Here is a 288358-nt window from a genome sequence, read left to right as displayed (position 1 = left end):
GGATTATTGAGTTGGCATAAAGACATTTGTTTGTGTTTTCTTTTGTTATTTACAGGAGAGGTTTGAGGCATTGTTCAGGATCTATGATGAACAGACGTCCTTCCAGATGTTTAAAAGTTTCCGGAGAGTCCGGATCAGCTTCAGCACCCCAGAGGCTGCTGCACGCGCTCGCATAGAACTGCACGAGTCTGAGTTCAATGGAAAGAAGCTCAAACTGTACTTTGCTCAGGTGAGTGTCAACTCTGGGTCTGGACAGCAGGGGATTTCACTGTGGAAATTAAAAATAACCAAGGAAGAATGCTGCTTATTAACCAGGAACATTCTGCATCATCATCATCATCATCAAAATTGTGATATGCTCTCATCTTCTTTCTTTCCTTCTTCCTTTTTTATTCCTTGTTTCTTTTCCATTTCCCTTTCCTCTGATCCACATCTGAGTGGTTCCTCAGCCCATCATTACTCTTTATTCCCCTTTGTCAGAAGCCAGCCCATCAGTCACTCAGATGATTCAACACGTTCATAAGCTTGGCTATAAATCCTTGATATTGCTTCCATTATACCTGTGTGTGTCTGTATGTGTCTGTGTGTGTTCCTGAATTAGATATATGTGTTCATGCTTTCTGTGTCTGTATCTATGTAACCGTGTCTTGCCTGTAACAAAGACAAATGGAAGGAGGGAGAGGGAAAGAGAGAAAGAGAAGAGATAATAATAATAATAATAATAACTGTATTTATATGCATTTTTCTAAAAGAATGTTACGAAGTGCTTTACAAAGAAATAAAACCAGACAAAGCAAAAATAAGAGTAAGATCAAATAAGGATGCACAAAAATAAAAATAGTATAAATATATAAAAACAAATGTGAAACATTTGTAAAAGCGTTCATAAAAATAAAAATTTTAAGATGAGATTTAAAAGAACCGGAGATTGGTTTGTCTTGATTCAATAGGAAGAGCGCTCCATAGTGTGGGGGCTCTAACAGCAAAAGCCAAATCACCCTTTGTAACAAACTGAGATCTGGGAATAACCAGCAGGGCTCCATCTGCAGATCTTAATGCGCATATATCAGGTCAATAAATCACAAATGTATGTAGGACCAAGACCATTTAAAGCTTTAAAAGTGAGCAATGAAATTTTAAAAGCAATTTGAAAAATAACAGGGAGCCATTGTAGGGAGGGAAGCACAGGAGTGATATGGTTATCCAAAGGAGTTGAATCAAGTGCAACTGGACTTGGTATATATCCGTGAAGACGTTTCGCCTCTCATCCAAGAGGCTTCATCAGTTCGTGCCTTTCTGACTAGACCAAGCTAGTCTGACTGGCTGGTGATGAGACTGTCCATGGCTCTTTGTGTTCCGATGTGTAGCAACGCCCGTCATTATCAGAGGTGTTGATATGCGTGGCTCTTTGTGATCCGATGTTAAGCAGCGACGGTCGTTGTGGGTGTTAGTTTTGACTTCGTTAGTGCTCCATTCAGTGGTCATGAGAGTCGTTGGAGCCGTTAGTGACCGACTGTTGTTCTTGGAGGCGAAGCTTCCTGAGTCTCCTGGGTAGAGATGAAAGGACGGCATTGTAAGTGGGAGATAGGTGGTGTCGCAGACCTCCTCCTCTGTTGAGGGATGGTTTTTCCAGTTTCACATAGATGGCTTCCGTCACCCCTCTTTCAAACCATCTATCTTCCCTGTCCAAAATGTGTACGTTGCTGTCCTCGAAGGAGTGTGTCTTCTCCTTTAGGTGTCGATAAACTGCTGAGTCTTGTCCTGAGGAGTTTGGCCTTCTGTGTTGGGCCATCCGTTTGTGTAATGGTTGTTTGGTTTCTCCTCAGTGCAATCCTCATTGCATTGTACCGGGATGCGGTGTTTGTTAAAAATTCTCCCGAGTTTCTCATAGACCCCAGAAACATACGGGATGACTGTGTTATTCCTTCTGTTCCTTTTCTCCTCATCGCTCACCCGGTTGGTCTTTTTGGAACGTGTTGCAGTTTTCACAAAGGTCCAACTGGGGTAGCCGCAGGTTTTTAAAGCTCCCCTCAGGTGTTTGTGTTCTTCCCGCTGGGCCTGAGTGCTGCTGGGCACATTGTCAGCTCTGTGTTGCAAAGTTCTGATGACACTCAGTTTGTGTTCCAGAGGGTGGTGTGAGTCGAAAAGTTGATATTGGTCTGTGTGTGTAGGTTTCCTGTAAACCCCAATGTGGAGGCTCCTGTCTTCCTCAATGTGGACGTCACAGTCCAAGAAGAACAAACTGTTGTTCTTTACGTCTTCCCTTGTGAACGTAATATTCTTGTCCACTGAGTTGATGTTTGGTAAACGCTTGCACCTCTTGTGTTTGGATTTTGACAACACATGGGCCAAAATCCAAACACAAGAGGTGCAAGCGTTTACCAAACACATCAACTCAGTGGACAAGAACATTAAGTTCACAAAGGAAGACATAAAGAACAAAAGTTTGCCCTTCTTTGACTGTGACATCCACATTGGGGAAGACAGGAATGATGAGGAAAAAAGGAACAGAAGGAATACCACAGTCATCCCGTATGTTTCTGGGGTCTCCGAGAAACTCAGGAGAATTTTTAACAAACACCGCATCCTGGTATACTTCAAACCCAGCAACACACTCCGACACAGACTGGTTCATCCCAAAGACCGTGTACCACACACCCAAAAAAGCAATCTGGTGTATGCTGTACAATGCAATGAGGATTGCACTGACCTATACATAGGAGAAACCAAACAACCATTACACAAACAGATGGCCCAACACAGAAGGCCAAACTCCTCAGGACAAGACTCAGCAGTTTATCGACACCTAAAGGAGAAGACACACTCCTTTGAGGACAGCAACGTACACATTTTGGACAGGGAAGATAGATGGTTTGAAAGAGGGTGAAGGAAGCCATCTATGCGAAATTGGAAAAACCATCCCTCAACAGAGGAGGAGGTCTGCGACACCACCTATCTCCCTCTTACAATGCCGTCCTTTCATTTCCACCCAGGAGAATCAAGAAGCTTCGCCTCCAAGAACAACAGTCGGTCACTAACGGCTCCAATGACTCATGACCACTGAATGGAGCACTAACGAAGTCGAAACTAACACCCCCAACGACCGTCGCTGCTTAACATCAGATCACAAAGAGCCACGCATATCAATAGCTTTGATAACAACGGGTGTTGCTACACATCGGAACACAAAGAGCCATGGACATCGTCAGCGCTGATAACAACTCCAAAGAGGATAAATATCTGAGTTTCATCACCAGCCAGTCAGACTAGCTTGGTCTAGTCAGAAAGGCACGAACTGATGAAGCCTCTTGGATGAGAGGCGAAACGTCTTCACGGATATATACCAAGTCCAGTTGCACTCGATTCAATTCCATTGGATAACCATGACCTGGATGAATGAGAACATTCATAGACGAGTGATATGGCCATGCCTCTTTGTCCCGGTAATGAGCTGAGCAGCGGAGTTTTGTACCAACTACAGACGGTGGAGGGAGCCCTTGTTGATACCAGAATAAGGTGTATTACAATAGTAAAGCCGGGGCGGCACAGTGGTGCAGTAGTTAGCGCATCGCATCACAGCAAGAAGGTCCTGGGTTCGAGCCCCGGGGTAGTCCAACCTTAGTGGGTCATCCTCTGTGTGGAGTTTGCATGTTCACCCCGTGTCTGTGTGGGTTTCGTCCGGGGGCTCCGGTTTCCTCCTACAGTCCAAAGACATGTAGGTCAGGTGAATCGGCCATACTAAATTGTCTATAGGTGTGTGTGTGTGTGTGTGTGTGTGTGTGTGTGTGTGTGAGTGTGAGTGTGCGTGATGGCCTGGCGGCCTGTCCAGGGTGTCTCCCTGCCTGCGACCCAATGACTGCTGGAATAAGCTCCTGCGACCCTGAGAGCAGGATAAGCGGTTCAGATAATGGATGGATGGATGGATAGTAGTCAACCTGAGAATAGGTAAAGACATGTACAACTTTTTGTAGATCAGCTATTGATAAAAATGGCCTAATTTTGGAGATTAGCTTGAGCTGGAGAAAGTATGACTGAACAACATGTTTGATTTGATTACCAAAACCGAGGTTTGCATCAGATATTATCCTAAGATTCCTAGCAGCCTGCTTAAAACTACCTGGCAGACCATTAAGATTAGTCACAAAAGGGCTGATGGAATTTTTGCGACCGAACACAATGACCTCAGACTTATCATCATTAAATTTAAGAAAACTTTTGGACATCCAGGATTTAATGTCAGAGAGGCAAGTTGTGAAATTTGCTTGGGTGCTCGGATCTGTGGGTTTATGGCATGTATAACTGAGTGTCATCAGTATAAAAATGGTAGAGCATATCGTGATTTTGAATGACCTTTGCCAACGGACAGCATGTACATAGAAAAGAGAAGGGGGCCAAGAACTAAGTCTTGAGGGACACCACAACTCAACTGAGTCACCGAGGAGGTAGAGTTACCCAAAACAACAGAAAAAGTTATGTTGGTGAGGTAAGAGCATAATAAGCTAAGAGCTGAGCCCTTAACACCAACCCAAGTCTCTAAGCAATGTAAGAGGATGGTGTGATCGACTGTGTCAAAGACAGCGCTTGCGTCTGAAAGAACTAAAATAGAGCAGGCACCTGTGTCTGCAGTCAGTAGTAGATCATTAATGACCTTAACTAGAGCTGTCTTAGTACTATGAAGTGCTCTAAAACCAGACTGGAAACTATTAAAAACAGTATTAGTGTTCATAAAAGAAATCCATTGAGAAGAAATTACTCTCTCCAGAACCTTAGCTAGAAAAGACAATATGGAGATTGTTATGCAGTTACTTAGGGAAAGGGGATCTAAATTAGGTTTCTTCAGCAATGGGTGAACAATGGCATGCTTAAAACTGTCTGGAAAAGAACCAGAGGCCAGAGAATTATTAAGCATTTGCAGAATAACGGGGCTGATAGTTGAAAATACCTCCTTGAGCAGCTTAGTGGGAATGATGTCTAAGATGCAGGACGAAGCATTCATATTGGATACTGTACTCTCTAACACACCGTAATATGTTGAAACTGGGTAAAAAAGGCAGAATTAACATGGGGAATAGAACGAATGCAGGAGCCTGGTTGTATTTGGGACCTAATACTCTCCACCTTATTTAAAAGAGATAAAAGACAAAAAAAGTGCAAATGAGAGAGGCTGCTGTAAAGTCCCAATACATCATATCAAGTAGTGGTATGATGTCTCTAAGGTACTATATCTCTATGCATGCTCAATAATACAGCTAAGGAAATCACAAAGTTGAATCAGTTCATCTGGACACAATGTTTATTGGGAAAATTGGTTCATCACCCATCTAAGTGACCTCTTCAGTCTCAACTGACTGCAGGTATCCCCAACCTTATAAACAATACAGAATCAGAAATCAGAATCAGAAACACTTTATTGTCATTTCATTTATGCACTTGTGTACATGAAATGAAACGAAACATAATTTCCCCCAGCCCTCAGCAGTGTAATACAAAGACAAAAACACATATCCAAAAACTACAAGAGCTACAAGAACACATATCCAAACTAACACATATATCTAAACTAAAAAAAAAAAGAAAATTCACTGTCCAGGAGAACGAATGCCAGCCAGCCAGGATGGCTGTTGGAACTGCTGGTCTGCGTGGGCTAGCAGTTAGCTTAGCCTGCCCCGCTTCCACGTCCTGTCAGACCACCCTCAGTGTTTCCTCTTCGGGCACAGATCCGGTCAGGGTCGTGGTCCTTGGGCCTACAGGATGCAGCAGACCAAGCTCCTTCAGCCGATCCAATGCCAGCTCTCCCGGCCAGACATCTTCGACCCCCCCCCCCCGCACTCCATGCGACAATGCTAAAAACACAGTCAAGGCTAGGCGAGGCCACCGCCAGACCACCCTTGGTGTTATCGGAACTGCCAGTCTGCTTGGGCTCGCTCTTAGCTAGCCTGCCCCGCTTCTGCGTCCTGTCAGACCACCCTCGGTGTTACCTTTTCGGGCACAGCTGCAGGTAGAGCCATGGTCCCTGGGCCCACAGGGCGCAGCAGATCAAGCTCTCCCAGCCGATCCAGTATCAGCTCTCCCAGCCATCAAACAAAGACAAACTTAAACGCAGACGTGGACAAAGACACTGCATGGACAGTACTGGGTGAGGCCGCCGCAAACATGAATTTGCGCCACCAGAAGATACAAGCGGAAATACAGTGGCATTATGAATGAAAACGATTGGTTTCATATGCAAATTCCATTAGCATTAACTAGAGTTTCAATGACAATATGTAATATTCACAGAGGATTTGGGAATGGTTGCAATCACAGCATTGTAAAATGGTGACAGATGTACTCTTAGGCCCCCCCTTGGTTCAGGGATGGTCGTTCCCTGTTAACATAGATGACCACTTTGACTCCCCATTTAAACAAGCATTCCTCCCTATCAAGGATGTGCACATCTCTGTGAATAGTACACATGGTCATTGTAACTCTTGTTAATGGCCACAGTAATTTGCATATGAAACCGAACGTTGTCTTCGGTCGTTATGCTACTGTATTGTTTATAAGGGTGGGGATACATGCAGCCAGTTGAGACTGAAGAGGTCACTTAGATGAGTGATGAAATGTTACTCTCAATAAACTTTGTGTCCAGATGGACTGATTCAACTTTCTGTGACCTTCACATATAGCATGTTTATATAGCAGATATGCTGAAACAGATGAAACAATCCTGCATACAGATCCACTTTTAGCCACAATAACTAGAATGTATCTGCAAGAACAGCATGAATTATGAATCAAACTCCACTGGATGCCCCTTTTGCTGAAATAGACCTTTAGCTACAACCCATAGCTCTCAGGCACTCTGAACCAAATCTGATCCAAAATGACTGGAATTCATAACATAGCCAGATGCAAAATATTGGTAGCTATGGCAATTGGCAGCTATCATATTGCTCAAATTCCTGGCTGCCCTTACAAGGGAAGCAGATAACAATTTGAAAATGAAAAACTGAAGTCATGACTGCAGTCTCAAATATCTTGTACCTCTATCGAGTATAAATTAAACTCAGAATTACCATGAACAGCAAGCATTAAAAATTTGCAGGATTTTTTTTCTTGCTGAGATGTATGGATGGATATGCCAAAAGTTAACTTGTAGTAGCAACATGAGTACATCCTAGTACATGAATGCAAGGACAACAGAATATCACATTCCTCATATTCTATGCATCACTCCACTCCATAGCAAGGGGGTGCTGCAAGACTTACAGTAAACTGTACATTTTTTAAACATATCTATGCAAAGTATGCACTCACAATTAGCAATAAGTATCCAGTGAGTATCCAGTAATACACTTACAGAGTGCATCAAAAAAACATGTATGAAACATGTAGGGCAACATCCCCACCAGATAATGTAGAGTTACACTACAAATCATTCATTGTGCCTCCCTCATCTCCCCCTTGGAGAGACACAACCCATATCATCTGGCATATGTCTCCCCCCGATAGGTCCAGAACGGAGGTGAGGATGTGGACAAGTCGTACCTGGCCCCTCCTCAACCTGTCAAACAGTTCCTGATCTCGCCACCTGCATCACCGCCTGTGGGCTGGAGCCAAAGTGAAGACGCTACGCCTGTCATCAACTATGATTTGCTGTGTGCGGTGGCCAAGTTAGGACCAGGTCAGTTACAGAATGACAGAATTAACCAGGCATGTGCAGCATGAGGATGCAAACCCACATTGCATACACAAACAGACACAAATGTGTGTGCGTGCATTCAAGTGGACATGACCCAGAATGTTTTCATCAGAATGAAACAGCAAACTCATACCTATTTTAATCACTGGTTGTTGAATACCAGTTACTCGGATACAAACATGGCAATGCAGGGAGCCATTTCATGCTTGTCAGTGTCATGTTGCAGTCAATTACTGGGAAAGATTTATTATTTTGCAACAGGGATAGGGACAAACTTTACTAGGTAGGAGATGCAGTTTACTGCTATAATGTTATGATGAGTTAAGAGGGATCGTTAAATTAATCCTTTCCTGCAAAAAAAAGCCTGTCATTATTGAACTTTGTACTATATCTTTTTCACAGTCCAGTGTCTGGGTGCGGCAGAGAAAGGGGGGGAAAAACAGTCTACTTGAAACTCATCTTTTTCTTTCCCTGAGGGATGTTGCTAATTATGGCTCTAATGTTTGCTTTGGGAAACAAGATTTCATTGGAAGGTCATTGAAATGTCTGTGACAGTAAGGATGCAGCGTGAGACATGGGATACCGACTTCTCAGTGAAAATACATACATCGATCAGCCAGAACATTAAAACCGCCTACCTAATATTGTGTAGGTTCCCCTCGTGCCGCCAAAACAGCTCTGACCCATCTAGGCACAGACTACTAAATGTGTCTTGTATCTGGCAGCAAGACATTAGCAGCAGACCCTTTGAGTCCTGTAAATTGCGAGGTGGGGCCCCCATGGATTGGACTTGTTTTTCCAGCACATCCCGCAGATGCTTGATCGGATTGAGATCTGGGGAATTTGGAGGCCAAGGCAACACATTGAACTCTTTGTCATGTTAGGCACTTTCAGAAGTGGACAGGTGTGATCATGGGCACTCTGATGGGTCTGTGGCTGCGCAGCCCCATACGCAGCAAGCTGTGATGCACTGTTCTGCATTAACTTTTTCAGCAATTTGAGCTATAGCAGCTCTTCTGTGGGATCAGACCACATGGGCTAGCCTTCACTCCCCACGCATATCAATAAACCTTGGGCGCCCATACTGGGAACACCCCACAAGACCTGTCGTTTTGGATACACTCTGACCCAGTCGCCCAGCCATCACAATTTGGCCCTTGTCAGTGTCGCTCAGATCCTTACGCATGCCCATTTTTCCTGCATCCAACACTTCAACTTCAAGAACTGATTTGTTCACTTGCTGCCTAATATATCCCACCCCTTGACATGTGCCATTGTAATGAGGTAATATTATTCACATACCTGTCAGTGGTTTTAATGTTTTGGCTGATCAGTGCATGAGTTAATGTGTGTGTTGAATTAGAAGAGTTCTGTAAAAAGTTTGCTTTCTCTGCACTGACCAGTGAGATAATCTTGGGAGATGTGTGAACAAAATACTTCTTTGTCAAAAATAGCCCTTTTTGCACCTGTATTGTCCACCAGTAAACCAGTACCCATTCCACTGTGTTCGGTGCAGACGAGCCTCTCAAAATATCTGTCCCGTTGAATTTTAACAATAACGAGGGAATATATAGGCAGCTCTGTTCAGCTCAGCTCAATTGGATTTGGATAAATTAATTCTTTCCCAGCGGCCCATGCCCAGGAAATACCTCTACTTCAATTTAACTTATCCTGCGTCCGCCTTGTTGATGACACTGCAGCCTGTGGCAACCTTTACAAAATGTCACCTACCACCACACAGCAGACGCAACGTTGGTACGTGTGTGTGTGTGTTTGTTTGTTTTAGGGATACTAACAAAAGATAATACCATTTACCTTTAACTCTGACTTTATTTGAACATGATTAGCATTTTCATCACAGACAAAAACGTTATTTTGCCTCTGATGTACACACACAATTAAACTGTCAACCCCATTTCACTGCTACCGTGGAGATACAAGGCATCAGGAAATTGGTCCGTCCTTTGCCTCCCAGAGCGCCGTCCAAAATCAGATAAGCGCTGAGCGACGACAACACAGTGCACTGCCTCCCTCTGCCAACTGTCTGAGGTAACAACAGGACGCGGGGACAACAGAGGCCCTGCTTTTCTCTGTCTGTCTTTCTGTTTGGCACCAGAGCAGGAAGCCTTTAGACCCATTTCCTCCCGCCTGCCTTATCTCCGTGGAAACTATAATGCAATCTCGCATGTGTACGTTTTCAATCTAAGCGTGAGTGGCATGGAGATGAATGGTACTCCGAGACAAGGATTTTTTTTGCCCTTGAATCAGCACCGTTTCAACCCAGTGCTGAAAAACCCCTGCGGTCTGAATAGGTGAAACCAGACTGCATATTAACCCTTGTGCTGTCCACACATTCCGTGTACTGCCCTTGTCTCAAGGGTCATTTATGACCCGCCTTCATTACCCCTCTAGGTAACACTTTAGTATGGGGAACGTAGTCACCATTAATTAGGTGCTTATTAGCATGCAAATTAGCAACATATTGGCTCTTAATTGGTCATTATTACATACTCATTAATGCCTTATTCTGCATGGCCTTATTATACAACCAGTAAGCCATTAACTATGAGTTTTCCCTCTATAACCTCAGAATTATTGCTTATTAGTAGTACCATCTCAATATGCTTTGCTTAGTATGGACTTTATAAGGTGGTAGTACCACAAGAGGAGTTATTCTCCCTTACTAACACTTAATGAATATGGTCTGTTCTTACATAACAAAACACAAAACTACAAGTGTTAGTAGTGTTAAATTACTGTAAATTAAGTTTTTGTTACTTAGAATATGTTCCCCATACTAAAGTGACATCTTGATCATTACTAATTCACCAGTAATTAAGTTTTTTTATGTTCCCCATACTAAAGTGTTACCAACCTCTAAATTAAAACAACTTAATTTAATTTTGAACCCCAAATCTATTTTGCACCAAGAAACAACCTGTCATTCATCACAAACTTTGGGACTACCAGGGTTTTCCCTCTTCACAGTGCAGAAAGACTGCATTTTATCAGTGGACACCACTCGTTTTTATAGGGTCAAACATGACCCAAACACAATCTTGGTACCCTAGTGGTGTACAGCTTTCATGGAAATATGAACAAGAACAACGTTTTGTGGCAGGATGTGGAAAAACACAGGAGACGAAGGCGAGTTTGAACTTTATTCCTCAGCTCCAAAACCAAACTGAAACAGGAACAACCTTGCACCAGAAAGCCCGGGAACGTAAACCACACCCCCAGCTCACAGCCCTGCTGGGTGAGAGGCATAGCCCCTAGTGTCCGCCACAGTTTCACTTTTTCTAATGTTGGGGTCACTCTAGGAAAAGTCATCAGATTTCAAGTTGGAAAAATGCAATTTAGAGTCTTTTCTCTGCTGTTAAACACTGTTATGGGCCTTTTTGACCCATAAGTATTGAAAATGCAAGACTGGTCCTGTGATGGCCTGGGTCCTGTGATGGCCTGGGTCCTGTGATGGCCTGGCGGCCTGTCCAGGGTGTCTCCCTGCCTGCCACCCAGTGACTGCTGGGATAGGCTCCAGTATACCTGCGACCCTGAGAGCAGGATAAGCGGTTTGGGTAATGGATGGATGGATGAAAGACAACAGAAGGGTTGATTAATTTGCAACAACGTCCCGACTTAAATAATGTTAAATGGGTTTTGCTGTTGTAATCGCATCTATCTCTGCCGAGACTATCGCATCTTCTCAGAAGACGCTCAAATCAGGACTGCTTGTGAAGGGCTTTGTGTCGACCGGCTGTATTGGCGTTTAAATTATTCATATTTCTTTTTGTTCCTGATCTCTACCTCCTCTTCCAATACTTCTGTCTCTCCAGGTGAGAAGTATGAGCTCCATGCGGGGACAGAGTCCACCCCCAGCGTGGTGGTCCATGTCTGTGAGAGCGAGACGGAGGAGGATGAGGAGGCACGGCCCAAGCAGAAGATTGTCCAGACCAGACGTCCCGACGGGCCCCCCAAAGTCTTAAATTAAAGAGACCCCTCCCCCCTTTTGCGCGGCCCCTGACCGCCCCTTTACCCGCAACACACCTGCCCTCTCTCTCTTGTCTCTGCACTCACAGAGAGCGTCGATGCCCCTCATTTCAGTTCAACTACAAGCAAAACAAACCAACAAACATTGCTAGAAACGGTGTTTGTGGGGAGTGTGGTGATGGAATGAGGCGGCTGGAAAGGAATGGATGAGAATCACACACACACTCATCACAATCTGTGGACGTTGAGGGGAGCGGTGGGCATCCCTGCCTCCACCCCACCAACTCCCCTTGTTTTCAGCCAGAGGGGTAGAAATACCTGTCACAACACAGGCACCTGTCACCTGTCTTACACACCCAGCTCTCTTCACTAGGTCCGCTAGGTTGCTAGTTCACCCATTAGTTAGCTTGTTAGTCTTACCTCTCCTTCCATTCGTCTCACTAGTTGTGTGTACTAGTTGTGTGGTATGTGAATACATACCATACCTCAAATGAAAGACATGCTTATTTCATTTCATTGAGATTAATTGTGTTTTGTTTTTTTCTTTCTTCACATTATGTATGTCTCCTCATTTTTTTATTTGTATTTTTCCGTCCATTTTCATATCGGCTGGTTTGTCGCTTCAGCTTGCGCAGCATCAGGATTGACAGTGTGATGTACCTGCTCTTGTCTGCATGTATATACTGTACTAAAAAAAAACATACTCACAGAGACACAAATACTAACCAGATATATCAAGAAAAAGGAAACTATTAACGTCACACACAGCACTGAGTGCCATGTGTAACAAAAAGATGTGGTGATTTTTTTTTTTGCATTGCTCTTCTTTTCTTTTTTTTTTGCTCTTTTTTTGCTTTCGTCTTTTTTATTTGGAGAGGTGTCGTTTTTTGTTGTTTTTTTTTTTTGCTAAACTACTAGATGTGTATTCTTAATATGTATTTGATACCACAAACAGATTTTGCATGCTTAGTTACTTCTTGTGGTCGAGGAGCTGAGGTGTTTTATACTGTCGTTCATGGTGGCAGGGAGACGGTATGCTTGCAGATGCATAGCCCCTCCCGCCCCCCCCCCCTGCAGGGGTTTGCTGTGTTGACACCCGAGGGAAAGTTCAGCCTTCTCAATGTGACAGCAGATGTGCATCAGGTAGCTTTTGATAGGATAGGAAAGCTCGGTGACGGTTCATCCCCCTCATTGTCCTTAAGGGGTTTGGGATGATTTTTGTGTGTTTGTTTGTTTTCTTTCTTCTCTTTTCCCCAATCGATGTTCGTTGAACACTGAAATCTCTATGATAAAGTCTCTGCAATGTTGTTTTATCAATCTGGTCTCTTTATGTCAGGTTGTCTTCTGAAACCTACTACTGCTTGTTTTGCACTGAATATCTCTTGATATCTCTATACGCAACGCTGAGACGCTCTGCTGTCTCCCGTTGCAAACTAGAATAACGCGCTGCTTCTCGGTGTAAATACAGGTAGCTGTGACGGTACATCGTTGGAAATGGTCCATATTTAGATTGAATGGCTCACCTCTGAAAAGCATTGCGCTTCGAGGAGAATTGGGCATCCTCTTTAGAATATCAACCAAAGCACTCTCACACACAGACATCACACCCCAAGACATCAGATTGGTTTTCCTTTCTTATAGACGCTGATGGGTTTGGTCAATCAGATTATCCAGTATATTTTTACAAGAATGACTAGAGGACCCCTTCTTTGCTAGCTCAGTCGTGATGTCGCACGGTTTTGGAAATTGCAAAAAAATTTCCTCCGACCAAACTCCCTGGAAAAACAACAGGCATTGTCAACCATAAAGCCATAAAACCATAAAGCAATTTACAGTCTGCTCACGATCCTCTATCAGGCGGCTGTGTGTCATCTTGTCATATTTCTTGTGAAGTAGTCCAGTTTTCTGGGAGTAGCATGATTACATGTCTGAAAACGGGGCCTTTTTTTTTTTAGCTCTTTTTTTGGGGGTGTCTCGCGGGTGAGTGTAAACCGTATTGTAAACCATGTTTTTATTTGGCAGCATGAAATTTACACACTTTTTTTTCCCTCCCAATTTGCTATGGTGACAGTAGTACGCAAAAGACAAGTCGGTCTGCATGTGAGCACTTTATCGTCGGTATTTTGTTGAATGCTTTTTTTTTCTCCGCACTGTAAAATAGTCCCACTAGATGTAAGAGAGTAAGCACATTTCATTTGTTTTCTATTTCTTCCTTTGGTTCTTTCTCTGATGCTTTTTTTTTCTCAAGCTGAACACCTGGGTAGCCTTCTCACCAGCATATTGCAGTGAGTGAAACTCAATTTTATTTCGACGTCCACTTTCTCTTGCTAAATAGTGCAACTCCACAGTGTGAGAAGGGCCCAAAAGTCTCCTTCCCCACAGTGTGAGAAGGGCCCGAAAGTCTCCATCCCCACAGTGTGAGAAGGGCCCGAAAGTCTCCAACCCCACAGTGTGAGAAGGGCCCGAAAGTCTCCATCCCCACAGTGGTTGAAGGGCGTGAAAGCCTCGGCCCTTCTCACACTGTGGGGTTGCACTATTGCAAACGAGTGGACGTGATATAAAAACAGAAAGAAAAAAGAAACGACTGGTAGAATTTTCAGATGGGGTGGAATGGGATATTGCAGTGTTTGCTGCAGAGTAAAATCAATGTTAATGTTACCGCGTTTGTCCTTTTACCAACCTTCATGTTCAAGAGAAAGAGTTCGCCATCAACCACGCCACAGCAGCAAAGTGCATTTTTTACAGCGCTGGCTGGTGAAATACAACATCGGATTACAAGCAAGATACGCACGCGTGTTATTAGGAAGAAGACACTCATCTGATGTTGTTTTGTTTTTTTTCTCTAATGTCTGAGGTCATGGTCCGTGAAACTGGGTGCATTTTGGTCACAGTTGGAAGGAAAATGTATATTAATGTACATATGCCAAGTGTTTTTGTTGCTGAGGCCAGTCCCAGTGTGCGGTTTGTTACAGCTTCTCTTTACGTTGTAACCTATAAAAACAAACGAATAAAAAAAAATTGAAAAAAAATGAAATAAAATAATAATAATACAACAGTAAGTCCTGCCGATGCTCGATCAAAAACAACTATCATTGTGTCGTGTTGAACATGGACTCTGTTTGAATGTGTTCTCTTCTTTTGGGGAAAGTCTACTAAAAGGTCAAGAATACCGTTTGTCACTGTTGTACCGTTTTTGTTGAAATATGAATATTGTGTCTTGTACTGTAGGAATCCAGAAAACAAAGTAGCAAAACAAGCAATAATTTACAGTTCTGTAATACCGGTATGTGTATTTTCATGTTCTGTACTTATTTCTCAGAGATGGTCTCTGTCTCTGCCGTATCCGCTTCTACCTGTGCAGAGTATAATTGTCCTTTGTTTCACATAGAGAAATACATAAAGAGTTATTCTTAAAAACCATGGTTCATGTGGCTTATTTGCAAGTATTTCGTTTGTACATGGGAGATGCAGGCACAGAAAGAGGACTCGTACATTACACAATACAAACACAATAGGTTCTTATATTATACTATACTGCACAATAAATAACTAAACACATTATAACTGCTTTCATGGTGTCTCTAATAAACATCCCTATTGCGCTTCTAATAGATCAGTGTCCATGAACTACCAACATAGGAACACATTAAGAACTGCTGAAACCGCAAGAACTGCAGCTACTGGTGCGTCAGCCCGGCTTTGTTGTATTTCCCCCCCCCCCCCTCCCCCTCCCCTCATTTTTCTCTCAGTTGTACTTGGCCAATTACCGCACTCTTCCGAGCCGTCCCGGTTGCTGCTGCACTGCAGACTACCACATGCCTCCTCCGATACATGTGGAGTCACCAGCCGCTTCTTTGCACCTGACAGTGAGGAGTTTCGCCAGGGGGATGTAGCGCGTGGGGGGATCACGCTATTCCCCCCAATTCTCCCTCCCCCGAGCAGGCACCCCGACCGACCAGAGGAGGCACTAGTGCAGCGGCCAGGACACATACCCACATCCGGCTTCCCACTCGCAGACACAGCTGCCCGACCAAGCCGGAGGCAACAAGGGGACTCGAACTGGCGATCCCCGTGTTGGCAGGCAACAGACTAGACCGCCACGTCACCCGGACACCCCTTGCTTTGTTGTATGTCAGTGCTGTAGTGGTTTTTCAGTCAGCCACGGTGAAAAGTGACGATTGCTTCTGTGAGGAAATATGTCTCTCATTTGTGTCTTTGTGACAGGTCCTTATTATATATATATGAGAGAGAGAGAGAGAGAGAGAGAGAGAGAGAGAGAGAGAGAGAGAGAGAGAGAGAGAGAGAAACAATTGCACCCGCAGCACCTCGTTTGCCACAAAAAAAACAAGACGTTTCATCACAGACACTCATTTAGTTGCAGAGAGTGAAATGTGAAAAACAAACCGATGTTATTCGGGTGGGGAGGAGAGCAGAAAGGAGGGGAGATGAGAGTGCAGGAGGGTGGATGGGGGTGAGGGGAAGAAAAGGAGGCGAGAGAGGAGGAGCAGCAGAGAACAGAGGTTAGGCTGTACTGTTTGCCAACGTGCAGCAGACCCACCGCCTACTGATCCAGTGAGCCTCCCTCAGTCCTCCACAGTCAAGGACGATGTGTGCTCTCCCCTGTTAAGTTGATGGTTGTCCTCCTGTTATGATGGTTGTCCACCTGTTATGAGGCCACAACTACCTGTCTGTCTGTCTGTCTATCTATCTATCTATCTATCTATCTATCTATCTATCTATCTATCTATCTATCTATCTATCTATCTATCTATCTATCTATCTATCTATCTATCTATCTATCTATCTATCTATCTATCTATCTATCTATCTATCTATCTATCTATCTATCTGTCTGTCTGTCTGCCTTAGCTTCCCTGCTTTAATTATGATCCACTTTGGCTGTAAGGTAATCTCGTTCTGAAAGATTCCTTCATTACAGCCTGTCCAACCTTTTCACACCTCACATTATGAGAGCATCGTGCAGGAGATGCCAGATATTAAAGGGCCTTTGTTGCACAGCTGACACGCTCGCTAACAGATCTCATAGTAAAACAAAAGGTACCACTTTCCAGAAAGGCATACCTTATAACAGATTTATAAGTGGTTGCTAATTACTAATGGTTGATAACTGATTCACTAATGGGTTAAATTGTTAATGAGATGTTAAAACATTGAGAAAAAACATTTTGGGTTGCCAGGCTGGGAGCCCACGTTCCATCAATACGAGATATTCTCCGTAGACATTATGTCATAAACTGTAGGACTTGCCGATTCACTTTCTCAGCAAGCAGATTGCAAGTAACACAACTTCAAAATTGAACCTCTCTATGAAGAGGGAACAACCATCCCTGAACTGGGGGGGGGGGGCTGAGAGTACATCTTATAATGCTGTGATTGCAACCTGTGAATAGTACACATGGCCATCGACATCACTTGGATGAGTGATGAAAGGTTTCTCCCACTAAACATTGTGTCCAGATTCACCTTTCTGTGATTTTCTTACCTGGATTATTGAGCATGCATGAGCACAACTTTAAAATGTTATGCAATGCATACAGAAATATGGATGTTTCTACAGGAGCGATGGCAATTACAGTTACCACACTGCAGTTTACAGGTAGGTTTAGATGGTTGTTAAGTTTCAGTTTAGGGTCAGGGTTAGGGTTAGGGTTAGAGTTAAGGTTAGGGTTAGAGTTAGAGTTAGGGTTAGGGTTAGAGTTAGAGATAGGGTTAGGGTTAGGGTTAGAGTTAGAATTAGAGTTAGGGTTAGGGTTAGAGTCATGGTTAGTGAAGCTGCCATACAACTATTTGGCTAGCTTTTGTTAATCATGTGGTTTCCGAAAGAATGTCTGGAGAGTCACCCACATGGGCTCCCAACCTGGCAAACCAACAAATCTGTAAATTAATGGGCTACGCCTCACTAAATTAGTTATTAACCATCGGTTAAGGGTTTGACAATAACTTGAAAACCCTTTACAAGATATGTTGGCCTTATTGTAGTGTGGGTACCTTTACAAGCAGAGAGAATTGACTCACAGGTAGATTCTGTACTGCCTTGTGTGCCTGGCCTGTGACACAAAAAGCCCTCTCTTCATGGTGCAGCAGAGAGGGAGATTCCTCTTCACAATGACCCTTACTGTTTTAGTGATCAGGTAGTCGGGGGGGGGGGGGCATGACTATATGTGTGCACCTAAGGGGAGCAGGATGAACAGATCGGGTTACCTCCACATTCCTCATAGGCACCTTCTACTTTTCCAAGGGGTGAAAAGCTCAACATAAGAGCTCGGTAATCTCAGGTGGCTCACCCACTCTGAGTGCTCGGGAATGCTTCCGTGTATAGCGAGGAAAGCGACCACGGTGTATTGCACCGCATACACGTTATCACATCCGTTCAGTCAATACGTTTAATGGATTTGTTCTGAATCATGGTGGCATTCAAACAGCTGTCCGTCTTTACATTGAAATCCCCTAATGTAATAATGTGATAAGGACAGGTGAATATGGGGAATGTAAACGTTTTTATCGCCCTCGGAAAGTGGGATTGCGCAAAGGTTGACCATTGTATTGCCGCTAAACCCACATGAGGCCCAGCCCGATCATATCTAGACAATATATAGGGTCGTTGTATGGGTCAGGATAAGTCAGGATACCGTGTGCTGTAGAGCCCGACCTAAAGCTGACTGGTTAGTCGTTCGTTTCGGCTTTGAAGTACCTGCAGCCGGTCCCATAGGCCTCAGTGAAAAGTAGAGCACATATTTGTGCAGCACAATATTGCACAATATGTGGAATATTGTGTTTAGTTTGCGTGTCTGTGAAATCTGATGTGGATCTTTAGAAGTGCGCTTATGTAATAGTCCTCGTGATTGGAAAAAAAAAAGAAAGGTCTTCCCGGGGCTGAATGGAGGGATACAGGGATACAGGGCAGACAAGTAAACAGGTCTGTGAGCCCATTGGTGGAAGCACAACAATGTGCGCCCGCCTAAATGAAGTTTAGTTACACGTCCCCACAAAGACGCAACTGTGACTAGCTGTATTGTCATCCGCCTGGGCTAGCCCTCGGAGGTAATATGAGGCTCGCTGTGATGAGCTGTTGGCACTGAACACTACTATGGCCGGTGTGTTATAGGAGCTTGTGATAGGGAGGGAAAGCCGGATAATTTAACAGGAAGGCTGACAGACACGTTATTTCCCATGGCGATGTGTTTCCTTTTTTAGTGAACTATTTTACATACATTTTGCAAAGTGTTTGAAAGAGGCAGTCCCCCCCTCCCCACCTCCCCTTGTAATGGAGTAATCATACCAGCTGATGAAAACGGTTATCTAAATAAAGGAATGTGGGTTTTTTTCTTTTTCAAATAAAATGGAAATGAGAAAAGGTAATTACACTTGCACTCTTCCAACCCCGCCCAGCGCCCTTTGGTCATGTGGCGTAATTCACACAGTTCATTTCCAAGAGATGAGCTCCCTCAGAAGTTTAATGAAATTGTGATAGCATCTTTGAACCCGACCACAGCTACGCATGCTCATGCAAACGTGCGCGCATACACCCGGCACGCGTGCACGCGCACTCGCCTGCACACATGAAACCACACGGATGCATAACAGGGGGGGAGGGTACTCCAACGGGTGCGATTATTAAGGATTATTTCACATTGCTGTTCTTATGTGAGAGATACTTCTTTTTTTCCCCATCCTCCACAACACAGAGAAACTGACCCCCCTAACACACACACACACACACACACACACACACACACACACACACACACACACACACACACACACACACACACACACACACACACACACACACACACACACACACACACACAGCCACTCCCTCTTGCAAGTAATCTGGATGGGAGACGTGGTGGGATTGTCTGATTCGGGTGAAGGTAACCACATTGACATCAGCGCAGAAACGTTACGGAGAGGAGCCCTCTTTTTTTTTAATCAGCGGCCACGACACGCCGGGGCCGGGTAGAGGGACCAGAAAAACCAGCTGGCCGGAATCATTACACACGGCGAGGAGCAACTGGGTAGCAACGAGCGAGCGAGCGAGCGAGCGTGGAGCTCTTCCTCCTCACTTTCTTCCCTCACACAGAGTCAAAGGAACTCGAGAGACGCATATCCGCTTCTGTTATTGTTTTTCTTCTTCTTCTTCTTCCCACCCCCCTCCCCCCTGTCTCTTCTTCTGCGTACATCTAGTTTCTCCCTGTACTTGCGGTTCAGTCACTGTGGCAGCTGCTGAACCTGATTCATCACTCAGAAGCACACCGTTCTACTCCTTCTTCTTCTTCCACCTCTTCTTCCTCTCCCCGTTTCCCAACTCCCAGCCCCTTGACCCGGGTCTGTCTGTCAGCCCCATCTGCCCGTCACACAGTGGACTATGCCCCCCTCCGTCGGCTGAGGGAGCGTGAGCCAGGTGCTGCTCAGGCTCCCACCTGGAGAAGGCTGGGACCGAATCATAGAAGACACGCTGGCCGGTAAGGTAAGGGATAATGCTGATCAGACAGAGCCAGGTGTGCTCAGAGCTGTTATTGACTCGTTGCATTTATTATAACGTTTTACTATTACTGCTCTCGGTGCTGTGATTGGGTTTTTACTGAGCGGGTTCCGTTTGTCAGCCTGTTTCGTGTACACCTGAGTACGTGATCATGTGCCCCTAGTGTGTGTGTGTGTGTGTGTGTGTGTGTGTGTGTGTGTGTGTGTGTGTGTGTGTGTGTGTGTGTGTGTGTGTGTGTGTGTGTGTGTGTGTGTGTGAAGCTGGGACACATGGGGGCTCCCAAACAACAAGGCAAGACAACAGGTGAGTCTCGGGTGAAAGGGAATACCTCACATTCCAAGAGTGCTTGGATTCTAACAAATAACCATTACCGTTGGGTAGGAAGATGAAACGACAGGATCAAATCCAGGAGGTTCACATGTTAGGGCTCCATAACTCTCACCTTCAAACTGACCGGCTTTTTATCTTGTATACCTTAACTGAGCAGAGGGTCCTTAGACCTTCACTATTTGCTCATGCGCTGCATGTGTAATGGGCTTGCTCTTAGACTGTCTACGTGATATTGTGAAGTCACTTCCTCCCAGACTGTTACTTACCATGAGTTTTCGTGTTCTAGATAGTTTTGCTTAATCATTAGTTATTGATTAATCACTTGAGACTTGATTGTGTTGTTTGCAGGTTTGTCTCTGCATGTCTCAGGCCTTTATAGTAGGTCCTCCAACTGGACGTTTCCTGTTGGGTGTATTACTATTGCACGTCCATGAATTATCAAGCAGTAGAGGATTTCTCTTTACGTTTCCAACTATATGACGCATGCATTTTGAATGTGCATGGCTCCTCTTTACTTAATAAGTATGGGACATTTTTGTAATGGTAAATGATGAACTTTACATATAAGCCACGGTACGTCTGTACTGATCTCCCCAACTTTGCTTGAAATTAGACATTGAAATCACATTGAATCACAAAATGTTGAGCTGCCTAGGTAATAGTGTGGGGTTTGTAATATGAGGTCCATTTCACTTTTAGTAAAGTGAAATTAGTCCTATTTAAAGTCGACTGAGTTGAAAGTGAACATCAGCTTGATCATCACTATCCAACATTTGTTGGAAAATTGTCGCCAGCTAGATGTTTAAATTGACCCTCTGTCTGACATGTTATATCGTAAGGATAAATAATGTAGCCCACTAAAAATAATCTCTGTTCTTATCCCTCACAAATTTTAATTACTTTCAGTACTGTAGAAGTTGCAGGAAAACTAAACTTAACCGACAGGCTTTTAAATACGTCATCAAAATGAGTTGAGAGAAAGGCCGTGGATTGATTATTTACTGTATATGCAAGAAGGCTAGAGCTTCATAGTTTGGGGACACAATATTTTGAGGATGCAACATTTTTATGATTTTTGTTGCTATACATCTACTCACCATCAACAGAAAGTTTATGCTCTAATACTGATTGAAATCCAAGTGTTTGTACAAGAAGACTACGCTAAGGAACTAATAGTAGATAAGTGTCCTACAAATGAAGAATGGGCTTTTCCAATTAGCATTATAATGCCATTTCATCTGACCTAACATCATGTTACTATAGTTGTAACAGTGGATTGATATCCTAATATCAACTTTTCCAGCAATACTTTTAGATACTATAGGCCAAAACTATATGGATAGGACTGATTAACTCTTTATCCCTCAGACATGCCAGATTAACCTAAATGGGCCAGTCCAGTCAGAATGTCAGCCCAGATGAGCCAAGCAGGATTTCCCTTGAGATGATATACTATGTTCAGTGGGTGAACCGTGGAGCAGCATCAGAGATGTGAAGGATACTGTATCTATACAGTCAGTCAAGGGACCGATGATGTTGGTCAGACTTCTGCACCTGGTTTACACAGATTTCACCTTAACCGTAAAGTAAAAGCAATCTTTTCCCACCTGTGAAGATTGCAAATAACCCACAAAATATTTCATGTCACCTATAAATATTTTTTTTTCTGTTGCAGCTTCCTATTCGAATTAAAAGTCTTATTTCAAAGTTCCTTTGTAGATAGTGAAAATTGGGGATAAAAAGAAACATAATAAACTTCAATGATAAAATGCTTGGTTTAAACCTGAAACTTATATCAGACGCACATTACCCCCTCATCTATTTCTGAGGCGCATGTGATGGTAGGCCGTTATTTCATATGTTAAAGATGATAGCATGAATTAAATTGAACTAACACACAAAAAACGCATACAATTATGTCCTTTTCATAAAATAAATCTGTGTGCTGCATAAGAGGAGAAAATATGAGAATGGAAAGCGACAACCCTGAAAAAGCTCATTTCCACTCCTGAAGTCTTGACTAATGGTTTTCTTGAGCCATCACATCACAAGACCGCTAAGCCTTCATCTCTGTTGTCTTCCTATAAATATCTCTCAGTCACGTCTATTGAAAGCCTGCTAACAAAGAGTGGCGAGGTGGGAAGCTATTGTGCAAGAACCACTCTCAGCAACTCCGATGTGCGTTTCTACCGAATAATAAGTCTATGCGGATTTTGTGTTTTTCAGTGCAAAATATCTTAGGTTAGCTTTTCTGTGCATTTTGTGAATGCAGGATTTTTCAGAATGTAATAATGCCTCAGTACTTAGTTGAGTGTTCATGGTGCAATAGCTGTGTGTAATACCAACCACCTGAGAAATAGGTCACAGGTGAGGTGAACAAAATGGGAAAAGTTTATGTGACATAGACAGAAACAGCTGGGGATGGATCGTAAAAGTTGTCACTGACTGATGAACTCTCTTTTCCCACATGACGCTGTGTGCCTCTCTCTCAGCGAACCAATGGCTCCACATGTGTCATAATAGTCCCTAGGCGAGACCCGATTGTTTAAATATTGACCAGACTCAGTCGTTTGACGGAGGTCATTCTTTGAATGTATTTAGATGTGTGTGTGCAGGAGATAAAGTTACATGCTGTGAGGGGCCATTAGGGACATAATTCAGAATTTTCCTCTCACATACACATTTGAAAAATCAAATCCATTCAACTCATTCACATACTATACTGAAAACCACACACACATACAAGGGAAATGCTTTTACATACATAACTGAAACACTCACACAAACAACTGAAAAATGACGTATACGCTCATATACACAACTGTAAAGCGCCCAAGAGGACTATTGAAAAGCTTTCACACATACTAGTAAAGTGTACTCATAACATACAATGTGTGGGCACGTGCACGTACACCCATATGTGAACTTGTGAAAAGGGGAAAAGTTGAGCCAGGTTAAAAAAAAAAAATCTGACCTCTTCCCTTATAAAAAGAGGAAACTAAATTGTTCCTGTTCTTTGTCGCGAACCCATTCTCCCCAAACAGAGCAATAAAATGATTGGTGTTTGCTGAGGGATGAAAAGAGGATATTGAATGAATTGGCGGTGCAAGAGAATAGCTGTGGGTTGTGGAACAACACACAAACCGTTATTGCAGCGAGGGGAACAGATGAGTATGGGGATACTGGGGAAAGGGATATGTAATCTGAATACTTGCAGTTTCCATTTTCTCTCATTTTGTACATTACATCTCTCGTTTTCTTTCTAAAATCGTGGCCTCACGCAATATTTACTTTCACTTTGAGATTTGCTTGATGTCACAATCTTAAATGAAATGGCGAAAAAATATTCCAATTTGTATTTGGGAATTTCAATAGCATTAATCTACACCCATGATTGCTGATTATTGCAGGGTAAGATTCTGCTTGTTTGGTGGGTTTGTGTGTATCCTAACCTGGCCCTCCCCAGCCCTGAGCATATATATACTGTAATTCACATTTAACCTTCTGACTTGTGGCTACAAATTGAGTTAAAATGCTGATTATGATTTGAGCCCTAAAAAGAGACATCTCCTCACACTGTATTTGTGGTTTGCCAACATAAATGGGAAATTCTCCATCTTGTTTTACCAGCCCTGTACAGCATGGGATCAACGAGCCACTTATCAATAGCTGTCACCTCCGCAAACAGCCAACATGATATATGTGCCATTACTAATCTCTATGGCTTAATAGAGAGTCAACACTGGGTAAAATTGGTTGTGCAATATTTGCCATTTAACAGGAAGTGGGAGAATACAGTACTACATTGAAAAGCATGGGGTCCCTGATTCTAAGGAGCTCTGTCGGAGTCCCTTACCCATAATTTGATAGATGAACAGCGACAAGATTATCCGTGTCACAAAGTTTTCAATCCACATCACGTTTTCGTGGCCTCTTTGTCAGGAGAATTGAACGTTCCGGGGTCACTTCCTTCGAAACCCTCGCGGTGCCTCCTCTCTCTGTTTGTCGCGCTAACGCTGCAAGCTCACGGCACACAAAACACGGGCAAAGGTCCGGGCCAAGGCAATCTCATCTCTTTCTTTCATCCACCTCTGTTTGTTGGCATCAGTTAGGTCCTCACAGGTGAAGCATGTGACATGTTTAAGGTCGTAAATGGAAAAGCTCGTTCAGCTCGCTGGACATGGCTCAGACCGGAGGTGGAATATGATGCTGTTGCACATTAGTGCCACTTGATCTATTTCAAATTACCCCCAGAAATTGATAATAGTTATGTTTGAAAATGCGTTGCCTGGATCCATGCATGTAATATTTCTACCTTGAGGTTATTTCATCACAGAATAAGTCTGAAAGAGAAGTCCAGACTTCCTTTCAACATTTACTGGTCTGCATAGATAGAGCAGACTTTGAAGCACTGATCCTGAGATGGTTTTTTCCTCCTAGTCAGGTCTGTTCTGTTTAGTTAGACACTAAACTTGGTGTGCTGGTCCTGGACAAGCAATCAGCAGCGATGTGGTAATAATCTGGATTATCCAGCACTTTTCTATACTAAAGGTTTAATTAAAGAAGGGATGATGCTGGGGGGTTGAGGGAGGTTGGTCGAGACTTTGAAGCACTGATCCTGAGATGGTTTTTTCCTCCTAGTCAGGTCTGTTCTGTTTAGTTAGACACTAAACTTGGTGTGCTGGTCCTGGACAAGCAATCAGCAGCGATGTGGTAATAATCTGGATTATCCAGCACTTTTCTATACTAAAGGTTTAATTAAAGAAGGGATGATGCTGGGGGGTTGAGGGAGGTTGGTCGTGACTATTGGACAAGTGATGTAGTATTTATCAGTGGCATGAAATGGTGTGTGCGTGTGCGTGTGCGTGCGTGCGTGTGTGTGTGTGCGCGCGTGCGTGCGCGCGCGCATGAAAGACATGGAGAGGTAGAAGACGGAGGTGAGGAATGATGCAATGTCTTTCTATTTTCTGGGTCAAGGAATACGAATAGCCCAAATAAAAATAGCCCTGTGCTTATTCCATTTTTGGAATACATAAAATATTGGGAAGTCTTGAAAATATCTGGAAATGTCTTTAAAAGTAACCATTATCCGATGTTTGTAGTCAGATGTATGAACAGTTTATCATGACAATCAGTGTTTTTTGACACACTAATGTTAAATTAGCTTATTCATACTCTCGGTCAAAAGGGAAAGCGTAAGTGGACACTGTGAGACCCATTCTGCTCCGGGGAATACACAATGTTCTGTTCTGTACCAGAAAAACCATTATCCACAGCAGCTAACAGTGCTGGGGAGGGCTAGTGTTTTTCTACACAGTGTGAGGAGAGAACCCATGTTCCCTCCTATATAGATCTAACATTACTCACAGCGACGGATAGCAAACTAACTACTAACTACTGCCATTTAAATTTATAATTTTGTTTATTTTATGAGGAATTGGCAGCATTTTTGTTGCTTTGCCTCAGAAGAGAGCAAGGTAGTAGTAGTGTGTGTGTGTGTGTGTGTGTGTGTATGCATGCGTGTGCGTGTGCGCTTGCATGCACAAGCAACAATGTGCACCTGTACGAAGGCTGCTCTTCCGTGTGCCAGGGTTTTCAGCTTTTTATAGCCGATGCAAATTTTGTTCTTTTGAAGCACCTGTTGTGATTGCACTGCAGCGCTTCGCTCCATAAAACTCACTGTGTTCACTAAGCGATTCAGGGATTCACTGGGCCTCACGTACTGATTCACACCATGCCTGATATTTGGTCCTTTCACATGTTCAGATTCAGTCCATAATGAAATGTCCACATTTTGAAAACTGTGATGCCCACTCAAAATGGCTTGAAAATAACTGATGTACAATAAGGTTGACTATTTGCAGGTAACTTTTGCCCCAGTTGGACAAAACGATGCCATGGTTATACACTGGATCACCCAATAACGAAATGTCAAAGGATATGTTTTGAGTTGTGACTTTTTTTCTCAAGGTGAATACATTGTGTGTTGTAATACTACTGACATGACGCTGAAAACAGCAAAGTAGCCTCAGTGGAGGTCTCATTATAGACTAATCTGCAAAATAATCCTGAGCAAATGATTAGTGGTTGACAAAGGGAATTTAGACTCAACTTTGCATGCTATTGGAAGAGCGGGTGATGGCACCTGAAACACTTGAACTTTCTGATTCGCGTCCAGATTCCTAAGTCATGCTTTGTAGCATCACTTGCTCATCGGAGTTGTTTTTTTTTTATTATGAAACAACATGCGTAACACACATCTTTCTTTTTTTACATATTTAAACAGATATATGCTTAATCATTATAACAAGAAGTAAACGCAAGATACAAGACGTTAAACTAAAGTTTAAAACACAGATAGACAAGACAGAAAAATAGTGAGGTAACCTGTAGGCTCTGGCATGGCTTATAGCCTACAGTCCCCCCCACCCCCACCACCACCACCACCCCCACCAAATCAAAGAAATCCAATTCAAAATCCACAGATAGACAAGACAGTACAGTAGTGCAGTAACCTAGAGGCTTTTGCATGGCTCCCATCCCACAGGCCCCCCACCAAATCAAAGTAATATAATATTTACACATAAATATACATGACAGAAGATAGTGAGGGAACCTGTAGGCATTAGCATGGCTTCCAGCCTACAGATCCCCCCCCCCCCACACACACACACACCAAATCAAGGAAATCAAAAACAAAATACAAATACAAATACGCATGAGTTGTCAGGGTGGAGCTGCCTCCATGATGCTGTCCACTCCTTGTTCCACCTACAAGCACTGATGACTCAGTGTTCAAAGATGTATTAAATACATTTATAATTGTCAGGTAATTAGTTTTTTTTTCTTCAGATTTTTTTCTCCCTTTTTCTCCCCAATTGTATCCAGCCAATTACCCCAGCCTCTCGAGCTGTCCCGGTCGCTGCTCCACCCTCTCTGCCGATCCGGGGAGGGCTGCAGACTACCACATGCCTCCTCCAATACATGTGGAGTCGCCAGCCGCTTCTTTTCACCTGACAGTGAGGAGTTTCACCAGGCCAGGGGGACATAGCGCGTGGGAGGATCACGCTATTCTCCCCAGTTCCCCCTCCCCCCTGAACAGGTGCCCCGACCGACCAGAGGAGGTACTAGTGCAGCGACCAGGAGACATACCCACATCCGGCTTCCCACCCGCAGACATGGTCAATTGTATCTATAGGGAAGCCGGAAGTAACAGGGGGATTCGAACCGGTGATCCCCGTGTTGGTAGGCAACGGAAGTAGACTGCCATGCCACCCGGACTCTCACGAGAATTTACTTTTTTGTCCCTCAGCTAGTGAGCATGTCATCAAAAAGCTCTGACGTGTAGCTGGGATTTTTACCAATAAACGGAAGGAAGTCTGCCTGACAGGAAGGAGTCCAACATGTTGTACACCGCTGTCAGCCAGAATATATCATCATGTCACCAATTACTATCATCTGTGAAAGGTCACAGCAATATTTATAAATCAGGATCAAATATGATCACTGACAGCAAGAAGATAAAGTGTGTGTGTGTGTGTGTGTGTGTGTGTGTGTGTGTGTGTGCGACAGGGTATTACCACTATGTAATCACTTGTAGAAACGTCTCCCCTTCAGAATCATACGATAAACACTCAGGTTTAGGACAATAACAGAACATTCTCAAATCCTGTCAGACAGTTCAATACTGATGCATTTATTTACAGGAGGAAAGCTTTAAATAACACAAAGCATATAATCCCTGCTACATCTCACTTATTTATTTTCAGGGGGGGGGCTGTTTTGTAACATTAGATCCAGCTGATTGAGAGTAAACCCAAAGCTGTGCGTTCTTCGTGTCAGTTATGCATGACGGATTGTTTTCCGTTGGAAGTTGACGTGAAACGAGGACCCTTACAGGTGGTCCGTCAAGCTTGAGACAGGTATGTTGCTCTCTGGGTGCTGCCGTGGATGTTAAAATCCATACTTCAATCAGTGCACACAACACCAACCCTGAGGTCAGTGTTACAGCATGAAAGTGACGCAAGCAGCGGAGGGTGGACGTGTCTGCCCAGCCTACTTAGTTTGTCTGCTCTGTTTGCAAGATATAGCCATTGTTTGAAATGTGATAAAGGCGCATTGAATAGAGTCCAATGGTTTTTTTTTAAAACAATTTCATCCACACATGACGCTACGCCACCCAGCTATTGTATGCGGTATGCTGTCTTTCTCTTTCCACCGTCTCTTGTCTTCTCCTCCTTCCTCAAATGTCAACAGAGAGTTAGTGCGTGATGACGCCATTGTTGCACAAGTTCTTCTGTTGTGTACTTAGTTGGTCACACAGCTAATATAATTATCGCTTTTTTTATTATCTGTATAGAGCTGTGCTCCTATAAGTCATGGTGTCGAGCGGCATCACTTTCACTAAACGTGTATTTATTTATTTTTCTGCCTCTGCAGGTTATTGCTGAAGATGCAAGCTTCAACTGTCTCACCTGTGACCAACCTTACCACTGTCGTCCCGAACACAACCACCACCACCAAGTCCAAAGAACAAATACTCATCCAGAGTAAGGATACATACAGCAAGCCGCCTGTGTGTGTGCGTGTGTGTGTGTGTGTGTGTGTGTGTGCATACCCTTGGCTGTTTTCCCCCCCTACCTTAATCAGTAAGTCAGACAGTTGTAAAACAGCTGGATGTGTAAGCTATTTTTCGCTCAACATAAACTGGTAGGAGTGTCTCATATGGAGGTTCAGCTCAAGGATGCCATGACTGTAGTCAAGGTAAACGAGGGCTTATAGACAACAATGCCGCGTGTCATGCAGTCTTATGAAGGAATGGCGGCAATGCACTTTCAGGGAATATATGGTCTTTTTCTGCTTATGTGCTGCTACATAACAATAATAATAATAAAAATAAGTTTGCTTGTCTTTTCATGTACTAAATTGTGCACTTAAAGTATCTGAATAGCTGCACTGTTTAAGTTCTACAGGTTTTTTAATAGAAACAAAAATGTATCATGTGGCCCAGAAGGAATGTGTTGAATGGAAATACTAGAAACAACTATTGACTTTACAAAATGCACCTCTCTCTCTCTCTCTCTCTCTCTCTCTCTCTCTCTCTCTCTCTCTCTCTCTCTCTCTCTCTCTCTCTCTCTCTCTCTCTCTCTCTCTCTCTCTCTCTCTCTCTCTCTCTTTTTCTCTCTGTCTTTGTCTACCTCTATGTCTCTCTCTCGCTCTCTCTCTCTCTCTCTCTCTCTGTCTGTGTCTCTCTCTATGTCTCTTTCTCTCTCTCTCTCTGTCTATGTCTCTCTCTCTCTCGCTCTCTGTCTGATTCCCAGGCTCTGGGGCTATGATTGCTGTCATCGTTATAGGTGTCATCATCATTCTCACCATTCTGCTCGTCATCTTAAAGACATACAACAGGTCTGTCAGCATTCCTCAATTCCTACCCAATTAATGGCATTGTACAGTAGCTGGACTGGGCCGTACTGTATCAACACTAGCCTCATGATGTATCAAACATTTCCATCAGTTTTTGCCAAAATCAACAGATGATTGGGTGTGTGTGTGTATGTGTGTGTGTGTGTTTTTTTTTTTTTTGTCAAAACATTCACCCCTTCCATTAGCATTATTTCAGTCGTTTTTAACATTATGTTAAAATCTCTGTTATTGTCGCCAGGTACACTCATGTCTCCAGAGTGCTGGGAGCCGGTGGGGGCTCCAAACCTCCACAGAAAAAGATGTCAGCGTCCACCGTGCAGAGCAGCATGCCAATGAGCAACCTCGGGGTCAGCTGTGTGTCAGGCAGCATCGTCAGTTCAAACCCGGTCTCTGAGAACGGCTTCCACCTCCCCACGGTGGAACCGAACAGCACCGAGGGGAACCACATAGAGCAGTCCAGTACCAATAGTGGCTCTACTGTGGTCACAATACACGACGCCCCGTCTTTAGGAAACACATAGCAACAACAAAACTGTGAATTCTTCAGGAGGCTGCTGAGCGCAAAAACGCGGTACCAGCTGACGTGTTGCCTTTCTTCGAAACCACTTAGTATGTGTACATTTGAGTTCATACTTTCTGTATTCTTTAGTTAATACAGGTCGACTGAATCGTGCACAAAAATTAGCTCGTGACGTAAGTGTTGTCAGTGTCAATCTTCCATAGGTGACCGCCTGGATAATAGGAGAGAGACCCTGCGCCCTGCGCAAAATTAGACATTATGAACAAAATGGTACCAATAAAGACAGAATGGATGGGTGATGTATGAAATCAAAAGTACACCATTTTTTTTTTTTTTGTGTAAATATGAACATTTGCTTCAGTCAGTGTTCAGAGTACAAAGGCCATTGTCTCTACAGTGAAACTTGCAGCATTGCTGTCACCAGTCAGATGACTGGGGAACACGTGCTGCAGAACGTTAAGGAATCTAAAGGCCTGTCATGTCCGGCCTCGCGCATGTACATTTCTCTGCTGTGAAGGACAATACAGGGTTCAGGATTAAAGGTGGCTTTAACGAGAGCACAAAGTTCAGAGGAGACGAAGAGGGTATGAAACAAGATATCAGAATCACGCCGGCAATGCATCAGCATAGGTTGTCACAGCAAGTGATGGCTGGTGCGATGCAGAGATTGTGTATATTTTTTGACAACTGGGTCAAAACTGCACCATGATACAGAACATACTTCCGTGCTGTTTGAGTTATCTTGGGTCACACTACCTCTGCCTTCTGCACATTGAGGAAAATGAAGAGTTTTTCAAGAATCTAACATGAGAGGTCATGTTTTGTTTTTTGTTTTTTTTTATACCACACAGATTAAACAGACTACAGAGATATTTTTGTGAAATTGTGATCCTATTTTAAACTCTTGTAAAAGATTGGATAACAGCCTATCCTTGTGCTGAAATGAATCTGACACCAAAGGATTGTGCACTTTATTTCCCTTGTTCATTCCACTGTATTTTTTATGTCCAATGTTCTTTTGATTAAATGAAATGAAAATAAATTTTAACATTTTTAAATGGATCTTCTAAATATCATTCCCACCTTTTCCATCTACATTAGAACACATCTTATTTATCAGTTTGGGTTTAACATTTGCCTTGTAAAATATTGCAGACACTATGGGGTTGTGTTGATGTTTGAAAAATATATGAAACTTAAAGGGTAATTCCGGTATTTTTAAACCTGGGCCATATTTTCCCATCATTTGGGGTCTAAATGACTAACAGGGACAAGCATTTTTGGAATTGGTCCAGCATGGATGTCATTAGGCCTGGGTGTCCGAGGCTACAGCCCAAATGTTTTCAATAGCCCTGATCTCAAATTTTTTTATTTTTTATTTTTTGGCCAGCGGAGTCATTCCTACAAACACAAATGTCCCTGAATGACTGACTGACTGATTGACTGACTGAGTGGTGAGTGTGACACGATTGGGCCAGGTGACAAATGACGGTTCCAGCTAGCGGTGGCCAACGATGTGACTGAAGCTACACGATGGGTCGGCCGACCAATGACGTCACTGGTACACGCACACACTAGTTTCCCTATTGGCTGTGAATCAGTGCAGCAGTTTGCAAGCTAATGAATGTAATATTGCTGCTTATGGATACTACTGAAACGCCTCATTGCAAGAAAAGTCCAATTCACAAACACCAGCACTAATAGCCACACGCAGTTAAGAGTGAAATTCATGGTAACTGAAACGCATTTATAAGCGGTGTCACGCCCAGACTTTCCAGTGATCATGGCAGCAGTGACTGTAGCCAGGTAATTATCTATCCGCCCATTATCTGAACTGCTTATCCTGCTCTCAGGGTCACTGGAGCCTATTCTAGTAGTCAATAGGCGGCAGGCAGGGAGACACCCTGAACAGGCCGCCAGGCCATCACAGGGCACACACACACACACACACACACACACACACACACACACACACACACACACACACACACACACACACACACACACACACACACACACACACACACACACACACACACACACACACACGGACAATTTAGTATGGCCAATTCACCTGACCTGCATGTCTTTGGACTGTGGGAGGAAACCAGAGCCCCCGGAGGAAACCCACGCAGACACAGAGAGAACATGCAAACTCCGCACAGAGGACGACCCGGGATGACCCATCAAGGCTGGACTACCCCGGGGCTCGAACCCAGGACCTTCTTGCTGTGAGGCGACCGCGCCAACCACTGTGCCACTTTGCCACCGCCAGGTAATTAATTCATATAAAAATAAATTGGCGCTATTTAACTGTATAAATGATAAGGGTTTGAAAACTGCTGTCCAGTACAGCTGCTGTTCACCAAACAGATGTTAAAGCAGCCGCTTTTTAAATGTAGTCATGCAAAGGGTCCTATTCCACCAAGGCAGTTTGACGGCTGGTTTGGAGTCAGTGCCTAATCTCGAACCAGTTCTTCACATTTCGACAGAAAAAGAACTGGCTCTCGGCCAGGAAAACTGGTTCCAGAGCGGCACCAACTCTTTGCTGGGCTAGAACAAAGAACCGCTTACGTCAGAGACTGGGAGGGGATTATCGTGACTAATGTAGTGAGAATTCAGGGGCAGCCGGGAATCGAACCTGGGTTCCCTGCACCACGGGCAACTGTGCTAACCAGTCAACTAAATGAACAGACCCGTTAGCCACTTGAGGGCTAGAGAGTCTACACATCCGTGGGCGTTACACTGTTACACTAACAAGACCAATAGGGGATGCATTACTTGGTAGCAACAACCAGTTCTACCGAATAATGCGTGCCATGCATCCCTTAACACTCAGCAATGACCCTTCAAATCAAAGTTGACAGAAATCAAATGGTTTTATCAGCACATACACTTTATTTGATCTACTTTTATAGAGTGAGTTTGAAACCCCACATTACTTTTTTCCATATTTAAAAACCTCACTTTAGTATAACTTGACAAAGGACACCGAAGCGTTCGCCCTTCACCGCAGTAAGTAATAAATAGCACCAGAATGCTGACTGATGTACATCTGTTGCTGTATTAAACATTGGCCTGTAGCTGGCATGCAGTAGTGTTGCTGTGTTGTGTGACTGTCAGCCCATATGGAATAATGAGCAGCGATGACTATTTAACCCCAATGGGATGGAGGCGCATTAATGGTTTGCTTTTGTATAATCTGATATTCGTTGGTGTATTCAAATAACTGGTTAAGTATATGTATACATTTGATAAATAACATGTGTTTATGATCTAATAATCGCATCAAAAATGAGAGATTTGGCTAGATTTCGGTTGGCATATACTGACTGCATCCTTTTTATGAGCGGAGAGAGAAGAGAACAGGAGGAGAGAGCAGAGGAGATGAGGAGCGTGTCAGACAGAAGAGACACCAAAAGAGAGGTGAAGGAGAGTATCAGATAGACAGATAAGACACAGAGTTAAGACAGTTTGTCATAGTTCAAATTTGTCACAGTTCAGAAGGAGTCCTTGTCGCACAATACAAGCAGCAGCTATGAGACCAGGGTTGGTCAATTTTCAAAATTGACCATATCATTGGCAACATTATCAACGTCAAGGGTTTTACTCCTGCTGCTGAAAATAGACATAATAACGAAGTTGAATGAGAACTCAGATTGCACTCATTTTGCTTATTTTGATTCTAGTGTGTTCTGAAATCCGGCCTATGCACCTGACTGGAACCTTTTGGTAGAGTACAGTGTGTCACATCTTATATTCATTTTACTCTGAAATAACCTGAAAATGGCACCATGGTGCAATTATCGGGTAAAGATTTCTGGGCTGGGCTAAGCCCCCAATGTTTCAAGATCCTAACAACGCCTCTGTAGTCCAGTATTGAGCGAGAACGCTTCAGCCAGCAGCCGCGAAACGGGCTGCAATGTAATCTTTTGGGGCAATGCGCTCTTTGCACAATCATTTCAGCATTCTACCTAATACTGCTTGTGTGTTTCCGGTCTATCGATGGCGCTGTTTTACACCCGTTCTATGCAGGAGCTCCCAAATCTCAAAGTAACAGATGTCCACAGAATTTGCCAGCAAACAACACCAACACCATGAAAAGCATCTGATAAATGACTGACAGTAATGTTAATGTAGTTGCACTAGCAACTCCCTGAATATCCCCAACCATAGCCTACCGTTGACGGACGTGCCTGTGTGACCACTTCATTCATCTTGGCAGCTGATTTGGCTCTTGAGACCCGGACCATTTAATAAATGGAAGGCTCAGTCAAAAACCAAAACGCTATCAGGTGGTCATAGCTTGCAAATCTATTCACAAAAGATACACATCAGGTCATTAATTAACACTCGATAAAATCATGTACAGTCACCGAAATCATGTTAATTGTAACAAGTATCCTGTCATCTCATATGTTACCCAAATCAACATTCGGATAGGGTGTTTATATGTATAGACTATTTTAACCACCAATGCATCACCGTTATACATATATAGAAACATTGTCAGCGGTCACACAGTATAACTTGTGGATGGAGCACAGGGTTCCCAATGACAAAAGTAAACAAACACTAGGCTACACTGATGACAGGATTTTTATAATTTAATTTATGTCCAATGTTAATGGTTGATGTTAAACAGTTTGCTAACGTTAGACTAACAGTTACACACAACTTGGACCTACACTTACCTGGTATAGAATCGGAGCTCGCAAACCGCTGTAACCCAAACTCTCGCTGGACACGCAACTCCTGCAATTCCTTTCTCAGGTCTTCAATTTATTTGTCTTTGTCTTCTACAGATGACAAGGACATGTCCAGTGCAGACGGTTCAGGGACAGAGCAGTAGTCCTGATCCCGTGTTATCGTGGTGCTCCTCAGGAGGAACTGGATCAACGGGCCGTTTTGCTCTCTCCCACACACTGCGCTGTGGTGTCTCAACAGTAGAGCCATTCCACTCAAAGAGCATCGGTAAAGCACCTTTAACAAGCCTTCTTCGACCATCAAGGGTTGTTGGCTCTATGAGCTGATCAGTGGAGAAGTGTCTGCTACAGTCCATAGTGTGAGAGGTGATGGTGAAATGATCCCGGCGTATGTTTACCATCCACTGTCTTCCCAGGTCAGGATGGATTGGAAAGCCATGGAAACTTAGTATGCTGTTAAACTTGGAGCTAGCCGAACAAAGTGGGACACAGCAATGTTCAGAGTATTTATTTTGCTGTTTTTGAAAATGTTCGGTCTTGAACTTTTTTCTAGGTAGGCTCATGATGATGAGCAAACTGTCATGCTAACTAGCTAGCTTGGCACCAGCGTGATGTAAACAAAGGGAGCGGAAACGTACAAGCAGTACTATTTCGAAGCGGAACTACGTCACATAGCCTAGTGCATGTAGCGCATAGCACCCGTCAAAGTACATCCACTAAAAGTGCTGGTTTTGGCCACTGGCAGGCTCAGATTGTTATTTTAAGTGTCTGACAACATTATGGAAAGGATCACTACAGAGATACACCTTTTTCTTTACGTTTCGTTTCTTACAGTCTCTGTTGTAACATTCCCTTTACTGCTGCTATTTGCGCTGCTACAGTTGCATAACAACAATGCATGTGAAACCGGCGATCGGTTTCATATTGTGGATGGTGAGACCTTGAGGCCATCGGAAGCGCATGCGCCCAGAGGAGTGAGTGAGCTGGTATGCTGAAGCGCGGGAACGCGATTCCCGAAAGGGGGGGGGTAGTGTAATGTGCATGTGTGGTGGACACGTATTGGGGACAGAATTCAACCCAGGAACTAAGGGTTAAGTCATGGTTGCCCTGGCAGGTTAACGCAGGGTTAAGTTATGGTTGTCCAGCCAGTTTTCTGGTTATTCTTGCCACCTCCGCTCAGTCGAGCTGTGGGTTTTGTTTGTCTCTCTGATTTACCGTGGATTAAAGAAAGTTGCCTACACGGCTAAAGTGTGAACCTACGGTCTTCTCCGTTCCTTCGGCTCTACACTGGTGACCCCGACGTCGGTTTTCGGATAAGTTTTCTGAAACCACACACATTATGGCTACGAACGCCGTTGCAATTAAACTGCCGGAGTTTTGGGAGTCTTCCGCGGCTACATGGTTCGCGCAGGCTGAGGCACAGTTCGCGCTCAGAGACATAACAGCAGACGAGATCAGGTACTACTACGTATTGGCAGCGCTGGGGTGCGCTACGGCTTCCAGGATTAGCGGTTTCATAACCAACCCACCGGCCGATGGTAAATACGCCGCACTTAAACATCTCCTCCTTGAAACTTTTGAACTGTCTGCAACGGAGAGAGCACGTCGCCTCTTCGCAATTCAGGGCTTGGGAGATGGCAAACCATCGGAGCTAATGAGCAGGATGTTAAACCTGTTATGTATGCACACTTCGACAGTGCTGCATTTGATTTGGTGCTGTTCTATTGTGCTGGGATCGATTGGTGATGCCTGCGGGCTCTGGGTTGTTTGATCGGGTCTGCCTTTGATGCTGTGTCAGTCTAAATAAAGAATGCCACGGAGAGGTTGTGTCGAGCGACAGCGCTGTGTCCTGACGTGATTCCTAAATACAATATTGGCGACGAGGATGGCTGATATCTCTCTCCCACCACCTGCCCCCTTCCTGGCGTTACCTGGCGAGCCTCCGGTACCATGGACTCGCTGGCTACATAGTTTTGAAAATTACATCATCGCCTCAGGGCTCGACGACGTGAGCCAGGCTAGGAAGACGGCTCTGTTGCTTCACTGCTTGGGAGCAGAGGGTCATCGTGTGCTCGGGACTCTGGGGAACGTCACAAGCTTTGCCGAAGCTGTGGGACTTATGAGCACCCATTTCACTGCTCCACAGAGTGCCCTCCTTCGGCGATTTATATTCCGTCAGCGACACCAACTGCCTGGTGAGTCTGTGCGGCAGTACGTAGCTAATTTGCGAGGGCTAGCTAGCTCATGCAAGTTTGGCGCGCTTCAGGACGAGATGGTTCGCGACCAGCTAATCGAACACACCAACAACGCAAAGGTGCGTGAGACTCTCCTGCTGGAAAAAGACGATCTGCTGCTGTCCAGAGCAATTACCATCGCACTACAGGTTGAGGTAGCAGCTGAGTGTGCTGCTATGCTAAATACACAGCAAGTGGCCACCTCCAGTCAAGCTGCCAACGACTCCTCCCTCTACTCACGGCTGCCCCTCGGGACGCAACCCAGCCAGAGCGAGGCGGGCGCCGACTCCACTGGGGACGTCTTGCAACTGCAACGACGGCGTTCTCGGCCCCGCCCTCAACAGTCCTGTGGTAACTGTGGGTCTCGGTCTCATGTTTCAAGGGCTCAGAACTGCCCTGCCCGTGGCCAGACATGCCGTAGCTGCGGTAAGCACAATCACTTTGCCAACGTCTGTCGATCTTCCCCGGCTGGGTCAGAGGGCCACACCCCCCAGTCTTCAACCGCCGTCATTCACAAGGTGAGCTCTGCGCCAGTGTCATTCAAATCATGCACAGTCAACATTAATGATGTGTGCATTCCCCTGCTGTTGGACACCGGTGCAAGTGTGTCTCTACTGAATGTTGATACCTACAGTCAATTTTTCGGTTCACTGCCACTGTCCGCACCCTCAGCTGTCCTCTGTGGGTATGGTGACTCCAAAATCGATCTGGTTGGCTCTCTCCAACTGACTGTCCGCTATGGAACCAAGCTGGTGCCTAATGCAGTTTTTCATGTGGCACGCCGTGGGGCCAACCTGATGGGCCTGGACCTGTTCTCCGCTCTGGGGTTCTCCCTCTTAGACACAAGGGGGGCAGCAATCCTGACTGTCGCCACACCTTGGCAGCAGAAGTGGCCATCGCTGTTTATGGGGCTTGGCTGCCTCTCCGCCTTCACCCATCAACCTCTCCTCAACCCTGCTGTGAAATCTGTCATCCAACCACTGCGCCGCATCCCGTTGGCTCTCCGTGATGGGGTCTCCGCCGAGCTGCAACAACTGCTGGAAGCTGGCATCATTGAACCGGTGGACGCGTCACCTTGGGTCTCAAACCTCGTGGTGGCTAAGAAGAAGTCGGGGGGCCTGCGTGTCTGCGTCGATCTACGTGCAGTAAATAAGGCAGTGGTCCCTGATAAGTATCCACTGCCCACCTCAGAAGAACTCACTGCTCAGTTCTATGGCTCTGAGGTGTTCTCCAAGCTCGACCTCAGACAGGGGTACTTACAGGTGCCCCTCCACCCCAGCAGCCGAAACCTCACAGCCTTTGTGACACATGCAGGAGTGTTTCGCTACACCAGGATGCCTTTCGGTCTCAGCTCCGCCCCTAGCTGCTTCCAGAAAATCATGGTCTCCGTGCTGGCTGGCATACTGGGCGTGGCCATTCATCTGGACGATATAGTGGTACACGGGCCCACCAGTGAAATCCACGACAAGCGCCTTAACATGGTCTTCGCAGCCCTGTCCAAGCACAAGCTAACTCTCAATGCTGAGAAATGTGTCCTCTCTGTGCCAGCCATCGACTTCGTGGGGTTCCGGCTGTCAGCGAGCGGTGCAACTCCACTACAATCCAACGTGGACGCCATTCAGGCCATCCCTGAGCCCAGCTCGGCCGCCCAGGTCGCCTCCTTCCTGGGTATGACAAGTTACTACCTGAGGTTTCTTCCCCAGTACTCTGCGACCACAGCCCCCCTGCGCCAGCTGCTGCGTAAGGACGAGCCATGGGTGTGGTCAAAGGCATGCAGTGACGCTGTGCGTGATCTCAAGACTCAACTGACTTCACCACCAGTGTTGGCTCACTTCAACATCTCCAGCTCCACCTTTGTGACCTGTGACGCATCAGCCACAGCGATAGGGGCCGTGCTGTCTCAAACCCAGAACGGTGTGGAGAAGCCCATTGCCTTCGCCTCCCGTGCCCTCAACCTGACCGAGCAGCGGTACTCCGTGGGTGAGCGTGAGGCGTTAGCCTGTATCTGGGCTTGTGAAAGGTGGCACCTCTACCTCTATGGCCGCTCCTTCACCCTCAGGACAGATCACCAGGCCCTGACAGCGCTGCTGTCCACATCTGGGACAGGCCACAAACCCCTGAGGCTGCACCGCTGGTCTGACCGCCTCCGCCAGTACAACTTCAGCCTGCAGTTCACCCCAGGCAGAGACAATGTTGTCGCCGACCTGCTCTCTCGCTCTGTCTCCACCCCAGCTCCACAGACGGACACTGACTGTGTGGAAAAGGACATTGTCCAAATGCTACACACACCCCTCCAGGCCACTGTCTCTCTGCAGGAGCTGAGGGCAGCCTCCGAACAGGACCCTGTCCTCTCCCAGCTCCGCACCTACATCCAGAACGGCTGGCCTCACAAGGTCCCAGAGGAGCTGGCTGCGTTCGCCCGAGTCAGACAGGAGCTCTCCTGCTGGAACGACACCTGCGTGGCACGTGGGTTTTGCACAGTGGTCCCAGCTGCTCTCCGTGCACGTGTTTTGAATACGGCGCATGAAGGCCACCTGGGCATTGTGAAACTTAAACAGCGCTGCCGAGACCTGGTGTGGTGGCCGGGGATAGACAGAGATATTGAGGCTCTGGTGAAGGACTGTTCTGCCTGCCTTGTGAGTGGCAAGACTGGCCACCAGGCTCCCCCACCCCTGCAACCTCTCGCCTGGCCCTCTCAGCCCTGGGAACACCTGCAGTTGGACATTTGTGGTGAGATCCATGGAGTTCCCCACCACCAACGCTTCATGGTGGTCGCCTACGATCTACACTCAAAATGGCCTGAACTCACCACTTCCGGCACTGTGACCTCACAGATCATCATCGACTTCCTGGACTCTCTTTTCTCTCGCTGGGGCCTCCCAAAGGCCATCACCACTGACAACGGCCCTCAGATGGTCTCTGCTGAGTTCACTGCTTATCTCGAAAGCAAGGGCATCCGTCATATACGCACTGCGTACTACCACCCCCAGGCCAATGGCGGCGTTGAACGTTTTCACCAGTCACTGAAGAACGGCCTCAGAGCACACATGGCCCAAGGGTGCTCTTTCACGCAGGCCATCCGTCACACTCTGCTACACTATCGGGCCACACAGCACTCGACCACAGGCGTCTCCCCAGCCTCTCTCATGCTAGGCCGGGAACTGTGCATGCCCCTTGACAGGCTCCGCCCCTCCACACCTCAGGCACCTCCCTCTGGGGTCAGAGCCTCAGTCACTCGTCAGCAGACGCGGATGAAGCAACGGTTTGACCAGTCAAAACGAACCAGGGTGCCAGACATCAATGTGTCAGACTGGGTCAGGGTCCGCAGGCCCCACAGGGACAATAAAATGGCTTCATACTGGTCCTCTCCTCTCCAAGTCACCCGTCAGCTGGGCCCAGCCACTTACCTCCTCAGCGATGGCACTCGGTGGCACTCCAGTCGTCTACGGAAGGTGTCAGCTCCGCCACACACAGCTGGTGACACAACCATAGCCATTCCCTCAGCATGGCGAGACGCCCCGGGGCTTCATGCAGCTCCTACACGGGCCCCAGACATTTCTGGGCCTCAGCTCCCCCTGCCATCTCCCTCCCCACCTCGGCCTGCCCAGCCTCAGGCCGCCCCGCGACCTGTTCGCACACGTTTACGCCCTGGCCACCTAGAGGACTTTGTGTCAACCTTTCATGTTTGAAATCCTGCCCGGGGGGGGGGGGGGGGAATGTTATGTATGCACACATCGACAGTGCTGCATTTGATTTGGTGCTGTTCTATTGTGCTGGGATCGATTGGTGATGCCTGCGGGCTCTGGGTTGTTTGATCGGGTCTGCCTTTGATGCTGTGTCAGTCTAAATAAAGAATGCCACGGAGAGGTTGTGTCGAGCGACAGCGCTGTGTCCTGACGTGATTTCTAAATACAATAAAACCTACTGGGTCAAGAAAAGCCATGTTTCCTGTTTATGGAGCTGTTTCTGCGCAACATGCCGCCCCACGTCCAGACTGCGCTCGCTAACTCCACCATCACTGATCCCCGTGAGCTGGCAAAGGAGGCTGACCGATTCTTCGTCGCTACACAACGTTCCTCCCATGCCGGGGTGCTGGCTCCTACCTTCACTGGCCCCCCGCCGACATCGCGGGCGTGGCCCGACGGTGGCGCCACAGCATCAGACCGCTACAAGCCCTCTGGACTCTGTATGTACCACGCTCGATTTGGTGCGAAAGCTAAACGGTGCCGTTCCCCCTGCAACTACAGACCGACGGGAAACGAGAGGGCCAACACTCAGTAGTGGCCATGAGTGTTGGCGATACGAGCAGGCTACTCTTCATCCTCGACACCATCTCCGGTCGGCGATTTCTTTGTGACACGGGCGCACAGAGAAGCGTGCTCCCTGCTACTGACGTCGACATCATGGGCGGGGAGCGGGGCCCCCAGTTGGCGACGGCTGACGGCAGCCCTATCCACACCTACGGCGTGCGGTCTGTAGAACTGTGTTTTGGTGGACAACGTTTCACGTGGGAGTTCGTCATGGCCAATGTAACGCTTCCCCTCCTCGGAGCTGATTTTTTGTGCGCTTACGGTTTACTAGTGGACATTCAGAACAGCCGTCTGGTCGATGCCTTAACCTTCTCCTCCTTCGCATGTACGCGGAGGGAAGCGGCCTATGCAGGTCTAGCCAACTCTCTCTCAGAGGCAGACAAGTTCACCCGCCTCCTCGCTGAGTTCCCTGACCTCACCCAGCCTACCTTCTCTGCACCCACCGCTAAGCATGGGGTGGAGCATCACATTGCTACGAAGGGGCCCCCGGTCTACGCCAGAGCCAGGCGTCTCGACCCCGCCAAACTCGCCATTGCCAAGTCTGAGTTCGAGCACCTGGAACGCATGGGGATCATCCGCCGCTCTGACAGCCCGTGGGCGTCCCCACTCCACATCGTCGCTAAGCCTGATGGAGGTTGGCGCCCATGCGGGGACTACCGCCGACTAAATGACGCCACCACGCCTGACCGCTATCCTGTCCCGCATATCCAGGACTTTTCTGCAAACCTGTCTGGCAAATGCGTCTTCTCAAAAGTCGACCTGGTCCGTGGTTATCATCAAGTTCCCGTGCACCCCTCAGACATCCCCAAGACAGCGGTGACAACCCCATTCGGCCTATTTGAATTCCTACGAATGCCATTTGGACTCAAAAACGCGGCCCAGTCCTTTCAGCGGCTGATGGATTCAGTGCTCCGTGGCCTTCCTTTCATCTTCGTCTATTTGGACGACATACTCATCGCCAGCGCCTCCGAGGAAGAACACCTGTCCCATCTTCATGCCCTCTTCACACGCCTCAGCCAGCATGGGCTGATCGTCAACCCGGCGAAGTGCCGGTTCGGGCTGACAGCCATGGATTTCCTCGGGCACTGCATCACTGGGGACGGGGCAGTCCCCCTGCCCTCAAAGGTGGAAGCGGTGGCGGCCTTTCCGCGCCCCCAAACAGCTCGTGCGCTCAGGGAGTTCATCGGGATGGTGACATTCTACCACCGCTTCATTCCTCGAGCCGCCTTTATCATCCGGCCACTGTACGAGGCGCTGAAAGGCATGTCCCCCAACCAGGCGGTCGACTGGACAGCAGAGCGGGACCGTGCGTTCACCGAGACTAAAGCTGCGCTCTCCCAGGCTACCCTGCTAGCGCATCCTTCACCTACAGCGCCTATTTCCATAACCACGGACGCATCGGACTATGCTGTTGGTGCGGTTCACGAACAGTGGGTGGGGGGGGCTTGGCAGCCTTTGGCCTTTTTCAGTCACCAGCTTACACCCCGAGAGCGCAAGTATAGTACTTTTGACAGGGAACTCCTCGGTCTCTGGCTCGCCGTCCGGCATTTCCGTTTCCTGCTAGAGGGCCGCGAGTTTACTGCGTACGTGGACCACAAGCCCCTCACGTTTGCCATGTCCAAGACGGCCGAGCCATGGTCCGCTCGCCAGCAGCGACAACTCTCCTACATTTCGGAATTCACTACCGACATCCAGCACGTCGCTGGTAAGTCTAACCAGGTAGCTGACTGCCTGTCTAGGGCAGTGATTGGAGCGGTCCACCTAGGCCTTGACTATGCACAGATGGCTGCTGACCAGGCCACGGACCCGAGCATCCTCCATCTCCGGGCCTCCGACACGGGGCTCCGCCTGCAGGACGTTCCTTTCAGCGACACAGGTGTCACCCTCCTGTGTGACGTCTCCACAGGACAGCCCAGGCCCATTGTCCCGCACAGCTGGAGACGCCCCGTATTTGAAGCTGTGCACGGCCTCTCTCATCCAGGCGGTAAGCCATCCGTGCGCCTGACCTCTGCTAAGTTTGTGTGGGAGGGACTTAAGAGAGACGTGAAAGCGTGGGCCGACTCGTGTGTTGTCTGTCAGCGGGCTAAGATACACCGCCACATTAAGGCGCCCCTGGAACGCTTCGCAGTGCCGGAGAGACGATTTGACCATGTCCACGTCGACCTGGTTGGTCCCCTACCCCCCTCCCATGGGTTCACCTACCTCTTCACTGTGGTGGACAGGACTACGCGCTGGCCTGAAGCTGTTCCCCTGGCATCCACGACGTCTGCTGATGTGGCCCGGGCTTTTATTGGGTCGTGGGTCTCACGTTTCGGTACGCCTTCCGACCTTTCATCTGACCGTGGGCCACAGTTTACCTCAGAGCTATGGAATGCTGTGGGTGAGGCTCTGGGCATCAAGCTTCACCGCACTACCGCCTACCACCCTCAGGTGAACGGCCTATGTGAGCGCTTCCACCGGTCCATGAAGGCTGCGCTTCGGGCTACTCTCAAGGACTGCAACTGGGTTGACAAGCTCCCATGGGTCATGCTGGGCCTGCGGACCGCCCCGAAGGAAGACCTACAAGCCTCCTCTGCGGAGCTGGTGTACGGCACGCCGCTGCGAGTCCCAGGCGATTTCATGCCCAATGCAACGCGTCCCTGGTCAGCTGTGGACCAACGAGCCTCCTTGCTGGACGGGGTCAGAGCTTTCACACCCGTCCCTACCGCCCAACACGGCGCTCCGGTGTCCCAGGTGCCCCCAGGTCTGCAGTCAGCGGACTACGTGTTCATCCGTCACGACGCACACCGCCCCCCTCTGCAACCCCCTTATGACGGCCCCTTCCGCGTCCTGGAACGGGGAACTAAGCACCTGGTGGTGGATTTTGGGGGCACGGCCGAGCATGTTTCAGTGGACCGAGTTAAACCCGCACACCTGGACTTGACGCAGCCGTTGGAGTTAGCCCAACCTCCTCGTCGCGGTCGTCCCCCGGCTCCGCCTCCTCCCCCCGTGGAGGCCCGAGCTGCCTCGTCTGCTCCTCAGGCCGACCTCCACAGGCCCGCGTCAATGCCTCCCAGAGACACTCCGGCCCCTGTTATCCGGAGCCGCCGCGGACGGCCTGTCGTCCACCCGCGCCTGCCTGACTTCGATTACTAGGGCGAATTCTGGGGGGGCTCATGTGGTGGACACGTATTGGGGACAGAATTCAACCCAGGAACTAAGGGTTAAGTCATGGTTGCCCTGGCAGGTTAACGCAGGGTTAAGTTATGGTTGTCCAGCCAGTTTTCTGGTTATTCTTGCCACCTCCGCTCAGTCGAGCTGTGGGTTTTGTTTGTCTCGCTGATTTACCGTGGATTAAAGAAAGTTGCCTACACGGCTAAAGTGTGAACCTACGGTCTTCTCCGTTACTTCGGCTCTACACATGGATGAATAGACTCGCTAGCCCTCGGCTAACGGGTTGGAACCTTTAGTCGACTTGTTAACGTAGTCGCTCGTGATGCGGGAGGCCCGGGTCCGCATCCTGGATTGCGGCGGTTCCCGGGCTGCCCCCCCGAGTTCGCAACAATGTGCATACCGGTCGTTATGCAACGGTACTAAAACCGGCTACAACTGATCGCATATGAAACGGTTTCATATTGTAACGTGCATGGATAAGAAGACACGTTGGCCGCTGGCTTGTGGATCTGACCCTTTAGTCGAGCGGTTAGCGATGTCTCCTGCGGTGCGGGCGATACGGGTTCGCTTCCCGGCCGCGGCAGTTCCTGTGGTTGCGTTGTCCCCCGAATTCGCTACATTGGTGTCAGAAGTGGGATGGAGCGACCGTAAGGCCACCGGAAGCGCATGCGCCCTGAGGCGTGAAGGAGCTGATATTCTTAAGCGTGGGGACGCGCTTCCCGAAGGAGGGGGGTAGTGTAACGTGCATGGATAAGAAGACACGCTGGCGGCTGGCTCGCGGGTCTGACCGTTTAGTCGAGCGGTTAGCGATGTCTCCTGCGGTGTGAGCGATACGGGTTCGCTTCCCGGCCGCGGCAGTTCCTGTGGATGCGTTGTCCCCCGAATTTGCTACAATATGAAACCAATCACCGGTTTAGCCGTTATGCAACTGTGCTGTTTATAAGGTTGGCGTTACATGCAGTCAGATGAGACTGACATGTTTCATCACTCCTTCATCACTCCTCTAAGTCTTAGGACTGACACAAAGTTTAGTGGGAGAAACGTGTGAAACCTGACTGCAGGTAACACCAACAGGTTTCATCGCTCCTCTAAGTCTCAGAGGAGTGATGAAACGTTTCTCCCACTAAACTTTGTGTCCAGATGAACTTATTGAACTTTTTGGGACATCGGGTCTGCAGTCCCAGGTCGTCCTCTGTGTGGAGTTTACATGTTCTCCCCGTATCTGCGTGGGTTTCCTCCGGGTGCTCCGGCTGCCTCTCACTGTCCAAAGACACGTAGGTCAGGCGAATCGGCCGTACTAAATTGTCCCTAGGTGTGAATGTGTCAGCCCTGTGATGGCCTGGCGTAGGGTGACCAGATTTTCAAAATCCCAAACCGGGACCCTAAAAAGTGTTCGTGCGCGCGCGCACGCATATGCACGCGCTCACAAGCTTGCCTGTCTCGCCGGACATGATACATTGAAGGATTTTTTTTATCCCCTCCCACCAAAAAAAGACAGGCTAGAGAAGCCGGGACTCGGGACACCCAGCTTGAAACCAGGACAATCCCGAACAAACCGGGACGTCTGGTCACTCTAGCCTGGCGGTCTGTCCAGGGTGTCTCCCCGCCTGCCGCCCAATGGCTGCTGTGATAAACTCCAGCATCCCCGCGACTCTGTAGGATAAGCGGTTGGGATAATGGATGGATGGGTCTGCAGTGACCATTCTGACCAGGATGACTTCTGCCAGTCAAAGAAGCTGGTTCACCGTCCTCTGCCTGTTGCCCCTTTCTCTCTCTCTCTCTCCTCATCCTCTCCTCAATATCTAGGAGCTCTTCGTCCGTATACTCTGGCGACATCCATATTGTAGCGAATTCGGGGGACAACGCAACCACAGGTGCTGCCGCGGCCGGGAAGCGAACCCGTATCGCCCGCACCGCAGGAGACATCGCTAACCGCTAGACTAAAGGGTCAGACCTGCGAGCCAGCGGCCAGCGTGTCATCTTATCCATGCACGTTACAATATTGTGGAAATCAGCAACTAAACATTCAGCCACGACTTTTGAAATACATTTTTGCTAGCAGTTCCTCTGTCTCAGGCTATGCTACCTCAAATGAATGATCAGCTCTGATGAGACCGCATGACTTCTTTTGTAGACATACCACGCGCGCAAATAGTGGTAGCATTAAAAGGGATGTTACAGCAGAGACCGGAAGAAGCAAAACGTAAAGAAAAATGTCTATCTCTGTAAGGATCCTTTCCATAATGTTGTAAGGATAACAATATTAATAATGTGGTGACCCACATCTATATAACGAGAGACATTCACCTAAGAGGACGGTGTACCTTTAAGGGAAGAGGCGAGGGGTCAAATAATGCACTTCCGCTTCCGGTTCACGGTTCAGTGTCGTCGAACGTATGACATGCTAAGTTGGAGCTAGTAAACTACCTCGACTACGTCTACTCTCACGTCTCCTGTCTCGTTGTTTTCTAACTCCACAACAACAACTATAATGATAATAACAATTTGAGCCTGTCAATGGCAAAAACAATAATTTTTGAGGACGTACTTTGACGGGCGCAATTGCTCCCAACATTGCAGCCCGTTCCGCGGCTGTCGGTTGGGGCGTTCTCGTCAATACTGGACCAATTTTAAAAAAGAAAAAAAGCCCCTATTAATTATTTAGACCCCAAATGATGGGAAAATATGCCCGTTTTAAAAATACCGGAATTACCCTTTAAAGGCCATTAGACCTAGGTCCAGAGTATGCAGCAATACTGAGAAAAGAAAAGAAAAGAAAGATTAAATGTTTCAAAGTTGTATTTTATTTTTGTTTTCATAGGTAATGCTCCCTCTGCTGGTATCCTTTAGTTGTACACGTCTAAAATCTTAGGGCTGCATTCAATACGACACCCGTTTTTGGACAGATGACGTAAAATTCGCTGTGGCGAGTACAGAAATAGCGAGATATAAGCGAGATGGTCTTCTTCTAATCATCAAGCGCATAAACTTAATTTACCTCCCTACGTCATCTGAACGTAGAAACACCCAACATAAACTTGTACGTTCACTGCTGAGAGGCGTGGGTGGTTCAAACAACGATGCGTAATCGTAATTTCAAAACACCGCTTGTGTGACTTGAATTCCACTTTACCGGGAAGTGTTTGAATTATAATGGTGTCCGTGGGTAAGCTGATGAACACGTTGTCGATAGCAATATCGTATTATTGATCAGACCTTCGTAAATTCAAGTATTTTGACCCCATGTATTTGTAAATCAAGAGCATGTTTTCGTAAAAGCTCTCTTATAAAAAAGACAGGGCATAGCCAGTGATAGGAAGCGATACCTGTCCATTACATGTAACGCATGCACGTTCTCGTGGTCACAGCCAGATCGACATTTCTCCTCCATTTTGGCAGAAAACCGAAATTATTGTTAGCTGTACAAGGTAATGACGGTATCTTTAGAACAACACTGACTGATGTGTGTCTTCCAGTGGAGGTGTTGTGTCTCTTTTTGGTGGCTGTGTTGTGGGGATGTACCAATCCTTTCCTGAAGAGGAGCACAGAGGGCATAGAGAATGTCACGAGATCCAACAAGGTCTTACAGCTGCTGGCAGAAACCCAGTTTCTTTTCCTTAATTTCAAGGTAAATTAAGAAAGGAGTTATTGTTTGCCAGTGTGTGCCTCTGTAGATTGATTACTTTTGGTGATACTATTTGATTTAATTGCACCGTTATTATTATTATTGTATTTATTTATTTTTTGTCCAGTACCTGGTACCATTCCTTCTAAACCAGTGTGGCTCTTTGGTCTACTATTTTACCCTTGCCACCACAGGTAAAATACATGTGCATCATGTTCTTTTAATGATAAAAATACATAAATAGAGGTCCCTGGAAGGGTTCAGCACATTTCCAGATCATCAAAAGCTGATTTTAATCCAAGCTTCTACATTTGTATTTCAATTGCAGTTCATCTCTCTCTCCATCTCTGCAGATTTATCCCTGACCGTTCCTGTGACCAACTCGCTCACCTTCCTTTTCACCCTGCTCACCGGCAAGCTGCTTGGTGAAGAGTTTGGAGGCAAACGTAAGTGTCATTCATCTTGACTTCCTTTCAAATCGATTTAAGGTGTTCAAGTTACTAGCAGGCTCGACTCTCACAAAAACTATTTGAAACATTTTGAGCTTACTAAAACATATTGAGACACTCTGGGAACTCCTTCAGAAGTGTCATGTGAAGAAAAGATAGAAATGACTTTGCCTGACATTACGCTATCTGTGTGTTCCATAATAACTGTGTCATTGAAGCTGCTACGAGGATTTTTGGATTTTGGTTCATTTTGCATGTGGACAAATACTGGAGTGTTTTGTAGAAAAATTACTGTATTTTGCAGTAAAATGTAGATCTTTACCTCATTGCAAAGATCTACATTTGCCAGCTGGTAGCTCGTGCATTTGTTTTGAAGAGAAGAGTGGGAGATGTAGTGGTGTTTTGGAACAACAGCTATTTTCAAGATATACAGTGATGAGGTAATTATCTCTAATTGGGGCTATGTATCCCAATCAGTGTGTTGTGTCAGATTTCACAGGGTATTTGACATGGAGACAACCATTTAGAATAATTATATAGCAATGCCTAATCTTCCCGCTGATGGTCTCCTTTGTTTTTTTAGGTAGAGGGATCAAAATTAAACCAAGACTGATAAATAATCGGTTAAAAACTCCCTCGTAGCAGCTTTAAGTCCCCTGCATCTGGAATCACAAGTGTGCTCCTGCTGATCTACTGTAGGATCCAATCCAGTCAGAATTGACCCTCATGTGCCCCCCCCCCACACACACACACACACACACACACATACACACTTTAACTCTCCTTGCCTCTCTTCACCCCCTCCTCTTATTCTGTGCAGGTGCTATCGGAGGAATGCTCCTCACTATGGTTGGCATCACTCTGTGTATCATAAGCTCCATGAGTGACCAAAAAACCACTGGGCAACAGAACATGACCCGGGGTCCTGTTTGACATCGGCACACCTCTTAATTTTTCTCCACTGGGAGTAATATCTTGCTATGATTCCTCGTGTACCTCCACCAAATTTGTAAAAGGCCAAGGAATACAGCATGAGGACTCGAGCGGAGGGGTTGGGGGTGAGATTTAGATTCAGGTGGTCACGCCACAAAGTAGAGGTTCCAATGCCAGAATGTGTTTGCTCAATATGTCCAGTGCAGAACCCCTTATGCTAGTTTGTAGAGAGCTGGGTTCATGTAGGGTTCACATCAGGGCTTAATAAGATTTATGGTCCCTGTATAGAATCCTCTTTATGTCAGCTTGTATACTGAAGTATGCCACCGCCTCCCAGAAACAACAATTAAAATAAGGTCAGGGTTGGAAATGGTTAGATCTCAACCCAAAGTTTCACTTGGTTCTTTTAAAACAGCTGCCTCCCGTCTTCTCTGGTATGTTTGGGGAGAGGAACAAGAGAGCGGACAGCATGTTGGACGACTTGAGAATGAAGTGCTTTTCTCCTCTTGTGTTTGCAGGTGATGCGTTGCCAAAGTAGATATACTGCTTTTAATTTCTTATGTTCTTTGTGAAGGAAGCACAGTAAGGAATAGAAATGGGGACAGCCATATGCTGGATGTCTCATCTTCCTCCTGAAAATGTGTTTGTGGAAGTTGCACAGTAGATGGATGCAGTTTTATCCGTTAATAACAACCCTTGATAATATATTTTTATTGTCACAGTTATGTCAACAATATATCCATTAGACACAAGTACAAGTGACATTGTTATTGCGGTAAGACAGTTCAGCTTGTAATGTTGCTGATATTGCATTAATAAATTGTCGATATAACACAATTTTGTATTTGTTCTGTTTTTCTTAAGTGATTGACACAAAATGACTTAGGTGTAGGTCATCACAAAATAATGTTTTTTGTACATAGTTTATGAAGCAATTTGCATCACTTAATATTTACTACACAATGTTTCACAGTTGTCCATGTAAAAAACGGTTTTGTTTTCTAAAAAAGGAAATTATTGTACATTTTGTCACTCAGCACTAGACAGAGACCAATACATGTTTTAATCTGAGATTCATGTAGCCAAATAGGCCATCGAAGACATCACATTAACAGTAATTATGAATTATTTTACATACTATTTCTGGTACGGTAATGCGTCATCTTTGCGGCCCGTTAGTGTGTTGATGTGACGTCCTTGATAAAGCCTCCATTCTCGTAAGCAACGGATCTTTCTTGACAGTTCGTCTGCTCCATTATAATTGATGTGGAATCCTGTGAACTCCCCTGTTTGGACCAAACCATTAAAACGATAACAAAATTACTTCCAGCTAAACATTTGATTTGGATCGGCTATGTTAAATTCGAAAACAAAAAACAAATAAATTGACGTACCTTCTTTACATTTGAAGATTTTAGACACGACTTGTCTCCTTGAAACGCCCTGTTCTTTCCTTGGATCCCTCCATTTTCTCTGTGACTGTGAGATGTGGCTGATGAAGCTCTTGAGTGTGAAGAGGCCATCTTTGCTCCAGACATGGGCTCCTTATGAGTGCAGAGCCAGAATTCATCACTGCATGCTGCTGATTAAGTGCGTGCCCAATGTCAGCTCTTACAAGTTGTACAGAATAATAATGCGTATGCTTGTGTGTATACCGCTATTTCAGCAGGCGAGGCACAATCCTTCTCAGCCAGTGCAACATTTTCCATCCCCTCTTCAAGTGTTTTCTGATAAGCTGCTATCAATTGTTCTGGGCCATTATTTGTAGGGGACTGGACCTTGAGAAGGACAAAAAAATAAATGAGCAAATGATGATGTCCCCCCCCCCATTTTTCTCCAATTGTATCTGACCAATTACCTCACTCTTCTGAGCTGTGCCGGTCACCCCCTCTGCTGATCCGGGGAGGGCTGCAGACTACCACATGACTCCTCCAATACATGTGGAGTCACCAGCCGCTTCTTTTCACCTGACAGTGAGGAGTTTCGCCAGGGGGACATAGCGCGTGAGAGGATCACGCTCTTCCCCCCAGTTCCCCCTCCCCCTGAACAGGCGCCCTGACCGACCAGAGGAGGCGCTACTGCAGTGACCTGGACACATACCCACATCCGGCTTCCCACCCGCAGACACGGCTAATTGTGTTTGTAGGGGCGCCCGACCCAGCTGGAGGTAACACGGGGATTCGAACGGCAAGCCCCGTGTTGGTAGGCAACAGAATAGACCGCCATGCTACCCGGACGACCATGATGTCTTTTTTTAAATCCAACAGATGACAAAAGGGTAATGTGAGCTTTTCTACCATAACCCACTTGTGTATAAAAATTAACTGGTTATGTAACCTACAAATACACATGCTTGGTACTCATCTCATTTATGGGGCTTATCCTTCTCACCGTGCACCTTCCTCGACACCTATAATCATCTTAGTTACAGCCACTGGTAAACAGTTGTGCTTATTTCTATGTTTAAGCAAAAGGATACCTGGGATGCGTGGCTATCAGACTCAACATTTTGCCTGATAGAGCGCCTCTCCTGGACTGGTGTTGGTGGGCTGTTTACAGGTGAGCTGATCGGCGTCCTCGCCTTTCCATTGTTTTGCTATTGGTAGGAGGAAAAATGGAACCACATAATCATTACCCTTATTTCTAAACCAACTTGGTTATGACTTGGCGAGAGCTACTTTCTTCATCCTACAGATCACGTGTGCATCATCCGGAGTAGGATAGCAAATGCTGCATCCCCTCGTTCGCAGGATCTGTACTTAACACATCCCGAACGTTTACCCGCAGTAGTTCGATGCTGTACCTGAATGTGAATGAATATATCTAAATAAAGGTGCTGCTTTTTTTCTAGTTGTAATGGCATGATTAATATGAACAAAGGACTCTTTTGCTGTGATGCTCACCCGCCCTGCATTTTGTCCATGTTCATCCCGTTCCTTTAACTCCTCATCCTCCACCGTTTCTGCCACTCTCTGATGATTGGGGAGAGAAGGGGAAAAAAGCAGATTGACTGCCTTAAGTATATTTCAGTGCCAAATCCAGGTAAGGCTGTACCAGATCTCCTCCCGTGGTGTTCACTGAGAGATCTGTGGCGTTTACCTGGTCAACAGGCAGCTCTACCGCTGTGTTATCGTCCTCCTGCACCTCCTCAGCTCCTCTTACCTCCTCCCTCCTCTTATGCCCTCCCCTTTTAAATGCACTTGACTGGACTGTAATAAACAGACATTTGGGAAAGTGACACATTTCCAAATAAGCAAACGACACGAATGTAAAGATAGAAAGCTATCGTATTATTTTATGTAATATCATGCCAGTAGACATCACAAGAAAAAAAGTTATCTGATCCCACAATAAAAGTAAATTTAGCCTCCAAACATTTGAATGTATGTGTGTGTGTGTGTGTGTGTGTGTGTGTGTGTGTGTGTGTGTGTGTGTGTGTGTGTGTGTGTGTGTGTGTGTGTGCGTATGTCAGTGTTGCTTGTGCGCAGGTGAGTTTTGTTAGGCTGACTTAACCTGATCCCTTGCTGACTGGTGGTCTGGGTTGACACTGTTTTTTGCGGATCCTTACGGGCCTGCTACACAATGTGGAAACCTCCTCCCTCCCTTCTCTCCCGGTTCTTTGTTGAGGCGCTTGTGTTGGTGCCACCTCACCAGCCTCATCCCCCGTCGACTTCACCCTCCGCCCATCTGACTGTCACGGTAGAGTTTGTCGGATGAAACACATCAGAATACTTGGCATTATGCATGTGGAGGAAATACGTTTGGGTGAACAGCTTGAGGCAATGCACACCCAATGAAGAAGTAGCTAATGGAAAGACTGCGGTATTGTGAGTGTGAACAAAAGAAAGGGAAACATTGTTCTTTACCTCGGGGGAGTCCAAGAGAGCTGAGTCACTGTATCTGTCTTCTGGACCACTTCCTGCTTTCCTGATCTGAGAGGGACACATAAAGGCGTCCTTCACCTATCTTTGTTCTAGTAATTACCCCTGACATTCATACTGAAACACGCTGCAAATTACTGAAGGCTGCATTGTAATTTGGGGTTACAACAATGTTGTTTTATCTGCCCAACACATGTCATAAGTTAACTGGTGGTTGAAAATGCAAAACTTAACTTTACCTCAGTTCTTTTTGGCAGCTTTCTTTTTCCTGGGAAAAGTCTATAAAAGAGAGGGCCATGGTATGTAAAGAAAGTGAGGGAAGACGGTGTAATATTCTGCTTTGGTTTCACATCCTGTTCAACTTCTATTCATGCAGTGAAAGCCAGAGTCCTATTTCCACATTTACTATATGGTCACACAAATTCTCATGTCCATTAGGAGTATGGTGCAGTACAGAAGTATAAACACAGCCCTCTATGGTGAACATGGAGCAGCTCCCCTGGAGCACATGGGCATTAACTGCTTTGCTCGAGGGCATTTCAACAGTCCCTGTTAAAGGATGGGAAGATACTTCCCAGTCATTATCTGGTAGAGAGTTTCCACACTGGACCTTTTGATTACAAGCCCACTTCTTTTTTTGATTTTTCCCCATTTTTTCTCCCCAATTGTACTTGGCCAATTACCCCACTCTTCCGAGCTGTCCCGGTCGCTGCTCCACCCCCTCTGCTGATCCGGGGAGAGCTGCAGACTACCACATGCCTCTTCCGATACATGTGGAGTCGCCAGATGCTTCTTTTCACCTGACAGTGAGGAGTTTCGCCAGGGGGAGGTAGTGCGTGGGAGGATCACACTATTCCCCCCAGTTGCCCCTCCCCCCTGAACAGGCACCCCGACCAACCAGAAGAGGCGCTAGTGCAGTGACCAGGACATATACCCACATCCAGCTTCCCACCCGCAGACATGGCCAATTGTGTCTGCAGGGATGCCCGACCGAGCCGGATGTAACATAGAGATTCAAACTGGCGATCCCCATGTTGGTAGGCAACGGAATAGACCGCCACGCTACCCGGATGCCCACAAGCCCACTTCTTTGACTCCTGAGCTAACACTGCCCCGTTAAATGTCTAATGTTGTCAGTTTCACAATGTATGTTGATGCGCGTGCACACACACACACACACACACACACACACACACACACACCTCAAAAGCAATACCTCTCTGCTCTGGAAACAAACAGCTCCACATATGGGAGTTTCTTGAACCGCTCTGCTCCCACAGCAACATAGCAATGGCCTGTCTGCAGCTCTTCTGCTGAGAACACAGTTGCTCCATCCAGAGAGCACAGCCTGACAGAGCACAGCGGGGAGAGAGAGAGAGAGAGAGAGAGAGAGAGAGAGAGAGAGAGAGAGAGAGAGAGAGAGAGAGAGAGAGAGAGAGAGAGAGAGAGAGAGAGAGAGAGAGAGAGAGACGTATCCGTCTGTCTGTCCATAGTATGTGTTTGTGTGTGAATCTGTACAACTGCCTCTCTGTTTCTAACCTGCGCACAGCTCCAGACCGTAAGCTGACCTTCTCTGTGACCAGACTGAGGATCTGCTCCAGGTCCTGTTGCAGGCTCCGAGGAATGATGAATCGGAAGGGCGGACACAGAGGATCTCCATTACGGAAAACACTGGATAGAAATGCAAGGGAAAAGTATGCAGTCCATCTAAATCATATGTAAACACAATCCAGATATTGATGTGTCAACAGAGCTGAATGTTACAGTCAGGTTTCCAGAGGGCCTGACACCACCGATTTTGCAAAATGTCAGTTTACAACAGGTGGTGGTGGAATGTGTGTGTGTGTGTGTGTGTGTGTGTGTGTGTGTGTGTGTGTGTGTGTGTGTGTGTGTGTGTGTGTGTGTGTGTGTGTGTGTGTGTGTGTGTGTTGTCTGCTTAACTCACTGTATGATGCAAGGCACAGGTATAAACTTCCTCCATTTAGCGGAGACATTTGGCCTCTGAATTATTTTCACCTGAGGGCAAATAGAGGAAATAAGACTGGGATGTGTGGTGTTGCTTCTGATTTTCTTTTTTCTTTTTTTTTTCATTTGATGCAGTGAATTTGAAAGTCACCATGATCATCATCGTTATGCACATTCTACAAATCACTTGTGCTGTACAGCATACACCCACAGAAAAGACAATTATTCATAATGTGTAACTGTTAAATAACAACTCCTCTCATGGCAGTCTGAGAGGTGCCAGAAACGTCACTCCGAGCTGGTCCCAGTGACATTCATTCACAACGCTTGATCCGGTGGCTTCTCTCAAGCTGTTACGTGCTACCCATATCCTTTCTCATATCATATGAAATCTGTCAGGGGGAGAGTTCAAACTCGCTGATGTGCCCTTTTGTTTCTGATCACGAAAAGCTGCAATATGAAAACCCCGCGCAAACCAGCTCACCATGCCTTAATGTGTCTGCTTTAACCTGATGCACATGCATTGTATCTGAAGTTCAGCCAAAGAAAAAGGCATGGGGCCACAATATGGGGCAAAGCATTAGGCCTGCCCAGACATGCAACTGGCCGCGATAACGTTGCATGGAGGCAAAAAAGCTTTGTTTTATAAGTAGGATCTCACACGCACACACACACACACACACACACACACGGATGCCAGCATTGCTCCACAGTAACTCACAACACAGTCTCTACGACACACTGTGTAGATAATTTTGCTTTCCAGATGGCAGAAACCCAAAGCAAACTCAAATGCACTTGATCATTTCACGTTCAGTCCATAGAAAAGTGACGCCGATGGTAAAAGACCAAAAACACTCTGCGGCTCTGAAAAGCATCTATTCGACTCATCCTCGCCTGCTGGTCAGAATACAAAACAAAGTTATTCCATTATGCGTGGTGCTTGGCTTGCCTGTATGTTTGTGTGTATCGTATAATATCACCTCCTCATCGAGTATATACAGAGAAACAAAGTTAATTTTAATCTTAATTTTTTGATTAGAAATCAATAACCACGGCCCCTGTCTGGAGCTGCGCCCGAGGAGGAAACGCCGAAGGTGGTCTGACAGGACGCGGACGCGGGGCAGGCTAAGCTAACTGCTAGCCCAGGTAGACCGGCAGTTGCAGCAGTCATCCTGGCTGGCATTCGTTCCCTTGGACAGTGATTTTTTTTTTGATTAGTTTGGATATATGTGTTAGTTTGGATATGTGTGTTCTTGTGGTTTTTGTCTTTGTCTTGCACCGCTGTGGGCTGGGGGAAACGGCATTTCGTTTCATTTCATGTACGCAAGTGTTCCTGATTCCTGATTCAGTTATTATTTAATTTATTGTGTAACCTATGGGTACAGCTTGAAACCTGACTTGGGGTTTTGTTTTTTTTATCTCTGACTGCAAGTAATGCCTCTATAAGTGACTTGACCCCAACAGGCTCGAATGCAGTGATTTGATGGACAGCACAATGATTAGTCGATTGTTTCCACTGATTTACATATCATGGGGCAGTAACAGTACAAAGTGATACATGTGGACACACAAAGTGCATCTAATCCTCTAATGCTAACAAAACAAATGGCCAAAGTGTCATTAAAACATAGGCAAATACAGAGATGGCCCTGTAATGGAAAATATTGTGTTGTAAGCCACACAAATGTTCACTTTCATATTTGACTTGGCAACAGTTCAAATAATTGAGATCAACCTGATATCAGAGGTGTAGCATGGCTACCCCCTTCTGAGCAATGCTGCGGTGCATACCTCCTGGTTAGTTCGATTAATGAGTGATGGACTGTGCTATTTATCTACACATGAGCTGACCACATGTGAAAGCATTACTTACCTGTGTTCCTTCACGAGCAACAGGTTGCTTCTTCAGTCCTGTGTTAGGGTAACTATACATAAAGAGAATAACAGATAAAAGTTAACAGTCAACAACATCTAAAGAGAAAATAAAATTTTCAGCCCATTCATAATTCCTTTTGTGTTCCATCAAAAGCATGGCTTGTACCTCTTATCATGCATACTGGACCGGACAAAGACCAAAAAAAAGACATCTCGTATTTAGAATGACTGATCTAACCACTGCAGCTCGGTAAACCCACTGCCTTTAAGTGAATCACATTTTTGCAGCAAAAGTGTTTTTCAATGCGAGTTCACAGGAGGGTGCCTATAATTGATATTAATCAGTGGGTCTCCTACTCACTCCATTTTCTTGAACCTCTCAAAGCCTGCAGCCACGTACTGGCCTCCAGTCTGAAGGTCCTCGAGGTCCTTTACCCTGTGGCCCTGCCTGGGGGTGTAGAGGGTCCTGATGGCCAGTGACGCACCAATATTCTGGGTCACTTCATTTAAAAAGGCCTCCATAGTGGACGCCTGACGCTGGTTGACCACAAACCTCCGTCCACAGTAGAAGGGATCACCATTCCTGTAGACCAACACACTCTTCACAGGAGGCAGGAGAGCTGTGGCTGCAGAGGTGGTCCCACTGCTGGCAGCCATCTTTGAGCCGGCTGTTACTCTTTTAAATCCACGCACATTAACACATAAATAAAAGGAAATGGAAACACACATTTCAGTCATCCTGTTCGGTGAAGCACGCACACAATACACTGACTCTGTGCCCATGTGAACACATCTGGCTTCACTCCTTATGCCGCTGAAATGGTAAATTAATGACCTCCCACTTTCACACACCGGTCATTTACATATAGACGCAAGTATGTATACAAACATACACGCACACATATTGATAAGCACCACCACAGGGACCCTCGCAGGCGGACACACACTCTTTAATGCAGGTCTCAGACTCTCTTAGACTACACACATGTACAGTCACACACTGTATGATGCATGCTCTGTCAACCCTTACACACACTGTTCAGACACTCACTCGCTTCGGAGAGATGAAGCAGGGACAACGTAGAATTGAAGCCAAAGGTGAAAATGAGTCCAAGCTTTTTCTGTTGTTGTGGTGTCCGTCTGGACTCTCACTCAGCACGTTCTGCTCTCTTTGCCCCTCACACACACAAACACACGTACACTACCGATGGCCGTGAGTATTTCCTGGTTGCCATGGCAGCAGGGCCAGCAATGACTGGCTTTGTGGGCTAAACCATCAGCGGCAGCAACCACAACAAAAGAGGGAGAGAGAAAAAGGACGAGAGAGAGAGAGAGAGAGAAAGAGAGAAAGAGAGAGGGAGAGCGAGGGAGAGGGGTGGGGGCCCTGAATCAATAATAGCTTATAAACCTACGTCCTTTCCCCCCTCATCCAGTAGTTTTAAAGCATATTTGAATGCCAAACTATTCACCTACATTAGCAATACCAACCAAGGCTCAAACACCACTACTGAAGATGTAGAGAAGTGACCTTTTCTAAGGTGGACAATTCCATTTGGAGAAGTATTTTTGTTCAGTGCTGTTCATACACCACTTCCTCTCTTGAATGTCTTCTAAAGGACCTAACTACCACTGACAGGGAGGCAGCAGACAGCAGCACAGCAGGACTATTATGCACACTATATTTGTGAGATGAGCTATTCAGGTGATGACAGCACATTCAGTATGTGGCCCACATGAGGAATTTGAGCCCATGTGAGACACCAGATGCAAAGTTGTTCATGTCCAGGAGGCCATCCCCTGAATCTCTCTCAACATATAGTCAATAGACACCAACAATATGCTGCCATTAATATGGCGACAACATTCAGGCTGCACCAGCAGCAGCAACAATATGTAAGATTCGGATTCATTGGGCAATAAATAAATAAAAAAATAAAATCAGACCATGTGTTCTATAAAAATAGTTTATTAATTTTTTTCAGTTTCACCAAATAACAAAAACAATAGTAAAGCACATGATAAATAGTTAATGTATATAGTCTTTACACTTATCTAATAGGGAGATTGCAAACAGCTTAAAGAAAGGTGCTACTTAGATGGTTTAACTCAGTCCAAGCTTTAGTCCCATATTATTTGGTCCAGTTCATATTACATTAGTTCCATCAGCCGTCAGGAAATACTCAGCCTCTCTTTCAGTGACAAGTACTGTGAGGGAAAAGAAAGGGGTTAGCAAATTATTTAGAAGATATTTTGCTGCTGTCAGGTTAGCTCTAATAGCAGTGAATAACACATCCTGAATTATGACACTTGTATACATGTCTCAGAGCTTGCCTTACATTTTTACAGTGAAACCAATCTATTACGACTACAACTACTTTTTGGCTGCTCCCGTTAAGGGTTGCCACAGCAGATGATCTGTTTCCATCTCTTCCTGTCCTCTGCATCTTCTTCTGTCACACCAGCCACCTGCATGTCCTCCCTCACCACATCCATAGACCTCCTCTTTGGCCTTCCTCTTTTCCTCTTCCCTGCCAGCTCCATATTCAGCATCCTTCTCCCAATATACCCAGCATCTCTCCTCCGCACATGTCCAAACCATCTCAATCTTGCCTCTCTTAATTTAAACTCTGGAACTCCATTCCCTGTTACATTCGCTTACTGGACTCCATTACAGAATTCAAAACTGCTCTTAAAACCCACCTTTTTAAACTAGCAAACTCACTTTAACAGCATTAACAGCGTCGATTTCCTTTTTTTTTTAAACTCCGGCTGACGTATGCTCTATTGCTTATTGTGTGTTTTATTGTTGACTGCACTACCATTTTTTAATGCTTTGTTTTATTGTATTTGATGTAAGGTGACCTTGAGTGTCATCTTCATGCTGTGGCTGATCAACGTCATACCTCTGTAGTTACTACAGCTCTGCACATCAACCTTATTCACAGTGAAAACGAATCTCTAAGGCTAATTATTAGCCTCTTATCAAAATTTGCACACACATACACAACTGAGAGTTAGGTTCCATTAGTGGATCTCTCTTATCCTCTCCCAGGGTTCAGAAGGGCTTACATGGTAGTTTGTTTGTTCTTTAAGTCTCCCTTTCCTGGTAAGTGACAAAAATATCACCAACAATATCAATGAGGGAAAATGTTACTTTTTACTAACTTCAGAGGGAATTATCATTCTCATTAGAAATCAGCTGTCATTATGGACAGTGAAGTCAGACTGTAGGGATGAAAACAGGCTTGTTCATAATAGGGATGGGTCCAAGTATCAACCAGTCGACTACGGTGTCAAAAAATTTTTCAAGATTTTTTTTCAAGTAATATTCTAGACGGATCTGACTAGTTTTTCTTGGGTCCTTAGATTAAAGTAATTAAATAGGTCAGCCAAATAAATATATGTGGATTAGTTCTACGTCAGTTTGGTGACATCCCTTTTTTTTGAAAGGGAAACGCTTCTTGCTAGTAAGCGGTGTGTTACTTGCTGTGGTGCATCATGGTGCAAATAAAACATAGATTAATGAATAACCAATTTTTATATATCCATCTCTTTATTGTGAATGTGTGTAGGACTAGATAAGTTATAAGTCTTCAGTGAGACAAGCTAGTCTGGGAAAAGTAGAGCCTGATTAATAGGGCTCCCTTGATACTGACCAGTCGACCATTTGCTCAGAAAACCTGCTGATTAGTCGGCTTGGAAAAAAAATCTTCTTTTGCACATCTCTAGTTCATAAGGCTTTAGAAACCATGGTGGTAAACCACAGCTGCCAGTTTATCATCCTTTGGAAAATGTTGGTTTAGCTGACCAATAACCAGCTACAGAGGTCCTTTATAGGCAACGGTGTGCTCTGATTTTGGTGCAACTGCATTCTCTGTCTGCACAATCAATTCCAAATCTGAAACAGTTCTTATTTTGTCCCTGATTATAAAAGGACCACTTCTAACATCTGCTCCTGCAGACCTGCTTATTTACTTTTGGAGGTCAATCAGTGAATTTTATTGTACCTAGCAGTGGGAACAATAGTCTTACAGTGGGAGATTGCCAATGAGATCGGTGAATCAATGCAGAGGAAATACTAAATCTCTCCCTTTCTCTTACCTTTTTCCTACTGGCAATGGCCTGCTGGAGCCAGAGCAGCTCCATGGCCAGGGTATTTCTATGGAGACGCAGGGCTTCTCGGGTACAGGGCACCCCCCGAGCCAAACAGTGGTGCTGGGGACCTGGGAGACGGAGTGGAAAACACAGTATTTTTCAAAGGACCACAAAAACTCACAGATACCAGCATCAAAACAAGGATGCTCACACATGCATCCTGTACAAAATACACACATGCAGGCACAAATAGTGATGACAACCACTACAATATGCATTCATGAAATTAAATCATAAGCAAACTGTGATGTATGGAGACATTCTCTTATTTACACCTTGCATAAAGCTACAACCCTTAGGATTTATGTGAAAACAAGGTTTTTTTGTTATCGGTGTATTTAAGAATGGCTTACCCAAATAACTGCTTCATGGTTGTGTGTGTAGTTGCTTAATTTAATGGTTATTGTCTGGAAGTACTTTTTCAGGGATAATCAATTGTACGATGCAAAGCATCTTAAGTCTTCCCCGTAACAACAAAATGTAAATGTCTGAAGAAGAGGCAAAGTTGCTTTGGTTAATATGTAGCTCATAGAACTGCAGAATTACAACAGCAATAGCCAAAACTCAGGTTTAATCATGTTTTGGTTTTTTTTTTGGCAGTGGGGGAGGTGCTGACACAAAAGCATGGGGGACTCCTTCATGTTATTGGTCAAACAAGAATGGAATTACTGGTGCCACCATAGGTATCAATAAGTAAAAAAACAAAACAAAACAACAACAATCTTCTGAATTGTAGCTTTAAGTTACACCCTAACTGATTAAAATGTATTTAGATAAAGCAGAGAAGCTTACTTAAATTAAAGCTGAAATCCAGGCTTTTTCTCTATTAATAAATAGTTTTATCCATCTGGACCATGGAGTCAGGTAACTATGACTAATTGGTATCTTTACCATGGTCAGCGATACTCTCTTATACTGCTGTTGAAAATTTTGGGAGGATGAACTGGTGCAACAGCAAACATAACATTGAAATGTGACACGATTTGACGTTTCTGTTGAACCAGTATTCTAACAATTCCACAAACATTATTATAGTAGAACAAACAGTACTTCAATTCGGCTTGATGTAGTTTGTGATACAACAGAATGCTTGTGTTAGCTTTAGTCTGAGGATGTCATTTTTACAAGAGTGGGAAACTGTTTACTGCTGAGCTGATAGCACACAAGCAGTAATTGTTGCAACAGATGGTTTGTAGTTTTCATAGCAAGAGGAAGGGACAGATCGGGGCCACGGATTTCAGCTTTAAAGGCCCAGTTTAGTTAAATACTGCTCCAATACAATAAAATATCTTAGGTCTACAGTAACTATATGTAAACTAATGAATTCTGTCCCAAAATTGCATAATTGCTGTTTTTTACACACACACACACACACACACACACACACACACACACACACACACACACACACACACACACACACACACACACATATATATATATATATATATATATATATAAAGATAGATGTAGGAAAAAAAAACTTGAATTCATAGCAGTACAAGCTTGTTTCATGCGTTGCGCACGAAACATACTTGTACTGCTATGTATTAAAAGTTGTTTTCCTATATTGATATTCCACTCCTCATTTTTTGAGCACTTTTATCAACAACATTGACGGTTTCCGAAAAAAAACACCATATTTTTTTTCTTTCTTTTTTTGCCCCAATTGTACTTGGCCAATTACCCAACTCTTCCGAGTCATCCCAGTTGCTGCTCCATCCCCTCTGTCGATCCAGGGAGGGCTGCAGACTACCACATCCCTCCTCTGTTACATGTGGAGTCGCCAGCCGTTTCTTTTCACCTGACAGTGAGGAGTTTCGCCAGGGGGACGTAGTGCATGGGAGGATCATGCTATTCCCCCGTTCCCCCTACTCTCTGCACTACTCTTACCTCCCTGAGCGTGAGTGGGGCTCAAGTCCAGCCCCAGACTGTTCCAGACAGTGGTAGTGTCCTCTGTGCTCTCCATCACCAAACCTCCATCCTCCATCTGGCTCCCCCAACAGCTGTCTCTCTGCCCCCCTTCCTCCTCTGAAGCTGGACTGCTCCTGTAACAGACCCCAGAGAAGAAGGCCTGCCCTTGCCTGTGTGAACAATCTCTCTCTGCCTTTAGATTCACAGGAGGGAGACAACTGTCGAATAGTCCCTCCTCTGAGAGGGGTGCAGGTGGCTGACAGACACTGATGTCTACTGCTGGTTTCAATGTCTTTCTGGCAGAGCTGTTTACTGAGGGTCCAAAAAACGCGCCATCCTGTTGACAAATGGAATAAAAAAAATATGTAAGAACGATTTTGTGAGCTGTATCAACACGATGTGATTTTGGATCGTTGTGCTAACTAACAGTGTCTGTGAAGTACGGGAGGGCAACGATAGTCTCCCTCCATTGTAAATGGGTCAGGTCTCCATCGATCTCTTTCACGATGTCCTCAAAATCTTTCCGTGCACGACTGACTTCCTCTCTCATCAAGTAACCACGGGCATGCGCCTGAACGGGAACAGGGAATGCAGCTGACATTATGTAAATATAGGTTAGCGAACTTTAGTTATAGCATACAGGTTAGCGTTAGCCATAGGTAATCATTGTCATTTTACTTTTATAGTGAAATATCTACTTACTACGTATCATGTAGCATTACAGGCATGAAACACTTTTTTATTGCTAATTTGTACCTGAAATTTGATCATTAAGTTCTCCCAGTGGCTCCCTTCCATTGCTATGGTAACACCGCGGAAGTAGTGGGACAGCATTTCTGGGTTTTATTCACTTCCGGTATCACAATGACGCTCTTAAAAACGGTACAGTATTTTACGTGAAATATATTCACAAAATATCTTAACTATATGTTAATACTTGCATTAAATGATTACGCCATATATTTATTATGATTGAATCTTTTCCAATGAAATTAACGTTATGGAATACTGGAATACTGATGCCGTTGCACGGTTTTATTGTGAAAGACAGACGGAAGTGAATCTCTGTTTATGTATTTTTTTTATTTCGGAATGTTGCCGCTCTTCACATGGCTACCTTCAAGACTCCACACATTCCAGTGAATCGCAATGAGTAGCGGTTCAAATCAAAGAACTTTGTTCCAGACTTGGGGCGTATCGGTGTCTGAAAATAATGTCGTCCAACCGAAGGATACGGCCAAGAAAGCAGCCACTGGACGGCGCAGAGCAAAACCGGGCAGCAGCGCTTCGGCATGCGGGGGAGATGACCCGACGTTGGCGTTACCCCCCCACGGTTCGTTATGGGGTGAAATTGGTCATGGGTCTGTGAACACGGAGAGCACCTGGGTAAGGATGGATGGCCCCGCATCAGCAGTTGAAGAGGAGGACGACGACGATCTGATGATAGCCGCTGTCTACGAGGCTGAGAAGACGCTGCAACTGAATGTAAACTCTGTGCAAAATAACAACGCGTCCGCGGCACAGAGCACTTCTCCCTCTCCAGTGCAAACGCCCGGAAAGTGCTATCCGGACTTCCCTGGCTTTGACAGCTCAGCGGCTACGGTGTGGATCTATCCTACCAACTACCCGATCAGGGAATATCAGCTGAAGATATCTGAGGCTGCCTTATATCAAAATACCCTTGTGTGCCTTCCCACCGGTTTAGGAAAGACCTTTATAGCCTCTGTGGTTATGTACAACTTCTATCGTTGGTACCCGTCGGGAAAAATCGTATTTATGGCCCCGACCAAACCCCTTGTTGCGCAACAGATCGAGGCCTGTTACAAAGTGATGGGCATCCCACAGTCACACATGGCTGAATTGACAGGTAGGATTCAGTTTACACGAACCATAAACACTCTGTCAATATCTCTCTCATACAGCATTCATTTATATTATCTACTCCTTGTTTTTTTACGTGTTACAAATGGGACTATACCATTGATGCTCAGTCATGTGCCATGGAGGCCCATGTGTATGCAGATTTTATTGCCAACCCAACACTACAGTTGATTTTGTACCTTCAACCAGACGGAGGACTAGTCAGTGAAATCAGTTGCTGTTTTGTTGGGTTGGAAAGAGAACCTGCATGGACAGCTTTCCATGGCATATGATTGGGCTAACACAAGTCTGGACTATACTAACCTCTCCCTACCAACAGGCAGCACAGCAGCAGGAAAGAGGCAGGATCTGTGGAGGTCGAAGCGAGTCTTCTTCCTCACCCCTCAGGTCATGGTGAATGACCTGTCCAGAGACACTTGTCCAGCCCTGCTTGTCAAGTGTATGGTGATTGATGAAGCCCACAAAGCACTGGGTAACCATGCCTACTGTCAGGTACGAGGCCATTCTTCCAGAGTATGTTCTGTTATGAAGCATGATCACATCATTGTCTCAGATCTTGCTTATTTATTTGTTTATTTGTTTGTTGGTGACTACTCACTAGATTTGCTCTTTGTTTTTATCCTCTACCCAGGTGGTGAGACAGCTGAGCAGTCTCACTCAGCAATTCCGTATCCTTGCTCTCAGTGCTACCCCGGGTGGAGACACCAAGGTGGGTAAAATGTCTTGTGTTTCTGTCAGCTGTTTATATTGTGTGACCCAACATCTCAGTCTTACTGTTCATCTTCCTTTCTCTCCCTCCATTGTTTCCCTCCTTAACCCTTTCCTTTCCTGTAGTCAGTGCAGCAGGTGATCTCAAATCTGTTAATCTCCCACATTGAGCTGCGTTCAGAGGAAAGCCCAGACATTCAGGCCCACTCCCACCAGCGTAGTCTGGAGAAAGTGGTGGTGCCTTTAGGAGAGGCCCTCGCTGAACAGCAAGCTCGCTACTTGCAGGTAGGCTCACCTGTGTATTATGTTTGGTAGAGTCCTCCCTTTATTTGTAGGATTAATAATTATTAACAACATAAAGGTCAAAGTTTAATTGCTGGAAAGTGAGTCTAGCTGCACTTTTTGTTGATCTGAAGCAGGGATGGGCAGCATGATCCAGAAAGGGCCAGTGTAGGTGCAGGTCTTTGTTCCAACCAAGCAGTTACACTTCTGAATCTACAAATCAAGGTCCTTAGCAAAGACTGATAGAATCAGCTGTGTAACTGCTTGGTTGGAACAAAGATCTGCACACACACCGGCCCTTTCTGGATCATGTTGTTCATCCCTGAAACATTGCAAATGAATCCCTCTTGTTGGATGAATTATCACTACAGTTTTTTTTAATGTAGATTTTGTCTTTATTTTAATCAGCTTATTCTTGTGAGTTCTTTTGCATCCACAAAAAGAGCTTGCTTTGTGAATTGTGTGAATTGTATTCAAATTTCCCTCCGTTGCTTGTTTGGCTGCCTCATGACCCAGATCATGTGACAGATTGTTTTTTGGTGCTTTGCTGTCACCCTGTGGTCAATATGTTTCTCTACAGCGTGAAATCTGTCCACTCACAATCCTTTTCATGTTGAAAATCTTTCTGAACGGCACATTCCTTTCCCTTCTCTACCTGCTGCTCTCTTGGCTGATCGGTAGCAGATGGATAAAAAAGTATTGGACAAAAAACAACTTCCTAGGGTGCTGCATGGTCTGTTTGTAGCTGCTGGGAAATGAGTTTGGCTTATTAGAGGAACCCTGGGTTCTCTGTGTCATGAGTGGGCTCATCAGTGGACCCACTACGCTGTATTTACGCTGTATTGTAGGTATGCAGCTCAACTTCAGAGTAATCCGTCTCAACTGCCTAGACAGCTGGAATGTCTCAGCTGCAGTTAAAACGTGAGGTCTTCATACTGTAGGCGAGTGCCAATAATTAACTTGTATGTTTCCTTCTCTCCCCTTTTCATTTGGTTTGTGTCGATTGCTTGTCTTAGATGTGTTGAATGGCCTCTTGTTTATCATTGCCTTTTATCTGGAGCAAATTTAACTGGACATTTCAGAATTAATCCCAATCAGATCTTTAACCTCTCAATTTTGCTCTTTAAACTATCCTAGAAACTCCCAGGATATGCTCATTACAGAGTAGTAAATTACAGTACAACACAGTAGTATGGAGACTGTGTACTATGATGCGGAGGCATCTCTCACTAAATCACCACCCTTTGTTGCAGTCTGTAATGGAACCCAGGAGTGTAGCTAGTTCTAATGCATTAGGGTATTTCCTACCTAACCTTGCACTTTAACAGCAAAGTGTTAATTTTTTATTCATTCATGTGGATATAATATATAGAACTAAGCTTTTGAGTATATATGCAAAAGACCAGATTATAGTTCTGATGTTGGTATAAAATCATTTGTTTTTGGTTAGGTTTACCTGTGTGTGTATATATATATATATGATTGCTTATGGCATGAAACAGGCTTGTACTGTGTCATGAAGAATTTACTTGAATCACTGGATTATTTCGTTCCTTATTTGTTGAGCATTTTCCCTACCCCGTTGTTTCTTTTAACAAAGTGTATATATATATATATATATATATATATATAATTAATAGAGGAGGCTCTGAACTGGTGCACTGTAGTATCTGTCTATGTGCCTCCCTGCTGACAGAACTTATCGGGTGTCTATGCCCTCTGCCCTAGTTTCTCCTCTTGGGAGAGAATGGGCCGCACTATACGTTTCACAAGAACAAAACAGGGTGTGAAACGTTTTGTTCGCCACATAGTTTGATCTCCATAAATGCAATGATGACTTTAAGGCATATTCAGCGGTGAATATAATTGAGTGTTTTGTAGAAGGTACATTCAGCATACTAAAGCCCAAAGCCCAATCATGTTTACTAGCCTCTGTTCAGTTATGAGTCCCCTGACTGCTGAATATTTGACTTTAAAACTATTACTGTCAAATATTGACATGATCACATGTTCGTATTTCACAGAACATGCGATAGTAAGAGAGAATAGGTGAATAATTTGTATTTGGTAAATAAAACTTGTATTCCAGTTATCATAGCTGAAGATGTTTCAGCATTGGCCTGTGTGAGGTCATCAGGGTTTTGTTTATGTTCCCAATACTGCACCTACATAATCGTAGATTTAGATGACATGTTGTGAATACATCAGGCAATGACAGTATTTGGTATGGAACAGTTTATGAAACTACATGCCTGAGTGTCCTCGCAACTGTGTATGATCAGACTTTCTGTCAGTATGAGTGAATTGCATGTTTGTAAGTTAGCAATTTGTAGACAGGGAGGCAGACTTGTGTGTGCGCGCATGTCCTAATACAACCTCTTGTTGCATCCATCAGTCATACATGGCAAAACAAGTGTGTACAGCAATTTCCTAGAGGCATTGCTGGGCTTAACAATGACACCAGTACCACAACCCTATTCCTCACGTCTTTTCAAAGATGTGGTCGTCAATTTAAATGAGGAAAAATACCGAAACCGCCTATGTGGATATATCTGCAGCCTTCATACGACGATATGATAGCCATTATACAATACTTTATTTTTCAAAAAGAAAAGGAACAGGCATTTTCTAGCAAACAAAACAAAGAAAACCACAGAAGCTATTGTTTTCCCACTTCACTGAATTGTCACTGTACACAGCACACTTTTACAAAACACTGAAAAAAAAGCAAATGACAAAAAAAAATAATCTTGATGTTTCCAAGAAACCAAGCTCTCAAAGTGGGTGGGGTGGGGTGGGGGGGGGTCAACTCAAATTTGCAACGGTTTTACAACTGTATGATCATTTATAGTTAGCATTTTGCCATGGAACATCACATCGATTCTGTATTCATTCAATACAACTAAAGTCTTTGGACTTGAATGTTTTGAATTCAACCAGGGAAAAAGATTAACATAAAAAAAAAGTACAACGTCATCAGTTTCCTTAGGCTTACAATTTCTGTGTGGATAAAATATGCAATTAATTCTAAAGACTTAAGTATTTGGGATGGTTTGTCCTTTTAAAATCAATATATATTGAGTAGGCCTTGTGGATTACAAGTGTGTATCTCACAGCACATCCCTGCTGCTGTGGCGTCTGAAGTCTTCGTGGAAGTTTTTTCTTTTTCAAATTTAACACCAACAGCGGTTCTTTTTCTAACAAGGTAGTCTTAAAAAAAAAAGGGGAAAAAAACAGTCTCATGAGATGCAACTTAATTCAAAATGTTTAACTTGTTCAGAGACCTTTTGCACATAAACAGTTCACAACTGTTGCTTGTATACATACTAAAGAAAGGGATGGACTGCGGGTTGGTTTATTATTTCGATTTTTTTTTAAACTTATGAACAAGTCCTCACACAGTGACGATTTGGCAAAGTGCAGTTTGTTTCCACTAAATATTCCATACATTTGACAGGCATTTCCACAGCTACTTTACTGTAGACGTGATCTTCTATCTAAAACAAGATTGATACACTTCTCCAAGTTCTTGTGGCCTATATAGTCAAGCAAATACAAGCTAGTATGATACTTTCACTCCCTAACACAACGGCTTGTTTGATTACAAAACGTGACGATAAAAGTACTTCCTTTAACTGTCACTCAAACTTTTTGGTTTTCCTTTAATTAGTGATGAAACGTTAACTGTTCTGACGAAAATGGAAATGATTTATGCAACAAATATCTGACATATCACCAAGAATATTAAAGTTTTCTTTGCTCTCTTTTTTTATTTGCATTGTATCTGCTCAGCAGCTATGGTAATCTGAAAATACAGCGGTGCACTACTAATATTGAGACAGAGCAGTAAGTAAAAAGAGAAAGAGATAAATAGTTAGTGTGCGCGCGTGCATGTGTGAACGAACAGGTTCTGAAAATGAGGAATGCATTGACTTTCAAAAAGAAAATGACTTATGCAAAACAGCATTTTTGATTGTCATTCAGCAATAACACAAGTAATATCGAAGCTTTTGGTTTGTAGTTATGTGGGGTTTGTTTTCACTCACTCCTTGTCTTTACATTCATGCTGTTGGCTCATTTTGCGTGTCAGAGAATCCGGGGTTGGTTTTCTTTTACATCTTTTAAGCCAATTTTCCACCTAAGTATTTGAATTTTGCATAGCATGCAAGTCAAAACTAAGTGTTTGCCGTCTGCTTACACAATCAAATCCAGAGATCTGGTTATCATCTGTTGTTTTGTAGGTTGTGGGTCCCTCTCCTTGCCCTCCCAGAACATACCATTAGACAGGGTTGGCCTAGGGATCCTAGGAAAAACAAGGAATTGTTTGAGCAATGTTGCTAAATAGTAGCTTTCAGGTAAATATTCTAGTTAAAAAAATAGCTTTTTTTGTGTGACTGCGCAGAGTAGAATCAAAAATAAAATCTTTATTTATGCTGATACTTTTAACACCTAAAGAAAACTTCATAAAAGGTGAAAGTTGAGTTATCAGCAGGTCCACCAATGAGTAGAATTAAATTGATTTCTGCTAGCTATTGCGCTAAAGACAAACTAGTTTAACTGGTGTTCATTGACCTTCCTCCAACATGACAGTGAGGGAAAGGAATAAGGCTGCATGTCCACTGGGAAACTAACTTTACAGCGCTACCTTCATTTTCATCATTGTTGACAATGGGAGAGGACGAGTTGTTGCAAGTTCCTCATAGCACTGAGAAATCCGCATGGTGTTATTACTCAGCCCTGAATGCACCGAGTTTTCGCCCTTTTGATGAGCACATTGCTTTGAGTGGGGCTTTCATTGGTCTCAAATGGCAGGAGCTGAAAGCACAGCCTCCCTGAGCATCTGCTGAGGGCTACTAAGCTAACAACACAGATGCCCAGTGAGAAGTGCTCTTTAAAAGCAGGACTCTCCTGCCATTTCTCGGCACTGGGATGCTTCCAGTAGAGTTCTAATTAGTCACATAAGAATGGGCCTATCAAAATTAAGATGGGTATGAGAACTCACGTAGAGGTTAAGATAATGGCTGCTGACTGTTTTCTCAGACCCAAGCCCTAATCTGTCCGCAGTGTGTCAGGATGAAACTGGTTGGTGGGAGCTTAGACTAAAAGGTCGAAGATATACAGGACGTCACAATTCAGGCTGTGGCTGAGCAGAGCTGGATGGGGAAGGCGAACTTTTGGGAGTCGCATGGTGGTCCAAGGATCACAAATAGGTCGCAACAGGCTCCTCTATTCCTTCAGCATCGCTCCAGGAACCAGATCTCATTCTGACGGTTGCTGTGAGCAGGGTTGGTGTACCCGGCCACAATGAAAGAATCATTGACGCACACACCAGGGGAATCCAGCAACTCAGCGAATGTGCTGATCTGATTCACGATTGTCACTTCATTGGTGGGTCCAGTAAAGGGCCTTTAGGAAAAATGGAAAAGATGCATCAAATTTTAATATCGAGTAATGTCCATGCCAAGTGGGCTGAACAGGCCAACAATCAAATTTCAGCCATATTCATACAACTTTCATCATGATGACATATTTCTCAACATTAACTAATTTATTAGGAAAGCATCCAGACTGTCATCAGTATTAACTGTGGAAGTAGTTAATCTGTAATGCTGTTTAGAAAAAGTGCAAAAATAATTTACTCCGCTGACCTTGTGTATACCACAGCGGCAGGCCAGATCTCTATGACAATGTCACTGTCTAAAGGTTGTGGCGGCTGGTCCTGGAGGTTAGTGGGAAGGTAGTAGGCCACAGTTACATCACGGGACACTACAGAGTGGCTCTCGTCTGTGTGAATCACTGTCAAGATGGGCAATGTCATGCCAAGGTAGTCACCTGTGGAGGCGAATGGAAAGAAAGAAACTTGCAGATCTTGAAAAAATATCAAGGAAAGACACTGTCGAGCTTTTGTGAAATTTACCTTCAGTTTGTTTCTGAATGAGTCAAGAAATCGGGAACAAATCAAGCAGTGATTTAAATGTTACCTGGAAATTGAATCGTTTGTGGACTCACCTAAGGCGTTCTGTTGGCAGATATATCTCATTAGCCTCATAAAGCCATAGCAGATGCTCTGTTCATAAGTGTCCTCACGCATCGTGATACATGCCCAGCGGGCCTTCTCATAGTGCCGCTTCTCATACAGCAACTCACCACACTAGAAAAACATGTCGATGGAGAGAGTCAGGAGAGGAACTAGGTAGGACTTTCACATCTCTTGGGTAAATGGCTGTTGTTCTTTCATTTTTCAACATATTTGCTCTAACATAATGTATTGTCTCTTACCCCTCACTGTAGCTACAATCGAGGGCTATTTGAGTGACAATAAACCTAGGTGAAGATGAATTATACCCTAGTTGCCATCTACATAATGTTTGAATACAAATCTGGCACACTTTTTGTTTAAACATTGTAATTTTAAGTAGTGCTGTCAAAGTTAACACACTAATTTTTGCGATTAATTTGTATAACACATTAAAAAATGAATGCATTAATGAAGCTGCGTTTTGTTTACTTCCTGTGGCGGCTGTGCATATCAGGGGATTCGGTTGTGTATGGTGCCAGTATAGTCTCCTATCAATTTGTAACTGGTAAAACTGATCTGTATCTGTGCCTCTAATTCATAACTCGTAATGCAGAGTGAGAGCTGTCTTTTCTCTTCTCTGCTCCTCGCTGGACTGTTACAGTGCTGTGCGTAACCTTTGTATTTGTTCCAGCTCTCATGGAGAATATTAGCTATTCTGCTATGCCATGCCATCAAGTCGCATATGTGGTTCTGTGATGAACACATAATGAACGTTATGAATTCACGACACTTTATAAATTCAACTGGCACTTGACCATGGAACAGATTTTGTTGTTGTTAATTATCTTTTATATCAGTGCATACAAGACATTATTGCCTTCTAAGCCGATATCTAATTTTAAAGGCCTTGATGGCTTTATTGAAAATCTGTAGTTCACAGTAGAGAATCTGTGTTCAAAGTTAAAAAGGTGCTATTAAACAATAGTATTTGAATTTGAATATACTTCCTGTGTTGATTCTAGATTAATTCTGTGATTTTACATTTAAATATCCATTATTACAAGCTTCAGTCTTAAGAAAAAAAGCGATTCATTGCGATTAATTAGTTAACCCCCCCCTTTTTTTTTTCTCCCCAATTGTACTCGTCCAATTACCCCACTCTTCCAAGCTGTCCCGGTCACTGCTCCACCACCTCAGACAAGCCGAGGGGGGCTGCAGACTACCACATGCCTCCTGCGATACATGTCGAGTCGCCAGCCGCTTCTTTTCACCTGACAGTGAGGAGTTTCACCCAGGGGAATGTAGCGCATGGGAGGATCACGCTATTCCCCCCAGTTCCCCCTCCCCCCTGAACAGGCGCCCCGACTGACAAGAGGAGGCACTAGTGCAGCAACCAAGACATATCCACATTCGGCGCAGACACGGTCAATTGTGTTTGTAGGGACACCCAACCAAGCCGGCGGTAACACGGGGATTCGAATAAACCGCCACACCACCCGGACGCCCCGACAGCCCTAGTTTTAAGTTTGCCAAAACAAGACATACAGTACAAGGTTGTGGTTTTGTGACCTTACTTACAACCAATCTTAAAATGCTTACAGGAAAAAGCCAGTGTTGAGGATTTTTTTGCCTGTTTTTCAGAGACAACCTGCCATAAACGATGTGCGGGTGTTAAAAAGGACTTACTGTTGGAAGCCTTATAACTGTCAAACTTCTTTCATTTTGCAGGGCACTAAATAAACGGACGATTATAGATAGTGAGGATAGGTGCCACTCTGTCTAACCTTAAGGTCAAGTTTTAACAAACTAATCAAATCAAGTTAAACCAATTAACACTTTTTATTTATACGCTCCTCTAAGGCGATCAAGAGGCTTATTGTACTGGGTGATGGGATTGTCTCTGCACCGTTGAAAGTAAAATGGCTGACCAAAGGTCACACAATATTGTATGCTATTGCAGTGTTGCCAGTCATAGCTTGTAAACAAGAGAAACATTAAGTAAGAAAAGAAGTGCATGCATGACCCAAGATATACAAGTGCAATGTATTTTGTGTACCTCAGCACTTAAAAATAATGACACGATGACCAGCACTGACACTTTAAACGCACAAATGTTAAATTACAAGAAGCAGCTGAGGAGACATGAACCAACAACTGGCTGACACCATGAATTGGATGGGCATATGGAGTCGGGCTACCAGATTACTTGCTTTCTCTTTGCTGTGTTGCTATAGAAAGTCTTCTTATTTCCAGTTCTAGTTTTGCTGCACACTAACATCACTACTCTAAACCTATACCAGGCCATCACTTACTGATATGGACTTCCATTTTTTTATTTTGAGATACTTTATTGATCCCCGTTGGGAAATTACCCTCTGCATTTAACCCATCCTAGCTGTGGGGGTAGCAGCAGTGGGCAGCCACCATGCAGCACCCGGGGACCAACTCCAGTTCGTCTTGCTATGCCTCGGCCAAGGGCACAGACGGGTCAAGGGCACAGACAGGAGTATAAAACCTAACATATACACTCACTGGCCACTTTATTAGGTACACCTTGCTAGTACCGGGTTGGACCCCCTTTTGCCTTCAGAACTGCCTTAATCCTTCGTGGCATAGATTCAACCAGGTACTGGAAACATTCCTCAGAGAGTTTGGTCCATATTGACATGATAGCATCACGCAGTTGCTGCAGATTTGTCGGCTGCACATCCATGATGCGAATCTCCCGGTCCACCACATCCCAAAGGTGCTCTATTGGATTGAGATCTGGTGACTGTGGAGGCCATTTGAGTACAGTGAACTCATTGTCATGTTCAAGAAACCAGTCTGAGATGATTCGAGCTTTATGACATGGCGCGTTATCCTGCTGGAAGTAGCCATCAGAAGATGGCAACACTGTGGTCATAAAGGGATGGACATGGTCAGCAACAATACTCAGGTAGGCTGTGGCGTTGACACGATGCTCAATTGGTACTAAGGGGCCCAAAGTGTGCCAAGAAAATATCCCCCACACCATTACACCACCACCACCAGCCTGAACCGTTGATACAAGGCAGGATGGATCCATGCTTTCATGTTGTTGACGCCAAATTCTGACCCTACCATCCGAATGTCGCAGCAGAAATCGAGACTCATCAGACCAGGCAACGTTTTTCCAATCTTCTATTGTCCAATTTTGGTGAGCCTGTGCGAATTGTAGCCTCAGTTTCCTGTTCTTAGCTGACAGGAGTGGCACCCGGTGTGGTCTTCTGCTGCTGTAGCCCATCTGCCTCAAGGTTCGACATGTTGTGCGTTCAGAGATGCTCTTCTGCATACCTCGGTTGTAATGAGTGGTTATTTGAGTTACTGTTGCCTTTCTGTCAGCTCGAACCAGTCTGGCCATTCTCCTCTGACCTCTGGCATCAACAAGGCATTTTCGCCCACAGAACTGCCGCGCACTGGATATTTTCTCTTTTTCGGACCATTCTCTGTAAACCCTAGAGATGGTTGTGTGTGAAAATCCCAGTAGATCAGCAGTTTCTGAAATACTCAGACCAGCCTGTCTGGCACCAACAACCATGCCACGTTCAAAGTCACTTAAATCACCTTTCTTCCCCATTCTGATGCTCGGTTTGAACTGCAGCAGATCGTCTTGACCATGTCTACATGCCTAAATGCATTGAGTTGCTGCCATGTGATTGGCTGATTAGAAATTTGCGTTAACGAGCAGTTGGACAGGTGTGCCTAATAAAGTGGCCGGTGAGTATATGTCTTTTTTTTCCCCCAACTGGGGTTTGAAAAATATATTTAACAACTGGGTTACTCAGGCTGATTATCAAGAAACTGGCTGTAGAAGACAGACTTACCTTCTCCTTGCGTGTAATGACTGTGAAAGGAACTTGTTCTCTCTCACTGCGTCCCTGGTTGTTACTGGATAGCAACTGGATGGGTTGTGACATTTCTGTCAAAAAACAAACAGTACTTGGTTGGGTTCCGGCTTTGCTCTAAAGAACAGTTCAATCATAAAATGTTGGATTAAATAAATAGAGAGCATTTTGTGCATGCATGTTGTGTGTGTTCATTTTCCTAAAGCTATGGTATGTTGTTCTTGACACTGACTAGCCAAACATCCATAATGTTCACTTCCCTGGTCTTGTTGCACCATCGTGAAATAATGGATACTTGTTATTCTTGGCCATGTAATGTGCAATCATGTCTGTTTGTTGCACAGTACATTCTAGGCCAACATGTTTAGACCTTTTCTTATTTAAGCAGACTCTTTGGCCCTTAATACAGCATTTACAGGAATAAAATAAATATACTTAAACAAAGCTTCATTCCATTCATTGGAATGAAACCTACTCTAATAGATGGCTTAGTCTACAGCTTTAACCTAACATTTGTTGGTGCAATAATGTTACTGGCAGGTACCGGATTATCAGTCACTTGCGTGAGAAAGGCTGGCTCGCTGTGAGCCTGGCAGACGGTCCTGGCCCTATGCCAGCATGCTGCAGATAGTGATGTTCATTAGAGCTGATGGAGAGACAAGAAGGACAAGCTGCCTAAGGCCAGGTATAGACTGGTATTAACAGACAGGCAGCCACTGCTGTTGAAATACTGCACTGTGCCTCCCTGGCTACTTTGTTTGTGTTCTTTCATGATCTTAATCTGAATTTTTGTATAAAAACAATATGGCACCCCCAACAAAATGAGCTGTTAAAGACACAAGGTACACTTGTCCCCATTTCATATGCCTGACTGTTGGTCCACTGTTGATCAATGATGTAAATACAGTGGTTGTAAATGATATGTAAATGCTAATACACAAGTTAAAATAATCCCTATAAACAGATTTATAAATAAAATCGATCAGCAAGGGTCAAGATTTTGGTATCGGAAGCATTCCGGTTTCCGTTGTAGTCAGAGTAGTATTAACCAATCACGTTTGAGTATACATCGATTTCTACAGGAACATGCTTTGGTTGCATGCAAATGAACAGTCCGTGTGGGGAGCAAAAGAGGCAGAACGCATTGGCCGCAATGTCACCTGGACCAAAAACACCTATAAAATGTATTGATGTTTGTATACTGTGTGGAAAACTCGTGTGGACTACTTGTGAAACAGTCCGGTCGTAGACGTTGTCTCTCAACCCCATCTCCATTCTCACGTCTCAAGTTGCTAATCTGACTGTAAACAATGACGGGCACATGGAAGAGGAAGTCTACATAGGACACAGAAGCGAGCAGCCAGCCGCTACACTGCAAGCCCTGAAATATTGGCCGTTGCCCCCAGAGGCTAAATTATCGTCAGATGATAGCTGATGGGCTCTGAGATTGCAAGTTGAATAGTGCAAACAAATCTTCAAGCCCAATTTCCATCCCTCTTTGGAAATTCAAATTTAGTGAAAATGGATTTAATAATTTTCTTATATTCTTCTCAGTGCTACAGATGATGCTTTCCTCACATACACTAAAAATGTGTGGAGCTTGACCAACTGAATAAAACTAAGTTGAAGATACAAGTTAACATTTAGTCAGTGTTTGGTTTTCTGTTCCTACTCATCTCATGTGATTCAAAATAACATTTAAAGATGAATAAATGGCACAAAGTGTATATAGTGAAGTAAACGGAAGTCGTACAAAATAAAAGTCATTTGTATTTATTCTTTCAAATTCAGTGCCGCATTCAAAGATGGGGCAATCCAATCACCATTTGTCGTCAACACCATGGGTGGGGCAACTGCGCAAGACTGATCTTTAGCACAAAGCTGGTCAACAACATCACTAAGAGTTAAGCTTTGGGGTGGAGGTGTGTGTGTAAGTTGTATAATAAATAGGACAGTAGAGAATTGGGAGGACATCTCTTCAGGTATAAGGGTTGTATTCAATCAACAATCAATCAAGTTGCATTTTATATAGCGCTTTTCTAGCTGCAACAGCCACTCAAAGCAATTTACAATTAATTGATTCACACACACACACACACACACACACACACACTCTCTCTCTCTCTAAATCATCGATGAGGGAAATGGTGAATGACGGAGAAAAATATTATCTGGCTTTTTTTCTTTTTTTTTTTGGATTTTCTCCCCAATTGTACTTGGCCAATTACCCCACTCTTCCGGGCAATCCTGGTCACTGCTCCACCTCCTCTGCCGATCCGGGGAAGGCTGCAGACTACCACATGCCTACTCCGATATGTGTGGAGTCACCAGCAATTTCTTTTCACCTGACAGTGAGGAGTTTCGCCAGGGGGACGTAGCGCATGGGAGGATCACGCTATTCCCCCCTAGTTCCCCCTCCCCCTTGAACAGGTACCCCGACCCACCAGAGGAGGCGCTAGTGCAGCGAACAGGACACATACCCACATCCAGCTTCCCACCCGCAGACATGGCCAATTGTGTCTGTAGGGACGCCCGCCCAACCCGGAGGTAACATGGGGATTTGAATTGGCGATCCTCGTGTTGGTAGGCAACGGAATAGACCGCTATGTTACCCGGATGCCAATACCTGGCTTTTTGTTTGTGTGCACGCATGTTTGGGGAGGAAGGGAGAGGCAAAGCACCACTGTTGGTATCAAGCCGTGTAACCAAGGCCAGAGCTTCTGTCATGTATAACACATACACTGGTACACTCTGGTATATGTGTGTGGACACGTACACAGAGAGGCAAACCCTTGAGCAGCACCTCTACGGCCAACTAGCCAATGGAGAACAGCCAGCAAAAGCAAACCTGTTTTTGTAGCTGGGTTTTCCAGTTAGTACTGAATTTCAGGAGGGACACTATTCTTTCTTCAGGCGATCCAAACACTGAATCTTCTTTTAAGTGACCACACACTTGCGTCCCTTTAATACATTACAAGGTTGCTCAGTTTCAGAGGACAGAATGGAGTTGGAGATTGAATGATAAATTTGTCAAAATAGACATCTATTGTGGTTCCTTGATCTAATACTGATTCATTGAGTTGCATTTAAATTGAACCCAAAGCCACTTTGCTCATGAACAATACTATCTATTTAGCAGTTTGCATGCATTTACAGAGTCGCCTGTAAACAGCAAGGCGTGATGACCCGGCTAACCTTTGCTGTGAGACTGTCAGTAGGATACACTCAGCAAAAAAAAAAAAAGCTTTATGGGAGCATACTGTAGAAACAAGGTCATACTTGTTTGCAACTGATTAGCCTCAACATTTTTAGAAGCATTGTCCCACCAGATTACTGCGTTAACAGATTACGAAGGGCCATAAATTCCTCTGAGCGTGTTTATGTTGTTCTGTCGTGTAGATATTGCTGCTTAGTTTGTTTATAGTTTCTGGGCTTTGCTAAAGGTGCTTACTTAATTTTAATACACTTGGAATATCTCCCAATAATGAAGGTAGCAATAGCTTTGAAGGTAGCAATAGCTTTAACGAAAACAACCATTTTTGGTACTTATGCTCATTTGTACACAAATTCCAGCATTAAAACCACATGGGAAAATAAGAGTTCTACGAGCATTCTTTTTGAATGATCTTGACCTGAATATTACTCTGGGACAATCATTTCCATTTTTTTACAGACTGAATGATCTGCCTGTGTTCATATCAGCTGATGGTGTACAATCATTTGACCTCCTTCTATTTTGCGAGGAGCCATTGTAAGTGGCCATTGCAAATAACAATATCATCTTTGTTTCAATTAGTCAGACTACTTGGAACAAGTGGGCATAGTCATGCAGTTTGTTAGGGCACTACCAGATATACTTTAAGAGTTTAATAAAGTTAAGCACAAATAATTTTGCTCCTTGATCTCCAGAGGTAATGCTTCAGTAAAGTCAAGTCGATTTTATTTGTATAGTCCAATATCACAAATTTGCCTCAAGCGGCTTTACAGCAACACAACATCCTGTCCTTAGACCCTCACATCAGATAAGGAACAACTCTCTAAAAAACCCTTTAACAGGGAGAAAAAATGGGAAGAAACCTCAGAGAGAGCACCAGAGGAAGGATCTCTCTCTCTCAAGATGGACAACGTGCAATGGATGTTGTGTTTACACACTTTACAGAATACAACATTGAAAGAGGATAACAGAATTATAATGGAATTATAAAATATATGAATATAATGAGAAGGATGCCAAGCAGTGTCCAGATGCCACCGGAACAGCCCAAAGCTTGATAGTAGACATACTGATGGCTTTGGAATATAAATTTAATGGAAAAGACCTACAAATTTAAATTAGCCAAAAGAGCCCCCAGGCATGCCATGTGTACCCCTCTCTCCATCCTAATTACAGTATATGTGATTGGTGTGTGCTTGGCCCCTGGTGGCCCTCTGTCAGTAGCAACAATATTTCAGGACTGGATTAAGCAGCCAAAACCTTGGTACCAGTACAGGCAAACTAGTTAATGTCTTTGAGTCAGAAGGTCCCTGCTAGCCATGTCAAGCTAAATCCTTAATTACAGCTGCGGTGTGCAGGGGAGTCTTGGAGCGCTAATTTAGAAAAGGTCATCATACACAGGAAAAACTAATGAAGAAGAGCATAGATATTCCCTTTGCTCATATTTGTCTTAACCCTAATAAGCTGGTGTTACAAACCTTGACATATTTACTGTCACATATTCAACACTTGATTGAATTGTGAAGTTGAATTTTAGAAATCTGAACACCGCTCAACTGAATAGGCATGATGATGGACAATAAATAAATAAATTAAAAAAAATATGAGCACACCAATGGGAAGATTGGGGGTATCAAATGATGGCTAAAACAAGATAATCAAAATAAATGTTTCTTTTTTTGCTAATGTAATTTGTTAAGATGTTTATGTAAAAAGAGACTGAATGATAACTGGTATTTTTTTCCCCCTGAGTTGAGTGATTTGAAGCACTCTTAATGCAGCCATGAAGGAAATTAGTTAAATTGACTTTATGTTGTTTAAATCTGCATCGTTGACACTTTAAACCATAAGCATCCATGCTAAATGGCAAGTTGGTTGGATGGGCTAATTTAGAATGTGTGCAAATGCATATTTCACTCTTTGCTGCATTTTTTTTTTTTACCTTAAGGATCAATGTGTGAAGACACTGCAGTGTTCTGCTTTGAGGTAGTGCTGAGTGGTAAAATGATAGATTATCATCTTCAACATTTTCTCCTTGATTATGAAGTGAAGCTAGGTCTTATCATTTGTGGTTTTGGCTCCAGTGTCAACAGCATGTAAATGAATTATGAGACAACCAATCATGTAGCAGCTGCACTAAGCTGCCAGTAAATGAGGTAAGATAGTGCGCTTGGTTGGCCCACGCCGAACTTTTCCAGAGTGAGTCTACTCGCAAGAACCACTTGTGCATCTCTGCCACCAGATCACCCTGAGAGGGCTTTCAGCACAGGAGGAAACATTAGCTGAGTTTCCATCCAAATGTTAAGTGAATCTAAAACAAACTCTGGAAAAGTTCATTTCATCAGATGCATTTCAACAAAAGTGTTTTAACTTGTGGTCAAACAATCTCACTGTGCGCATAACTATGATCCCAATTGCACCCGATATTAACATACAATCTATATGGAGTTGCATATTAATGCAAGGTGTAAATGCAAGTGTAGCAAATTCAGGGGGCAGCCGGGAATCCGCCGCAGCCGGGAATCAAACCCGGATAACCCACACCACGGGTGACTGCGCTAACCAGTCAACTATATGGTCCAACCCATTGGCCAAGGGCTAGAGAGTCTAGTCATCTGTAGTCGTTACATTACCCCCCCTCCTTCGGGAAACACATCTCCGCACTTCAGCATACCAGCTCCCTCACGCCTCTGGGCGCACGCGCTTTTGATGGCCTCATGGTCTCACTATCCCACTTCTGACACCAATGTAGCGAATTTAGGGAGCAGCCGGGAAGTGCACTAACCAGTCAACTAAAAGGTCCGATCCATTAGCCAAGGGCTAGCGAGTCTAGTCACCCGTGATCGTTACACAAGCAACACGCATTATGATCAGAATGAACCGCCAGACCATCTCTGGAGCTGGTGTTGCTCACATTGTGATCGGATCTCCACCAGGAAAAACAAGGTGTAAATGGTGTATGCTACAACATGGTCACATTAGTGAGATGGTACCCAGGGATTAAAAACGTCATCCCGCAGCCAACATTCTGAAGGCTACCATTTTACTCAAACTCACCTAATGCCTCAGAGTTGTCAAAATTACCCCTACAATGACAACTTTTGATATAGTTTTGCTTGACCATTGGTTCTAACGAGACAGACTTTGCACCCATGTGTTTTCTGAGCCGAAAATGAGATCCGATCATAAGGCGGACACAATGCAAATAAGAATGTAGATAAATGGCAGGTGTAAATACAAAGGGCATCATTGGATTGTTTATTATCCAGATAACTTATCCAGAAGCAGATAGCATTAAAATACCAGGGGCCAAATGTATAAACCATGTGTACACACGAAAAGTGTACTTACACCACTTGTTTCCGAATGTATAAAAATCCACGGGTGGTGAGAATATGCAGTGTGAGGGTTGGATTAATGTGATGTTGCGAACTGGCAAAAAAAAGTGTGAATTTGGGTAAAAAAATAAATTATTTCGCTACATGTAATCTGCAGTTTAAAAAAACCTTCACTATGATTACATAGTGATGCGTGAGTGGTTAACAGCCTTTTTTTTTAAGTCTTAATTTCGTTCTATCATGAGTAAATATGTTTGTCACTATGCATTATAATAATGAATGATAATGAACTTGACATAAGTAGGAGTGCAGTAGTTAGTGTGGTCGCCTCACAGCAAGAAGGTCCTGGGTTCACACCCCGGGATTGTCCAACCTTGGGGGGGGTCATCCCAGGTCATCCTCTGTGTAGAGTTTGCATGTTCTCCCCGTGTCTGTGTTGGTTTCCTCCGGGTGCTCCGGTTTCCTCCCACAGTGCAAAGACAAGTAGGTCAGGTGAATCGGCCATATTAAATTGTCCCTAGGTGTGAATGTGTCGGCCCTGTGATGGCCTGGCAGCCTGTCCAGGGTGTCTCCCCGCCTGCCACCCAGTGACTGCTGGGATAGGTTCCAGTATCCCACGACCCTGATTGGGATAAGCGGCTTGGATAATGGATGGATCTTTACATACATAAATACATGATTTTAATAAAGATTATTATTATGTATTATTGGTGAGTAAGAATAACCTACACCTTCAGGTGACCAATTAACAGGTAGTTAAAATGCCACTTTATAAAGGCTGTAGCCGTGTGTAATGGCTGTGCCAAATGATACAACGGCTGTTTTAGTGTTGCTGGAAGCTGTTGCTGTGGCACAATTTAGGTGAGAACGAGTCTTCAGAGACTGTACTGATTCTCTGGCCCATGATGCTGACTGGTTAATGTGCCGCTTTCGATTTCCAAGAGCTGTTCTCTTGGAATTGTTAACTGAACTGGACCCTCTGTTGGAGCAGCACTTGCAGAGAAACCATGCAATCCCTGTCCATCTACAAGAATTGACAACAATCGGGTTTTTGGCGACGGGCATGTTTCAGTGCGAGCTCACAGACAGATCAGGGATATCCCAGTCTGCCCTGAGCCAGGTCATGCCCATAGTGTGAGGTGGCTTAGTTTCTTTGAGTAATAGAGAAATCAGGTTCCCTTACACAGCATGTCCAGATTATTTGTGATGCACAAATGATGCTAACAGATGTGGTTGCCCAATGGCCTGGGTAAAGCCACAATTCATTTATACTGTCTCAAAGCTGTGTGGGGAGGAAACTTCAAGTTGGAGCAGTGCCAGATGGATGGCTTCTTGTTAAGATGTAATTAATTACTGATCTTTGATAATCATGCTGTTTCTGTTTCACACAATTTAAACCATTAAATGCACACATTTTATAACCTCAGGTGAAAATGGGTATGCATTGAAGCTGTGACGCCATTTATAAAGCTCCAGAGCACACAACAGATGTGCGGTGCTATAGCGGTGCACAGCCATGTGCGCTATGTGGTACAGCGTTGCATAGGGCTTTTAAAAAGGAGATGGTTGAGCTTGGATGCCACAGGTGGTAGACCTACTTTTCCTGGCTGGTAGATCCACCAGCCAGGAAAAGTTTGCAAAAGTATAAGGGCATGTGCTGTGTTGCACACTCTGGCGGTGAAGAATACAGTCCCCTTCCCACCTGAAGGCATCAGACCTGAAGCCCCTCCCGTTGAACCTGATGCTAAACACCAGCCAGCTGCAGCAGCAGTCCAACTGTGTCTTGATGAGATGCAGCGACTCCAAGCATGGTAAGTTAAGAGAACATTGTGTGTTTTATGAAACAAGTAGAGGATAGATACTTTATTTTTTCACAAGTTCTTTCATTGTACAGCTTACTTCACTTAATATGACCCCGAGTGTCACTTGTAATTCCCTCAGTTCCATGACAACATTATTGATAGAATTTATAATTTCGTTTTGTGATTCACGGACACGGTCAGTGAGGACATGTGCATGTGTCATGTGCAGAGGCAATGGCCATGGTGCACTTGCACTGGATTCTCTCCGCCGAACCTCAGTCTGTTCGTTGGAGGAACCAGGGTCTTCATCAGAATCTGTGAATAGAATATTCTACATTGTAACAGAGGGCAAACTAGTCTGTTTTTATTGCAAGTCTGATTACAATAAGACTGAAACTGGGCGATTTACCAAGTTCCATCCGGGCAGGTGCATCTGAGTCTCCTAAGTCATCTGGCACAAAGCCACTAATGGCAGTTTGGCCCAAGATAGAAGCCATGCACTCATCAAGCAGAAAGTGTGCTAGGGTCCCCTCTCCTTCTTCAGTAGCTCGCGTACTAACCCTGTGCGCAATAATGGCGCTTCTTGGCCTCGCGCTTGAAATCAGACTTTTTTTTTTTTTTTTTTTTAATTTCCATTAGGGTCCATGGCTCAGAACTTGTTTCAATGGCAATCTTGTTTCCTTGCTTCGGTTACTTTCTGCAGTTCATCAGGTTTCATTTTTTTGGTAACGCCAGAGCTTAGGCTTCCAAATAATACATGTTTTCTTCAGTCAATTTGATCTACCATTATTTCAAGTTCACAGTCAGTAAAATTGTGCTTCTCTTCTTCAATTGCTTCTTAAATTATTCCACCATTTCTCCTCAAAACTAAATCAAATGCTGGCCCTTTATATGCAAACCAGGCAATTGGCGGGGGGGGGGGTGTTGGAAGCCATTTATAGTAAATGTGAGCATGGTCAGAAGACTCGTTCGTGCACGTGTGCATAATTTCAGGACTGAGATGTATATGAGGAAAAAACTTGGGAACAGACATGCATGGGGTTTTATAAATCTGTCGAAAAGACTACGCATGCATCTTTCCTTTTTTGTGTGTACACAGATTTCTACTCGCGAATATACATTTGGTCCCAGGTGTAAATGGGGGCGTGATGTCAAAAAAAAAAAAAAAAAGAAAAGAAAAAAGCTGAAGTGAAATACATTCAAGGATTGATTTGCTGTTGGGAGAATTTCAAAGAATTGGTTTCCATCACCTTTTACAGAATATCTTCCTTAATGACATGTCTTGGTATTCCACTTCAAGCAAACATAATAAAACACCTAAAATACCGCATGTGGTAGGAAATGAGTTTTTATTCCCAGTTTAGCTTGAAAATGGCTTGGTTGAAACACAGCTACAGTTACCTGACACAAATTAGCTCTAAACCGGCGATAGTTATGGCTTGAGACCCTGATACCCTTACAATTTTCATTCATTGTGAATCCACTTTGTTTTAAAAAAAAAAACTGGCATGCAGGTCACTCCTTATACCCCTATGGAGCTGGACAGTACCTGGCTAAACTAGCGATGGACAAGGTGTTCTCCTGTTTCTAGTAACCTATTAGGTTCATCTGATTTTTCAACCCATGTTGTGTTTTGTTGATGTCAGCTGGGTTGCCTTGGGCTCCATTTTAAAAAGTGATGCCCTACATCACACACACCCATGACTGAAAGATGCAGCAGTGATCACAGTAATGGTTGGTGAGTGGAAATAAAACCGAATGAAATTGTAGATTATGATATTCTGAGGATCATTTCAGCTATTAGCAACAACTCTTAACATTAACAAATTGAGTGATTTTTTTCCCCTTCCTTTTAAGTATGCACATGTAGCCAAGGATTTTGGATTTCTGGTGACCTACAGCTGTCTCTGGAATCACCAGGTGTTTAAATCATTGTTGTGATACTGAAGACCAAGATATTTGGTGTAAATGTTGTTTGTTTACTTGATCACGACAATATTCTCTAGTTGTATACTAGGACTCTAATACGTGCACTTGGCAATATAAAGACATAACTAGCATGACTGCAGTTAGAATTGAAAGTAAATATAGGCTGCTTTCAACTAGCGTTACCTGACAAATACAGGTTCAGTTAGCATCATAACACAGCAATTATACAATACCGTGATTATAAAGTTGTTCCTCATAACATGAAGTGTCTGCTATTCATTCTGGTTGAACTAGAGCCAGGAAGTAAGCATACATAACCCCTGTCTTAAATGCACTACACTTGATTTCTGCTTACTGTAGAGTTTATTTCGATTTTTTTTCCCCAAGTCTTTAAAATCTCTTTACAGGCTCGCACCCCTGTGTTTATCTGATCTGCTTTTAAGGTATGCACAAGAGCCGTCAGGTCCTCTAGCAGTAATCTACTGTCTGTACCTAGATAGTGGACAAAAGGCCTTTGGGCAGGCATCCTATACTGTTAATGGCCCCACCCTCTGGGCTAGTCTGCCTTAGGCTTTAAGGGCTCCTGAATCCTTGGATAGTTAAGAAAGACCTAATGCTGCACCGTTTTTTCTTATGTTAGTTGCTTTAGTGATTTTATTTAACTGGTTTTTATTCTACATTACTTTCATCCATTTTATTAGGTATAGTTTACACTTTGTTAAGTGGAAGTGTATGAAACTTATATTAAAAAAATTGCTTGAATTAAGCTCATACCTTTTACCAGAGTAATCTAGGAATGCTTAATTACATTGGTTTTGTACCCTGCAAGGTGTATGTGTGACTTGGCCCATTTTCTTAATCAGAAAGGATTTTAATAATAGGTGAGCAGCCAGTTATTCTCAGAATTTATTAATTTAGCTCAACTCTCAAGGTTCCTCCCATGCACAACCCCCCCAAAAAAACAGTTCAAGTTATATTGCACTAAAAGTGGTTTGAATGTGACAAGCTACTTTGTACTATAGCCATTTTGCTTTTATTGGCATAATGAATATTTTTTTTGTTCAGAACCAATCTCCTAACCACTGAATGAGCCTAAAAGCCACTGCTGCAAATATGACAGTTAAAACCACTGCATTACCACTCTCCAGTAGAGATAATACATTTGCCAGAAAAATTGCTGAGGTTAAGTCTCACATGCCTAGATCTGATTCCACACGTTGTTTGGGAGGCTGACACCATATATAGTTGACTAATACCAAGATACTAAATGTTTTTACTACTTTTGCCATTCATGCACCGGAAGCTACCTGTCCTCGGGCACTGCGAGTGACAAGAATGAGGTAAATGGAATTAACTATTAGCAAAGGTACATTGTGTCCTTAAACATCACACAGTCTGCCCTGTAATTTTGGGACTTTATCTGCATGGTAACCATGACTTATAATCAGTTTTTTGGTGTGTGTTTTTCCTTGATATAAATGCTGAGAATAGTGTATACTACAAAAAAGGGCAAACCCCAAAACACCTCACTCCGCCTGTGGTTTCTTACTTTTCATTTTTGTGTGCAAGTGACAAGTATGCACAATGTCCCGCAATCACAGTAACAACTTTAAGTAAACCTGGCATGTTGATAGCTCCGCCTCTATACGTGATTCCTCAGCCTCATAAGTTTGTTACTGTCTGCAGTGGAAGCCAGAGTTGCCCTCCATCTGACAGATCGTGGTGGACTACGTGCAGTTTCCAGCTCGAATTCGATGATCTGAGTATACTGTAAAAGTAGGTCGCTCACTACGTTGAGGCAGGCCCATAGGAAGTTAAGACGAAGTACCCTCACTTGTTATAAATGCGTAAACAGTTCAAATCACTAGAAATGATGTTTACTACGTGGCAAACAAGAAGACCGGGTCCCGTTTGGGGTCTAGCGCCTAACGTGTGAATGTAAATATGTTGACCCTCCGCTCCCACCCAATGTTTTTGTACCTTGAGGCACGTCGACTTGGTGTCCCCTCGCCACGTCCTGCCAATAGTGAAGCAGTCGATCCGGATCCACGGCCTCCTCCATTGTTTCACCCACCTCCTCCAGACTCCCGTTGCCCGAATCGGAGGGTTGCTCTTCCGAAAAAGACTCCAGGTCTTCCAGTGTGATCATCCCGGAGCCTGGGTCGGGCCCGTCACCGCCACCGCCATTCATTTGGCAGCCGCCTCGGTCCATTTCTCGTCAGCGGAGGGGGGGGGGGGCACAGAAAAAAAACAATCACCGAAGCTGCAGCAGCCTTTTAGGGCAACCAATTGGTTTCGAAAAATCAACAATCTATTTCAGAATAGTCCCGAAAATGTACGCGAAGTCCCCTAAATCTAATCGCAATTCTTTCGGGACCTCGATTTCAAATCCCAGATTAAGACAGTTTCACGATCACGGAACCAGGCAAGACGCAGCGTTTCCCGTTAGTCGGTTTCATACGTGGACGTAATTTACAACTTCATATCCTAAGGAAAACTTATATTTTGCGTCAATTAAAAAACTGGTCGGGGTCGGGGAAATAAACCCCGAGACACTGATCGCCTTGCCTTGCCGTGTGTGACGCTCCCCATGGTCCGCTTGAATGTGGTGTTTATAGCGATGAAGGTGGGTCACATGACGCTCCTGTCTCCCGCTGAACCCGCCCTCCCCAGTCAGACCGGGGGATAAATACCCAAGCACATTGTCCCGGATGGCCAACAAGACGCTCAAAAAACATCCACCGCGAATAGACTCGTACAGTTTTGTGGGGTTTTATTTATTTGTTTTGCACGAGCAGGATAAAAAAACCATATTTCTTAACTAGGACAGCCGTTTAAATCGCAGGAGATATTTGGCTCCCACTCTGCACGAAGGAGTATTTCTGAACTTTATAGCTTCCGCAAACATAAAATCATTGTTTACATTCAGTAATCTTGACCCCGCTATTTTTTATTTACACTGCAAGAAGCTATTTCCCGTGGTAGGATTTATTTGAATTATTTCCCCTTGACCGCTTCAGATGGTCAGCTATTCATCTAACGATATTAGTGACAACAGTAGCTCTATATTTAAGTTTTATTTGCATCATTTCCACTTGTATGCATTTTTTTGTATCTTTTCCCTTTGACACAGCAGGAAATAACAATCGCTTTAGTAGGAGGGAGTCGAAGAGAGAGAGTAGCCCAGTGCTGCAACGTAAAAAGAAAAACATTACAAAGGACCCTAAATTTATAATCTTTGCACATGCAATGCCGACAAATATGTATGCGATAATGTATTTATGCAAACATTTACGATTTTTTTTTATTGTTTCTATGTATTATTTCAGTATCAGCTCTGTTATTTTCTCTTTATATGGCGTTGTGGATAGTGGTCAACACTATTTCATAGATTTATAGATGAACTTGAAAAGTTGGGGAAAGAAAGACATTTCAGGATTGGCTTTTGTCCCATATTTTAGGGATGGTCAGCCACCATGTTGCACCCCTTATCAAGCACGTAGAGAGGAGATTATATGATCATCTGTAGTCTGTGATGGAGCCTCCATCCAAACACAGAGATTTATACTCACAGTCACTAACACACTAGCACAGCCTTTCCAAACACTGTGCATTTAGTCCACAAGAGTTACTTTTCCAGTTAGTGATTTTTCTTGATGGCATTCTCCTTTGTTTACAAGGAAGGTCTTTAATAGGCCCCCTCCCATCTCCAATGAATCTAGTCGTCTTCAGTACAGTTCACTGCATGCTAGAGAGGCAGAGACTGACTAGAGTTGGATTTCTCCTCTTTAATGTTTCTGTCTATGTCATCTCCATCCTGTGTAGATCAACATGGTCAGACGGTTATTGTTTTTAATGAAAACACATTACTTTGCAATGCCACTCTTCTAGTTCAGCTAATCAGTCTGTGAACAATGGATTTAGCCCAATATGACTTGGAAAAAGCCAATTCATATTTGTTTTTTCTGTGTCCCTGAGTGCTCTCACTCAACAGTTATTATCTCAGTGGCTCAGACAGACAGAAAGACATGTGCTCATGCATGCCGCTAGACGCACACACCGACACACACGGAAATAAAGCGCCTCCCGTTGTTGACATGCAGGAGTGGTGGTAAGGTTTCTGCAGGTTCTGTTGCTAACAGAGATACTGGCTCAACAACTGACTTCCCAACGTCACTAAGCTCCTTGCTTCTCCACCTATCAGCTATTTCTGTCCCACTGAGCATGCTCTGTGAGGATACTGTTGTTGTTGCATGCCCTTCATCCTGCTCTCCTTTCTACTCTAGTCTTCTTCTGCCTCCCCTTTAGTTTGCATCTGTCCTTTCCTTTTCTTATTTTCTCTCATCCTTTTTGGATGATAGGACAGTCATTCATTTGGAATGTTCTGAGAATGATTTAGACACACACACACACACACTTATCAGCTCATGTAAGTTCATTGCCCTCAGAAAATGCATTCTTCTTACTGATAACTATTAGCACATAGTTACCTACATATGATCAGTTAATCAGGAAATTCAGAGATGCATGACATGCATTTTTGTGTCAGTCCAGCCTAAACTGTGTTGGTTTACATCGGCTTGTGCAATTTCCTTTTTCCAGTGTCATTTGTCACGCTATAATCTTGTCTGATAAGCTTTTGTCCACAAGACCCCACAGTGGGGAGAATTTTGTTGTTGATTTTATGTCAAGTTGTGGGGAAAATTAGCTATTCCTCACATAAACCACAACTGCATGGAAGCTGCTCACAGTATCCACTCTGAGAATGGCCGTTATGGAGGACGTCAGCTGTAGTGGTGAGCTCTTCCTTTTTCATTTTGTTTCTTTAAATCAATCAGTGTAGTATTTGTTTATGCATACAGTTAATGAAACATTGTCAACAGAGTGCCGTTCATTTCAAAACTGAGTCGTCACACAGATGCCTATTATAAACCTGGATGGAATAAAGTAGTCCACCTTTTTTCTGTGTTTTCTTTTTGCCTCATGTGCCGTTAGTTTTCTTTCACCATAACCTGTCCTTTTCCTCTCATTCTTTCCACTCGGGCGAAAGAAGTGACTTCACTCATCTGTCGCCCTATAATCTCATATAATCTACGGCTGACCATGGAGTGTAGCTCACCCCCCAGCTCCGTCAAGGGAGATTCTGGCCCCGGGGCCCTGTTCTCTACACCATCTTTTTATGTCTCTGTCTCTTGCATTTTGCCACCACATTTTTGCCGAAGTGATGTCTTGCTGCTCTACTTTACTTTACTCTGATCAACAAGTAACGGCTGATTATTTTCTTTGCTGCCACTTACAGTTATTTTATCATTTTAAAAGCCTCATCTAAAATCTAGCCTGTACATTGTGTTGTGGAAAAAATATCTGCAATAGATATTCAACACTATACAGTGTTTAGTTTTTTCTTTTTGTTTTTACATTTCCTTCAGTTATTTAATTTATAACAACTTTAATGGAATAGTGTAAAAACATCACTAATTCATATTATCCTGACATTTTTGTTTTTAATGGTGTGTAACAATTATCGCAGGGACTAGTTGAGCACTATTGATACTAATATACTGAGGATAATGAGTCGGCTTTTTGCCTCAGTATCCTGTAGCATGAGATGAACTGACCTTGTCGTGGACTCACAGTCCTATCCCTGACCCCTTAATCCCAACCTCTCCTCTTAGGTCAGCATATTGCAGAGTAATCTTAACAGTGCTCAGTGATGGCTTTCAACATAACATAGTACATGTTTACATGTGTGCACACCTCACTCTCCTAATTGTCTTCATAACATAGTATTAGATATTGAAGGAGAAAAAAAGTTGAAGGACAGAAAGATAGTTTTATAGGTGCACAAGAGGGTTTATTATCATGAGAACATGCCCTTCTAATAATAAGCACCCTGGTATCCACTTTGTTGCTCAGAGCCATCTGCTTATGCATGCTTGTGCGTACCTCCAGTGTTTAACGCCAACTGTTGGGTGTGTCACTGCAGGGTGGAATAAATTCACCTGCAATTTAAAAAGGCTGACAAGATGCGCATTTGGTTATTGGAGTCAACTATAGTTTACTGTTTGGACACAGTATATTCTCGAAGAGTTGATGCTTCATTTTTGTGGTAAAGCCAAACCTATACTTATTTGCTCACCAGAAGAAGAAAAAAGGATGGATTTGACAAACTGAAAGGTAGATTAGGCTGCTTATGTACAGCTAATAAGCTGTTGAAGCAAATGCCACTGAAGAAAAGGCATATCATATGATTCAGACTGTCTGCCAGCAATGTCGGTAGCAGACACTTTTCCAGATGAATTCAGCGGTGTTTCAGAGACACATAGAAGACATAGGCCTACAACATATAAAAGCCACAGAGATCATGTTTTAAAAAATCCTGATTGCATTATGAAATTGGTGTTGTTGATTTGTTGATATAGTAACTATAATAACCTTTTTCTTTCTTTTTTTTTCCTGTGGAGTTTTCCCCCTGATTCAAGGATCTAAGGATAGGGGGTACTGTAGATTGGCACCTTTTCTGTTTTCATCTGTTTGGAGAGTATGATGTGATTGTAAAACCCTCTGGGATTGGGTGGTGATTCAGGGATATGCAAATGAAATTCGACTTGACTTGAATTTGACTATTAACACTGTGCACTTTGCGTGCAACTTATACCAATTTATGATCATCATCTCATTTTGTGATGTGTTCAGTTTACATAGTAGATTAGATTAGATATAATGAGAGAGAAGTAAAGCACACAGCATCTGTCAGGGGCTGTGTTGGTGGACAAAGAGACATCAGCCAAGGTCAGCATGTTCTCCAGTTGGCGCTCTCTTGCACGCAGACCCCTTCAATTGCATGGACTTAGGTCATGGTTAGAATGGTTGCCAACGTTATCTGAAATAAATAAATAAATAGATAAATTATCAGTGCTGATAAAAAAAAATCTGCTTCAGTTGCCTGTCGTGGATGAAGGTTGAGTATGCATTTATCCTCATCATACAAGGCTCGATTTAATCCTCTGTCTCTGTGTCTCTCTCTGTCTCTCTGTCTCTCTCTCTCTCTCTCTCGCTGTAATCATGTTATATAACAGTTGGTAGAAAATCCTTTTTCTGGTCCATCTGGCCCACACCTTTCAGTATCCAGAGCTATATTAAACAAGTAGCACCATGAGAAACCCTCTAAAATTAAATGTCTATTCATCTCATCTCCCATCAGTGATTTTCTTTTCCTTTACCCGATGCATTAGTGATCAAGGCCATGCTATTACTGAGGCCCACCATTTTTCCAAATATAATAGCTTTCCGTTTTATGTGTGTGTGTGTGTGTGTGTGTGTGTGTGTGTGTGTGTGTGTGTGTGTGTGTGTGTGTGTGTGTATGTGTACATGCACTTGTCTCCGAAACAGTCAAAGAAGAAAAAGCTAAAATTGAAGCATAATGATATTAATAAGATTAATATGATGATAAAACCATTTAACGGCAACCGTACCACATAGTCTGTGTATTTTTATGCCATACTGTCTCAGTCCATCTTGTCCTTCATGTTTGTTTTCACTGTCCAAAGTTTCGGGGGGGGGATGATATGCTATACAAGACATTATGTATACCCAATTATGTACACCCAAATGACATTATACAAATACATTATGTACACATATATACATGTATACATTAGGTCTAGAAAAGCACTATATAAATGTAATTATTATTATTATTATTATATTTATTAATTAAAAGCACAGTTGCAATGAAAAAAGGTCAAAAGTATTACCATGTCTGGCCTTCTGTCTGTCTGAGTCTGTCTGTTAGGTAGGAACTCGGACCTTGTTGTACCTTAAATGTAAATCTTGCAATTAAACTATGAAACTTAATGTAGAAATTTTAAGTTTTGACTTCTTTCTTTTTTTTAAATCTCACTGGAAAAAAATTGAGTGAAGACAATTTGATCAGGCTTTGGTGAGGAAGATAATTTACTTATTAAGGCCAGCCACCTGTTGAAATGCTCCGTTTTCAAAAACACAGCTATTACATGATGAGGTCCAGTCCACAGGACTGACACCAGTGAGCTCCACACTGACATGAGAGTGCTTGCAGGTGTCAGTGACATAGCTGTTGATGTTTTTTCTTAAAGGTTAGTGGAATTAGCCGTTGTCATTTAACCCTCGACTTTTGTCTTCTGATGCTCTGCATTTTATACTCGCATTTCACCAAGGCTAAGCCCAGAGCAAGAGGAAGATGCAGATGCAGTCACAAGGGCCTATTTGGGTTTCCCTCTGCAAAGCAAAACATTATTAATTAATTTTCATATTTTCCACGCTTGAATTGTGCTTTTATTTTCGTGTCTTTTTGAATTTTGAATTAAAATCACTTGTTGCAAGTGATTGTAAAGTTAATGCTGATTTAATTAACCTCAACTCTTTTATTAAATCTATGAAATCATAAATGTGTGTGAATCATAAGTGTGTGTGAATTAATTAATTGTAAAGCGCTTTGAGTGGCTGTTGTAGCTAGAAAAGCGCCATATGAAATGCAACTTGATTGGTTGATTGATAAATCTACAGTTTTTAGTTTGTCTAAAAACTAATATTATGTCCTACTTTTCTCATAGTTTTTGATCAAACTTGACTTGTCTACCTTTTTATAAAACAGATAGTCAACCATAAGTACAAATTGCTGCGTCATTTGTTACAAAATCCCTTTTGTGACAGCTGGGCAATAAGGACTCTGATTAGTCTTTCTCAGAAGCCTTTCATTCCTTTTTATGTTTCTGGAGCAGCAGTTCTGTCCAAAAGAAATTGAGGTCACAATGGGTCAGCCTCTCTGTTTGATATCCTGTCTGCGTTTGGGAGGATGAATAGAATTAATGTTGAATTTGTCTGCCTGCTGGACTAAAACTCCATTATTGCAAAAGAACAAGGACAGAGAAAATAAAGAATAAACCACATATGGCCTATATTTCTGTGGTTCCTAAACTCGGCTTGATATTTTGCCTGCCAGGTGCTGGAGAAGTTTACCTCACGGTTGGTGCAAAGCCAGGTCATGGGCCACAAGGACCTAAAGACCCTCACCAAATACCAGCTCATCCTGGCAAGGGAACAGTTCCGTAAAAACGCTCCATCTCAACCCAAGGTGAAGTATGGACCGTATGCCATGAAACATTATAGACAGTCCCATTCTGTGTAGCTATGCTATGCTGTATTATAAGATGTGGTAGAGAACTGCTGGCACCATTATGACAGATGAGACAAAAAGAGCATTGAAAATAAGTAATTTAAGAAATGAACTTTGCTTAGAATATAAAATTATGGGGCGTCCAGGTAGTGTAGTGGTCTATTCCGTTGCCTACCAACACGGGGATCGCCGGTTCAAATCCCCATGTTACCTCTGTGTTGGTCAAGCGTCCGTACAGACACACAATTGGCCGTGTCTGCGGGTGGGAAGCCAGATGTGGGTACTATGTGTCCTGGTTGCTGCACTAGCGCCTCTTCTGGTCGGTCGGGGCGCCTGTTCAGGGGGGAATAGTGTGATCCTCCCATGCGCTACGTCCCCCTGGTGAAACTCCTCACTGTCAGGTGTAAAGAAGTGGCTGGCGACTCCACATGTATTGGAGGAGGCATGTGGTAGTCAGAAGCCCTCCCCAGATCGGCAAAGGGGGTGGAGCAGCGACCGGGATGGCTCGGAGGAGTGGGGTAATTGGCCAGATACAATTGGGGAGAAAAAGGGGGGAAAATCCAAAAAAAAAAGACTATACAATTATTTTTAATGCTTTAAAGGAAATTAACATTTTATTATTAATAATGTTATGAATAAAAATGTTGCACAGTTATCGCACCATTCGTTGCAAAGCTAATGGATATGTTATGGTGGAAGTTTAATTTAGATTATACAAAGCAACAAAAAAAAAAACTCGTCAAGCTTTCCAGACTCACATAGCATATCTTTGGAATGCTCTTTGTTCTTTGAGGAGCCAGCGTTACCTTGTATGTAAATAAATATTGATCAATGTTTCTGATGTCGCCAGGTTTTGTTATTAATCTAGCTAATATATTTCCAGGCAGCTGGTTTAAACTTCAAATATCAATATATTTAGACTAAACTGTAACCTTAATATCACCTTACATCCAGTTCATTAAGGTCCTTTTTAGGGTGAGATTTCTTATTTTTCTACAGACGTCTATGGGGAAATTTTCAAGTAAGAACTGCACTCTAAGTACTTATGCTATAGTGTAGGCTGAGTTGAAGTTCTTTCTTAACTTTGGATTAACATCCATCCATCCATTATCCAAACCGCTTATCCTGCTCTCAGGGTCGCGGGGATGCTGGAGCCTATCCCAGCAGTCATTGGGTGGCAGCCGGGGAGACACCCTGGACAGGCCACCAGGCCATCACACAGGGCCGACATACACGCACACACACAGTCATACCTGGGGCAATTTAGTACAGCTGATGCACCTGACCTACATGTCTTTGGACTGTGGGAGGAAACCAGAGCACCTGGAGGAAACCCACGCAGACATGGGGAGAACATGCAAACTCCACACAGAGGACAACCTGGGACCTTCTTGCTGTGAGGCAACTGCACTAACCACTGCACCACCGTGCTGCCCTTGGATTAATATACAGCTCACACATTTCATAGTTTTATTTTTATGTCCTCTTTAACTAATCCATTAACTATGCTGATGAGCACCCCACTGTGAAATGTCATCGTATGATATGACTCAAAATTACATATATAGCTTACCCCACAGCTACAATAACTGTTCATGTAAAAACATGTATGTGTATATGATTGGACTATTGTTTATTTGACAAGTAGATTTATCCTGATCACAATCGTCAGAATTAATTAAATTGTCTCACTGAGTTTGTGGTATGTTGGATAGTTTCTGGCTGGACTGCAACAGTGGGGTCAACCCTACACATGCAGTTGTCCGTGAGTGAGTGCCCGAATGAGTCACGGACTTTCACCGTTGGTCGGACGGCTGAGTTGGCGTTTTCCCACTGGCCGTTGCTCTTTAAAAATGAATCGGCGCTGTTTTCTATTACATCATCAGCTATCAAGGAACCGATGTCAAAACAGCTGCTTTTTAAACGCAGTCATGCAAAAGCAGCTGTTTAATAAATGCAGTCACAGTCCAGGTATATACAGGTAGTCCCCGGGTTACGAACCCCTAATTTACCAATGCCAGTACTTACGAACTGACCTCCGTAGAGCCTATTATTTTAAAAAAAGTCGCGTTACACACTTTGCGCAACACTCAAAACACTGCGTGTTTTAGGCAGCTCATCGGCCCGAGGGAGAACAATACCACGGCGTCGTCACCATTTTAAGTTGGATCATGTAAACATTGTGTGCGTTGTGTTTTCACTTACAATTTTCGTGTGTTTACCCTCATAATCATGGCCTCAAAGCATAAATCTGATGCAAGTAGTGATGGTGATGCGTCACAGAAAAGGAAAACGATCACAATTGAAACAAAAGTGGAAATAAAGCGTTCAGGGAGAGGTGAAACACTCATCGTTTTTTTCCCCCTCTTAACTGGGGAGGCGAGCCCTGAGCGGGCTCTTTTTTGTGGCATCAAATGGCCAGCCTCCACCGTTCGCGACCCCTTCCCGGGACAGTGGCAGGTGGGGAGTTTGAAATGTAAGAGAAGTTTCTTTAAAGTCTTTTATACCTATACACACATTCTCTCACGCAATTATAAATACTGTGATTTAGTTAGATTTATTATTATTACTGCATTGTTATATTTACTAGAAGAACCCCGCTGCAGTGTAGCAGTTTGGTTATCCACCTGTCTAAATCTCCCTCCTCTTCATCCTGCCAGCTAACCGCCTTCCCCCTGCCCCTAACCCCCCCACTCCAACTCCCTCTCCCCAAATGCTCAGAATTATCTGAAATGCCGAGAAAAGTTGTTTACCCCCCCACTCCAACTCCCTCTCCCCAAATGCTCAGAATCATCTGAAATGCCGAGAAAAGTGGTTTTTAGCCATTTTTAGAAAATGCATATTTTGCATAATTATGCATAATTATTATAATTATTTTAATTTTCTGCTATTTTTCTGGTCCTCTCTGGAACAATACCTACCACCTCCAAAAAAAAATTAGGATCATAAGTGCATTTTTGCAAAAATGCATACATTTTGCATAATGCCAAAACAAGTCCCAGAAATTTTTTTTTATATAGGTGAAAAAATCCTCAGAATCATCTGAAATGCCGAGAAAAGTGGTTTTTAGCCATTTTTAGAAAAATGCATATTTTGCATATTTATGCATAATTATGCATAATTTTAATTCTCTGGGATTTTTCCCTTACTCTCTGAGACAATACCTACCACCTCCAAAAAGAATTGGGATCATAAGTGCATTTTTGCAAAAATGCATACATGTTGCATAATGTCAAAACATTTAAGTCCCAGAAATTTTTTTTTATATAGGTGAAAAAATCAAAGATGCTCAGAATCATCTGAAATGCTGAGAAAAGTGGTTTTTAGCCATTTTTAGAAAAATTCACATTTTGCATATTTATGCGTAATTATGCATAATTTTAATTTTCTGGGATTTTCCTCTTACTCTCTGAGACAATACCTACCACCTCCAAAAAGAATTAGGATCATAAGCGCTTTAGTTTTCGGTCCCGCTATCTACACTAACTAACACACACACACACATTACGAAAATATACACTACCGTTCAAAAGTTTGGGATCACCCAAACAATTTTGTGTTTTCCATGAAAAGTCACACTTATTCACCACCATATGTTGTGAAATGAATAGAAAATAGAGTCAAGACATTGACAAGGTTAGAAATAATGATTTGTATTTGAAATAAGATTTTTTTTACATCAAACTTTGCTTTCGTCAAAGAATCCTCCATTTGCAGCAATTACAGCATTGCAGACCTTTGGCATTCTAGCTGTTAATTTGTTGAGGTAATCTGGAGAAATTGCACCCCACGCTTCCAGAAGCAGCTCCCACAAGTTGGATTGGTTGGATGGGCACTTCTTTGAGCAGATTGAGTTTCTGGAGCATCACATTTGTGGGGTCAATTAAACGCTCAAAATGGCCAGAAAAAGAGAACTTTCATCTGAAACTCGACAGTCTATTCTTGTTCTTAGAAATGAAGGCTATTCCATGCGAGAAATTGCTAAGAAATTGAAGATTTCCTACACCGGTGTGTACTACTCCCTTCAGAGGACAGCACAAACAGGCTCTAACCAGAGTAGAAAAAGAAGTGGGAGGCCGCGTTGCACAACTGAGCAAGAAGATAAGTACATTAGAGTCTCTAGTTTGAGAAACAGACGCCTCACAGGTCCCCAACTGGCATCTTCATTAAATAGTACCTGTTAGAGCCTGTTTGTGCTGTCCTCTGAAGGGAGTAGTACACACCGGTGTAGGAAATCTTCAATTTCTTAGCAATTTCTCGCATGGAATAGCCTTCATTTCTAAGAACAAGAATAGACTGTCGAGTTTCAGATGAAAGTTCTCTTTTTCTGGCCATTTTGAGCGTTTAATTGACCCCACAAATGTGATGCTCCAGAAACTCAATCTGCTCAAAGAAGTGCCCATCCAACCAATCCAACTTGTGGGAGCTGCTTCTGGAAGCGTGGGGTGCAATTTCTCCAGATTACCTCAACAAATTAACAGCTAGAATGCCAAAGGTCTGCAATGCTGTAATTGCTGCAAATGGAGGATTCTTTGACGAAAGCAAAGTTTGATGTAAAAAAAATCTTATTTCAAATACAAATCATTATTTCTAACCTTGTCAATGTCTTGACTCTACTTTCTATTCATTTCACAACATATGGTGGTGAATAAGTGTGACTTTTCATGGAAAACACGAAATTGTTTGGGTGATCCCAAACTTTTGAATGGTAGTGTATGAGTAGATGATGTTTTAGGTAAAATATAGTCTATATACTAAGACAAACATTTGACTCATTGACGCTAGATGTGAACTGTACATAACTATTCCGACTTAGATACAAATTCGACTTAAGAACAGATTCAAAAACGGAACTCGTTTGTAACCCGGGGACTACCTGTACTAGGTTTTAATCTAGTCTTTTTTGCGGTTGGTGGTAACACTGCCAATTGTGCTGTCAGACATTGCTGTAGAACTGATGGCTCATAATGTTTAGTCTGTCTCTGGGGTCTACAGGGCTTGCTGCCGGCAATGCTGGAAGGCGACTTTGCCCTTTGCATTAGTCTGTGTCATGGCTACGAACTACTGTTGCAGAATGGACTCCGATCACTCTTCTTTTATGTCCAGAGCATCATGGATGGATCCAGAGGTAGATTACCTCCAGCCTACTTTATGCTTAATGTCTACTATCTGTCATCTGACTGGTGTAGGGAGATTGTATAGATTTGCTTTACACACATAGTATATCTGTGTATTTCTCATCGGGTCATCACCAGATCCCACCAATTCAAAACCTGTCTCCTTGATATTCAAAGTAGAAAACAGGTTCTGTCGTGTCCCATATTATCAGTTTCTCCTGGTGGCACACTCACAACAGTATACTGTTGCTAAAATTTTAAAGCAATTGTTTGACTTCAGCGCTCGTGTTTGTTAATGTTTTTATTGTCAGAGATGTGTAGGGCAAGGAATGAGCTGCAGAGAACTCCCATCTTCATGGAGCTTTACCATGAGATGGAAGCATTGTTTCTGAAGCCATCAGCAGGTAATTAAAAAACTCATTCCTATCATGTTGCTCTGATATATGATATCAGTCATTTTTATGGGAGTAGAGTAGGGGTAGACATCTTGATGGAATGGCTCATAGCATGATTTTTGTCTTTGACACAATAGCCTTCAAAGCATATAGCTATAAATAAATTCACAGCCAATGCTTGACGAACATTCCATATTATTAATTCTTCTAGGTCCAGATGAACCTTTCATTTACAGTCACCCCAAACTGCAGAAACTAGAGGATGTGGTGCTGCAGCACTTTAAACTATGGGAGGAGCGTTCATCTGCCAACAATGGTGATTCACTCATTTTAGCAGTTGTATGTTGTGACTTGCAGTGTTTATTTTGAGAACACAGTGTAAAAGTTATGTTGAAACCATTGAAATATTGTTTTTCTGTCAGCTGTCTCAATTAAGCAATTTATTGTCCAAACAGAAAACTAGAGCCTGGTAGAGATAGTAAATCTAGTCCTGGAGTAAGTGTATAGGGACAATGTAGCCTGACCTCTTTTATGTTCGCTTCCTCATATTACATCAAAATGTGCTTTCACATATACAGCAAGGTTTCCTAGGACAGTTCCCTGGGATGGGAGAATTTTTATGCAATCTATGCAGAAATCTAAGCAAAACTCTTAGCTTCCAACATCCATCCATCCATTATCCAAACCGCTTATCCTACTCAGGGTCATGGGATGCTGGAGCCTATCCCAGCAATCACTGGGTGGCAGGCAGGGAGACACGTTGGACAGGCCGCCAGTCCATCACAGGGCTGACACATTCACACCTTGGGACAATTTAGTACAGCCGATTCACCTGACCTATACATGTCTTTGGACTGCGGGAAAAAACCGGAGCACCCAGAGGAAACCCATGCAGGCATGGGGAGAACATGCAAACTCCACACAGAGGATGACCCGGGATGACCCCCACGGTTGGACAACCCCGGGGTTCGAACCCAGGACCTTCTTGCTGTGAGGCGACTGTGCTAACCACTGCGCCACAAAATATGATTTAAAAACCTGAATTCACATTAGAATAAAGCTTATTTGCCTAATATTGGCATCAAAGATGGTTAAATTGGGAAAAAATCCTGTTGCACTATGGTCATCTCTTCTAGACCAATAGTCTACCTTTAGAAACACTGAATATCTTCAAATACACTACTTTCTAAAGTTTGGTTCAACAGGATCCAAAACCCTCCCATTTTTGGAGGGATTGTTTTTCTACTGCCACAATTGCTGATATTCAGGTCCCAGTCGTAGGTAGAACTTCTGTATCAGAGATGGGTTCAGTTTGGTTACAAATAGTTCTTGCTTTTCATGTTCATATTAAATAATACTGCAGAGGCAGCTCATGGACAGTTTCAAGGTTTTCAGGATTTGAACTAAACAGGGTGTCAAAAGTTTCATTAAAATTTTTTGGGGAATGCTCAATAATTTCCTCAAGGTTATTTTTCACGAATTTCTTTCTCTTCTGTTCATTGGTGTCTAGGTCCAAAACATGCCTCTGCAAGCAGACCTCTGGAAGTCAGCACACGTGTAATGATCTTCTCTTCATTCCGTGAAAGCGTGCAGGAGATAGCAGCCATGTTGAATCGTCACACACCGCTGATCAGGGTCATGACATTTATGGGCCAGGCTTCGGCACGGAAAGGGGTTAAAGGGTTCACCCAGAAGGAGCAGTTGGAGGTAGAGACAATATACTTCACTTTCATCAAAATACTTTTTTTATAGTATGGTATGTATAGCATGTAATTAAAGGATACATGGCTTCATAATGAAATCAATATTAAAACTAATATTTTGCCATGCTGGGAGTGGTTTCATCAAAGGGTCACTTACATGGGGATGCTGATGGCATAATGGTTACAACTGTTACCTTTGGATCCTGGGTTGGATCCTGGCCCTTCTTTGTAGTTTTCCTGTTCTCCCCATGTTCAGGTGGGTTTCTCCAGGCTCTTTGTTTTCCTTCCACAGTCCAAAGATATCAAGTTCAGGTGAACCGGTGTATATATATATTTTCATCTTCAGCCACTTCTCCGGGGTAGGATCGCAGTGGCAGCAAGCTAAGTAGAGCACTCCAGACATCCCTCTCCCCAGCAACACCCTCCAGCGGCTTCTGGGGGATCCCAAGGCGTTCCCAGGCCAGATTGGACATGTAGTCCCTCCAGCGAGTTCTGGGTCTACCCCAGGGTCTCCTTCCAGTTGACCGTACCCGGTAAACCTCCAAAGGAAGGCAGCCAGGAGGCATCCTAATCAGATACCCGAACCATCTCAACTGGCTCCTTTTGACGCGAAGGAGCAGTGGCTATAGGCCCTTTTACAGTTGGTAAACAGTGATCACGTGATTTAATATTTTGGCAGCAAAAAATTGATTTTATTATTTGCAACCATACAATTGTATGTTATAACCTCTTATTTATGCTACAATATAACTTCTGTTTGTTATGATAGCCACTTGTGTATTTATCTAGACTCGTTTTATTGCTTGTAGCCACAATCTTCACCTGTTTGCATAGACGCTTTTACAGTTGGTAAACAGTGATCACGTGATTTTGGTCATAAAAGGGTCTAATGTTCAGTTTAAGAAACACAATTTTAAGTTAACAAAAACAGAATTAACTTACTCGATATAAAATGGGCGCCACATACGCGTGCATTTTTAATGATGTCTTCGCTCCAGTCCACTCGTTTTATTGCTTGTAGCCACAATTTTCACCTATTTGCATTGAACGGTCTTTTCCCTGATGGAATGTGGTAGAAATGAATACCTTTAGTTTTGCTAGACCTGTTCTGGCAACCCACAACACAACAAGATGACATTTTAAAAATGTAAATGTTAATCAATCAAAAATCCACTTGCACTCTGCACTGATTGGAGATGGAGAAGTTGCCTCTTTTGCTGCCAAAATGCGCGTGCATACTATGCGTGACGTAGGTCATGAAAGGGTATATATATATATATATATATATATACACACTACCGTTCAAAAGTTTGGGATCACCCAAACAATTTCGTGTTTTCCATGAAAAGTCACACTTATTCACCACCATATGTTGTGAAATGAATAGAAAATAGAGTCAAGACATTGACAAGGTTAGAAATAATGATTTGTATTTGAAATAAGATTTTTTTTACATCAAACTTTGCTTTCGTCAAAGAATCCTCCATTTGCAGCAATTACAGCATTGCAGACCTTTGGCATTCTAGCTGTTAATTTGTTGAGGTAATCTGGAGAAATTGCACCCCACGCTTCCAGAAGCAGCTCCCACAAGTTGGATTGGTTGGATGGGCACTTCTTTGAGCAGATTGAGTTTCTGGAGCATCACATTTGTGGGGTCAATTAAACGCTCAAAATGGCCAGAAAAAGAGAACTTTCATCTGAAACTCGACAGTCTATTCTTGTTCTTAGAAATGAAGGCTATTCCATGCGAGAAATTGCTAAGAAATTGAAGATTTCCTCCACCGGTGTGTACTACTCCCTTCAAAGGACAGCACAAACGGGCTCTAACCAGAGTAGAAAAAGAAGTGGGAGGCCGCGTTGCACAACTGAGCAAGAAGATAAGTACATTAGAGTCTCTAGTTTGAGAAACAGACGCCTCACAGGTCCCCAACTGGCATCTTCATTAAATAGTACCCGCAAAACACCAGTGTCAACATCTACAGTGAAGAGGCGGCTGCGGGATTCTGGGCTTCAGGGCAGAGTGGCAAAGAAAAAGCCATATCTGAGACTGACCAATAAAAGAAAAAGATTAAGATGGGCAAAAGAACACAGACATTGGACAGAGGAAGACTGGAAAAAAGTGTTGTGGACGGATGAATCCAAGTTTGAGGTGTTTGGATCACAAAGAAGAACGTTTGTGAGACGCAGAACAAATGAAAAGATGCTGGAAGAATGCCTGACGCCATCTGTTAAGCATGGTGGAGGTAATGTGATGGTCTGGGGTTGCTTTGGTGCTGGTAAGGTGGGAGATTTGTACAGGGTAAAAGGGATTCTGAATAAGGAAGGCTATCACTCCATTTTGCAACGCCATGCCATACCCAGTGGACAGCGCTTGATTGGAGCCAATTTCATCCTACAACAGGACAATGACCCTAAACACACCTCCAAATTGTGCAAGAACTATTTAGAGCAGAAGCAGGCAGCTGGTATTCTATCGGTAATGGAGTGGCCAGCGCAGTCACCAGATCTGAACCCCATTGAGCTGTTGTGGGAGCAGCTTGACCGTATGGTACGCAAGAAGTGCCAGTCCAACCAATCCAACTTGTGGGAGCTGCTTCTGGAAGCGTGGGGTGCAATTTCTCCAGATTACCTCAACAAATTAACAGCTAGAATGCCAAAGGTCTGCAATGCTGTAATTGCTGCAAATGGAGGATTCTTTGACGAAAGCAAAGTTTGATGTAAAAAAAATCTTATTTCAAATACAAATCATTATTTCTAACCTTGTCAATGTCTTGACTCTATTTTCTATTCATTTCACAACATATGGTGGTGAATAAGTGTGACTTTTCATGGAAAACACAAAATTGTTTGGGTGATCCCAAACTTTTGAACGGTAGTGTATATATATATATATATATATATATATATATATATATATATATATATATATATATATATATATATCCCGTTTTTATTTCCCTCCTTTTTCTCCCCAATTGTATCTGGCCAGTTACCCCACTCTTAGCAGTCCTGATCGCTGATCCACCATCCGGGGAGAGCTGCAGACTACCACATGCCTCCTCCGATACATGTGGAGTCGCCAGCTGCTTCTTTTCACCTGACAATGAGGAGTTTCGCCAGTAGGACATAGTGTTTGGGAGGAGCACGATATTCCCCCCAGTTCCCCCTCCCCCCTGGACAGGCACCCTGAATGTCCAGAGTAAGCACTAGTGCAGCAACCAGGACACACCTACATCTGGCTTCTCACCTGCAGACACGGCCAATTGTGTCTGTAGGGACGCCCAACCAAACCGGAGGTAACACGGGGATTCAAACCTGCGATCCCCATGTTGGTAGGCAACGGAATAGACCGCTATGCTACCCGGACCCCCCTATTTACACACTTGAATTTCTATAGTAACTACACATTATATATAGATATATATTGGGATATACCATCATCGGATTTCTTGGAGGTTGGTCGATTTGGAGACACAGCGAGAGAGGTGAGATTGAGATGATATGGACTTGTGTGCAGGAGAGATGCTGGGTATATTGGGAGAAGGATGGTGAATATGGAGCTGCCAGGCAAGAGGAAAAGAATAAGGCCAAAGAGGAGGTTTATGGATGTGGTGAGGGAGGTCATGCAGGTGGTTGGCATGACAGAGGAAGATACAGAGGACAAGAAGAGATGGATATGGACAATCTACTGTGGTGCCCCTTAGCAGCCAAAAGAAGAAAATACTCCTCAGAATTTTAACTTTTTAAAATGTATTGCATTGTATTTTCTTTTCTTCTTATTTTATTGTTGTTCCACTTCTTTTGTTGCACAATTTTCGGTGTTTGCCAAAAAAATAATTTCACTGTTCCTTGCACTTGTACGTCAAGTATGTGACAACTAAACTTGATCTTGAATGTGGAATGTGGAGGCTACATTTTGGGACTGGCACTGTATTTTCATTTGCATGTTATGGACAATATCTAAGGACCAGCCTTCATCTAATTGATTTGGGCTCACGATAGACATTGCGATTTTAACAGTGGGAATACATGATTAAAAGAGGAGAAATACCCAGCAGTTACATTTCAAATACATTTTTAATTAGAGATGACAACATCCTGTCTAAATATACAGAGTTATGATCCCAAAAACTTCACTTTTCATTGCCTTTCAAAGTGACGATTAAATTTGATGGGTCAGAAAGTGTTTGAACCAGTCTGTGGATGATTGGGGTGGTCCTTAATATGCATCACTTTATTGCCATACAGATTTCAATTGGTTTTCACAGAGGTCACTCTTGACAATAATAGCAAGATAGTGCCTCTGTAGTGGTAGCAAGCATGACAATATTTTCAAGAACAGTGCACAGTGCAAAGCTTCTACTGCCAATTTTTATGAACATGGGCCATTATATAATGGTGCATGAATGACAGGTGGTGCTGATGCTGCCCTGCCTCCATCTGGAACCAGATTTTTTTTTTTTAATTGAGAAAAACAATGACAAAAATGCAAAATAACCCAAAATATGATTAACATGCATCTATCATGTCTTCCAGACAGGTATGGTAAACCACAAGTATCTTTTCCCAGACACAAACAAATGCCTATTTTTTTGTATCTAAACAAAATAATTGCACAAATAAGTTTCTAAATTCAGATATTATTCCACAAATAATATTTTAATTTTTTTTTTAACTTTTGAATAGAAGACATTTGTGAATAGCAAATCACCTGTGGAATTGCTCACATTTTTTTGGAGATTTTTGCGATTAATTGATCAAAGCTCAAGAAATCAAATCAATTTTTTAAGGAATATTAACTATAGCAAATTACTTCACAATTTGCTCTGCACGATCGGTTGCCATCCTGTCCACTAGATGGAAAGGTGAAATACAAACCCCAATTTCAATGAAGTTGGGACGTTGTGTAAAACATAAGTAAAACAGAATACAATGATTTGCAAATCCTTTTCGACCTATATTCAATTGAATACACTACAAAGACAAAATATTTAATGTTCAAACTGATAAACTTTATGGGTTTTTTTTTGCAAATATTCACTCATTTTGAATTTGATGCCTGCAACAAGTTCCAATAAAGCTGGGACAGGGGCATGTTTACCACTGTGTTCCATCATCTTTCCTTTCAACAACACTCAATAAGCGTTTGGGAACTGAGGACACTAATTGTTGAAGCTTTGTAGGTGGAATTCTTTCCCATTCGTGCTTGATGTACGACTTCAGTTGCTCAACAGTCTGGGGTCTCCGTTGTTGTATTTTGCACTTCATAATGCGCCACACATTTTCAATGGGAGACAGGTCTGGACTGCAGGCAGGCCAGTCTAGTACTCGCACTCTTTTACTATGACGCCATGCTGTTGTAACATGTGCAGAATGTGGCTTGGCATTGTCTTGCTGAAATAAGCAGGGACACCCCTGAAAAAGATGTCACTTGGATGGCAGCATATGTTGCTCCAAAACCTCTATGTACCTTTCAGCATTAATGTTGCCTTCACAGATGTGCAAGTTACCCATGCCATTGGCATCAACACACCCCCATACCATCATAGATGCTGGCTTTTGGACTTTGCGCTGATAACAATCTGGATGGTCCTTTTCCTCTTTAGCCCGGAGGACGCGACATCCATGATTTCCAAAAACAATTTGAAATGTGGACTCGTCAGAGCACAGCACACTTTTCCACTTTGCGTCAGTCCATCTCAGATGAGCTCGGGCCCAGAGAAGCCGGCTGCGTTTCTGGGTGTTGTTGATATATGGCTTTCACTTTGCATTAGTTTTAACTTGCACTTGTAGATGTAGTGACGAACTGTGTTAACTGGCAATGGTTTTCTGAAGTGTTCCTGAGCCCACATGCTAATATCCTTTACAGAATGATGTCGGTTTTTAATGCAGTGCCGCCTGAGGGGTCGAAGCTCACGGGCATTCAATGTTGGTTTTCGGCCTCGCCGCTTATGTGCAGAGATTTCTCCGGATTCTCTGAATCTTTTGATGATATTATGGGCTGTAGATGATGAAATCCCTAGATTCCTTGCAATTGTATGTTGAGAAACGTTGTTCTTAAACTGTTGGATTATTTGCTCACGCAGTTGTTCACAAAGTGGTGAACCTCGCCCCATCCTTGCTTGTGAACAACTGAGCCTTTCGGGGATGCTCCTTTTATACACAATCATGACACTCACCTGTTTCCAATTCACCTGTTCACCTGTGGAATGTTCCAAACAGGTGTTTTTTGAGCATTCCTCAACTTTCCCAGTCTTTTGTTGCCCCTGTCCCAGCTTCTTTGGAACGTGTTGCAGGCATCAAATTCAAAATGAGTGAATATTTGCAAAAAAACCAATAAAGTTTATCAGTTTGAACATTAAATATCTTGTCTTTGTAGTGTATTCAATTGAATATGGGTCGAAAAGGATTTGCAAATCATTGTATACTGTTTTTATTCATGTTTTACACAACGTCCCAACTTCATTGAAATTGGGGTTTGTACAAACAAGGCTGTAGGGCTGAGTATTGGCAATGACCTCATGATGCGATGCGTATCACGATAAATGTGTCACGATATGATTGTATCATGATATATTGTGATACAATACATATTGCAATACTCTACATAATTTACTGAAAATTTTAAAATGTAGCTGAAAATACAGCCCTGTGATGGTCTGGCGGCCTATCCAGGGTGTCTGCCTGCTGCCCAATGACTGCTGGGATAGGCTCCAGCATCCCCGCGACCCTGAGAGCAGGATAAGCGGTTTGGATAATGGATGGATGGATGAAAATACAACCTGCTGTGTACCACCTGGGTAGTCTAATATTCACATCACATATTTTGATAACTCAGCGGACAAATTGAATCAAAACTATTTAATTCAAAATTTCCACTCCAGTTTATTAGAAGGGTATTTGCATTGCACAGTGCACACTGTCAGTGAACATACTGAACTGAAATGTAGATGCATCATATAAAAATAAAGTGTGCATATTAACTATTCTTATTGTGTCACCAAACACATTGAATTGAAATTTATATGGCATATGAAATGTGCATGTTGAGTATTTTTGTTGTTTGTCCTGGCCGTGGAACAACGGACCAACTCTTTACCCTTGCGGAAGTACTGTGGGGGACATGGGAATTTGACCAGCCAGTCTGCATGTGTTTTGTGGACTTGGAGAAGGCTAACGTCCGTGTACCCTTGAGCACTCTGTTGGGGGGTACTGCGGGAGTATGGGGTACTGGGGCAGATGCTACAAGCTTTCCGGTCCTTGTATAACCAAAGTGAGAGCTGCGTTTGCATTCTCTGCACAAAGTCAAACACGTTTTCGGTGGGTGTCTGACTCCACCAAGGTTGTCCCTTGTCTCCGATTCTGTTTGTGATATCCATGGACAGGATCTTAAGACGCAGCCAAGGTGAGGAGTGTGTCCATTTTGGGAACTTTAGAATTGCATCTCTGCTCTTTGCAGATGATGTGGTTTTGTTCGCTTCATCAGAATGCAACTTCCAGCGTGCACTGGGGCGGTTTGCAGCTGAGTGTAAAATGGCTGGGATGAGAGTCAACACCTCCAAGTCTGAGGCCATGGTTGTCTACCAGAAAATGGTGGATTGCTCCGTCCAGGTTCGGGATGAGTTGTTGCCTCAAGTGAAAGAGTTCAAGTATCTCGGGGTCTTGTTCACGAGTGAGGGTAGGGTGGAGGTGGTTGACAGGTGGATTGGTGCTGCATCAGCAGTAATGCGGACGTTGTACCGGACCGTTGTGGTGAAGAGGGAGCTGAGCTGGAAGGCAAAGCTCTCAATTTACCAGTCAATCTTCATTTCAACCCTCACCTGTGGTCGTGAGCTTTGAGTAGTAACCGAAAGGGTGAGATCGTGGATATAAGCGGCTGAAATGAGTTTCCTCTGTAGGGTGTCTTCTCCAGCCTCTGCCCAATCCCCATCATCCTTGGTCTCATGTCTCTCTGGACTTCGTCACTGGACTCCTCATATCTGATGGTAACACCACTATTCTCGCTGTTGTAGATAGGTTCTCCAAGGTTGCTCACTTTATTCCGTTGCCCAAAGCCAGTGAAATGGCTGAAATCATGTTAAACCAAGTGTTTAGATTGCACGGACTCTCTAGAGACATATTCTCTGATAGGGGACCGCACTTAACTGCTCATTTTTGGACAGAATTTTGCCGTCTACTGGGGACCACAGTCAGCCTCTCTTCGGGGTTGCATCCCCAGTCCAATGATCAGACGGGGAGGGTGAACCATGAGGGCATGACTTCATGCAATCCCTCATGGTCCAAAATGACTATTATGGGTAGAGTATGCACATAACACATTGCTCAGCTCGGCTACTAGGTTATCTCCACTTCAGTGTTCCCAGGGTTATCAGTCTCCTGTTTCCTGTGCAGGAATGCAAAACTAGTGTCCCATCTGTTCAAGCCTTCATCTGTCATTGCCGACACACCTGGTGGTTGGCCCATGCCACTCTCCTCTGCACCTCTGACTGCTATCGGAGGTCAACTAACTGTCACTGCACCCTGGCCCCCGTCTGCACTCTGGGGAAAGAAGGTCTGGCTCACTACATGGGACTTACCCATCCGGGTTGAATCCCCACAGCTGGCCCCACGTTTTGTAGGCCCTTTCCCCAAACCCAGTGTCATCAACCCGGTAGCTGGCTGCCTGCGCCTGCCCGGATCTCTCAGCATCCATCCCACCTTCCATGTCTCTCAGCTCAAGCCATATAAGGAGAGCCCGCTTCAGCCCCCTTCCAGACCCCCACTGCCCACTTGGATCATTGATGGGCCTCATGCTTACATGGTCAATCACCTTCTGAGATCTCAGCGCAGAGGAAGAGGCCCCCATTATCTGGTGGATTTGGAGGGATACAGTCTGGAGGAGGGATTGTGGCTCTCTACATGAGCCATCCAGGACACGTCTCTCATCTAGGACCTCCACCGAGACCACCCGGACCAGCCTGGTTGGGATGTCAGGTGACGTCCTTCAAGTGGGGGTTATGTGGTGGATCCCTCTTGTTTCCTCTACATTTTTACCTTTTTCATTATCCCTTGTCTTTCTGTTTTTATTTTGAAGTACTTGTGTACCTGTCTTGTCATTTCAAGTCTTGCTGCTGATTTTGCCACCAGTCAACCCTGTATCTTCCACACCTGATCCCCATTCCCTCACTAGTCCCTCAGCATATATACCGGTCTATCCCCACTATCTCTTTGCCAGATTGTCTTTGCATTTCGCTAAGCTCTATAGTACCATCTATGATCCCCATCTTCCTGTCCAAAAGTCTGCCTGATCCCCTGGACTCTGATTCTCTGCCTGATCCCTGTCGGTTAAGTTCGCGTTATCTGATTGATATCCTGGTTTTGACCCTTGTCTATGTACTGGAATAAATCTGTTGAACTTTTAGTTATTACCTAATTGTTTCTGTGCCATTCTGAGTCAGTGAGCATCACAATAACGTCATAAAATAAAGTGCATATTAAGTATTCTTATTGTGTCACTGAACACATTGAACCGAAATCCATTTAAAATACGAATAATATTTTTTTACTGTATCAATGTGAGGGGCTGGGAAATCAAAGTTTTGTGAAAAAATATTGCAATAGTGAGCTGCTTTTTTGTGTTTTGTTTTTTTCCACAGCCCTACAAGGCTGACGCAGTGCGTAAAGAGACATCACATAAGTAGCTACTTTTATAAAGAGCTGTTTCTGGCATATTTCCTGATTGTTTATCATTGGTTAATATAAGGGGTCTGCTCGTCTAAGGTGACTTTTGACCATTGAGTTGAATGATATTGATTATATAGTGTTAATCATAAGAAATGCTTGACATTTTTCATGACACTTGACATGATTTTCCCCTAGATCTCTCAGGGCTAAAGTGTGATGGGTTAGGTCAAGTGGACAGATTTAGGTCAAATGGTAGTGTTTGAGCCAATTGAGGTAGTGAAGGACTGACTTATTTCCAGATGAACAGTTTGCTTAACGATTAAAGTTGTCTGTTTTTTTTTTGTTGCGGGGGGGGGGGGTTCCCCTTTTTGTCCCCAATTGTATACACCCACGAAAAAACTTGTCCGCTTTTAAAAAGACAGATGCAGAGCAAAATGTTGTGATTTGCTGAAGTAAACGTTGAAAAATGCGTTTGTGGATTGGAGTACTTGAGCTGTCTGATCAGTTCCTCTCAAAAATCCGCAACAAAATGTGAGCCAATCCACACGATTTGTTATTCACAAACGCAGATTCAAAACCTTAAACACATTGTAGAGATATTAATTGCAGAATGATTTTATGTAAATTTAGAAACATATTTGTGGTATTATGTTCCACAGATATAAATTGATAGGCATTTGTTTGTGTACAGGAAAAGATATTTGTGGTTTCGCATACTTCTTTCTAAGATATGATGGACATGTAAATCGTGTTCTCCGTTTTTTTTATCATCTCTGCTTTATTTTTAAACAAATTTGATTCCCCGCTCCCAGTTTGGGTAACACAGACAGAAAAATTACAAATATTCATCATAACAAATGGATCAAAAAAGTATCTACAGCAGGAAACATTGACATACAAGTCAATAGAATACAGAATATAGTAGTTTTGTCCAGCACTGAACTATTTGATAGTTGGTTCTTTCCAAGCTGAAATTCCCTCCTTATATCACTGAGAAAACTATATTAGCCTCATTTGATGGAACATAATAAACTATTATAATATGCCTAAATGTCTTCGGAAACTCTAGAAAACATTTTAAGAAATTGGCTAAAAATTTTTTTAAAAAAAAACTAATTTAAGAGGATGTTTATCTAATTATGTGTTCTCGGGAGAAACAAAAAGCCCACACATTCAATATTACCAGACTCGTGTTTTTAGGTGCTAACGAGTTTATTGTCTCTTTAACATATGTAAAGTATGTCTATATTAGGGCTTTTTATTCACCAAATCTCTTCATTCCTGGGATTCAGATTGTTTGCATAGCTACAGATAGCCTGCGCAGCTTGCTCAGCCATACGCTGTGCAGCAGCAGGCTCCCCAGTTGTTGCTGTCAGGAGAGCTGGCAGAGAGATGAAAACAAGATTCTCTCCACCCAGCTTGGTGTATGCAGTGACGTTTGATTTACACCATACTTTTTGCGGAGATTCATTGAAGTAACCATATTTGCAAAAAAAGTATTTTTAGAAATAAGTTGAGTACTGTACCACCAGAAAGTCATGCAATATTTGGTCATCAGAATAGTTCCCCATGCACAGGTATGTTGTCGCGAAGACCCACATTGCTGTTCGTTTTTTTTTTTTTTTTTTTTTTTGGGAGGGGGGGGTTCTTCCTTTTTCTCCCCAGTTGTATGCAGCCAATTAACCCACTCAAGTTGTCCCAGTCGCTGCTCCACCCCCTCTGCCAATCCAGGGAGGGCTTCAAACTACCACATGCCTCCTCCGATACATGTGGAGTCGCCAGCTGCTTATTTTCACCTGACAATGAGGAGTTTCACCAGGGTGATGTAGCATATGGGAGGATCACGAACAGGCACCCCAACCAAACAGAGGAGGCGCTAGTGCAGTGACCAGGGCACATACCCACATCTGGCTTTCTACCCGCAGACATGGCCAACTGTGTCTGTAGGGATGCCCGACCAACCCAGAGGTAACATGGGGATGCGACCCAGTGAGCCCCATGTTGGTAGGCAACGGAATAGACCACTACGCTACCTGGACACCCCCGCTGTTCAGTTTTGTTCCAAGAAATACACTCACTGGCCACTTTATTAGGTACACCTTGCTAGTACCGGGTTGGACCCCCTTTTGCCTTCAGAACTGCCTTAATCCTTCGTGGCATAGATTCAACCAGGTACTGGAAACATTCCTCAGAGAGTTTGGTCCATATTGACATGATAGCATCACGCAGTTGCTGCAGATTTGTCGGCTGCACATCCATGATGCGAATCTCCCGGTCCACCACATCCCAAAGGTGCTCTATTGGATTGAGATCTGGTGACTGTGGAGGCCATTTGAGTACAGTGAACTCATTGTCATGTTCAAGAAACCAGTCTGAGATGATTCGAGCTTTATGACATGGCGCGTTATCCTGCTGGAAGTAGCCATCAGAAGATGGGAACACTGTGGTCATAAAGGGATGGACATGGTCAGCAACAATACTCAGGTAGGCTGTGGCGTTGACACGATGCTCAATTGGTACTAAGGGGCCCAAAGTGTGCCAAGAAAATATCTCCCACACCATTACACCACCACCACCAGCCTGAACCGTTGATACAAGGCAGGATGGATCCATGCTTTCATGTTGTTGACGCCAAATTCTGACCCTACCATCCGAATGTCGCAGCAGAAATCGAGACTCATCAGACCAGGCAACGTTTTTCCAATCTTCTATTGTCCAATTTTGGTGAGCCTGTGCGAATTGTAGCCTCAGTTTCCTGTTCTTAGTGGCACCCGGTGTGGTCTTCTGCTGCTGTAGCCCATCTGCCTCAAGGTTTGACGTGTTGTGCGTTCAGAGATGCTCTTCTGCATACCTCGTTGTAATGAGTGGTTATTTGAGTTACTGTTGCCTTTCTATCAGCTCAAACCAGTCTGGCCATTCTCCTCTGACCTCTGGCATCAACAAGGCATTTTCGCCCACAGAACTGCCGCGCACTGGATATTTTCTCTTTTTCGGACCATTCTCTGTAAACCCTAGAGATGGTTGTGCGTGAAAATCCCAGTAGATCAGCAGTTTCTGAAATACTCAGACCAGCCCGTCTGGCACCAACAACCATGCCACGTTCAAAGTCACTTAAATCACCTTTCTTCCCCATTCTGATGCTCGGTTTGAACTGCAGCAGATCGTCTTGACCATGTCTACATGCCTAAATGCATTGAGTTGCTGCCATATGATTGGCTGATTAGAAATTTGCGTTAACGAGCAGTTGGACAAGTGGGCCTAATAAAGTGGCCGGTGAGTGTACATTGCTTCTCACTGAACAAGCTGCTTGGATCAGGGCTGTCCCAAAGTAGCTTCACTGGTTGGTACTTATCATGGTGTTTCTCTCTTCAGGCCATCGATGAATAATATAGAAGTGTAGTAGCCCTCTCCCTTTGTAGTTATGTTGATGTCTTGGCTGAGTCAGTGTCAGGGGTTTGCAAAGATGTGCAGCGCTTGAAAACTTTCTTTTGTAAAGATTTATTAAAAGCATTTAATTCATCTCTAGGTGGTACATCGGTTCCGCCAGGGTGGTTTTAACACACTGGTGTCGACCTGTGTTGGGGAGGAAGGGCTCGATATCGGAGAAGTGGATCTCATTGTTTGTTTCGATGCCCAGAAGAGCCCAATCCGCCTGGTCCAGCGCATGGGACGCACTGGGCGTAAACGGGAGGGACGCATCGTTGTCATCTTGGCTGAGGGGCGTGAGGAGAGGGTGAGTGTTAGTTGGTAACATTCATGAAGTCTAAAAGCAACAGAAAATGTGGCAGAAACACCTCTTTAATCATTTTTCATTCATCAGACCTTCATTCAAATTATTTTGTGGTACCGCTGTTCTATACAGTGCTGCTTGAAAGTTTGTGAACCCTCCAGACATGGTCACTGTTTTTGTAAAAAACATTAAAATAAGCTTATTACACATACATCCAAATCCCAATTTGTAAAGCACACCTTCCAAATAATGGACACACACACAAAAAGAGATATATTTTCATTATTTAATTCAACGAAGGTAGTTTATTTCACAAAAACTGAAAATTTAACATGTGCAAAAGTATGTGAACCCTTGTATTAGTAGCTTGTGGCTCCTCCTTTTGCAGCCATTACTTCAGCCAAACATCTTCTGTAACCACTAACCAGTCTCTCGCATCTGCTTATGGGGATTTTTGCCCACTCCTCCTTGCAGAACTCAGCCAGTTGAGAGAGGTTGGAGGGACATCTGGTATGTACCAACTTCTTCAGGTCTCGCCACAACATTTCAATTGGATTAAGTTCCGGACTTTGACTGGGCCAATCCAGAGTACGAATCCTCTTTCTCTGAAGCCATTCCTTTGTAGTTTTGCTGGAATGCTTTGGGTAATTGTCTTGTTGCATAATCCATTTTCGTCCCAGCTTCAACTCCCTGACTGATGGCAGGAGATTCTGGTCAAGAATTTGTTGATATGCCGGAGAATTCATGGTTCCTTGGATAATATGGAGTCGTCCAGGTCCAGAAGCAGAAAAGCAACCCCAGACCTTCACATTTGCACCACCATGCTTCACTGTTGGGAGGAGGTTCTTTTCTTCATATGCAGTGTTGGCTTTTCTCCAAACATGTTGGTTTTGATTGTGACCAAATAATTCTATTTTGGACTCGTCTGTTCAGAGAATGGACTTCCAGAAGGTCTCTGGTTTGTCCAAGTGCTCTCTGGCAAAGTTGAAATGGGCAGCTTTGTTCTTTTTTGAGAGCAGAGGCTTCCTTCTAGCAACCCTCCCATGAATGTCATGGCTATTCAATTTTCGTCTGATTGTAGACGCATGCACATTTGCCCCAGATGCTACCAGAGAGGTGTGCAACTCTCTAGAGGTGATGTGTGGGTTGGCCTTTACCTGATTTATTATTTTTCTGGTGCTTCTGGGTGATAGTTTTGATGGGCGTCCACTTCTAGGCAGAGTTGCTGTCATGTTGAAGGCCCTCCATTTGTAAATTATTTGTCTTACAGTGGATGGATGGAGCTGGAATCTTTTGGAGATGGTCTTATATCCCTCCCTAGACTGATGGGCTATCACTACCCTCTTCTTCATGTCCTCGGATATCTCCTTTGCTCTCGGCATTGTTGATTTGTATGGGACCACAGTGGTTTGGTTGGTTTCCTCTCTCTTTTAATTAGTGCAGGCCAAACCCTTTCCCAAGGATGTCTCATTTCATTGGTCTGCTTAAATGATTAATTAAGCACCCAAATGTGTTTCACCCGAGTCTGTTACCTGCTTGACTTAACCAATGCAGCTGGGGGTTCACTTACTTTTGCACATACACTAATTCCATGTTTCATGTAGTGTTTTGGCTACTTAAACAAGTCCCACTAAACAAGTACATGCAACTGATAAACATATATCTGACATTTCATACATAAAAACTGGTGATGATAGAATAAGAAAATCATGGTAAACAACAGAAAAATCTAAACTGCTCAAGGGGTTCACATACTTTCAAGCAGCACTGTATATAGCGTTCTATATATAGCGATGAAAATTGATAATATAAGCTATTTGATGGAGGCGCTTATGTAAAACACATGCAGTTCCATAGGTGCTTACTTATTTTAGCATTGAGGATCCCTGTGAGAAATTAACCCACATTCTAATACTGTGCTTTAACTATTGATTTTTATTGACAATTAACAAAGTATCACAGAAGCCTCTGACACACTTGACATATGATGGACAACAGCCCATGTGTATCACTCCACTTATTCAGTGCCTATGTGTAATGCGCTAGGTGTTTGTTACTAGATTACCAACAATTAATAGAGCACAACGTAATGGTTTTGCCTCACTGGGCACTCAAACTCTTAAACCCCAGAAAATCATCTAATCCATCTGAGCTACATTGACCCAAAATATCTGGGTGTGATTTTGTTTATCGGGCCCAGGCTCAGTCTCAGCCAGGCTCAAACAGTTGAAGCAAACTACATCTAAATTACTGTGTTTATTTACTTAATTATTCAGATACCTTTCATTTGTTCATCTGTTTCTCAGACTTACAACCAGAGCCAGAGCAACAAGCGCAGTGTGTACAAGTCCATTATCGGCAAGAAGAGCAGCTTCCACATGTACCCGAACAGTCCCCGCATGCTGCCTGCAGAGCTGAACCCCACCCTGCACAAGATGCATATTACCTGTGGCCAGTTTGCCCACCAGGAGAGCAGCAGGCGAACCATCAAGGGGCGAAGGTCTCATACTGAAGGACTAGGCTCACTCATCCACCCTCAAAACCTGGGTCAGTTGTTAGACAGTGGTAACTTTGGATTATTCTGCAAGGTGGGGGTCAATTTGTGACCATCTGTTTGTGTGTGCGTGTGTGTGTGCATGCGTGTGTGCGTTTGTTGGTTGCTGTATGTGTTTATTTGTTGTGTTTGTCCTGCAGTAGTCCAGCAGAGCAGTGTAAAGCCGGATGGATTTCTCAGCCCCACAGAGTATTCCCAGTGGGAATCTACTATGAAATTGGAGGAAAATGAAGTTCATCCAACACTGAGACAATCACACTTCATGTCTCTTCCAAATGACCAGTCACCTCAGGTAAACCGTTGACATTCCCTTTTTCTTATCTTTCTTTTCTTTCTTTTTCTCCTTTCCTTCTTTTGCAAGTATCTCAGCATCCCCTATACATCCAGTTTGCCAAACATTTAAATCTGTACTTGTCAGTGCACATTTGAGTTTAACAATTTTCTGATTTTGATAATTGTTTAATAACCTTGAAAGGAAGAGGTCTCCAAAAATGGCCCACCATCCAGAACGCTGTCTCTGTGGGAGTGGAGACACTGGCAGAACAGAGCACTTCCGACCCATTTTGTGGACCATTCCCTCCGCTGTTACCATTTCATCAAGGTGATGGAGCTCATTGACGGCATGAGAGAAGAAGATGAGGTGAGAACATTGCAAACGTTGGTGGAGTGTGTGTTCTCTGCACCCACTTCACTTTCCCCAAGATCTTGTGCACACTCACCAAAAAAACCTGGTAATAAATGGTTGGCGATTTAAAATTATGTTCAGTTTTCTGATCAAAGGATAGTAGTCATTGAAAAATTCAAGTGCTGGAGGTCAGTATGAACCAGAGTATACCTACCTTCTCGAAAACCTGTGCACGGCCAATGACGACCAACTAAAGAGTCAGTATTTCAAATCTTTGGTTGTTCCATGAATAAGTCAATGCATTAAAGATTTGTTTATGAAGCTGCAGGCCAAACTCACCTAACCACTCAGCTTGCTGCTTCTTACGCAAAACTCAACTTGATGGGCTACAGCTCATTTAGGCCGGGGAAATAACCTATCGTCTCCAACCCTTTGACAAAACAACCCTCAAAAGTACTGCAAACCTCTGAACTAGTTTGCATATTATGCACTCTTGTAGTTTTGCTTAAAAATCAAAAAAGAGGGGCGTCCGGGTAGTATAACAGTCTAATCCGTTGCCTACCAACACAGGGATCACCGGTTTGAATCCCCATGTTACCTCTGGCTTGGTCGGGCATCCCTACAGACACAATTGGCCGTCTGCAGGTGGGAAGCCGAATGTGGGTATGTGTCCTGGTCGCTGCATCCTTTCATCTTTTTAATCAGAATCAGAATACTTTATTCATCCCTAAGGGGACATTGGGTTCTAGACACTCAAGCTCTAGTAAGAAAAAAAAAACTAACAAGTAAATAGAAACAAGAAAAACAGAAAAAAATATATCAACAAGCATGGTGCACATAATACCCTATCTATACTGCACTACCGCAGCACAAACTGGATGTTAATAAGACTCATTGAAAACGCCATTCTCCATTTTCACTCAGTGTAAGTGTAACTGAAATGTCAATGCCCTCCGAGTGTGTTGTTCACATGATGATGTATGCAAGTAAGTGTATCTACATTCACTGTTTTGTTTTGTTTTGTTTTTTTTTGTCATACCCCAGACACTTATGAAATAAAGGTCGGCTGTGTAATTTTCAGCTATCAAATTAATAATCAAATCAACTCACAGGAAAAAGTTTGGGAAGCGTTCACAATCTCTAAATCCTCAGGCTCATGGCATATCTGTTTTATTGTTTGCTGACCTAGTACGTAGACGGGTCTTTTGCAGTCTTCCTTTGTGGATGTTGGAAATCTTGTTTTCCTGTCAGCAATCAGATTTATCAACAAAGCCGCAAGATCCTCCCTCTGATCAGTGAACTGCCTATTGTTGAATCAAATCAAAAACAAGATTAACTGCATATCACACTTTTCAGAAACAGACTGTGCAAAGCCGTTTCGCAAATAAAAAATCAAACAACTGAGAAACTGATTAGAGGATGAAGAAAATAAGGTATTACAAAAAGGCCAGTTTAAAAAAATCTGGAAGTTTTGGTTTTTTTTTTCTTTTAACAGCACATCACAGGCTGGTCAACTTTGCCTACACAATTTCATATTTATCTTCAATGGCTCACACTCGTTTTCAGTGGGCACACTTTTTGAAGACATATACCTATATGTGCAGGTTTTCAACAAAGGATCTTGATAAGCTGTACTGTACCAGCATGTTGTCTGAGCTGTGTGTTACTTTCTGCAGCTGAGATAGATGGGCAGAGGGATGCTGTCATTTAACCCATGACTCTCCCATTGCTTCCTGTGTAAAATTTATACACTGTGTTTACATTTCATGTTGGCTATTCCTTGAAATAACAAACATTATCACGTTCAAAATTCTGGATCAGGTTGCATAGCTTTGAAAGTGTGTTCTGAAAAGAATGTTCCAGCGAAGGTAATTAGACCTTAATCTCACCACCTATTGCACAAAATCGTGCCATGGATAAGAGCTTGAAAATTGCCCAAATCCTGATAATTGGGTCAGGGATTATAGTGAAAAAGGCTATTGGCTGAACAAGTCAATAGTCTGTTCTTTTTCTTTTTTTTTCCTGTATAGATGTTGAATTGGGTCATTTTGGCCATATTTGGGAAAATAGAAGAGGGCCACCTGTGAAAACAAAAAACCACTGGCTAAGAGGACCAGATAGAGGGTAAAATCACACATAAATTAATTAGTCATTAAAGTCATAAAACAAATGGCTTAACATAATAGAATTTCATAATTTTTTTAAAATTTTGATTGTGTAATCTTTGCCAATGCAGATTGGTCGGTGTGCCATACAGTGAAGAGAAATTGTCCTGATATTCATGGTTGCACTATGAAAACCATTAAACGAGAGAATAGTGTCTTTCCAAGTATGGAGGAAAAATATGGAACATTTAATAATAATAATAAATCAATCTTATATAGCGCTTTTCTTACACTCAAAGTCGCTTTACAATAAACGGGGTGAAACAAGACAACAGATAAAAATAACACAGACATACAGGAGTGGATGGGAAGGGGGGCTACAAGAAGGAGAAGCGGCAGCCACACACGACGCCAGCAATACTCCCGCTTAAACAGACAAAAAAAGGGCAAGAAAAACAAAAAACAACAGCACTATAGACTTTGTTTTTCTATAGGGGTTTACTCCCGTAGCCTATTCCTCCCCCAAGGTAACCACTAGGCAGTGGCACCATTTAACCCATAGCTGGGGGCATGGGCATCAGGGCATATACAATATTCCCTGATGGGATATGGAGAGTATCAATATCCAGGAATTCACATTATAAACACTACCACTGACTATCCATGTAACAAATTGGCCACAATTTCAGACACTGACCGTACACGGTCCAGCTATACACTAGGTTTTGACCTACACTTGTTTTTTTTCCCCCACACGCATTCTGCGAAGACATCCTATCTACTGCATCCTACTTGCCTGGTTGGCTCTGACCCTGATATTCCCCTGATATTCAACATTTGAAGAAATCAGTGTGATATAAGTTAATGAACCTTATTGTGTGTGTCTTTGTGTGCCTCTTATGTCTGTACTTGCATAGTTGGTAGCAGGTGTTTGTATTTCACTTAAAGACATCTCATCTGGTCTCCAACTTAAGCCCTTTTTTAATTTCTTCAGGTCAAGGGCTTCCCACTTATACCCCTTTCCTTCCCCAGTAACTTCTTAAACAGTGGACCGAGGGGAGTGAACCAGACAGCATAAAGATGGTGGGGCGTCCAGGTAGCGCAATGGTCTATTCCGTTGCCTACCAACATGGGGATCGCCAGTTCAAATCCCCGTGTTACCTCTGGCTTGGTCGCAGACACAATTGGCTGTGTCGGCGAGTGGGATGCCAGATGTGGGTATGTGTCCTGGTCGCTGCACTAGCGCCTCCTCTGGTTGGTCGGGGTGCCTGTTCAGGGGATGAACTGGGAGGAATAGCGTGATCCTCCCACGCGCTACATCCCCCTGGTGAAACTCCTCACTGTCAGGTGAAAAGAAGCGGCTGGCGACTCCACATGTATCGGAGGAGGCATGTGGTAGTCTGCAGCCCTCCTCGGATCAGCAGAGGGGACGGGGCAGTGACCGGGACGGCTCAAAAGAGTGGGGTAATTGGCCAGATGCAATTAGGGAAAAAACAGGTGGAAAAAAAACCCAAACAAACAAAAAAAAGAAAGAAAGCATAAAGGTGTGAGGACAATCTTCCTCTCTATTTGGTAGCCCCTCAACATACCCTTTACCCTCCTGATTTGTCTCCCACCCCAGCCAACCCCTCATCATTGGAGACCACCTTCAGTCTGGGCGTGCGCAAAACTTTGCTCTGTTTTTCCACCTCTGCCGCTTTTTTTCTGTTTCCCTATATGACAAAGGGAGACACAGGCCAGGCGGGTCTCTTCCCCCTTGGTTACGTAACGCTTCTCCGAACTGTTACACAAACACAGGAAGCTCAAACTAGGCCAGGCCAAGATGACCTAGATCTACACACAGCACTGGACTTAGGAGATCAGAGGAGATGAGAGAAGAAGAGAAAAGACCTATGAAATTAGAAACTGAAGTTGGGGAAGAAGAACGTTGGGGGATCGTTTAAAAAAGAAAATAGATATTTGAGAAAAAAAGAGCCAGACAGGAAACAGTTTGCTGAGAATAGAGGTGGAAAGTGGACTAGAAGAGGGGCTTCTCTTTTTATCTGTGCATCTAATCCATCTGTTTGGACTTATTTGTGCTTGCACCGCTGTGAATGTCCTTCTGTTGGTTACACGTCATCTCAGACCGTGTCAGGCTTGGTTCACCCTCGCATTAGATGCATCAAACTGGTTTTAGTTGGTTGTCAAAAAAGACAACCTTCGTAAACGCCGCCCCTTCATACATTGTAAAAAACATATTGAACCTATAAGACCTTTCAACCTGTATCACCCTGTGCTTGTTAAGTATATTTGACATGTCTGACATGTCCAACCCCTATTTAAATCTCGTTAATTAATTGTATGTGCAGAGTCGATGTTAATCTTTTGTTGAAACAAATTTGCTTTATTTCATTTATTTATTTATTTGGGGGGGGTTCCCCCCCTTTTTTTCCCCAATTGTACCTGTCCAATTACCTCACTCTTCCGAGCCCTCCTGGTTGCTGCTGCACCCCCTCTGCTGATCCGGGGAAGGCTGCAGACTACCACATGCCTCCTCCGATACATGTGGAGTCACCAGCTGCTTCTTTTCACCTGACTGTGAGGAGTTTCACCAGGGTGATGTAACACGTGGGAGGATCACGCTATTCCCCCCAGTTCCCTCTCCCCCCGAACAGGCACCCCGACCAACCAGAGGAGGCGCTAGTGCAGCGACCAGGACACACCCACATCTGGCTTCCCAGCCGCAGACACAGCCGACCAAGCCAGAGGTAACGCGGGGATTCGAACCACCGATCCCTGTGTTGGTAGGCAACGGAATTAACTGCTACGCTACCCAGACGCTTATTTCATTTATTCTTAAGAGTGTGTAAAAATAAATGTATTTGACAGCCATTCGGTCAGCTCATTGAAAAATACTGTAATGTCATGATAATTGCTGTTCACTGCTTTGTTTTTTCTTTATTTTATTTACAACAACAAAGACACGGGAATGACATACAGATATGAAGGCAGGGGTGGATACAGGTAAACAACATTTAGAATTTAGAAATGAGAAAGACTAACTGTAGATCTGCCTGGAGATGATGTGTGGTAAAGGATTGTTCTAGGGGAGCAGCTGTTTGGGGTGAATGTAGGCATAAAAGTATTTGAATCAGTTATTTGTGGCAGCAGTAATAGTAGAAACAAACAAAAGGATGGTCGGTAGAAAATAAAGAAAAAATGTGTTGAGGAATGAATAAATGAATAAAAAAGAATAAAGGGAGAAAGAATTTTCAATAAAACATTATGCGACAGTAATAATGATATTGATGATGATGATGACGAAGATGATGGCAAAAGCGAAAAAAGTTTCAATGCTGTGTTTGTCTGTGTGTGTGGTTCCACTTGTATGTCTGCCTCTAAAGAGTGTGTTTGCAAGACTGTATGTGTGTATGATCCTATTGTGTTTGTGTATGAATGTGAAGGTACATGAATATTGTATGTTTGTGTTTGTTCGGCAACTCAAGAGATTTAAGAACTTTTGAATACTTTTTTGAATTGCTCAGATGGTTTTTTTTTAATTTGCTTTGTTTTTGTTTTTTGTAAGGCTGAGTTTTGTCCAGTGTTACCTGTTCTGTTAAAAAAAAAGTAACCACTGTGAGATGGTGAGTTGTTTTCTGTTTTCCTAATTTATGGGCATCTGGGTAGCACAGCGGTCTATTTTGTTGCCTACCAACACATAAATCGCCGGTTCAAATCCCCATGTTACGTCTGGCTTGGTCGGGCATCCCTACAGACACAATTGGCCGTGTCTGCAGGTGGGAAGCCGGATGTTGATATGTGTCCTGGTCGCTGCACTAGCACCTCCTCTGGTCAGTCGGGGCACCTGTTTGGAGGGGAGGGGGAACTCGGGGGAATAGCTTCATCCTCCCACGTGCTGTGTCCCCATGGTGAAACTGCTCACTGTCAGGTGAAAAGAAGCAGCTGGCGACTCCACATGTATCGGAGGATGCATGTGGTAGTCTGCAGCCCTCCCCGGATCGGCCGAGGGGGTGGAGCTGTGACCAGGATGGCTTGGAAGAGTGGGGTAATTGGCCAGGTACAATTGGGGAGAAAAAGGGGTGGGGTCTCCTGCCAACACCATTGGGGACCACACTTGAGCCATTATTCCATCTAACGTCTCTATATCTAACTGGGGACAAGGATTATAAAAAATTATCCCCGGAATCTTCCTGTTGAACTCCATACTTCTATCACCACGCATTCAAGCTCTGATATTACGTTTACTCTCCTGTACTGGATTTTTTTTCTCTTAAAAACACTGCACATCCTCCCTCGAGAAATATTTCGATCTTTCTATATAAACAAACAAATCCCAGTGTTACAAAATTCAGAGTTTATTTCAGCCATGTCTCTTGTACACATATTAACTTTGGTTTTTCTTTGAAGGCATCCACATCCAGACATTCCACTGGAGAAATAAAACGTTAATAGTGTAAATATCATCATCATCATCATCATCTTCCACATGATTTTTTTTCCTTTGTCTTGAGAACACATAGGTATGGGGATAGTTGGTTCAACCCCTCCAATCCCAAGAACCCTCTCAGAAGCCTGCACCACACGTCTTACCACATCTGAATTATTTCTGGTCTGCTTCACGTTGCACAGCAGTTCAACAATAAAAGCCAGGAAATTAAACATACTCACCACCACTGATTCTTCTGTTACACAGCTTACCAGATGGGGACTTTCCCCTTCTCTCTTCTTCATTTGATCTGCCTCACCACATTTTGCAACCTGTTTTACAGCCTCAGCAGAAGATACCCTATTATTAATCTCCCTGTCCCTGTGCCCTCCACCACAACTACCACATTTAGTCACCCTTTCCTTACAGTCAGAAATCTCGTGCTCATCCCCAAATCTTCCGCATCTTCCGATTGCTGAGCATGCAGCTGCAGTATGGCCATACCTTTAGCATTTGAAACACCTCAAGGGTGGCTTTCACATGTGGATGAACTTTAAAGGGCAAGCACCCTAGGAACACTTGCTCAGGTAGGGCATCGTCCTGAAAAGTTAACACCACAACCATTGAGTCAGACTTAGCTCCATTCAGAAAAACTCTTATTCGAGTAGACTCAGAGACCTTGCACCATTAACGACCCCAACCAGTTCCTCCATAGAGATTTCAAGCGAAACCTCATAGATCACCCTTTTCATACCAGCCTTACTCCCTGGAACAAGCCTTCCACTTGCCTCTTCTCTATCACCTTCAGTGCAACAGTTTTGGCCAACTGAACAGCAGACCTACAAAATACAAGTAGCTTCCCATCTGCCAGAATCCTTGCATGTAGAATTTTACCTAGCTCTTCCTTCAATGTCTTAGTGAGCCGAACAGGGTTGAATGAACTAAACCCTGTATGCCCTTCCTTCATTTTAAAAATCGCTTAAAATCTTTCTGATTGCCTGTTGCCTATTCTCATTATCTTTGCCATTTCCCGCTGGTCTCTCTAGCGGGGAAGCCCATGCAGACCACATCTGATTCCTGTGATGAACTAGTTTTATTCCTTTTCCTGTTTTTCCTCTTACAACTTTCCCAACTCCCCCCACATTCGTCCTCAGTCTGCATAGTAAGAACAACAGCCCGCTCATTCAGATTACACAGAAAAATCAACGGACCTAGTTGATTCATTCATTCATACTTTATGAAATATAGTAGCTCTATAATTGTTTGCTTGTGGCTGTCTATGTGGCTGTTTTTCTTTTGTATCTATTCAAATGTTTGAACAAGGCAAACATGTAGTGTACAATGAAACAGGTTCAGTCCAATATGAAAGAATAAGGGATCCATGGTATTTCTGCCTTTGTTGTAGTTTGTTTACCATTCTCATTTGCTAATCACACAAAACGTCACTCTAGCGCTGTCCTGAAGTCATACCTATTGAACCCTCTGTTCAGGTATAACTAATTAAAGTGGCTATCAGCGATTTTAATTCAGAACACTTTTTATAATATTTGGTCTAGCACTTTCTACATTCCGACAGGCATCAATTAAGTAGTTGCACTGAGGAAGAAAAAAAAATCCAGTCTCTATGGCCGCCTAAAAAGAGACTGAAAATGTTCTCTGTACCCACCCCTTATTAGCCAATCAGTAGAATTATTTGCAAGCCGGCATCACCATTAGTCCATACTTGCCATCAATCATTTTGCCATTCACAAGGCATTTATACAGAAGCAAGGGGGTGGATTCTTCTGTAATATGTTTTTAAAGTATAGCTAGCTCTTGCTAACTTCCACCCAGGATTGCCTACCCCCACTTTAATCCACCTAAGCACCTAGTGCTCCACGGATCTTATACATAGATACATGCTATGTATCAAAGTGTTCAACTAATTAGCCTGCACCTGTTTTGAATCTCAAAACAAGTTTCCAAACATTTCCCAGAGCCCATGGACATGTGCACTCCTACTGTGTCTCTTTTAATGTTGGAGGATAAAGGGGTCACTGTCTTTGGTGCATTAAGGAGTGAGTCACACACTATGGTAGAAAATTGTTGATTGCACTCGTTAAGAACCTCTGCAGCTAGCTGAACTTTCCTGAAGGTATTGAGCTGGGGCTGAATTTTAACTGTGTGTTAATCTGACAGGACGTGAAGGCAGGGCAGGCTAAGCTAACTGCTAGCCCATGCAGACCGGCAGTTACGATAACACCGAGGGCGGTCTGGCGGCGGCCTCGCCTAGCGTTGACTATATTTTTAACGTCGTCGTGTGGAGTGCGGGGAGGTGTGTCAAAGGTAGAGGTGGACACCCCGGCTTCAGAAAGTAAAAGTCCTACCATATATTTGTTCTAGCCATTCACTAAACAAGGTGATTTACCTGGCTAAATTCAGCTGGTGTAGTGCATGGGTGGAACAAATATGTGGCAGGACTTTTACTTTCTGAAGCCAGGTTGTCCACCTCTGGTCAAAGGTGTCTGGCTGGGAGAGCTGGTGTTAATCGGCTGAGGAAGCCTGGTCTGCTGCATCTGGTGGGTCCAGGGACCACAGCCCTGCCCAGAGCTGTGGTTGAAGAGAAAACACCGAGGGCGGTCTGACAGGACACAGAAGCGGAGCAGGCTAAGCTAACTGCTAGCTCATGCAGACCAGCAGTTCCGACAGTCATCAATTGGCATTCATTCTCTTGGACAGTGATTTTTTTTTTTAAGTTTAGATATATGTGTTAGTTTGGATATATATGTTAGTTGGATATATGTGTTGTTGTAGTTTTTGGATATGTGTTTTTGTCTTTATGTTGCACTGCTATGGGGTGGGAGAAATGATATTGACAAAGTGTTCCTGATTACTAACTATTAAACCTTGTTGACACAAGATCCTACACGCTAAATTCTTAGCAAACATTCCATGAAAGAAAAGCAAAACACTGGTCAATTCAATCTGAACTTGTAGTTGTTGACATGTATTGGATGCATTGGATCAGAACATCCTGTATCTGACTGGGATGTAACTAGAAATGACGGATAGAGAAACAACGACAGCCATGATAATCATCACTCAGTCTACTGCACACTGCATGGTTCATTACAGTAGGGCTAAAATGGAGGCAGAATGGGGAGGTGAGACTCAGCTGCTGTGCTTAGTGACCTGTAGGTTATAAGACACAGCAGGATCCTATCAGCCCATGTATTTCATGGGTTTGCACATGTCTCTGAAAGAAGGTTGGAGCCTTCTGTGGTCTGTCTTTTTATACATAATGTACTGTAGTGCCATTGTGACCTTTGACACTGCTGGTGTATATATTTATCCCATTTTCTATTTTTCATCTTCATTAGAAATGCAGGGATCTCCTCCCGGTGAGGTTGTCATTTCATTATAAAGCACTTGGCGTCCGCAGACAAGAGAACTGCGCCAGAAATGCAGTCATTTAATTTTTAATTTCTCTCTCTTTTTCTCTCTCTCCCTCTCTCTGTCTTTCTTTTTGCGTTATGTATCATCTCCCCAACTCCTTCAGTCCGCTAAGCATACCCTACACGCTAAATGCTTATCAAGGATTCCATGATAGAAAAGCAAAACACTGGTCCATTCAATCTGAACATGTAGTTGTTGACATGTATTGGATGCATTGGATCAGAACATCCTGTATCTGACTGGGATGTATCTGGAAATGACGGGTAGAGATACAACAACAGCCATGATAATCATCACTCAGTCTGCTGTACACTGCCTGGTTCATTGCAGTAGGGTTAAAATGGAGGCAGAATGGGGAGGCGAGACTCAGCTGCTGTGCTTAGTGACCTGTTGGTTACAAGACACAGCAGGGTCCTGTCAGCCCATGTATTCATGGGTTTGCACAGGTCTTTGAAAGAAGATTGGAGCCTTCTGTGGGCTGTATTTTTATACATAATGTACTGTAGTGCCATTGTGACCTTTGACAGGTAGATACTAGATTTATCCCATTCTCTATTTTTAATCTTCTTTAGATATTCAGGGATCTCCTCTCTGTGATGCGCTCATTTCATTGTAAAGCACTTTGCATCCTCGGACTAGAGATACGTGACAAAAATGCAGTCATTTGATTTTTACTTTCTCTCTCTCTCTCTCTCTCTCTCTCTCTCTCTCTCTCTCTCTCTCTCTCTCTCTCTCTCTCTCTCTCTCTCTCCCTTTTTCTGTCTTTCTTGTTTCATAACGTATCATCTCCCCAACTCCTTCAGCCCACTAAGCATTATCTTCTCCTTGTCTAACATCCTGCGGCTACAGGTTCCATGGCACCCTGCTAGTCTATGACCACTTTATTTACGTCACTCTCAAGTCACATGGGTCGCAGAAATCAAAGCCACAAGTGGTAAGGGCTGATGGTGGCTGCACATACGTGTGTGTGTGTGTGTGTGTGTGTGTGTGTGTGTGTGTGTGTGCACGCGCACTCACACACTTGACACAGAGGGATGGAGAATGACTTTGCATGAGTTGCTGCCCTGTAAAACAACCTCACTGTATGCCTTGCTGTATTGCCCAGTGTGTTGCAGGTGTGGCAAGAGTGGCAAAATGTGACATTTATGATTCAGTTTTCAAAGGTGGTTCAAGTAGCTTATGTAACCCTTATTTTTTGTCAGATTTGAGTTCTCTCTTTCCTGGGATTTGGCAGGTCAGACGTGTCTAATGTCACATGGTTGTTTCCATGTGAGTCTGGTTTAAGATTTCCACGTGAGTCTTGTTTGAAAGGAAATGGGAAGAAATGGAACATTGCATCAGAAAATTATAGCTGCTCTATGACTGGCTGCGAAATGATTTTCATCGGTTATCCTTTGAACAAATCTCCGACACATTTCACTACCCAAGTGACAGGCACTGATTTGTATATCAGTTGATATATCAGTTGTATATCAGGGTATCTAACAGATGTTAATATGACGCATGTCTTACAAAGGTTGCCAATTCTGCAGGTTGATTCAGCTGCCAGACACCTGTTCTATTACAATGTGTTGATTTTACATGACTCTGTGTCTGTGTGTGTGTCCGTCTCTTGTAGGGACAGTGTAGGTATGAACAGGAGCTGCGTCCTCACCTCCACAAAGCTGATGTTGACTTCACAGAGAATCGAAAGCTTGACAAGACCATTAACAAAAAGAGACAGAAGGACACAAAGGCCTGGCCCAAAATCACAAAGTGCAAACACAAACATTCTTGCCCCTCTTTGTCTGATTTAGACGGTGTTGAAGAGAAAGGAAAGATGGGGTTAGTCATGCCCTTGACCGTGATAAAGAATCAGCTGTCTGGAGAATTTTATACCAAGGCGTCCTGTGATGGCATTCGCAGTCACTCAGGATCTGAGACGATCTGTCCCTTTCCTACAAGTAATCAACCTCCCTTTGATAGCACTGATCATGACTGTCTCACTGTTTCTGAAGAGATTGACAATCCTGGAATCCAGTCTCCAGGCAAGGATGCTGTCAGTGATCCAGGAAATTTAGATTGCATTTTCCAGATCGTTGCTAAAAGTGATGAAAATAAGCCTAGCCCAGAAGAAGAACTTGAAACTCAGGACATGTTTTACCTTCCTAAATGTAATTCTGCTGCTTCCTCCTCCACCAAATTTCTGCCAGAGAGACAAAGCACTGAGAATCTGAGGGTTATCCTGGCTAATGTGGCTGAGCTCCTGTCCAGGTCCCCACCTCCTGTTCCAGCCTCCATGACTGCCTTTGACTCAGACATTTCCTTGTTGGACCCTATACCAGCCACCACCACAAGACCATGTGAGTCTCCTGAACCAGTGCTGGAGGACAGGAAATGCTGTCAGCCATTCCAGGTCAACTTTGCCCTGGATGTGGATGATGATGATGATGATGATGATGATGATGATCATTTGATTATTGAGGACTCTGACTGTGCTTCCCGATGTGCCAATTCAAATGAGGATGCATTGGGGGTGGTGGACGCCAAAGTCTATCATGATTCATCTCTTCTGCAGCTGCGGCAGCTCCCCTCTGCCAGCTCCCCACCAGTTTCTGAACCTCCAGACAACAGAGACGGATCAGCGGCCAACAGCCCAAGCTGGGATGACCTCTTCTTGGATGACAGTAGTAATGATAATAAAAACTTAAGGGGGGAAGGCATCGATGAAGTAGTTGACGATTACATTGAGACTGACTCTCTAGAAGAAGTCGGTAATGGGGTTGCCGAAAAGGACAGCAAAGTGAAAAATGGGAATGATGACATGGGCAAGAGGGAAGACAGTTGGGATAATGTTAGGAATCATGAAATGCATGGAAATGGTGTGCCAGATGATGATATGGATGAGCAAAAGAACTCTCAAATTTCATATACCCACCAGCCCACTCAGTCTCCTTCTCCAGCTCTGCAGCAGTGTACATCCAGCATGGATGACAGCATTGATTTGTTTGGGGATGATGAAGCCTTCATTGAAATGGCCATCCCCAACGTTCCCACACGAGAAGATTCCATCAGTCCCAAAACATCACCCAGTGCTGGGCATACCACTCATAGTTCAAAACATACACTAAACTCTTCAAACACATGTACCTCCATGAGCAAATTTAGCACTGCATGCTTGACTGACAGCACAGATGGAGTCAACACAATGCACATTACACACATGATGGACAACACAAGCCGCATACCCAGCATTAGAAGTACTCATACCACTGAGCAATATCCAGAGAGGAAACAGCAGAACACAGTAGAGACCAATAGAGTAATACAGGAGAAACTCTCAGCACCATCAAGTAAGTGTGAAACAGACAAATGCATAGCAGAGTCATTCAGCTACTCAGCTGACTTATTCTCTGTCAACTTTGACCTATGTTATTCACCGGAAAACTCTGAGGATGAAGCAGAGGAAAAGACTGTCCCTGCCCCATCTATGAACACTTACCCCAGGCCTCAACAGCAGGGTTCAAGCGCTGCTTCCACAGTGTCTCTGCCAGCTGCCTCTGGCTCTTCCACTCCTTGCCACAGCGTCCATAGAGAGAGTACACGGCCCTGTATGTCTAGGTTATCTCCACCACAAGCTCTGTCTGAGCAAGGTAAGAGTGAAATGGACCCCACTTTGAACTTATCTCTGACTTCTAGCTATGGGGCTCGCCTACCTCATATCACAGCACTGGATGTTAGGCAGACTTCCATGACTGGGCCTAGCCCCTCCTCTATACAACCCAACTTGAAAAGTAAACAGTCGGAGGGGCTCACCACTGAGGCTGAGAGAGGGATCACAGCCAGGCAGAAGACACTGAGCAAGAAACGTTTTCATCAGGAATTTGTGCCAGTGTTCAGCCCTCCCATTCATGCAGGTAGGTTTAGTCCTGGGGGTTCGATGAATAGTAACAACCTGCCTAAAGTTTTGTTATACTTTCTGTTTACTCAAACTTGAACCAGCTGTTAAGATTTCCTGTCATTTGTGTGCGTGTGTGTGCGCACACCTATGTCTCACCACTCACCCCAGGAGTGTGTAGCAGTGACAGTGACGATGAAGTTGTGGCTCATAAAAGAAGACATCAGATCAAGGCCAACCCCTTGTCTTCACCCCAAATGGTAAGTCAGTAAAGTTGAGGCACATGCAAAGTTTGCAAAGCTGTCACGCAAGCTGATGTGGCTGTATGGCAATGAAATGCCAACATGCTGAATGAGATTGTCTAAAGGTTTTATACTAACGATAACATCTAAGAGAAAAACAAATTTGAATAGTCAGTTCATTACTAGTGTTAAAGCATATACATCCAAGACAGGGTATCTAACAGACTAATAGACCTTTCAATAACCATCCATCCACCATTTCCTTGGTGAATGCAGTTGCTATGCCAACCAGCTTATAGATATATGGAAATGGTTTTGCTTTGGTCTTTGCAACATCTATTCATGACTGGCTCATTGTTGTTCATTGTTGTGATACAAATAAAACAAATTCGCATGATTTGCAAGTATTCCATCCATACACACAGTGATATGCAAAAGAATATCCACCCTGTGCCATTTTTTATCATGCTAGCTATTAGCACATCATTAACCTTCATCTAATCCTCAGCAAATACCAACAACAGATAAATTCAACCTCGAGACTCGTGACATATAATGGATTTGTTACTGATTCGACCACAAATAATACAACATACCAAAGCCATGTGTGAAAAAGCAAGTACACATATCTTTACTACTTCCAAATCAATTATTAAAAAAAAAAAAGAATTTTTAGCCAGTTGCTGCTGAACAATTGTACATAAAGCTGATCATCAGGAAGTGCCTTGGCCTGCATATAATGTAGAAGCTTGATAGCTTTGTATTAACAGTACATGTCAAGGACAAAACATGTCTCTGCAGATGTCAGAGAACAAACTGTTGCTCTACATCAGCCTGGGAATGACAATTAAGGCCATTATTCCACAGTGAGAAATATCTATAATGGGGAACATCTTTGAAAGTTCGCACTTTACCCAGGAATTGGTTTCTAGCCAACTTCACTCCAAGATCAGTATATGATGCTCAGAGTATTTAAGAAGATCCCTAAAGCTATATGCAGGGATCGACACATCTCTTCAACACAGTAAGTGTTGGTGTTTACTATTAGCCAATCTCTAGGTAACTGAATAAATATGACTTTTAATGGAAGTGAAGCCAGTGGTAACAAAAAACTGAAGTACATCTCTTCACTAAGATCATTCAGCAAGGCGTCCGAGTAGCGTAGCAGTCTATTCCATTGCCTACCAACACGGGGATCGCCGGTTCAAATCCCCATGTTACCTCCAGCTTGCTCGCGCGTCCTTGTGTCTGCGGGTGGGAAGCCGGATGTCGGTCTGTGTCCTGGTCGCTGCACTAGTGCCTCATCTGGTCGGTCAGGGTGCCTGTTCAGGGGGGAGGGGGAACCGGGGGGAATAGCGTGATCCTCCTGCATGCTACGTCCCCCTGACTAAACTCCTCACTGTCAGGTGAAAAGAAGTGGCTGGTGACTCCACATGTATTGGAGGAGACATGTGGTAGTCTGCAGTCCTCCCCGGATTGGCAGAGGGAGTGGAGCAGCGACCAGGACGGCTTGGAACAGTGGGGTAATTGGCCAAGTACAGCTGGGTAGAAAGAGAGGGGGAAAAAGCCACACAAAAAAAAGATCATTCGGCAAAATCTGGGTTTGCAAAGTTGCATCTGAATGAATCACTAGATGTCCAGAACGGTGTCCCCAGGACAGGCGAGCCTAAAGTGGAGTTGTTTGGCTCTATTCCACAATGTCTTGGTGAAAGCCATACACTAAATATTACCACAATACCTACATACTAGCAGCCTTCATGTATGGCGATAAGGGGCTTGATGATTTAGAACTATTTGGCAGCGGCGTAACGTGGACTGCCCTACAGTCTTTTATTTACCCGCCTAGTGTGGAGGAAAGTGCTAGACCATCTGACTGACAGCTAAAGCATGGCTGGTGGATCATCTGTTGGGGCGTTAATCTTAAACTCACCAGTAAATCTATGACGTAAACGGCTTGAAAGAATTAGTTTTGGAAGTCATGAGATCTTACAGCAGGACTTTTTTGGCAATGGTGCATTAAAAATATCCTCAAACGTCAATCTGCTCAGGCCTTTTTTTTTTTTTTTTTTTTTTTAGATTCGAGGGGCAGAATTCTTTTGTTGTGACACTGATAAAACCTACACAAAAAAAACACAAAAACAATTTGTTTAGGTTACTACTGCTAAAGGGGGTTCTTTAACCTACTGGATCACATGAGGCTTTTGCGGGCGTGTTGGCTTATTTTTGGGTGAATGACTAATGACAAAGTACAAATCTTGTGTAATGTCAAGGTTAAACTTGTCCTCTGTCGGCCATAAGCCTGGTGAAAACTAAATCAAATGAGGGCTAGCTATGAAGGCTACAGTGATTAGGGAATGAAAGAGACCTGCCATTCCCTGATTTCTTTCATTGTTTGCCATCTTTGGCATTGTTAAATAAGTACATAGTCACTATTGCATATGGTTTTTGTGCTTTGGAGTGTTATGTCTGTGTACTTGGTGTTCTTTGTTGAGTATCCCAAAGTCAAAATCCTCATACATGCAAACTTAGTCACTTAATACAAAAACCTGAATATACTTTCTTGTTCTCAGCTCTGTGTGTGTGTGTGTGTGTGTGTGTGTGTGTGTGTGTGTGTGTGTGTGTGTGTGTGTGTGTGTGTGTGTGTGTGTGTGTGTGTGTATGTTGTCTAATGGTGTTTTGTTCCTGCTAGTCTAATATTTTCGGTAATGGAGACTCTCCTCTGCAAGTCAACAAGAAAATTACTGTTGCCCTTAATGAAGTAGGATTTTCTGAACTTCTTTGACTTAATAGTTTACCGTTGCAACATTTTTTTTAGTCATTTAGCACAGCTGGTGTGACTTCAAGAACCTTAATCTACATATTCCTTATATGTCTTTTTGAATAATATTTTCCCCTCCATGGTATCTATCGTTATTATAATAATAGTAATCATTGCATTTATACAGCGGTTTTTAAGACATCCGAAGCGCTTATTATTGTAAAGCACCACAAGAATGTACAGTATTTGTCTGATTTGGCTCTCTAATTCTTTTTCAGTCTGACAAAACAGGGGGGAAAGCTTCGTCTGACGATGATTTCCAGAATGACTCCATCATCTCACGCAAGACCAGAGCATCAGGACCTGTGAGACCTCGTGAACATGGGGGCAAATCTAAGGTCTGTCTTGCCCCTAGCAGTTGTTTTAAATTGAATCTGATGAGGTCATTTCACTGAACACAGTGAAGGAAAACATATTGGGATTAATGCGCAGTTTAGGATGTGTGATTTGTTTCATTCAAATTTCAATTAGATTTTCTGTTTGGTCCATATTTGATGAATTACATTACGAGTGAGGTGCAAGAATGGAAATACAAGCGCCCCTGCGATGGTGTCGGGGTTGAGACTGCCCATCTCCGGGGCTCTATTTATCCCCTGCTGGTCTTGGAACCGTTCTTTGTGTCTCCTCTCATTTTCACTCCATCCCTCTCTGCATTCCTGCTGTCAAATTACAGGAAAAAAGGTCACAGAAAATAGGCTGCTGACTCCTCTTAAGAACAAAATGTCAATGCAAACTGTGCCAAGAAATGCTTGGCTGATACATGAAGTATTTAAAAAAAAAGACACTTCTTCACTTGTGTAAAAATGTCAACTTTTAATGAATATGTCCGTTTAATGGACATCTGTGGAATTTGCTGACATTTTCCATTGTTCCTAATCAGCTTGGCTCATGGCGAGGAGGCCGTTACTTCCTGGATGAGGAAGCTGATCTAGATGAGAACGACGAGATGGAGGTGTCATCTGATGAAGAGGATGGAGAAGAACAGAACAAGTCTCTTCAAGGCTTTGTGGTGGACAACACAGTCTTATCTCAGGGACTCAACGGTATGTTGCTGAGCTCTTTCCAAGAGGTCACTTAACATCAGCTTCCCACTCACTATTTGGATATGCAATCAGGAATCAGGAACACTTTAACGAAATATCGTTTTCCCCAGCCCACAGCAGTGCAACACAAAGACAAAAACACATATCCAAAAACTACAAGAATTACAAGAATACATATATCCAAACTAACACATATATATCCAAACTAAACAACAACAAAAAAAGTCACTGTCCAGGAGAACGAACCCAGGATGACTGTCGGAACTGCCGGTCTGCATGGGCTAGCAGTTAGCTTAGCCTGCCCCGCTTCCGTGTCCTGTCAGACCGCCCTTGCTGTTTCCTCTTCAGGCGCAGCTCCAGGCAGGGCCGTGGTCCTTGGGTCCACCAGACGCAGCAGACCAGGCTCCCTCAGCTGATCCAACACCAGCTCTCCCAGCCAGACATATTCGACACACCTCCCCGCACTCCACACGACAACACTAAAAACACAGTCAATGCTAGGCGAGGGCGCTGTCAGACCGCCCTCGGTGTTATTGGAACAGCCGGTCTGCATGGGCTAGCAGATAGCTTAGCCTGCCCCGCTTCTGCATCCTGTCAGACCGCCTTCGGTGTTTCCTCTTTGGGCGCAGCTCCAGGCAGGGTCATAATATCTGGGCCCACAGGATGCAGCAGACCAAGCTCTCCCAGCCAACCCAGCGCCAGCTTTCCCAGCCATCAAACGAAGACAAACTTAGATGCAGACGTGGACAAAGACACTGCATGGAGGGTACTGGGTGAGGCTGCCGCAAATTTGAATTTGTGCCGCCATCTTCCCACACCAGTACTGGGTGAGGCCGCTGCAAATGGGAATTTGCACCGCCATCTTCCCACACCAGAAGCAGGTGTTATGTGTTATGTGATTTAGATGATAAATACTTTATTTATGAAAAATGCATCCTTATCAAAGTCATTGATTTTTATTATATAGCTATGGCACTCATCCTACTGCGCTGACCAAATATTGCATTACCTGGACAGTAGATCACTGATGTCTTGTTTTGTGACTGACTCAAGCTTGCTGTACTTTTTCAACTTATACCTAATGTCTTTAAATCCAGTTGGCTGTCATATGGATTAAATTATCTCATTTTGTGGAGGCAGAATGAATCCTGCCATAGCAATCACTCTGTGGCTTCCTGTCTGTTCCTCTTTCTGCCAGACTCGGAGATGCAGGGCGTGTACCTGAAGTCGGTGAGAAGCCCTGCCATTGGTGGCAAGTTCAAAATGTCTTTTAGAAACTGCCACAACATGGACGTCTTCTCCCAGGTACTTGAAAACAAACAATATGTTATTAAAGATTATTTATTGAAATATTTTAACTTTATTAGATACAACAGTAGAGGTAGACAGGAAATATAAAGTGGAGAGAGGAAGATGTGCAATTTATATTAAGTAATTAACTTTAAATCATTACACAGTTTTTAGCTTTTTTAAGAAAATGTTAGGCACTTTGTAAAGTTTGGTTAGATAAGTGTGACACAGACAGGATTTTTTCATATCATTTTTATTAAATACCGGGAATGAAAACTAAGACTTTAGTGGAGGCAACAACATCAAGTAATTTAGTAAAGCCTTGGTCTAAATGCTGACATTCACAGATGCCTGAGGTTGATGATGAAACGTATGCAGAGGACAGCTTTGTGGTTGGCAGTGATATGGAGGAGCTAGAGAACAGTGAGGAGGAAGGTGAAGAAATGGTCATTGACCTTGTCCCCGAGGACTCCTACGTGGATGGAAGGAGGCAGTATGCCACCAGACGCAGAGCTCTTCTACACCACATCAGGGCTAAAGCTGGGCCTGGATCCCCGACTGAGCAAAGCGGACCCCACGTAAAGGCCGGGGTAAAAACCAAACGCTCCCGCATCATATGCATACAGGATTCCAGTGAGGAGGAAACAGAGGAGGCTGTCAAAGAGAAGAACAGGAGGACTGATGGGGACATTGCCATTCCCCTAAGGGCAGAAGTGGTAAACGAGGACTTAACATCCAGCAAGCCTCCTCAGCAACAGAATGCTCTGTCCTCCTCTTCTACCATAGCAGCTAAGGTGTCATCCCTGAGCAAGGGGGAGAAAAGACTCACAAATGAGGGACAGCAAGAGGAGAGGTAATGACAATCATATGCACACAAACACAGACTCATGTATACATGTAAACACGCATGAATGCAGGCATACCTGGGCTCGTGTGCGCGCACACACACACATCAACCCATGCACTGCTTATGCTCTCCTGCAGGTGTCGCAAGAGGCTGCAAAACCAGTCCCTGCTGTCTGACCAGCTGGACTTCACGGAGTCAGAGTCCCTGTTAGCCTCATGGAAACAACCACAGGTACATGTAGCAGTACACAAGATAAGACATATACTCATCTGCCTTGAGGGTTCTGCACTTTCTACAAAAGTAATAGGCTGTTCTTGTCAGTATCTGTGATCATGTTTATGTTCCACATGTAAATTGTACTTTGTTTTGCATATTAAACCACCCACTTAGGGAGCGTCCAGGTAGCGTAGCGGTCTATTCTGTTGCCTAACAACACGGGGATCGCCAGTTCGAATCCTCATGTTACCTCCGGCTTGGTCGGGCGTCCCTAGAGACACAATTGTCCGTGTCTGCGGATGGGAAGCCGGATGTGGGAATGTGTCCTGGTCGCTGCACTAGCGCCTCCTCTGGTCAGTCAGGTTGCCTGTTCGGGGGGGAGGGGGAACCACGGGGAATAGCATGATCCTCCCACGCGCTACGTCCCCCTGACAAAACTCCTCACTTTCAGGTGAAAAGAAGCGGCTGGTGACTCCACATGTACCAGAGGAGGCATGTGGTAGTCTGCAGCCCTCCCCAGCTCGGCAGAGGGGGTGGGGTAGCGACCAGGACGGCTTGGAAGAGTGGGGTAATTGGCCGGATATAACTGGGGAGAAAAAGGGGGAAAATATCCACACACAAAAAACCACCCACTTAGGTCATATTCCCTCTATATTCCCTGCTCCATGATTGTTTCTGCTGTATAGTAGAGTACAACTTTATGCAGATACTTTGTATTTGCAACTGTTAGTTCTTTTTTGCACCGTGTACAGAAAGATGCTTGTCATCCCGTAATGAATTACATAGTTACAAATAAGGTATCCTTATGGTATAGATATGTTTGTCACATTGTTATATGAGCTTGTTTTTGCTGCTTTGAACTGTCTCTCATGAATTTGTATCCCACTAACACAAATTCCTAGTGTGTGTAAGGTTACTTAGCTGTCAACAAACATGAATTTGAAGTGGTATTAAGTATATTCTCTGTATATTGTCTGGATTTTTCAACTGAACCAGATAACTTTTTAAATTCAAGTTACATCTTCCTCACTGCAGAGTGTCTCACTTTTTATTTCCAGGCAACCCCTTCCACCTCCTCCTCAGTACCCCTGTCTCAGAAGGCTGTCGGTCAGACGTCTTCTGTAAACGAGTCTCCTTCTCCGTCTGGGACTCCTTCTGGGCGCGTGTCCATTTTGGTAGACAGTCGATGCATCAGCAGCGGCGTGGAGGTTGTCAGCAGCCTGCGTCAGCGCCATGCCATCACCGTGCATGTCTGCTCTTTGGACAGCAGCTACTTTATTGTCAGCAACCGCATGGCAGTGGAGAGGCACAGCCAATCGAATCTGGCCGCGATGCAGAACCGGAAGCGGTTGGCTGAGAGAGTGATCAGCTTGCAGGGCCTGTTTGAGCGTGTCTGTTTCATAGTGGAAAAAGACCGCATTAAACCAGGTCAGTCATCAGAACCTTTGATGAGATTGGATACTATATACCAGAGGTGGGCAATCTTATCTAGAAAGGGCCAGTGTGGGTGAAGGTTTTTGTTCCAACCAAGCAGTTACACACCTGATCCCACTAATCAACCAGTAGAGTCTTTGCTGAGGAACTTGATTAGGAGACACAGGTGTGTAACTGCTTGGTTGGAACAAAAGCTGTCACCCACACTGGCCCTTTCTAGATAAGATTGCCCACCCCTGCATACTGCGTAATGATTAGGAACAGTTTACATTTTTATACAGGCGTCATATATTTCAAGGACAATTCAAAAGAGTTTAGGATGTGATGTATATGTATCTAATCCAAAATTATGGCTATGCATTTTGTGTTGCTGCATAAGTATGCATCAGTATTGTAGTGTAGATACGGGTCCATATGTAACAGATTAAAAAAAAACAAAAAAACATGAGTGTTGCGATGCCCCAGTGGTTTTATTGAAAGCCTTGCAATATTGCTTTGTTGATATGTCAACATAATATGTTAACATTATCCACAACGTTGACAGTATTAATTCAGATGTCAATGATCTTAAACCATCCCAGAGTGTAAATCTCTGTAAATCTTCCTGTAAATTAAGTGAGGCAGATGCTTTCGGGCATAGAGTGACACTCATCCATTCTGAATTCTCCATCACACTGTCCCAGGTGATGCATCCCGTCCGTTCTTGGGAACACGTTTCTATGACAGCACAGTGACGGCGCTGGTTTGTGCTGGGGTGCGCCTGCTGTGGAGCGACGGCCCTGTGGAGAGTGCCGCCTTACTGGCCGACCTGGCTCGGCTGGAGCACCGGAAAGGCCAGAGCATCACAGTGCCCTTAGAGGTCAAAGGGCAACACAGGCAGGGAGCGCTGCAGTTCTGCCTGACTCTGCCCTGTGTCAGCTATGTTCACGCCCTTAACATGATCCACAACTTCAGATCCATGAACCAGCTCATCAACAGGTAAATATATAAATGCCCCAGGGTAGTCCAAACTTGGGGTCATGTGGAGTTTGCATGTTCGCTCCGTGTCTGCATGGGTTTCCTCCGGGTGCTCTGGTTTCCTTCCACAGTCCAAAGACATGTAAGTCAGGTGAATCGGCTGTACTAAATTGTCCCTAGGAGTGAATGTGTATATGTGTGTCTATGTGTCAGTCAGCCCTGTGATGACCAGGCGGCCTGTCCAGGGTGGTTCCCCGCCTGCCGCCCAATGACTGCTGGGATAGGCTCCAACATCCCCGCAACCCTGAGAGCAGGATAAGCGGTTTGGATAATGGATGGAATGGATGTCTGAATTCTAACATGAAAAGATGTGATAGATAGATGTTACTATAGGTCAGAGGCCCTGGAATGAGTAAATATTTTTCCCTATTTTCATTTGACTGCCTGTTTGCATTTAGTAAAGGTGGTGAGGTGTAGATTTTTACCCCTTTTCTCCTCTGTCATTTATATCCTCTCCACCCACACTCTTCCTCTCTCTGCAGCTCCATCGAGGCCATACAGAAGGGAGGCTGTGTGAGTCGATCCAGGGCAGAAGAAATCTACCACCGCCTGCACTACTCCTGCGACATGTTCCTCATGAATGTAGCCACAGCAAAGAAGAATGGCTAGCTGCTAAAACAGAAGCCTCTGAGAAAAGTGCAATCTCAAATCCCTTCCCCCAACTTTTCATTCCTAAAATTCTTGATTTCCCTGCTGTTTCTTTCATCTATTGTCTCTTTTACTTTACTTCCCCTTTCCCTTTATTTGGTAATGCCTCTTTACTTTAACCCACTTTCCTTTCTCCCTTCATACCCCGTCAGTATTCTGTTTTTGTCTCAGTGTTTCTGTGGTCACCGGCACCATCGAATATCAAGATATTGAGATGGTGTACTTTATAAAAAGACCCACAATATGACAGCTTTTGCACAGCAAATTTAAGGTGGACCTAATTCAGCTTCAGAATTTGTATGCAACATATGCCTCTCCTTCATATTACATATGATGCTTTTTTCCACATTTGGAAATTATTAACCTGAATAGTGTCCCCCTTAATATTTGATATAATGGTTTAGATTTTTTTCCTTTTATTTTGTCAAATTATGATTTCAGCAAAATTTTTATTTAAAAAAAAAAACATCAATATTTGATAAAACGTGACTCATTATTTTCTTGACGTAATGGATACTAAATTTCCATGAACATTTTTATGTTTATACTACTTTTTTTTTGCCTAAAATAAATGTCATGTTGATGTAATGACCAAACTAGTCACCTTTTTTCCCCTTAAACATCTGTATTGTGGTGTCGACTGTTGTTCCATCTCATCCCAGTAGATCTGCTGACCATCAAAGACCCACCGTATTTACCTATTACCACTAGAGGGCGCCCCTTAGTTTTATAAATGACACAATCAAGAATAAAACAAGTAATTTGTCAGTTCCTCTACCTTAAAGTGGGGAAAATCATGCAATGAATATCAAAACCAAATGTTTTGCACGGCACATTTGAGGAATAGCCCACGACAGGCTGTGGTGTATGGAAACTATATCACAGCTGAGGTGTGTTGTCTGCTCTATGTGCCCTGGACAATGTTTTAAAATTTGCAGCAACCTGTTTATCCAAATAATCATAGTGGAAGGGGCGCGGCCTGACTGGCAAAGCCCTTATGCCACAGGTTATATTTTCTCTCCCCCCGTCCCCCCCTTTTTTTCCGGAGAGAAATGGGATTATTGATATTTAATTAGAGATGGAGCAACAAGGGTCACGACCATATTGTTGAACTATGGCACGGGGTCATTTAAGGTTTCAATTTTAAGCAACAGATGTATCTTAAAATTGAAGAAATACTGCTGCCTAACGTAAGTGATGCTTTGATCGAAAAAAGTCATCTTGGGTTATACAATTTCTCCTAGGTTAATTGATGGGGAGAAAAAAATTACATGGAAACAAAATCTAAAGGCATAGTTTACCACTGTAGTACCATGACCACAAATCTTGTTTGGGAAATAAGTGCAAAATAGACTTGTCAGGTTTTTATTTAAGACATTCATTCAGAGAACTACAAACCGCTTCAATGCAAGATATACAGATGGTACAAGACGTGGGGAAAATTATCAGGCGTGTTTCTAAAATGACAACAGCACTCACATTTCATCCAACCAGTTCACGCAGACCAAGCATGAAGAGTTCACAACGAAAGAGGCACAGATTTGAAGTCTTTAAGTAAATGTATGTAACAGTGATGGAGAACATGGGAAAATATAGCATCAGTATCAATGTCGTTCAAGAGCCAACACATTTTATTCTTTTACACTTTTTAGATGAAGAGGTTGGGCGGAAAGATGAAGAGATAGACAAAACAGTCAATTCTAGTAGAAGCTCACATGATGTCTGTACAAATCATCACTTCATGTCAATGGACTTAAAAAAAAAAACAACCCATATTTAAAAAGCGGTTTCCCCGTATAGCGGAACAAACTATTTACTGGTTAGGAACTGGACATGTGACAAATGGAATCAACTTTAGATAACAAATCAAAAACTCAACCCCGAAGATTTTCCCCATTAACTTTGTAAATGCTATCCTAAGGATTAGCATTAAGGTGCTTTCTTTGGACATTGCACAAAATGTGAAACAAGACTTAAGATTTTACAGTTTATTTTTTTTCTAATCAGTGATTGTATCAAAGCTTGGATTATCGTCGTGTGTTTGTATCCACATGCAGAAAACGAAGTATTCAAGAAGAAATATTCACAAAACGTTGCGGGGAAAGTAAACGACCCTTAAAATACATTGTATCTAGATGAAGCATTTGTGAGGCCTATATCCAGACCAGACCAGTTATCGGTGATGATTTGATTTATTCCAGCAACCACTATGGTTATACAAAAATAGACTGAGGAAGGGAAGGAAAAAGGCTCATTACAAAAGTTTCACTTGGTAAAAAGCTCAATAGATGACTCGACAGGATCCGCTCTCAAAGGTCAGTGTGTGGTTTAGACTGATAGTTTGACAGTCCCTGGGACTGCAGTAACATGACTTTTCATAGGAAAGTTTCATTCAACTACGCACACGGTGTGCAGCCTCAGAAAAAGTCATAAATACACATAAATACAACAATATCTACATATACATGTACTGTGCACGTACAAGGCTGCCTTTGTAAATTTGTAACAATTATTACAATAGCTTTGTAACAATTATGACGATAAAGTTGACATGCTGCATTCATAATAAATAGTGACTGGTAAGGGGCTCTGGATGATGCCCTTCTGAGAACAAATGTCGGAGCGTTCATCTTTAAACTTGTAGAGAATGTCAAGCCCTCATTCACCTAAATCAAGTTAAAGGTTTCAAGTTTGATTTTCATCCATTTTACTTTTAATAAATTTGTGATGGTCTTGATGAACAATTTGATTTGAAACTTAAATTAGCTTACCTAATTCTCCAACTGATCACAGCAAATTGCAATTCCAAGTTGAAATTATGGAAAGCGTTCACCACCACCAAACAAGACAGGAACCTGCATTTACTAATCATTGCATATCCTACTTCATTTTCTTTTCTTCAATGCACTCAAAACTTAGATTGGTGCAAATCTAAGTTTTATTTTTAAATGCATTTAGATGCTCGAATTCATGTACCAACTGCAAAAAACAAAGGTTTTAGCATTTCACAAGCATGGTGACGTTTTCATTCCACCTAGCTACTAAAGTAACTAGACTTGTATTCTCTACAATATTCAGGCATCTTTTTTGGTTGTGTAAACCTTAATACTCCAATATGACATGAAGACGACAATGAGGACACTTGAGTATTTGACTAAAAATGTGTAGGGTTAGGCCAAGCAGTGAATTTTTACCTGACACTGTAATTCATGTTAACCGTCAGTGTAACCATTAATTTTCCTAAATTTCTTAACACTTACCAGGTTACAAAACTGCTCTGTACAAAACCAAGGACCTTTTAAAAGAGACCATATTTACAAGTGCTGTTTGTCATAAAATATAATTATTTAAAAAAAAAAAAAACCTAACTTCTTGAATCTATACTACGTACAAGTGGTCATTTTGCAGGAGCTCAGAGGATCGAGTTTCCTTGGACAGATACTCAGTTCACCTTGCTCATATTGTGGAAACCAATAAACTGATTACAGACCTATATAAAGCTCCAACTTCTTTCTATACTTTGTCATGGCTTTCAAAACCTTGCAAGGCGAAACACACTTGCTGAGCAGTGTGCCTCTGCTCACTGCTGTACAGAAGGCTTTGCCACAAACAGAATCCTGAACCAGATCACATGCTGGTTGGTTGTGCCTGTGGCTGCAGAGGCTGCAGAGGGACAGACTGTGGCTCACTGTCCTGCATGACACACTCTTCCCCTTTGCGCATGTACATTAAGAACATAGTCACTGTGGCAAACGTGGTAGCATTGACTGGGAAGGCACGCAGCAGTGTGGATGTGAGCCCACGCGTGAACACCCTCCACCCTTCCTTCCGTAAACTCTGCCTGACACAATCCATGATGCCACTGTACTGATTCACCCCCCCGACCCCATCTGCCTGGAGGCGGGACTTGATTACGTCTACGGGGTAGGTGGAGATCCAGGAAGCAATGCCGGACATTCCACCAGCAAACAACAGCTTGAAGATCATGTAAGGGTCCTCCGGCTCACAGCCCAGGGAACGCGTCAAGGTATCGTAAGTCAGGAAGTACACACCGAATCCCGGCGTCTCACGAATCAGTGTTGTCACCATGCCACGGTTGATGCCACGGATTCCCTCCCTCTTGTAGATTCTCACCAGACAGTCCAGGGAGTTCTTGTACATCTTCCTCTTTGACTTCTTTTCTCCAGTTCCTTGCATTTGCATGCGTGTCTTGGCCAGTTCCATAGGGCAGCAGATAACACACTGGATGGTTCCGGCAGAGGCTCCAGCCAGGAACTGATTGAGTGGTGTATCATGACCCAGCTCACGCATGGCGTTGCCCTGGACGCCAAACACAATGGCATTGATGAAGGTCAGCCCCATCATGGGAGAACCAATGCCTTTGTACAGACCAAGCCCCTATAGACAAAAAGACCTGTATTATTGATTTTAGCTGCGAGTGTGTTTACACAGAAAAGGGAAATCAAGGTGACAATATCTAATGTTTAAGGGTATGAATGAAGGATATTATAGAATAATTTTAAAAGAATTACACCAGAGGCAAAGTGAAAGGGAATGAAGAGAATGATGGTTCCCATGCCTATGAAAAATAAGTAAAATTTAGTTTTTCGGTTCTTAAAGCTATCTTGGCAGAGGCCACCACTGTAATTGCAAATGATAGCTGTAATTTGAAGTCCTCAGGTAGAGGACTTCTGCCTTCTGCTCCACCAAAATCCAAATCAGTTCCTCCAGTAATCATTCCACTGCTTTTAGTGTCAGGTTGTGGCAGCTGAACCAAGGATGAGTCTTGAGACTTGTGAACTTTCATGTTTAGACAAGAAACTTCTATTCAATTCAAAATTGTAAAGTGTCATCCATTACTGCTCTGTGCTGCGGGGTAAATGAGCAATCTGAAATTCCCTCCTAGAGACCTGGCAGACTGCACTTGGCTCAAATGGCAAGATGCCCCAAGCTTAATTTAGCCAAGTGGAATAAGGTCCTGGTTGACCCTGGCTAGCTGATACCCTCCCACACATCCCATCTCAGTGTCAGGATGATCTGGGGCTGACGTATGTGCTGAGAAGTAATGCTGTAACTGGATCTTTAATGAGTGTGGAACCCATTCTACCTGATGAACAAGCTAGCTTAGCAGGTGGCTATGGCTTTAGCATGGTAAGGAGCACCTGGTGAAAACTCAACAGCACCTGCTGCTAACTCCATAATCCAAAACTGTTTAAAAGTAACCAAATGAACCACTTGTAAACAAATGGTTTAACATGTCAAATATGGTAAACCAGAACAACATAAACAAGTAAATAAAGGAAATAAGTAGACCTAGGCCTAAGTGGGAAATGCTTTTGTCTATGTTTTTCTCCCTGCTTACCGACTCCTGGCGTATGATGGACTGGAAGCAGTGGATCGTACCACGGTACAGAGGTTTGTCCACATTCTGAACTTGAAGTCTCACCTAGAAATGAGAACCAATGTGTTAAGAGTCCCATATAAAATACTCCTACATTAAAAAATATTCCTCTCACATCAAGACCATAGTGGACCACAACTATTAAACACCACATATTGTAATATACTTAAAAAGTGAACAAGCAAGCATCAGTACTTTGAAATGGGCACTTTTCAGGAAAAGTGTTAGGGGTGTAACAAAGCAGAAGGGGGGGGGGATAACAGAATATGGTGATAACAAGACAATGCGTCTTCTGTGCTTTGTATTTTTATAGCCTAATATAAAACATGGGGTGAGAGAAGCAGAAGACCTTAACCGTACTTACTAAGTCTTATTTCCGTGGAAAGGCTGTATATTTCTCTCTCTCATCTACAACAAAGTGACACTGTTGCTGTTAAAGACAGCCTCCCCAATCCCAGCCCACAGACACCAGCTCAGGGAGAAATAACATATTTGAAAGCAAGGCAGAAATATGCTTCAACCAAAATTGCTTGCATTCTCCAAAGTAAATACTGCCACTTTACGTAGTTGTGCACAATCTTCAAAATCTTTAAAACTGGTTAGGGCTTGCAAGTGATTCATGAGCAACACAAATATTGTAGGCGTTGGTTAACTGCAAGGTGAAATTTTACATCAGCGTGAAGCCTATGATACTGTCTTTTAGCTTGAGCTAAAATATGTGAGATTAGTTTCATGCAGGTTTGAGGGCTTGGCACAATACTGAGGCTGGCAAGAGAGGCAGTGGCTAAACTATAGACTAAAATAGCTTAGACTGACCCACTGCATGTTTGGCATTCCACAATCTGCTTTGTGCTTAACAAACTTGTTGTAAATGGCATTAGCAAAAACGATTTGACCATTTGAGACATGTAGAATGATGGAGTGACACCGGTTACTTGGCAAATATCCATTACAGGATTACCAACTGAAGCCAATTCCTCTATATTTTTGCCTAGTATGTTGAGTGACAAATTCATTAAGCGCTAAATAGTATGTGTATGTGTCGCTTTTTTCAGACATCCAATGTCCACTGCCAGTGGCAAAGTATACAATCAACGCTACCAATTAGCATATTTCCAAATTGTTTTGTAATCGCTATAATCTTTGCTAAACTCAATCAACAGGCTTGGGTTAAACATTACTTAAAAAAAAGCCATTATTCAATCCAGGCTATGTGATTATCAGATTCTATCTGGGAACCACAATTTCTGAGCTGATGTTATGTAGCCAATATTACAATACACTACATGGCCAACATAAAATATGATACATAACATCCAAGTTAAAATGCTTTTCAGCCCAAAACCCTAATAATTTACTTGGTTCCATCTATTGTGGTTCAAAGAAAAACGTGGCAGTCCCACATTTGTGAATATCTTCACCCTAGTACAAATCATTTTGAAAAGACAAGGTTTGCATCTCTTGCTCAATATTCTAACGTACATTGCGGGTCAACTGAGTATGTTTTAGGTCACTTGGACTCAAACTCAAGCTGCTGACTCGGTGGTCTGACTTGGAAAATCCTGATAGCTATGTACTAGCTAATCTCATTGCCCAACATGTGTAAATAATGATGACATTGAGACAGAGACCCACCTTTACAGTATCAAAAGGATGTCCAACCAAAACACCTGCAGCGCCTGAAAAGACAATTCAAAATCATCAGATAGTAAAGAGGTAAGGCTTTAAAAAAATTGATTAAAGAATCATCACACTTGCGCATTTGTTCATTAATAATAAAATCAAAACATTTCTACCACAAATTTGTCAATCAGGATCTTGTATAATAACTGGTTTTCCAATCTAGGGAAAGCAAGGTTTGGTTATCTTCAACTGTGGTAAAGGTTTTTTTCTTTTTTCTTAATCAAGCCTTCTAGTACATGTAGTAGTAGTACTAGAAGGCTTTATAAAAAAAATCAGTTTGAATAACACACTATTGTTCTGTATTGTATGTAGTAAACAGCATAAAGTGTAATATGCAATCATCCATTCATTGCAGAGACAAAAAGACAACTCCAGCTAAACAGGTACCTGTTAACAGCTATATATTAGAGATCAAGTACCTCATCAAATAATAGCAAACAGCCTGCCTCAAGGTTGAGCAGAAATCAGCTGGTCACTGCACTGCATAGAGTGACAAATGCCAAACAATGTCCTGTCCTTGACTTGCAAGCACCAACAAGAGGTAACAGCATTATACAATAGCAACACTGCCAGCCACGAAGCAACTTGGAAGTATTATCCCTAACAATTTATTTGGGATAATGTCATAGGTATCTCACTACTAATTATTCCTACTTATAAATCATCTGCTATACCTAAGAGCAAATTAAAAATATTACTTTGTATTCAGCTACAAATTAATTAGCCTGCTTAGCTTCTGAAATAGTTCCAAGTCATGTTCATTTAGAACAAATTTCACTAGTTTGCATACGAAATCATTTTGCTCAATCATCAAACTCAAGAGTGTCTTAGGAACCTATTTTCTTACTACTAATGCACAGGTATAACTCTAAAGGCCAAAAATAGACATTTGTAACTTGATTCTAACTTTTTGCATTCAACAATATTGTAAGCTGGGGAATGAACAGGATGCAAATAGTGAGTCTGGATTCTAATGCATTTAATATCTCAGAGGTAGACCTCTGCTGAACTTCTCTGTGGGTTGTGCAGACTAAAAAAGGAAAAATTCTGCCAGTGATGACACAGAGACAGGTAGCTAGAGCTAAACCATTAATCATAAACATGTTCTATTCATCTTGTTTTGCTTTTTTATGCTGGCTAATTGTTTATTATTAATGGGTGGGATACTTGATTGATTGTCAGACTGATTCTTTTTGATAATGTGGTATCAATGAATACACACAACATGTTATGCTCCCTGTGCCATATAGCACAGTCAGCCTTCAGACAGGAGACCAAATCAGACAACAAGCGAATGTATTAGGCTTTGTCTTATCCTAACCTAATGTACTAACCAGTTGGTGTTGACCATAAAGGACCTTGTTATGAACCCTGTGGCCCATTTAACAACAAGCATCACCTACCAAACTACTTACACCAGCTCAGAGTTGATCCTGTGTGTGCAGGCATGTAATTGGGGTTCTCAAGTGGACACCTTGCCTTGATGATGATTTCTCGAGTTGGGCTCAGTATACCTCAAGACGGTTCAATAGTGCATTCCATTGTCCTGCAAACAACCCTGCACACACTTAACTACTGCCTGCATAGGATACACTTCTCCACAGTACCATATTCCTGCACACAAGCTTACAGCCAACACCCCAGCTGTGACATGACGTCAACCACCTCGTTTCAATATTATCATAATCAATATGATTACTGATATTAAAGTTGGTTATGACAAAATCACAACTTAAACAGTTGGCTATAAATAAATTGTTCGTTGTCTTGCGTAGGTGTAACCTGCTGATAGCAGCGGATAAGCTTGTGAATCAGTGATCAAGATTCCCATCCCAGGCAAATATGCATGTTGCAGCTTGCTGATGTAGGAGCTAAGACAAGGAGGCGTTGGGTCAATACAAACTTGACTGTGATGAGTGAGAGTGAGAGAGAGAGTGTGTGTGTGTGTGTGTGTGTGTGTGTGTGTGGTGGTGGTGGGGGGGGGCTGCGCTATCTCTCCGGAGGAAAAAAAATCTCTTGGGATTCGTCAGCTCCTGGTGATCGTCAGGCTACATACAGACTTCACAGCTGAAACGATTCCCATGGGCTGGGTTTCTGCAGACCTCGGCTTTTAGGTACTGCTCATGGCTCAGTTGTCGCTCAAGTACATGAAATTGCATGAACTTGCTCGTCTTCTAGATGTGGTACACGATATTCCCTAACCCGGAACCGTGTTTACAAACGGGAGAGCAATGTTGGGCGTTGTAGCACATTTACTTGTTGAGGTACTACGTATACACACGCAGGACCGCTCCCTGCATGAACGCAGTCAGAAATGCGGACCCACACACCTGCAGACGGGAGCTGGCATTTTCAAACAGCGAGGCGAGTTATGCTAGTTTGCCAAGTGAACCAACACACTTCAAAGTGCTCCGTAAGCAAAGACTGAGACGTGGCGGTGGGCTGGCACACGCAATCACGGCGTCTTTCAAAGTGTTTTCAATACGAAAGACACCCGGTGGTAAGTGTTATATGAATGCTAGCTACAGTTAAAGCTAGTTACTGTAATTTATGGTACACTTTGCTAACCAAGCTAACAGACGTTACCAGTGCTGACTTAACTTACTTAGACAAGGTTACTTACCTCCCACGCATCCCGCAGCGAAGTCCAATGCCATTCCCTCCAAAAGCTAACAATTATAAATTTGTTAAACTGACTTGGCGGCCAGTAACGTCCTTGGGTGTTTAAAGATATATCGTTTTTTTAAGTTTGGTTTGGAAATACGTTTGAATAACTCGGCTATTTAAACCCCGGCTTGGTGTGGAGCCAAGCTGGTATCTCTTATCGATAGCCCGCTTAGGGGGGGTTAGAAGTAACTAGCTGATGCTATGCTAACCTAACGTAATGCTAGCAGCCGTCTCTTCCTAATCGCCCGGTCTCTGTGAGCCTCCGAAGTTTCTGGAAGTGCCAAGATAAGACGTTTCTTTAATTTTATTTTTTACTGGTTTTCCTCAAATGTGTCTTTCAATGGTGCAGCCGGCACGGCGTTTCAATCGAAGTGAGTATCTCCAAAACCTTTCTATTTCTGTGTCTGGAGGACGGGGGTCCGAGGTGAATAAGGGTGTTTGCCCTTATTGAGGTAGCCCAATGGCAACACCGCGGACAAGACAACTCCCCCAACTGTTGCTGTCCGCCCCTCTTGCTCATTGGCTCTTCAGCGGGTAGTGCAAGAGTGTTGTCTTCGAAATCTTTTTAACCCTTTGAATTGCCCACTTTTCCCCATGATCATCATCATCCATCCTTTTAATCATTCAAATCACTGGTGTTATCGAGGTCAAAGCTGTGATGCAGGTCTTTATTTCAGGTTAAATTATTCTTCAAAACAAACTGGCAATGCATCATAAAAACATATCTTTCATCATAGCCCGCATCCATATACGAAAGAATGTCGGGGGATCACATATGTATGGGGCAACTTTCATCCACTTTCCGTGCGGCATATTCTGCCCGTCAAATTTTGGGGGACTCCCCCTCCCCCCACCCGAATAATGTTTTGATTTTCCCTGTTACTTTTCAATTAAGTAAGAAGAACATGTTTGGGTCTGGTTCACTTCTCACTTAATGCATTTGCCCTCCCCCGTCATTGATTTAGTGGGATTAGTTGTTCTTGCAAATTCTGTGGTCACATAACTGATTATGGGTGCCTAGATACAAGGGGTGACTCACCTTACCCACTGGCACAGTTTACCCCGTTCTCCCATTACTGGCCCCAACAGGGATGAAAAAAAATGCTCAACTCCTTGAGAGGACAAACACATTAAACTGTCCAAACTTTGTGATCACTTTTTAACCGGTCCTCAGCAGACAGCAGAGCTCAACAACACACTCCAAGTGTTTCTCTGAAAGTAAGAGTAAACCCAATTTAAACAAATATTTTGTTCTGATCTTCTCAGTAGAGCTTCTTGTGAATCCCTGTGTTATAGTATTTCTTTTGACAGGCGCTGTGAAGCTCTCATTTGTAATTGCTAATCTAAGGATTTTTTTCTTACATTTTAAATCCAAGAAATCATAGGTGACAACCATAAGTCTCATTGTCCTCGGCACAAATTATGAATACATAAACATCCCGTTGACCATATATACCATTACTTCAGAATAGTTTTGACATCTGAATGTTTTCTTACTGAGCAAACAATTATATTTTTCTGATAGAACATACTATAGTTCAGAAAATCTCCTGATTCATCCAACAAGTGTAGAGCCAACCGTGCCACTTTATCCAACCAGTTCTCATAGATATGTTTTCTCTTAAGAGAGAGAACATATCTGTTTATCCAGATTGCACTGTCATGAGGTGTGAAGTTATTCTTAAACACCAGTTTCCAATAAAGCAACACTTGTTTATGAAACTCAGAGTGCTTAATCTGAGGATGCAAGTAGAGGTGACGAAGGCGTATGAGTTTAAGTACTTGGGGTCAACTGTTAAAAGTAACGGGGAGTGTGGAAGAGAGGTGAAGAGGAGAGTGCAGGCAGGATGGAGTGGGTGGACAAAAGTGTCAGGAGTGATTTGCGACAGAAGGGTACCAGCAAGAGTTAAAGGGAATGTTTACAAGGTGGTAGTGAAACCAGCTATGTTGTATGGTTTGGAGACAGTGGCACTGATGAAAAGACAGGAAGTGGAGCTGGAGGTGGCAGAGTTGAAGATGTTAAGATTTTTGTTGGGAGTGACAAATAAGGACAGGATTAGGAACGAGTCTATATTAGAGGAACAGCTCAGTTCAGGTTGGACAGTTTGGTGACAAAGCAAGAGAGGCAAGATTGAGATGGTTTAGAGGAGAGATGCTGGGTATATTGGGAGAATGTTGCTGAATATGGAGCTGCCAGGGAAGAGGAAAAGAGGAAGGTCAAAGAGGAGGTTTATGGGTGTAGTGGGGGGGGACATGCAGGTGGTTGGCGTGACAGGAAGAAGCAGAGAACAGCAAGGGATGGAAACAGATAATTCGCTGTGGCAACCTATAACGGGAGCAGCCGAAAGTAGTAGTAGTAGTAGTAGTAGAGTTAGAGTTTCTCCCACAATGGTATTATCACAAGTGACCTCCACATATAATGCACATGCCTCCGTAATCCCATGTGCCCAAACTGGTTGTTACAGGGTCTAGTGAGATCTATGCCATCAGCAATCTACTTGTTTGTTGTTTCATGCAAGAACCCGGATATAGTAGGGTTGTTACAGGCTTCTTCAGATTACACGTTCTGAGCTTGGCACACGTGTCTGTCATCTATTCGTGCATTCCGTATATCCTAGACAAACATGGTGTCAGAAGTAGTTGAACTTGCATTCATGGATTTATATATTAGCTGAGTGGATAGGCTATGTCAAGATTGCAAAGAATCTACTGCATAAAGACATGCATGACAGTGTCGACCCTTGGAAGGCCATACTACACTGGCAGAATACTCCTACCAAAAATATGGACAGCAGCCCGGCACAACGCCTCATGTCTCGTCGGCTGAAAACCTCCATTCAAGTGACAAACAAACTCCTTGAACTAGTCATTGTGGTAGGGGTCACTGATGAACTGCGTCACAGGAAGCAGCTTGCCAAGTTTTTCTATGACCGGTCTGCCCGGGACCTGCCGGATCTGCAGGTAGGAGAAACTGTCCGAATGAAGCCCCTGGCTGGCGGTAACACTGGTCTCTGGAAGGTTGGGACCTGCCTCTGCAAGGTTGCACCGAGAGCTTACCTGGTGGATGTCGACGGCTCACTCTATCGACGCAACAGGGTTGACCTCAGAGTGGCAGAGCCAACTCCTACTCGGGCCTGCAAAGAGAATGAGCCCAGAGCCTACACGTGTTCCAGATAATAGTGCTGCAGAGGCTCCCCCAACTGTGGCCGAGCCAAGCCCCGTCAGGCTCACACCGAGGGCCTCTCCCAGTTCAGTTGCAACCAGACCCTCAGAGGGACACAGATATACAAGGGTCAGACAGCTGTCTAAGCCACCTGAAAGACTCAGCTTATAATATGGACTGTGTATGGCTGTTGCCACTAAAAAAAAAAAACAGTAGTTAACAGTGACTGTTGTAATGTTCTGATACAGGGAAAGATTTATTTTATTTACAAGTTATATTGTGACATGTTGCACTATGTACTTGCACTATGCTCTAATGTGCTGGTGTTTACTTTGGAGAAGGAGGATGTTACAGGGTCTAGTGAGATCGATGCCATCAGCAATCTACTTGTTTGTTGTTTCATGCATGACCCCGGATGTAGTAGGGTTGTTACAGGCTTCTTCACGTGTCTGTCATTTATTCATACATTCAGACAAACACTGGTCAGAGCAGAAACTTTTTGCACTATTTGAAATGTGTGATGAAAAGACATGACATCAGTCAGGTTCTTCGTGCTTTTATAGTGCTGTATACTGCTAAAATGAAAATTAATAATACCTAGAAATTCAAAAAGGAACACGTGCAATTTAAGTAACTAAAAATCTGTTGCCATCGTACAATGCTGTGGCTGCAAACATTCCCAGATCCTCTGTGAATAGTACACATGGCCATTAAAACTCTAGTTAATGGTCACGCCTATTTGCATATGAAACCGATCGTTGGTTTCGGTCGTTGTGCAACTGTAATGTTTATAAGGGTGGGGATACCTGCAGTCAGTTGAGACTGAAGGGGTCACTTAGATGACCGATGAAACGTTTATCTCAATAAACGTTGTGTCCTGATGAACCGATTCTTTCTCTGATGAAAAGAGGAGGTTTTGACAGGCACAGTCCCATAATCCCTTTAAATGTCAATATGCGCAGCCTGCCCGCTCCATCTCAAATGCATGCTTTTGTGTGAGTGTGCGTGCGTGCGTGCGTGTGTGTGTGTGTGTGTGTGTGTGTGTGAGAGAGAGAGAGAGAGAGAGAGAGAGAGAGAGAGAGAGAGAGAGAGCGCGCGCGAGAGCGAGCCGCTGAAGGATTTAAAGCATATTTATTTAAGTGACCTGAAGAGGTCACCTAGATGAGTGACGAAACATATCTGTCAATAAACGTTGTATCCAGATGAACCGATTCAACCTTCTTTGACATATTTGAATTGTTGTAATTTCTTTTCATTGAATTTGATCATATTTTTCCACTTCCTCTCCATTCTGATTTGATTATTTTCGGTACCATCGACACATGTGGATAGAGTAATTCCCTAGTTGTTGTTGCACTACGAGCCAAAAAGAGAGTAACACAACACTGTGCACGTTTTAACGTTTGACAGGTGACGTCAGCGGGGTTTTTTTTCTCCCGACGTACAGGCGTCCCAGTCCTTGCGCTGTGGGTCGTTTACTGTCATTTTAATTACTGAAAGATAATCTCTCGTACCCTACACATCGTAGGATAGTATTAATATTAATCGTCGTTTTGTCAAAAAGTGGGATTATCTGGGCCAATGTTTTTGACGTCGGAAGGTGAAAGTGACAGGCTGTCTTGTTAGTTCGCTTTTAACAAAACTAGAAGCCTGCCAGCTGAATGAAACCTCACTATTTGCCTGAGATTGACGCAGAGAAAGGATGCATTTCGCCGATTTCCTCGCTGGCTCTGTAGGAGGTAAACTATAATCACACTTGGATTATAAAGTGGAGGCATGTCCAGGAAAAAAATCGTAATTTTACAGTTTGCAGCTAGCCACGATACAGAATGATGTATTATTGCTCAACATTAATCACTCGATATTTCCTAGCGACATCCCGCTCCATGTCCTACCTGAACTAGCCTGTTTATTACGTAATCCGGTACTAAAGTGGTCCAATCTGATCCTTGCTTTTTCGAGGGGCATTTGGTGTGGCGGTTGGGTACCCACTGGACACGGTTAAGGTATGAGTATAAAATGCGGATTTTTCACTACATGAACTTTATTAGTTATATGTCACTGGGAGTCCGAATCAATGTTTTCTCTTTTGTTAAACTGCCACATAGGTGAGGATACAAACTCAAAACAAGTACAGGGGAGTTTGGCATTGTATCCGCTCCACATGCAAGTCTGAAGGGGTAAGTCCTTTACACTTAGTCTGTATCACCTTGATGTGTGGGAAAAACTAAATTTATTATTTAGTTTTATTAATCGAGCATTAGGGAGGGGGCAGGACATTATTAGTAGTAACCTCCTCCTGCTCCTTTTCAAACGTGTATTTGTTAGAGTCTCTATTGAGAATTTTTTGTTGAATTCTTCTGGTTTTATTTTTTAATTTGTTTTGTCTTTTTTGTTTTGTTTATACTTGATAATTTTTTTCTTATATTTTACATGTTTGAAATAAAGACATCTGGTTTGATCACCTGATTTTTTCAACTTTGTTGTGTTGTTTTGACTTCTTGTGTCACCAAATCATTGGCTATACGGTATCCATCTCTGCATGCTCTGTATTTTATCTTCTTGTCTTTTTCCCTGTTGATCTCTCTCTCACACACACAAACACACAGCTGCCCACTCAGTCTCCAACAGTATTACATGTAAGCCAACTGTGTAAACCTTTCCTCCCCTAGGTGAATGGCTTCTACAAGGGCATGTCCATGCCTATCACAACAGTGTCCCTCAGTTCTTCTGTGGTTTTTGGGACCTACAGGAATGTTCTTCAGTGCCTCTGTCAAATTCGACATGGAAGTCTTGATGCCCGACCCGCCAAACTGGACATCTTTCTCTCAGGGTTGGCTGGAGGAGTTGCACAGGTATTTTCTACTTTGGCTACATATGATAACATAAGCTACAATTACCCTTATTTTTACCCTGTTTTTTTTTCTTTTTTAAATTTTTCTAATCTGATTTTATAGATTGGATATTATGAGATCACATACCTGTATGTCCACAGTTTGTCTGAAAATGGGTCCCATGCTTCTCGTATAACTATTTACATATGTTCTTTCTCCCTCTGAATATCTTGCTTGTATATACAACAAGGTTGGATTGCATCAATCTATGTTCTGATAGAATTTTTTTTTTTGCAAAATAGGCCTACATCCTAAAAAAAAATCTTGTCATGATCATGAGGCATTGCAGTGTGTAGGCCTATTGTGTTTATTAATGCCTAAGTGTGTTTATGTTTTATGTTCTCCAATATTATAGCTAGTCTTTGTGATGGAAAATCCAGTTGGTTGCAAGCCCCTCATGAATACGTCAGTGACAATCAACTGGTAGTTGTAATACACAATTACACCAGCACAACGTGTTTTTTACCAACATCTGTGTGATCATTCATGGAACAATATGTAATACAAACTTCAGATGTTTTCCAACCTATCTCAGAGTATTACTTTTCACCATCATTCTTCAGCCCTATTTGTTCAGATTCTTAATCCCCTGTCTCATGCTCTGTCTCCTATTCATCTCATCAGGTATCAGTTATGTCTCCAGCTGACATAGTGAAGGTGCGTCTGCAATGCCAGGTGGTTCCCTATAAAGGATTCTCCGCAGAGGCCCCAAAGCCAAAGTACCGTGGCCCCATCCACTGTCTGATGACTATTGCCCGTGAGGAAGGAGTTCTAGGGCTGTACAAGGGAGCCCAGGCCCTGGCTCTGAGAGATGGACCCTCTTTTGCCACTTACTTTACTACCTACAACATTATCTGTGAACGGCTTACAGCTCCAGGGCAAACCCACCCAGGTAAATGAATTCACACCATATCTGCTTATACATTATTCCCATTACTTGTATCAGATATAATCAGAGAATAAGAATGGGAAGTTAGGGACCCAAAGTATTGCTGTTATTTAAAGCTGCAGTTGAGTGGGAATTTGTTTTTTTACTAAGGAATGTTTGTAGAAACTGAAAGGGGGAGACATTTCATAGAAATTATGGCATGAATGACACTGTATCTTAAACATCAAAATAAAATTTGCAATCCTAGAGTGGATAGTGGTCCTGCTGGCAGGAGGTCTCTCAGGTATATGTGGCTGGTTTATTGGCACACCCATGGACCTGATCAAAGCTCGTCTCCAGATGGACTGGATGGGGGAGAGGAGATACCGGGGCTTTTTTCACTGCATTACCAGCTCCGTACGCTCTGAGGGGCCCGGTGTCCTCTTCAAGGGACTGAGTCTTAACTGCATACGTGCCTTCCCTGTCAACATGTCAGTGTTTGCAATGTATGAAGTAGTGATTCGCCTTTTGAAACCATCAGCTTAATGTTATAAGTTTTTGGACATTTATTCTTCTTAGAAATGCAAGTGTGCCAATTTTTTTTTTGTTTTTTGAACACAGTATGTCTCACCAGGAGGTAATTGATATGATACATATGAAGGGATGGCTTTGTTTATGATTTCTAATCTCTGGAGGCATGGCAGAGGAAGTTTGCAAAGGAAGCAGTGCTGATATTGTACACTTTAATATTTGTGTGGGAGCAGGAAAGTTTTCTAAATAAGGAAAATGGATTCATATACAATATTTTTTCTGATTCTTTTAAGTGCTGGTGTGTGAATTTGATGATATTTTTTTCCCCTGGAGATGCTATATTTTTTAAATTGCTATTTTCATTGTAGAGGTACCCAGCAAAGGACTCTTTGATGGAATATTCCAGGTACTGTACAATATCTGAACTATGTAAAGTATTTCAAGGAAACTACCTTCCTTGCAAACGTAACATTCTTCTTATAACACAGAGGCATACAATGCAGTCTTTTAATGGACCACGATTACCACATTTCGGTTGACAAACCAAACCCTTTAACACTACAGAATAGTTGATACTAAACGGTTTATGAAAATATATTTAAGTGGTGATGTTTTTTGTTGCTTTTTGTTTTTGAAGTGAGAAACTGGGGTATATCTATATTCTATGTTTTGGAAACCCCTAAAGTCTGACATTGTGAAATTGTCTTTGCAAGACATTTCAATTTTAGGGTTCTGCACTACCACATGGAATTGATAATATTACTAATTTTTACTTGATATTATTTTGCATGTATCAGTGTTGCAATTTGTGATCATGTGTCTTTTTCACAAGGCAGCATAAGAAACTACTGTTATCTCAAGGGGCCATCTGTCTTCAGATCTCCTGGATGTGAGTTTTGCTGGATTGAACAATGTCATTTTTGAAACCTACCTCTGTGAAACAGCATTTTAATTAGGACCACCTCGTGTAGTTCTGGCCCCAGAGACATGGCAGCATCATTTCAACTCTCACTTACAGAAGGCAGTCCATATTCTGAATTGACTAATGATCAAACCTTTTCAACAATGATTTTAATACCTCATTTTTACTAGCCTAATTGTTTCTAAGCGACAGTGTTGACATTTGCTGAGGTGTAGTATTTTATCAAGAATAGGCACCTGATCAGGGAACAAATGAATGAGTGAAACATGATTTTAAGTTCTAACTTGCACACGTTCTGCTGGAGATTTTATTGTAAAAATGTATGGTGATTTTAAAGGTACATGGTATTTATTTGCAAATGTTCACATTAATTTATTACTGAATAAAAATGTTTGCAAATATAAGGTAATAGTCATTTTTTACTCACTTGAAGGTTAGTTCATCTGAGCTGAAACCAAAAACCCACATGTCAGTCAATGTTAGAGGAATATTTTATACGGTTGTGTATTCATTCAACAGATTCAGCATGGGGGTCTTTTTCTGCTGAAATGATGTTACGTCTATTTTTTTAGGCCAAGTAATGTTTAATCAGTGATCAGATTATGGCCCCAATTAGGCCTCTTTATAGAACAACAAGATTAACATGTAAAGTTTTAAATTTTGGCTGACAACACAGGATATCCGGGTCGAATCCCCATGTTACCTAGGGCTTGGTCGGGCTGCAGACACAATCGACCGTGTCTGTGGGTGGGAAGCCGGATGTGGGTACGTATCCTGGTCGCTGCACTAGCGCCTCCTCTGGTCGGTCGGGGCGCCTGTTCAGAGGGGAGGGGGAATAGCGTGATCCCCCGGTGAAACTCCTCACTGTCAGGTGAAAAGAAGCGGCTGGCGACTCCACGTGTATCGGAGGAGGCATGTGGTAGTCTGCAGCCCTCCCCGGATAGGCAGAGGGGGTAGAGCAGTGACCGGGACGGCTCGGAAGTGTGGGGTAAATTGGCCGGTTACAATTGGGGAGAAAAGGGAGGATTTCTTTTTCTTTCTTTTTTTTGCCGACAAAAGAATGTATACCACGTAAGTAAATAAGTAATATTTATTTATACAGTGTTGAAATTGCAGGAAAGTAGAGACGGACAATTTCTCTCACTGACTACACGAACGCGTGTCATTTATTCTTCCGTACAAAAATCAACCGAGCGAGCAACATGGCGCTGCCCCAACCAATCAACGTCGTAGTTCACCTTGTTAACCAAGAAACACTTTCTTAAAGTAACCAGAACCGATTATGGGGAATTATGTCCATAGAGTCCGTTACAATAGCACCTTTTAGACAGTCAAATAGACAGTCAAAGTGCTTAAAAAAACTTTTTTTTTTAAAAGAGAGTTACATAAAATAATAACAAGCAATGCACAAATTAAATAAAGACTAAACAAAAGCATGATGCTTTTCAAAACTGAGTCAACAGATTACAAAGCCAAGGGGAGAGTGTTCTACAGTTTAGGGGCAACTACTGTGAAAGCTCGACCTGCCTTGGTTTGGAGCCTGGTACGAGGTACAGACAGTATACATTTATCAGAGGACCTCAGTGATCTGGATGTTGCGTAGGGGCAAATTAGATCAGTGATTTAGGATGGTGCCCAACCATGCAAATCTCTATAGGTAATCACTAAAACGTTAAATGTAATCCTATATGATGTTTATTTTATGCTATATGATGCTTACTTTTTTAATCTTTGACTATGCTATTGTAGCGAACTCAGGGGGGCAGTCTGAGAACCTCCGCAGCCGGGACGCGAACTTGTGTATTCCGCACCGCGGGCGACAACGTTAACCGGATGGACACGTGTCTACTTATCCGTGCACGTTACACAATTAAATAATTGCCATGACACTAGGGAAAACAAGGTCAGAAAAGACCTGCACATTCCCAAGTCTCCAACATAGCGCTGCAGTGCTGGGACATGAGATTCACTGGGCTGGAGAGCTGGCTGGACTGAAGTTTGTACAGGAGCAGGGGGCTAGGCGGGGGCCGGGGCTTTGTGGACTGCAGAGGAAAGATGTGTGGTAACCTGGTTCAGTTGATGTCCAATCTGGGCCACGTTGGTCGAGAGTGACTTGAGGGTTTCCACGAAATCACAAAGGGCCTGGTCATGTTGTCCCACGAGGGCGTTCTGGGTGGTGAGAGCTTGACGGAAGTGGTCCAGGTCCCCGGGTACTGCCGACTCCACTTCTTCTTTCCATTGCCTTGGTCACGGGCACAGACAGGAGTATTAACCCTAGCATGCATGTCGTTTGATGGTGGGAGGAAACCGGAGAAAATGCCACATAGAAAGGACCTGCGGCCTGGGGTTCAAACCCAAGACCTTCTTGCTGATTTCTTAAAAAGAGTGGGATTCCTGGAATACTACCAGGATTAATAACCGTTAAGCCTCACTTGGTGAAGATGAAGGCGATGAGTTGTCCAACATGCATGGCCTCTGAAGTGGTAGAAGGTAGAAGGACCCATGTTGCTCATATTCGTCCAGCACCCGTTGCACATCCCTGCAAAACAGAACAAAAAGAGAAAAATAAAATTCAACGTCTGTTTCCCATGAAGACTGTGTAAGGCGGATATACTTATGACTCACACTTCTGCACCTCTGCAATCATTTACTCCCCTAAGTCTTCTCCTGGATTTCCACCTTGCTGTGGTGGAGAAGCTTGCGTGTACCAATGATCCCAAGAGCTATGCCATCCGGAGCTTGGCTCCTGGTAGGGTCATCTAAGGTGGATAGATCAAGGAGGGGTTCCAGATGAAGTGCGATCCAACAAAGACTTCAACGGCGGAACTAGCAGAAGATGTCTTTAGGTCACAAGATAGATAGATAGATAGATAATTTTATTAGCCACACGACCAAGGCCAGTGGAATTTGTTTTTGGTACACTTTACATTTTACACTCTGCAGCACAATACATACATGGACAACAACAGACACTCCACATATTATCACAAACAATACAGTTACACAATAACAGAAATAAACATAGGCATACAGGTGGTATTTACGCCAGTGGTGTGTGAGGAGGGACTATAGAGAGGAATTCAGAGTCCTTATGGCTAGGGGAAAAAAACTGTGAAGCATTTAGTCTTGGTTGACAGCAGCAGTGAAGGTGGATGAAGGCTGCAACAGAGGTTGTCCTGAATCATCTTGGTTCTCCATGCCATTGGACTCTGGCCATCACCTGCCAAGGACTATGTGGTGGCTGCAGGCGCATCAGCCACTCCACATAAAAAGCTGTCACGTGCAGGCATCCTCCCATTATGTGGCTCTAGGATCGGCCTCTACACCCACCTGAGGACCCAAAGGGAGGATGGTCATACTCGACCCCAAGTGACCGCCGATGATGATGAGTCCCATTAGTAAACACACCTACTCACATAGCTACTTCAAGAAACCCACAGCGACACTAACCCACAGTGACAAACGGTGGCCCTTTTTCAACTTCCTGTTCCACTTCATTCCCATTTCAAGGAAAAAGAGATCACAGTCACCCACCCACAGTCACCCACCCACAAAGTCAGGAGTGATGAAATATTTATGATTGTTTCCTCAGCTGATCCGTGTGAGAAGAAGATCCCTCTCCGTAGGAAGCAGTTTGGTCTCTGTCCTGAGATTATTTCTATTCTGCCTACCAGCTCATTGTCAGTCTTGCTGCTGCCAAATCTCACCGCGGGATGACACACAGTTCACACAATGCACTTACCATTAATTCCAATTACATTTAACATTGACAACATCACCCAGCTTCATTCATACTGTGGCTCATACTGAGGAGTCATCTTTCACGTTGTTTGACGTTTAAAGATTATTTTTAAAGACCCATGAGTTTGTCATAATCGACTCCCTTGATGCTAAGCGGTTTGGTCTCTGTCCTGGGACTATTTCTGTTCTGTCTACCAGCTCATTGTCAATCTTGCCGTTGCCAAATCTCACCGAGGGATGACACACATACTTCACACAATGCAGTCATCATTAATTCCAATTATATGTAACCTTGACAACATCACCCAGCTTCATTCATACTGTGGCTCATACTGAGGAGTCATCTCTCATATTGTTTGAAGTTTAAAGATTTTTTTAGAGACCTACGAGTTTGTCATAATCGACTCCCTTGACGCTGGAGGTGGAAATGTTGCACAGGTCAACCATGTCCTCCTCATCAGCACCACCAGCTGATGTCATGATCCTTATCATGGACGGCGACAGAACTTTCTGATGGCGGACATCCTGGTGCATTGTCCTGACCTGTCGTCAGTTTGTGGTCCACTTTCAGCTTTTGCAGTAGCTGGAGAGCAGCACCGATGTCTGCCTAGGAAGGGAGACCACTGATGAGGGAGACAAATATCCCAGTGACAGGAGTGCTGTATCACGTCACATGTGCTGGTCACATTACTGGTGATGCTGTTTAATTGGCATGAAAGTAGTGATTAAGAAATGAGTAATAAGGCACTTAAAAGATTTTACATCACTGGTCAGCTATCAGCAGATAGCTTAAAAATATTAGTAACTGCCTGATTAATATGTTTGGGATGTCATATCGCTTTCCTGTTTTTTTCTATCTAAAGTCAACCTCCTCTTAAAAGTACTTACCAGACTAGATTTAGACCAATATATTTGCCCTAACCATTAATTAGTATCTAAACGTATTATCACCTATTGTTAATAACTGTTTAAAACGTATACGATGGGTGTTAATATATATATTTAGCAGTTTTATAACAAGTATGTTTTAAGAGCTTATAAGTGCCCTATTGCTCATTTATTAATCATTATTAGTGGCTGTTCATAAAATGTAACCATATTATTCATTAATGGTACATCTTCTTCAATCAGAGTGAAAGTGTAGACTAGACATATGTATATTGCAAAGAAAGAATTAATTAGTTTTTTTCTTACTTTGTGGGTAAAGGTAAACTATTTTATATATTTATCTTAATGTGTCACATGTTGCTTTTGAGCTTACTATTAGACTGGTGTGAACACTGAGCGCAACCATTTGATTAAGATGCTCTGAATAATTACCAACACTGTAGCCAAATCACATAACAACATAATCCAGAAAACATGTTTACAAAAAGACAGAAATGCAATTTCTCTGTGGTCCTAAGGAAAAGGAAGATTGATCCAAGAGTATGACGTGATCGACAGTCTATTTGTATCATAAAAAAGTAGAAATTATCTACTTTTATCATCTTGACAAAACATCAAAAGTGAAGCAGACTAGTGATATTGACTGAACAACCAATGTGCATATTTTAGGTTGTATGTCTTATTACTTTGGCGTCCATGAAAGACAAAACTTTTTTTTTGTTGCTCTACTTGGTTCAGAGGGTATACACTGACTTCCAGATTTGTTTTAAGCCTTTTTTTTAAGATTTGTTTAAGTTATTTTAAGGCGGGAAGATGGTGGCGCGAATTTATCTTTGCGGCAGTCTCACCCAGTACCGTCCATGCAGTATCTTTGTCTGTGTCTGCATCTAAGTTGTCTTCGATCGATGGCTAAGAGAGCTGGCGCTGGATCGGCTGGGAGAGCTTGGTCTGCTGCGACCTGTGGGCCCAGGGACCATGACTCTGCCCGGAGCTGCGACCGAAGAGGAAGCACTGAGGGCAGTCTGACAGGACGTGGAAGCGGGGCAGGCTAAACAAACTGATAGCCCATGCAGAACACCGAGGGCGGTCTGGCGGTGGCCTCGCCTAGTGTTGACTCTTGGTGTCGTCATGTGGAGTGCAGGGAGGTGTGTCGAGGGTGTCTGGCTGGGAGAGCTGGCATTGGACCGGCTGGGGTAGCCTGGTCTGCTGCATCTGGTGGGCCCAAAGACCACGGCCCTGCCTGGAGCTGTGCCCAAAGAGGAGGCACCGAGAGCGGTCTGACAGGACGCGGAAGCAGCGCAGGCTAAGCTAACTGCTAGCCCATGCAGACCGGCAGTTCCAACAGTCATCCTAGTTGGCGTTCGCTCTCTTGGACAGTAAAACAAATTTTTTTTTTTGTACATGTTGGATATGTTTTTGTATTTTTTTTTTTTGTAGTTTGGATGTGTTTTTGTCTTTGTGTTGCACTGCTGTGAGCTGGGGGAAATATTTAATTTCATGTACATAAGTGCGTGAAATGAAATGACAAATAAATGTTTCTGATTCCTGAAGTCCTTACTTTATCAGCTCTCGCCATTTCCAAGGTCTTCATTTTGGTTTCTTTAATCTCCAGTTTCTCAAATAACTCCATCAGGCTCATGTCACGTCCTTTGTCCTGTGCCAGAAACTGGTTGATCTGAATGTATAAAAGGGACTTCAAGGTACTTGGCGGTTTTCTCTCTTCCAGTTGTCTGGATCCAGGTTAGAAGTTCATAGTGGACTAAACCAAGGGTGTCCGCCCTTTATGAAGAAAGGCAATGTTTCCTACTGGGAAACACACTTCAGATACTTCCCTTAATATAATTCCATGTTCATATTATTTACATTATTTCCGGACTCCAAATTTTGTAACTAAGACATAGGCTTACCATTATGCATTTTCCATATGAGGCAAAAAGTGTGTCAAGTATTTTATATTACCACTGGTGACAACTGTAACCATAGTGTGAATAATGTGTTATTGTAAAATTCAGCATGTGTAAGGATTTCTGCAATGTCTGAAGGAAGGCAAAAACATTTAACACAGAAATAGTTTACTTACTGAAAAAAGTTGTGCAATTTTAAAATGAGCTATCTTAATATTAAGAGTAATCGGAAAGCTGTTGATGGAGACAGGATGCAAAAAGAGACTTCCTTCTTAAACCCATGCTGTCACAGGGATGAGATGCTGTGCCATTAGATGGATTCAACAGATTCAATTTAAGTCATGTCAGTTTTATTTGTATAGCCCAATATCACAAATTTGCCTCAAGGGGCTTTACAGCAACACACCATTCTGTCTTTAGACCCTCACATCGGATAAGGAACAACTCCCTAAAAAACCCTTTAACAGGGAGAAAAAATAGGAAGAAACCTCAGGAAATGCAAAAGAGGGCTCTCTCTCTCTCAAGAATTTAGACATTTCCTTCACAATGAATCTTAATTTATTAAACTCTGAGGCAATTTTGGGGCCCAATGGGGTTCACATGTATTCTGGAAGCAGTCATTCACTTACCAACACTTCATAGATACAAACATATGCATTAGGTTCAATTTGACACATTGTCAAATGAATGTTTCTGGCAACATGTTGCATGTATGTGTGTACAATGCCAGGCTTAGTTTTTACACAGAGGTGCACATGACGTTATTAACATTTACATTTTCCTGAAGTCCTAGTGCAAGCTGTATTCCTGGGGGGAGATTGCATCCATACCAAATTCAAACATCAATAATTCTGGATGGGGAAACAAGCTGGATTAGTATTGATACAGTATTTGCATTGATTTTACGAATGTGATTAATTTTGACAGCTCAAATGCGTTGATGGGCTAGAAATTGAACTTTAAAGGCCTGGGGGTCATAAACTGTTTGACTGTCTCATCTGTTACTTTTTTGCGTTTCTCTTGGTGCTCAGCAATCATTGGCTGCAGAGTCTCAATCAAAATCTTCTTCAGCTCGCCTGTTAGCAGATTTCCACTGGCATAGTCCTACGGATGCCGAGAACGGGTGGGAAGGGGGTTGGAGGGAAATCAAGTAGATGTGAAGGGGAGGGGGGGAGAGATTACATGAAGAAACAATCAATGTTGAGGAAAAAAAAATACTCTCATCTCTGCACCCTTACCTGTCTGATCTTCTCCAGCTTTTCATCGTCTTCCAGGAAGAAGGTCAGGTACATGAAGGAAACATCTACGTCTGGGTTACCACCATACTTCCTGTGTTCTTCCACAGTGTCTTTTCCACCCGAGAAGGCATACTTATTTACCTGTGGGTGACAGCAAAACAAATGCCAGGGAATTAGTCATGAGAAAAGGCAGCTTATCATCCCACAGATTTGAAAAAGCTGAAAAAAATTTAGTGCCCACATTTAGATAATACATTTATTTTTTTATAAATGTACACATAGTTAATGTTAATTAAAAACCCATTAAATTTCAACTACGTGGGTGGCAAGGTGGCGCAGTGGTTAGCACTGTTGCCTCACAGCGAGAAGGTCCTGGGTTCGATTCCCGGCCGACCGACCAGGGTCCTTTCTCTGTGCGGAGTTTGCGTGTTCTCCCCGTTTCTGTGTGGATTTCTGCTAGGAGCTCTGACTCCCTCCCACAGTCCAAAGACATGTAAGTCGTCAGGTGACTCGGAAATACTTAAGTGCCCCTAGATGTGAATGTGTCTGTCAGTCCTGTGATGGCAAATTGTTCAGGGTGTTTCTCCGCCTTTCGCCCAATGAGCGCTGAGATAGGCTCCAGCACCCCGGGACCCTAATTAGAATAAGTGGCTAAAAAATGAATGGATGAATTTCAACTATAATAGGGCCAAACAAAGATGTGCCAGCCTGAAAGTACCTAAGACTCTGGATTTATGAGGTTTTAAGTAAAGGCCTGAAACATTGAACGCTGTCTCTACAGAGAGTTGTTTTCCAGGTCTGAGTAAATATCCTGCTGCTTCTCTGCCTGGCATTTTATTTCATTCCTAGTATGCTCTACCTGCTTTGATTATCATCTCTTCTGTAATGTTCAGATTATCACTTTTTTCATTAAAATAAATGAAATATATTTTTGTCACATACTGCTGAATGACATTTTATATCACATTCATGGTAACAAAATTCAAGCAAATCCTCTCCAAGCAGCAAACATCACCTTGTTTTTAACTTGCTTGGGCGTGTCTGTGAGGAAGATAGAAGAGTTGGGCTCACTGGCACTCATCTTGGTCTGAGCCCCCTGCAGGGCAGGAAAGAAGGTAGAGTGCAGCAGGGCCGGCTTGAGGTGACCGATCCTAGGAGCCACATCACGGGTCATCCTGAAGTAGGGGTCCTGCACAATTGGAGGGTTACATGAAAACATCATGTCACTAAGCATGAAGTTTCAGTGATACAATTGTGATTTAAATGGGGGATTACCAGTGCTGTGTTCTGTAAATAATGTAGCGTGGTAGTGAACCTGGTCTATAGCGCAGGGGATGAGACACTGGACATCCTTCCTGCCTCTGAAGATCTGTGGGAAAGAGCTACTAAAGGACGGGGCAGCCTGGATGGCAGGGAAGCTGATTTTTCCTAAGAAAGAAGTGTAAAACGTAGCTGATACCAAGCTATCTAAACAATGCTCACAATTAGCCACGTTCTATAAAAAAACATTAACACAGGAATTACATCAGGTAAGGGGAGGCAAAAAATTAGAAAATAATATTTTGCTCCATGACATACTGCATTTTTACTTTCTTTCTGCCAATTTTTTCAAGTTGAAATAAATCTAGAACGCCTCCGTATGATACAACTTTCCACCATAAATGATCAAATAATTATCTCACCAATGCAATCGCTGTCAGTGAAGCCAAAAATGCCTTTGACTTGATTGAAAGTCACATGCTTCTGGATCTTTACAACATTCCTATAGAATTCCAGAGATGACCTGGGGTAAGAAATTATGAGAAATTTAAAAGAAATCAGCAATTTGCATGAAGCAATTATTCAAAAAGGATCTTTCCTTAGACTCAGGCTCAGCTGAATGGCACACGACAGTCTGTGAACTATTTGGTGGCATCCTGCAGCATCCTGATGGTGCATTACAAGCAATCAATGTTGAATTTAACATATCAAACAGACCTGGAACAATGGAAACATGCCTGCAGGACTGTGTATGGAGGTAGGAATAACTTGGCAAAATAGAGGTTTTAACAGTTAATTACAGCAGTATTTGGTTTAAATTAGGTGTTACGACAAAGGATTGCAAAGGGCTGAAATGTAAAATTCAGTATTTTTTACACATCTATCCTCCATGTAGTCAGCTACAATGACACCACATTAGAGAGTCAAATCTCATCTCATTTTCAACACATTACTGTAAACATTTCAACTTCTTAACAAAAACCAACATGACATTACACCTTGTAATGGCTGACCTGAGAATTTTTCTTTCAGTTTTGCTCAGCTCTGCTGGGATACAAAGCCAACCAGAGCGGATTTATGTGTATTCAAGAGTTATAAAGCAGGGGCAATGGAGGGCACTAATGTGAAAAATAGTAAATTTAGTCAAGTCTGCTGAGCATAAAGGGTAGGTGGTGTTTCTGCCCAGTAAGTATTAAGAGGAATGTTGCTGAAATATATGTATCAATCTAGGAAGGCTGAGAATCACTCATTATCACAAGACCAAAGAATGGTGTTTTACCCCATGTAATCAAGGTCGGAGAAGATGAAGGTCTTGTTGACATCAAAACCACAGGCAATAATGTCTTTGGCATTCTCAACAGCAAAGCGGTGACAATCTTCTAGAGTTAGGTCCTTCCACAGATACTTCTCATCATCTGTCATTTGGATCACCAGAGGGATGTCAAACACATCCTGCAGCCACCTTGGATAAGGAGGCGGGTACCAGTTACAACTTAAATCTTACATACTGCACTTCAGTTATTCCTGTTTTGTTCAACTTCCACGCCCTTTGCCATCTTTCAAAGAATGGTTAGTGTGATTTTAACTTAGACATCTCAGTCGTATTGGTACATTTTGAGATTAGCCTCACTTGGTGAAGATGAAAGGAATAAGGTGTCCAACATGCATGGCCTCTGAGGACGGCCCTCTGCCAGTGTAAAGGTAGAATGACTTTTGCTTCTCATACGCATCCAGAACCTGGTGCATATCTCTGTCAGAAAGTAATACAGATGCAGACATGTCCATTACCAATTAATGGACAGGAGGAAGATAAATGAATTTCTTGCTCTACCTATTTCTCTCTCTCACTCCACACAGATACACACAACTAAAATAACTGAAATCTGAAAATCTGAAAAATGATTTAAAGGAAAAAAGGCGTGAGTATCCTTTAACCAGAATGATGAAATCCAAGACAGAATTTCAAACCAGATATTTTCAAGACAATGACAATGTGCCTGCTAGATTTCACTTGCACTAAGTGGCTGTTAAAACTGTGTCTCACACACATCTATTGACACATCACAAGAACAAGAAGTCATTATGATTATGAGGTCAGACTGACAAAATCTTTTACTATCAGAATCAGAATCATGTTTATTGGCCATGTGGGTTTGCACATATGTGGAATTTGACTCCAATTTGTGGCTCTCTCAGTGTGCTTAACATAGAGTAACAAGACTACACCACAACAACCTTCAGATATATACACAAGGATTGACTATATACAGGTGATATAAGAGGTGATAAAGTGCAGTAGTGCAGAGAATTTATCAGAGATTTTTAAATCTTTACCATCACTGCATTGCAGCTGACCTGTGTGAGAAGAAGATTCCTCTTCGTAGGAAGTGGTGTGGTTTCTGTCCTGAGACACACTCTATTCTGTCCACCAGTTCCTTGTCAATCTTGTTGCTTCCAAATCTCACTAAGTCAAGACATAGCACGACATGTTATATTCATATATGATAGTATCATTACATACTATACTTTACTAATATGTATTACAGCATTGTGATTCTCATGTTTGACACTGAACTATAACTCTGGCACCAACCTATAAGTTTGTCATAGTCCACTCCCTTAGCGCTGGTGGTGGAAACATTCCAAGGGTTAACTGTGTCCTCATCAGCAGTGTTTGCTGCTGGTCCATTGTCATGGACAAAATCATTTTCTGAAGGTGGACATCCTGCTTTGTAGTCCTTACCTGTCATCTGTTTGTAGTCTACTTTTAATCTAAGTAACAACTGAATAGCAGCATCAATTTCTGTCTGGGGACCAGAAAACACTGCTGTCATATGGGAGACAATATAAAGTTAGCAAATTCATATAATAATATTAGAAGAGCTGATTTTATTTAATGTGATAATCATATCACAGGTGCTTACTTTGTCAGCTTTAGCTGTTTTCAAGGTCCGGACTTTGTCACCTTGTGTTGTCAGCTTCTCATAAAGCACCATGGGACTCTCTACCCCGTCTGCTTGACATTCTGTCATCTTCCTCACACTGGACAAAACATAACGAGAAAGAAGGGACTGTATACCAGTTGATTGTCCATTATATTTTTGACAAATCCTAAATGGCAAAACACTTTAAATAAGAATTACAATGGTATTGTTGCTATTATTTCGGCTTTAACTGACCTATCGTTATGGTAAGCTAATCGAAACCATCTACCTTAACAGGTAAAACAAATGACTAGTTATCCTGATCTATACCAAGACAGTTGCTTGACAAACTTGATGAATATTTGTTTACTTAGTAAATATATTTTTTAATATTACAAAGTTACGTAATTTGCTAGGTAGCATACCGTACAATATTCTTCACTCAGTTGACAGATCACTCATTCAACTTGCATCAGCCTGTGCGAGCATGTGTTCGGTTCAAATTATTCCCAGGGAAAGCCAGCTTTATCTTCTGTTCCGTTTTGGACTCAGTAGTACACAGTCCCCGTTTTTATAACTTTATTTAAAAGTCATGTTTGGTTTTAGGTGGAAGGTCTCTCCTTGTGGTTTTAGAAAGAAGCACATTATGAAACCCAGTGATTATAATCCAGATCGATATAATGCAATTTTGGGACGATGAGAGGAAAACAATTCTGGTCCTACCAGTACTTGTCATAATAAAAGTTTTCATGTGTGGACAGTGGGGGATTTGTATGGACAGAGAGATACAAGACTTTTATTTTGAAAACAAATATTTTCTATTGCTTAGTGCGTGTTGCTGCGCAAATTATAGTCGATTCTTTTTAAATCATCGCATTTGGAAGGAGTCGCTCACATTTTGTTATGACAGAGTCAACAGTTTGAGGTAGATTTTTTTCCGTTGATTTGTCGTTGTCTTCACGAAAGCTATGGCGTCGGAGTCAGAGACTGTTGGTTAAAATGCTCTCAGCCATACAGCTCTTAACACATGGAAATGTATGTACTGCTTATTGGCTAAATCGGCTACCGTTGTCTTGTAAGGAAGAATTCGTCAAATTATTAGCTAACTGGTTTTATTTTGAGCTTGCCATCATTTTCCCTTCGGCTGCCTGGGATAAGGAACTGTGTTGTTTATCTGAATACTTAACATATCTAGCTTCTCCACCGACAATAACACAAAGAAAACCATAACAGTGTCAAATAAAGTTTATTGCGAGTAATAATCTTCCAGTACAATTCATGTACTCTATTCCGTGGCTCTTTAAGCTTTATTGTAAAGAATGGATGAAATGTGAAAGTGTGAAGCGGGTAAATTTAATTCGAGCTATATGTGCAATAGTTCAAACAGTCACAAGATGTCACTTGTGGGTCTCTGCTGAAGTAGTCCAATATAAACGCGCTTGACCACGTGTGTCTTCATTTCCAAACAGGATTTCACGGGAAAATGACATCATTGGTGGCCTATGAAGATTCCGATGCAGAGGATGAATCTTTGGATCAAGGGGGAGAAAGGGGAAGTTTGCCTTCTGTCAAATGCACCCTTGATGCTAGTGGACAGGAAGAACAAAGACAGAAAGATGTGGCGTCCTGTTTCTATGGGCTTTCAGCTACTCCTTTTTCCAAGACTCTTGGTAATAAAAGGATGATGCTTCAATGTCATAGCAATACCTCCCTCCACCCCCCCAAGGGTGCCACAGTTGTGGAAGGAAACAGGGCTTCAGAATGTATACCTTCCCATCCACACAGCTGTTTTGACGGCGATAGACGACACTGCGCTGGTAGAACAGAAGCAGACAGATCTTTGAGGGAAATGGCAGCTCCTTTGGTTTTACCAGGGACCCCAGCAAAAATGCCAATTCAACAGAACCCTCCTTCGACATCACACAGTTGCAACCAACCCTTCTCAAACACAGCAAAAAGCCACCAGATGGCCCCATCTACTATCAAACCATACATTCCCAAGAGACAGAGACTTGCTACTCCAGTACAGATAATGGACCAAAAGCCCCCAGTAGAGAATGCCTCAGTGGACCAGGCCAGATTGACCCAGATTCTCTCAGAAGTGTCTGAAAAGGTAAAACCATACCTAGCCATACCGCAGAAGCATGGCAGAGCAGGAATGCCAAAGAAGCTTCTGACAACACTAGGAGGCCACCAGGGCCCAGTAAACACAGTCCAGTGGTGTCCAGTGCCTCATCTGAGTCATCTTTTACTGTCTGCTTCCATGGACAAGACTGTCAAGGTAATAATGATTAAAAAAAAAAGAAGATAATAACCTGCCCTATTTGCATGCTTAGCCTAGGAATTGATTCTACTATTCTACTGTGATCCTATATTGAGGTTTAGCAGCTAATTATCAGGATTTTATTTAAAATTTGTACATATTTTTTATTTGATAAATCTTTAGACATGATATATTTTCCAACTCCTCACTTACTTTGAGTTGAAAGCTTTATGTGCATTGTAGGCCAGCACACATCTGAAAATGCAAAACACGTTGTCACATTGTGATGTATTGTTTCTGATAGGTGAAAAAGTGCGTCAGAGAGGTCTGAGCAGATAATCACACATGGTGTTAGTTGTTATTACTGTAATTATCAGTGTTACCAATAGAGACATTATATCAACCCTTTTGACATGAACTATATAAACGCACCATTACCACTTTCTTTAGAATTGTATCTGTCACTGTCAGTTAAATGTGTGCCAGGACTGATGGGCCTTCACTCCTCTCCTCTCCTCTCCTCTCCTCTCCTCTCCTCTCCTCTCCTCTCCTCTCCTCTCCTCTCCTCTCCTCTCCTCTCCTCTCTCCTCTCCTCTCCTCTCCTCTCCTCTCCTCTCCTCTCCTCTCCTCTCCTCTCCTCTCCTCTCCTCTCCTCTCCTCTCCTCTCCTCTGCTCTCTCTCTCTCTCTCTCTCTCTCTCTCTCTCTCTCTCTCTCTCTTGCTCTCTCTCTCTCTCGCTCTGTGTCACACACACACACACACATGTGCGCGTGCACGCACGCATGCACACTTGTTCTCATTCTCCAACCATTTCGTTCTATTTCTGTTCCTCTACCTCATGCCAGGCAAACAATCCCTCACTTCCCCACTATAAAGGTCAAGTGATGCAGGTGCTTGCCAATGACTATATACTTTCCATCTCCAGAGGAAACTGTGGGTGCCTGTGTCAGGAATTATTTGGCGCAATATACAACAAGGACTCTGACTAATTAATAATTTAAATATTCATGAATTAATTTGTACAGGGGTGGCACGGTGGCGCAGTGGTTAGCGTGGTCACCTCACAGCAAGAAGGTCCTGGGTTCGAGCCCCGGGGTAGTCCAACCTTGGGGGTCATCCCTGATCATCCTCTGTGTGGAGTTTGCATGTTTTCCCAATGTCTGCGTGGTTTCCTCTGGGTGCTCCGGTTTCCTCCCGCAGTCCAAAGACATGTATAGGTCAGGTGAATTGGCCATACTAAATTGTCCCTAGGTGTGTGTGTATGTGAGTTGGCCCTGTGTGTGGGCCTGCCGCCCAATAACTACTGGGATAGGCTCCGGCATCCCCGCGCCCTTGTGTAGGATAAGCGGTTTGGATAATGGATGAATAATTTGAACAATCATAAAGAAGGCTAAGTGCAACACTATGGTAGCAACCTCTTTGTCCCCTGATAACTGAAAATGCTTCTCAGTGCAGATGGCAGAGTATTCGGAAAAAAGGAGAAGGAGGGGAATGGCTCAATTGTGAATTTGAGTGTGCGATTTTTCTCTTCCTTGTAGGTGTGCCATTGAGGTGCTTTGCTTTCAGATCATTTCAAAACTTGTAAAAAATGTAAAGCATTCAAATTGTCATCTTTTCAGGTCAGATGTCTTGATGAGTTATTTTACTCAATGAGGGAGTCCTACATTGCAATTTTCTATTTCTTTATGTTGTGCTCAGAGATTTTCTGCAGCTTTCTGCAGACAAAAGTTATCATACTTCAACACAAGTTGAGCGTCAGTAGTGTGCGTGCGTGTGTGTGTGTATGTGTGTGTATGTGTGTGTGTGCGTGTATGTGTGTGCATTCATGTGTGTTTGTGTTCATAGTGTTAGAGCCTGACATTTTATTTTTAAGAGTCTCATCTTTGCTTTGCTCTGCCATGAGTTGTGTTATTCTATTCTGTATTGCAGCTAAATGTTTTCCTGTTGTGTGTGTAAACAGCAAACAAGCGCTACTCTCAAAGCTGGGAGTCTAACAATTTATTCTGTATGTTTCCATTTCCACATGAACACCTTTCAGGCTCCCAGCTGCCCCCCTGCATTCTGTTTGTCAGTTCCTTTGAGAGTCTGACTATTATTATCCACCATGTTTGCAGCTGTTGTCACCATGGCTACAGCAGGTGTAAGGCTGCAGTTTTAAGCTGATAACACCAATACCAATTTAGTTTTAATTACCAAGAGTCATCTAGGAAGCAGATTACCAAGACAAGCGTTGGCTGAGACCGGTTCTACATGTCTGTTAAGTGGCCGGTGGGTGAAATTAAAAGGGGGCGCAGACAAACGAGTTCTTATTTCCATCCACGCATGGCTCTCACTTTGCTCTGGATTGTTGCTATTGTCTTTGCTGTGGGTCAGGGTTGTTGTGGTGAAACTGGGAACAAAGCTCAAGCAAGTTTGTCTAATTTGTCATGTGCGACTTTATGTTGAGCTGAATATTTTGTGGAGTTTATCCAACTGGCTTGAGTTTCTTTGATGGCAGCCTCAACATCTCAGAAACTCAGTATTCAGATTCCCAGAAAGGTGAATCAGTTCATCTGGACACAAAGTTTAGAGGGAGAAACGTTTTATTACTCATCTAAGTGACTACTTCAGTCTCAACTGACTGCAGGTATCCTCACCCTTATAAACAATACAGGGGCATAATGACTGAAACCAACGATCGGCTTCATATGCACATTGCTGTTACCATTAAGTAGAGTTGCAATGACCATGTGTGCTATTCACAGAGGATTGGGGAATAGTTGCAACCACAACACTGTAAGATGGCGACAAATGTACTCCTAGCCCCCCCCCCCCGGTTCAGGACTGGTCATTCCCGCTTCACATAGATGGCCTCTTTGAATCCCCGTTCATACCAGGGTTCCTCCCTATCAAGGATGTGCACATCCATGTCCTTAAGAGAGTGGCCACTGGCCTGTAGATGGTTGTAGACTGCGGAGTCCTGGCTTGATGTGTTCGCTCTCCTGTGTTGTGCCATCCTCTTGGCCAGCATCTTTTTGGTTTCCCCGATGTACAAGTCATGACAATCCTCCTGGCACTTAACAGCATACACTGTATTGCTTTGTGCTGGGGTGGACCGATTTGTGGCGCAGTGTGTTTGAGGGTTTGAAAGCAACTGAGATGTGGTGTTTGGAAAATATGCGTCTCAACTGTTCCGGCACTCCCGCCACATACAGAATCACCACTGGTTTACGCTTAAGCAGCTGTTATCCGCCTCTCTTCGATCGGTTGGTGCGCTGTTTGGTCGTCTTCCTGGCTTTGACAAATGCCCAGATAGGATAACCACACATAACCAGGGCCTGTTTAATGTGGCATTTTTCCCCTTTCCTGGCCGCTGTGTTGGTGGGGACGTTGTCAGCTCAGTGGTACAGCATCCTGGTGACTCCTAGTTTGTGCTCCAGTGGACGATGAGAGTCAAACCATAAGTATGTGTTGGTTTATGGTAAACATCAACAATAAAATGTCCCCCATCACCAATTGCAATTTCACAGTCTAAGGAGGCTAACCTGTAATTTTTCACATCCTCCCTGGTGAACTTGATGTGGTTGTCCACAGATTTAATGTGGTTGGTGAAATGTGGTATGTCCTGAGATTTAATTTTAACCCAGGTGTCATCCACAAATCTGAACCAATGGCTTGGCAGTGTCCCTGGATAGGACATCAGAGCCCTCTTTTCCACTTCCTCCATATACAAGTTGGCCACTATAGGTGAGACTGGGGAACCCATAGCACACCCATGCGTCTGCCTATAGTACTGCCCCCTGTATGTGAAGTACGTGGACTCAAGACACAGCTTCAGGAGCAGACACACTTGGTCATTATTAAAGGTGGTCCTATTGCTAAGGGTGGGGTCGTTTTGTAATTTCATATGGACTACCTCTACTGCTTCATCAACAGGAACGCATGTGAAGAGAGGTAACATCGTAAGAGACCATTGTTTCATCACCCTCCATGATTATGTCCCTCACCATATCCACAAAATCCAGTGTTCTGAATGTGATGTTCATTATTACTTACCAACAGGTTAAGAATAGATGCCAGAAACTTAGAGCTGTTATAGGTCACTGAGTTCATCATACAAATGATAGGCCATAATGGCACATCCTGTTTATGTATCTTAGGTAAACCATACAGACTAGGTGTGGCTCCCCCTGGGTATAACCTATGGTACAACATTTTTTCAATAGGGTGGCATGGTGGCGCAGTGGTTAGCACAGTTGCCTCACAGCAAGAAGGTCCTGGGTTCGAACCCCGGGGTAGTCCAACCTTGGGGGTCGTCCTGGGTTGTCCTCTGTGTGGAGTTTGCATGTTCTCCCCGTGTCTGCGTGGGTTTCCTCCGGGGGCTTTGGTTTCCTCCCACAGTCCAAAGACTTGTAGGTCAGGTGAATTGGCCATACTAAATTGTGCTTAGGTATGAATGTAAGTGTGTGTGTGTGTGTGTGTGTGTGTGTGTGTGTGTGTGTGTGTGTGTGTGGGTGGGTGGGTGTGGGCGGGCCCTGTGATGGCCTGGCAGCCTGTCTGGGGTGTCTCCCCGCCTGCCGCCCAATGACTGCTGGAATGGGCTCCAGCGTCCCCATGACCCTGAGAGCAGGATAAGCGGTTCAGCTAATGGATGGATGGACAATAGGCCATAATGGCACATCCTGATTATGTGTCTTAGGTAAACCATACAGACTAGGTGTAGCTTCCCCTGGGTATAATCTATGGTACAACATTTTGTCAATAGGGTGGCACGGTGGCCCAGTGGTTAGTGCTGTTGCCTCACAGTAAGAAAGTCCTGGGTTTAAACCCGGGGTTGTCCAACCTTGGAGGTCATCCCAGGTCGTCCTCTGTGTGGAGTTTGCATGTTCTCCCTGTGTCTGCGGTGGGTTTCTCTGGGTGCTCTGGTTTCCCCCACCATCAAAAGAAACATGCATGTTAGGGTTAATACTCCTGTCTGTGCCCTGACCGAGGCAAGGCAAGACGAACTGGAGTTGGTCCCTGGGCACCGCACGGTGGCTGCCCACTGCTCCAAGCTACACAGCTAGGATGGGTTAAATGCAGAGCATGAATTTCCCCACGGGGATTAATAAAGCATATCAAAATCAAAATTAAAAAAAGAGTCCAGCCCCTTTCCAGGAATTTGGTACCAGAGCCCATGCTATGTGTGGAGGTGAGCCCAACTATATCTAATTGGTACCGCTCCATCTCCTGCACCACCTCAGGCTCCTACCTGGTGAGAAAGGTGACAATCCATGTCCCGAGGAACAATCTGTGATGCCGGAAGTCGGCACGTCCCTGTCCCTGCCTTTGCCTGCCACCCGGCCTGCATTGCACCCCACTCCAATGCTCATCTACAGGGTGGTGGCTCCATGTTGTTTTGTCGGGCTGGGCCCAACCGGGCCCCATGGGCCAAGGCCCAGCTACCAGACGCTTGCTGGTGAGCTCCCTTCCCAGGTCTGGCTCCAGGAGGGGGCACTGGTTTCCCTTTTCCGGGCAAGGTGCTGTAGCTCTGCTGGTATACTTTATTGAGTTTCTTAGGAAACCCAGTGAAAGTATCATTGGGTTTGGAAATTCATTTGGAAATTCATTGAAGAAACTCATCCCCATTCCTCCGGGTTGGGGATGAGTTTTTGCCTTAAGTGAAGGAGTTCAAGTATCTCGGAGTCTTGTTCATGGGTGAGGGTAGGATGGAGCGGGAGATTCGACAGGCGGATTGGTGCAGCATCAGCAGTAATGCGGACGTTGTATTGGACCACTGTGGTGAAGAGGGAGCTGAGCCGGAAGGAGCTCTCAATTTACCAGTCAGTCTTCATTCCAACCCTCACCTATGGTTCATGAGCTTTGGGTAGTGACCGAAAGGTTGAGATTGCGGATACAAGTGACTGAAATGAGTTTCCTCCGTAGGGTGTCTCAGCCTTAGAGATAGGGTGAGGAGCTCGGACATCTGGAGGGTGCTCGGAGTAGAGCTGCTGCTCCTTCGTGTCGAAAGGAACCAGTTGAAGGTGGTTCGGGCATCTGATTAGGATGCCTCCTGGGCACCTTCCTTTGGAGGTTTTCCTGGCACATCCAACTAGGAGGAGACCCCAGGGTAGACCCAGTGCTCGCTGGAGGGACTACGTGTCCCATCTAGCCTGGGAATGCCTTGGGATCCACCAGGAGGGGCTGAAGAGGGTTGCTGGGGAGAGGGACATCTGGAGTGCCCTCCTTAGCTTGCTGCTACCATGACCCAACCCCAGAGAAGCAGCTGATGATGAGATGAGATGAGATGAGATGAAAAAAAATCAGTAGCATTGTCCTTTTCTAACAGCTTCAGACAATCTGTCACCTTTTTCTTGTAACCATTGCCTGGATCTCATTTCAGGGGCTCATATGTATTCATGTCGTTGTGTAACATCATAACTTTCTCCTGATAGTCAGTACGGTTTAATAATACAGTGCATCTGCCTTTGTCCGCCGGAAGGATGATGATGTTATTGTCCTTACTGAGAGTCGTGAGTGCTTTAACAAGAGGTCACTCAGATGAGTGATGAAACGTTTCTCCCAATAAACATTGTGTCCAGATGAACTGATTCAACCTTCTGTGATTACCTTACATGGATGAAGACGGCATTCAGATTGCTTTTTTAACAAGGGTTTTGTGTTGCCTTGAGAGGGCAGTGTTTCCACACATCACAAACCAGAGGAAAAAAAATTAAATCTAATAAACGGGCTCCAAAGTGCTATGAAAAACTCTTTACTGATACCATGCCACATTGCTTATTTTTGTTATTTTGCAAGTAAAGTTAAAGGACTCTCTCTCTCTCTCCCTCCCTCTCGGAGGAATACACTCCTTCTTTTTTTGCTGCAAAGTGTTGAACACTAAAAAAACAAACCAACATAAAAATGTTGGTTATATACTTTATACTGGGGCAGTATAAACAATTTTTCGTCGTTTTACAGAGTGTGGACAATTTTAAAACTTGTTTGTTGTTATAAATATATTGTTTGACCACTCAATGAGATGTTTTCTGAAACTGTTTTCCATTTTATGAGCTGGGTTACAATAAGACACATAAGTTTGAATATATCAGCTGTTGGAATTTCTGATGGGGGAGGCTGTCTATTCTACATGATTTGAATATCCATTTATATTATGAACAGGAAAAACAAAATGGAGGACAGATTACAGGGATGGAAGTCATACCTTTTATTCGGTTCATTTTCATTCATCAACGGTGCTATAGCAGTGTGAGTTTTTAATTTGTTCCAGGATGAAATAGTCTTTACAAGTGTTTTTGGTTGAAATCTGCTTTAAATGTGGGTCTTGATTTGCTGTTGCAGAGGTATAGATATCTATTTAAGGTGTGTATATATATATATATATATATATATATATATATATATACTGTATATACTGTATATATGTGTGTGTGTATGTGTGTGTGTGTGTGTGTGTGTGTGTGTATATATATATATATATATATATATATATATATATATATATATATATATATTAGGGATTGGCCAAGCTGTTTATTATTTCCTCACATACGGAAAAAAATGTTTTGAAACAATCGCATTGAGAAGAGATGTGAAAAGAGGAGAAAGGGGAAACTTGTTGAAAAACGGCAAGCGAGAATGTTCAGGGTGCGTGTTCAAAAGCGTATCTACAGCATTATCAGGAGTAAAATGTATTAGACACATTAATAAAGGCAGCAATCAGATTTCGCTGCACAGGAGCGAGGTAATGAAAATAAACTTCAAAATGAAGCTACAACCTTTATATAGCTGGAACTCACCTGAAAATTCTTCAAGGCATTTCTAAATTTTGCAAAAGTCTTTAAACCTTCTCAGCGTTGACAACATCATTCCTTCAAAATACATTATTGACAGTTGCTTTTAAAAACTGTCATGAACTTTAATAAAGGGGGGAGAGCAAAGGCCAACTGTTTGGTAAACTGGTAGCGCTGTCAGTGAATGTTCCAAATTCCTATATAAGGGGGGGGGGACATGTGGGAGGGTTTTGTCTGTGTCCCATTCCTCAACTTCCATGCTAGCTACTCCTGTTGAATCTCCAAACTGGTAGTGCACAGACTCCCATCTACTGCAGGTAGACTACTGATAAGTGCCTCATGCAACCCCACTTCAAAAAAACCCAAACTATCACTTTAAAGATAAGAGAAAGGGAACATAATGACGCTAATGTACATTTTTCCATTCGGTTCAGTCTAAGCCTGCTGGGAGCACTTTAACCAATTTATGTGGAATTACTTGAATATTATAATTGTTTAGTTTGATCGAAGTTTACGTCCTGCTGTCCATGCTGTTTAATTAATTCCATTTTCATGTTTTGGAAGTAATTTATTCTTAATTAAGAAAGAATTCCACTCAGATTGTTATCTAATGCCTTGAACACCGTGCACTTTATTTTTTCCAATATTTTCTGTTTTACACTAAATGCAATCAAACATATGTTCATTTAAAGGCAGCATTGTGTTGGGGTTTGTGGTGCTGTAAATTTTGGCACAATATCTGCCCCAAATATCGGTTATTGGCCGCCATAACGTAATAACTTACCGATAATCGATATCGGTATCGAAAGAAAGAAAAAAAAACACATCGGTCAACCCCTAACATATATATATATATAAATGTACAGATATATTTGTATGTTTCTAATTTAAACTAAATAAATGGGCTTTTGAAATCAAAATCTCTTTCTCTCTCTCTCTTACTGTCTTTTCTCATCTGCCTGTCTGTCTTAAACTGACTGCTTGTCTGTCTCACGCCATCTCTTTCCATGTCAGTTAATTTACCCGCCCTCTGGGCATCTCTTGGATTCTGTTTGGTAACAACTGACTATTGGATTGATATGTCACTCTCTGGTCCATTTCTCTCTCTCTCTCTCTCTCTCTCTCTCTCTCTCTCTCTCTCTCTCTCTCTCTCTCTCTCTCTCTCTCTCTCTCTCTCTCTCTCTCTCTCTCTCTTTACCCCCATTGCTCTCACCCTCTGTGGGAGCTGTGGTACTTCCCCATGCCGTTTCATGCCGTATGGAGCAGTCTTCTTCAATAATGAAACAGAGCGAGGCATAGAGGGAGCCACAGTATCCTACAGATCTTCAAAGTTCCTTGTTTGGGCCTGTGTTTCTGGGCAAGCAAAGAAACTTCTCATCATTAGTCTAATAGTGCGCTGTACGGGACACCAGACCAGACCACCCACTCTATTTTAGGCTGTGCTCCGGGGGAAGAATACTTCTCTGGAATGAATAGGTCTTTTATTTCGGCATATCTGTGAAGTCTTAGAAAGCCCCCCTCAGGGCAGTCAGACCCACAAAATGGAATTAAAATTTAAATGAGTGTGGAAAAATGTTGAGTGATGTTAGGTTTACCTGACTTCAAACTAAAGGTCAGATATGCCGACCAGTGGCGCTGATGCATTGAAGATATTGCTGTCCCTCACACAGTATTATTACCGAAGCACAAAATGTCACATTTATAACAAACAGTTGTTGATGCAGTTGAAACACCATTCAAATCAGTTTCTATTAAGATAAGAAAATTGTGTAATTATTTGAATTTGTAATGCATAGCAATTGTGCAATTGTGATCATATTTCAAATCAGCAAGTAGTCAGAGGGCCTGTTTACCGAGTTGACAAAAAAAAACATACATTTCATCTTTTTTTTTCTCCTTTTGGACCCTCTAAGAAATCCCCCAAATTATAAAATCCTTAAGCTATTACCCATCACCAGAAGATGATTTGTGGACACACACAAAAGTTAATTATTTAAAAGAATTAATTAGGAAGGTTAGTTTTCCTTTAATAGCCTCCAGATAAGGCATTCAATTGTTTTGTTTTTTTTGTTTTTGTTTATTTTTGGAGCTTGTGAAAATCATTTTATTTTATTACATTAGACTGTCGGTAAAGCTCTAGATTTAATCTTTTTGGTGTGTGTGTGTGAGAGAGAGAGCAAGACTGAGAGGGACAGAGAGAGAGAGGGACAGAGAGAGAGAGACAGAGACAGAGAGAGAGGGGGGGGAATGAATGACAGAATGATATCATGGTTCAGGTCCAAAAAAAGGTTAAAAAAATCATCAAAAAAAGGTAAAAAAAAATTCAGATCCAAAAAAAAAACCGTCTGTACCAGAGGACTGGACCAAATCCATCATAGCAAAACATCCGGGGTGTGCTCTTGGACTAGGGTCTATATATGTCCCACTAAATCACATGGACCTGTCGGAGAACATCAGGACAATGATCTGATGCTGCCTTCTTTTTCATTTCTTCCTTTTCTCACACTCAGTTTTACTGTAGTGGAGGTAAGATTCAGGAGGGTCTATGTGACTTGGCTCTCTTTTGGACACCAGGACCGTTTTCCCCTTATGTAGTGCCTATGTAGACTAATCCTGTCCTTAATAAGACCTATTTCTCTATGATAGTGACAGCAGCGAGCACTGCGGTTGTAGCTAGTAGCTACCTGCAGTTCTGTCTCTTGTAATCTTTGTCATCCTGACCTGATCAGAAAACTTGTCAATATCAATGTGATTAATGAATATTATCAATATATTATCAACTGCAAATGTGTATCTATTTTCAAGTTCCGAATTTAGCACCCTTGTCGAGTAAAAGTGCATCATGAAGCTTAACTGCCATCCTTCCCAGGGAATATGTATGGTTTAGGTTAGATTAAAAATGGTCTGACGTGGGTGTCTTGGTGGTGTGGCGGTCTATTCCGTTACCTACCGACACGGGCATCGGCGATTCGAATCACCTCCGGCTTGGTCGGGTATCCCTACAGACACAATTGGCCGTGTCTGTGGGTGGGAAGCTGGATGTGGATATGTGTCCTGGTTACTGCACTAGCGCCTCCTTTGGTCGGTTGGGGCGCCTGTTCGGGGGGGGGGACTGGGGGGAATAGCGTGATCCTTCCATGCGCTACGTCCTCCTGGTGAAACTCCTCACTGTAAGGTGAAAAGAAGTGGCGGGTGACTCCACATGTGTCGGAGGAGGCATGTGGTAGTCTGCAGCCCTCCCCGGATTGGCAGAGGGGGTGGAGCAGCGACCGGGATGGCTCGGAAGAGTGGGGTAATTAGCCAAGTCCTACTGAGGAGAAAAAAGGTGAAAAAAAATGGCCTGACGCAAAGTACCCATGTCTTAACAGGTTTGGGATGGAGCTGATAGCGGGCGCTGCCTGAGGGTTTATTCCTGCCATTCAGGCGCCGTCCGGGATGCCTGTTGGACACCTTGCGGGCAACGACTCCTTACTTGCTCCTTTGACAACACAGCCAGGCTAGTGGATGTGGACACAGGTGAGCAGCCCTTCCATTTCTGTAGGTCTGATCAATGATGAGGTGTTTCAGCCACACCCTGTTATTTCCGCTGCAAAGAATTGTCTTGCATATAGGAGATGTATAGCTGCAGGTGTAGGATCCTGTTTACTTTGAGCTTGCAATCAGTTGAATTAGACTGATTGTAACCATGTAGACAAGCACACATCAACTATGACAAGGTGCACTTAAATGCAATGGGGATAACTCATTGTCAAATGACGTTATTTACATAAATGAAATTTACATCAATGTGCCAGTATTCAAACACTTGTCTGCCAGCAAAATGCTGCTCTTACTGTTTAGGGGTTTTTTGACTGTAAGGTTTACAAGACAATTTAGATGTAGAGGGAAAGTTACGACCCTCAGGCAGAAAAAGCAATAGGCTCTGGATGCAGCCCTGACATTCCTCAGGGTTAAGCAGTTCACAACCTGTCGGATGATTAGCTGGACGTCAAAGAACGAATTTTCTTCTATCCTGTAAACATTTTATTTACAAAGAGTTGGTGTGTCCAAAAGCAAAATTAAGTTTGGGTCAAGTCAAATACACCCATGGTTTTTGCTGGCTCTCTTTTAAACCGTAACAACAGAAGGAAGGACAAAAAGACTTGTACCGATGGGCTAGACAGAGGGATCGAGCTAGAAAGGATGGGCAGCAGGTAAGGGCGATCAAGGATAGAGATAGCAATGTGCTGATAAGGGAGGAGAGTGTGTTGAGAAGAAGTACATTGGGCTGATGAATGAAGAAAATGAGAGCGAGAGAAGGTTGGATGATGTAGGGATAGTGAATCAAGAAGTGTGGTGGATTAGTAAGGAGGAAGTGATGGCAGCTATGAAGAGGATGAAGAGTGGAAAGGCAGTTGGTCCAGATGACATACCTGTGGAGGCATGGAGATGTTTAGGAGAAATGGCAGTGGAGTTTTTAACTAGATTGTTTAACACAGTCTTGGAAAGCGAGAAGATGCCAGAGGAGTGGAGAAGAAGTGTACTGGTACCGATTTTCAAGAATAAGGGTGATGTGCAGAACTGTAGCAACTACAGAGGTATAAAGTTGATCAGCCACAGCATGAAGATATGGGAAAGAGTAATAGAATAAAATCAAAATCAATTTTATTTATATAGCCCAATATCACAAATTAAAAATTTGCCTCAGTGGGCTTAACAGCAACACAACATCCTGTCCTTAGACCCTCTCATCGGATAAGGAACAACTCCCTAAAAAAAAAAACCTTTAACAGGGAGAAACAATAGGAAGAAACCTCAGGGAGAGCAACAGAGGAGGGATCTCTCTCCCAAGATGGACAACCTGCAATGGATGTTGTGTTACGCAATTTATACAATACAACATTGAAAAAGGATAACACAATTATCATGGACTTATAATGGACTTAGAAGCTAGGTTAAGAGGAGAGGTGATGATTAGCGAGCAGCAGTATAGTGCAGTAGTATATAGTGTTGATTGAGAAGTATAGAGAAGGCCAGAAGGAGTTACATTGTGTCTTTGTGGATTTAGAGAAAGCATATGACAGGGTGCCGAGAGAGGAGGTGTGGTATTGTATGAGAACGGCAGGAGCTGCAGAGAAGAGCCTGGAGAGGTGGAAGTATGCACTGGAGAAGAGGAATGAAAGTCAGTTGGAGCAAGGCGGTGTGAACAAGAGGGAGGACAGTTGAATGGTGAGGATGCACGGAGTAGAGGTGACGAAGGTGTATGAGTTTAAATACTTGGGGTCAGCTGTCCAAAGTAATGGGGAGTGCAGAAGAGAGGTGAAGAAGAGAATGCAGGCAGGGTGGAGTGGGTGGAGAAGAGTGTCAGGAGTGATTTGCGATAGAAGGGTACCATCAAGAGTTAAAGGGAAGGTTTACAAGATGGTTGTGAGATCAGCTACTATGTTATATGGTTTGGAGACAGTGGCACTGATGAAAAGACAGGAGGCGGAGTTGGAGGTGGCAGAGTTGAAGATGCTAAGATTTTCACTGGGAGTAACGAAGAAGGACAGGATTAGGAGTGAGTATATTAGAGGGACAGTTCAGCTTGGACGGTTTGGAGACAAAGCAAGAGAAGCAAGATTGAGATGGCTTGGACATGTGTGGAGGAGAGATGCTGGGTATATTGGGAGATGGATGCTGAATACGGAGCTGCCAGGGAAGAGGAAAAGAGGAAGGCCAAAGAGGAGGTTTATGGATGTGGTGACAGAGGACATGCAGGTAGCTGGTGTGACAGAGGACAATGCAGAGGACAGGAAGAGATGGAAACGGATGATCCGCTGTGGCAACCCCTCATGGGAGCAGCCGACAGTAGTAGGTAGTAGTAGAAGTAGTAGTAGTAGTTTGTGTGCTCTCTTGTTTGATCATGCAAGGCATATATATATTCAAGGTGAATTTTTCCAGAAATTAACTATTTGTGCACCTTAGAAATTTGTTTTCCTTTGGGTTCCCCCCCCTTTTTTCTCCCTAATTGTACTCAGCGAATTACCCCACTCTTCCGAGCTGTCCTGGTCGCTGCGCCATCCCTTCTGCTGATCCAGGGAGGGCTGCAGACTACCACATGCCTCCTCCAATACATGTGGAGTCGCCAGCCGCTTCTTTTCACGTGACAGTGAGGAGTTTCACCAGCGGGACGTAGCGCATGGGAGGGTCACACTATTCCCTGTTCCCCCTCCCCCTGAACAAGTGCCCCGACTGACCAGAGGAGGCGCTAGTGCAGCGACCAGGACACATACCCACATCCGGCTTCCCTCCCACAGACACGGCCAATTGTGTCTGTAGGGATGCCCGACCAAGCCGGAGGTAACACGGGGATTCGAACCAGTGATCCCCATGTTGGTAGGCAACGGAATAGACCGCTACGCTACCCGGATGCCCCAGAAATTTGTTTTTCTGTCCAAGCACCAGCATGGCAGAAAAGATAGGACCCACTGTCTATTTGTACTAGGAATTTTACTCCATCTGTCAGTTGGCAAGGATTTCAATGGAATAAACTCACGTTGTTGTTCTGCAATGAATGTCAAGAAGGCTCTCATTTTAAATGTGCATGCCCATTCATTGGAAAGCTCAATATTCTCTGGAGAACATTAAGAGGTGTTCAGACTTCATCCACATTTAAATTTACCCATTTTGATCCTTCTCCCCACTTGAAGACCATCCCCTCAGAGACTTGTTTAATCCTTTATTTCAGAAGGCTCAGTGGAAGTGAAATAACGATTCCTCTGTAGTTGACAATTGCAGAGTAATCTAAGGTAACGAGCCACCATTCCGAAGACATAGTTTTCGAGCCCGCCATCTTTCTTAGGTCTCCATAGTCCCATGATGACTTGCTTTGATTTGCACTTCCTCTCTCAGCCGCCTGTCAATTTTGCCAATAAAGCCTAAGGATAATAGCTTGGGCAGCCTATTAAACACAAGGGCAGCTCCAGAAAGGAGATCAATAGTAGATATATCACCACAGAAGCAGCCAGTGTGACTTTATATAGGGACGTCACCAACCACAGTCATAAACAAATATTTATTTTGGTCTCATACTTCAGTTGCCACCAGCTTCTCACTTAGTAGTATGTGACTTCCATACTACTTAGACTTCCATGTGAGTTTTCAAATAATGACAGCTCCCCAGAGGGCTCTCATACGAAGGTATGTATCCACAACAATCCAACACTGCGCTTTTTTCTTTTTTTTTAATCGGGTATACACAGAATACATAGAATACACATGTGCAGAGAGTATGCAGGGCCTTCAAAAATCATAAATCATATCACCTAAGAACAAGCTTTCAAAAAGTTTTGGATAAAGTGTTAGGCCTAAGTGCTGAATTCAGTTTTAGAGGTGTTCAAGATATAATTGGTATGCTGTTTTCCAGCTGAGAAATCAGCCCAGTCACACAGACTTCTGACAGTCATATTCTAAACTTTGTACTGTGATAGGTCCAGCCACATTTATTCTAATTTTCACATTTATTATTTTAGCTGTACAGATGGATTCATATTTCATTTTAATTTGGGCATTAAAAACATTGTAGCTTGAAGAAACTTTCCAACATCCTGATAAGCTTTTCACATGTTGTTTCTTCAAAGACTTGGCTGCGAATGAACTGATACGAGCACTATAAAACTAGCATGGAGTTCCAATGGCAATACAGGAAATAGAAAACATAGACTTATATCCATCTCTCACTGCCAGTTTAGTTTGTAGGAGAACCTGATATTGCCGTTGTATGTTCTCATCTCTCAAACACTTTTGTACAATGTTTTGTGTGCAAAGCTTTTGAGTGGGCAATGGACTTACTCACCTTGATTGTTGTTTCTATTTATGTAGATAATTATATTGCTTGGATACATGAAGGAGGATAGACACCAGGTTATCCTCCTGATAATTCAAATGCTGACTGACATATTTTTTGTTCAAATATCTCAACACCGCACAGCATGGCAACCCATCACAGGCTCTCTCACTAGCTCCCCTATTCTAACTCTGAACACACACCAAAAGTGTCATGAACAACAAAAGCAGGCAGCAGTCATTCATTTTCAATGAGAGCTGGTGACGAGGAGCAGTTGACGCCATGGCAGCAGCGAGCAGTGTGATGCCAACGCCCAGAGTGTCGATTAAAAGTTGAACCAAAGTTAACTTTATGCAAATTAAATTTGAAGCAGCAACCAGTTGCAGACAAGTATTTCTTCCTGCTGTACCATCTCTACTACAGCCTTGTTAGGCTATTGGGTACATCTAAACTTGATGTCTTTAACGCAGGTTGAATGCCCTGCCTCCCCTGGCGATGACTGCTAGAGGGCTAGCAGCAAGCAGCTAGCAATGAGAGTAACCACTAGCTCTCAGTATGCTTTTAATGTGAGCACATGAAATTTATATTATTGCCAATGACATATTTTAAAATCAATTCAAGATGGGGATGATATTTATTATAATCTATCCAGTGAAGTTCGCTATCTGTCTCCGATTCATACAATGCATGTGTTACCACCGTGGGTCCGTGGCTCTACCATAGACCATGGAACAGTGTAGGAGCTGAGTGGGGAGTGCTCAGGACATCAGGCTATAATTCAAGTTAATGTGAATCGCTGGATTTTGACACTCTTCATAGAGCCTCACAGGTGTGACAAAAATGGCAACTAGGCCCAGATTTGTAAGATGGGCTGTGTGGAGAAGCGAGATGATGAATTATATGTGGGAGTCTAGCACTTTAATTCCAGGACTCTGTGTTTCATTGCAGCATACATTAAATGAAAGTTGCAGCTCCTGGTATGTGCAGAAAAAAATTATACTTTAGGGAAGACTATGTTTGTGATCTGTGTCCCTATTTTGCCCGGCCATCGTAAGTGGGTACCCCATCTGCAGGAGTTCCTGTGTCCAGTTTAATTTGTAGCATTCTATATCCATTCTCACTGGGCCTTAGACAGGCTATCACACCTGAGGAGCGTTCCGGAGTGGGAGAAAAGGGTATGGTGAGACAGAGCAGTGTTATGGAATATAGTGTGGGGGGAGAGAGGGCGATGAAGAAGGAGACGACAAGAGAAACAAATTGCAAGAGGCAGAATACATTCAGAGTGAGAAACAGAGAGGGCGAGGGAGAGCTGGGGAGTGGAATAAATGAATTTCATCTGAAGGGCATTAGTGTGAAGTGGCATCTGTTGCCCAGCCCTTTCAAGGCTGTCCTTGGCCAAGATGATTGGCAGAGGTTGACTTAGCAAAACATGCCCACATAGCCACAGGCTGTCACAGATTGGTGTGTCTGAATGTGTATGTATGTGGATGTGGATGTAAGTAGAATGAGTATCCTGCCCAGATTCCTGAAGGCACTGGCAGAGTGTGGATTGTCCTTGCTCTCCAAAAACCAATAATACACAGAGAGCACCAGTGTTGTTGTGGCCAGGTGCATTACCACCCCCCACCCCCACCCCACACACACACACACTATTTTGCATTTGGGTAAGATGATTAATGGATATTGCTAAAGGCCATAACAATATTTTACTTGCATGATGGAGCTTTGTACGAAATTAAACCATTGTTGTATTTCATTTTTCTTTGATGCAATAATCTGCCATGCTGGCCCAACTAACAGCATGCTACATATGCTGTTACCTCCAGTGAATATATTTATCTGCAGTACCTTATAGTACTATGCGTGTATTGCGTGTATGCGTTTTTAGTACAGGAGACCTCACTGGGCATCAAATCTCTGATGCTGTGTGCATACCATTGAGCTACAAGAAACCACACTGTAAGCTTAGAACTTACATCTATCCATCCATCCATCCATCCGTTATCCAAACCGCTTATCCTGCTCTCAGTGTCGTGGGGATGCTGGAGCCTATCCCAACAGTCATTTGGCAGCAGGTGGGGAGACACCCTGGACAGGCCACCAGTCCATCACAGGGCCGACACAACACACACACACACACACACACACACACACACACACACACACACACACACACACACACACACACACACACACACACACACACACACACACACACACACACACATTCACAGCAAGGGCCAATTTAGTATGGCCAATTCACCTGACCTACATGAGCACCTGGAGGAAACCCACGCAGACACGGGGAGAACATGCAAACTCCACACAGAGGCCGACTCGGGACGACCCCCAAGATTGGACAACCCTGGGGCTCGAATCCAGGATCTTGCTGTGGGACGACCATGCTAACCACTGCGCCACTGTGCCGCCCCCAAGTGTTAGCTTTTACAAGCAAATTCTATCCAAAGGACAGAACTATTAAGTGCTCATGACTTATGAGCCATAATTTGAATACTAAAAAAAGTTTTAAAAAATTTAAAAAAGAAAGTTAAAGTAGCCTATTTAGTTCCCTGTAGCTTAGAACTTATAGACACCAAATCTTGAGACTTTTTTTAGTCTACGAAACCTGCTTTTTTATGGAAGTAGATGCAATATTTCTTGAAAATAGCCCTACCTTGGACAAAGGACATGCTAGCTGTTTTAATAATTTCTTAAATCAAGGTAAAGCAAAAGAAGTGACTTCTCTGGGGGGAAAAAAGATGCTGTAGGATATTCACCCCAGTTTCCCAATGTTTCTTTGTGGATGGTTTTTGAGAATCAAGTATTGTGTATCCGACCTAAGCCTATGTGCAATGACAACACCATCTCTAGATCAAAGCACCCTGCTTTGGTAGATCCAGTAATGAGGCAGAATAGCTATTTCAGCCCCATTCACATCTGCTCTGAGGGCTTATCCAAGTCATCCCAATCATCACTAAAGTCCCCCCCTCGCATAGTCATCCTTTCCCAGCTCTATGGTAAGATCACACAGTTGTTTTATAAGGACTACAGAGATAGAAAGTTGTGGTGGTGTGGGGGTTGGGGGGGGGTTCGCTGCAGCATGCCCTTATCTTCCCTCTCAACCAAGCTAATTAATCTTGCTTAATTAAAACATGACCAGGCCTTATTTATTATGGGAAGAATGTTGATTTCTCATCTTCTCTCCAAACATGAGCTTTGAATCTAGATGATAGATCGTCTCCTCAGTATCACCACGGGTAAGCCAATTAAGCAAGGCTCACTGCCAGACAGGCACAAGCCAAAAGAAATAGCCTGTTAAAACCGTATCAATGTGATCGAATAAAGGGGGTCAAGCTAGTCCACAATTAAATGAAAGGAGGTCCACTTTTTTGTGCAGTTTATTAGCTGTGACTCATTCCCCTTTCTTAAAGAGATGGTAGGGATATCTTGCAATGAGTGTGTAATGAAGTGCCACCATTTTTGTTGTGGGCTAACTGCCTAAGACTGTTCTGGTTTGAGGTCTGTTTGTTAGATGAATTAATGAACAACCGCTGAACCCTGAGGTGTTATTTTTGACGCAGTCTTTGAGGAGCTGCTGGCTTTTAGTCTTGCTTGGTTCCTACCAGGCCCCTTATGTACTATTCCCCCCTTTATTGCTTACCAGGGAGGCAATTTTTGGTTGCACCCTTTCAGGCTTAATTATGTTTAAGCCCCTCAATGTTTTTGTTTTGTTTTTAAGCACAACATTCTTTAATTGATTTAGATGAAGCTGACTGTAGACAGCCTCTAGCCAAAATAGTGTATTTTTTCCTCTTTGTATCGCCACCCCATTGTCAGATTCGATTGTCATATTATCCTTAATGATGTTTTCTTCAAAGCATCTTGTCAAAGACTTATTTGTTTGACATGATCCTCAGTCTTATCCCAGCAATGCTCTGCAAATTATGAATACCGTATGCTTAGGGGAAAAAAAAACCTCATTGCAGTCACATATTTTTGGGCAAGGTATCCTCACATTGCATGTCTGTTATAACACTGTCATTTACCTCTGATGCAGTTTGACATGATTGCTGCTCTCCCAGTGCAGTCGATGAGCTGTACCAGGGCCACCAATAATAAACAAATAAAAAAATGGAAATGCAAATTTGGGTTGTTAATAAGCCAAACTCTAGGATCTTGATATGCAAGAAGGGTTTTTTTTTTTACATTTTTTTTCTACAATGTTTCAGGAAGTAGCAGGATGCTTACAGTAGTGGGGATAGAGCCCTGTACAAGCAGGTCAGAAATTCACCAACAAAGGAGATCAGAGTTGCTAAAAGAAGCTACAGTGAAAAGCTGAAAAACAAGTTTTCAGCCAATGACCCTGCATCAGTGTGGAGGGGCCTGCAAGAAATCACACACTACTGAAGACCATCCCCCCATGCTGAGGCAAACAAAAACCTGGCCCAATAACCCGAATGTCTTCTACTGCAGGTTTGAGAAGGACAAATTTGCACCCGTCACCCACTCCAGCCCAACAAAAACAGTCCCCATCACACCTCCGGCAGACCCCTACTCTCCCCCCCCCGATACTCAGGCTATACTCAAGATACATGTAGAGGATGTGAGCCGGCTGTGAGAAGACCAGGAAAGCACCAGGTCCAGATGGTGTCTCCCCATCCTGTCTTAAAGCCTGTACTGACCAACTGGTCCCAATCTTCATGCAGATCTTCAACAGATACCTGGAGCTGTGTGAAGTCCCCTCATGCTTCAAACACTCCACCATCATCTTGGTCCCCAAGAAATCCTCCATCACAGGATTGAATGACTACAGGCCTGTTGCACTGATGTCTGTGGTCATTTAGTCTTTCAAATGACTGGTGTTGACCTGTTCAGCAGGGGCCCAGTGGACTCATGTTCTTGCGAACTCTGCCAGAAAAGGGGATCCTTGGAGCACATCCTGAACTGATGTCCAAAGGCCTTGGGAGAGGGGTGGCATTGTTGGCACCATGACCAAGTTCTGCAGGCAGTAGCAGACAATCTGCACTGAGTTCAGCTACAGCAAGCAGCAAGACCTAATAAAATGCACCATTGCCTTTGTTCAAGCAGTGGAGAAGCTCCAGCTCCAGCCAAAGGCCCAAGGTGGGCTGCTTGCAACAGCAAGGGACTGGCAGTTCGTAGTTGACCTAGAGAGACAATTGAGGTTCCCAAACACCATCACAGCTACCACACTCAGGTCAGACAGGGTCCTGATGTCCATGGCAACCAAGCAAGTGGTTTTTGCTAGAACTAACTGTCCCCTGGGAAGATCGGATGGAGGAGGTGCAAGAAAGGAAGAGAGCCAGATATGCAGATCTGGTAGCTGAGTGTCAGAGGAATGGGTGGAAGGCCCACTGTGAGCCGGTTGAAGTGAGCTGCAGGGGCTTTGCATGCCAGTCTCCACACCGGGTCCTGGGACTCTTGGGGATTTGTGGGCTGCATAGAAGAGCGATTAGGAACATCCTGGAAGCTGCAGAAAAGGCTTCCTGTTGGCTCTGGGTGAAGAGGGGTGACACGTGATGTAATGCGCTACCTGGACACAAGTCGGGGCTTGATCACCCCTGGCTGGGCTGCTTGGGTGAGGGTGTCTGATGTTAAGACCCAAAACACCTGATGAACCCAGATTCATTACTGACGACGTGTCCAGGTTGCACCACATAGTGTATTAAAGAACTGCAAGAAGGGTTTTTTTTTGTTTCTTTTTGGTTGCAATGTTTCAGGAAGCAGTAGGATGCTTACAGTAGTGGGGACAGAGCCCTGTACAAGCAGGCCAGAAATTCACTGAAAAAAGGAGATCAGAGTAGCTAAAAGAATTTATACTGAAAAGCTGAAAAACAGGTTTTCAGCTGCATCAGTGTAGAGGGGCCTGCAAGACTTCACAAACTACAGAAGACCATCCCCCCATGCTGAAGCAAACAAAGACCTGGCCCGATAACCTGAATATCTTCTACTGCAGATTTGAGAGGGACAAATTCATCACCCACTCCAGCCTAACAACAACAGTCCTCATCACACCTCTGGCAGCCCTCTTACTCTCCCTGATACTCAGGCTACACTCAAGATACGTGTAGAGGATGTGAACCAGCTTTTCCTGTGACAGAAGACGAGGAAAACCCTGGGTCCAGACAGTGTCTCCTGATCCTGTCTTAAGCCTATAGTGACCAACTGGCTCCAGTCTTCATGCAGATCTTCAACAGATCACTGGAACTGTGTGAAGTCTCCTTTTGTTTCAAACACTCCACCATCATCCCAGTCCCCAAGAAACCCTCCATCACAGGACTGAATGACTACAGGCCTGTCGCTCTGATGTCTGCAGTCATGAAGTATTTTGAACGACTGGTGTTGGCCCATTGAGACTGTCACAGGACACCTGCTGGACCCCTGCAGTGCCTACCAGGCAAACAGGTCAGTGGATGATGCAGTCAACATGGGACTACACTACATCCTGCAACACCTTGACTGCCCAGCAACATATGCAAGGATTCTGTTTGTGGACTTCAGCTCGGCATTCAACACCATCCCTCCAGAAATCCTCTCCTCTAAACTTTTCCAGCTCACCCTCTCTCAGTGGATCACCAGCCTCCTGACAGGCAGGAAACAGCAGGGAGGCTGGGGGAAGTCACTTCTGGTATACAGACAGTCAGCACTGGTGCTCCCCATCTCCCCACTGGTGCTCCCCACCTCCTACACAAAGAAAAGAACTGGGCATACAAAAACGGAAACAGGGATCAGTACAGAGCAGCCAAGTATAAGTTGCATGCTGCAATAAGAAAAGCAAAGTCCAGCTACGCAACAAAAGTCAAACAACAGTTCTCTTCCAGTAACTCCAGAGCAATATGGAAAAAACTTAAGGAAATTACAGATTACAAAAAACACTCCTGCTCCCTTCCAGATAATGACCATAACCTCCCAAATAAATTAAATACGTTTTATGCAAGGTTTGATAAACCTATTTCACCAGCCACCCCCCCCCCTACTCTTTCTCCAATGCCACCGTTCTGCATCCAGGGGGATAAGGTGAGAGCAACATTCAAAAAGCTGAACGTTAGGAAAGCATCAGGGACAGACGGCATCAGCCCTACTTCGTTGAGCCACTGTGCAGCACAATTGGCCCCAATATTTTCCACCATATTTAACACCTCTTTAAGTCAATGTACAGTCCCACAGTGCTTCAAACTCACTACCATCATTCCTGTGCCAAAGACCTCAAAGATCACCTGCCTCAATGACTTCAGACCAGTTGCCCTAACTTCTGTGGCCATGAAAGCATTTGAGCGCATCATTTTGTCACATTTGAAATCTTGCACCTCCCCAATGATGGACCCATATCAACTTGCCTATCAAGCCAACCGGTCTGTTGAGAATGCAGTTAGCATAGCCTGCACCATGCCCTGCAACACCTGGAATCACCAAACACCTATGCACGCATCCTGCTCATAGACTTTAGTTCCGCCTTCAATTCCATCAACCCACTCAAACTCTTTACCATACTCTTGGATATGAACATTGACCCAGCCATATGCCACTGGATTCGGAGCTTCCTGTGGAACAGGCCACAGAGGGTGAAGGTTAATAACCTAACCTCACACACTCTTACCCTCAGTACAGGTGCTCCTCAGGGCTGTGTTCTCTCTCCCTGGCTCTTCTCACGTCACACCACCCACCTCACATCCATGGACAGTTCTGTTAAAATAATAAAATATGCAGATGACACAACCATTGTAGGCCTCATCTCCAACAATGATGAAACCCAGTACCACACTGAAGTAGACCAAGCTGTCACTTGGTGTGCAAACAACAATCTTCTGCTTAATACAGCCAAAACCCAAGAACTCATTATTGACTTCCGATGCATGCCGAATCCTAAAACACCCATACAAATGAACAGAGACCCCATCACCACCACCGACTCTTTTAAATTCCTTGGAACATACATCAGCAATAACCTGAAGTGGAAAACTAACACTGAACACATCATTGCAAAAGCTCAACAACGACTTTACTTTCTTAGGCAGCTTAAAAAATACCGGATCAAATATCAACTTCTCGTTCTGTTTTATTCAGCCCTTATCAAGTCCATCATAACATCTTCTATTACAGTATGATACGATGGCACGGACAGTCAAACACGGAAAAAACTGCAGCGGCTTGTCAACAAGGCATCCAAAATCATAGGCAACCCACTCCCCTCAGTTGAATCTCTACATGCTATCCGGACTGTAAAGCGAGCAGGGAAGATCACCTCTGACCCCTAACATCCTGCTCATCACCTCTTCCAGCTCCTTCCCTCAGGGAGGCACTACAGGTCACTGTCAACTAAAACTAAACACTTCGCAAACAGTTTTTTTCCCCTAGCCATCAGGACTCTGAATTCCTCCCTGTAGTCCCCTCCTCACACGACATTGGCATAAACACCACCATTCACCTGTTATGCCTGATATGTTTATTTCTGTTATTGTGTAACTGTATTGTTCGTGATAATATGTGGAGTGTCTGTTGTTGTCTATGTATGTATTGTGCTGCAGAGTGTAAAGCATACCAAAAACAAATTCCACTGGCCTTGGTCATGTGGCTAATAAAATAATCTATCTATCTATCTATCTATCTATCTATCTATCTATCTATCTATCTATCTATCTATCTATCTATCTATCTATCTATCTATCTATCTATCTATCTATCTATCTATCTATCTATCTATCTATCTATCTATCTATCTATCTATCTATCTATCTATCCATCCATCCATCCATCCATCCATCCATCCATCCATCCATCCATCCATCCATCCATCCATCCATCCATCCATCCATCCATCCATCCATCCATCCATCCATCCATCCATCCATCCATCCATCCATCCATCCATCCATCCATCCATCCATGTGTCCTTGCCCCACTGCTCTTCTCCCTCTACACCAACGACTGCACCTCCAAGGACCCAGCTGTTAAATTCATGAAGTTTGCAGACAACGTATGGTCATCAGACTTATCCAGGATGGTGATGAGTCTGCATATCGGCGGGAGGTTGAGCGGCTGGCCCTCTGGTGCAGTCAGAACAACTTATAGCTGAACATGCTCAAGACTGTGAGGATGACAGTGGACTTTAGGAAGCACCCCTCAGCACTGCTCCATCTCACAATATCCAACAGCCCTGTGTCAACCATGGAGACCTTCAAGTTTCTGTGAACTACCATTTCCAAAGACCCGAAGTGGGTGAACCAACATCAATTCCATCCTCAAAAAGGCCTGGCAGAGGATATTCTTTCTGTGGCAAGTTAGGAAATTTAATCTGCTACAGAAGCTGTTGAGCCAATTCTACACTGCAGTCATTGAATCTGTCCTGTGCACATCCATCATGGTCTTGTTCGGAGCAGCAACAAAACAGGGTAGGAACAGACTGCAGCGAACAGTAAGGACAGCAGAAAAAAAAAATTGGTGCTCCCCTGCCATCCCTGCGAGACTTGTACACCTCAAGAGCCCAGAAACGGGAAGGCATAATCAGCATAGACCCCCACACCTAGGGCACAGTATTTTCGAACTCTGTAAAGCACTACAAAACAATGCGCACCAAAACCACCAGACATAGGAACAGTTTTTTTTACTCACAGGTCATCTCTCTCATGAACAGTTAACAACATGGTGCAAGAATGGACACTTATTATGTAAATAGGACACTTGGTAGATAGCAGTTTGTGCCGGGGGACCCAATCCTTGGGGTGGACCAATTTTTGGCACAGCATGGTTTGAGGTTTAAAAGCAACTGAGACGCGCTGTGCACTGTTTAGGCATCTTCCTGGCTTTGACAAATGCCCAGTTAGGATAACCACATTTAACCATGGCCAGTATAATATGTGATTTCTCCCCTTACCCCGCCGCTCTATCGTTGGGGACGTTGTCAGCTCGGTGGTACAGCGTCCTGATGACTCCTAGTTTGTGCTCCAGTGGAAACTGAGTCTACTTTCTGTGTTTTCCTTACCTGGATTATTGAGAATGAATAAAGATATATATGGGCATAGGTTGTTGATTATTGAACCATAACAAAACTCTGTATAGTAGTGACATACCTGTTGTGCATGTATGCTTACCCCAATGTCCTGTTTGTTGTTCCATTTATTTATTTTTTGTTTGTTTTGTTTTGTTTTGTTTTTTGTGAGTCATGTATGCAAGTGCTAGAACCTGCTGTGAACTGGAGTCAAGCTCCTCATGAGCCAGTAAAGTTGATTCTGAAAACTATTGATCATGCTTCCAACCTGCAGTCATCACAGCAAAACAGTTCCTTTGTTTTTCCTACTTCAGAATGTAGTTTGGAGAATTAGAAATAATAGCTTCTTGAGTGTGCATTTTAACTTCCGGAGTGATTCTGAATTGCAGGTTCATCTAGAATAGAGTAAGTATCATCTTTCTTGCTTAACAAGTTGCTATTAGACTTATTCCAGCTGCTTGAGTATTAGTCCTTTTCTCTATACATCTGCTGCTGGTTCCTAGTGGGATCTTATTCTAGCTGTAGCTGTCTTATTCTATTTACTTGTCTTATTTACTTATTCTAGCTGTAGCTGTTTTTCACCTAGTGTGTCCTTAAATATTTCTTGTTGCCTAGCTGTTTTGACTTAGTTATCCTTTTAGCTTATAAATATATTCCTTGGTAACTTGCTGTTTGCAGTTTTGATAGTATTGTGTGAGGTTTGATAGAGTTTTACATAAGTGACCAGTTTCTGGGCAATAGGCCTATTTTCAGTGTACCTCTTTAGCCAATTGGGTGTTAAGTGGCCAGGGTGTGGTCTGCACTCCTGGCAAACAATTAGCAATTAGTGTTCTTTAAATCACTGCTGCTACTTGGAAGCATTAGCTTCCAAGTGTCTGGCAAACAAGCTGATGTTTAACGAAGGCTAGACTGAACAAAGGCAAGCACGACTTTTTCAAGCCAGGACTTTGTCAAGCAAGTACTGCTCTTTTTAGATCCAGTCAGTCATCTGTATTTTGTGTGCCTAGTATAGACTTTGTGTTTCCTTTGCATTCCTGTCCTTTCCTCTTCCCGGGGCTGGCATAGACGTTGGGTCACTCCTAGGCGCTGTGACCCAACCAATCTCATCTATCCCACTCTCTCCACTCATGTTGAGCAAGTGGTGACGGGAGGGCTCTGGAATTGCCAGTCTGTGGTGTCGAAAGCTGAGTTCATCTCAGGTTACGCATCCTTGCTCTCCCTCAACTTTCTTGCTATAACTGAGACCTGGGTCATGCCAGAAAACACTACCACACCCGCAGCTCTGTCTGATGTGTACTCTTTTTCTCACACTCCCAGAGCTGGGAGGTAGGGTGGTGGCACTGGCCTGCTAATCTCCCTGAAATGGAAATACTTTTGTTTCCATTCCACAATTCTCTCCGCCCTCTTTTGAATTTCATGCTGTTACTGTCTCTTATCCAGTCAAACTCACCATTGTGGTTGTGTACCACCCACCAAGCCCCCTTGGCGAGTTTCTGGAGGAGCTTGACACACTTGTCCCACACTTCCCTGTTGATGACTCTGCACTTATCCTTCTCTGTGACTTCAACATCCACACTAACAAGCTAGATCCTCTTCTCTCTTTCCTCTCCTCCTTTTTGACCTTCACCTCTCATCCTCTCCTCCTACCCACAAGGCCGGCAACCAGCTGGACCTTATCTTTACTAGACACTGTCCTATTCCAATCGCTCTGTTACTCCCCTCCAGCTCTCTGACCACTATTTCATGTCCTACTCTCTCTCCCTCTCTTCACCCCCCTCAGCCCCTTCCCCTACCCACATGGTTTCCATCCGTAGACACCTCCGCTCTCTCTCCGCCACTGATCTTTCTTCCTCTGTTACCTCTATCCTCCCTACACCTGAATCTTTCTCTCTCCTACCCCATGACACTGCTACTGATCTTCTTCTCTGACTCAGTACATACTGACAGACGGAGCCTGAGAGTGGCAGAGCGCAAATGGAGAAAAGGCAAACTCCGCGAGGACCTCATCACATCCAGTCGCCCCACCACATGCTCCCTTGTCCCGGTCACCTCCCCTCTTCTTCAGTCTATAGCACCTGAACTCCTTCCCTTTCTAACCCACCTCATCAACACCTCCCTCCAGGAAGGATGCTTTCCATCTGCCTTCAAGACTGCTAGAGTCACCCCCCCCCTTCTCAAGAAACTATCACTTAACCCCTCTGACATCAAAAACTACAGACCAGTTTCCCTTCTACCTTTTCTATCCAAAACTTTCGAACTTTCGAACATTTAACCAACTTTCTTTGTACCTCCACCAGAGCAACCTCCTGGACCCCAACCAGTCTGGGTTCAGGGTGGGTCACTCGACAGAGACAGCCCTCCTTGTATTGACAGAATCACTGCACTCTGCGAGACCAAACTCTCTCCTCTGTCCTGATACTCCTGGACCTGTCAGCTGCGTTTGACACAGCGAACCACCACATCCTCCTCTCTACCCTCAAGGGGCTGGGTGTCACAGGCTCTGCACTCTCAATGTTTGCATCATACCTGACGGGTCGCTCCTACCATGTGACATGGAGGGGATCTGTGTCGGAGCCTCACAGACTGACTACAGGCATTTCACAGGGTTCGGTTCTGGGTCCTCTCCTTTTCTCCCTGTACACGACATCCCTGGGTTCTGTTATTTGCTCGCCTGACTTCTCTTACCATTGTTATGCCGATGACACCCAGCTGATCTTTTCCTTTCCTCCCTCTGATACACAAGTAGAGACACACATTGCTGCGTGCTTGACTGACATCTCGGAGTGGATGGCGACACACCACCTGAAGCTCAAATCTGGACAAGACAGAGCTGATGTTCCTCCCAGGGAAAGGTTGCCCGCACTGAGACCTGGCCATCACCATTGACAACACCGTGGTGACGCCAACTCGGACTGTGAGGAATCTGGGTGTGATCCTGGACGACCAACTGTTGTTTGCTGCAAACGTTGCATCGGATTTCTCTTTTATAACATCGGGAGGATTCGCCCATTTCTCACCGACGAGATGGCACAGGTGCTCATCCAGGCTCTGGTCATCTCCCGGCTGGACTACGGCAACTCCCTCCTTGCTGGCGCTCCGGTGTCGGCCATCAGACCTCTGGAGCTTGTTCAGAAAGCTGCAGCTCGTCTGGTGTTCAACCGCCCTAAGTTCTCCCATACAACTCCTCTTCTCATGTCCCTACACTGGCTCCCAGTAGCTGCTTGCATCCAGTTTAAGACTCTGGTGCTAGCCTACAGGGCAGTGAAAGGAACAGCTCCTTCCTATCTCCAGGCCATGGTCAAACCCTACACCCCCACCCGACCACTTCGCTCTGCTGCCTCGGGACGCCTGGTTGCCCCATCGCTCAGATGCCCCTGCTGCAGAAAGACCCGGTCACGGCTCTTTTTTGTCAATATGCACTTATTGTAAGTCGCTTTGGATAAAAGTGTCGGCTAAATGACTGTAATGTAATGTAAAAAGCTTATACTGAGTTAGTAATGACTTTTTTTGTATGTAATATTACAGTATATGTCTGTAACAATAACTGTATTTGTTTTAGTTTGTTTTCAAATCGCTGTGCACACAAAAAAGGCAAATGGCTCAACACGATTTCGATGTTTGATAGTTATTGCACAGATTTCAAACAGCCAAATCATCTACAGAAGTGCACGGGTTCTTCACTGAACATTCATATAATGAAGCAAAATGATGGCTTAGCAAAACTTGCACCCTGGGGAGAAATATAATGAAGATTTGTGTTGACCTCAATGGGTCTTGACGGCATGTCCAAAAACATCTAATTAAATTTCCAATAAAGAACAGACTGCAGCAATGCATTAATCTATAAGTAATTCATCTCAGAGCCTAGATCTTTCTGTCCTATTCACATGTTACTAGTTTAACCAAGGTATGGACAAATAACATTGCAAATGAATGGGGCATAGTGTAGAGGAAGAAAAAGTGGACGTGCACACACACACACACACACACACACACACACACACACACACACACACACACAGAGGCTCACATATGGAGTTGGTTTTTTTTTTTGGTCTGTTGGTTTGTTATCCTCGCCAGGCGGATAGCCTGGAGAATTGTGCGTGTGGTTGCATGCGCGCCTGTGCGTGTGCACATGTGCGTGTCTGTCCGCGGCTAATCTCTCAAACTACTGGACCTATTAGCTTAAAACTTGTTGTGCACGCAGTTATGACTGCATGATGAAGAACCTCTCATGGTTGCGGTGATTCAAAACCTTCAAAAATCGTTTGTTCCTGCTATCGCTGCTCCCTCTCTTCACTCACTCTCTAGTTTGCTCGACCGACGCTGCTCTCTGTCACTGCCCATTATGTCAACCGTGCGAATGTGTGCGCCGGCGTGACTCACATCTACGGTTGACTCGGATCGGGCAGCGACATGATCAAAAGTTATTAAAGGAATTTTGATAATCCAAAAATGTGAAATTTATTAGGTAACAACTTCCTCTAGGATGTAGTCAAAACAGGAAGTGCTGCATATTCCTGTTGCTGTCCACTGTGAGTCAACCGTAGATATGAATCGCAAATGTGTGACCGTAAACAGTTTACCCAGCTTTGTTATATTATCAAGATAAAGACAGGGATAAGGTCAGACCAAAATGGTTGCGAAGCAAACCTTTTCTTTTTGAAAAGTGCAAGTTCATATTAGACTTCACAGTAAGGATGGTTGTGCTACCATCCTTAATATGTCTGTTTTACTTTTCGTATTTAACCCTCTACTGCACAGCATTGCCCTCAGGCAACGGAAAGTTTTCTTAAGCCCCCATGTTCAGTACATGTTTCTTGAAATGATTGCAGCCAACCAGGATGATCAAAAAAGTATCAAAGAACAGTCCGATAAGGTGTGGGAAACACTATCAAGCGTCATACATCACGCGTCAAATTTTGACGTGTTAACACGTTAAAATTTGACGTGTCGACACGTAATATTTTGACGTGTTAACATGTAATACTTTGTGTGCCAGACATGAGCAAGGCAAAAATAACTGACTCAGAGTAACCTGCTTTATTCTCTCACTCTCTCTAGTTTATATATATATGTGTGTAATATATAACATATGTATGTTATAGATATATATATATATATAATACAGTATATATTACATAGATATAGTATATATCTATGTAATATATATACACTATTTTTTTTGACGTGTTAACACATAATATTTTGTGTGCCAGACATGAGCAAGGCAAAAACAACACACAGACTCAAAGTAATCTGCTTTATTCTCTCACTCTCTCTAGTTTATATTGTATATAATATAAACATAAACATATATGTATGTATATCTATTACATATATGTAATATATATAATACAATATATATTACATATATATGTAATGCATATATATATATATATATATATATATATATATATATACACTACCGTTCAAAAGTTTGGGATCACCCAAACAATTTCGTGTTTTCCATGAAAAGTCACACTTATTCACCACCATATGTTGTGAAATGAATAGAAAATAGAGTCAAGACATTGACAAGGTTAGAAATAATGATTTGTATTTGAAATAAGATTTTTTTTACATCAAACTTTGCTTTCGTCAAAGAATCCTCCATTTGCAGCAATTACAGCATTGCAGACCTTTGGCATTCTAGCTGTTAATTTGTTGAGGTAATCTGGAGAAATTGCACCCCACGCTTCCAGAAGCAGCTCCCACAAGTTGGATTGGTTGGATGGGCACTTCTTTGAGCAGATTGAGTTTCTGGAGCATCACATTTGTGGGGTCAATTAAACGCTCAAAATGGCCAGAAAAAGAGAACTTTCATCTGAAACTCGACAGTCTATTCTTGTTCTTAGAAATGAAGGCTATTCCATGCGAGAAATTGCTAAGAAATTGAAGATTTCCTACACCGGTGTGTACTACTCCCTTCAGAGGACAGCACAAACAGGCTCTAACAGGTACTATTTAATGAAGATGCCAGTTGGGGACCTGTGAGGCGTCTGTTTCTCAAACTAGAGACTCTAATGTACTTATCTTCTTGCTCAGTTGTGCAACGCGGCCTCCCACTTCTTTTTCTACTCTGGTTAGAGCCTGTTTGTGCTGTCCTCTGAAGGGAGTAGTACACACCGGTGTAGGAAATCTTCAATTTCTTAGCAATTTCTCGCATGGAATAGCCTTCATTTCTAAGAACAAGAATAGACTGTCGAGTTTCAGATGAAAGTTCTCTTTTTCTGGCCATTTTGAGCGTTTAATTGACCCCACAAATGTGATGCTCCAGAAACTCAATCTGCTCAAAGAAGTGCCCATCCAACCAATCCAACTTGTGGGAGCTGCTTCTGGAAGCGTGGGGTGCAATTTCTCCAGATTACCTCAACAAATTAACAGCTAGAATGCCAAAGGTCTGCAATGCTGTAATTGCTGCAAATGGAGGATTCTTTGACGAAAGCAAAGTTTGATGTAAAAAAAATCTTATTTCAAATACAAATCATTATTTCTAACCTTGTCAATGTCTTGACTCTATTTTCTATTCATTTCACAACATATGGTGGTGAATAAGTGTGACTTTTCATGGAAAACACAAAATTGTTTGGGTGATCCCAAACTTTTGAACGGTAGTGTATATATACATATTTTTTTTTTTTTTTTTTTTTTTGATGCGTTAACATGTAATATTTTGAGGTGTTAACACGTCAAAGAATCAAAACGGTTGGTGGTTTCAATAGTCTCAGCAGTCCCGGTCCTGGAGCTGCTGCTTCAGGTTCTGGCTGCACTGGTTCTCGATTTGGGGGCCAGGCTCCAATGGAGTTGTGGACGGCGAGGGTGTAACATTACTGTTATAGTTTAGTTTGTTTTTTTTATTTTACTCTCTTATTCTCTGGTTCTTCTGACATTTTTGCAGAAGCATGTTCGCGATATTGATAGCTAGCAGAGCTGACGTTAGCTAAGTTAACGGTTTAAACAGACAAACAAAGCAAACACACATCATTGTATTGGTTGCTGTGTAGGCTACAATGCATTTGAGCTGTGTCGCAATGTACCGTTTGATTGGATTAAAATGTGAATATTCTTCCTGATTTATGTCTGCGTGCTTTATTTGACCTAATTTCTTAGAGTGGACGGGAATGATTGATTCATCTTTTTACCGTAAGTGTTGCAATATAGGGGCTTTAGCTGGGCTACAGGGATTCCTGACTTTAAAAAAATGTGGAAAGAGAGTAAAAGTGGGGGGGCCAATGGCCCCCTGCCCCCCCCCATTCCGGTACCCCTGACTTGGTCACATTCATGCGAGAGTCCACCTAGGAGGTTTCACATCCACAGACTGACAGGCAAAACGTTTTTATTAGGTAGATTTTTTTTTAGCTTGAGCGCTGCATATTAAAAACTTTTTTTCTCCGTATTTCCTGTTCAATCGACTTGGGTGCTGTGCATAATTCTTATAATGGCAGGAAAAACAGTTTTTTTTTCCTGTCTGTGTGTGCGTGACTCTGTCCTCTGCTAATCTCGCATACTACTGGGCCTGTCAGTTTAATAATTTTTGTGCACAGTTATGACTGTATGATCAAGGACCTCAACCTGTTTCATACCGCAACTGAGTGCTAACTCCTCAGCTAGTTTTTGCCCAAGTCTGAGCACCAGAGAAGGGGAGATATGTATGAAGTGCCTCCGTAGTTTCTCTTCTACCGGTAGGCGAAAAAAAGGGTTGTTTGTTGGCAAGTCCGAGTACCTGAGAAGAGGAGATACGCATGGTAGGGATCTGCACTCTACTGAGTGCACTCTTCTAGTTTCAGCTGTGTGTAGTTGCTACAGCAGCAACAACAGACATATTCCCCAGGCAGAGATGGGGCTGAGATAGGGTAATTGCTTCGTCGGCTCTAGTGGCACAAGGGGATGCTGTGAACCACTGAGGGTAGAATCAAGACAGAGAATTGAAATGGAGCTAGGGAGTAGGTTCACTACAGCAGAGAAAGACAAACACTTGCAAATACAGTTGAAAGCAGCACACACTTGGTGGGTCCCCCATGTGACTGTTTACTTACCATGTGCATTACAAATTATTGGAATGCTTTGTATCTCACTGGTGACTGGTTATCTCCACATGAAAGGCTCCATATGACTGACTGTGATAGTCAAGATGCCTTTCAAATGGGGCTTGCCAACCACAGGAGACACATCACATCCTTTATTGGAGCCAAAGGAATTATCGAATGTTGTCAGTTTCAAAGAGGAATGTGACAGTACTCAAGATGTTAAGAAGTAGAAAATGTGGCAAATTGCCTTTTTCAATGAAAACTTTACATTTAACAAAGTCGTGCTATAACCAACTGGTAGACTGACAGTCAAGATGTTTCTGCATGAGGACTGCCTACATTATAAAGCTTTTATTGACACAATCCAACTTAGAGTTTTCACACATGAGTTTCTAAAATGTTATATCTCGTTCACACACACACACACACACACACACACACACACACACACACACACACACACACACACACACACACACACACACACACACACACACACTTGTTCACAATCTGTTTGTCTCTCTCTTTCCCCTTTCCTTGTGTGTGCATATCCACAGGACAGCAGATAGTGAAATTGGACAACCAGTTCAAATTAATGTGTGTTGCCCTTCACCCTACTGACCGAGATGTGTTCCTCTGTGGGGGTTACAGTTCAGTGGTCAATGCCTGGGACTCTCGCAACTGCAAGGTCAAACTCATTAACCTTACTATAGAGTGAATATTTTTATTGAATTTCGATCAACTCTTTATGCACAACCGTTTTTTTTTTATCCAGAGAGAGCTAATCGAGCATGTACTGTTTGCCCCCCCCCCCCCAAGTAACATGCTGCAGCGCATTTATATGGTGACACACACATTCACACCTGGGAGCGCTTTAATCCAATACAATTTCTCTGCTGTTAAACACTGAGAGGCTCCCTCTAAAGTGATCATGGGTGAAATGCCTTGCCCAGCAACACCTTGTCTGGAGTTGTTGGGGTATGGGAGTGTTTCTTTGTCGGTTTCCTGCCCAGAGCTACCCAGACGGTCTGCATTTTGAACCAACCAAATTGTATTATAGGGGTAATGTCACTATATATTAAAAAACAAAAACAAAACAAAAACATTCCAATTGATATCATTCCATGTTAAAAGCAAATTTCTGAATTCACCAGAATCAAATTACTCCTAGGAAGCTTGAATCCAATATTGCTCTTAAACGTATTAGCCTGCTTTATGTTATAATCCTATCCAATGCCTTAGAATCTCACTTACACAACGTGTTACCAGGGCATAGCAAGGCTTATTGGCTGGATGAGGTTAGCTGTAATACAGCAGAGATTGGTTCTGCCAAAAGATGTCAATTTGGGTTGGAGAGAGAGCATGAACCGGTCCACAGCAAATAGGCTGTTAATGCCATCTTGGCTGCCTTTCAGTCTTAACCTGAGGCTGTGCATTTCTGCAGAGGGGTGAAATTACCCTATTCAAAAACAGGACAATGTTGAGCCTCCTTCCTGGGGATCAACATAAAGCCATTAGTGTGAAGTCATGTTAAACAGACTTATGGGAATGTACCTAAGTGGGATGCCATGAGATCATTCCACCATGTTACCTTGAAACTTAGTGACAGTCCATGCAAGGGTTAAAGCTAAGGGTTTAGGGAGTAGTGTGGTATGCAATCTGGTGTCATAGTTGCCCAATAACTCAGGTACCCAAGCTATAGTTGTTCATGTGATCAACTTCCATTGGAAACATCCTCTCCTGCTTCCCCTGAGGTCAAAACCCACTCATCTGATATGAATTGACTACGTAGTTGCCTGACCTTAGAGAGGAGAGAAAATGCTTTCAGAACCAGAATCGTATTTATTGCCAAGTGTCTTCCTGCCTGCCAACCAATGACTGCTGGGATAGGCTCCAGCATCTCCACGACCCTGAGAGCAGGATAAGCAGTTTAGATAACAACAGATGGATGGATGTTGGTGCAAGAGGGAAAGATTAACAGTTAATAGCAAAGATAGAAAATAGTAAACATAAAAGTCAAAAGAATGATAAATTAAAAAAATATACAAAATAAGATAAAATAAAAATAAGGTGCAATCACCACCGGTTCAGAGTTGAAACACAAGAGACCATGTGCCTGCCCCTGATGCCTGGCACCGAGTGACAGGAGCTGTATTTACAAAAAAGTTAAATGAGACTTTTAAGAAGTTATTTACAGAATAGGAGTTATTTGCCGGGTAGGGCAGGTTTTATGCAAGGTTTCCATACACAGAGAGCACAGTAGGGAAGATAGAAGGGGGGTGGGTGGTGGGAGGGTGGCAGTGTCAGGATCTCTGGGTGTCTGGGGGCTTGTTAGAAAAGCCTACTGCTGTAGGGAAGAAGCTGTTCTTGTGGCGTGAGGTTCTGGTTTTTATAGACCTAAGCCTCTTGCCAGATGAAAGTGTTTTGAAAAGGCCGTGGCCTGGGTGGGAAGGGTCGGCCATGATATTTCCTGCTCACCTCAGTGTCCTGGAGGCATACAGGTCATGGAGGGGTGGCAGTTTTCAGCCAATCACCTTCTCTGCAGAGTGAATGATACGTTGCAGTCTGCTCTTGTCCTTGGCTGTAGCAGCAGCATACCAGATAGTGATGGAGGAGGTGAGGATGGACTCAGTGATGGCTGTGTAAAAGTGTACCATCATTGGCTTTGGAGGGCTGAACTTTTTCAGCTGCTGTGGGAAGTACTGGTCCTGGGTACGATGTTAAACTGTAGTCGTCGGGTCGTCCGCGACTAAACCGGCACCCCCACTTCAACCCTTGGGTTGTTGTGAGGAGGGTGTGTGGGCACCCAGCAGGGCTAAAAACAAAAGGGTGGATAAGTTTCTCTGAACCAACAGCCATCCATACCTGAAGAGGAGATAGGGACCACCAGGTACTCCCCATACTGAAACACAATGATGACTCAACCAATCTCAATCACCATAAACAGTGGAAGAGACTTGTTGAGGCATCAGCTGTGCTCCTACGACCTCCATAGGTTATGGAACTGATGATGATGCAGGAAGTACGTCCTCTGCTGTGCCTTCTTGGTCATGATGATGCCCAGGAAGCAGAGGTATTCCACAGTGTTGACTGAGGAGCCACACAGGGTGATGGGGACGAGTGAGGCTAGGTACTTTCTGAAGTCCGCAACCACCCCAACTGTCTTTAGAGCGTTGAGCTCCAAATTGTTTTGGCCACACCAGGATACCAGATGGTCAATCTCCCACCTGTAGACAGACTCATTCCCACCAGAGCTGAGCCCAATAAGGGTGGTGCCGTCAGCAAACTTCAGGAGCTTGACTGACTGGTCACCGGAGGTGCAACTGTTTGTGTACAGGGTGAAGAGTAGAGGGGAAAGAACACAGCCTTTAGTGGAACCGGTGCTGATGGTCCGGTAGTCAGAGATGTGTTTCCCTGGCTTTATGTGTTGCTTCCCGTCAGAAAGGAAATTGGTGATCAGTCAGGCATGTGCAGTTGGGAGAGCTTGTTCTGCAGCAGATCAGGGGTTATGGCGTTGAAGGTGGAGCTGAAATCCACAAACAGGATCCTGGCATAGGTTCCTGCAGAGTCCAGGTGCTGGAGGATGAAGTGGAGTGCCATGTTTACTGCATTGTCCACAGACTTGTTGGCTCTGCAGGCAAACTGCAGGGAGTATAGGAGTGGATCAGTGATAGTTTTAAGGTGGGACAGAACAAGGCCCTCAAAAGACTTCATTACTACAGGGGTCAGAGCTATGGGTCTGTAGTTATTGAGTCCCGTGGTCCTTGGTTTTTCAGGGATGGGAATAATGGTGGAGGTCTTGAAGCAGGATGGTTACATGGCATGTCTCCAGCAAGGTGATAAAAATGTCAGTGAACACCAGAACACCAGAGACAGCTGATCGGCACAGTGCTTCAGGTTTGAGGGAGGGACAGAGTCGTGTCCAGCTAACTTGTGGGGGTTCTATCTCTTGAACAGCCTGTTACCGCCCCTCTCCAGGATGTAGAGAGTCGTCCTTGTGGTAGGGGAGGTGGGGGCCTTTAAAGTGGGCAGTGGTGAAGAAGCCTGGGCCCCTGCTATGGCAGGGGAGGAGGAGCTGGTGGTCTGAAGCTGGTGGATGGAGTCACGGGGGATGGTGTCAAACTGTCCCATTGTTTTTCAAATCGACAATAGAACTAATTTAGATTGTTGGCCCCAAACAATTTTACCATTCAATCAACACACTATCTCATCTACTACTGCTCAGCCTATTGGTCAGCTGGCTGCAGTGTCTGCTGAGATTCATTTGAGACTGGTCGAGCTACAGCAGTTTCAAAGTACAGTGGTTAAATTCTGGCTAGAAGCAATTTTAGAGGCATCTTGACCAAAATTACCATCACTACAGACTCCATTTCCACAAAATGTAATCTGAGGGTCGAAGAATGATAAGTATTGAAATACTATAGTTCTGTCGTCCTCCCTGAGCTACAAAAATCCAATCCTGTTCATTGTCCTTCCTCGAGCTGCTCCCAGAGAAATCAGGCTGGTGAAAGGCTTCATGATAAAAACTCTGCATTAATATAATGTACATTACATTAAATAAACTCATTGTACTTAGATTTTTCTTGCATACTGAGATCTTATGTGGCTCAAGTTCATTGATTTTTCTTATTTATGTTACACAATATGGCCAGCATGTGCCCCGAAACAATCTGCTCATAATTGATGCATAGAATAACAACAGTAGTCAATTGATCTATTACTGATTGTAGGCTATGTATGTTTTGTGTATGTATGATATGTTTTATGTATGTAGTTTAAAAGAGTTCATGTTGAATTGTCTTATTTTCTGTTTCCAGGTGGTGAAAGTGTACAAAGCAAGGATCCAGCAGACCTTAGACATAATGTTTCTGCAAGGCGGTGCTGAATTTGTAACAAGCACTGACTCTGTAAGCAGAGACTCTGCCGATCGCACTCTCATTGCCTGGGACTATCAGACCACAGCCAAAGTCTCTAACCAGATATACCATGTAAGACAATGTGTGTGTGTGTGTGTGTGTGTGTGTGTGTGTGTGTGTGTGTGTGTGTGTGTGTGTGTGTGTGTGTGTGTGTGTGTGTCGTGAAATGTTGTTTCCTTACATAATGTTATTATGTGAACTGAGCGTTTCTGGACATTGATTGTTTTGCATATAGTCATTCATGTTTAAAAATGCTGTTTTTCCAGTAAAGGTCAAAATAAATTTAAGTGATGATCAAGTGCATACCTTTCCTTCTTCCCTTTCACATGACCTCCAGGAGAGGTACACGTGCCCCAGCCTGGCTCTACATCCAGTGGAGGAATCCTTTGTTGCCCAGACCAATGGAAACTACATGGCAGTGTTCTCCTCCCAGCGACCCTATAAGATGAACAAGAGGCGGCAATATGAAGGACACAAGGTCAGTGGAGAATATGGCATTTGGGGGGGTGAGTGTTGGAGGGAGGAGGAAGGGTTTACGGAGGCTAGATCAATAAAGAGAGCATCGTGTTCTGATCTGAGCATGGAAACACAATCATATGACACACAAACACACAGATACGTATCTGCACAGATGTCACGTTTGCCGATGTACCTCTGCAGTGGCATTCATGTAAAGCATTCTCTCAAATGAAATATGTATCTCAAATGAGACATTACTCATGCATCATGCAGTTTAAAGTGTGACGCCTATGACTAGAAAGCGCTTCACAGATCCATAGCCTGTGGTGTTTCCTCTATGATCATCAAAAGCCTTCAGCCCTAAAACAAACACGCTAAATTAAATATGATAAGTTCATTGGTTAAGGCAAATACAGGAAGTGTCTGGTGACTGGTTTGATGCATATTGAAAAGCCACTGTGGTGTCTACACAGTATTGGATGGGTTAAAGTTTTCTGTCACTGGAACAGATTTCCATTGTGAAGGCATGAAACTGATCAGTTCTGAGATCAGTGGAAATTCAATGAGAAAAGATTTTGGGGTGGCAGACAGAGACTAGACCAGGGGTCGGCAACCTTTACCATGTAAAGAGCCATTTTTTTGGCTGGAAGGGGGGGCGGGGATTCTGTGTGGAGCCACAAAAGATATTTGAGTCCCACAGCACCAGCAGTAGGCTACTAATGTATAGATGAGCATTAGGTTAGTGCTGTAGCCTACCACAAAGTGGCTGGATAGGCTGTTTATTAGGCCTATTATTTGGTTACTTTAAGTTTAACCTAACATTGTTATTAATTCAATTTTTTTCTGCATTTATTAAATGATATACCCAGCTACATACCTGCAACTATTGTAATAAAGAAACAGTTGACCCTTTTATTTTTGTGAGGGATGACTTTTCCAACAAAACACAAGAGAAAACAGTGGTACAATAATGGAGAAAACAATCCACTTGCATATGTGGGCTTACCAGCTAGATTTGTGAAAAGCCAAATCAGATGAAAAGCCCAAATGTAATTAAATTTAAGGCATAAACACAACATAGCTAGCTTTAAATCGTAAAAGTAGAAAAAATAGACCAGTTTCAAACAATGAGCTGCATTTTGAACATAGATATGCTATAATTCAGTGTAAGGCTATCCATTGTGGAGTTATTTTATCCATGGTCACATACAGCAATCGATCCAGGATCTGATGAGCAACACAACTATGTCACATATAATTCATGGAGAAAACTTGCTAAAAGAGATGGTACCAATGAAGCGTATCGTTCTCACCAGTTTATGGGACTTCTGTTTCTGGATATCACTGCAGATCTTCTCAATATCAGGGCTGTAAGATGTAACTATCATCTTCATGCAAGACTACAGGCTCTCATCTGTAAGTCGGGAGCAATGTTTGGGCTTTATGTAGTTCAAGCTTGACAGAATTTGCTCACACAAATATGTTGATCCAAAGATGGACAGGACTCCAAATGCATACTTCTTCATGTTGGCATAATTGTCAGGAATTGCATTCCATATTTCAAACACAAGTTTGTCGGGTCTAGGGAGTTTTTCAATTTCACTCCAATTGTGGATTAGAGTGAGAGCAGCTTTCTGACGGGCGATGTCTTCAAGCGCAGCTTTCAGGCTTTTGAACTTAGATACCCATATATATATCTTTGTTGGCTATGTCGGCCAGTTCAATTTCAAGATCAGATGGGCTTACTCCTGAGAATGTGGACGTGTTTAACAGGGATGGATCAATGTCCAGGGGTGTGACAGGGAAGGCTAGTGTGTTTTTTTCCTTTTGGAACTCTCCGAATCATTCCCCAAATGCTGATTGCATTCCTGTGATCGCACGTTGTAAATAATCGCCGCTGATCATATGATTATGTTCTCTGAACTCTTTCAATGAAGGGAAGTGGCACAGCGTGCCTCTCTGTATATCTTTCACAAACACTGTCACCTTGCGCTCAAACGCTAAAATCTCCACTAGCAGTTGCTGTGCCATGCTCCCCTTTCCCTGAAGACTTTTGTTCAGATTGTTCAGTTGACCTGTCATGTCCACCATGAAGTGCAACTTCTCCAGCCAATCTGGATCTTCCAGTTGCAGATAGACCTGGCCTTTGCTTTGCAGGAAGGTTTTCATGTGCTCTACACAAGCGGCGAACCGTTTCAGGACCTCCCCTCTGGACAGCCACCGGACTTTGTTGTGGAGCAGAAGAGCTGACTATGAGCTGTCGACCTCATCAAGCATTGCACAAAATTGACGGTGGTTTAAGTCTTTTGCAATAATTTTGTTCATGGTCTGGATGACTTGGTTCATCACTTCTATACACTCAGGGGGGAATGTTTGAGCACACAGAGCTTCTTCATTCAAGATGCAGTGAAACACTAGAAGCTTTCGATCTTAACGACTTTTGCAGTAAAGTCACAACCCCCTTCTGCTTCCCTCTCATACTACGTGCCCTATCTGTAGTCACTGACACCATGTGACTTGTGTTTATTCTTTTAATCTTTTAAACAGTTCAAGACAGCCTCACAAATGTCTTCCCCTTGTGTTTGGCCTTTTTAACGGTATCAGATCAATGATTTCTTCCCGCAGTCCATCAGAGTTCACATACCTACATAGCAATGCAGTCTGCTCAATGTCATTCATGTCGCATGTCTCATCGCAGGCAATAGAATAAGCAGGAGCTGAGTTAATGTCATTAATTTGCTGACAGGTGATGTCTGCTGCCATTCCTATGGCTCTGTCTTTGACTGTCTTCTGAACCATCTCTGATTTGTTTTTGAAGTCTGAAAAGAGCTGCTCTGATATTTTAATAAAGGGTGTTTTCATGTATTCACCATCTGTCAATGGCTTTCCATGTTTTACGATCTCCTGAGCTGCGACGCAACTAGCAACAGTAATGTTGTTTGCTAACTTTTCGCCACAGATCAAGCATTCCGGCAGACCAGCAGTAGAGGCGGTGAAGGCAAACGTATCTGTCCACGTACTATTAAATCCTCGGTTTTCTTCCGATATCTTTCTTTTTTTGGCGTTTGAATCCATAGCTAGGCGAATACATAGACTACTCAAGCCACCTCTCTTCACTTCAGGTAAAAGGCGCCAGGATGTATACAAATTTCAGCTAAAAGGTGCCAGGATGTATACAAATTTCAGTGAAAATGCACCAGAATGTAGATGTAACAAATAGTCCATTTAAATATTTTCTTTATTCGATCTGCATATATTTTTTTACTAGTGGCTAGTGTTAGGATAACTTTAATTACCTTAAGGTCAACAACATTGACAGAAAGAAAAAAAATAGGCCTATACTTTTTGACAATGTTGGGGAGCCACAAGGGAGGCGTGTAAGAGCCGCGGGTTGCCGACCCCCGGACTAGACTTACATAGACCAATACAGCTAAGGTAAATATGCCTGCATGTAGTAACAACTGGGGGAAAAGTGTAGTTAATGTGACTTTACTGGCCACCCAGAGCCCATCAAAACAAATGTTTTGGCATCTTTGTGTTGAGCCAGTGTGTTATGCACGAAGAGATGTAATGTAACTTCGCAATGTAACTTCTGGCAAAAACTAATTTTCTGCCACTGATTTGTGTCCAAATGTTAGTATGAAGACTAGGGCTTTTAAATGGACACATAGATTATCATATAATCGTAAAGTTTGCTTTGAAGAATTTGTTTCCACTCCATTTCATGAGTGAAATGGGAAGGTAAGCTCCATATGTTTTAGGTGTTCAGTTAATGAATGGAATAAGAAGTCCTGCACACAAAAATTTTTACTTTAACAGATTTTTGAATGATATTATTTTACTGTTTTACTGTGTACTTTCTGATACCTACCAGGCAGTAGCCTGAAGGAGATTATGCGTTTGGTAGCACGTGCACATGTGTGTGTGTATGTGTGTGTGTGTTGTGTGTGTGTGTATGTATGCATGCATGCGTTTGTGCGTTGGTGCATGCATGTCTGTCTGTGGCTAATCTTGCAAACTACTAGACCTATCAGCCTAAAAACTTTTGTGCACAGTTATGACTGTATGATGAAGAACCTCTCATGGGTGCGGTGATTCAAAACCTTTGAAAAACGTTTGTTCTCACTATCACTCACCGCTCCCACTCTTCATTCACTCTCTATGTAGCTCGCTCAACCAACGCTGCTCTCTGTCGCTGCGCGATCTAAGTCAACGATTGCAGTCAAAACAGGAAATGTTGCATATTCTTGTTCCTGCCCGATCTGAGTCAACTGTAGATGTGAGTCGCACATGTGCGACCGTAAACGATTTACCCAACTTTATTATTTTATGAAAATAAAGACAGTGTTAGGTTTAGACCAAAATGGTCGCATAGCAAACCTTCTCCTTTTGGAACGTGCAAGTTCATATTAGACTTGGTTGCATTTGTGCAAGGGTCCACAAAGGAGGCTGCACATCCACAGACTGATAGGCAAAAATGTGTTTATTAGGTAGATTTTTAGTTTGAGCGCTGTATATTAAAACCGTTTTTTTTCTTCTATATTTCCCGTTCAATCAACTTAGGCACTGTGCAAAATTCTTATAATGGCAGGAAAAACACTGTTTTTTCTGTATGTGTTTGCGTGACTGTCCACTGCTAATCTTGCATACTACCGGGCCTGTCAGCCTAATAATTTTTGTGCACAGTTATGCACAGTTATGCAGTTATGATCAAGGACCTCTTGTAGTTGTGGTGATTCAAAACCTTTGAAAAACCTGTTTTATACTGCAATTGAATGCTAACTCCTCAGCTGGTTTTTCTCCTAAGTCCGAGCACCAGAGAAGAGGAGATATGCAGGCAATGCTTCTGATTTTTCCCGTCTCCCGGTAGGCAAAAAAAAAAGAGAAAAAAAGGGTGGTTTGCTGCTAAGTCCTGCATTCTACTGAGTGTACTTTTCTAGTTCTGCTTGTTTTCTTTCTGCTCTTACAACACAACGACCTCTCATTACGTCAAATAAGGTCTCACAACCTAAAGAATTTCCACAGGAGGGCTGGAGCGGTAGCAGGCAGACTCCTAGGCATACTTGCCAACCCTCCCATTTTTCCCAGTTGCCTTCCGATGTTCACTGTCTGCTCCCAGTTGTCCTCCCGGGTCACAAAATCTCCTGTATTTCTCCCATTATGGAGTTATCCCTCAATTTGAAAAATACACAAGTATGCTCGCTTTCTCTTCTCATTATCACAGTATGAGGCCATGTAATTGCACTGAAACGGTGGGCTCCACATTAATCACTCTGCCACAAATGTTTGTGTACTCCAAACAACAAATAAGTAAAAATGGGCCTGCTAGGTTGAGCCGTCGCACTTTCTTTTAACAATTTGTGTTAGTGTCTTATAATCTCTAGTTCATTAGGTTTTACAGTAAAGTGCATTATGCTGACGGCAGCACCGCTATGGTTCCAGGCAGAAGGCTGCACTATGAGGCTTTACTAATCTGTTTCCTCCTGTTTTAGGTTGAGGGATTTGCTGTGCAGTGTGAGTTCTCTCTTGATGGAAGTGTCCTGGCCTCGGGGAGTTCTACAGGCTCAGCCCACTTTTATGACTACCAGAGTGCTCACACACTTCACACCCTTCGTGCCCACAGTCAGCCATGCCTGTGTGTGTCTCAGCACCCTGTTCTGCCTTCCACTGCAGCCACTTGTGACTGGGGCGGTGAGATCAAGATCTGGCATTAAGGACTGTGAATGAGAAATTTTTGGAGGGGATTTTCACCTCTGGAGACTTAATTTCCTATTATCGGTTTTAATACAATGGTGAGAACTTGCCCCAAAATGCTGTCAGTTGTGTACTATTAGCCCTCTTTTAACTGAATGTTTTGAAAAAATAAAAAACATCTGCTGTATACCACACTGTGCTTGGAAATCTTTTGAAAACCCCTCACCCCCTCGTTTGCGTCTTATTTATTTCTGAATTTATATTCAAGAGCAATGCCATGAGGACAAAAAAAAAGACAATAATGTAAATTGTACACTGATGAGCCAAAACATTATGACCACTCACAGGTGAACCAAATAACATTCATCTTGATCTCCAAACAAGGGCACATGTCAAGGTCTGGGCAGATTAGATGGTAAGCAGACTATCAGTTCTCATTGTCAAAGTGTTGGATGCAGGAGAAATGGACATTAGTAAAGACCTGAGCAACTTTGGCAAGGGCCAAATTGTTATGGCCAGACAACTGGGTCAGGGCATCTCTGAAATGACAAGGCATGTGGGGTGCTCCTGGTCAGCAGTGGTGAGTACCTGGTGACAGTGGTCCAAGGAGGGACAAACCACAAACTGGTGACAGGGTGTTGGGTGCTCAAGGCTCATGGATTTGTGAGGGCAACTGTCTGGTCCAAACCAACAGAAGGTCTACTGTGGCTCAAGTCAGAGAAAGTGCTCATGGTGGTTACAGGAGGAATGTGTCACAACACAGTGCATCACACCCTGCTGTGTATGAGGCTGCGTAGCCGAAGACTGGTCAGAGTGCCCATGATGACCCCTGTCCACCGTCAAAAGCGCCTACAATGGGCACGCGAGTGTTGGAAGTGGACCTTGGAGCGGTGGAAGAAGGTTGCCTGGTCTGATTAGACCTGTTTTCTTTTAGACCACATGGATGGCTATGCATGTGTGCAACATTTACCTGGGGAAGTGATGGCACCGGGAGGCACTGTGGGACGATGACAAGCTGGTGGAGGGAGTGTGTTGCTCCGGGCAATGTTCTGCTGGGAAACCCTGGGTCCTGCCATTAATGTGGACGCCAGTTTGACACGTGCCACCTACCTAAACATCGTTGCAGACCAGATACAGCCCTTCAGAGCAATGGTATTCCTTGATGGCAGTGGCTTCTTTCAGCAGGACAATGTGCGCTGCAACACTGCATGTATTTTTCGGGATTGGTTTGAGGAACATGATGAAGTATTCAAGGTGTTGCCCTGACCTCCAAATTCTTCAGATCTCAATCTGATTGACCATCCGTGGGATGTGTTGGACTGACGAGTCCGATCCATGGAGGCCTCACCTCGCAACTTACAGGACTTGAAAGATCTGTTGCTAATGTTTTGGTGCCAGATAGCACAGGACACCTTCAGGGGTCTTGTAGAGTCCATGCGTCTGCAGGTCGGTGCTGTTTTGGCGGTACACGGAGGACCAACAGCATCTTAGGCAGGTGGTCATAATGTTTCGGCTCATCTGTGTAAATATGTCTCACATTTTGCTGGTCTTGCATTCTTCCGACATGCTTTAATCCTGGCGGGTGAGATACAGTCGGGGAGCGTTACTTTGCTAAGGATCAAAGCAAGTTTTTTCCCTGATTAACATTTCAAAGACTAAATGTTGTTGTGGGTTTTATTATCTTAAATGGTGGGCGGTAGGCAAGCAGGCTGTCTTGTCAGTTGCACACACACTGACCTCATTGCTTCCAGTCAGGTTTACGCTTAGAATACAGCAAGGGACCGGTACTTTTTGTGTTTACTCAGTTATTATCCCACTCTTGAAGTTAAGCACCAAGCAAATTTCTCCCAACATGCTGAAGAAATAAGCAAAAGATTACGTTCATTTTGGGAATTTGGGAAGAGGTTTGCACGCACAACTCTTTGTTGCGGGACTTCTTCTTGTTCTTTGTGTCTCTGCCACTGAAATAGTCAGCTGCAATGACAGATGAATGTGTCACAGTGATATTAACTAGGATTTGTGTGTGTGTGTGTGTTCTGCCTTTCAAGAAAAAGGCCCTCAAGAGCAGATAGCCAGAGTGCATCGGTTGTCTTGTGATATTTTAAACATTTAATGGTGTGACAACAATTTGCTGTTGGTTACCGAGGCACAATAATGTCTAAACAGTTGAGGAAATTTGCCGTCAATATTTATCTATGTTGCTTCTTTGATCAGTGCCTTTTCTGTCACGCCAATGCTCTCCTCTTTGGAAAGTGTGTTTGCAGTTAAAATTCATTCATTTTATCCATGAGGGAATTTTATGAATAATCATGATATCCACAGAAGACTGATGTATGGCCTCTTTATTAAGTAAATAAATGTACAGTGAAATTATACAACCATGCATCAGACAGACAGACAGACTGACAAGAGACAACTGGCCTGTTGCTCCTGAAATAGGGTGGAGGTAGAACAGGACAGAACAACATCAGCCTTCTCATTCAGGGTCAAGACATTAGAACAACAGAACATCAACTTAGACTGGATAGAAAATAGTCATACTGTTATAGCAATTATCTATGTATTATATACTCTCTCTTTTTGTACATTATGTCCACAGGAAATATAATTTGTCAACTGAGACCGTATATATTCTGAATCCCCCTGTACATTGGTCAAGTTTAGCATCAAGCCATTGCTACTAGCTGTTCATCTATACATCGCAATACCCACACATTTCATCAAGTCACCTTCAGTGTGGCTTGTGTGACACCGCACTACCTTCTTAAAACTGACAAGGTCGAATGGAAGATACACAGTTTAAATTCTTAAAAACAGCCTTATGCCATTGCCAAGATCTGCAGGAATAGGGGAGGTAGAAGCGTGTCATTGCACAAAATCGATCTGTGAATCTCTCCGCAAAGTTGTGATGCTTTGACTTGGCTTATTCCTGTCACCATTCCTCCCAGATCTGCGGAGCCACCAAAGTAACAAGAACTCTTGGAATTTCCATGAAACGCCGAAAGGCAGACAGGAGCTGAAGTGATGCCAGTTTGTCCTCATCTGTGCCAATGACAGTAGCAGGTGTTCCAGTCTCTCCAGATGGCCCAGACAGCGACAATGGCCCGGGGTCAAGGAAGCCCAACAACCTCAGTCAGTGGAAAGCTGAATCACAGCGAGAGAAGAGGTGTTCCTCCTTCAGCATAAGGCGGATTTCTTTTCAGCTTGCTTGGCTCGCCAACAGGACAGGGTGTCTTTGCTCATTTCTAAAAATGGATCCGTTCGGATTGCCTAAGACTACCATCTTTGTTTTTGCGTCAGTTACTAAGTGTGAGTCGTGCCATTTCAATAGTCTTCCATTGTCCCCATTGTGCGTACGTTGCAGTACTCTCAGCTTGGCTGCAGAGACGTCCAATTTATCTTGCCCACAGGCTTGTAGAACAAGTGCCATTTTTTGGTTTATTACAGCAGTGTAGCTTGCGCCAGCAGTAGTAAGGATTTTATATCATGTAGAAATTTGGCTGGTAGTCATATTATGTATTTGTGTGTGTGTGTGTGTGTTTCATATCTGAAAACAAAAACATGTACTCTAACCTTACTGCTTACATATATAGTTAACCATAGATATAAAGTATGTACACCCTTGTCAGAGGCTGAACAGAAAACCATTCCATTCACTGAACAGAATTAAGGCAAATTCACGAGTGTCCTGGTATGAGGATAACTACTGTACAATACAGCCACAAAATTCATGCTCTGTATTGATTCTGATACAAAAGTAAGAAAAGGGTAAACAGAGTAATATACATCTCGCAGTTCATTTAGGGATCCTTATGGTAGAATAGTTTAATTTGGCCATTTAGTTGTTATATCATCTAATAGGTTTACATTGCCAAAACTGTTTTTATCTGAGCTTTCTAAATTGCCGGATGAACAAATTTGAATTCCTCAGGGAGCAAACCTATTATGAAGGCTGTCACCTTAGTGTCAATATTATTTCAATGTTTTCAAATGAATTACATGTTTTAGCTCATATTTATTCGTGTCAGAAATGTTTGAGCAGAACAGAGAACAAAAAAACTTTCCATTCCATGCGTGGCACTCTCAGATTTGTCGCTGTCGGGGCGTCTGGGTAGCATAGTGGTCTATTCTATTGCCTACCAACACGGGGATGACGTCCCTACAGACACAATTGGCCATGTCTGTGGGTGAGAAGCCGGATGTGGGTATGTGTCCTGGTTGGTCGGGGTGCCTGTTCGGGGGGAAGGGGGAACTGGGGAGAATAGCGTGATTCTCCCACGCACTACGTCCCCCTGGTGAAACTCCTCACTGTTAGGTGAAAAGAAGCGGCTGGCAACTCCACATGTATCGGAGGAGGCATGTGGTAGTCTGCAGCCCTCCCCAGATCGGCAGAGGGGTGGAGCAGCGACCGGAACGGCTCGGAAGAGTGGGGTAATTCGCCAGATACAACTGGGGAGAAAAAAGGGGAAATCAAAAAAGAAAAAGATGTCGCTGTGAGAAACAATTTGGCTGGAATGATGTTGTTTTCCTGTCTTGTTCACATTTGCATTACACAGCATGCACTTTATTCTAGAGAAAATAGAGAAAGAAAATGACTATTTTAACAGCCTGCTATCAGCAGGGTCCTCTGTACATAATGTAACCTTCCCTTTCCCAAACATCATGTTAATTAAGTCTAGATAGTAGGAAGTGTGAGAGGGGAACTTGCTCACGAGGGTCTGTACCACACCATTACACACGGCCTATTTCATTATCCAAACAGTATACATTAGAGCAGGAATTAATAGTCTTTTGTTGGTTTTACTGACACTACTTAACTCCTGAATGATAAGAGCAGATAACACGTAGCTGTGGCCTCATTATATTTCTTGGGGTTCAGAGGTTAATCCAAATGACTCTAGACTGTATAAATTAACACGTTGAAAGAAAGGACATGGTGAATAGCTGGTCTCTCAAATAGCTGCACTGTAACATGACCTAAACATCTCCATAGAAAAGCACAATAGTGTTGCATTGTAAACTGCATTAAATGTGCCTTGGCTAAGAAACATAAAACAACAATGTCTTAACACCCCATCAAGCGGTAAGAATGTGTTTGCTGCAGGGAACTTTGGAGACATACAGTACAGTACAGTACAGTAAGTTAGTGATCATTACTAATAATCATGCATAAACCAAAGAGCTTTTTTTCACCCCTCCTAACTCAGTTCAGCAGTGTCCCATACAGCTGTGCCTTGGTCAGACTGTCCTTCCTTGTCAGTCCTGTGCTACCAAACTTTTGGTATCTTGGAGAGGTCTTCTTTGGAAGTGCAGGGCCGATGTTGAGAGCGGAGCTGGAGCTTGGCCGAGGCCGGGAATTCGGCCTAGGGCAAGGGTAGTGTTGGAGGCTAGAGGCTTCGAGGGAGCTTTGGTGTAAGGACTCCACTGAGCTGTCCATGCTCAGATTAACATAGTCCTTCTTGGTGCTAACGGCTGCTGTCGCTCCCCCACTGCCCTCCTTCTCTTTAGAGCTCCCTGAGAGGAAAAGACTACACTCTGAGTCCTGGCTGTCTTTCTTAGCTCGGTAAAGTGCCGGGCTTTTATCCTGTTTACGATGCCCTAGACCTGGATGCTTGGCACCCGAATTTGGGCTGTGGTTGGGTGAAGCGGGATCCACTGTGAAACACTGGCCGAGCATGCGGCCGTGGAAGACGTCGTCTCCATCCTGGAAGCTGCTGTAGAGTGGCCCTGCTTTGACCTTGCTGGAGGGGCCCATGGCAAAGTGGCGTTCAGAGGAGCTGTACGGCGAGATTCGACCTGTGATGTTATGATAAGAAGATGAGAATGTATTGATGTCTTCCACGCTAAGCTTCCTCCAGCGCCCACTCAGCTCATCCTCAGGGACACGGACACTGCCTCTGCCCCTGTCAACATCTCCGCCACGCACTTGGGCCAACCCTGACGTCGACCCCATGCTGTGGGAGGAGGTCAGGCGAGGGGTGCTGGAGTGATACGGCTCACTGAAGCAGGACGTTGTCCGTGTGTACATTGGTGCGTTGCCCTTCTGCGGGCTTCTGGGGGCCGCCATGTGCTGGATGCTATTGGATTTGGGGAAGCCTGTGCTGTCTTTACTGTAAGATGACATCTTTTTACTTTCATAGTCTCCATTACCACCATCTCGCCAGTCCATATAGAGAGCGTGGTGGGATGAGGATAAGGCGCCACCGGCAGTGCGCCCAATACCGCCCTTTTCATCTGATGCAATGCTGAAGCTGGAGTACGAGCTGGAGGCGGGGAGCGAACCTGTGCCAAACTCATCATGGAGTTGGAAGGAGGATGGGGGTTCGTGGTGGGCGAAATTCTCCGAGTGATAGGCTTCTTCATCTGGGTTGCTGTCGGTGGAGTTCTGGCCGTGGAGCTGGAGCAAGCTCGTGTCGTGGAGGTCCACACTCTGCCGGCGCTCTGTGTCCTGCCAGCGTTCAGGGCAGTAGAGGGCCGTATCGCTGCAGTACAGGTCAGAAGTCTTGTATGTGATGCGACGGTTGAGTTGGTCAGTGCTTCCTGTTCCGGAAAGGAAGTCCCCATCCTGTGGCTGCGGGCTGGGAGAGCGTGTTACCGGGCAGCTGTTCCCCTGTTCAGGCTTTTCCAACACCTTGGCAATGACGGCGGTGGGTACGGCATCCGAGTAAGAAGTGTGGCACACCGCCATGGTGGCCCCACCGCTGCGGCTGTGTTTCTCGATGTGGGAGCTGAGACGCTCTTGAAAATCCAGAGGCAGCTGACAGACAAGGTTGCCACAAAAAGACAAAGAGGCAAAAAATAAATGTTAATAGGGGATGGAAATTAAAAAAAAAAACCTACTGTGTATATTGCTCTGGATGGATGAGTACAGCTGGATGCTAACATCAACAATGTTTTAGTTGTTGAGAAGGACTTTTCCCAAATAAGCAAAGCTCTCTGTGGAGTGAAGAATGGATGAGAATTCGCCCATACATTATTTATTGTTTTTTAAAAAAAAATAATTTTCTCAAACTGTACGTCCTAAGATGTCTTTTCAATAGAGACAAAAAGACTTGATCTGCAACATAGCAGATTTGCAGTGCTGTTCATCACATACTCCAATCTCTAGTTCTGACTGAGAAATTCACTCTTCAGTCCTCACACAGAGCAGACCAGCTCGCACACCCCATGGGACTTCACACTACATGGCTGTCTTAATGAACTTGTCAGAAATTATATGAACACTTATTCATTTTTTGTTTTAGTTTTAGTTTTTAGTTTTCATCCTGGGTCCTGGATCAACTTCTCATTTTCTTCCTTCAACTGATTGCTTTGGGTAGTTTTTCCCAGATTGTTCATTTTGTTCAACTCATAAAGACAGAAAAAGCTGCAATGTGAATAATATACTTTGATTTCCACCTCTCTACCTTCAGCGGCATAGAAACTAACACACTATTTAAGAAAACTACATTAAATGCCATATTGGCCAAACATCAATTGAACCATACATGCATTTCTCATACAAATGACTAACTTAACTATGCTTTAAACAATACAGAAGTGTCCTCCCTTCCAATGGCCTCTCTCTCTCAAGCTTTCTCCTCTCTCCCTTTCTCACAATGACCTACAGAAGTTGTTCGTGACTGATTGGCTTGAGTCTGAGGAAACTGTTCCAGTGAATTGCAGACTGGTATTTTTGCTTTTTAATAGAGGGTCAGGGTCAGGAAGAACTGTTCCTGTCACACAGTGAGCCTTCTTTTTATGTCATTTTTTTCATTTGATCTCTCGCTCTCTCTCTCTCTCTCTCTCTCTCTCTCTCTCTCTCTCTCTCTCTCTCTCTCTCTTTCTCTCTCCATCTCCATCTTTTTTCTCTCTACCATCAAACACACATCATCTCTGCAGGGAACAGCTTGGATTCAAATTAAACCACTGCTCTGAGCCACCAGCTGCGAATAAAGAAAAGATAAAATACTGACTTGGCTTTGTTAAGAAATAGAAGCTTGCCTCGGCATAATATAACCATCGTGTTTGAGGTCCATGCTATTTTTAGCACCCATTGCCTCCCCCAAAGGGAATAGAGAAGAAAAGTAGGTGAGCCTGCAGGGGGACACGTGACAGTATAGGCAATTATTCGCTCTCTATGAGCAAACTCAGCACCAATTGATTTCTGAGCTGAATCTTAATTAACAGTCATACTATAGCGCACAGACCAATTGTATAAGCTCATGCTTTACAATGCAGATTTACAGCTCCCATTGTTCATTACTGGAACTGATGCTTGGCTGTTATGAATGACTTCCCATTCATTGATACTGGTTACCATTTTTTGAGTCATTCTGGCAGCTCTCAGTTTATAGGTTGTTATAACCAATTTTCTTTGCAATTTTGGCATATCTCTTACTTTGTTCATTCAAACATTATATGAATAGAAAAAGTAGAATTTAATGTTTTAAAATGTTTATAAGCTGCTATTTTCCTTTTATAATGGAGTTCATCAAATGAATGGCATATTTAACCATCAGTGTAATTAATCATGTCTATCTCAGTCAAGTATTGACAATGTTAGAGGGTGGTCCTTTAAGTCTTTCCTTCTTTTGTGAACTAGGTGCTCTTTTAGACTTATTAGCCCATCCTTCCATCCAGCCAACATCCACAGACAAGATCACAATCCTGACAGACGGTACTTGAGACAGAAGACTTCCATTAGGCTGAGTGAAGAGACTGCTATGAATGACCTCTCATATGGTACAAGCTATTTTCTAAGACCTCAATAAGGACATTTTAGGTGTATCAATACAGCAAGGGCAGTCTCTCTGCAATACAAAAAACATTTTTTTACAGTATATTGATAGTAGTACTGAAAGGGTAACAGTACAGAGCAGTAGAGCAGCACCATGATGAGGATGATATTTTCATTCACTGAATAACTGAATGTGAGCTATCTTTACCATTCTGCTACTGAGTGAATGAAAAACCACCAGGGAACAGCGAAAATTTTATTCTATTCTTAATTCAAATTAGCATGTCAGTTGTACTTACCATGCATTACCAGAATGAATGCTAAATCAAATATTTAACAGGCTTTGCAAGCCATTGATTTTTTTTTTAAACTCGTGCCACTATTACTTTGAAAGAGAACAGCTTTGGGGGAAGTAGAAACTTGAAAAGAAACCAATGCTATTCACTATTCATGTATTAAAACCCCTGCTATTGTGTGTCATTGCATATTATATTGCAAATGCGTGTTATATTCATGCATTTGTTGCATCAGTGCTGGAGAACTCACCTCAGATATCTTGTGGGCTCTGATATGAGACTTGGAGCACTGCAGTAGCTGGGCTGCCAGGTTGCAGTCCTTCCTGTACATGTCCTAGAGGATGAAGAAAGATCATCCATCACTAAGTCCACACTTTAACTTGTTTGTCAAAGAGTAGAAGGGTGTTGGTGTAGTGTGCCAATACGCTGAAAAACAAGTTTTTGACCAGTGGTTCATAAAATCAAATCTTAGTTAGAAAAATAATGTAGCCATGGAAAGTGTATGACACACATTTTCCTTTTACCCAAGAGCCTTCAAGGTTTCTTCAAGAAAAGCCAAAGTTCAAGGTGCCTCGGTTGTGCCCGGCTTGCCATTGGCAAGATTATGGGAGTTCTGGACAGCCTCTAGGTATGAACGTCTACAACTGAATGTCAAGTATGGTTTTGCTGGAGAATACCATACCTTCTCAGGAAATCTACCCCATATGGAGTATGATGTACTATTCAACACAGCACCTCATTAAAAGATGCAAATGTAATTCCAAACAGAGATTACAATTAAGTAATAATGAGTAAGAGTGTGGAAAAGCACACTGTAAAAGTCTCTAGAAGGTGAGACTGATTAATCGCCATGTTGCTTTGCCCATATTATACCCAACTGCCAATGGTTGATAAGGGAAAAAAAAACAAGGAGGTTCTCCAAAAGCTAGCTGTATCCTCAAGCTAATTTTATTTTTAATCTTTCCTCTTGAGTATGTATGTGTGTGTTTGTTTGTGTGTGTCTCTGTGTATGTGAATGTGTATGCACGAGTGTGTAGGTCAGTGTGAAAGCATTTGTTTGTTTGTTTAGTGTGTCACTTTAGGCCAAGACCACTTAAAAACAGCCTAATCTGGTGTTTCAAAGGAACAAACTCATCTGCTGAAGTCGGTATAAATCCATTTCTTAGAAAACTAATTTTTTTCCACCCCTGGGGTCACTGGAGGAAACATTAAAGGTCTGCAGTACCTTATTAACGCCACAGAAATGTTTCACTTGCAATACATCTCCTATCCGCCTTCCACAATCTATGCTAATTTCATTAAAGTTGTGAAATAGGCCTTCTGCCTATCTACACTCACTTGTCCATTTTCTTTGTTGTTTTCTTTCTTTCTTTCCTTTCAATATCGGTCCATGACACCACCCCCCAGACATGAGTCTTATTCCCTTTGACAGGTTCGATCCCCCAACTAGTTTAAAGCGACTGCTTTTCAAATCGCTTCATTTATTCTTATTTTTTTACCAGGCGATAGCTGGGACCCATGTGGATTTTGAGAATGACACACAAAGAACACTGGGACCTCAACAATGTCTTTGTCACTGTTGGTCTTGCAGCATGTGTGTCTTCTGGGAATGCCATTGGTTTCATTTGGTTGAGAGACAATCTTTGCCTGAGTCAACAAGGTCTTGACATATCTAGTCAATCATTTGAAGTGAGGGCAAAATGTCAAGTAATGAAACATGGCTATTCTCTCTCACAAGTGAATATTTGAGTTGTGCAGAAACAGCTCCTTGTGGTCCTGTGTGAAATTGTGCTGAATGTGAAATCTAACTAAATGAATGAATCCTATTGTTTACTGTTGAAAATATCCCGTGTAGTTCAGCACATCTAATGCATGTCAAACTGCTTTTTATGAACAACATATTCATTTTGGCCATACACATTCTTCCTTTGAGACCAATGTTTCCACAAATTTAACAGCTTATTTTTTGCTTCATCACACGCTGTAGCCATTAAAGTACATATGAGTGCCGCCGTGCTGACTCACTAGCTTAGGACCTCAAGCCTCTTTCACACTCAACACGAATCAGAAAATAAAAGTCTTGAATCCAAAGTTTCTTTCTTTTTTGTTTTTACTCTGAAATTAAACTTCAATACAAATTAAAATGATGAATTCTAGGCTTTTCAATAGAACTGACATAAACTAATTAACTTTCTTTGCAGGTATGTCTGGTTGAGTATACACATTTGGCAGCTTAATATAGTTTTGTTCGTCTAGGCCGCAAACCTCCAAATCTGTAAGAACATAACTCTTCACTTTCTGTTCTTGTGCCTTAGTGCAAAGAAGGTAACTCTGTCTTTCTGCCTCGGAAGTTCAACTTATTTGCTAAGTCTTCGATGCAGAAAGTCGCCACGCTTCCTTGATCCAGCAATGCATAGGTCTTGATCATTATTGTGCTTTTCTTATGTTTTATCTGCACAGGTACTATGGGGAGTATACATTTGCTGTTCCCGGCCCCAGTGTGTTCACCTCTTCTACACCCTGCAAGCATGAGAGCACTTGTAACTTCACCTGTGCCTTGTGAGCCGTTATCCACACTGCTCTTTTCTGAAGTCGTATCTTCCTTCACCACATGCAGGATAGCAGGGTGCTTAACAGAACAATCTGGGCATGATGCCTTTTTCTTGCAGCCTTTGTACTGATGACCTGCTGTAAGACACCCAAAACAAAGACCATTGGACTTCAAGAACTGAATTCTCTCTTTCAAAGGCTGATCTTTTAGCAAATGTTCAGTGAGTTATTCTTTTTACAGTAAAGACAGAGACTTTGGAAAACACTAGCTGACTCAGCTGAAGTAGATTTCTTCTCAGGTTGATCTTTACTGGCATCCTTTTCAGTAGGAGACACATTTACAGCAAACTTGCTCCCTTTGGGCTCACTTTTTCCAGCATTGGGTCTCTTCTTTGTACTTCCCTGTCTACCTGAGGTGACATCCATGATATCTCCAAACAGTGGGCCATTGGCGACTTTAGCTTAATGGTAAACAAATTCTACCAGATCAGGAAACCTGGCTCTTATTCTAGTTCTTTCTTGAATGTCATAAGCATGGCTTCGCCATCTTTCTTTCAGTTTGAATGGAAGTTTAGATAAGATGTACTTCATGTTGGTGGGGTTGTTCATCTCATCTATGTAATCCACATCACTCACTGTATTACAATATCCAATCAAGAACAATGCAAATGTATTCAATCCCTTTCCGTCTTCTGGCTTTCCATTTCCAATCCCTTTCCATTGCCTTCTTCATATAAACTGTAGCAATTGTCAGCTCATCTCCACAGGAACAATCAAGCAGTATCTTAGCTTCTCTGAGGCCATTCCATTGCCTTCTTCATATAAACTGTGGCAATTTTCAGCTCATCTCCATAGGAACAATCAAGCAGTATCTTAGCTTCTCTCTAAGCTCTGTCTGGCCTCATGTGCTCACAGCTACGAATGAGATCAAATGGCTCTCCACCCATAAACTGCTCTAAATAATACAACTGATCTTGTTGGCTGTCAGTTTTACTATCGATGGCATGCTCAAAAGCCCTTATGAAAGACCTGTAAGTAAGAGGATCTCCTGTAAACACTGGAATGTCTCTGTGAGGGAGTTGAGTTAAACTTTGTTGCTTGATGAGCATCTCAGTGACCTCATTTTGGCACTGCAACACGTTGTACAGGCCTTCAGTGGAAAAGTCAGTAGGCTGGGCATTGTCTGCAGTAAGCCTTGATGGAGATCTTCTTCTGGCTGAAGCATCAATTTGAACATCTGGCTTTGGATTGAAAACTGGAAAGGGCTTACTATCTCCTCGATGTAAATAATCACCATCAATGTCATGTTTTTCTTTTCTACATGGTAAATTTGTAGACCTGGCTTTGGGTCTTGGGTTTGACTTGAAGTAATCATCCATAGAATCCTGAGCCTCTTCAAATTCTTCATACACCTTTAACCTTGCATCTGAAGCAGAAATTGCAGGTTCAATCTCCAGTTGCTCCTTATTTGTGTTCTATGGACGTTTTCTTGCTCAATTGCCTCCTTCTTTTGCAGAGCCGCTGGTTTTACTGCCAGTGCGTCACGTTCTGCCTTACGTTTCAACTGAGCTGAACTAGTAGTGGTAGATACCAGTGATGAACGACCCGTAACAGAACTAGCTTCAGACACTATCACATGGCCTAACATCATCTACCTGTATATCTTGAGAAGAGCCCTTTTTAACCCGTGTGAACCATCTATTCATCTCTTGTATATAAAGTTTCAATTCAGCATGTCTGTTTTCATACATATCCTGATCATCTTTCCTTTCGTCTTCGGCTAACAGCTCACACAATTGTTCATTAAGCTGTTCATACTCTCTAATGAGCTTTGTAAACAGCAGCAGACCTTCCTCTTTGATGATATCAACATTAAATTCGTCTTGCTTCAATTTTTCAATCTCATTCTTTTCCTTGGTTAACTGCGCTTACTTTCCCTTTCGTCCGCCTTTCAATCGCCTTACTTTCTCTTAAACAGCCTTTTCCATGGGCTTTGGCATTCTCCTTTGGCTAACAGGTGTATCCACACTTTCATCTGCCATATCGTTTCACTTGTGAATCTTCACACATTAACTGCTACAATTCTATGAATTTTCTACGGCTTCTTACTCTTCTTTCATTCACAAACACTTGTGAAAGGAGTCACATGATGTGTAGGATTCCTTGCTAATAACTCAATGACTTTCTGAACGGGAATACCATATGGAAATGATGGTGGCGCGAATTCACGTTCGCAGTGGCCTCACCCACTACCGGTGTGGGAAGATGGCGGCGCAAATTCACATTTGGGGTGGCCTCACCTAGTACCGTCGATGCAGTGTCTTTGTCCACATCTGCGTCTAAGTTTTTGTCTTTGTTTGTTGGCTGGGAGAGCTGGTGCTGGATCAGCTGCGAGAGCTTGGTCTGCCACAGTGCTGCAGACTTGCCCGGAGTTGTACCCGTGGAGGTAACACCGAGGGCAGTCTGATAGGATGCGGAAGCGGGGCAGGCTATGCTAACTGCTAGCCCATGCATACCGGCAGTTCCGATAACACCGAGTGTGGTCTGGCAGCAGCCTCACCTGGCGTTGACTGTGGGTTTTTTTTTATGTCGTGTGGCGTGCGGGGAGGTGTGTCAAGGGTGTCTGGCTGGGAGAGCTGGCGCTGGCTCGGCTGGGAGGGCTGGTCTGCTTCGTCCGGTTGCCACAGGGACTACGGCCCCTGCCTGGAGCTGCGCCCGAGGAGGAAACACGGAGGGTGGTCTGACAGGATGCGTAATCGGGGCAGGCTAGGCTAACTGCTAGCCAATGAAGACCGGCGGTTCCGACAGTCATCCTGGCTGGCGTTTGTTCCCTTGGACAGTGATTTTTTATTTATTTATTATTTAGTTTGAATATGTGTTAGTTCGAATATGTGTGTTCTTGTAGTTCTTGAATGTGTTTTTGTCTGTATGTTGCACTGTTATGGGCTGGAGCAAACTGTATTTTGTTTAATTTCATGTGCGCAAGTACATGAGGTGAAATGACAAAGTTTTCCTGTTCCTGAAATTTATTTTCACCTTTCTCCTTGGCTAAAGTTAGCGTCGTCTGTGGGCTAGTAAAATAATGAGAGCGTATCAGACCTGATCAGGGACAGCTTCGTTCCGACGGCGTAATACTCAAGGTACCTCTGTAAACCTTCAAATACTCTTCGGCTTCGGTGTGATTTTCGGTCTGTTTCGTCGTCTTTTTCCAGCTAGCATAACTAGCTTAGCTCCATCGTCCTTCGACTAGCTCAGTCTTTTTGACTTAGATATGAGTGCCGCCATGCTGACTCACTAGCTCAGGACCTCAAGCCAATTTCACACTCGACACAAATCAGAAAATAAAAGTCTTGAATCCGAAGTTTCATCCTTTTTTGTTCATTCATTCATTCATTATCTGAACCGCTCATCCTGCTCTCAGGGTCGCAAGGATGCTGGAGCCTATCCCAGCAGTCGTTGGGCGGCAGGTGGGGAGACACCATGGACAGGCCGCCAGGTACATCACACAGCGCCAACATACACACATGCACCAACACACATTCTTACCTAGGGACAATTTAGTATGGCCGATTCACCTGACCGATATGTCTTTGGACTATGGGAGGAAACCGGAGCCCCATGAGGAAACCAACGCAGACACGGGGAGAGCATGCAAACTCCACACAGAGGACAAAGGTTGGACTACCCCAGGGCTCGAACCCAGGACCTTTGTTGTGTAGTCGGTTCATTCATTGTTCATGCATTGCAATACCACCACGCCACCAGAGGGCGCAGTAGCCTAATGATTGTTGCTGAGTAGTACGGTGCTGAGGGTGATGAAGAGGTGAGATAAAAAAGAAAGGAGTTGAAAACGTACGGTGCTCGTCGTCTCATGCCTCGTTATTATTTTACAGCTATACTAATGTGATAAAGTCTAGTATAGGACAAATTGGCGACGAGAAATGGCGACTGCAGCTGTGCCCTTACCTGCTTTATTTCTGCCGTGTGCCGGACAACCTACAATTCCGTTCGACATGTGGGCTAGGATGTTCGAGAACTATCTGCTAGCCATTGATGCGGATGGTGATGACTGGCCAGACACGAGGTTACGTGCACTTCTTTTACATTGTCTGGGTACAGAGGGCCAGCGTGTGTTTTATACACTTGCAAATCCAGGTAGGACTTACAAAGAAGCGATGATGGCACTGCGTGCACACTTCAACCCAGCCATAAATGCTGTGGTGGAACGTCATAAGTTCAGACAGAGAACACAGAGACCGCAGGAGTCCATTACAGAGTACGTTGCCGCGCTGCGCGAGCTTGCCACAACATGTGGGTTTGACAACAGTAGAGACGAAATGATACGTGACCAGATCATCGAGCATATCCATTGTGCAAAGATACGCGAGAGACTGCTAGGACAAGCAGATGCAAATTTTACACTTGAAAAAACACTCCAGATTGCATGCCAGGGGGAAGCTGCCATCGGGTATGCGCGCACGCTAGGTTCAGAGTCCCAGGTTCCCGTGCAAGCTGTAACGGCGAAGCCTAAACGTCCATTCAAAAATAAAGGGAAATACAACCGCTCTGCAGAGCCTGCAAACGCCACTCCAAGACAGGACAGATGCTGTTTTAGGTGTGGGTCGTCTACTCATCTTGCAAATGCTCCAGACTGCCCTGCCCTGAAGATGACTTGTCGGAAATGCAATAAAGTAGGTCATTTTGCCAAAGTTTGTAAATCTTCTGAAAGGTCAGGTGAAAAGTCTACCAAAAAAGTAGGTGAAGCTGTTGTGCAAGTGCTGGGAATTAATGCAACCCAACCAGCTCAGAAAATATCATGTGAAGTGACTATTAATGCCAAGTCAACTTCTTGCCCAGTAGAGCTAGTGGTGGATACGGGCGCCGCTGTGTACATCATTCCTGAACCCGTCTACAGAGAGCATTTCAGCGAGGTGCCCCTGACAGAACCAGAGGTTAAGTTAGTATCATATACAAAGTCAGACATCCCAGTAATAGGCTGTTTATCAGCTACAGTGCAGCACGAAGATACTACAGTTCCGGCTACACTATACATTGTGAAAAAGACAGGTACCGCTGTCTTGGGGATGGACTTTTTCAGGGCACTGAGACTTTCTATAGTAAATAATACTGTGCTCTCAACTGCGGCTCCAGTGACAGAGGTTAAAACTGGACCAGTGAAACTGGGCTTAGCTAAGGGTTTTGTCCACCGTGTTAAAGTGAAGGAGGGCAATGAAGCAGTACAGCCCGTCCAACAGAAGCTGAGGAGACTTCCCTTCTCCGTGAGACAAGCTGTCTCCACAGAACTTGAGAGACTGTTAGAAATGGACATGATAGAGAGGATTGATGCATCTCCATGGGTTTCACCCATCGTGGTCACGCGACGGAAGAACGGTGCGGTGAGACTGTGCGTGGACTTACGTGAGCCTAACAAGGCTATAGTGATGGACAGTTACCCACTTCCGCACATGGATGACTTGTTCTCCGAGATGAACGGTGCTAATGTATATTCTTCCATAGATCTCGCAAACGCATATCATCAAGTCCTTTTAGCGCCAGAAAGCCAGGACTTATGTTGTGGTTACACCGCCCCGAGCTGCCTCCCCGGCACGTTCAAGCCACTCCCCCAGCTCGGACGTGCCGGAAACATCCGAGCGCTCGGCTCGCGCTCTGAGGAGACGAGCGCTGCACTGCACCAGGTGTTTGCCATCATCCATCAGGCACACCTGTGGCAATCAGGCAGCCTTCTACAAGAAGCCTCCCAGAACACCACTCCGTGCTTCGACGTACTGAACTCTGCGGTAAAGTTCTGACAAGCCCTCCAGCGTTCCTTGCATTCTGTTTATTCCCCAGTGTCTTATCTTCGTGTCTCTGTTTCCTCCCAAGACTCTCCCTCCGCGATTTCCACGGCTCCCCGCGTCTCCCTCGTCCCCAGCGACCTTCACGTTTCTCCCCGGACCTCTCCTGCGATCTCCCCCCTTGTCCCTCTATCTGGACCCCTCCTTTCGGACTCGACTTCCCGGATCTCGGACCTGGACTTTCTCGGACAACCCCCCTTGGATCACGGACTGGACTTTCTCGCCAGGTGCACGCACATTTTTTCAACACCTCCTGGTCATTTACATACCGCACCACACATTGGCTAAAAACACTCACACATAGTTATTCACGCAAACCACGGGACACCACACATAGTTTACTCACACATCCCACTAACAGAACGCCTTTTTTCACCATACATTTCCCTCCCACAATAAAACCTCCCTTTGGAAGTTATCTCGTGTCTGTCTGTCTTGGGTTTCGCCACACGGGTCAGGTTCTGGTGCGCGAGCATAACAACTTAACCGCATTCATAACGCACGACGGACTTTTCAGGTTCAAACGGGTCCCATATGGGCTGTGCTCCGCCCCAAGTGCGTTCTCCAAGATGATGTCGCTCGTACTTAAAGGCCTCAGGGGGGTCCAGTACTACTTGGACGATGTCCTAGTGTATGGCAAGGTCAAGGAGGACCACGACTGCAACCTGCAGGAGGGGCTCGCCGCTATCAGGGGCGCCGGCCTCCAACTAAACGAGGAAAAATGCCAGTTTAACCGGTCCAGCCTGCAGTTCCTTGGGCACATGATCTCTGCCCAGGGCCTGCAGCCACTCACCGAGCACGTCAGAGGCTCCAGTGCCAAGTGATGCTACAACACTTCGCTCATTTCTAGGGCTCACGGCATGGTACCAGAAGTTCGTAAACAACTACGCGTCGCTCGTGGAGCATATGCGAGCATGTCTGCGTGAGGACACATTTCAGTGGACTTCAGCAGCTCAGGAGAGCTTTGAGGTGGTGAAGGACCGTATTGTAAACAACCCAGCGCTGTCCGTCTTCGACCCCAGCCTCCCCACCTACGTGTCTACGGACGCATCCGATTATGGCTTGGGGGCCGTACTGACACAACTACACCCGGATGGGACAGAACGTACAGTTGCATGTGCCTCATGCACACTTAACCCCGCTGAACGCAAGTACTCCATTGTTGAAAAGGAGGCGTTGGCCTGTGTGTGGGCCGCTGAAAAATGGAGGACCTTCTTATGGGGTACTAGGTTTACACTACGCACGGACCACCAGGCTTTGACCACACTACTTGCAACAAAAGGCCTGGGCCGTGCAGGGATGCGTATTGCGCGTTGGTCTGCGAGACTAATGTGCTTTACATACGACGTGGAGTACCGTCCTGGCTCACAAAACCAGCCGGCCGACTGCTTTTCCCGGTTGCCCCTCCCTGCAGACGAGGATACAGAGCCAGTGACCGAGCCGGAGCTTGTTGCTCTGTTGGACACAGAACTGAAAGCTCTTTCAGTAAAAGACTCTACGGAGGCGTGTGAGGCGTGCCCTGAGCTCACAGCTCTTAGAGCACAGATAAACAGGGGCTGGCCTAAGACAGCTAAGTCCCTACCAGACGAGCTCAAACCATATTTCGCCACGAGAAATGAACTGTCAATACAGGATGTGATTATTTACAGGGGGCCTCACCGACGACTTGTGCTAGTTGCCCTACGAAAGCAGCTGGTGGACTTGGCACACGAGACACACCAAGGGGTGGTCCGCACCAAACAGAGGCTGCGGGACTTACACTGGTGGCCCGGTATGGACACGTGTGTGCAGGAGACTATCCGCTCATGTGGATCGTGCCAGATGAATGATAAAAGTGCCAAGACGCATTCTGCTCCTCTCCAGCCCATCCCACTCCCGGAGGCCCCATGGCAGAAAGTGGGGATAGACATAGTGGGACCGTTCGAGTCAGCTACTTGGGACTGTCGCTTTGTTGTGACGCTGACTGACTACTACACAAAGTGGCCAGAGGTCGCTTTCACTTCAACTATCACTACCGCTGCAATCACTACCTTCCTGTCTGCTGTGTTCTCCCGGTTTGGAAATCCTATCGAACTGGTGAGTGACAATGGAACACAATTCACCTCTACCGAGTTTGCAGACTACCTTGCAGCGAGAGACATTAAACACAGTAGAGTGTCTCTTTACTATCCACAAGCGAATGGAGCCGTGGAGCGCTGGAACCGCGTTCTCAAAGAAACACTACTCTCTGCCGAGCAGGAGAGAAGGCCATGGAAGCCATACGTACAGGATTTCTTATCCACCTACCGTGCTACCCCACATGGCACCACCGGGGTGTCACCGTATGAACTCATGTACAACCGACTGATGCGCACCTAAGTGAACATTGGCCCTGCACGAAAACCTGACCCACTGTCGGAGGAACAGCTATGCAGTCAGGTTGCTGCCAAACAGGAGGCATCGAAAACCTACACTGACAAGAAAAGGGGAGCACGTGTGCCTAAGATCAAAGAGGGAAGCTTAGTCAGAGTGAGGAAACCTTTCCATGTGAAAAAGGGACTGTCTAAGTTTCAGAGACCTACCCGAGTGATACGCAAAGCTGGTTCGAGTGCTTATGTGCTAGAGGATGGGCGTACATGGAACGCTGCCCACCTCTCTCTGGTCCCTGAAAATGGAACAAACAGGGAATCTGATCCAGAGCCAGTTGCCAACCCTGCTCCAGTGCCGGAGTCGGCCCGACAACCTGAGCCGCCCCAACAACCAGTTGGCACTGGGGTCGTGGACAGACCTGTGAGAGTAAGAAAGGAGCCTGCTTGGCTGAAGGACTATGAACACTAGTTAGTCCAATGGACGGTGAGAAATGAGGAGAGAATAAGTGGATGTGAAAAAAAATACTGTTGATACTAAAATGTGAAAAAAAAACAATGCTGTGACTAAAAAAAAATGTTTGTTTTGCACTGATTTTGATTGATACCAGGTTACTGTGATTTTAGTGCCTTGTAATTGAAAGTGGCTATGTTACACTGACTAACATTTTTGTGATTACAGGTTCAAGATTTCCTGCTATATTTTATTTACAGTAATATTACAGTGGAACTGTGGTTCATGGTTATTGTGGTTGATGGTTATTATAACATTTCTATCGTGGGAAGTTGTGTTGATGCTGATAGCACTTGAGTTATTGTACTACTGATGTCTGTGACATGGGACATAGTATTTTCATGTACGGGTAAGCTTCTTAAGAGAGGGGGAATATGTTGTGTAGTCGGTTCATTCATTGTTCATGCATTGCAATACCACCACGCCACCAGAGGGCGCAGTAGCCTAATGATTGTTGCTGAGTAGTACGGTGCTGAGGGTGATGAAGAAGTGAGATAAAAAAAGAAAGGAGTTGAAAACGTACGGTGCTCGTCTCTTGCCTCGTTATTATTTTACAGCTATACTAATGTGATAAAGTCTAGTATAGGACAACCTTCTTGCTGTGAGGCTACCACGCTAACCGGGCTCACCTATTTATAATAACTTCAGCAGCCGATCAAAATGCATCACACTAAATCTTTTCATATGTGAGCTTACGTATAAAGAGTTCACTTCTCCCATTTAAACATGTTCACTAAATATAAAATTATATCCAAGGTATAACACAAAATAACAAATACGCATATCAAATGACTTTACAGAAATGGCCCTGTAATGACCTACTTTTCACTCTCACAGATAACACCGTTTCTGAATTAGCCGTGGAACTTCGACATGTTAATTTCGCTCCATGCATAACGTGCACATAATCCGACTGACTGTCGTCTACCTTCCCGCTCCCGTGGCTGCTCTGTTTACCATCCCATAATTCCCTGTGTCCTTAAAGGTGTATTCCCCTAATACTGAACATCACAGGCCCTAACAGTACCGTTCCACTCACAAATTTTGTCTTATGTTTGTGTCCCCTAAAATGTCTGGCCTTGACTATACGAGAGATGAGCGTGACGTCACAACAACAAACAACCTTCTTCCGGGTGGCTAGCTTCGCGGAGTGCAATGTTTACACAACACAGAAGGCAGAGTCGAAACGCATCTGTAGCAAGGGGTCTGTAAGGTTTGTCCCATGTGTGTATGAAATAAAGAGCATAATAAAGTAATTTTGAGTGCAGATTAAATTAAACTATTGTTTTTGTGTCCATTTTATCTTCAACCTGCTGTGAATAACGTGTGTAAACATCAATACCAAAGTTTGTTGGATTTTGCTCTCTAGCCTAGCTAACGTTATTTGTGTTGGAGCCTAGCCCAACAGTGGGGCATTCAGCTCAAACCGGTCTCGAGGCATAATATGCCTGTGTCCCGTCTCGAGATATATCTCTCGAGACATTTGTCCACCTCTGGACGTTTTGCTCCTAACGGACATTTGGGACATTTTTGGATCGCCTAGCTGAATGAGAAGGTAAGGAAGTGTTCGCGACTAATTAATTAATAATTCTGTTGAAACAAAAATAAAGTAGTAGGCCTAGCTATAGAAAGCTGGGTGTTTCATGAACAATATTATATGTTGTTTTCATGTGTAATGACGCGATCGGGGATTTACGTTACTTTGACTGATGTAAAATGTAGTTAAGGCTAGCTAGCGGGTGAAACGGATACACAATCTCCCACTACACAACGGCAACAATGTTAATTTTTACCTGTAATAAAATGTCTCCCACAAATCCGGTCATGAGTGGATGGTTTCCATCCTCCTCCCAGTTAAGCACAAGCAAGTCCTCCTGGAAATTTCACTAACTTTGTAACGTTAGCAGTGCTCTTCGTCCGTTTTACCCTCTGTACTCACAGACTTCGCTGGGTAGATTTAGATTTATCTGATGGAAAACGGAAAAAGCCTAAAAACCTGTTTGCCGGGGTACATTTGGCATTACAGCCCCACACACAGCACGATTTCGGCATTTTGAAAATTAATTTGTCTGTTCAACTAGTGCTATCTAACCGTTATGTACGTTAGCTACTAGGCACTACCCAGCTACTAGAATCCACCCGGAAGTAGCTTGACGCTCTTTGGTTACAAACATTATGATCTCACGTATACTGACTTGTATCTGTGTAGTTTGTCGCTAGAGTGGCGTTTTCACATTCCGCTACTGGACGAAGAGCTTCCCGTGCGTTTTTCTGGCTTCCTTAAAATCTGAGATTCAAACGTAGCCGGGCAAACGAAATTTGTTACGTCACAACCCCAAAAGCCAATCGCTGTCTAATATGCAAATGAGCAAATAAACAAATAAACCGGAAACGCCCTGAGCAGTGCGGATTTAGCAGAGGGCGAGTTTGCATTAGCATAGTGAACGTTTCGACAGCAAACATGGTAGGGTGTGCAGTTTTTGGATGTAAACCGGACCCTGGAGCTTCCGTCCACTATCAACCAAAAAAAAAAAAAATTCCCACTATATTGCTGAAATGGTTGGAATTTATTTAGACATCGGGTTCCGCATGCCTACAAAGTTTCCATAACCTAATGCAAAAGTCACCGAGTTTTCACATGAAGTCTGATGCTGTGCCGATGATTTATTCTGGGACTACGACAGCGACCAGGAGTCGGTATGTAAATTATGTATTTCTTTTACTTAACCAACAGTCAAATGAAAGCTTTCTGCAGGTAATATATCTCCTTTGTGACTTGTAAATAGCATTAACTACGTTAGCTTTTTGCTAGCTGCTGCTAGTTGTTTGGGAATAGTAAAACTGTAAACTATGTATTTAGCTAGTGGTGCGTCGGCGCGGTGTGCAATGTAAACCTCTTTTCCAGTCTGGACTTCGATCCCGACCGGGTTCGCGTGCCCCCCCCCCGCGCGCTCCAAGGGCTGATGGAGTGGCGGCAGCTGCGGGGGGGTCCGGTGCTTTTTAGGTTTGGTTCCAAACAAAACTCTTGGAACCATAAACTGAAGTGCGCTGCGGGTCTTCTCGCGCTGACGTCCCAGAGGTTTTGGATTTTAGACTACTGCCAATGAGCCAGGCAAACTTGGTTGGCTATCAAGATAAACAGATATTACATGTAATATAAAACTCTCAGCCAGATGGAATATATCTTTCTGCAAACTTTGAGTAGACCTTTGGTTTAAAATTACTTAATGACAATGTGAACATACTAATATCGTAGCAGATATTATTGTATGGTTCACAGCCACTGCTGTGTCAGCCATTACCTATTAAAAGCTAACAAACAAAATAGACAAATAAAAGAAGCTAACTACACTTACCATTCTGATATGTCTGCTAGTCGCCAATTGTGGTGTACAAAAGTCTGAGTCTGGGTCTTACTGAGGCTCAAACATGTATGGCTGAATCTCTACGACGTTAGCTGTAATGCTAGCCGTCTTGATGCACACCAGTCAACCAAGTAGCTGTGATATTTGCATATTCATATATCCTGAAATTCTCAATGAGGGAGAAAGAGTATATGTGCTTCCAGCCCCTTTTCAGTTTTTTTTTTACATTTTATGTGGGAAAACCATGGTAAACAATACATTAATCATCTCAGCTTATTTTTAAACTTTTAAACGTTCCTGGAGGGGAACTTTGAATTTAAAGCGGTCTCGTTGGAGGAAATGGCTGCCTTGATGCCAGCTCTTACGGGGCAAATTCCCCTCTCTCTTGAGATGAACCTTGACCTCAATCAGCCTTGCTCCGTCAGGAGGGGCTGTCAGAATACACCGAGGCTCAGAAGTGTTCATACTACCATAACCCAAAGAGAGAAAGCCTAACCTGCAGGGAGCCTTGGGTAGACATACCAGTAAAATCACTTCAGAGAAAGTGAAGCACAAGATTGCCACATGCTCCTGAGCTCGTCTCCACATGACCCCATCTCAAGCTTCTGGTGCCCCCGGGGATACCCACTGATTTCAACACAATTACTGTAAAACAACCACTGGATGAGAGGTAATTCCCCTATCTGCAGTAGCACCTTGAAGCACAAAAATCCCAGATATTGCAGAATCAGAATTTTTTTTTTAGCTCAGTGGAGAAGGTTGTGTGAATTGCAGCAAAATATGTTACAGTCATACAATATTTTTTTTAAACAAAAGTTGCAGTCACATTGTGCAACAGATTGTGTCTCTAACAATTATTACATGTCACACTATGCGATATGACTTTTTACATCAACCCTCTTGTATAGATTTTACAACTGGCAGAAATGTTGATAACACTGCGAAAGGCTGCGGGGCTACATCAGCTTACAAAGTAACGGTGCAAAACCAGTGTGTCACACAAGTATGGCTTCCAAAAAAACATTAATGAAAAACATTTCTTTGTAGGAGGATTAGGGGGAAACAATCATTATTTTCAACATCATCTCTCTAAATATTTTATAGAGATGACACTCCATTAACAGTCATACTACTAAAGTCTTCTGTGTCTCTGAAATGCCACTAAAATTGTGCAAAAAAGTGTTCACCACTGATTTCACTGATTATGTTTACATGCAAACGAGGAATCAATATTTCAGTCATTGTGTATGCATGGATATTAGCTATACAATTAAACATCTAACAGCTGCGTCCACGATTCTTTGCATAACCGCTGCATGCTCCATGGAAATAACATCTTTACTGCTTCCCTCCATCTTGCTGTCTTTTAGCCTGTGGAATAATGGATTTCTGTTACTCTAACCTATACGCAGTTTTATTTTTGGTGTTATTACAAAATTATCTGACAACATAATAACCGAATGTGGACGACATCATCATCAGCTTGTTTCTGTGCCAGCAGCCATGGCTGTCTAAAACCTCTGGATGACGGGCTGAAAATGGTGGCCCATACATTGAGAGCTGCTCACCTAGCACATAAAGTGGCTTGCAAAAGTATTCATACCCCTTGAACTTTTTCACATTTTGTCACGTTACGACCACAAACATAAATATATTTTATTGGAATGTTATGTGAAAGACCAACACAAAGTGGCACACAACTGTGAAGTACAAAGAAAATTACACATGATTTAAAAAAAAAAATTACAAATAAAAAAATGAAAAGTGCGGTGTGCAAAAGTATTCAGCCCCCTTTTCTCTGAGTGCAACCAATTGCCTTCAGAAGTTGCCTGATGATTGCTGAATGATCGAATGTTGACCTAATGACTAAATAGAGTCAACTTGTGTGTAATCTAATCTAAGTACAAATACAGCTGTTCTGTGATGGCCTCAGAGGTTTGTTAAGAGAATATTGGAGAGCAAACAGCATCATGAAGTCCAAGGAACACACCAGACAGGTCAGGAATAAAGTTGTGGAGAAGTTTAAAGCAGGGTTAGGCTATAAAAAGATTTCCCAAGCTTTTAACATCTCACAGCACTGTTCAATCCATCATCCAGAAATGGAAAGAGTATGGCACAACTGCAAACCTACCAAGATACGGCCGTCCACCTAAACTTACAGGCCGAACAAGGAGAGCACTGATCAGAGATGCAGCCAAGAGGCCTATGGTGACTCTGGACGAACTGCAGAGATCCACAGCTCAGGTGGGGGAATCTGTCCACAGCACAACTATTGGTCGTGCACTGCACAAATCTGGCCTTTATGGAAGAGTGGCAAGAAGAAAGCCATTGTTAAAAGAAAACCATAAGAAGTCCTGTTTGCAGTTTGCCAGAAGCCATGTCAGGGACACAGCAAACATGTGGAAGAAAGTGCTCTGGTCAGATGAGACCAAAATTTAACTTTTTGGCCTAAATGCAAAACGCTATGTGTGGCGGGAAAACTAACACTGCACATCACTCTGAACACACCATCATCCCCACTGTCAAACATGGTGGTGGCAGCATCATGCTCTGGGGGTGCTTCTCTTCAGCAGGGACAGGGAAGGTGGTCAGAGTTGATGGGAAGATGGATGGAGCCAAATACAGGGCAATCTTGGAAGAAAACCTGTTGGAGTCTGCAAAAGACTTGAGACTGGGGCGGAGGTTCACCTTCCAGCAGGACAACGACCCTAAACATAAAGCCCGGGCTACAATGGAATGGTTTAAAACAAAACATATTCATGTGTTAGAATGGCCCTGTCAAAGTCCAGACCTAAATCCAATTGAGAATCTGTGGCAAGATCTGAAAACTGCCGTTCACAAATGCTCTCCATCTAATCTGGCTGAGCTTGAGCTATTTTGAAAAGAAGAATGGGCAAAAATTTCAGTCTCTAGATGTGCAAAGCTGGTAGAGACATACCCCAAAAGACTTGCAGCTGTAGTTGCAGCAAAAGGTGGTTCCACAAAGTATTGCCTCAGGGGGGCTGAATACTTTTGCACACCGCACTTTTCAGTTTTTTATTTGTAAAAAAATTTAAAATCATGTATAATTTTCTTTGTACTTCACAATTGTGTGCCACTTTGTGTTTGGTCTTTCACATAAAATTCCAATAAAATATATTTATGTTTGTGGTCGAAACGTGACAAAATGTGGAAAAGTTCAAGGGGTAGGAATACTTTTGTAAGCCACTGTATGGCTGGTGTGGGCCATGACAGCCATGTTTACTGTCACCCGGGATCTGCGACGTTTCAGAACCACTTTGATTTCTTTGATTTTTGATTCCTTTAATTTCACATGTGACAAAGATTGGGCAAAAATCCAGGGGTCATAATCCAGTTATGAATACACTGTCCAGGGTGTCTCCCCCGCCTGCCGCGCAATGACTGCTGGGATAGGCTCCAGCATCTCTGCGACCCGAATTCAGATAAGCGGCTTGGATAATGGATGGATGGATAAAGTGGTTCACATGACCATTTCATTAATTTCACTATTACTATAATCTGGGTAAGATCTGAACACTGGTGTTTATGCAACCCACACACTGGCAGACAATCCATAGATGTGGAAACTGCAACCCTTACTTCTGGTTTGCTGCTCCTTTCAATGGGTAACATCAAAATAGACAGTAGCGTACCATGGGGTTTCAGTCAGGGCCTTCAGTAACGAACTGTACCCCCCCCCCTCCCCACACACACAAATTTCTCATATGGGTGCCAATACAACCAACACAGCCACATACATAATGCACTATATGCACTACTGCATCAACACCAACAAGACAGCTGATCTTCAACAGCCATAACGCATATCACTGTGCACTATAGCAGCTACTGCAGCAACACCACCAGATCTTCCGTTATGTCACTCAGCAACCAGATTGCACATGCACACCAAATGGCACAAAAAAAAAAAACTAGAAGAGTGCACTCAGTAGAGTCTAGATCTCCACCAGGCATAGATAGCTCCCCTTCTCCGATGCAACTTGGTGACAAACCAACCAATTTTTTTTTTTTTTGTCTACCAGGAGAAGGGGCCTTATTAAAGGACTTCAGATGAGTTTAAAAAACCCGGTTTTCATGATATAAAATGAATGTAGGCGAATGACTTTCATTCTAAAGGGAGATGTGTTATTGTAGCTACTGAGGTGATTTCCAGCTGTGACTGATTAATCCTACTCTTGAAATTGTATTTTTAGGCGGAGTTTTAACATTGGAGTCTATGGCACTTCCACGTCTAATCCCCCTCATGACGTCAGTTAAACAAACATGGTGGCGAGATGAATAAAGCAAATTATTTTCTGGTTCATCCAGTGTTCCTCCAATTCTGTACTGAGATCAGCAGTGAATTATTTGCTGATTTGCGAAATACTATCGGCATCTCGTTTACTTTTTACACTCATACCTGAATACATAATGGTGGCTGTTGCTGCCTGAGTTAAGTCAACTGTGTGCATGTGTGCAGCAATACAGAGCAGCATTGGTTGAGCAAGCTAGAGAGTGAATGAAGAGAGGGAGTGGCGATAGTAAGAACAAACGTTTGCTGAAGGTTTTTAATCGCAACCATGAGAGGTTCTTGATCATACTGTCATAATTGTGCACAAAAAAAAATTTAGGCTGACAGGTCAGTAGTTTGTGAGATTAGCTGTGGACAGACACACACACACGTGACCAAATGCATACCACCTGGTGGATATAACAAACAAGTTTACACAGTTGATGAAGTGGTCACCAGTCACTCATGCAACTTCAACAAATTCAGTAAAGTATAGCCACAATATTATCAGTGCACTGCCTTCAATTCAATAAGAAAAATGTGCACACCAACCTGGAGTTGAAGTTCCACCTCACTTGAGATACTAATGGCAGCCTTCGCTTGCAAAATTCATGCAGTAATTTAGTCCGTTTGGGAGAATGTGTAAAAAAAATACAGACAATCCTACCAGAGTCGCAAAAAAACATGAAGTAGATCGGCAACAAGATCATCAGTAGCTGTGAACTGCAGTGGCCATTGCGCTTGGTTCATTCACAGCCCGCCAAAGGCTCAAGCTCAAAGTTGATGATGACACCAGGGCTAGCACTGATAGATCACAGGGCCCTGGGGCGTTCTGTCACTACATATCAAAATATGATTGGCCGATGATACAGCCGCTCAAAGTTGTTATCAGTTTGCAGCTTTGGGCTTCAAGGAAAGGCTAGCAATACCACTAATGCTGGTCCAAGGAGCTGTGACGCGTTTAGATGACATAGGAAATCCCTGCTCAGCCCCACAAGAAAACAAGTAGTTGAATTCAGACACATTTCAGACACACTTCAACTTAACTATGAAAATCAAGTTATGATTTTGATTTTGACAGGGCCAGCAGAGAAGGCCCTGATGACCCTGACAGCCCACCACTGGAAATAGGCAGACTGTATGTTGTCTAATAAAATGTGAATAACAAAGCTAAAACAGCTGTTGTAGCAAATGCCACCAAATGTCATATACAAATGGCGATTCACAGATTGTCCATCAATGACACAGGCGAACACTTTTTTGTACAATTTCAGCACACAATACTGTCATACTGCTCAGTATGACAGTATTATATATTACCCCTACAACTTATATAGAGAGATAATGTTGAAAATTATGATTGCTTCTTTTTAAAAGGAGACTTTCTACACCTGACATAGGTAACCTTTTGTCATGGAGTGATCTGAGTATGCAGTTCCTGACCAATCACTACACCAGCTGATTTCAATAATTTGTTTGTCCTTTTTGGTTGAAGGTATGATAATGAGTGAAATCAGTAACATAGCGACTGGTTAGAAAGAAAACCTCAAATGCCGCAGGGTAGCACTATCTCTTCTACACCGTCAGCCATTCCAGAAACGTAAAGGAGGGTCGTCATTTCTGCACAATGCAGAGCTGCTTTTTCTATTAGGTGATTTTTCTTGAGGTTGCACATAAGAATTCGGGTTTGTGGCATTAAAAAAAAAACTGAGATGGAAGGAAGTTTAAACCACCTTAAATGGAGGACAGACAACAGTTTTACATTACATTACAATCATTTAGCCGATGCTTTTATCTAAAGCGACTTACAATAATTACATTACATACGTTTTGTGTCTGAAAAATGAGTTGTACTCACGTTGTCCCCTCTAAGTTTATCGATCGTGATCTTGGCCTCCATGAGATGATTGTTGAGGACGATGATCTCTCGGCTGAGGGCTCTCTTTTCCTCTTCATGGTGCTGAGACTTCAGCGCAGGAGGTGGAGTGGAGGATGAGAAATTGGAGGGAAATTGAAAAAAGAGAAAAGTGAGGGAGAGAGTAAATTGTATAAAACAAGGGTAGGAGGTTTGGGGGAGAGAAAGCAGAAGATTGGTGAGATATATAAAAGTGAGAGCTCAGAGAGAAAAAGTTGGAGGAGTGGGGGAAAATAACATGATAGAAGAGTGGAAAAGAAATGAGGGGAAGAGTGTTGTAAGTCACTATCAGTCTGAGGAGTGTGCCAGCAGCAGGTCTTAATTAAAAGAAAATTACATTACCAGAGCTCATATCAAATCAATTACTTTAGGATAGAATGAGAGCGAGAGAGAGGGTGGGGAGTATTTTTTTTTAATTGTAAGTGATCGCTATCAAAGAAATGAAAAAAAAAAAAAGAGTGGGAATGATGCTTACGTTTGACTCAGAAACATTCTGTTTTCATCATAATTAGTGTCAAACATTGAATTTTGTTCAGAAGTCTTTTTTCCATATTATTCTTTTTCTTACACATGTGCGCGCGCACACACATACACACACACACCAGAAATTGTCAAATCCTCAGCCGCACAGCATCAGCTAACGATGATACAGCGCGGAGCCCTTGCTCGGCCTCCCACCTCTCTTCCCGCTAATCTGTCAATGGCGGTGATTGTTTTGAAATACAGGGGGTTCAGAGCCAATCTAATAGGTGGCCATTAATGCCAGTTTAAGCAATAGGTCGGTATTGATATTCAAATCCAATTCTGTCAGGGTCTCATTAGTAAGCTGTTGAGGCATGCAGCTTCCTGGCACCCTTTCACTGCTTCATTACACTGAAACCTCCTTTCATTTTTGCAGTGCTACAGGTGTGTATGACCACATTGTGGCGTGATTAAGCCCCAGTCTGTAATTGTAATATGTACGTGTGCCAGTTGTTAAAACATCATCCTGAAATTATTTATCAGACAAGCCAAGAAGATTTCTGTTCATATCCTCTCTTTGCAGTTAAGAGCAATGAGCTGTTGTGGTTCTTCATTTTGCCCAGTTGTTTAACCAAGTCAAGTGATATCACATGAATTCATATCGAGAGCAGACAAGGGTCATTTACTGCAGCTTATACACGTTAGGAGGTCTATTTATTCTTTTACCGTAACTTCTAATCTTGTGGTTAATGTCCTCTACATGAGCCATGGTTCAAATGTAACTGCAGCACCCCCCCCACACACACACACACACGCCTTACTCTAACCTGGGTCTGTATCCTTCCTTTGCACTGCCCAGGCTCTTACCCAAATCATGGTTCATTTTAATATTTAACAAGGATTAATGTGTAGTTTAGGTCAGGTGAATTGGCCATACTAAATTGCCCCTTGGTATCAATGTGTGTGTGTGTGTGGGGGGGCTGTGTGATGGCCTGGCAGCCTGTCCAGGGTGTCTCCCCGCTTGCCGCCCTATGACTGCTGGGATAGGCTCCAGCATCCCTGCGACCCTGAGAGCAGGATAAGCAGTTTGCATAATGGATGGATGGATAATGGATAGTTTACCTGTGTTCTTCCCTTTCTATGAGATGTGTTTCATGACTGCAGTGAGGTATGTCATGCTACCAGCATGAAGTCACTAGCGAAACCAAATGTGAATGCAGTTTAAAAGCATGGTACCACTTTACAATAAGACTACACTTATAAAGGATTTATGAATGGTTTTTAATTAGGTTGTTAATTAGGATGTAAACACTTTATAAATAATTAATAAACAATTATAAACAAGTTATAACAAAGTTTTTATATATAGGCTTATTATTTGGCAAGCTCAAGTTACTGCTGCACTTTTTGTCTGTCTATCTATCTATCCATCTATCTATCTATCTATCTATCTATCTATCTATCTATCTATCGATCTATCTATCTATCTATCTATCCTGTTACATCTCAGATCTTGCTAGTTGCTAGCTAAGTAACTAATGAGATCTGAGGGTAACTACAGATGAATGTGGGCTCACTATTTGGCAAGCAACGGGTCACTGTTGCCTTTTTATCTAATGTTTTATAACAGCTTATTAATGATTCAGAAAGTGTTCACGGCCCAATTAATAAATTAATTATAAACCATGCATAAACCCTATATAAGTGTAGTGTTGTGCACTGTCAAACTTTGTTGTAACTTTGTATGGACATGGACTTCATATCTTTTCCTAACGTGGCAGCTGATTCTGATAACTTTCATATATCCGGTAATCTCTCAGGGTCTTCCATTGTGTTGATGTCTTGCCATGATGAAATCCGAGGCCAAATTGGAAAACACTGTCCAATAGTGTCAAAAATATGCCCAGAGGGCAGTCTTGATAGGATTAGCACGATGAACATGTTGATGTTCAGTGTTGTGGAATCCTTGTTGTGATTACGGCGTTATGGCCAGGGGATGATGATTCATTGCACGACAAAGCGGATCTTTGCTATCTTCTCTACTCATACTGTGTTGGATGCACGAGCTGTCACCCAGACATTGTTATCAGTTGGGGACACACGCTTCATGAAACAGAAGCAAGAAGTATGAATATGCAGAGCTTTTATCATCATATCACAGGCAAATGAATCTGGTGGGGAAAGAGGGATATTGTTTTTCATGATAACGCACCCAAGCATCTGCAGTGGCTGCAAAAAGGTGGCTCTGCATGTTTACATATAAATGGCATGACCATAGGCACGACAGGTGTACTCCACCACTCTGAAGATGAATACACTACACCCAGCAAGAAAGAGTCCAAAATGACAGTAAGAGAAATTTAACATCTGAAAAAGGAAATGCATTCACATTATTTCACTGTAATTAAAAGATGAAGAGCGAATGATATGATTTAAAATATTCCGAAATGACTTGCCAGGGAAAGAGCTGAGTGTATGTAAGATTCAGCCCTATGAAAAAGAGCACTTTGGGTAGAAAATCTAAAGATCTTTATTTTGAACGTAGAGCACTAAAAATAGTTCAAAGTGTGTCTTCATGTTTAAATATCTGGAGTCCTTTATGGCTACCTGCCTATCTGTTTCTCCATTCATATATCATCTATAAAGTCTGCAAGACAATTCCCATTTCCGTTAATGACTTGGCAGCATAGGTAAGACCAAAGATCAGGCATTTGTATCCTGACTCGCTCAATGATGACCTGATCAATGCTCTCATTATATACTGCAGAGGTGCAATGGAAGAAAAAAAAACTTACTTGGTGGGCTTGTTTCACTTATTGATTTAGGAGAGTTGCGTGAGTAGTTTGCAAAATGTGAAAAATATGTGAAAGGATTTCCAAGAAATACCAACTCATTTAGTCTGTAGGAGATGCAGCCTCACTTGACAACAAATGAAGCCTAAATCCTATGAGATGCAATTACTGAGGACTGTGGTTCACATGCAGAGAAGAGCAGAACCCACCCCTCTAGATTAGACAGATTTCTGGTGGGAAAAGAGTGTAGATGTCTAACCTCAGAAAGAAGATTTTTCAACCCAAAACACCAGAGATTGCCAACTGCCAATATAAATTCTAAACCTTGTGAAATGTCTCCCAGTCTTCAGAGGTGTCTGACTGTGAGAACTGAACTAAAACCTTTTGTAGTCTTCCTGTTGAATCACAGCCGCTAACTCCGTTCCCCTTAAACTGTGCTTCCTCAAATTTAAACACTGGTCCCATCAAATGTTTGAGATTAAATCCCTATGTGTATGCTGATGATATGGCGAGCAGCAAAGAGGGCCTGAATTTATGCCTGGCTTACATAAACTCCGCTGAGAAAAATCCAGCAGCTTTAGCTTGAACACCCAAGAGTGAACATTTCAACAAGTGATTAAGTCATTCCTCATAGTATAGCGGATGTTCATCACTCGAAGTTGTGGCAATTGCATGCAAGCACTGGTCCAATAAAGACACAGGAATGAACAATGGCATGCATCACATCTGTTGAATTTTGCAATGATGCTTCACTCCCAAGTGTAATTTGCACATTTCATTGAAGAGCTTTGACTAATGAGTACACTGCAAATGGGTAGTAATTAGTGTACAGCAGGCAGGCATTGATGCTGTTCATTACAAACTGAAAGAGTGAGACACACACACACACACACACACACACACACACACACACACACGCACCTGCATATGATAATGTATCACTAACGCCACATAAAGCACGTCCCTCACTCACCAACGCTTTTGTCTGTCTAACACCTTTCATCTTGCAGTTATACATGAAGATCTCATTATCTGCTATTTGGCCATAAGCTTAGTCCTTATGGGAGTCTGTGATTTCAAAACAACAATAGCAAAAGCTGCAGGACCTCAGGTCTTTATAATTAATCTGTTCTCTGGTGTCAACAGGAGGGAAGCCAATCATACTCTCCTCACATTGCCAAGGCAATTTTTGAGCTAACACCTATTCTATTCTATTCTATTCAGAAATTTAAATGGAACAAGCTAATTTAAAATGTTAGACAACTTTTTGATTTTTCCCTCTCGATTTATTGATCTGATATAGTCCCAAGTCATGCATGATAAGCTATGCAGGTCAAGGGCTTTGACTCGGAGTCAGACATTATCAATAGTGTCAATATGTACAATAGGTGTACAGCCAGGAGGTTAGACTGATCTAACCCCAGACCCCTGGGACCAGGTTGAGTTTCTGCGTCTCAGAACTGTAAAGGATTTTTGTGGTTCTTACATGTTTAATATTAATGCGTCTGGTGTACATGAAAATGTAAACAATGGAGGACAGTAATCCACACCCTATCGTATATATAGCATGTGGATAACCAAACAACAACCAGTGGATATTTGCAAAATGGTGCAGAGCAAGAGGTGAGTGTACACTGCCAGCATTCCCACCTCGATATGCATCCTTTGGCAATTGTGTTGACCTGTCCAATTGTGCCTAGAGAAACATTTACACCACTGCAAATACATTACAGCTTTTAATATAAACATGTCTGCATGTCTACATTTGATCTACCATACTGTCATACACCTTGGACGGTTTTGCCTATGTATGAGCTTCTGTTTAATTTTGTCCCACACTTGATTTGTCAATCTTTTAGTGCGTAACACCCCTGAAACATGTTAGTACCAAGTAAACAAGTCAGATTTCTTGTGCATGCCTTGTACTGATTCCAATCACTTCCAGGTACTTGCTCAGTGATTTGTAATACCGTGGGGAGGTCCTTTATCTATCAATACAGCACAGCACAGATAAAAATAAATCAGCATGGTAAACAGTTGTATGCATTTTTTTTTCTGGCTTCCTCTGAAGATTCTATGAGATAATTTGAGCCCTTATTTGAATACTCCCATTGGCACTGAGCTGTGACTAGTCAGAAGCTGGGTCTCCACAAATGTTATATGTATGTACACTACCGTTCAAAAGTTTGGGATCACATTGAAATGTCCATATTTTTGAAGGAAAAGCACTGTACTTTTCAATGAAGATAACTTTAAACTAGTCTTAACTTTAAAGAAATACACTCTATACATTGCTAATGTGGTAAATGACTATTCTAGCTGCAAATGTCTGGTTTTTGGTGCAATATCTACATAGGTGTATAGAGGCCCATTTCAAGCAACTATCACTCCAGTGTTCTAATGGTACAATGTGTTTGCTCATTGGCTCAGAAGGCTAATTGATGATTAGAAAACCCTTGTGCAATCATGTTCACACATCTGAAAACAGTTTAGCTCGTTACAGAAGCTACAAAACTGACCTTCCTTTGAGCAGATTGAGTTTCTGGAGCATCACATTTGTGGGGTCAATTAAACGCTCAAAATGGCCAGAAAAAGAGAACTTTCATCTGAAACTCGACAGTCTATTCTTGTTCTTAGAAATGAAGGCTATTCCATGCGAGAAATTGCTAAGAAATTGAAGATTTCCTACACCGGTGTGTACTACTCCCTTCAGAGGACAGCACAAACGGGCTCTAACCAGAGTAGAAAAAGAAGTGGGAGGCCGCGTTGCACAACTGAGCAAGAAGATAAGTACATTAGAGTCTCTAGTTTGAGAAACAGACGCCTCACAGGTCCCCAACTGGCATCTTCATTAAATAGTACCCGCAAAACACCAGTGTCAACATCTACAGTGAAGAGGCGGCTGCGGGATTCTGGGCTTCAGGGCAGAGTGGCAAAGAAAAAGCCATATCTGAGACTGACCAATAAAAGAAAAAGATTAAGATGGGCAAAAGAACACAGACATTGGACAGAGGAAGACTGGAAAAAAGTGTTGTGGACGGATGAATCCAAGTTTGAGGTGTTTGGATCACAAAGAAGAATGTTTGTGAGACGCAGAACAAATGAAAAGATGCTGGAAGAATGCCTGACGCCATCTGTTAAGCATGGTGGAGGTAATGTGATGGTCTGGGGTTGCTTTGGTGCTGGTAAGGTGGGAGATTTGTACAGGGTAAAAGGGATTCTGAATAAGGAAGGCTATCACTCCATTTTGCAACGCCATGCCATACCCAGTGGACAGCGCTTGATTGGAGCCAATTTCATCCTACAACAGGACAATGACCCTAAACACACCTCCAAATTGTGCAAGAACTATTTAGAGCAGAAGCAGGCAGCTGGTATTCTATCGGTAATGGAGTGGCCAGCGCAGTCACCAGATCTGAACCCCATTGAGCTGTTGTGGGAGCAGCTTGACCGTATGGTACGCAAGAAGTGCCCATCCAACCAATCCAACTTGTGGGAGCTGCTTCTGGAAGCGTGGGGTGCAATTTCTCCAGATTACCTCAACAAATTAACAGCTAGAATGCCAAAGGTCTGCAATGCTGTAATTGCTGCAAATGGAGGATTCTTTGACGAAAGCAAAGTTTGATGTAAAAAAAATCTTATTTCAAATACAAATCCTTATTTCTAACCTTGTCAATGTCTTGACTCTATTTTCTATTCATTTCACAACATATGGTGGTGAATAAGTGTGACTTTTCATGGAAAACACAAAATTGTTTGGGTGATCCCAAACTTTTGAACGGTAGTGTATATGTATATGCTATTTTCCATTTTATATATGTATACACATATACATATATAAAATGGAAAATAGCGGCGCGAACTCACGTTTGTGGCTGCCTCCCCCAGTTCCCACATATGCAGTGTCTTTATCCATGTCTACATCTGCGCTTCAGTTTGTTTTGTCATGTGAAGAATTATGTCTTTGATTTTCGAATTCATTTGATGGCCGGGAGAGCTGGCGTTGGATCGAACGGGAGAGCTTGGTCTGCTGCATCCTGTGGGCCGAGGGACCACGGCCCTGTCTGAAGCTGAGCCTGAAGAGGAAACACCGAGGGCGGTCTGACAGGATACGGATGCAGGGCAGGCTAAGCTAGCTGCTAGCCCATGCAGAGCGGCGGTTCCGATAACACCGAGGGCGGTCTGGTGGCGGCAGCTTCGCCTGGCGTCAACTGTGCAGTGTTTTTGTCTGCATCTGCATTTGTGTCGTCATGTGGAGTACGGGGGAGGTGTCTGACTGGAGAGCAGGCGTTGGATCAGCTGAGGGAGCCTGGTCTACAACGTCTGGTGGGCCCAGGGACCACGGCCCTCACCTGGAGCTGCGCCCGAAGAGGAAACACCGAGGGTGGAAGTGGGGCAGACTAGAAACTGCTAGCCCATGCAGACCGGCGGTTCCAACTGTCTTCCTGGTTGGCATTCGTTCTCTGGACAGTGACATTTTTGGACTGTGTTGCAAATTTATGAATGGACTGTGTTGTTGACTGTGTGTGTGTGTGTGTGTGTGTGTGTGTGTGTGTGTGTGTGTGTGTGTGTGTGTGTGTGTGTGTTTGTGTGTGTGTTTGTTCTCCGTGTTTGTATGTTTTTGGTGGTGTCATTTTCTTCGATATGTGTTTTTTGTCTTTTGTGTTGCACTGCTGTGAGCTGGGAGAAACGAAATTTCCTCTCTTTGGTGTATGAAAGTACATGACTGAGATGACAATAAATTATTTCTGATTCTGATTTCTGATATAACTTTGTTGAAAGAAACACTCAACGGTAGGGCAGCTGATGATTGCTTATGGCATGAAACAGGCTTGTACTGTCTCATAAAGAATTTACTTGACACGCTGTATTTTATATATATATATATATATATATAGCTTTTTTCCCCGAAACCGTCAATGGTGTTGTTATAACTGCTCAACTAATGAGGAGCGGAATATCAATACAGATGCAGGAAAAAAAACGAAGGTATATATATATATACACTACCGTTCAAAAGTTTGGGATCACCCAAACAATTTTGTGTTTTCCATGAAAAGTCACACTTATTCACCACCATATGTTGTGAAATGAATAGAAAATAGAGTCAAGACATTGACAAGGTTAGAAATAATGATTTGTATTTGAAATAAGATTTTTTTACATCAAACTTTGCTTTCGTCAAAGAATCCTCCATTTGCAGCAATTACAGCATTGCAGACCTTTGGCATTCTAGCTGTTAATTTGTTGAGGTAATCTGGAGAAATTGCACCCCACGCTTCCAGAAGCAGCTCCCACAAGTTGGATTGGTTGGATGGGCACTTCTTTGAGCAGATTGAGTTTCTGGAGCATCACATTTGTGGGGTCAATTAAACGCTCAAAATGGCCAGAAAAAGAGAACTTTCATCTGAAACTCGACAGTCTATTCTTGTTCTTAGAAATGAAGGCTATTCCATGCGAGAAATTGCTAAGAAATTGAAGATTTCCTACACCGGTGTGTACTACTCCCTTCAGAGGACAGCACAAACAGGCTCTAACCAGAGTAGAAAAAGAAGTGGGAGGCCGCGTTGCACAACTGAGCAAGAAGATAAGTACATTAGAGTCTCTAGTTTGAGAAACAGACGCCTCACAGGTCCCCAACTGGCATCTTCATTAAATAGTACCTGTTAGAGCCTGTTTGTGCTGTCCTCTGAAGGGAGTAGTACACACCGGTGTAGGAAATCTTCAATTTCTTAGCAATTTCTCGCATGGAATAGCCTTCATTTCTAAGAACAAGAATAGACTGTCGAGTTTCAGATGAAAGTTCTCTTTTTCTGGCCATTTTGAGCGTTTAATTGACCCCACAAATGTGATGCTCCAGAAACTCAATCTGCTCAAAGAAGTGCCCATCCAACCAATCCAACTTGTGGGAGCTGCTTCTGGAAGCGTGGGGTGCAATTTCTCCAGATTACCTCAACAAATTAACAGCTAGAATGCCAAAGGTCTGCAATGCTGTAATTGCTGCAAATGGAGGATTCTTTGACGAAAGCAAAGTTTGATGTAAAAAAATTCTTATTTCAAATACAAATCATTATTTCTAACCTTGTCAATGTCTTGACTCTATTTTCTATTCATTTCACAACATATGGTGGTGAATAAGTGTGACTTTTCATGGAAAACACGAAATTGTTTGGGTGATCCCAAACTTTTGAACGGTAGTGTATATATATATAAAATTAGGGGAAATATATATAAAATTATCGAAATTTTTTTTCATGGATTTTCCCCCTAATCTTACCTGGCCAATTACCCCGCTCTTCCAAGCCGTCCCGGTCGCTGCTCCACCCGCTCCGCCGATCCGGGGAGGGCTGCAGACTACCACATGCCTCCTCCGATACATGTGGAGTCACCAGCTGCTTCTTTTCACCTGACAATGAGGAGTTTCACCAGGGGGGATGTAGCTCGTGGGAGGATCACGCTGTTCCCCCCCCCCCAGTTCCCCCTCCCCCCCGAACAGGTGCCCCGACCAGGACACATACCCACATCCGACTTCCCACCCGCAGACACGGCCAGTTGTGTCTGTAGGGACGCCAGACCAAGCCGGAGGTAATACGGGGATTCGAATTGGCGATCCCTATGTTGGTAGGCAACGGAATCGACCGCTACGTTACCCGGACGCCCCCACAAATTATATTTATTCAAACTTGACCGGTTAGGGAATGGCAGGCATTTATGTGATGGTGCAAATCCCAACATTTTGTCTTCCAGCACTGTAACTCTACCTGCAGTTCAACACAGAGTCAACCTCCCCTCATTGGCTGCACTGAATGCAACTGCTCCAATGTCAGTCTACCGTACAGCCTGTAATTCTGCCAGGTGTTAATCTCCCACTTTGCTGCGTTTGACATACTTTCATTCCTCTCTGTTTTTCAGTTGACCTTGCCAGTTCAGGCCTCTCAGAACTTTTAATTATGTGTGTGATTTGATTGGCGCTGCCTTTGTTACCGCCTGCCTGCCTAGGCTGTCTACTACAAAGGAGCATATTTCCCCCTTGAAATGCCATTGCCTGACATGACATCAAAAGAAATGGCAATCCCAATGAGGCATGCCTCTAAAGAAATCCCATAGTGTCTCATGCCATGAAGACCGATTTGCTACACCAAGGGCTCTTTGCTAGACAGACAATTCCTTTGAAAAGCCAATAGTTTTTTCAAACCATTTCCCATGACTAGAATACGTTATTGACACATCTGTGTGCGTCTCCGTATGTTTGCATGTGTGTCTGCATGTGTCTGTGTGTAAAAATGGAGGGAAGATTTTTGCTGTTTTCGCTTTCTCTGTGGCACGACAAAGCAAGATGGATTATATTACGGTATCACATATAATAAGTTATAAGCACTATAAGACAAGTGCCGGTATGATTGTCACTCCTCTTAATGTGTCTATTGAATTATTCCACTTGTCAAGCCTAATTTAGCTACCAGCAAGCATGAATCTACATCCAGAAATCATCCGATAAACTTCCATAGGCGCAAATCTACCAGAGATCATGTCAGTACAACTTTGTCAATTGCTATGTACGTCAGTTGTTTTAACCAGGACATATTGTCATAGATGCAAAGCACAACTTAAATTTGAAAGTAGGCCTAGTATTGACTGCACATTTTATACAATGAGTGGATAGCATTGCAAATTATTTACTTAATATCCGGATTGGGCACTGTTACCTCCGGCTTGGTCGAGCATCCCTACAGACACAATTGGCTGTGTCTGCGGGTTTGAAGCCGAATGTGGGTATGTGTCCTGATTGCTGTACTCGCGCCTCCTCTGGTCGGTCGGGGCAGCTGTTTGGGGGAGAGGGGTGGAAAGGCGTGATCCTCCCACACGCTACGTCCCCCTGGTGAAACTCTTTACTGTCAGGTGAAAAGAAGCGGCTGGCGACTCCATGTGTATTGGAGGAGATGTGGTAGTCTTCAGCCCTCCCCAGATTGGCAGAGGGGGTGGAGCAGAGATCGGGGTGGCTTGGAAGAGTGGGGTAATTGGCCGGATACAATTGGGGAGAAAAGGGGGGGGGGATCCAAAAAAAAGTTATCAAAAGATTGATTTGTTTGAGGGTTAGCGTTGATTTAACACGTCTTGTTGATGGTGCACTTGTTGATGGTGTGTCTGTGAAATCCTACCTTGAATGAAACCGCATGGGCAATACCAAGTGGTAGCTTACGAGAGAGAGGTTAAGACAGAACAGTGCAGGGGGTGCCAAAAATATGTGTTCAGCCAATTTTCTGTACCAGTAAGAATTATAATGTTGATTAAAAACACAAAATATGTGATTTCTTAAAACCACATATATTTTTGATGCAGTCACTCACAAATACTTTTAAAGGGGTCACAATCCCCCCCCCCCCCACTGCAAGCTACGCAGATGGCATCGCTTAACATGACGCTAAATAAGTAGGTTTGCATCCATCTGTTTTTTATGCATATTTTGAAGCTAAATAGAAATGGCAGAAATTCTAAAAACGTCTTAGTCTCACGAAAAGGTTTTCATGCTTGGCTGAAGCGGAAAAGTTGGCATGTCAATGAAGAGAGAACGCGATAAAGGGTGATGGAAACAGATTTTTTTGAATAAATTATATGTGTTAATGTATTGTAGACTTTGCTGTGGCGCAATAGTAATTTCATCCCTTGTTAAAGAAACCATGGTATGTCTTCTTTCCCATCTCTGGGCTGCATGTGATAGAGTGATAAGAGTTGTTATGACCACTCTTACAAGTGCAAATAATTCTACCTGTCATCTCTCCATTTTGTTTGGCTGACGCTCTTTTGATGATGTAATTGTGTTGCACCTTCTTTGGAATATTTGCACGACAGTAGCTGATAGAAACAAACACTGGTCTGCAGTTTCTTTTGCCGACTTTTTGGAAAACTTTAAGTTTGTGCAACATTTGGATGGAAACATAAAACAATGATCTGAGTTAGATCTTTTTTATCTGAGCTAATACATCATCATACACCAGTCAGAGCACTCAGGTCAACAAACCAGATGCTCTTACATGTTCCCAGATCCAGGCTTAAGAATAGGGGCGACAGAGCCTTTGCAGTTGCTGCCCCTGGTCTCTGGAACAACTTACCAGTACACATACGATCTGCTCAGACCCGAGAGACTTTTAAACCGTTGTCAAAGATCTACCTTTTCTTGCTGGCATTCAATTCAATTGAGCTTGACACCGTTGTTTTATTGTGCAAATAAACTTTTACTCTTATGTTTTATTTTTTACATTTTATATCCTTTATTTTATTATGTCTTCTTTACATACTATATTGTTATATTCATATGTGTCACTCATTTTATATTATATTTTAAGCATGTGCAGCACTTTGGTTCAACTGTGGTTGTTTTAAATGTGCTATATAAATAAACTTGCCTTTTTTTTTGGAAACTGTATACAGTGGTAGAAAGGGAGAGAAATGTAAAGGAGAGCATGAGACTGTATGAACATGGAATTTGTCTAAACTGCAAAGAGTTCCCGAGATAATTTTAATTGTGTCAATAATCTGTGACACTTTGCCTCAATAATCTAGTAACGCAATTCGTGGCTCAGTTATAAATTCACACCACTTTCCTCCATTGGCACACCTGCAAGTGTGGCAAGCCACATGGCTCAAACTTGTGATGAGATTAGAGTCCAGTTTAATCAAGATAAAGCCCAACATCGGACCTACCCACACAGCTGGCTCTTCTTCTGTGGTGGGGCTGGATGATAACATCTAAAACATGTGGTTTGAGGGGTAGTGTGGTTGGGGACCTCTCAACCTGATGTGATTGGATGGCTGCTGCGGAGGTGGCTAACACAGCAGTTGGCTATAATAGTTTTCTAACAAGGTTGCATGGTAGGTAAGACCAATCACTTTGGACATTGATTGTGCTCCCTATCTTTGATCATGTAATTGCATGGAGAGAATCGAGAGTAGCGCTGTCACTAGGTGGGCACGCTCAAATCGATTATGCTAGATATCTCATGGTAAGAGAGAAGAGAGAGGGAGCGAGAGAGACAGACAGAGACAAAGAGAGATGTACAGAGATTATGATTAATATTGTACAATATGTTGTTATTATAAGGCCAATGAGAATCATTATAGTGTTTACTCTTCATTTTGCTGTACTTAGGCATGTGAAGCTCAAAATGTTGTCTCTAATCCTTCCCCTGAGCTTCAGACCCGTCACGATTTCTATTCCATCAGCTTTCAATATGGTTCAAGAGTCAGCATGGTTCCAAAATCTTAATAAGATCAGTGGCGCATGTTTGAGCATATTTATTTGTACTTGTGTGTGTGTATGTGTGTGTGTGTGTGTGTGTGATTGCATCGGTGCTTATGTGTCCCTGTGCCTGCGTGAGATGTTAAGTACTATTTTCCAAGTACTTTGTAATTCTTTTCACTATCAGTAATTTATGAAAAAAAATTATTACATTTTTCTCCTTCAGAATTACCCAACGGAGATAGACGTTTCACATCATGTGCAAATGTCTGTAACACATTGTAGAAAGGAGAGAAAACAAGAAGAGTCAGTAATTTTTCCTGGTAAAGTGTAATGGTAAAAAGGAAAAGAGAAATTGTATGGTCATTTGGCTGTGCTACATCAGTTGGAGTAATCCAAGAGAGGAGAGATGACTCTGAAGAGAGGGCATTACAAGGAGCAAGCATGAATTCTGTCCAGCGCTTTCTCTGAAATTTAAGTAACAATCTTAATACTTTCCAATACATGATATCAGATGAGGTGTAATGGTTTGCATCCATATATATTTGTGTGTGTGTGTGTGCAGTTGTGTAGATATGTGTGCACTCATATGTGCGCCAACAAGCATGCAAGTGTGTGCCTATGCATGTCCATGCATGTGTTCATGTCCGTGTCTGCTCAGAAACCCTCATATATCTTTCATGAGCGCCCTGGTGAGAACACGGTGGTGGTAACAGACACCATTGCGATTCCTGCAAATGTCGATACTCTCACAAGACTACAGGAGCAATGCGAGCCCACCTTGACTCAGTGGTCAGGGGTGGAGGCACCAGGAATTGTAGAGATTAGGTAAGAGGTGGAAGTTACAGACACAGGGCAGGTAAGAGGAAGATATAGGAAAGCGAGAGAGAGAGAGCACATTGGAAAGACTGAGTGTGGGACGATAGCGGTGGGGCGTGATATCCCATTGGACTGTGGTTATGTGATGCAACATTGTGTAACTGGAGTCAGACATACAATGAAATGTAAAGTGTTCATGGCTGCAGACAATGTGTTGGGGGTGTGGGTGGGATGGTGGGGGGTATTTAAGAAGCTAAGGAAGCCATCGGACTGTAATTGGATTGTTGGCGGCTCTTGCTCAGCCGTGAAAATGTGGATAGGGAAAGTCGGCAAGCGACACACCCTTCAAGATATACTGTCAAGGTGGGGCTGAAAAACGCACTTCAGCCACCTTTTGCTCCAGAGGAGCGGCTGAGTGACCAACAGTGGAGGACTGTGGTTGTACCAGGCTGCTCCCATGTGCAGATGCAAGGAACTGTGTGAATTTAAAGCAGGACTTTGCAAGAAATTAGTGTGTGTGTGTGTGTGTGTGTGTGTGTGTGTGTGTGTGTGTGTGTGTGTGTGTGTGTGTGTGTGTGTGTGTGTGTGTGTGTGTGTGTGTGTGTGCACGCTTGCTCAATAGACAACAATAAGAAACATTTTAAAGAAAACAATATCCATGCTGTGTCCCCAATGAGGTGGAATCAAGGATAATGGATCATGACTGAGCCGAAGTGCTCACTTGACAGAGAGTAGTTACAGAACATCAGATTCATTTTGTTGAGAAATGAAAATGACAATTGCTCATTTATTTGTCGATATGGAGGAAGTCATCCGGGACTTGATATGTTCTTAATTAGGTCGGTCTTTGCAGCCTAAACACTTTGCAGACGTTAATGTGCAGCTGCATCACTTTTGACTGTCATAAAAAAACATATGACTCCAATCCTTCATTTTACTCCCTCTCGATAAAGCTGCTGATTTTATTTATTCGTTATTCATCATTTTATTTTATTTATTTATTTATTTTACCTGCAAATAAGATGATTTAGAATCAGTTTGTGTTGCAGACGGCTGATCTGTATGACTCAGGTCTGATTGTTTTGCAGAGAATGATCTAGGATCGAATGTGAAAACTGTCAAGCCGGTGTCTCTTACCGTCCTGTGCATCTTGTCCTCCAGATCCTGGTTGATCCTTTGAAGAGCTGCATAGCTGCTCTGAATCCTACAAGAGCAGAAGATAAACGATGCTCTGTGTAAATAACTGAAGCTTTTAAAATAATGACTCAGAGAGTTATACTGGACAACGACATGAATGAGTGCAAGTAATCTTGCAAACTATTTAGTTAAATGGATAAGCACAAACAAACCGGCAGACAGACAGATAGATACACAACAAACAATAAAATTACTGCTCGATTATCTTGTCATTAAGGCGCCCTGAGGAAATTTGGGGGATATCTTAAGTACCGAATGATATTTGCAGATCACTGACAGGATTATTTTGCTGTGCAAAGTTAGAAGTGACAATTTTAGATAAGAATAAACTGTAAAATGGAAGCGATCAAAACCAAAAAGGTTAACTGGAAGTCAACTAAATTCCAATATGAGTTTGTGTGTCTTTACATTTTCAATGAAAGCAGTGTCTCCGCTTCTCTCCGTCTCACTCTCTATATCTCTTTTATTCCCTTTCCTCCCTTCCCCATTCCCCCCTCCCTCTCTGTCTCTGTCTCTGTCTTTCTCTTTCTCATTTTCCATTGTTTTTTTTAATATGTGAGGCTCACACCCCTGTTTCTGCTATTAGACATTTTATTTAGATCAACTGGGGGAAGTTTTTGCAAATGGTATTTTATTTTTGATTTCAAATTTAGCCAATGTGTAAAATATAAACGCCAACTCTTGAACGTCATGGCAGGCCAGGCAAAAATTGCTATTTAGGTGAGCGGGGGAAAAAAATAATCAAAGAGTGTGTACAATGTGATGTTGAACTGTTGTTTACCAGGATGGTCAAGGCCAGTGTAGGGGTGCTGTGTTCAGCCACGGAGGGTGAGCTGATTTTGCTGCAGAGCTCGGATAAAAGGGGTCTTACTTGTTTGTTTTTTAATGTTTTGAGTTGTTGAATGATTCTTCTTGAGATTGTTAAAAGATGCATGTTAAGTGTTTATTTGCAATTTGACAAGCGTTGTTAATATTGTTTAAAAAGATATCAAATCTGTTTTTTTGGCAATTTTTTTGTTAAATAAAGACGTTTTAAAAATTCAAATTCTCTCTCTCTCTTTCTCGCTCTCGCTCTCTCTCTCTCTCTCTCTCTCTCTCTCTCTCTCTCTCTCTCTCTCTCTCTCTCTCTCTCGTAGGTTTCCAATGCAGTAGTGTGGGGGGGGCCAATGACTGCTGGGATAGGCTCCAGCATCCCCGCGACCCTGAGAGCAGGATAAGCGGCTTGGATAATGGATGGATGGATGGATAGTGTGCTTAATGGTATGAGATGTGTCTTGCGCTGCAAGCCTGCATTTATTGAATTATTAGGGGTTTTCCATTTTTCCTCTCAGCAAGGTGGGACGATATCACTCCTCTCAGGCCTCAGAGGTTGTGGATAAACTCTGGCATTCATAGCCCTATTAAGCAGACAGATATGGAAAGTAGGCAGTGGAGACATAAAGCAAAGACCAATCGTAAAATAAAGACTCAAGAGAGATATGGGCCAGGTGCAGGGTGCTTGAAATAATAATAAAAGTAGTAGCAGCGTGGAGCTCCATCAGATTTATGTTACATTATACCAAGGCATGTAGACCCATACATACATATACATAAATACAAAGAGGTGCATGCCCACACACACCTGCGTAGTTTATCTGTGAACTTCTCCAGTTCTTCCTGGGCCCGTCGCAGCTCCGTCTCCAGGTACTGGCGAGTGGAGTCGAACTCTGTCTCCACCATCTCTAGTTTGTGGGTGGTGTATGACAGACGCTTACGGAGGTCTTCCTTGTGGTCGTGGAAAGAGCTGAGCCGAGAGAGAGGGAGAGATAGAGAGGGAGAGAATTTAAAAGAAGACATGATGAAGACATACTTCTGTGGCTTAAAAAAGGTTCTCAGTTCCATCCAAGTGGACTGGGAGAGGGGAGAGAGAGAAGGGAGAGGGTGCGGAAGAAAGTCCCAGTGTTAGAGTGTGTGTGTGTGTTGGAATGGGTATCTTTTTGTGTCTGTCTGTGTGGCGCTTTTGTTTAGGTGTAGCACTGTGCGTGTGTGTGTGTGTGTGTGTGTGTGTGTGTGTGTGTGTGTGTGTGTGTGTGTGTGTGTGTGTGCATGTGCATGTGGTGATTTTGTTTAGGTGTAGCACTGCGCGTGTGTGTGCGTGTGTGTGCGTGTGTGTGCATGTGATGATTTTGTTTAGGTGTAGCAATGTGTGTGTGCATGTGTGTGTGTGCGTGTGTGTACAGGTTGGTGGTTGTTCTATGGGGGTGAGAGGATGAAGTGGAGCTGGGGTATAATTCAGCATGAGGTGAGTGAGGTCTTGTCCCAGGCAAGGGGAAAGGCAGGCAAGCCGATGGGCAAGATGAGATGGATGAAGAAGGAATACTAATAGTTTCCCATTGACAAGGAGCAGGAATCAGAGCTGGGAGAGCAGCTCCCTGTCACCCTAAGGGTGATTTGTATTAAACACCTCTCTGCTATAGTGCAGTAGCCCTACACAGCTCCATGGAAAATACACAACTGTAATGCTGGCAATATAATACAGGGAAACGCAGCTTCTTGTGCACGTGTTTGTGCGCATGTGTGCGTATTTGTGTGTGTATTTTTGCCAGGTGTGTGTCTGCGTGTGCATTTGTGAGTGGGTGTATGTGGACACCATATCATTAAGTGAGACAGTGTGAACAAGAGGAGAGAGACAGACAGAGACAGAGACAGAGAGAGAGCCCAAAATAGCCCCATTTCAGCAACAATATCAGCAACACTAGACAGAGAGCCATGTTTCGGTCATGCTTTCGGCACAGGTTAGAGGGTGGGGGTGACAGCACTGCTGATGGGAGTGACTGAGGGGAGGGGCAATGAGAGGCTGGCGACGGGGAGCGGGGGCAGTGTGCGCTCACAGGGATTTAGCATTTTGCCAGACTGATGGATACTTGGCTCCTGGAGAGGGTCAATGCTTCAGTACTGCCAAGCACCTCTAAGTTCACCTCGGCCCGGAGCCTCAATTAGGAACCAGGAAGAAGAGGGGAAAATGATCCGCACAAAAAAAAAACCTTGTTTGTGTGATTGCTTGACTTCTTGTGACCGCCTAGTCCATCTCTGCAGCTGGTTTCTAAGTCTTAAGAGAGCGGGCCAAATTAATGAGCTGTCTGTTGGGTTTTTACCCGCAGGCTGGTTCACAACACAGTCGAAGTCCATTTTGAGAATACGGACCCTTGTGTTGGTACAGTATATCCCACATGCTCTCTGATCTCCATGTGAGCCTGCCTGGATCTGGATCTATTCCAGGGCAGTTATATACGTATGTTCACATCCAATCTTTTCCCTCCTTCATTTGGTAAGGCTACTTATACTTGCAAAAGGTGTACTGGCTCACTATATGAACAGATACCTGGATAAAAAATAAACATCATTTGGGGCGTCCAGGTAGCGTGGCTGTCTATTCCGTTGCCTACCAACACGGGGATCGCCGGTATGAATCCCCGTGTTACCGCCGGCTTGGTTGGGCGTCGGCCGTGTGTGCGGGTGGGAAGCCAGATGTATGTGTCCTGGTCGCTGTACTAGCACCTCTTCTGGTCGGTCGAGGCACCTATTCGGGGTGGGGTCGGGGGGAGGTTAACCGGGGGGAATAGCGTGATCCTCCCATGCGCCAAGTCCCCCTGGTGAAAGTCCTTACCGTCAGGGGAAAAGAAGCGGCTGGCGACTCCACATGGATCAGAGGAAGCATGTGGTAGCCTGCAGCCCACCCCGGATCGGCAGAGGGGTGGAGCAGCGACCAGGACGGCTCGCAAAATAGGCTAAGTACAATTTGGAAGAAAAAGGAGGGGGAAATGTCGCCCCAAAAATAAATAGATAAATAAGCATCATTTGGTCGACACAAGATGAGATTTGTTCAAAGTTCGTTCTACCTCCCTGGTAAGAGACTAGCGCTACTGTGTAACAGCTGCTAAAAGATAAATTAGGTGACACCATGCCAGACAACCAGACAATTAAGCATGAGTATGAATATGGCTGTGGGCTCTTATTACCAAGTAATGCCTATTTAATGAAGTCCGAGCACATAGGCATCCATTTTTTTTTCTTTTTTTTTTGGTGGGGCGTGGGTTTAGGTTTTTCAGCGTCGTCCAGATACACGACAATAAGGCTGGTTTAAAAAAAAAATAGCTGCAAAGAAATGCCACACAAAATGAAATAAGAATGGTGGATAAGACCTTTTTCCAGCACTCATGTCTGTAGTCTGATTCATGGAAGCCTGAAAATGGGCCATACAGCTGAATGGATGCCGTGTCATTGTTTATAATGACCCGTGGTCGAGACCCATTATGAGAATCTATTTCAAGTGAGAGAACTGAGTGAACCAAACTGCTTGTATGACAGACACATGGGGATGACGCCGCCTCCTCTTTCTTACCTTCTTTTCGGATGCTTGCAACCATTTCTTTGGGTTTTGAGGGCAGTTTTGCCAATGTATATCTTTTTCATATTTTTCTCTCTGCCACGTCTCTCATGTGTGTATAGCTGCTGTTGTTGACTCGGCTGCTGATGCTGCTGGTGGAGAGAGCGATGAAGCCACGTTTGAATTCTAACCAAAAACCAACACTGAACCTCTAAGTCTTGCCTGGGGAGGCAGATAGGAGTTGGCTATCTGTGATGACCCTGGCAAGAGAGCAGAGAGAAACAGCTTTGAAGTCCCACATTTAGATCTGTTGACCCCAAAGGAAGAAAAAAAAAAGAGTTTTTATTTTTGTGTTGCACTCGGAAAATGAGCCGTTTTTGGTATGATGGAGCCGAGCTGGGGGATCAATTAAATCTATTTTACAAACAAGCTGGTGAAGGCACTTCCAGCTTAATGAGCGGCACGTTGAGGGTTTTCTGATCTGTTTTATTTTGCTTCTCGTACTCAAATTCAAAGCGAAAATAAACTGGCGCCTTAAACTATAGCCTCTTAAACTATAAATGCAGCCGATAACGATTAAAGTTTATGCATCATAAAACCACGAAACGCATCATGCAGAAAGATAAACATCTACCCCTCCCCACTTTTATAAACAACTGCGACCACAAGCTGCTGGACTCTGTGGAGCATTGAATTATTGACCAGCTCACCACTGAGGTTATTCCTCAATAAATCAGTGTTATGATGAAGTACGTGCATGCGTGTGTGTATGTGTGTGTGTGTTGGTCCATTGTGACTGCATTCTGTGATGGGGGCCTGATATAGAGTCCCCAATGCCACCATAAGACCATAATAGCTTGCTGCTTTAAGTCCTAACAAATCACCTCGCCGAGCTCTTGGGGATGCACAGGCCATGCTCGACACCATGGTGTTTGAGATCATTCTTGCAGATATCAATGCAACGTGCCCAGTCACGACTATTATGCAATTTTTTTGCACAAAATTGACTACAACAAAAGACTGCAAGTAACCATAGGCAACTATTAATCCAGGCATAAACATTTCAGCATGCCCATACATAAACCCCATGAAAAGTGCTATCTCCTTTCCTAAAGAACCAAGTCGGTGCATAAATACAAACAAGGGTTGGCAGCAGTATGACTTTTATCGGCCCCTGCAGAGTGGGAGAGTAGCAGTTTAACAGCAAACTGTAATGAATGTTTTGTTGCCTGCCTCCATTTCTAATGGCACCAGTACTTATTATTTTTTTAATCTCCCTTCAACACTGGCAAAGGAAACAATGGGAGTTTCTGGAAACACTGTTAAAATGGTTGCTATAGCTATTCTCTTATCTGCAAGCTGCAGAGGGAGAGAGAGAGAAAAGTCAGAAACAGTTGCTAAATTGTAAGGGAATGTGGCTGTGTTGACTCTCCCTACACACACACACACACACACACACACACAGGGGCCCCTCCTTGCTGTGTATATGAATTAGTGTACACTTCCTGTATCATAATACCTCTCACAGGGGGATAAACAGCATGGCTTGATGCCGCAGGTGTTGTTTGCCATGGTAAACAACATCCACTGGAAAAGCTATTCACAGTCCTTAGAGAACTGTGTGACAGCCTCACTGCTGTCTCCACGCTGGCAGGGAGACTCAGGGCTCTGAAAAGCAGCCAAGTAAACGTAAAACACAAGTAAGTTCCTCTCCACAGCTTCCCCTCATTATTATTTAGTATCTCCAGTAGTGGTGCACAAAAAAAACAAGAGTAAACTCTTGTGTTTACCCGAAGTTCTTTGCTTGTGCAGTTTTTACACACAAATTTGAACACTTTGTGGTCTACATGCGACCCCAAGTAGGGAACCACCACTACCCAGTCGGACTACCTCTTCTTCAGCATGGCTCTCATAGCAAGTCACCATGGTTTAATTCAAGATAAATGGCCGTTAATGCATCTCAACCCATATTAAAGGTCACTGCCAGGCGGCATCCATCTTGGATAGGAGTCCTTATGGCATCACAGTTTGATTTAGTGGCAATGAGCCACAGGAGGTGAATTAGCTGCTGTCTGGCAGATATACTATTCTCAATGACTAAAGGAGGACATGAAACTTTAATGGCCGTAATGTCATCCCTCTTGAGCTGCTATTAACTGCGTTGCTCTAAAGAACTTGCATCTCATTCATGGGCTCTTGAACTTCACCAAATGTACAAAGCCTTGGAGGTGCCTTCATACTGCTACGCTGCACCAATTTTATCTTTTGAAACAGCCACATTCTTAAGGGCATGGACTTAAGGCATTGAAAGCATTCCTCAAGGACTTTCTAGGTTCATGGTGACCCTAATGTGGCTCCTGATATTTCTGTTGAATTGGCTGGTGTAGGAATTTTAACTCTGAATAGCTCATTGTATCTCATCCCAGAGGTGGCACAGGGCTATCAGTCTGCTGAGGAAACTCTTTTTGCAGAAGGATGCACATCTGCCATGAATGGATGCACCTGATTGGCAGTGATGTTCAGATATTATTCCACTTTTTTTTGGGGGGGGGGGTCTCCCTTTTTCTCCCCAACTGTACTTGGCCGATTACCCCACTCTTCTGAGCCATCCCAGTTGCTGCTCCACCCCCTCTGCCGATCCGGGGAGGGCTGCAGACTACCACACGCCTCCTCCGATACATGTGGAGTCACCAGCCGCTTCTTTTTACCTGACAGTGAGGAGTTACGCCAGGGGGACGTAGCACATGGGAGGATCACGCTATTCTCCTCAGTTCTCCCTCCCCCCCGGACAGGTGCCCCTACCGACCAGAGGAAGTGTTAGTGCAGCGACCAAGAAACATACCCACATCTGGCTTCCCACCTGCAGAGACGGCCGACCAAGCCGGAGGTAACACAGGGATTCGAATCAGCGATCCCCGTGTTGGCAGGCAATGGAATAGACTGCCACGCTACCTGGACGCACTTATTATTATTATTAGTCCACGTTTAACAAGGGGCCCAATGTCTACCTTGGAAAAAGATCCCCCGCCATCACACTATCACCATCTTGCAATGTTGACACGTGACATGAATGGATGAACTATCGTGGTTGTCTCCATACTCCAGTCATCCGATCCGCATGAAACATCAGGAACCGGAATTAATCAGATGAGTCGAGGTTTTTTTTTAGTCATTCAGTGTCCAGTGTTTTCATATCGTGGCTACACTTCAACCACAGCTTCTTCTTCTTCTTCTCCTTCTTCTTCTTCTTCTTCTTCTTCGTCTTCTTTTTTCTTGCACAAAGAAGTAGAACTGGCTTCTGGAGCCAATTTGTGTAAGGGTTTGGCAAGTTGTAAATTCTTTCACGGATCTGTCGGCGTCAATATTGCACTGGACTGTCATTTGACAAGCTTCAGCTGTAGACCGCCTGTTGCTTTCACACAATTTTTGTTGATGTTCTTTCAGGTCAGTGAGCTTACTACCAGTCTGCTGGATATCCTTTGGGTAGTGGACCATATCAGATGCTCACGGGACACTGTCGGGTGTGAGCAACCCAGCAGAGTTGACGTTACTGACAGACCCCAGCCAGCATGCCTTGAAAATCCTCCGGCCTCCCTCCCTTCATCTACAGGGTCTGAAGTGGATTTAGCAGGTGAAATCAACAAGGGATCTTGGCCTTCACATGGATTCGTTCAGGCAGTCTGTTGAAAGGAAGGAGGAGGTGCTCCTTGTATTTTGTACACTCAGGGTAGGATATCTCAACTTCATCGTAACTCAGTAAGGCTAATCGAAAGGACAGGATTAAAACACTTGCGGCAAATGACGGCACCCGCATATAAGCAGAGGAAATGGCAATTAGCGAACGCTGTTTGAACGTTTGCTGAAGATGAGGCGATACACATCCAACAGCATGGAGTGGTTTCATTTTATCCCAGGGATATTTTTGAATTTCAAACATTTTTTTTTTCCCTCACGGAAGGGGTGGTTAAAACTTGACTTTGAGAGGCCGGGGAGTTATATTGCCTCTGATGTAAGACTCCAGAAATATGACGGTCCCTTGTGCATGCTGCTCCACCAGCGGCCAAAAAAAAGCAGCTCTGTGGATTTAGTCTCGAGAGTAATGGCGGCTACTCAACACAACATTTTGCCTGGTGACAAGGACAGGAACGAAGGAAAGATCATCCTACTGTTTACACCTCCCTAAAGCTCTGTCTTTTAGTTTAAGAGAAACACACCAACCTCATGTGAGTAAAATGCAAAACTCTGACGCCCTGAGTTTTGGAAAACGTGATCAGGGAGGTTTGTTTTTTTTGCGGGGGGGGGGGGGGATTTCCCTTTTTCTCCCCAGTTGTACTTGGCCAATTACCCCACTCTTCCAAGCCACCCCGGTCGTTGCTCTGCCCCTTCTGCCGATCTGGGGAGGGCTGCAGACTACCACGTCTCCTCCGATACATGTGGAGTTGCCAGCCGCTTCTTTTCACCTGCCAATGGGGAGTTTCACCAGGGCGATATAGCACGTGGGAGAATCATGCTATTCCCCCCAGTCTCCCCCCCCCGAACAGGGGCCCCGACCAACCGACCAGAGGAGGCGCTAGTGCAGCGACCAGGACACATACCCACATCCGGCGTCCCACCCGCAGACACGGCCAATTGTGTCTGTAGGGACGCCCGACCAAGCCGGAGGTAACACAGGGATTTGAACCGGCGATCCCCGTGTTGGTAGGCAACAGAATAGACCACTACGCTACCCAAACGCCACCAGACAGTTTTTTAAATCAAGAATTGAATGAGTGTTGTATTAATCTGACGTCAATTTCATAGGTTAGATTGAATTGTCCCGAAACTGCTATATGAGCTCATAAGATCGTGAGTTTGTTAGAGCTTGGTATGATTACAGACCTATATTCACTGTGGTCCAGCATCTCAGGCACCACCAATCACAATCTATGAGGAAAGCTGACCTCGTCGCCTCAAGTGAGGGTCAGATGCAGTTCACTGGCAGCCAGCATATCTTTGAATTTACTGTAGATGTATGTAGCCTCAGTGCTCTTTGTCATCATTGCACTAAAAAAAGGCTGTTGGGGATAAATTAACTGATAATGAATAGTCCCTCCCTGCTTTGCTTCGACTCACCAAACTCCATCCATCTCCTTCATATGTCCTTGGCTATTAAAACATCTTGTCACTCACAAAAACACAGACTTCGTCTATGTGAGCACAACCGTATGTTTTGTGTGTGTTTGTGTGCCCACACACATGCCATGTGTGCAATTGCTCTCTGGAGTAGTATGAAGCCAATCAACACTGCCAAAGCCACAGCAGCTTATCAGATCACATTGGGAGCCACAGCTGGAGTAACCACAGGAAGTCCTTTACACATTATATTGGGGTGTGTGTGTGTGTGTGTGTGTGTTCTCACCCAGCAATATTTATGAGTGGCAATTTGATTTTTTTAGTCATAACAGAGTTGACATTTTTGCCAAGTGAGGACATTTCAGCTGGTCCTCATTTCTTCGAGGGGCTCTTTAAGGGATAGGATTTAGGATTAGGGTTAAAGCTTCGATCCAACATGTTTCTCACTATTTTAACCATTTGAGACATTATGACGATGTGGCAATTAACTCTGCTTTACAGACGATCAACATTACAGTAGAACAATGTTCCGTTATAGTTCGATGTAGGAGGCAGAGAGAAACAGACCTGTTGCAACTGATTTACTCAGACTACAAACTAGGTGGGGTGGCATGGTGGCGCAGTGGTTAGCACGGTCGCCTCACAGCAAGAAGGTCCTGGGTTCGAGCCCCGGGGTACTCGAACCTTGGTGGGTCGTCCCGGGTCGTCCTCTGTGTGTGTGTGTGTGTGTGTGTGTGTGTGTGTGTGTGTGTGTGTGTGTGTGTGTGTGTGTTGGCCCAGTGGTGGCCTGTCCAGGGTGTCTCCCTGCCTGCCGCCCAATGTCTGCTGGCATAGGCTCCAGCATCCCCGCGACCCTGAGAGCAGGATAAGCGGTTCAGATAATGGATAGATGGATGGACAGACGAGGTGGAGTAGCCATTGTCACCCGTCAACTCACAAGGAAATAGTCTGCACCGATGTTAAAATGGCATCCTCGGACCAAAGCTAACGTAGGCAGTCAAACTTCATCAAAATAGGGGGCGTCCAGGTAGTGTAGCGGTCTATTCTGTTGCATGCCAACACGGGAATCGCCGGTTAGAATCCCCATTTTGCCTCCGGCTTGGTTGTGCGCCCCTATAGACACAATTGGCCATGTCTGCGGGTGGGAAGCCAGACGTGAGTATGTGTCCTGATCGCTGCACTAGCGCCTCCTCTGGTTGGTTGGGGCACCTGTTCGGGGGGGAGGGGGAACTGAGGGGAATAGCGTGATCCTCCCAAGCAGTACATCCCCCTGGCGAAACTCCTCACTATCAGGTGAAAAGAAGCGGCTGGCGACTCCACATGTACCGGAGGAGGCACGTGGTATTCTGCAGCCCTCCCGGGATCGGCAGAGGGGGTGGAGCAGCGACTGGAACAGCTCGGAAGAGTGGGGTAGTTGGCCGGATACAATTAGCGAGAAAAAAAAGGGGGGGGGGACTTCATCAAAATATATCCTAACACTGTTCCCCAGTAATATTAAGTGTTTGTCTAACAGTAGCATCGCCACGTTTTTTTCCAATACTTGTGTTTGCCGCTGCACCAGTTGGTGCGACTCAACCAAAAAAATTCAATATCATAAGGAGACTGGAGAGTGTCTCCAACCATGGTAAGGCTGCAGGTTAGTATTATGTAACCTAACTCAATGATCCACATGGGTAAAATAATGACTTATTAAGGTAGAATAGGTGTGTGTGTGTGTGTGTGTGCGCGCACGCACGTGTGGGGGTGGGATTGGATAATTGGATAAATGTTGCCTTTAAAAAATAAACGGTGACTCGTCTCGTCATAATAAAAGTCTGTATGGTCAATGATAGGTTTGCTAGATTTTTTAGTGGTTGGCCCCCAGTAAGCTTGTCAGTACAGTCACATAGCCCCATGCTGGGATACCGTCTTTACCATTATTACCACCTGACTTGATGGGCCGTCTTCACATGGCCGCTTGTGTGGTGAGGTAGGCAGCAGAGGATACCAGGTTTTGGTCAAATGCGCTAGACTTTTAATTGTGGTCTAAATGATGAACCTATTTTTGATTCGTTTCTGCCAATGCGCAGGCAGTAAAGTGTGGTTTTGGCGGCTCAGGGATCCTGACAGACCAATTTAAAATACTTTGGTGTGCAGCGAGCAATATATCCTTGCACTGGATGGATCAGCAACTGTCACAGAATGGGATAAGCCGCTAGATCTGATTGGTCAAACATGAGAGAAGCCAGACAAGTTGCTAAACTTATAATTGAGGTGACAACTCACTTTTGAAGCCATTTACTCTATTTGGGTAAAGTATGAAAATTACAGACATTTTCTGTAAGACTATCATAATCAATCTGAGGGGAGATAAGTATCTGGCTAAGTTTTCCTTTCATCTGGTGTCATCCACGGACACTTCCCAGACTCGTGACGGACATCTGACAGCTTGATAAGCCGGCAGCTGCGGCGGCCTAACTGCCTCAACCGACATGTCCCCAACAGAACATGGCATGGCGGTCGTTTTCTATATTCACTAAGTAAGTCGACCTGGTCTAGCTCGTGCTCGTTTTAGTCACAGTAGAACATTCTGGATAGCAAAATGCTGCATTATGAAACAGCTTTATGAAGCGAGCAAGAACCAGCGGAATACAGGGAATATGGTTTAAGGAGATCCAGTAACACGTATCGATTGGAAATTACATGGGACTTTTTTCATGGAAATATTTGCTGTTGTGTGGGAAACAGTGGATACAAGAACATGACAGCCACATGCATTTGCTTCTGAGGAGTGTTTTGCCAGCTGCAGGATGGTAATGGATGCACCTACAACTTAATTGGAAAGGAGATTTATGAGCACAAAGAAGATCATCTCCAACCCCTCACATCCTGCTCATCACCTCTTCCAGCTCCTTCCCTCAGGGAGGCGCTACAGGTCACTGTCCACTGAGACTAAACGCTTCACAAACACTTTTTGTCCCCTATCTATCAGGACTCTGAATTCCCCCAATAGTCCTCTCCTCGCACACCACACACCAGAAAAAGACGACGTCACAACCTTATGGGACATGCCAGTACAGACAAATCGGGAGATGAAGGCCAACAGACCAGACATCATCATCAAGAACAAAAAAGAAAAAAGCTGCCTACTCATCGACATTTCCATCCCGACTGAAAGGAGCACCTCAGTAAAAGTAACTGAAAAACTGTCGAAATATAAAGACCTTGAAAGAGAGATTGAACGAATGTGGGGAATGAAAACCACAACAATACCAGTAGTGATAGGAGCCCTGGGACTTGTAAAAAAAAAGGGATGGAGAAATATACCAAATGGATCCCGGGTAACATCAGAATACAAGAACTACAGAGGATTGCACTACTTGGAACATCTCATATCCTAAGAAAGGCACTATCCATCACATAGACTTCTACCTCATTCTAACCCTCGGCCCAAGGAATGGGCCTGCCCGCTTATTATGTTGTATTATGGCATGAAGTTAAAGGAAATTTGTATTATAATCATAATAGGTATGTATTTATATTTAATCTAATCTAATCTAATGTCGTTATTCTCTTAGCCCATCACTTATTTTACCCATTTTCATGTTGAATTTCTGATGTTTTTAAAGAATCATAACATATTCTATATTTGTTTATATACATATATATATATACGTGTGTGTGTGTGTGTGTGTGTGTGTGTGTGTGTGTGTGTGTGTATATACACTACCGTTCAAAAGTTTGGGATCACCCAAACAATTTTGTGTTTTCCATGAAAAGTCACACTTATTCACCACCATATGTTGTGAAATGAATAGAAAATAGAGTCAAGACATTGACAAGGTTAGAAATAAGGATTTGTATTTGAAATAAGATTTTTTTTACATCAAACTTTGCTTTCGTCAAAGAATCCTCCATTTGCAGCAATTACAGCATTGCAGACCTTTGGCATTCTAGCTGTTAATTTGTTGAGGTAATCTGGAGAAATTGCACCCCACGCTTCCAGAAGCAGCTCCCACAAGTTGGATTGGTTGGATGGGCACTTCTTTGAGCAGATTGAGTTTCTGGAGCATCACATTTGTGGGGTCAATTAAACGCTCAAAATGACCAGAAAAAGAGAACTTTCATCTGAAACTCGACAGTCTATTCTTGTTCTTAGAAATGAAGGCTATTCCATGCGAGAAATTGCTAAGAAATTGAAGATTTCCTACACCGGTGTGTACTACTCCCTTCAGAGGACAGCACAAACGGGCTCTAACCAGAGTAGAAAAAGAAGTGGGAGGCCGCGTTGCACAACTGAGCAAGAAGATAAGTACATTAGAGTCTCTAGTTTGAGAAACAGACGCCTCACAGGTCCCCAACTGGCATCTTCATTAAATAGTACCCGCAAAACACCAGTGTCAACATCTACAGTGAAGAGGCGGCTGCGGGATTCTGGGCTTCAGGGCAGAGTGGCAAAGAAAAAGCCATATCTGAGACTGACCAATAAAAGAAAAAGATTAAGATGGGCAAAAGAACACAGACATTGGACAGAGGAAGACTGGAAAAAAGTGTTGTGGACGGATGAATCCAAGTTTGAGGTGTTTGGATCACAAAGAAGAACGTTTGTGAGACGCAGAACAAATGAAAAGATGCTGGAAGAATGCCTGACGCCATCTGTTAAGCATGGTGGAGGTAATGTGATGGTCTGGGGTTGCTTTGGTGCTGGTAAGGTGGGAGATTTGTACAGGGTAAAAGGGATTCTGAATAAGGAAGGCTATCACTCCATTTTGCAACGCCATGCCATACCCAGTGGACAGCGCTTGATTGGAGCCAATTTCATCCTACAACAGGACAATGACCCTAAACACACCTCCAAATTGTGCAAGAACTATTTAGAGCAGAAGCAGGCAGCTGGTATTCTATCGGTAATGGAGTGGCCAGCGCAGTCACCAGATCTGAACCCCATTGAGCTGTTGTGGGAGCAGCTTGACCGTATGGTACGCAAGATGTGCCAGTCCAACCAATCCAACTTGTGGGAGCTGCTTCTGGAAGCGTGGGGTGCAATTTCTCCAGATTACCTCAACAAATTAACAGCTAGAATGCCAAAGGTCTGCAATGCTGTAATTGCTGCAAATGGAGGATTCTTTGACGAAAGCAAAGTTTGATGTAAAAAAAATCTTATTTCAAGTACAAATCATTATTTCTAACCTTGTCAATGTCTTGACTCTATTTTCTATTCATTTCACAACATATGGTGGTGAATAAGTGTGACTTTTCATGGAAAACACAAAATTGTTTGGGTGATCCCAAACTTTTGAACGGTAGTATATATATATATATATATATATATATATATATATATATATATATATATATATTCTATATTGGCCTATTTAGTATAGCAGTATGGATGTTATTTAATTTCTAATGTTAATTACGGATACATTTAGAATTCTTTATAAACCGTTAGCAGGGGGTCATTACTGGGAAATGGGTGACGCGGCAATAAAAGGCAACCTAAAGATATTAGTGACAGCAAAACTTGAACATTTACCCGATTTCATTTTTAAGACATATTTATCAGATCAATTTCACTAATTAAAACAAGCAGATTAAACTGACTCAATTATGTTGTTTCCGTTTCGGCCCTGTGGTCAGTTGTCTCTGCACGTGGAACATGAACCTGCAGCTTTTCACTGACTTTTACCTCAAATATCAGGAAACGTTTGCTCAAAAACTGAGGTGGTTTTGGTATCAATGGATAAAATAATAATAACACTGTTTGTGCAGATGTGAAGTCCCCCCGTGAAGAGGATTATCTGTTAAATCCACCCTCAACCCAACAACCCTTAGAAATGTCATCCATACTTCTCTATAAGTACCTTTAACTAAGTCTTTCAGGTTGTGGCACAATGTTCTTTAGCAGCTCTTCCAGCCCTCCAGCTTCCTGCTGTACCTTGTATGTTGTTTTATGGATGAAGGATGAATGGATATAAAAAATGGATTTAGTTTATATGGGTCAAGTTTTTAAAGCTTCACGGAAGGCTTTGACCGAATGAATATTTGAAAACTTGATTGTCGGAACAATGTCCAGGGTAACAGTGATTTTAACAATGGATCTTTGTGCAAGTATTAATAAGATGGTAGAGAAATATACTAGCTTGTCGGGTGTATTATATCAAATATGTCAAGAAGCAATTCAACGCCTCATCAGTTACAAACACTATTGTAAGAGGTATTTCGTTTTCTACATTAATTCAACAGCCCAAAAAAAAAAGTAATCATCATAACGTTGAGTGGTTATTGCAGTAGTATTATATGTGTTCAATTAGCATTTGATTTCTCAATCATACCTGAACAGGTAATTATTGCAGGAAGCACATCTTAGTGCCTTAACTATCAAAATCCCCTTTGTCTCTGTCTCGCTCCGTCTCCCTCACTGTCATATTGACACACACACACACACAGACACACACACACACACACAAAATGCACGCACACATACACACACATTTACCAACACACCACACAAAGTGGACAATATTAAGTGTACAGAGCACGATAAAGCATCCTCCTTGCAGTGACAGAGATGGAGGCAGACAGAAAGAGAGAGTCAGTGAGAAAGACAGAGAGTAAAAGAATGGAAAAAGAGATTGAGGCAGTAAGGGCGAATCATACATACAATTTGATGTGCTACCATTTGAATGAGTTCGATGTCAGTCTGTGTTAACATTTCTTCATGTCCTCCACTGTTGGAAAATCTCTGATAAAGAACAAGCCTGGTCCTCGCTAAGGTTGCCAAGACAACAGAAATCGTGACATACCTGCAGTCAAACCTTCACAGAACAAAGAAAAACTATTGTGGCCCTCACTTGTACCTCCCGACTCTACCATATACGTAGATTCGACACGCACAAGGACTGAGCACACAGTGTTTACCGTTAAAGGCCAAACGTGTACTTTCATTATGGTCATGCCATTGAAATGGGATAGCCACACTGCTGAGTTTGTTTATGTACTGATTTAAACAACAATAACAACAGATAAATATCTCCCAAGATTATTATTGCCAAATAAATTGCTAATTGCATTCCTGCTGGTGAGCAGTGCTAACCAACACAGGTGAAACGAGTCAGCGCCGGGCCCCAGTGCAACATGGTCAAAGCGGGCCCCGGCCTGCCCATCACAGTCGGGTGGAACATAACGTCATGTCAGTAGTGAATGAAAGAAGTGAAAGCATGCAGGTTTAAAATGACCAGCAACAGCGAAATGCACTGCACAGTTGATGGCTAAATGAAATGATTACTGGGAGACCGCCGTGCTATAGAAGAGCAGTCATAACAGCAAGGCCAAGACTAGCCTACTCAACAAAATCAGGTGTCGGAGCACCATCATAATAATAATAATAATTAATAATAACCATAACATTTATAGAGCGCTCTTCTAGACACCCAAAGCACTTCACATTGAAGGGGGTAAGTCACTTCAACCACCACCAATGTGTAGCACCCACCTGGGTGATGCACGGCAGCCATTTTGCACCAGAACGCTCGCCACACATCAGCTTGGGGTGGAGAGGGAGGAGTCATTGAGCCAATTACAAGGGGGGATGATTAGGTGGCCAGATGGCGAGAGCCAGGTTGGGAATTTTGCCAGGACACCGCTGACCCCCTACTCTTTGTGATAAGTGCCATGGGATCTGTAATGACCACAGTGAGTCAGGACCTCGGTTTAACGTCTCATCTGAAGGACGGCATCTCCTACAGCACAGTGTCCCCATCGCTGCACTGGGGAGATGGGATTTGTTTTTTCTTTAGGACCAGAAGGAAGACTGTCCCCTACTGGCCAACCAACACCACTTCCGGCAGTAACTCCGTTTTCCCGGGAGGTCTCCCCTTGGGAGGTCTCCCAAGCCCACACCTGCTTAGCCTCCGACATTTGGCAGAGCCAGGGTACATGTTGTTATGGCTGCCGACAACCATAACAGATGAAAACACAATCGATAACGGCACACCCGCGCATTGACACGATTATTCATGTCTGTGCATTGGCCTTATACACACAAAACAAGTGTGTAGGTTTATTATTAGTCAAACAAATAATAAAGGGCATCCGGGTGGTCTATTCCGTTGCCTACCAACATGAGGACGGCAGTTCAAATCCCCGTGTTATCACCGGCTTAGCCGGGTGTCCCTACAGACACAATTGGCTGTGTCTGTTGGAGGGAAGCCAGATGTGAGTATGTTTCCTGGTCACTGCACTAGCGCCTCCTCTGGTCGGTTGGGACACATACCCACATCCGGCTTCCCACCCGCAGACATGACCAATTGTGTCTGTAGGGATGCCTTACCAAGCCAGAGGTAACACGGAGATTCGACCCAGCGATCCCTGTGTTGGTAGGCCTCGGAATAGACCGCTACGCTACTTGGATGCCCAGTGCTCGAGATCTTTGATAAGATAGCAGTGAGATAAAGAGGAGCTCATACGTGTGGGCCCTAAACTGTTGCGGCCCCAGTGCAACTACATTACCTGCATATATGGTAGTTTCGCCTCTGCTAACCAATTAACCGAATGCAGTTTTGAATTTAGTAACATAGCTCCAAGGTAAAGTCATGTTCTCAACCTCAAAACTAGCAGCAGATCTTCCTTGCACACCGAAGCACAGGGTTGCACAGAGAGGCAAAAAAGGAGCATACCAATTAATTTCAGCCTCTGAAGAACCTCTTCTAAGCTTCTTCTTAGATCTTCACAGTCCAGATCAAGGTCTGGGTGTCCACCTTGCATGTGGTTTGCTGGAGGATGGTTGCTAAGGATTGCATGGGGTTGGTGGGACTGTGTGTGAAGCCAGGCTGAATGTACAGCAGCAGATGTTGCCTCTGTTTCCCTCAGGGTGTATAGACGTATTCAGCTGGGTGGAATGAGCGCTGCGGGCATATGGTCCACTCAACATACTGCTTGCGAGTGTGCAGTGTGTGCCTTTTTACCTGCATGTGCATGTTTGTGTGTTGTGATTGTGATTGTGTATGTGCTTTTATACATGTGTATGTGAAAACTGTTGCTAGATTCAAGCAGGCCGTTGCTCACAGTTGAGCCTGTGGCAACAAACTATCGTTTGGGAGTAATGTTCTCCCTGAATCACATCGCTGTAGTGATTAATTACCATTAACAATTAAGAGCAAAACCAAAGCGAATGCCTTAAATATGCTGCAAGAGCAGAGTCTTAGGGGACGGTGAAAATGTTTTATTAATGCATTAACCAGGACTAAATTTCAGGTTTTTATCACATGAAAAAGATAGAGCTTGTATAGTCTATTCTAGAACTTCCTCCCCTGTAATTGTACATTTAAATTCCACCCAAAGTTCAGTGGACATACAATGTATGACCACCACCAAGACCAAGACCACGCTGCCACCTTGGTATATAAGAATTGCTGTGGGGTCTTATATTGCTCAGCTGCCCCTGCTTTGCTGGCTCTGACGGCATGTTATATAATGCCCTGTGGCAAATAAACATGTTTCTATTAGCCCAGTGACTGACCATGACATGATGGGTTAATGAGGGCCAGGAGGGGGGGGGGGGTAAGAGGGAGAAAAGTCTTGAGACTAAGGCAGGTAAATCTCGGTGGTCAAAGCTAGAGAACAGCACACACACACACACATGCATACTAATGCACAAAATGAGAGCTACTATATTCACACATACTAACACACCCACACGCAAAAATCCATTCATGCACATGGATGTGCACACACACACACACACACACACACATGCACAGACAAGCACACGTGCGTGCACACACATATACATGCATGCATGCATACATACATTGAGCCAACCCCAAGACTAATAGCTCATCAAGGATTTGCAGAACTTGCAGAAATCCACCCTTTCAAACGGCTTTTTCATAAGTCCCAGACTTCACTGTCTTGTAAATAATTAGACAGAAGAATAAGGGAGTGCGGAGGTGATAAAATGCTACAGGCTAACCTGAAGGGATTATGCCTATAGTATTTGCTTTTTGCATGCTACGTGCGTTACATGGGGAAAAGATGAGAGACGAACAAGCCCTGCCTCCTCAGGCATAGTCCTAAAAGTTTGAGTGAAGAAGACTGAAGTGGTGTTAACTCCTGGAGGCAAAGTGGATCACGGGCAGGTACTGTAGATGAAGGTAAACTGAACTACAGTATTTGTAGTAACCTTATTATGAGTCACAGCTGCTGACTTGGGGCCGGTCCAACATCTTTTCTCCACGCTTTTAACTGCAGCCCCTAAGAAGATTATTTTGGTGGCTTTTTATACTAATCTAATCTCTGTTGTCATTCTCTGATTTCTTCAACAACAAAGTCAACTGTTGTCCATAAAAACTGTCTGGTTTTTGTGCTTTTCCTTTAATATTACTGAAATTTAATTTCACGTCGTAGTCTGATGCTCTGGAATACCTTCACTTACTGACTTGTCATTTCAACTTATTGACCAGGAAACATTCAATAGTGTGCAATACAATACAATACAATACTATACAATGCAACACATTACAATACAATACAATACAATACAATACAATACAATGCAACACAATGTAGGGTTCGATTTGTGCCGACTAAGCAAATGAGCTCATAAAGAGGATCATGTTTTATAGCTTTAACGTGCCAAAGAACGCTGTAAAAAATTATATCAACACATAATTGCTATTTTTACACAACTGGCACTGAGTGTATTAATGTTATGGCTGGGCAATACTTTAATATCATTGTTAATCTTTCAAAGGCATTGTATGAGGATGAAATTTTGATATTTTCATATCATGATACAAAATTTTGTTGACAAAATCAATAACAATTAAAATAAATTTTCTAACATTTCTCACAGAATTAGGTCTGAAATATTTGAGGGAGTATTATCTAAAAACTAGTTCTAGTTTGATATTATACTTTAAATTAGCAAACAGTTCAATGTGACGTACTTTTAGTTAGACATGGAATTTTTGCAAATGAACTTGATATCGTGATATTTGTCTATCGTGTAAAATCCCCTGTGTATATCATGATAATAATATTTTCCATTTCATCCAGCTCTAGCAGAAGCATGTACTTATTTACTCAGAAAAAAAAAATTCCGGTAAACTTAAAACTCTCGTTCACCTGTTGTTCTCATGTAACTTAAAATTCATATTGCTTAAAATATCATGTAAAAATTAGATTGTTATATGTGTGTCTGCAAGTTTTGACCTCAAATGAGCTGATATTAAACGTATCACAAAGGATCTTTACAATAAGTAACAGCCTTTGTCAAAATCCTTTGACTTCTCAACTTTTGTCTGATAAGCTCGCTAACATGAGGGTTAGTATGGCTGGTGGCAGAGAGGGGAAAACCACATGTTCAGGATTGGTTCATGTGGAGGGCCTCTAGGATATGTCCGACTCATGATCCCGTCTTTAGTTAGTAGATCTATAATCCAACCTTTGGTTCTTTTGAGGAACTTTTGAACACTGAAATAGCCAACAGTTGCTGTAGTTTTCAGAAGTTGAAGGTAAAGTGAATTCAACATTTGCCGCCAAAACTAAGCACCTCAATTAACGTGTCGCAGCACCGGTGCCACAAATATAAATCTAATTATAAATCTAAATCTAATTATATCTAAATATAAATCTTCTTCTTTTAGTTTATTCCGTTTCTCAGGGGTCGCCAGAGTAGATTTTATAGTTTCCATTTGTACCCTGTGAGGGCACAGCACCAATGGCAGCCGTTGTTAACCCGGGCCTTGACTGATCCGGTATGGTCTTGTCAATCTGCATACTGATTTGGCAAAATGTTATGTTGGATGCCCTTCCTGACACAACCACTAACCCTATGGACGGGGGCACAGGTAAAGCACTATTTATATCTAAATAGAAATAAATAAATACATTAATAAATCTAATATATTTATCTAAATATTTTAAATCTTTTTTTTTTATATTTTGAATCTTAATATATTTTTGTTGTATACTTACTGTAGGTCTGCCAAAACGACATCTTTGCCTCTGCATATTTCACAATAATCTTTATATGCCATACAGACGCAAAATAAGATATTTGGGATTATGGCAAATTTTACTAATGGCAAGATAATTATAGGCTAAAAGCGATACAATATGAACATGCCAGTGTGTTACCAACAGTGGTAGTGCAGATTTCCCCTTTTCTCTTTGTTTCTAAACTGATTTAATACCTCATCGCCGCCCCAGGAAGTTTAGAGCCCACCTCAAAGACCTGAAGTTTCTTCCTGGACAGCTTCAAATGAGGGCATTAAAAGTCTATTCCTCCTCAGCATTTGAAGTTTCAGTATTTGAACTGGAAGGAAATGAATCCCTGGATGTGATAGTAATGTCATACTGGTGGGTATGATATAAAGCCATCTTAAGTCACAGGAATAATGTATGGGAAAATTCCTCATGATGTTCTCTCTGATGGATAAAAAAAAATCACATCTTTCTCCTCAGTGAATAAGTAATGTATAATCATTATGGACCCCCTCCTCTTCTCTCATTCTCTTCCTCTGTCTGTACAAAGCGGCGAGTGGTTTAACGAGAACAACTTTCTCTCTCACGATGCACTTGTTTAGCCATAATTGCCTCTTTGTGGTATAAAATCGCCCAGCAAATGAATGTGAGAGTTGATTGAGGGCTGTGAAAACATTTGGTGCCTCATTATTGCCAAGTCAATAAAATCCAAATGACAGCTGAACTGAATGTGAAAATGTGCCGATCTGCAATATATATCCTGGATAATCATGCATGCCGTCACATCTACACGTGTCGTACACAAACCCCCCATGATTTAGAGATGACGGTGACAAAAAGCTACAGTTTACACATCAGTACAAACACATCCTATGATGGGCACGCGCTGCATAACGTATGTTTATGCATAATAACATGTGCTCCAGACATGCCATAGAATGCACAGTAATCGGTCCATACTTTTAACCTGTAGCTATTTGGCCATTTCAAGTCAAAACACTTTGCACTATGCAACGCGTGAACAGAATGGCACAACAGCTAAAGCCACGTAAGAGCACTTATATGCAATTTTCATATTCTTAAGTATGGCAAGGCATCTAGTATACACACTTGTGTGTGAACACCTAGTTAAAAGCCAGACATGCACTATGCTTTGTCCATTTTCTCTTGCCTTACCGTTTATGTTCTTTCCCCCTCATTTTCAGCAGATATGATCACAGCATTCATGTGCCTGTGCATCCCCTCAGAACTGCATGCATTGAGAAAAAAAACCCTCCTCCAATTCTGACTGGAGACAGGCTAGTAGGCAAAGGGAGGGCGGGGGGGAGAGGGGGGGCGAGCAGAGAGCTGAATGAAACAGGAGGAGATATGTGGGAAGAGGAACAGGGAGGGTGTAGAAAGAGAGAGTGTGTAAGGGGATTGAGAGAGTAGGAGAGGGAGGTGTTAGCGCCGGCAAGAAAAGAAGGTAAAAAAGTGAAAGTGGCAAACCTTGTGT

The 288358-nt window shown here is 43.5% G+C and overlaps 12 protein-coding genes across 24 annotated transcripts in view; 6 read left to right on the top strand and 6 right to left on the bottom strand.

Annotated features, from left to right (window-relative positions):
• Nucleotides 1–13057, top strand: part of rcan3 (regulator of calcineurin 3) — a 65561-nt gene extending 52504 nt beyond the window's left edge. For 2 of the 4 annotated variants that reach the window (XM_056295493.1, XM_056295496.1), the window contains exons 2-4: nucleotides 56–229; nucleotides 7495–7666; nucleotides 11518–13057. In XM_056295493.1, the coding sequence (XP_056151468.1) occupies nucleotides 56–229; nucleotides 7495–7666; nucleotides 11518–11672 (501 nt within the window). In that variant the 3' untranslated portion in view covers nucleotides 11673–13057. The remainder of the gene's footprint in view (nucleotides 1–55; nucleotides 230–7494; nucleotides 7667–11517) is intronic. The other 2 variants (XM_056295494.1, XM_056295497.1) reach the window with 2 other exon arrangements.
• A 6953-nt stretch (nucleotides 13058–20010) lies between these two features.
• ncmap (non-compact myelin associated protein) lies at nucleotides 20011–31454 on the top strand. The gene is made up of 4 exons (XM_056296429.1): nucleotides 20011–20162; nucleotides 28947–29056; nucleotides 29828–29912; nucleotides 30169–31454. The coding sequence occupies exons 2-4, from the start codon at nucleotides 28960–28962 to the stop codon at nucleotides 30449–30451; spliced, it is 465 nt and encodes a 154-aa protein (XP_056152404.1). The 5' UTR covers nucleotides 20011–20162; nucleotides 28947–28959; the 3' UTR covers nucleotides 30452–31454.
• A 16331-nt stretch (nucleotides 31455–47785) lies between these two features.
• Nucleotides 47786–50734, top strand: tmem234 (transmembrane protein 234). 2 transcript variants are annotated; one of them, XM_056296145.1, is made up of 5 exons: nucleotides 47786–48019; nucleotides 48330–48481; nucleotides 48606–48672; nucleotides 48832–48924; nucleotides 50276–50734. In XM_056296145.1, exons 1-5 carry the CDS (start codon nucleotides 48007–48009, stop codon nucleotides 50380–50382), a joined length of 432 nt encoding a protein of 143 aa, XP_056152120.1. In that variant the 5' UTR covers nucleotides 47786–48006; the 3' UTR covers nucleotides 50383–50734. The 2 variants fall into 2 exon arrangements, with proteins under 2 accessions (XP_056152120.1, XP_056152119.1); XM_056296144.1 differs by having other exon boundaries at nucleotides 47787–48019; nucleotides 49748–50733.
• A 1769-nt stretch (nucleotides 50735–52503) lies between these two features.
• dcdc2b (doublecortin domain containing 2B) lies at nucleotides 52504–58241 on the bottom strand. The gene is made up of 11 exons (XM_056295396.1): nucleotides 57946–58241; nucleotides 57583–57634; nucleotides 55687–55757; nucleotides 55281–55412; nucleotides 54958–55089; nucleotides 53981–54020; nucleotides 53727–53792; nucleotides 53374–53551; nucleotides 52960–53069; nucleotides 52764–52832; nucleotides 52504–52548 (listed from the first exon to the last, which is right to left on the bottom strand). Exons 1-11 carry the CDS (start codon nucleotides 58239–58241, stop codon nucleotides 52504–52506), a joined length of 1191 nt encoding a protein of 396 aa, XP_056151371.1.
• A 1312-nt stretch (nucleotides 58242–59553) lies between these two features.
• iqcc (IQ motif containing C) lies at nucleotides 59554–64458 on the bottom strand. The gene is made up of 5 exons (XM_056296496.1): nucleotides 64410–64458; nucleotides 64081–64224; nucleotides 63633–63990; nucleotides 61686–61807; nucleotides 59554–59789 (listed from the first exon to the last, which is right to left on the bottom strand). Exons 1-5 carry the CDS (start codon nucleotides 64449–64451, stop codon nucleotides 59754–59756), a joined length of 702 nt encoding a protein of 233 aa, XP_056152471.1. The 5' UTR covers nucleotides 64452–64458; the 3' UTR covers nucleotides 59554–59753.
• Nucleotides 64459–64802: 344 nt separating this feature from the next.
• fancm (FA complementation group M) lies at nucleotides 64803–143530 on the top strand. The gene is made up of 23 exons (XM_056295394.1): nucleotides 64803–65520; nucleotides 65854–66026; nucleotides 66166–66243; nucleotides 66369–66527; nucleotides 95676–95807; nucleotides 100845–100977; nucleotides 101278–101370; nucleotides 101573–101677; nucleotides 102872–103068; nucleotides 116254–116460; nucleotides 118764–119004; nucleotides 119155–119303; nucleotides 119487–119651; nucleotides 131221–133498; nucleotides 133651–133739; nucleotides 136758–136877; nucleotides 137420–137582; nucleotides 138781–138887; nucleotides 139220–139725; nucleotides 139857–139950; nucleotides 140994–141363; nucleotides 142053–142347; nucleotides 142869–143530. Exons 1-23 carry the CDS (start codon nucleotides 64803–64805, stop codon nucleotides 142993–142995), a joined length of 6699 nt encoding a protein of 2232 aa, XP_056151369.1. The 3' UTR covers nucleotides 142996–143530.
• On the bottom strand, nucleotides 69108–89285 carry soul3 (heme-binding protein soul3). Of its 3 annotated transcripts, none has more exons than XR_008811710.1 (6): nucleotides 88673–89285; nucleotides 76389–76483; nucleotides 72534–72675; nucleotides 72173–72356; nucleotides 70723–71930; nucleotides 69108–69734 (listed from the first exon to the last, which is right to left on the bottom strand). XR_008811710.1 is itself a non-coding variant. In XM_056295554.1 (5 exons), the coding sequence occupies exons 1-5, from the start codon at nucleotides 88902–88904 to the stop codon at nucleotides 71759–71761; spliced, it is 825 nt and encodes a 274-aa protein (XP_056151529.1). In that variant the 5' UTR covers nucleotides 88905–89285; the 3' UTR covers nucleotides 69108–71758. The 3 variants fall into 3 exon arrangements, 1 of the variants encoding a protein (XP_056151529.1); XR_008811709.1 differs by having other exon boundaries at nucleotides 69108–70827; nucleotides 71527–71930; XM_056295554.1 differs by having other exon boundaries at nucleotides 69108–71930.
• An 863-nt stretch (nucleotides 143531–144393) lies between the features above and the next one.
• On the bottom strand, nucleotides 144394–152804 carry LOC130126194 (mitochondrial basic amino acids transporter). The gene is made up of 4 exons (XM_056295594.1): nucleotides 152742–152804; nucleotides 150071–150114; nucleotides 148397–148480; nucleotides 144394–147432 (listed from the first exon to the last, which is right to left on the bottom strand). Exons 1-4 carry the CDS (start codon nucleotides 152773–152775, stop codon nucleotides 146662–146664), a joined length of 933 nt encoding a protein of 310 aa, XP_056151569.1. The 5' UTR covers nucleotides 152776–152804; the 3' UTR covers nucleotides 144394–146661.
• A 4586-nt stretch (nucleotides 152805–157390) lies between these two features.
• On the top strand, nucleotides 157391–161522 carry slc25a47b (solute carrier family 25 member 47b). The gene is made up of 6 exons (XM_056295595.1): nucleotides 157391–157687; nucleotides 157911–157954; nucleotides 158057–158128; nucleotides 158621–158803; nucleotides 159467–159734; nucleotides 159979–161522. The coding sequence occupies exons 1-6, from the start codon at nucleotides 157651–157653 to the stop codon at nucleotides 160254–160256; spliced, it is 882 nt and encodes a 293-aa protein (XP_056151570.1). The 5' UTR covers nucleotides 157391–157650; the 3' UTR covers nucleotides 160257–161522.
• A 6514-nt stretch (nucleotides 161523–168036) lies between these two features.
• LOC130126342 (tryptophan--tRNA ligase, cytoplasmic) lies at nucleotides 168037–173769 on the bottom strand. Of its 5 annotated transcripts, none has more exons than XM_056295816.1 (11): nucleotides 173544–173769; nucleotides 173119–173265; nucleotides 172788–173001; nucleotides 172550–172658; nucleotides 171825–171944; nucleotides 171474–171656; nucleotides 170617–170717; nucleotides 170250–170362; nucleotides 169950–170123; nucleotides 168935–169075; nucleotides 168037–168800 (listed from the first exon to the last, which is right to left on the bottom strand). In XM_056295816.1, exons 2-11 carry the CDS (start codon nucleotides 173224–173226, stop codon nucleotides 168642–168644), a joined length of 1422 nt encoding a protein of 473 aa, XP_056151791.1. In that variant the 5' UTR covers nucleotides 173227–173265; nucleotides 173544–173769; the 3' UTR covers nucleotides 168037–168641. The 5 variants fall into 5 exon arrangements, with proteins under 5 accessions (XP_056151791.1, XP_056151790.1, XP_056151794.1 ...); XM_056295815.1 differs by having other exon boundaries at nucleotides 173119–173236; XM_056295819.1 differs by having other exon boundaries at nucleotides 173160–173236.
• Nucleotides 173770–173959: 190 nt separating this feature from the next.
• On the top strand, nucleotides 173960–220237 carry wdr25 (WD repeat domain 25). 3 transcript variants are annotated; one of them, XM_056296219.1, is made up of 7 exons: nucleotides 173960–174043; nucleotides 174588–175231; nucleotides 186521–186668; nucleotides 209550–209680; nucleotides 213810–213980; nucleotides 214246–214386; nucleotides 219860–220237. In XM_056296219.1, exons 2-7 carry the CDS (start codon nucleotides 174602–174604, stop codon nucleotides 220079–220081), a joined length of 1443 nt encoding a protein of 480 aa, XP_056152194.1. In that variant the 5' UTR covers nucleotides 173960–174043; nucleotides 174588–174601; the 3' UTR covers nucleotides 220082–220237. The 3 variants fall into 3 exon arrangements, with proteins under 3 accessions (XP_056152194.1, XP_056152193.1, XP_056152195.1); XM_056296218.1 differs by having other exon boundaries at nucleotides 174588–175399; XM_056296220.1 differs by lacking the exons at nucleotides 186521–186668; nucleotides 209550–209680 and having other exon boundaries at nucleotides 174588–175399.
• A 5027-nt stretch (nucleotides 220238–225264) lies between these two features.
• LOC130126709 (brain-enriched guanylate kinase-associated protein) lies at nucleotides 225265–269882 on the bottom strand. The gene is made up of 6 exons (XM_056296327.1): nucleotides 269800–269882; nucleotides 267040–267201; nucleotides 265359–265425; nucleotides 249855–249962; nucleotides 229327–229410; nucleotides 225265–226818 (listed from the first exon to the last, which is right to left on the bottom strand). The coding sequence occupies exons 1-6, from the start codon at nucleotides 269868–269870 to the stop codon at nucleotides 225265–225267; spliced, it is 2046 nt and encodes a 681-aa protein (XP_056152302.1). The 5' UTR covers nucleotides 269871–269882.
• Between the last annotated feature and the right edge of the window lie 18476 nt (nucleotides 269883–288358).

This window comes from Lampris incognitus, chromosome 16, assembly GCF_029633865.1.
Source record: "Lampris incognitus isolate fLamInc1 chromosome 16, fLamInc1.hap2, whole genome shotgun sequence".
NCBI lineage: Eukaryota > Metazoa > Chordata > Actinopteri > Lampriformes > Lampridae > Lampris > Lampris incognitus.
This window is presented reverse-complemented; position numbering and strand designations above follow the sequence as displayed.

What these genes read in the sequence shown, in the direction of transcription:
- tmem234 (XM_056296144.1), top strand. An exon ending in TTCTTTTCCTTAATTTCAAG is followed by an intron (nt 48,482 to 48,605) that starts GTAAATTAAGAA and finishes TTTTTTGTCCAG; the next exon opens with TACCTGGTACCATTCCTTCT. An exon ending in TTTTACCCTTGCCACCACAG is followed by an intron (nt 48,673 to 48,831) that starts GTAAAATACATG and finishes CCATCTCTGCAG; the next exon opens with ATTTATCCCTGACCGTTCCT.
- ncmap (XM_056296429.1), top strand. Translation starts at nt 28,960, where the DNA reads ATGCAAGCTTCAACTGTCTCACCTGTGACCAACCTTACCACTGTCGTC. An exon ending in AGAACAAATACTCATCCAGA is followed by an intron (nt 29,057 to 29,827) that starts GTAAGGATACAT and finishes TCTGATTCCCAG; the next exon opens with GCTCTGGGGCTATGATTGCT. An exon ending in ATCTTAAAGACATACAACAG is followed by an intron (nt 29,913 to 30,168) that starts GTCTGTCAGCAT and finishes TATTGTCGCCAG; the next exon opens with GTACACTCATGTCTCCAGAG.
- fancm (XM_056295394.1), top strand. Translation starts at nt 64,803, where the DNA reads ATGAGTAGCGGTTCAAATCAAAGAACTTTGTTCCAGACTTGGGGCGTA. An exon ending in CCCCGGGTGGAGACACCAAG is followed by an intron (nt 66,244 to 66,368) that starts GTGGGTAAAATG and finishes CCTTTCCTGTAG; the next exon opens with TCAGTGCAGCAGGTGATCTC. An exon ending in CATCATGGATGGATCCAGAG is followed by an intron (nt 100,978 to 101,277) that starts GTAGATTACCTC and finishes TTTTATTGTCAG; the next exon opens with AGATGTGTAGGGCAAGGAAT.
- iqcc (XM_056296496.1), bottom strand. Translation starts at nt 64,451, where the DNA reads ATGGAAGGGAGCCACTGGGAGAACTTAATGATCAAATTTCAG. An exon ending in TCCCGTACTTCACAGACACT is followed by an intron (nt 63,991 to 64,080) that starts GTTAGTTAGCAC and finishes ATTTGTCAACAG; the next exon opens with GATGGCGCGTTTTTTGGACC. An exon ending in CCCCACTCACGCTCAGGGAG is followed by an intron (nt 61,808 to 63,632) that starts GTAAGAGTAGTG and finishes TCCGTCTCCCAG; the next exon opens with GTCCCCAGCACCACTGTTTG.
- LOC130126709 (XM_056296327.1), bottom strand. Translation starts at nt 269,870, where the DNA reads ATGAAAAAGATATACATTGGCAAAACTGCCCTCAAAACCCAAAGAAAT. An exon ending in TTCACAGATAAACTACGCAG is followed by an intron (nt 265,426 to 267,039) that starts GTGTGTGTGGGC and finishes CTGCTCTTGTAG; the next exon opens with GATTCAGAGCAGCTATGCAG. An exon ending in ATAAACTTAGAGGGGACAAC is followed by an intron (nt 229,411 to 249,854) that starts GTGAGTACAACT and finishes TTCATCCTCTAG; the next exon opens with GACATGTACAGGAAGGACTG.
- dcdc2b (XM_056295396.1), bottom strand. Translation starts at nt 58,241, where the DNA reads ATGGCTGCCAGCAGTGGGACCACCTCTGCAGCCACAGCTCTCCTGCCT. An exon ending in CTCTCTTGGACTCCCCCGAG is followed by an intron (nt 53,552 to 53,726) that starts GTAAAGAACAAT and finishes CTACCGTGACAG; the next exon opens with TCAGATGGGCGGAGGGTGAA. An exon ending in ACCAGTCAGCAAGGGATCAG is followed by an intron (nt 53,070 to 53,373) that starts GTTAAGTCAGCC and finishes TGTTTATTACAG; the next exon opens with TCCAGTCAAGTGCATTTAAA.
- slc25a47b (XM_056295595.1), top strand. Translation starts at nt 157,651, where the DNA reads ATGCATTTCGCCGATTTCCTCGCTGGCTCTGTAGGAG. An exon ending in CCACATGCAAGTCTGAAGGG is followed by an intron (nt 158,129 to 158,620) that starts GTAAGTCCTTTA and finishes TTCCTCCCCTAG; the next exon opens with GTGAATGGCTTCTACAAGGG. An exon ending in TGGCTGGAGGAGTTGCACAG is followed by an intron (nt 158,804 to 159,466) that starts GTATTTTCTACT and finishes TCATCTCATCAG; the next exon opens with GTATCAGTTATGTCTCCAGC.
- soul3 (XM_056295554.1), bottom strand. Translation starts at nt 88,904, where the DNA reads ATGGACCGAGGCGGCTGCCAAATGAATGGCGGTGGCGGTGACGGGCCC. An exon ending in CCAAGTCGACGTGCCTCAAG is followed by an intron (nt 76,484 to 88,672) that starts GTACAAAAACAT and finishes GTTTTTTGACAG; the next exon opens with AAATGTCACAACCCATCCAG. An exon ending in CTGCCAACAGAACGCCTTAG is followed by an intron (nt 72,357 to 72,533) that starts GTGAGTCCACAA and finishes TCGCCTCCACAG; the next exon opens with GTGACTACCTTGGCATGACA.
- LOC130126342 (XM_056295816.1), bottom strand. Translation starts at nt 173,226, where the DNA reads ATGACAGAATGTCAAGCAGACGGGGTAGAGAGTCCCATGGTGCTTTAT. An exon ending in GGAATCTTCTTCTCACACAG is followed by an intron (nt 171,945 to 172,549) that starts GTCAGCTGCAAT and finishes ACTTTCTGACAG; the next exon opens with AGATATGCACCAGGTTCTGG. An exon ending in CACTGACAGCGATTGCATTG is followed by an intron (nt 170,363 to 170,616) that starts GTGAGATAATTA and finishes CTTCTTTCTTAG; the next exon opens with GAAAAATCAGCTTCCCTGCC.
- LOC130126194 (XM_056295594.1), bottom strand. Translation starts at nt 152,775, where the DNA reads ATGGCATTGGACTTCGCTGCGGGATGCGTGGGAG. An exon ending in ATCCTTTTGATACTGTAAAG is followed by an intron (nt 148,481 to 150,070) that starts GTGGGTCTCTGT and finishes TCTCATTTCTAG; the next exon opens with GTGAGACTTCAAGTTCAGAA. An exon ending in CCATCATACGCCAGGAGTCG is followed by an intron (nt 147,433 to 148,396) that starts GTAAGCAGGGAG and finishes TTTTGTCTATAG; the next exon opens with GGGCTTGGTCTGTACAAAGG.
- wdr25 (XM_056296218.1), top strand. Translation starts at nt 174,602, where the DNA reads ATGACATCATTGGTGGCCTATGAAGATTCCGATGCAGAGGATGAATCT. An exon ending in TCTCTAACCAGATATACCAT is followed by an intron (nt 213,981 to 214,245) that starts GTAAGACAATGT and finishes CATGACCTCCAG; the next exon opens with GAGAGGTACACGTGCCCCAG. An exon ending in GGCAATATGAAGGACACAAG is followed by an intron (nt 214,387 to 219,859) that starts GTCAGTGGAGAA and finishes CTCCTGTTTTAG; the next exon opens with GTTGAGGGATTTGCTGTGCA.